At 35.4% G+C, this 280,270-nt stretch overlaps 8 protein-coding genes across 42 annotated transcripts; 4 read left to right on the top strand and 4 right to left on the bottom strand.

Moving 5' to 3' along the window:
- Positions 1-51,337: 51,337 nt before the first annotated feature.
- Positions 51,338-64,687, bottom strand: sel (canopy family protein seele). Its single transcript, XM_089647892.1, has 6 exons — positions 64,480-64,687; positions 62,355-62,422; positions 60,067-60,166; positions 58,303-58,454; positions 55,549-55,638; positions 51,338-54,714 (listed from the first exon to the last, which is right to left on the bottom strand). The coding sequence occupies exons 1-6, from the start codon at positions 64,568-64,570 to the stop codon at positions 54,496-54,498; spliced, it is 720 nt and encodes a 239-aa protein (XP_089504018.1). The 5' UTR covers positions 64,571-64,687; the 3' UTR covers positions 51,338-54,495.
- A 1,396-nt stretch (positions 64,688-66,083) lies between these two features.
- Positions 66,084-147,766, top strand: Sin3A (SIN3 transcription regulator family member A). 16 transcript variants are annotated; one of them, XM_089647916.1, is made up of 31 exons: positions 75,042-75,361; positions 83,548-83,679; positions 86,616-86,767; positions 100,919-101,015; positions 107,911-108,062; positions 113,594-113,787; positions 115,292-115,415; positions 116,054-116,156; positions 117,294-117,417; positions 123,938-124,241; positions 124,576-124,704; positions 125,080-125,265; positions 126,034-126,186; positions 126,772-126,886; positions 126,987-127,146; positions 127,464-127,684; positions 128,442-128,564; positions 129,583-129,806; positions 130,292-130,468; positions 131,548-131,652; positions 131,761-131,904; positions 132,343-132,598; positions 133,169-133,320; positions 133,630-133,765; positions 134,347-134,522; positions 135,069-135,264; positions 135,600-135,769; positions 136,577-136,738; positions 138,540-138,758; positions 140,612-140,941; positions 141,405-147,766. In XM_089647916.1, exons 3-31 carry the CDS (start codon positions 86,690-86,692, stop codon positions 141,699-141,701), a joined length of 5,007 nt encoding a protein of 1,668 aa, XP_089504042.1. In that variant the 5' UTR covers positions 75,042-75,361; positions 83,548-83,679; positions 86,616-86,689; the 3' UTR covers positions 141,702-147,766. The 16 variants fall into 16 exon arrangements, with proteins under 16 accessions (XP_089504044.1, XP_089504042.1, XP_089504041.1 ...); XM_089647915.1 differs by having other exon boundaries at positions 83,387-83,679; XM_089647930.1 differs by having other exon boundaries at positions 75,043-75,361; positions 83,387-83,679; positions 100,919-101,009; positions 130,292-130,465.
- An 11,164-nt stretch (positions 147,767-158,930) lies between these two features.
- On the top strand, positions 158,931-165,128 carry LOC149410827 (uncharacterized). 2 transcript variants are annotated; one of them, XM_089647887.1, is made up of 3 exons: positions 158,931-159,133; positions 160,888-161,200; positions 162,700-165,128. In XM_089647887.1, exons 2-3 carry the CDS (start codon positions 160,907-160,909, stop codon positions 162,904-162,906), a joined length of 501 nt encoding a protein of 166 aa, XP_089504013.1. In that variant the 5' UTR covers positions 158,931-159,133; positions 160,888-160,906; the 3' UTR covers positions 162,907-165,128. The 2 variants fall into 2 exon arrangements, with proteins under 2 accessions (XP_089504013.1, XP_089504012.1); XM_089647886.1 differs by having other exon boundaries at positions 158,931-159,153.
- A 546-nt stretch (positions 165,129-165,674) lies between these two features.
- LOC149410826 (uncharacterized) lies at positions 165,675-191,763 on the bottom strand. 8 transcript variants are annotated; one of them, XM_089648062.1, is made up of 9 exons: positions 191,652-191,698; positions 190,480-190,571; positions 179,001-179,120; positions 178,236-178,357; positions 177,354-177,515; positions 175,970-176,083; positions 174,208-174,234; positions 172,130-172,171; positions 165,675-168,648 (listed from the first exon to the last, which is right to left on the bottom strand). In XM_089648062.1, coding segments are annotated over exons 3-9 (537 nt in total). In that variant the 5' UTR covers positions 179,002-179,120; positions 190,480-190,571; positions 191,652-191,698; the 3' UTR covers positions 165,675-168,579. The 8 variants fall into 8 exon arrangements, 7 of the variants coding, with proteins under 7 accessions (XP_089504188.1, XP_089504182.1, XP_089504184.1 ...); XM_089648056.1 differs by lacking the exon at positions 190,480-190,571 and having other exon boundaries at positions 191,652-191,763; XM_089648058.1 differs by lacking the exon at positions 190,480-190,571 and having other exon boundaries at positions 172,130-172,153; positions 191,652-191,763.
- A 637-nt stretch (positions 191,764-192,400) lies between these two features.
- On the bottom strand, positions 192,401-221,570 carry LOC149410825 (ras-related protein Rab-31-like). Its single transcript, XM_089648221.1, has 6 exons — positions 221,341-221,570; positions 216,213-216,340; positions 212,509-212,651; positions 206,573-206,717; positions 202,282-202,402; positions 192,401-200,534 (listed from the first exon to the last, which is right to left on the bottom strand). Exons 1-6 carry the CDS (start codon positions 221,381-221,383, stop codon positions 200,425-200,427), a joined length of 690 nt encoding a protein of 229 aa, XP_089504347.1. The 5' UTR covers positions 221,384-221,570; the 3' UTR covers positions 192,401-200,424.
- A 644-nt stretch (positions 221,571-222,214) lies between these two features.
- On the top strand, positions 222,215-243,543 carry LOC149410824 (uncharacterized). Of its 11 annotated transcripts, none has more exons than XM_089648219.1 (4): positions 222,215-222,346; positions 229,840-231,053; positions 234,862-234,954; positions 243,409-243,543. In XM_089648219.1, the coding sequence occupies exons 1-3, from the start codon at positions 222,342-222,344 to the stop codon at positions 234,951-234,953; spliced, it is 1,311 nt and encodes a 436-aa protein (XP_089504345.1). In that variant the 5' UTR covers positions 222,215-222,341; the 3' UTR covers position 234,954; positions 243,409-243,543. The 11 variants fall into 11 exon arrangements, with proteins under 11 accessions (XP_089504345.1, XP_089504340.1, XP_089504343.1 ...); XM_089648214.1 differs by having other exon boundaries at positions 229,840-231,121; XM_089648217.1 differs by having other exon boundaries at positions 243,405-243,541.
- On the bottom strand, positions 237,446-249,588 carry LOC149410823 (ras-related protein Rab-5A-like). 2 transcript variants are annotated; one of them, XM_089648222.1, is made up of 4 exons: positions 249,347-249,588; positions 243,962-244,089; positions 242,328-242,470; positions 237,446-237,776 (listed from the first exon to the last, which is right to left on the bottom strand). In XM_089648222.1, the coding sequence occupies exons 1-4, from the start codon at positions 249,387-249,389 to the stop codon at positions 237,524-237,526; spliced, it is 567 nt and encodes a 188-aa protein (XP_089504348.1). In that variant the 5' UTR covers positions 249,390-249,588; the 3' UTR covers positions 237,446-237,523. The 2 variants fall into 2 exon arrangements, with proteins under 2 accessions (XP_089504348.1, XP_089504350.1); XM_089648224.1 differs by lacking the exon at positions 237,446-237,776 and adding an exon at positions 240,825-241,533.
- Positions 249,589-250,239: 651 nt separating this feature from the next.
- On the top strand, positions 250,240-279,558 carry LOC149410822 (uncharacterized). The gene is made up of 10 exons (XM_089647850.1): positions 250,240-250,352; positions 257,715-258,996; positions 261,042-261,134; positions 268,771-268,923; positions 269,188-269,381; positions 270,124-270,265; positions 270,791-270,933; positions 273,027-273,158; positions 275,616-275,702; positions 276,734-279,558. Exons 1-10 carry the CDS (start codon positions 250,348-250,350, stop codon positions 276,858-276,860), a joined length of 2,358 nt encoding a protein of 785 aa, XP_089503976.1. The 5' UTR covers positions 250,240-250,347; the 3' UTR covers positions 276,861-279,558.
- The last annotated feature ends 712 nt before the right edge of the window (positions 279,559-280,270 follow it).

Raw genomic sequence — 280,270 nt, 5'->3', positions numbered from 1 at the left:
ATTCACTAAAAGGTCTAGAAAACTATCACAAAGCATCTTATATTTGTTTTTCTTCAATGTGAATTATTATTAACATTTTACCACTGCTGTAGAAACATCTTAAATGTGCACACATCTCCTGAAACAGTCTTTCGAGATGTTAACAGATTGGTGAGCGGCAAATTCAGAGATAGCGAGAAGATTATTTACTGTACTTCTCCCAACAAGAACAAAACTTTTTTCACCATATGATAAATTTTGTTTGTATAAATACTGTATCCTTGAAAAAATAATAATTCGTGGATGAATTCAGTAAATAATTGCATGCCACTACCAACCACCTTTATTTTACTAATATTTTGAATTGAATTGTAAATATTTGAAATAATATATTAAGGAAAACAGATTAATAGCTGTAATGCTAATAAGTTGAACATTAATAATGGTGTTCGTAATAATTAAAAGGCACTTTTTTTTGTACAGAGAAAACGCCAAAATGTATAATATTCTTGTGAACGGAGAAAACTTACTTGTTAATTTGTTTTGTTAAATTAATCGTTTTCCTGTTAAAAAAGGGACTGCGGGCCTATAACGAATGAATTTAAAGAGTTCTTAACAAAGTATCAGTCAAAAGACAATGTTTTATGAGAACGGCGGAACACGTGTTCATACAAATACCGATATTGATATTGATATTGGCGTACTAATACTGTCGCATTCTGTCAGGATATTTTTATTTAATTTTTTCATATATATATATATATAAATTACAAACAATACTAAACAAAATTAACCTTTTCTGTCCAACTGAGAAGGATTCCTGTTTCAGGACAGCCAAATTGTGTATTTAGTACATAATATTCTTACAATGGACTGGCGATGCTGTCAAAACAAATTTTGAGAACATTTTTGATTGCATTTGAAGTGACGGGATGGTTTCTTTATCCTTGAAAGAATCGCAAGGATGTAATTTATTACCAGGGTCAATTTGGATAACATTAGTAATTGCATTCAGAACAGATGAATGGTTTCTTTCGGGACATCAGAAGTCTGAGATTCTTTCCAGGACATTTTGGAGAACATTTACAATTGTATAGTTAGAATTTCCACATTTATAAATCAGTATAAGACATATGAATCCTATAGTACTATAGTACTATAGATATGTATTAGGAGAAGAACACGTGTTCTCGATATATTCAGAATGACTAATATTTTATCAGGAAGTTGGCATGCTGTCACTTTTTTAACAAGATAATTTTTCTCTGTGTGTGAAAAGAAATCTTTTAAATTTCGTATAGTAATTTTCAATTTGAATGTAAAATAGCTTTATAAAATTGCAAGTATTTACGTAACGCATCGTTTGAGGTCAGTACTCGCCGTGAGATGTGAATCCGACTGCAGATGACCTGCCCACCTTCTGCACTGTGCATAACTGTAGATATTAATATTAACTTGTATAAAATAGGTTGGTAACAATAATATTTATAGTTAATGTGATGTTGTCTAGTCATTTTAAAAATGTAATATTTTATAAAGTTAAGATACTTATTCCTGGTTATAAATATTTGATGTATGCTATTGTAGAAATGTGAAATTATGTAAACCTATGTAGATCTCTGAAAGTACTTACAAAATAATAAAATTATTAAATCAAAATTTAAGAAAATGATTGTTTTAATTTCAACGCTTTTAGTGACAGACCTATATTTTAGTTTGGTAATCACCTCTGCTCTAAAATCCTAGGACATCCTAGAACAAGACATCCCCCGGTCCTGTGTCATCTTTGGGGATGCTTTGTGGGGGTCTTTTTAAAGATAGGGAGGAGAGAAAAAACGTAGAAAGAGCACGGAGAAAAACTAGTAATGCTGGTTTATTAAAAATCTCTTCAAATAACCGGTCGGTGGTTGAGTTGACATCGCGTTTGAGTCCCACCCAGGCGTAGTGTGTTCAATTCCTCGGCTGGCTAAGTCCTCCATCACAACACAAGCAACATTTTCAGCTTACTGTAGTGGTAGTAGGAGATTTTCAAATATTGTCAGGTTATTTGTTATAAAATAAATTGGTAATAAAGTAAGTTTTTAATAATATGGGAACACGTGTTCATCCACCTGCATTTGTCTTAATAATATATCATGAAGAAATACAAAAAAAAATTATGAACACGTGTTCGGACATCGTGACAAAACATTGGTATTTTACTTAAAATTTATCAGGATACTTACCAATTTATTTGTTAATGGTCTACAATCCCATTTTTAACAGGAATACGAATAATTTGTAGAGATTCTTAATATATTAGCAATATTTTTTATCAGGAAGTTTTCTCCGTGGTGTGGTTAAGAATCTGAGGGTCAGTGTGTCCTGCTGTGACGGACATATGAATCCATCCCTCTAACTGCATTGCAAGGCTTTGGGTCGAGAGAATCCGAGAGAAGTGAAAGGGTCTCACTCAACGGGTTTCTCCCAAACCGGCCTGGTTAAGACATACACAAACCTCACCGCTTGAACCCTGGCACCCCTGCTAAGTCATCAAACATAGCGAACCACTTGAGATATCCTATGTCAGGTTTTGAATATCTAATTAATAATTCTCGGAACGGCGGTAGCCGTACCGAATCCATAAATGATGTTTTTTATTGTCATACATGCATAGTTGGCGCTAACAAAAAGTGTCCAAAGAAGAGAGGCTAGCAGCCACAATGGAGTGCTTGTACCTCCCTGAATGCTGTAGAAATGAGATCCCTGAGGCGTATGTGTGGTAAAACCATGTATGATCGTGTGAGAAATGTGGAGATCCGCAAAGAATGCAAGGCTGATCCCTTTCTTGAGTAAAATCAAGAAAGGGACGCTTAGATGGCTTGGGCATGTACAGCGAATAAGCGAAGAAAGAAGTGTAACGAGAATATACAATGCAAATGTGAATGGTAGCAGAAGTGGGGGGTGCCCGAGGAAGACATGGCACGACCAAGTGAATCATATACCTACTTGAGTCGGAAGAGTCAGAATAATTAAAGAGTATGTATTAGATGATGTATGAACGTGAACGAGGCAAGGAGTGTGTGCCAAGACCGAGTTGTTTAGCGGTCCGTCCTCTCTGCCTACCCCTGCGGGGAAACAGCGTGATGGCTACATGCATACATTGCAAATACACTGCACTTCCTGAAATCTTATTTCATAAAACTGTAATAATTATTTCTATGTAATAACTATAGATTATACTGTTGAGACGTATGTAAATAATACAAACATTTATTAAACTTGTGAAGACAGCATAATTACAAAACCAACACAACAACCTACGGCCTGCCTCGGAACTGGTTTTCCTAGTGATGTAGGAATGGATTTATACATTCTTAGGACTAGGAATATATGAATCTTCAATTATACTTACTACCTACACTTTCTCCAATTGTTTCTGGCTTTCACCCTTCAAGGGTGTTCTAGGCCATCATTTCAAGTTATGGAGAGAGTGAAGGTGAATTTTTAAATTAATTTCATTTAAATTGGCAAATTTCAAAATTATTTGAAAGTTGTAGTCGAATTCAGACATATAACAGATGAGATGTTTAATGAGGGGAGGCAATTTTTGAATTTTAGAACAGTGAATAGTAAAGTTCCCACTTCTAGACCACTGAATGTACAATCTCAGAGTCAGTCCTACTATACTAACACTTTATAATGTAACACTACCGTTAAACCAGCCATGGTGTAAGGGTGACCGGATAAATCATCAAAATTATAATTCATCACATCTTTAAAAAGTTATATAAAGTCATGAGAAGTGGTGAAACAAAAACTTTATTTATTTTTCGGAATAACTTTATTGAGTAAAACCTCAAATTGTAATATTTAAATATTGAAGACAATATTAGTGATTTCTAAACGAAAATTTTCGTTTAGAAAATGGATTTCGCTGTCTGGATTGTATTTAGTTCGGGTTGAATCTTGCGATCATACATAAAGATAGTTGCCAATAAAAATGTGCGGTGAAAAAATGAAGACAATGTTAGTAGTTCTTATTCGAAGTATGATACAGTTAAAAGTGACCGAGGGGAATAGGGTCCCATTAGCTCAGTTGGTAGAGCACTGTCCCGGAAAGACAAGGGTCCTGGGTTCGTGTCCCAGATGTGACGATTTCCTTTTCTGATTTTTCTGTTTCAAATTTTCGTTTAGTAATCACTAATATTGTCTTCAATATTTAAAAACTTTATTAACTGTGTTAAGTAGGAGGTTTAAATTTTATTTTTTTCATAGTTTATAATGACTTTATATCACTTTTTAAAGGTGTGTTGAATTGTCACTGTGTTGATTTATCATTGAACCACTTTTAAAACTTACTTACAAAAATGAACACACCTACTTACAAAAGAAAATTTATATTTCTTACACAAAACAATGAACAATGTGACGGGATACTCCAGTAAAGTTTATTTATTTTATTTCTTTTTAAATTAAAATAAAGATTGAAATATCTTCCGATATAGGTACATATACATACATATATTGCATCCGCGACGAGAGATTAAAAAGAGAAATCCTACTGATTCTTGAACTAATCTCTCCTCATCGACGCAATCTTCATCGCTGTATAATTTTTTTTGTTTTGCACACATAATATGTTAAATATTTTTTAATTTATTTTTTTGCAAACATATGTAAAATGTATTCATTTTTTATTAGTTTGTTATGTACAAGAATTTTACAAAAAAAATGTTAACTAATAAATAAATAATTAATTAAAGATTCTGATTTTTTTATAGAGCTGTGAACTACAATAAAATTGGATGGCAGGTGAAATGAAAGTCTTCCTTCAAATGATGTTTAGTTATTTTTTTAGGAAAAAGTTTCTAAATGTGTTCAAGGGCACTTGGTATGTTTGTAATAGTGCTAACTGTATCAAATTCATCGCGGTTATAATGCCGTGGAAAACGGTATCCGATAGTACGTTATTCTTGCAAATAAGGTGGAACGATGTATAAGAAACACAAACAGAACACCTACCTACTTACATTATTTATACAGGTTTTTCCAATAAGAGGTGTTATTTTGAATAGCCCGCTATTTCGGTACATGTTACTTTTGAAACTGTTATTTTTTTACATTTGACAAGTAGAAACTACGCCATTAATAAAAATGGAACAATACACGCTTCAACAACGCATTGAAATTATTAAAATTCACTTGAGCGAATCAAATGCAAATCATCTTGAGTGATGAGGCCCATTTCCACCTCGGTGGCTTCGTCAACAAGCAAAATTGTCGCATCTGGGGCTCGGAAAACCCAAGAGTTGTTTGTTGTTGAAAAGCCTTTCTATCCTCAACGTGTGACTGTTTGGTGCGGTTTATGGTCCGGCGGAGTCATTGGACCTTACTTTTTCGAAAATGAGGCTGGAGCAATAGTTACGGTGAATGGATTGCGCTATCGAGAGATGATTAGTGATTTTTTATGGCCGGAATTGGATGGTATTGATCTGGACAACGTTTACTTAAAAAAAAACGGCGCTACGTGCCACACAAGCAACGAAACCATTGATCTTTTACGATTGAATATCAAAATAACAACTCTTATTGAAAAACCCTGTATTATTTTATCATACAAATTTAACCCTCATAGATATCGTTGTATCTCCCTTACTGTCATGGAGAAAACTATGATATAAACAGTGTTAGAAAGAGAAAACCTCACGCTTTATATTCAAATATGGAAGTTATCCCAGAAGAATAAAAATGTACACCTCTATGAAACCAAAGGTTCGAACCGCAATTTGAACAAAATTATGGAATTTAACATAAGGTGAGCCATTTTTATTTTTTTTGTTTGCATTCATAAGTTAAATATTTCAAAAATTTTTAATCAAATAAATAATAAATTTGAACGCGTATTTTATCACCTTTCACGGACAGTTTTTAATTTTCGGATGCGTTCAGAAATATTCAATTTAATTAGATTTTATTGTAGAGCGGTCAGAATAAGTTTAAGGCCGATGCCCTACGTCGTGTAATATTTTAAATTGAGCCGCTATCAATAACAACCCTTACGTAGATGGCGATAAGGTTTGAATTCCCGCTTAACACCATCCGCCTGTTTTGATTTATGCAAGAAAAAAACATGGCCAAAAAGTTCCTTTTATTTTATTTTCTGGATGTTCAGGCATAAATATTTAATTTTTTTTCGATCATTTTATAAATAACTTAATTTTCCACATTGTACAATAAAATCATAACCGAAAATGGGTTTGTAAGTAGGAGATTTTGAACTTTAAAGCAGTTTTCAAAGGCCTATACATTTTTTTTTCTGGGCTTCTAAAAAGACTTACCTATATAAAAATACTCGATTATTTCAAAGGCCAAGATGTATTCTACTCGCAGTATTTAATTAAAGCATCTGAAACATTTCTAGGCTACCAAATTTTCAAACCAAAACACATGATTTTGCATTACTACGTATGGCATCGCCTTAAGACTTTTTAACATTTTAAATACTGTATATCACTACTCCACCGTCCCCTCCCCGTCCCACGTACCGCCCCCTTCGTCACGTCGTTCATGAAAGTTTCCGCAGCGAGTGTTACTGGGCTGGAGGGGCCATGGCCAGGGGGCGGTGTGTGGGGGGGCGCTAGATAGCATCATTGTAAGCCCAATTAGCAATCAGAAAGCGCCCGGAGACGACCGGGCGCTTCCACCCTAAAACAGGGTGGATTTGGATTTTTTTTTAAATATGTTACCAACGTGTTATCCTAACTTATTTTACACACGTTACAAATATGTTTTTTAATTGCGTATGGTGTAATTTAATGGTAAAGAAGAAAAAACGTGTTGACTTGATTTGATTTTGAACTTTTGGTCAATACGGAATGAATACAAAATACCAGGGGTAATAAAAATAATGTTTGTTAATTCAAGTAATAGAGCGGAGAGCGCAATATTCTGTCTGTCATATGAGAGCATACATAATGTAAACGAATTACAAGACATAACATTGAATATAGGATATAAATGCATATAAATTATAACATATTTAACACTTGCATTACAGGAAATTCTCCATCTATGGCGTAGTAGCGCGCCCTGCCACAATGAGACGGCCTGGACGAGAGTTATTTTTCGATTTCCGGTAGGCTCGTCCCGGCTACTCTGTAAAGTATCAAAGCAGCGAACCCTGCATCCTCACCTCTGAGAACATCTGCGATGCGCTGCATCGCAAGAGTAATCCATGCATAAGAAATAAGAACCTTGCTAAATGTTGTTAATTTATAATTAGGTAAATAATTTATAAGTTCTTCGAATTAAACGCAATATTAATTAGGTAAACATACTAATTTCGGTAGTTGGTGCATGTGTAAGTAATGTGAAATATTCATGTGAAATGCTTAACAGATGCTTGATGAATTAATTAATTACAGAGGGTAAGACTCTCGACTAGAAATTCGTAGGTCACGTGTTAAAATTCCGGCGTGCGCAAGTAAATTTCATTTGATCAATTTGTGATAATATATAGTATACTTGCGCCACGTTACAGAGTGGAAGATACTCTCAGTATCGCCTTTGTGTAAGACCGCCATTCAGAAATAAAACGTTGCATGAATGGCTTTAGCTGTGTTTGGTTACCAGATCTGAATAGCCAGGTACTTCCCCACCTTCCTCTTCCCCATCTCCTTCCCCTCCCCACTATCTTCACCCTCAAAACACACCCCAATAGACACACTTGCTCTTAGAGACTGGCACTTTTAAATATCCAAAAAACTTTAATGAAGATCCTTGAAATAATAATTTAAACCCGATTCGGCTCTGAAATTCTATAAGAAGAACAAAGACGCCCCATAAACTGTTTGCACTACCAATCGCGTGTGCAAACGAGACGCGGCTATACGGTGCGGGACTGATTGTATGGCTGTGTCTCGCTCTGGCGGAAATCGTTGTGAAACTTGATACCATCAGACACCGATATATGGAAATTTGAAACGCACGGAGTAAAAAGGATCAACCTCCCTTTTATTTTTTTTATAATTCTTTGATGCTGTTGTTATGTTATAAACAACAATAAATAACTCCAATATCAACAACCAGTATCGCTCTGGTTAATGACTAACATTCAGAATTACATTTCGCCATCTTTGGTGACAATATCTGAATAGCCAGGTAGGTACTTCCTCACCTGCGTTTTCCTATCTCCATTCCATATTGGGACGCGGGTATGGGTACCACCGCCCTGGGAACCATCAATTGGATAACCAACACGTCTGCCTTACGTCACCCCGAGTGGTTCGCTACGTATGGTTACTTAGCAGGGGTGCCCGGGTTCTTGTAGGTCTTTGACCTCTCCAGCCGGACTCTCTCGAACCAACGCATTGCACCACAGTTGGAGGGATCACTCCTAGACACACTGACCCCCAGATTCCTACACACCCCTCAATACCTTCTTCATTCCCAGAACCTCCTATCCTTCCTTTCATTGAAAGACCAGTACACACAGTATCCTAACTTACTAGTCTCATACATACTCTGCTATTATTCTGATTCTTGACATGACCCGACCAAAGACTCTGGTTTACTTTACATGTCTTCCTCGGGTATTCCCGACTTCTTATACCATTCACATTTGCGTAATATTATTACTCCTTTTCTCGTTCATTACATACATTACATCAGCCTAGCATTCTTTGCGAATCTCCACATTTCTCCCGCGATCATACGTGGTTTTACACATATATGCCTCGAGGATCTCATTCCTACAGCATTCTGTCTCTTCCCAAGATATATACCCTAATTGACTCCAGATCAGAAGGTTGCGTGTTCATATCACGTCGGGGTCACCAATATGGGGGCTATAACTTACCTTTACAGCGCCGACCATTTAATGTGTGTTGTGATAGTGAAAAGATGCAGTTTGATATTTAACGTTTATTGAAAATACGTTACACTGTAACACGAAATTTTATCAGAAGGATTTTTTAGGAGCCAAGAACTGTCAACTGCCAAGTCGGACGTGAGACACAGGAATGGCCGCCGTTGACTGAAACTGGCGAGAGCTCTGTTTTCGGGTGGCGATCCCTAAAAATATGTTTCCATATAAACAAAATATTATTCGAAGTTATTTGCCAGTTCTTGACTCCACAATGCCATAGTCTTTTTGTCTCCAGACGGTTGAGAGAATAAGTTGTCTCGCCATCAGAAAGAAGTAAAAAGGTATGTTAATCTAAAACCAGCTATATATACGAAATTAGATTCGTGGGTACAGCATGTATCTCGTGTATCTGTTGTATCTCGTAGGAGGGTCACGTATCTCTCCCTGTTAGCAAAAAGGAGTCGACAATCATCGGAAAATCAACGCCGCCATCTTGGGTACCGTTCCAAATTCAATTTGTTACAAAATGGCGCCGCTCCAGCGAACAGCTGATTTCGCCCGCTCTTCTTTTGCACAACCTTACAGTAAAATAAAACAGATTGGTTTCTGCGGTAGATAAAATGACCCCACATGGATCGTTCTGAGGGTTACCATCCATCCTGATATATAAGGACTATCACCATTATGGAGATATCTATCGCACTAAAATAAGCATTGCTAATTTATTAAGAATCTCATCAAATTATTGGTAATCCAGTTAAAAACCAGATTGTAGGCCGTTTCTTGATAAACTTTAAATAAATTCCTAACATATCGAAACACGTGCTCATGCACCTGCATTTGCTTTGATGATATATACTGACGAAACGCGTCAATATTAGGATTTTTATGAACATGTGTTCCGACATCGTGACAATATATTCGTATTTTATTAAAAGTTTATCAGGAAACCTATATAGAGGGTTTTCCAATAAGATGTGTTATTTTGATATTCAATCGTAAAATATCAATGGTTTCGTTGCTTGTGTGACACGTAGCGCCGTCTTGTTGAAAGTAAATGTTGTCCAGATCAATACCATCCAATTCCGGCCATAAAAAATCATTGATTCTCTCTCGATAGCGATCCATTCACCGTAACTCATTTTCGAAAAAGTAAGGTCCAATGACTCCGCCGGACTATAAACCGCACCAAACAGTCACACGTTGAAGATAGAGAGGCTTTTCAACAATAACTCTTGGGTTTTCCGAGCCCTAGATGCGACAACCTGTATAAGTCATTCATTAACGGCCTACAATCGTGTTTTTAACCGTGTTGCCAATAATTTGAAGAGATTCATAATAAATTGGCAATTCTCATTTTTCTCAACGCAGAAACGCTGTTTTACTTTCATGACATTTTCTGTGGCCGGGGCGACGGCGCAGAGCAACTAAGTTGTGTGGCACGTTTTTGTTTTATGATTTAGGAGTACGACCTCTGACTAAGTGGAACAACCTTTTTTCGTTTAGTTTCTCATCTAATTATACAGGGTGTATCGGCACGTACCCGACAAACTTTAACCAGCTATTCCTTAGCACATTTGGAGTAAAAAATGTTATGGGCACTTTGCTGTCCGGTAACATTTTTTTTAATAAAAAATTTACTATTCATATTTTCACCACATGTCACCAATGTTTTATCCTTTGTCAAAGTTTGAAAACCCATCTGGCAATATTTGGTTCGAGTTTCGTTGAATAATGTACCTACGTTGGCGCGCTTTTACAATCACAACGAAATGGCACGGCACCATTCGTCTCATTTTTAACTATTATTATTTAGTGTGTACGAAAGAGCGAGGACACTTTTTGACACACTTGCTAATAACAGCTGTTGACCACGAGAAACAATTCCAATGACAGTGACGGGGTGTGGATTTTTTATTTTTTTTTTGTTTTTAATTGAAAAAAAATGTTACCGGACAGCAAAGTGCCCATAACATTTTTTACTCCAAATGTGCTAAGGAATAGCTGGTTAAAGTTTGTCGGGTACGTGCCGATACACCCTGTATACACCTAACATATCATAAAATTCTAGTGGTTATGTAAACAGTGGACCTAGCGTTCAAAAAAATATGTTTATGATAATTTCCTAATTATTAATTAAAATATTAATCATTCAGAATATATCTGAATACCTGTTCAACGCAGGTGGCTTTGGCAAGTGACGAGATGCGAAATTACGAAAGAACACGTGTTCCGACTTCCTCATGAAATATTCGTTCTGTACTGTTATTTTGTTATGACTTTTGTCTATTCATTCGTGTCCGTTTTTAACGGAAAAACGAATAATTTGACCAGATTTTTAATTAACAACATTTTATGTCAGTTAGTTTTAACAAACCATATTCACATCAGTTAGTTTAAATTAACAATATTTCATATCAGTAAGTTTTAATTAACAATATCTCATACCAGTAAATTTGAATCTACAATATTTCACATCAGTAACTTTTAGGATGGGTTGTTTCAAATAATTTGAACAATTCATCAAATTTCGATGTTGATTTTCAAGTTCTATGAAGGTTCTATTAATTTTCTGTTATTATAATATCTTAATTGGTCAGTCGTTTAACAAAACTGAAATAATAATAGAACTTGAATAGAACCCTTAGAGAACTTGAAAATTAACTTTGAAATTTGATGAATTGTTCAAAAAACAAAACAACCCGTCGTTAATTGACAATATTTCATAACAGTAAGTTTTAACTAACAATATTTCATATCAGTATGTTTAAACTAACAATATTTCATAAAAGTAGGTTTTAATTAACAATATTTTATATCAGTACGTTTAAATTAACAATATTTCGTAGCAGTAAGTTTTAATTAACAATATTTCATATCAGTACTTTTAAATTAACAATATTTCATAACAGTAAGTTTAAATTAACAATATATCATATCATTGAATTTTAATTAACAATATTTCAAATTAGTAAGTTTTATTTAAAAATATCTCATATTAGTAAGTTTTAATTAAAAATATCTCAAATCAGTAAGTTTTAATTAACAATATCTCATATCAGTAAGTTTTAATTTAAGGCGATGCCATACGTAGTAATGCAAAATCATGTGTTTTTGGTTTGAAAATTTGGTCGCCTAGAAATATTTCAGATGCTTTAATTAAATACTGCGAGTAGAATACATTTTGGCCTTTGAAATAATCGAGTATTTTTTAGATAAGTCTTTTTATAAGCCCAGAAAAAAATAATGTATAGGCCTTTGAAAACTGCTTTAATGTTCAAAATCTCCTACTTACGAACCCATTTTCGCTTATGGTTTTACTGTATAATGTGTCAAATTAAGTTATTTATAAAATGATCGGAAAAAAATTAAATATTTATGCCTGAACATCCACAAAATAAAATAAAAGGCACTATTTGGCCATGTTTTTTTCTGGCATAAATCAAAACAGGCGGATGGTGTAAAGCAGGAATTTAAACCTTATCGCCATCTACGTAAGGGTTGTTATTGATAGCGGCTCAATTTAAAATATTACACGACGTAGTGCATCGCCTTAAACATTTCATATCAGTAGGTAAGTTTTCTCCGTGTATTTACCATATATTTTTCGGTTATAAAAGAAATGCATAAGGTAAGAACTGAAAAGTATTGAGACCCATCTAATATGTTCTATGCCAATGTGATCCTTTATATTCTATTATGATACCACGTTATTCCACCTCTTGTTCAATGTTCCTCCTTGCGGCGGCATTGGGAATGTTTGCCTCTCGCGCAATTAGACTCTCCGCGAAAATATGAATCCGCAGAGAGACGAGGGATTAGGGGGGGGGGGTGAGGTGGAAACCTGGCGACATTTTATTATTAGTATTATTCCTTCTTTCTTTTCGCTGGCGGCAATGACGCAATTTGGGAGAGTTCGGATATCCGCGTAATCTGCTAAGAAGAATAATAATACTGAAGCGGTGAGTGTGTGTATTACCGCGCGCTCTGTAATGGTGTTGGTTTCATACAGGGTGGCTTCATTTTGTTGTTTTTGTTGCTGTACACGGAAGAAAATACATTTTACTTTATTGATAAAATATTAGTCATTCAGAATATATCGAGAACACGTGTTCTTTTCCTAATAAATATCATAACGGAATGCTACAATATCAGTATGTCAATATTTTTAATATCACGTGTTTCGCCGTCCTCATAAAACATTCGCTTTTGGCTGGTACTTTATTACTCGTTTTTAACAGGAAAACGAATAAATTAACCAGATATTTAATAAATTTAAAGTATGTTTTCTCCGTGTAGTCGCAATTTTGTAAACGAATCAGTTTGTGGTTTTATGGTGGATTGTAATCAATATTTGAAACAACTTTTGAGGTAGCTGTGGTTATCGGTTGGAATGAGAAAGGATTCTGACTTACCCTTGGTCTTTTAGATCGATATTATGGATTTGAGGGAGATTGCTTTGTTATTTATGCATAAGCGTCCGTAACACACTCGAATTAATCGCACTGGGGAGACAATTTACCAGTTTTCTTAACAGACTGGTTGTACAGGACATCTACGCCAGTGACATTGACTGTAAAATGCCGGTTTCCTCTCGGGGGTACCTTGGGTAAGGATTTGTAATGAAACACAACTTCACGAAAGACGTTGGACGACTGACTGGTTGGGCCAGTTGTTTGCATATTTATTGGTCTAAAATTAAACAGTTTGCACACATTATTCTTATCTTTATACAAGCCGCATGAGAGCATTAAGGAACCAAGAAAAATAACCGAATTTTCTATTACTACGGTTAAATTCCATTTGACACATGATTATGTCCGGTCAAAGGCCTCAAAGGATTCGGCATCGTAAAATGTGTGATAGCAGATTTATATTAACTTCCTTAATTATATCAATAATTATTTAGGTACATCCATCGGCTGTCCGATACATTGGTGATGTATAAATAGATGTCGGTACTCCATACTGTCAGACAGGGACATGTAATTGGGTACAATGGGTAATTGGTTGGGTGGAGAAATGCAGGAATATAATATGCACTTCCATTTAACATATAGTTGCGTCAACAGTTGCTTTTTAATGTCAACCCCTCGGAACTTGACAATATAATATCATGTTATCAGAAATTCTCACTTGACATTCAATTTCAAACAGATACGCTGTTTGCGAACGCATTTCAAAATAAAAAAAACTGTTTTGAAAGTGGACGAAAGACTCATTCTGTTGTTAGTATTACAAATGAACATACGTGATTAAATTTTTTAAGAGTTTGCCAAGACAAATCAGGCAATTCATGGCATCTCACCATTGATCGGAATTCGATTACGCGGCGCTCTCCCGCTCTTTTAAAATATAAAATGTTGGTTATCATGTAAATGTAATTACTGATTAAAGGATTATTAAATTATACACACCTATTTTATCGGCAATACGTTTAATGTAAATATAACCTACATATCTCCATTAAATTGATACGAGTCTCACATTAAAACACCACGCGTTCCAGCACTCCAATCCCATACAAGACACGACCAATGAGAGAATAGATACGCCATCCCGAGGGAACAACTCATTAGCCGTGGCCACCTTCCTCTCCCCATCTCCCCCGCCCCCTCCTGGCGTCTCCCTCCAGAAGATCATCCCCTGGCGGGGGAATTAAATTAGGAAGACGAGGGGAGGAAATGAACTGTAATTTTATAAGATGGTGAAAAAATTATATAATACTTGTATTTAAAGAATCGTTGATACTCTCAGCTTCATTGATTGCTGAACTAAAGAAATATAATACAAAAATCATAAAAAATTATGAAGTAACACCAACACAACCTATTGTAAACAAATATGAAGATGTGGAAATCAATAAACATGAAAATGAGGAATCAACCAACAAGGTCAATACATAAAGATGATGAAATCAACAAACATAAAGATGATGAAATCATCAAAAATGAATGGAATGGGACAACACAACCTACAGTCAATAAACAAGATATAGAAATCAACCAACATAGTCAGCAACATGAAGATGTCCCTCATGTATCAGTCCTGATGTATCACCCATACAGCAACCTACAGTACGCCTCGGGATAGAAATCCCTAGAGAGGACTACTGTGAATAAACTACTGCAATTTCTATTTAAAGAGTCATTAATAAAAAATCTATTCATTTTCGAAATTATTAACTTTCTAGCTGACTTGTACCCGGCGTTGTTCTTTAGAAAATAAACACATTCCATCGCAGATTTATTTGTAGGAATTTTTAAGATATACAATTCCGTTGCACATTATTTTGATGTATCTCATAAAGTTTAGACAGTGTTAGCAATATAAGCACCCGAAAATATTTTTTTACGACTTTATTATAAAATATCGACTTTTCTCTACTTTCTAAATATATAATATGCACGTATTATATATTTAAACCTTCCGGAAGAAAATCTCTAAATTATAATGAAAATTCGGGGCATTTCAATTAAAAGAGGGATTTTTCAAGGAGACTCATTGAGTCCTCTTTGGTTTTGCTTAGCATTGAATCCTCTATCTAAAATGTTAATTAAAAGCAAGTTTGGAATAAAAGTTAAGGGTAATACAAGGGAGAGTAGTACAATTTCGCATTTATTATTTATGGATGATATAAAATTATTTTCGAATTCTGAACAAAATTTAGAGAAAATGATCGAGGTAGTTAAAAACTTTTCAGATGATATCAAAATGACATTTGGTTTAGATAAATGTAGAACGATCCATATAGAGAAAGGCAAAATTGTAGATGGGGACGAGAGTATATTTAGAAATTTCCAAATTACTAGTATGAAAAGGGATGAGGTTTATAAGTATTTAGGATACCCACAATCAAATAGATTAGACCATAGTAGTATTAAAAATGATATTAGGATTAAATTTCAAACTAGGATAAGGAAAATTTTAAAATGCAATCTATCTGCTAAAAATTTAGTAAAAGCAATAAATACTTGGGCAATACCTCTATTAACGTACTCATTTGGCATAATTAAATGGTCTAATACAGATTTAGATAACTTAGAAAGATTAATTAGAACTACGCTAACAAAGTTTAATTGCCATCATCCAAATTCAGCTATAGAACGAGTTAATTTACCTAGAAATTTAGGAGGTAGAGGTATAGTCAAAATAACTTCTTTGAAACATAATCAGGTAGAAATGCTAAGAACTTTTTTCCATAGGAAAGCTCATAGCTCAGAAATGCACAAAATAATTTGCAAGGCAGATAGAAATATTACACCTTTAAATTTATACGATGAGAATGCCAACATTTTTATAAATCCCAACCAGGAATTATTAGATTCCTGGTCAAATAAAATTTTACACGCAAAACACTTCAATTATCTCAACCAAACGTATGTTGACAAAATTAAGTCAAACAAATGGTTGAGTATTGGAGAGTTGAGCGCAGAAATAGAAGGATTTATGCTTGCAATTCAGGATAGAGTCATTAATACTAAAAATTATAGAAAGCATATAATCAAAGATACAAATCAAATTGATGATTTGTGTAGAAAATGTTTGGCTTTTCCGGAAACTATAGAACATATTATATCGGGATGTTCTATATTAGCACCGTCTGAGTATACATTTAGGCACAATCAAGTTTTAAAAATAATTCACCAAAATTTGGTAATTAAACATAACTTGATTGACTGCCGTAATGTAGTACCATATTATGAATACGAACCAAATTCATTTTTAGAAAACGAATTTTATAAAATATATTATGATAAAACTATACTAACAGACCGAGCGATTAGTCATAATAGACCCGATATAGTTTTACATGACAAAATTAAAAAAATAACTTATATTATTGATGTTGCTATTCCAAATTCCTGTAATATTCAAAAATCTGTTAGTGAAAAAATAAGAAAATACACAGATTTAGGAAATGAAATAAAAAGAATTTGGCATTCTCAGACTATAAAAATATTACCATTCGTTATTTCGGCTACTGGCATTATACCTAGCTCTCTAATTAAAAATTTAGGCGTATTAGATCTATCAAAAAATTTATATATAAAGATGCAAAAGTCGGTCATTTTGAATACATGTAGGATAACAAAAGATTTTTTAAATATTTATGTTGAGGGATCAGTAGGATTTATAGGCCCTGTTAGAAGTTCTACCGAGCCGAACCCTCTGATATGAAAATATCTGGAGACGGTGAATTTTTTTTCCCATTTGATATCTGGTGATTTGACGTGTTGTTGTTCTTGTATTGTTTTGTATTTATTTTACTTATATAATGCACTTACATAGTGTTGATTGACTAGCTGATCATTTGTGGAAAAGTGAGTGGAAGGGTTAAGTTTTTCCTTTGGGGAAGACTTAACCCGGACAACTAAATCGGAAGTTTAAAATCAAAATCCGGTGCGTAGTTTAGAAGAACTAAGCGCACAAACAGACAGACGCGGATAGTGACCTTATTTTATAATATTTAGAGAAGTAACACAAAATTTACCTGCGAGGAAAGTGTGAAATGGGATAAGTTACTTATTAAAAATATTTTTTTAAATTCTGTTGTGATTCTGTCACTGGATCTTTGGATCAATAAACTGAATCTGACAAACAATAAAGTAGGGAGCAAATTTGTTTTACCTGAATTAATTAATTAATAATTTTATAATAAGAACACATAAATTTGTTTTTGACCACGATAGTTTTATTTTCACTCTACCGGTTTCGGAAGATCCCTTCCTTCGTCAGGAGAATATTTAAAACTGATCTACTACACAAAATATTGACACATAAATACAAAAATGTTAAGTGTTTGAGAGAGATGTGGACAAAGTGGAAGGGGTAATTACGGGAATTCCAGGATAATTTTATATTTGAAATGTGTATTTCTTTTGATAATTTTTTTTAAAGCTTTCTAACTGTTTTCAATCTAAAGGTTAACTTCTGATCGTCCTTAAAGTTGAAAACTTTTATTTTTGTAAGGCATTGAGGAAATCTTGAGGAAAATATATTTTTTTTCAAATACTTTCAGCTTCACAAATGCTGGACTAATTCCATACTAATATTGACAATTTCTTACAGCTTTCTTTTGCGGTGCAAGAGTCTTAACTCGATGACCTTACTGATGGCTTTCGTGGTCGACAGGTAAAACTCTTGTCTATGAATTCAAAGATCAAGGGTTTAAATCCTGATATGCAAAAGTAAATTTTATTCAATTTTTTGTGTTGTTTTATTATTCATTCGTCTAAAGTAATAGTTCAGAATCAAAACATTACTTGAAAAACGTTTACCGGTGTATGATACCAGATCTAAATATCCAGGTACTTCTCCACTTTCCTCTTTTTCATCCCCATCCTTTTTCCCTTTTTATTATTTAATATTTGTATTTTTTACAATAAATATACAATGTTTACTTGTCATACAATATTACAATGTAAAAAAAGTCTTTCCTCTCCATAACAAGACAAGGCTCTTGTGTTTGTTGAGGAAATTCTAGTTCAGTTATAAAAAATCATATAAGCAATTAATAAAATATTCTAAATAATAAAAAAATATTTAAGATTTAAAGATTTTTTTAAATAATAACTGATATGTGGACTCTTATAGTAGTAGTCTAAGCATGAATTGTTTTATAGAATTTGAACAATGTCAACGTTCATTTTTAATTTCTGTAAATGTCTTATTCAAGTTCTATTATTATATAATTATAGGTAAGTTACTTTACAGAACTGAAATAATAACAGAACTTTCACAGAACTTGAAAATTTACTTTGATAATTGAAAAATTGTTCAAATTCTTTGAAACAACCCGTCTTAAGATAATTTTTCGATTTTCGCTGAAATTCGTGAATGTTTTCGATAATTTGTAGATTTAAAGGAAGGTTGTTAAAATATATTATACCTAGATAGAGATTGCTATTTTGAATGTGTTTAATATTAAATTTTGGGATTTGAATATTATTCTGACATCTTGCTTATATATTGACTTGTAAGTTATTTAATTGCTTTTCCTTAAAAATTGTTGTACTGAATATTTTTATACATTTTGTCTATTGTGGGTAAATTGAATATTGAAAAGAGAATTTGGCTAGAAAACGTATATAGATTTTTCAAGATTGCCTTAAGGCGATGCCATACGTAGTAATGCAAAATCATGTGTTTTTAGTTTGAAAATTTGGTCGCCCAGAAATGTTTCAGATGCTTTAATTAAATACTGGGAGTAAAATACATCTTGGCCTTTGAAATAATCGAGTATTTATTATTATTTTTTATCGAGTATTATGTATAAGGGCTGTGTAAATTGCTTTAAAGTTCTAAATCTCCTACTTACGAACCCATTTTCGGTTATAATTTTATTGTATAATGTGGCAAATTAAGTTATTTATAAAATTATCGAAAAAAAATTAAATTTTTATGCCTGAACATCCACAAAATAAAATAAAAGGCACTTTTTGGCAATGGTTTTTTCTTGCATAAATCAAAACAAGCTGATGGTGTTAATCGGGAATTCAAACCTTATCGCCATATACGTAATAGCGGTACATAGCGGCTCAATTTAAAATATTACACGACGTAGTGCATCGCCTCAAATAGGTTACATAGGTAACTATATACTAGCAATAAATTAAATGATTTATTGTTATTAATGGTTTCCAATAGACACAGATATAAAAAGAATTAGGTTAATTCCTTAAGTCGCAGTAATGACAGGTTAAATAAATTAAAAGGCACTTTTTGGCCATGTTTTTTTCTTGCATAAATCAAAACAGACAGACTACATAAGGGTTGTTATTGATAGCAGCTCAATTTAAAATATTTCACGACGTAGTGCATCGCCTTAATTATCAATTTTTGAACAATTTTAATTGGACATAAAATATTTTCATATGTTCCTCCACAGCCAATAATATCATTGAACAATAGATTTAACAATTCCCACTCTTTTTAAATTATATTCCTTTCCCACTACCTTCATCCCCACAACATATCCTTTTGGGGATTTCATAGTGTCACCGCCCCCTGTCGGTTGGGAGTAGTTTGGACTCTTATACTTTCGTCACATTAAGCTCAATTTCTACCGATTTACAACAAGTTTCTCGTTAACTCTTTAAGTTTTTATGTTTCAAAAAAAAAAGTTTTTTTGGAAACTCGGAAAATTATTAAAAACACGTTTTGTTCTGTTATTTAATATGTCATAAGCATAAAAACATTCACAGTCTATCTTTAAATGCAACTAAAGCATTCCTCGAGGAATTTTTGCTCTGTTTCAAACGAGTTGTGTTTTATGAAATATTTTCACCGTTTTCGCTTCGTTATGATCGTTTTTTTAAATATTAGCGCGCTAACTCTAAGATTCGAATTTACATATCTTCCTTTCAAACCATAATATTCACCACCGTGTAAATGCTTACTATGGGGCCTTAAAAGATATATCTGAAAGCTTATTGGGGAGAATAAGTCAGTGAACGTAAAATTCTGCAATACATCTCCATACATTACTGGCTCCTGTATATAGGCAAACCACACTACACTCTAATGAAAGCTTAAATACTGGGTTTTCCAACAAGAGGTGTTATTTTGAATAGCCCGCTATTTCGGTAGATGTTACTTTTGAAGCTGTCATTTTTTGACATTTGACAAGTAGAAACTACGTTATTAATAAAAATGGAACGATACACGCTTCAACAACGCATTGAAATTATTAAAATTCACTTAAGTGAATCAAATGCAAATCATCTTGAGTGATGAGGCCCATTTCCACCTCGGTGGCTTCGTCAACAAGCAAAATTGTCGCATCTGGGGCTCGGAAATCCCAAGATTTATTGTTGAAAAGCCTCTTTATCTTCAACGTGTGACTGTTTGGTGTGGTTTATGGTCCAGCGGAGTCATTGGACCTTACTTTTTCTAAAATAAGGCTGGACCAACAGTTACGGTAAATGAATTGCGCTATCAAGAGACGTTTAATAATTTTTTATAGCCGAAATTGGATGTTATTGATCTGGACAACGGTTACTTTCGACAAAACGGCGTTATGTGCCACACAAGTAACAAAACCATTGATCTTTTACGATTTAATATCAAAATAACACCTCTTATTGGAAAACCCTGTTTAATAGTGCTATTTATGTATTGAAATAATGAAAGTTATTATTTATATTCCCATCTACTAGCCTCTTACGCATTATATTTTTGCGATTTTTTTTATTTACAATATAAAATTATAATTCTGCTAATTGATAGTGTCTTAGATTAATATATCCATTTCATTTATGCGCGGAATCTGGACTGAGATAAGTTTGCGCAAACAATTTTTAACTATCCCGCAGCCAAGTGGGGGAGTAGGTAGTATCCAAAATTACTTACCTCCTTATATTAACTTAAATACATTGACATCATTTTAGTAATACACAAGTTACCATTAATAATTGACTGAATAATTGGAATTTCTATAGTTTAAAAGCCCATAGGACAGAAAAATGCATGGGGTCGTCGGTAGACCCACTTGGTTACAGATGTTTTGTTTGGCATCTTGGCCTGTCCAGAGTTAAATAAGGTGGGTGTCCAAATTAGTATTATTTAAAAAAAAATACATTATCATCAGTTTGAAGCTGCATAGCATTTTTAAATAGTGGGAATTTGTGCCTTCTTGTTTTTCTATGGGGTGGGAGGTAAGTGTAGATTGAATTAAAATTTTAAATGCTCCACTAACTCATTATGTACATCACCATGTTTGTAAAAGCTCATATAATAAATAAATAAATATTTTCCCCTCATTCTTTACCTACGTTTTTCTTCTACGTCGGGTTTTGAAACACAGACCTTTAGGTTCATTGCTTTTTAAAATTATTTTATTTACTTTAACCCTACACAAGAGGCCTCCGTAGTCGAGGGGTTAGGTTCTCTATTAGCAAGCTGAAGGTCACGGGTTCAAATAGGTAAATTTTATTTGATTAATTTATGTCATTTCACAATTGGTTCATTTAAAATAGTATATAGTATATTTTTGAGCAGGATTAAGAGGAAGGATTCAATAATTAAATAATATCGTTTTTTTAATTAAAAGTGTTACTTTATGTAGTGTTTTTACATGAGCTTCATTTTAATGCTGTTTGCGAGCGCGCGATTCGATATAGAATGACTCACATCGATGCACAAGCATTGCCGAGAATTACCGAATCGCGCTCGACTAAAAGTTTCCTACCTAACCGTTCATCCACACATTCGCCTACAGAAACACGCAGAACTCAGTTTGCATTAATAGTATACTTGCTGCACGCTCCAGAGTAGAAGATACTCTCATTATCGCCCTGGTGTGAGACCACCATTCAGAATTAAAACGTTGCTTGAAAAGGCTTTTGCCGTATTTGGTGACCATATCTGAATAGCCAGATACTTCCCCATCTTCCTCTTTCCCATCGCATTCTCCTCCCCACTACCTCCAACCTCGCAACATACCCCAATTGGGGATGCCATAGTCTCAAAGGCTCCAGACGGTTGGGAAAATTTGGGACTCTTTCGCGGTGTTCCTGAAAAAAAGGAGGCTCGGAGAAAAATAATTTCTCTCGGGGCTTATGTCATCTTTGGGGATGCGTGCGGAGGTATTTTTAATGAAATAGAGAAGAGGAAGTTCTAAGAAGGAAAAATGTATGAGGGGTGGGTAGGAATCTAGGGATCGGTGTATCCAGGAGTGACGGTTGAATGATCTATCCCTCCGACGCAAAGCGATGGGTCGAGAAACCAGATGGAGAGGTCAAAGGATCTCCCCAAACCAGCCTCTACCGATCTGGCACGCTAAACAGCTGTTGGGCAGGCGCATCCTGAATATACCTCACCCTATCAACCCTGACACCCCTGCTAAATCTCCAAACGTAGTGAACCACTCGGGGTGATCCTTAGAGACACAATTAAATCCATTTAATCAACAAGCACCACATAAATTTTAGTTACATTCAATGAGAACCGATTTATGGTTCTGAATAACACTGTAGAGTCACGTGGGGTAACCGTACGCGGAGTGTAAGTGTTCGCAGTGATGTTTCCGACAAGATTGTGCCTGTTAAGCGCCCGCGCGTTCCTTAATTCATTAGCGTTCTGGATCGCGCCGAAGCAGGACATGTATACAGTGGATGCTGATTTGTCAATAAAAAATGGTACGTAAATTACTTTTTTTCGTGCTTTTCTTAAAATTTTCATCTCCGTTACCGATGTGTGCTATTATGTAACCAGCTGTGTCAGAGCAACGTGGTCTACGATAATTTTTAGTGAAATATTGTTAGTTAGACGGGTGCAAAGTGATAATTCTAATAAAGATAACCACTAATCTGATTTTTAAAATTTATTGAATTTTGGTGTGATGGGGTAAGTGTGCTGGGGTAAGCGTTCGCAGTTGGACGAGTGCGAACACTTACCCCGATTGGTGAAATTGATTTTATAGCATAATATTTCAACTCTCGTTATTTTTTTACAGTGAAATATGCATTTTAAAGACAATGTAGGGGCAAGTCCCAACAACCCTGACCTTTTGATTATTGATAACCATTTATCTCATATCAGTTTTGAAGCAATCACATTTTGTAGGGACCACGGAATAGTAGTCCTGACATTACCGCCTCATAGTAGCCATAAAATGCAGCTACTAGACAGGGCATTTTTAAGTCCTTTTAAAGGTCAATATGCAGTGGAATGCAAAAGATGGATGGGTCAGCATCCTGGGAGAGCAATCAACCAATACCAAGTTATCTCGATTTTCGATAAAGCCTTCAAGAAAGTTGCAATTCTGGGGAATGCGGTATCAGGTTTTAAAGTAAGCGGAATACATCCTTTAGACAATGAATTCTTCACCGAAACTGATTTTGCAGCTGCTTCTGTTACTGATATGTTCGAGCCCCAACCTGACATATCCATTATCTCTTCATTAGCTAATCAAAATCAAAGTGACATAGGATCAATAATTAGCACAGATATTCTGAACACTCAGATCTCTTGCTATGCCGAAATACATGCGGCACCGAGCAACCCACAAACGTCTGTCAGACCTGATAAAAATATTATTCGTCAGCTTCTTACTACTCCGATTGAAGATGTAATTGAAGTTCAGGCCAGCTCCCCACCACAAGATGCAACATCAGTCCTTCACGTCCCAATATTTGTTATAAGTCCTCTGTCAAAAGCAACACATACACAAAAACGACGAAAAAATGCTTGCAAGTCTGAAATAATTACCTCAAGTCCCCATAAAAAGAAACTTCAACAGAAACAGAGAGATGCAGATGCAAAAATGGTCCGAAAAGCAATAATTAAAACCATGGAAATCGGACGACCACCTCTTTTCAAGAAAGTCGCACCACAAAGAATCACCACAAAGCGTAAGGCGGGAGATTCCAGCGTGCATAACTGTTTAGAGAGAACACAAAAACAGGCTTCTATGGACTATTTTTGCCTACAATGCAAGGAGAAATATCGAGATCCACCAAAAGAAGATTGGATAGAATGTATTGTGTGTAAAGCATGGTGGCATGAGAACTGCACAGACTACGATAAGGGGAAATTTAAGTGTGATAATTGCAATGGGGGGTAACTCTTCGCGGTGCGAACACTTACCCTACGGTATGCGTATACTTACCCCGCATACGGGGTAAGTGTACGCAATCGACATGCATGTAAACTTTTTTATATAACTGTTTGATTTATGAACCATATGAGGTTTTTATGGTTGTTTGAGATGCCCTAATAATCGATCATATTAATAAACAAAAAAATTGAGTAAAATACATAAAGCTTTTTAATACAAAAATCCCAATGTAAAAATTGCGCACGGTTACCCCACGTGACTCTACAAGAATCGAGATCACACTGGAAAAGTATAATAAAAACATAAATTCAATGATTTGTTTAAGAGACTGAGCCCGAATGAATGTGAGCTCATTACAATAGATTATGCAGATTTGTTTCCTCAACCTCCGTACGTTTATCTGAGCGGGCCGCGGGCCGGGGATAAGTGATCGCTTATACGGGGAACAAATGGAATTACATACATAGCATTAGAGCAGGGATGCCAAAATAACGAAAATCACTCTTAAGGTCATAATTTTATTGCAAAAAAGAAAACAAAAAATTATAGAATCGGTTAAAAAAATGCTAAGGCTTGTCTTTCAAATTTGGACTACATGTCCATCTTAGATCATACGACGCACGTCGTGAACACTTAAAGTTAGAAGGCAATTGACTGACCTAATATGTTTGCATAAAATATCCACGGCCATCTTGATACCTCATTATTTATTAGCAATATTGAAATAAATATCCCAAATTCCCATTGTTTAAAACACCATAGATATACTCACCTGAATACATCCAAAAATAATATCTCCTGTTTTAGCCCTCTGACTCTATAGTAAGATTGAGTGTGCTGAAGTAGATATTTTTGTCGATAATCTATACAGATTAAAAAAATGCTCTGCTGCTGCTAAATAATATGTTTAGATAATTATATTATGTATCACTGTAACTCTCGACTCTTTTGTGTATTATTTTTGGATCAATTAGATACCATTAGTGCCACCTGTGAAGGTTAGGTTATGGTATTTATGAAAGGTTCTCGCCTCTGCTATTTGTTTGTATTTAAATCACGTCGGCAAGGACAATTCCTGTTTCGCGGCCTTTTGAATTTGAAGTTTGTCAACTGTCTTTGTCATATAAAAGGTTAGGTTTCATTAACAACGCTCTCTTGCTCGCTCAAAAACAACCAAATGTTTCACCTTTCCTAAAGAACCACAGGAACTAGCCGGTATCTAGAGTATTTACCGTAAAAAGTGCCTAGCCATATCATGTGTATGTATATTCAGTTTGCTCTCAAAAATAACGGAGTATAATTTAAATCTTTTTATCTCTCCTAGTATTATTTGTCATTTTACTGAGTTTATATATATATATTTTTTTAAATTATTTTATATTATTATTTGTTTGGTTTTTTAATTGTACGTAACCTGTACTTAATTGCATTTTAACTGTGTGTATGTAATTTGTAGTTTTTTTTTCTGTAAATTAAATGAGTTTTTGTAACTGGATAGTTCTCACGTAAGTGAGAACATCTGTAAAAACCCGGTATAATTAAATAAATTTTGAAAAGTGAGAATGAACTGTAACCAAGTACTGTAGAATAGTTATGAATGCTTGACATTTGCCATACATTATTACCGTTTCAGTTTTAGTGATTATCATAAACGAACGCAGAGCGATAAGTTGTCAGTGCGTCATTCCTCACAGATTTCAGCACTCATCCTTTAGAGATTTCTCGTGATTTTTTCAGCACTTCTATCCAAGATATATCTGAGCAGTCCACAGCCAACCTCCCTTAATGTGTTGCATAATTCCACCATTTGGGTAGGGCGGGGGAAGCCGCCCGCATTACCGAACTAGAGAACATTTCGTTATGGCCGATTACAAAGTGGATGGCGGAAAAATCGCTCGCATCGAGAACGTACATAATGTATAAGGTTTATGGGAGATTTCCAGAGATTTCCCCATTCCCCCATTGCGCCGGATATTCTCTCGGAGCCTGCGGATTTACATAATGGAAATCGGTGGCTGTTTTATGGGGAAAATTAGACAATTCAAAGAGCTTTCATATATTTCAACATTTAGATAATTTGGAAAGAGTTCGAGTCATATTATAACTGTATGGAAAGGAGTGAAATCACTGTTTTCGATTAATATTTACTACGAATCGGTTTACAATATGAATACCAAAAAGTATGCTTCAAATAAATTGAAGCCTTTTCTATCGTTTCATTTCAAGTACAATTCAAAAAATATTGTTTATTATGTTATGAAAACTACATTAGCGTAAACCACTAAATAATGTATTTTTAATAAGAAACGCATGTAAGTAAAGACAAAGGCTTAGGTTATATGAGATAGTTTCCCTTGATTAACTTTTGGGCTTAAATCGACCATTTCTAGACTGCGTTTGCCATGCTATTTTTATGCCTATTTGTTGTTATATAAGACGCATTAAGAATAGACATATCTTTGGTCTATGTAATTGTGTATTCCTCTCAGGATTTAATGAATCCAACTCGTGTTAGTCAAAGGCTTTTGGCTAAGTGGACCAAAGTAAATGGGTTAGCACCACATTCAAAGACATTGAAGGTTCAATTTTCTGTAAACCAAGTCATCTACTACAGGTAGCGATTACAGTTTTAAATGTTGGATATAGAAATGTTATTCATAAACCTTGAACGTATTTTTAATATTTAATATTGTGACAAAGCATAACAAAGCTTTAAAGGTAAAAGATATTAAAGGGTAAGGGCAAACTATGCTATTACAGCATTACGCTCCAAAGTGATTTTATTTAACATTATTAATGCCATTTAAACAAAATCACTGATAAAATAGATTTTTTCGCAACCGAGACTCGACTTCATAAAATCATTTCTTAAAATATAACAGCATAGCATTACAAGGGAAACGGTAATGCTGAATGAACTTTCTAAAACAATAGATATCTTTCTTATTATGAAAAAATTAAGCCTACGTATGTCTGCTCTCGCAAAACTCGAAAAGCAGTCCATCGATATCGCTGAAATTTTAAGTTTGTTCTTATTAGTGCCGGGAGTGTTTAAAGAGTGGTTTGAATGGTAGAAAGAGTCGAGGACGCACGAAAAATACTTAAGGCGATGCACTACGTCGTGTAATATTTTAAATTGAGCCGCTATCAATAACAACCCTTACGTAAATTTTGGTTTGAAAATTTGGTCGCCTAGAAATGTTTCAGATGCTTTAATTAAATACTGCGAGTAGAATAGATCTTGGCCTTTGATATAATCAAGTCTTTTTTAGATAAGTCTTTTTATAAGCCCAGAAAAAATAATGTAAAGGCCTATGAAAACTGCTTTAAAGTTCAAAATCTCCTACTTACGAACCCATTTTCGGTTATGGTTTAATTGTATAATGTGGTAAATTAAGTTATTTATAAAATGATCGAAAAAAATTTAAATATTTATGCCTGAACATCCACAAAATAAAATAAAAGGCACTTTTTGGGCATGTTTTTTTCTTGCATAAATCAAAACAGGCGGATGGTGTTAAGCGGGAATTTAAACCTTATCGCCATCTACATAAGGGTTGTTATTGATAGCGGCTCAATTTAAAATATTACACGACGTAGTGCACGCCTTAAAAAATAAGAGTGTCAATTGCTCCCAACCGTCTGTAGGCAGTAAAACTATGGTATCCCCAATTGGGGTAAGACTGAACGTAGCGGGGTGCGAAGGGAGGTGGGGAAGGGAAGGTAGAGAACCACCTGGCTATTCAGATGTGGTCACCAAGTACGGCCAAACCCATATTAAGCAACGTTTCAATTCTGAATGATGGACTTCCATCAGGGTGTCACTGAAAGTATCTTCCACTCTGTAAAGTGCCGCGCAAATTCACATTACATTATTTTAAATGATTAAATAGTGAAACAATACAAATTTATCAAATAAAATTTATTTGCTCGCGCCGGGATTTGAAACCGCGGCCTCAGGATTGCTAGTCGAGAGCCTTACCCCTCGACCACGGAAGCCGTCAATTACCTTCAACATAACAACAATAAATAGGTTCAATAAAATTAATGTAAATGTAGGTATGTATGAAAAGAAATCAAAAAACCTAACGAATAAATTTATGTACCTATTACAAAAGTACAAACATATTTATCGGTTGTTTCGTTATTTATTGTAGATAGTATGATACTTTCTTTCGTTGATTTCTATTTTGGCCGTGTTCATAAATGATTGTGTAACTTGAACACACTCTTGATTAATAACAAAAATGTAGACTACGAAATAACGTATTTGAGATAATAACCACTAATGGATAAACGCAGAAAACATTTATCTGGATAAAAAAACATGATTACTATTGTCTTAATATAATGGCGGACAGTAAATGTAATATATTATCCTTAAATCCTTGGACGGGAAATTGCGGACTCAAATTTTGGGAGCAAATCGGCCGGAAAAAACAAAACTGGCTGGACGCCATTTGCTGATGGGCCTGGGGGCGATTTGGGTAAAATCAACTGGAAAACTGTGCCAGGGGCGACTCGTGGGGTGTTAATTTCTTAAGCCTTCGCATTCCCAATTTCTATAAATTTATAACAAGTTTCCCTTTAACTCTTAAAGTCTTCAAGATAATTATATGAAATTCTCTGGATAGAAAAAAAACGCAAAGTAAACTTAAAATGCGTTTTGTTCTGTTATTTAATATGTTATAGGGATGAAAAAATGCACAGTGTATCTTTAAATACAACTAAAGCATTTGTCAAGAGATTTTTTCTCTATTTCAAACGAGTCATGTTTTATTTAATATTTTCATCATTTTCGCTTAATTGTTATTGTTGACGCAACTATTAATCTTCCATTAACATTGTCTTTCCAATTTTTCCTATCCTATTCTACCTACAAGTACCTGTCATTACGTTTTTGTGTGACATTTTACAACAATAAAAGTAAATGTCCAATCAGTTTATTGATGAAGCCTGTTTGATGAACATCTCTTTGTTATCAGTGCTGTTATTGATATCAACTCAGGGTAGAAGCCTGTGCAGTGAATATATTCGGTTCCCTCAGTGTCTTTCGTATCCAACCTGGATGTTATGGAAGCTTGTGCATAAAATAAATCATATCTCCTGTGAGTGAAACCAACCATCAACATCAAAGTGGTAAGTCGGATTCCTTCCTTACTCCATGTTACCATCTCCAACCATAGTTGTGTCAACTTCAAAGTTCACAATAAATTTTTACAGTTCACTCTGGATTCGCCTATTGCGATTACAGTTATCGTTTTTTTGTATTAGTGCGCTGCCTCTAACATTCGTTTAAAATATATCTCCCTTTTTTTATTAACAAAATTTTTGATACATATACAATTCAGGTACATACATAGTAATATAGAATGAAAGAGTAACAAAAAAATCCCACAAAGGCGAAGCCTGAGCGTGGGTATTATAGTGTAAGGATAAAACAGTGGTGTTTAAAATATATTTTTTTAAACTTGTAAAAAGTATCTATAGAGAACAATGTGATTGTTTTTTTTTACAGAAACACACACACACATACACACACACCCACACACACACACACATAAAACATAGATACATATAGGTATATTTCTTTGATTTACAGACATTAATCTTTAGTTTACAGAAAGACGTGTGGTATTTTAGTTATTTAGAAACAGATAGCTTAAATTATAGAAAAAAGTTACTCGCTTCGAAATAATTTCTTATCCAACTTTTAACATTTTTCTTATATAAGTTAAGGTTTTGACACATGTTGATGGAATTGGGTAAAGAATTGAACAATTTCGGGGCAATAGTTGATGTGCCTTTGGCCCAGCCTAGTTTTGCAGTGAGGGACTGTGAACACGCATGTGGTATGTCTCTGGCTCGAGCGCTTTGTGTTTTTGGTGAAATTGATAGGATGTGTAAATATAAATTTGAGACATTGAATACAATAGATCCGTCTTAGTTCCATAATTTCAGTTTCTAGAAATAACTGGTTGGTGGGATGTGTCTTGGTCCTTTGGTACATTATTTGATGGACTTCTGAGCGATTTCTAAGGGTTTTACGTGATTATTGTAAGTTCCTCCCCAGGCAATTATTCCATAGGAAATAGATGAAAGCACTAACGCGTCATAAACAAGTTTCATGGTTCTTATATTGACAATGTTGCTCATTCGTTTGAATATGTAACTTAGGTAACTCAGTTTATTGACCGTCTTTTCTATATGGTAAGTCCATTTCAAACTATCTTTGAACGCTTACTACGGGGCCTTAAATAATTCAGCTTTAAATGATTAAATATATTCTTTAATGGTCGCAAATTCTTTTTGCAGCATCATTTCAATTTAGAGAAAATAAATCAGTTTGCATACACCAGTAACTAATTTAAACCAATTTAAAATAGTAAATATAAGAATAGACAAACAAGCATAGAAAATATATTTATTTAATTGACGGAGCAATTCGAGAATAATTTTAAGTCAAGGGGTAAGCGGGAAGGGTTCCATGATAACTCAACACAGTGACTATTCAACACACCTTTAAAAAGTGATATAAAGTCATTAAAAACAATGAAAAAAAAATTAAACCTAACCTTACCTCGCCTACTTAATCCAGTTAATAAAGTTTTTGTTTCATCACTTTCCATGACTTTATATAACTTTTTAAAGATGTGATGAATTATCATTTTGATGATTTATCCAGTCACCAGCGGGAAGATGCATGAAAAATGCCAAAAACTACATTATTTTTTCAATGACATATCCCATTTCTGGTCTTATCAAATACCCCAATAATCATAAGCCATTATAACTGCGCTAACAATACAAAATTAAAATTATAATAGGCCATCACGCACCGCTTTGCAAACAAATCAAAATTGGTCGTACAAGATGGCTTCCAGGAAATTTCCCCTCACCATAAATTTGGCTTCAATGCTATTTATACAAAATCGAGTTAAGGCGATGCACTACGTCGTGTAATATTTTAAATTCATCAATTATTTTAAATCAATAACAACCCTTACGTAGATGGCGATAAGGTTTAAATTCCCGCTTAACACCATCCGCCTGTTTTGATTTATGCAAGAAAAAAACATGGCCGAAAAGTGCCTTTTATTTTATTTTGTGAATGTTCAGGCATAAATATTTAATTTTTTTCGATCATTTTATAAATAACTTAATTTGCCACATTATACAATAAAATTATAACCGAAAATGGGTTCGTAAGAAGGAGATTTTGAACTTTAAAGCAGTTTTTTAGGCCTTTACATTATTTTTTTCTGGGCTTATAAAAAGACTTATCTAAAAAATACTCGATTATTTTAAAGGCCAAGATGTATTCTACTCGCAGTATTTAACTAAAGCATCTGAAACATTTATAGGCGACCAAATTTTCAAACCAAAAACACGTGATTTTGCATTACTACGTATGGCATCGCCTTAATGCTATGTCCAAGGTTCACGTTTTTAAATGTACCAATAGACAAAAATATTACAGTGACATCAATACCTACCTATATTCATAATTATTTTTTGTTTTGTTATTTAAACATCTTAGTTTTTGATATATGCATACATTCAATAATTACCTATTTTATAATAATGTTATTTATTTTATATAATTGTTTTTTTTTCATAATAATAAGCAATTAATCACCAAAATATTTTTCACTTGTGTTCTCTATTGTTGGTCAATGGCCGCCCCTGACTTGGCGAGTTAGGAACTCGTACGGAATATTTCATATTCCGCGCCACTTGGCAACACTGAGTGGTCGAAATTTGAAAAGGGAATAATGGAAACGAACGTGGAATTAACGCTAAGATGAACGAATGTCTGAACTTGACTCTTTCATGTCAGGATTCCATTTTTATTTTAAGTATTTAACTCTATAAGTTCAGGTAAATCATTGAGAGACCCTTGCTTATGTAGTGGTGTACTGTATAGCTAAAAAACAAATAATTTTAATACTTTAGCCAAATAGATTTTCAAAAGTAGTTAAAAATAAAATGAACTAAATTTTCTTGGACGTGATGATATTTGTGCATAAAATAATGAACAGCCTATTAACAAAATACCTTTCAAACCAAATTATATACAGGGTTTTCCAATAAGAGATGTTATTTTGATATTCAATCGTAAAAGATCAATGGTTTCGTTGATTGTGTGGCATGTAGCGCCGTATTTTTGAAATTAAACGTTGTCCAGATCAACATCATCCAATCCCGGCCATAAAAAACATTAATCATCTCTCGATAGCGATCCCTTCACCGTAACTGTTGCTCCAGACTCATTTTCGAAAAAGTAAGGTCCAATGACTCCGCCGGACCATAAACCGCACCAAACAGTCACATGTTGAGGATAAAGAGGATTTTTAACAATAACTCTTGGGTTTTCCGATCCCCAAATGCGACAATTTTGCTTGTTGACGAAGCCGCCGAGGTGGAAATGGGCCTCATCACTCAAGATGATTTGCATTTGATTCACTCAAGTGAATTTTAATAATTTCAATTTGTTGTTGAAGCGTGTATCGTTCAATTTTTATTAATGGCGTAGTTTCTACTTGTCAAATGTCAAAAAATGACAGCTTTAAAAGTAACATCTACCGAAATAGCGGGCTATTCAAAATAACACCTCTTATTGGAAAACCTGTACAACGACGACATTCACAGACATAACATGAGAACGTGCAGTAAAATTAGGCTTCCAAATAAAACAAAGCCAATACATAAAATACATATATAGTTTATTACGCTAAGGAATCAATATTATAATACGCTTCAGGAACATTTAAATTCTGCACCTCTGTCTGTCTGTCTGATTGTTGTTCATATTAATCAAAATAATTACTGTGTAATAATGTACGCACGTGAATAATAACAAATTAGACATTTGTAAAGTTGGATGTGCAAATGGCTAAATTAATACAAATTTTGTTTTTGTAAGGAAGCTGGTGTCGCGAAGCTGCGACTCCACTATATATTTTTAGAGGTGGTTCAGAGCAAAGCCCTATGCCACACGCCCAAAGGACCAGTCCCAAACTACACCGAATGCTAGGTTATGGGACGATTCTATGCATCCGAGAAACCCGATGGACAATTCAATAATCAAAGGTATAAATCTGGGCTTCTGGAGCACAAGATAAGCCCAGATTGGAATGCAGGAAAGATGGACTCACCCGTTGATGATTATCACACGTCTCCAGGAGTTTTGGTTGATTTCACTTCGCAAAATATATGTATAATCGCCCTGTCTGATATTAGTTATCACTACGAATTCTGATGAGTAACTGACACCACTTGTCCGATTTTACATGTGTCGCAACAATCATTTTATTATGGTGACATTTTGGGATGGGTAAAAGGGTAGGTAGGACATTTGCAGGATTTTGTATTGACTTACACTTGTCCATTAAGCCTGTGGATGCATACCTAACAATCCCCTATATATTGCGCGAACAGAAGCTGAAGAATGAAATAAATAAAAATAACATTGTCTAATTGAATAAATGTATCTACGCATCCAGTATCCTTGGGCATTTTCGGAAAAGAGGGGATTGTGGAAGGGTATTACAAACTATTCACCCACTTCCCAAATCAAACATGAGAGTTAATTTATCTATTAAAATGAGCAGTTTGTTAAAAATTGTATACTTTTTTTATAATAGTCTGCATATTTTTAAAATCAGACTATTTGTCGTGTAAATAATAGTATTGTGTGGCTTTGATTTTTATACAAACCTACTTTTTTAATGTGAATACGGCACAAGTGTCCAACTGTTACCAACCATCTGGAGCCAGTGAGACTATGGCATTTCTAAACGAGGTATGTTATGAGGCTGAAAGTATTGGGGAGGGTAAGGAAATGGGGAAAACCTATTCAGATCTGGTCATCAAACACAGCTAAAGCAATTTCAAGCAATGTTTCAATTCTGAATGGTGGTCTTACACCAGAGCTATACTGAGAGTATTTTCCACTCCGGAACGTACAGCGAATTCTATTTTTTTATGTATTAGTACTGTTTAATTCGACCGTTTTGCATTTCGCCTGTCTTTAAATTTGTTGTGCGTTCTGTTAATGTTTCAAAATGGTGGTCATTTAAACTGTCCAGAAAAGATTCTTTTTTTCAAATATGAAATCGTTGTGTGTATTTCTATTTTCCTATTCAAATGTTTTCGATATTGTGGTACCTACCTGCCACCCTGCTTGAAAAAAGTTTGAAAAAAGAAGACATTGAAATTCTTTGGACAAATTGTTTGAATTGACAAATAATTCCTTTTTTGAAATTTCATAAAAAAATGTTACATAAAATATACGGTTTATAATTAATTAGGTAGGTATTTAAGTACTTACTTATGAATCTTATGATTTCGGAGGAAAATTTGGTTTTGATTTATTAAATAAGAGAAAATTAGAAAATACTTGTTTGCAATGTTCACATAATATTACTGGTAGTGTAATGATTACACTGTAATTTATTGAAATGGAGCCGGTCATTGAAGTGTTGATAGTCTCAAACTCTCTAAACACAAGTAGTTAGTAGTTGGGTAGTTAGTACACAGGGCGGTGGGGGTTCTAGATGTGTACGGTGGCTGGTGGTGAGGAAACAAATGGGAGATCTCATCAGCTAAAAGGATCCTCCCAGAAGTGACGGCGCGGCCATCTAGGCACCGCTCATGAACTATGGATGAGGAACCTACGTCAAGTGGAAGCGACGGGAAGTCGAATATTTTTCAAAAATAAAATTTTCTATGAAATAATAAAACTTGTATGTAAGTACATAAAATAATAAAACTTGTATGTAAGTACATACCTACTTAATAAAATAACAGGACGAATTCGCATTTAAAAAAATATTTTTTACTGAACCATCAACATTTTTGCGCTGACTGATTTTATATTTTTAAAATAACTGTCTTGCAAAATTGTATCTTTGTATTTGACAGTTTTTTTTAATATATATTATAGAATTAATTATTAAAAGTAGCCTTACTTGGTCTAAACTAAAAACTTACATTTTTAAGCTGTTATAACCTTAAATAAAATATTCAATTCATGAGAGAAAGTCCAATTATATTCAATTTTCCAATTATGTCCTAAATCATGTATCTAAGTTTCGCTAATAAACAATTAGTTAATGTTAATTAAGTATTAATCTTAAGTGACCTGCCAGGTGAGTACGGTAGGTACTGTATATTTATTTATTTATTTTTTTTTGTTTTTTTTTTAAAGAAAGACAAACATTCCCGGGTTACGAATAACCTGACAATATTTGAAAATCTCCTACTACCACCACAGAAAACGGAAAATTTTGCTTGTGTTATGATGGAGGACTTAGCCAGCCGAGGAATTGAACACACTACGCCTGAGTGGGACCCAAGTGCGATGTCAACTCGGCCACCGACCGGTCGTTATATTATCTCCATAAATAGTTAGTAATGACATAGATCATTGTAGAAATATATTGTATGTATGTAGGTGATTTTGCACAAAAACGGCTTATTATGATTATTATTGCTTACCCGTGCATGGCCCCCATTTTACAATTTTATGTGAGAAATTATGTATTCAAAGAAAATGGACTGTATTGAAATTACGTTAAATGAAACGAATTTAATTGAAAAATTAGGAAATAAAATAATTAAGGCAGTTAACTAACGAGATTAAAGCGGCCACCAGCTTCAACCGGAACCGGAACGAAAGCAAATTTACAGACAGAAGAAATACAAAATGGTTGAATTAAAAAAGGACTTCGCTTCGCTCGGTCAAACGGTAATGGTAACAGGTGAGTCCTACAGAGCTATTTTTTCTAGAATTCAACGATAACTATTTATTTATTAATTGAAACGCCATGATGGGCTTTTACATGATTCATATTTTACATAATTTACTGCATAATACAGTGGCAACAGAAAGTTTTATTTTTAAAACATCAACAAAAAATAACAATTTTTTTAGGTTTCCAATCGCTCTTTAAAGCGATGCACCACGTCGTGTAATATTTTTAATCGAGCCGCCATCAATAACACTTCTTACGTAGACGGCGATAAGGCTTAAATTACCGCTTAACACCATCCAGCTGTTTTGATTTATGCAAGAAAAAAACATGGCCGAAAAGTGCCTTTTATTTTATTTTGTGGATGTTCAGGCATAAATATTTAAATGTTTTCCGATCATTTTATAAATACCTTAATTTTCCATATTATACAATAAAACCATAACCGAAAATGGGTTCGTAAGTAGGAAACATTGAACTTTAAAGCAGTTTTTATAGGCATTATAATTTTTTTTCTGGGCTTATAAAAAGACTTATGTAAAAAATACTCGATTATTTCAAAGGCCAAGATGTATTTTACTCGCGGTATTTATTTAAAGCATCTGAAACATTTTTAGGCGACCAAATTTTCAAACCAAAAACACATGATTTTGCATTAGTAGTGCATCGCCTTAAATTTATGCTACATAAAAATGTCATTCAGGTATCTGTAGAACACAGGCAAACTTATATTAAATATGTCGATATTTGAGGTGAATTTTTTTCCAAGTGTATGAAAACGAGAAATAGGAGCATGTACGTGGTAGTTGGTACTGAAGTTGCAGAATAATATATTTTGCATAGTTGCTCGAGTAGGCACTCTGAAATCTATTAGTTATGTTATGTTTATGTTATATTATTATATATATTATGCAATATCAATGGACTGACAATTTGTTAATGCCATATTTTCAAGTGTTATCTGTGAAAAGATAGTTTGTACATTTAAATGGTGATAATTGTCAATTCAACACTCTTTTAAAAAGTGATGAAACAAAGAGTTAATTAAATACGTAAGTTAGGTTTATATGTTAGTTATGTTTCATCGTTTTTAATGACTTTAAGTCACTTTTTAAAGGTGTGTGGTGAATTGTCATTGTGTTGAGTTCCAGCAGAAATCTGTACACAATTATCAATCTGATCTAGGGGAAGATTAAAGGAAAACGTGGCATTCATGACTTCGAAACTTACGTGACTGGTACAAATGTAGTTCCAATGACTTGTTTCAAGCTGCACACTGCAGGGTTAAGATTTCACTGATGGCTAACCTCTAATGGGAAGGAATTGTCAGAAAAATAAGAAAGCTAATAATTTTTTTATTATTTTTATTATACAAGTACATTTTTTTTATTTGTTACAAATATATGATCAAATATTTCAAGACCCCTCTTCCATAGTTGTGGCTGGAAGAGGAGTGTACATTGTTTTATTACAGTAAGTAAGTAGTTAAAAATAAAATGATTTTAAACTTATTCGAAGAATGAAATGTTACTTATGGAAACTAATTGAGATGAGTTATTCTTAAGATTAATTCAATTGGAAACATTTTTATTTTTTGTAAGTTTGTCTTTAAAATATTTTTTCACAGTGTTTATTATTTGGATGTTATCATTAATGTTTCTAATTTCTTCAGGTAGTCGATTGAAAAAAATTCTTGCCCGGTAAGTGTAATAATTTTGTGCAAAGGAAGTGTTTAATTTTGGGCATTGAAAAATATATTTAAGTCGAGTACGGTTTTCAGTTAGAAATTGATACTTGTCTTTTTCTTTTATGATTTGAATGAATGCATTTTTAGTATAAATATCTTTAATCATTTAAAGATCTTTAAATGATTAAAGATCCTTTTTGCCTTCATAGGCACTTGAAATTCTTCGAGTAATCGATCCGTTGGGTAATCGGAAGGTTTTCTTAATATTATTTTAATTATTAACCCTTGTACCACTTCTATTGGAGTAAGGTTAGTTTTGTATGTGGTTTTGTAATTGTTATTGTTAATTAAATTGATTTTACAATGTTTGAGAGGTTAGCCTCTCAATTTCAGGCACCGTACATACAGAAATAGCAATTTTCCCAAATGAGTTTGAGGGGGGTTGGTAAGTGCGCACTTATGGTTGTTGTCTTCGCTAAGTCGCCGTGGCGCTAGCAGTATCTAACGGCGCGGCGGGGAAGCAAACTTAACTAGTCAACATACATCCAACTTACAGCGTTGCCAAAGCGGGTAAAGCCGCCATTATCAGATCGTAACTAACTTACTTATGAAATTGTATTATTCAACACTTTATTCAATTAATTATTTAGTTTCAATACTTTTATTAGAAGCCCAAATTGTATATCTTCTCTTACGAATTTTTATTTAGTTTCAGTAAAATCATAGTTTTCGTTGGCGTTTTAAAATAATCGACCGTATTTTTTCGCAACATTACAATTTTGAGCTTTCGGCACCTTGGACAACTACAATAATAATAATAATGTTTGTTAATTTCAGCTGAACAGAGCGGTGAGTGCAATACCCTGTCTGCCATATAAAAGCATTTGTGTAGGGGCACGCCCTGCCACTGGGCGACGGCCTGGATAAGAGTATTTTATTTGTGGTTAGAATCTGATAAACAATTATTTTAACCATGACATTTTTGGTAATAAGCATCTGCTCTCCGATACAAATTGGTTATTAGGTTATATTAAGATAAGGATAAATTCGTACTGTTTTTACCAATTCAGTACCTACTGGTTTTTAGTCGTGTGTCCCGGTCAGACGTTATCTCAAACCAGTAGGTACAAATACCATAAATCGAATAATTGTCAATCACCACCAAAAATTCTACCATGCTTTTCGAGAAACCGGGCCACTCGTTACATCAAATCAGTTATAATGGAGGCAGAATCGGATACTCCAACCGCCAAATAAAATCAAAATTGAGGGGTACACGGCTAAATCATGCTCATCGACAACACGATAATTTTTCAGGAGGGCAAAAAAGAAGGATGAAATCGTTATTGATTGGAAAATGGGTTTAATATTAAGTAAAAGAATTTATACATTGATTTCTCGTTTATGTTTGTAATAATGAAACAAAAATAACAAAAACATATCCTACTATTTAAAAAAGATAAAAATCGAACCTAATTCTTTTCAAAAACAAGCTCATTGCGGTACTCGTACAGTTGTAGATATTTTTTTGCATGGTGATTGGTATTTTCTAGAGATTTGGAATGCTTCTCAAATAGTGTAAGGGATGTACAATTTAGCTAGTGCTTTAATATAATAATAATATTTGGATGATTTGTATAGCGCCGTCTTTGTGGAAAATCCCCTACAGGGCACTGTACAAATATATAATACATTTCAACAATGATCGATGTTATTACTAACTATACAGTACCATATTTACCTGGTAGGTCACTTAAGATTAACACTTAATTAACATTAACTAATCGTTTATTAGCGAAATTTGGAGACAGGATTTAGGACATAATTAGAAAATTGGACATAATTAGACTTTCCGGTATTTATTTTAATAATATACATAATTATATTTATTTTAATAATATCTTTATACGTTTCTTTAGATACGGAAAATAACTATTCATCTGACATCTCAGGAAACATAAATTCTTCAGGAAAAAAGAAGAAAAAAAATGGTTACATTTAGTACTTTTAAGGGTCTTGATGGAAAGCTTAAATTAACAGAATAAAGTGTGTCAAGATTTTTTGTCCAAAACGAATAAATACGAAACTGCTGTACCCCAATATTGAGAACCGTTGGGATTCTGAGCAAGCAAAACACACGACATAAAAGCACAAAGGAAATGTGTAACTTACAGACATGGAAAATATATGAATAAAGTAGCGATGAATTTGTAATCAGTTAGTTTTTGTTTAGTTTATGACGGAATGGTACCGTTTTTTGATCAATTTTACGCTGATTTTCGCTAATGAGCTGATTTTTGCCTTGACAACACTTTCTTCTCCATCGATTTATGAAGCAATTAAATCAATTTTGCTAGTTTTAATGATAAGATTCTTCGCCACTTTTTCTGTAGAACAAGTTGACATTAAAATCACAAAAATGCAATTAGGCTGTTGTTGCCGAGAACCCTTCAATTATTATGCATTACTAATGTCTTTCTCGGGCGTCTCTTACTTCTTCCACCATTCACCACTGTACCTGTGCCACTATGTTAGGTACTGTTAAAAAACAGTAACATTAAACAGTTACATCGACTTTAATTGGACTGATGTTATTCGGTGCACAGATATTGCGTTAAGTATTCATCGGGCGTCCCCGACTTCTCCTACTATTCAAACCCCTCTTTAAACACTCTTGACTAGAGCATACTTTAAAATTTTCAGCGATATCGGCTGACTACTTTTCGATTTTGCGAGCACAAATATGCGCAGGTTGAATTTTTATATTTTAAGATTAACACTAGCTGACGTGTAACCGGTGTTGCTCGACTTTTATATAAATATAATGTTATATATATATATATATATATATATATATATATACATATAAATATATATATATATATATATATTTTATTTTTAAAGAAAGACAAACATTCCCGGGTTACGAATAACCCAACAATTTTTGAAAATCTCCTACTACCACCACAGAAAGCCGAAAATGTTGCTTGTGTTGTGATGGAGGACTTAGCCAGCCGAGGAATCGAACACGCGACGCTCGGGTGAGACCCAAGCGCTATGCCCACTCAACCACTGACCGGTCTTTCCAATAATGTTATATATACCGGGTTTTCCAATAAGAGGTGTTATTTTGAATAGCCCACTATTTCGGTAGATGTTACTTTTGAAGCTGTCATTTTTTATATAAATATAATGTTATATATACCGGGTTTTCCAATAAGAGGTGTTATTTTGAATAGCCCACTATTTCGGTAGATGTTACTTTTGAAGCTGTCATTTTTTATATAAATATAATGTTATATATACCGGGTTTTCCAATAAGAGGTGTTATTTTGAATAGCCCACTATTTCGGTAGATGTTACTTTTGAAGCTGTCATTTTTTATATAAATATAATGTTATATATACCGGGTTTTCCAATAAGAGGTGTTATTTTGAATAGCCCACTATTTCGGTAGATGTTACTTTTGAAGCTGTCATTTTTTATATAAATATAATGTTATATATACCGGGTTTTCCAATAAGAGGTGTTATTTTGAATAGCCCACTATTTCGGTAGATGTTACTTTTGAAGCTGTCATTTTTTATATAAATATAATCTTATATATACCGGGTTTTCCAATAAGAGGTGTTATTTTGAATAGCCCACTATTTCGGTAGATGTTACTTTTAAAGCTGTCATTTTTTATATATATATATAATGTTATATATACCGGGTTTTCCAATAAGAGGTGTTATTTTGAATAGCCCACTATTTCGGTAGATGTCACTTTTGAAGCTGTCATTTTTTATATAAATATAATGTTATATATACCGGGTTTTCCAATAAGAGGTGTTATTTTGAATAGCCCACTATTTCGGTAGATGTTACTTTTGAAGCTGTCATTTTTTATATAAATATAATGTTATATATACCGGGTTTTCCAATAAGAGGTGTTATTTTGAATAGCCCACTATTTCGGTAGATGTTACTTTTGAAGCTGTCATTTTTTATATAAATATAATGTTATATATACCGGGTTTTCCAATAAGAGGTGTTATTTTGAATAGCCCACTATTTCGGTAGATGTTACTTTTGAAGCTGTCATTTTTTATATAAATATAATGTTATATATACCGGGTTTTCCAATAAGAGGTGTTATTTTGAATAGCCCACTATTTCGGTAGATGTTACTTTTGAAGCTGTCATTTTTTATATAAATATAATGTTATATATACCGGGTTTTCCAATAAGAGGTGTTATTTTGAATAGCCCACTATTTCGGTAGATGTTACTTTTGAAGCTGTCATTTTTTATATAAATATAATGTTATATATACCGGGTTTTCCAATAAGAGGTGTTATTTTGAATAGCCCACTATTTCGGTAGATGTTACTTTTGAAGCTGTCATTTTTTATATAAATATAATGTTATATATACCGGGTTTTCCAATAAGAGGTGTTATTTTGAATAGCCCACTATTTCGGTAGATTTTACTTTTGAAGCTGTCATTTTTTATATAAATATAATGTTATATATACCGGGTTTTCCAATAAGAGGTGTTATTTTGAATAGCCCACTATTTCGGTAGATGTTACTTTTGAAGCTGTCATTTTTTATATAAATATAATGTTATATATACCGGGTTTTCCAATAAGAGGTGTTATTTTGAATAGCCCGCTATTTCGGTAGATGTTACATTTGAAGCTGTCATTTTTTATATAAATATAATCTTATATATACCGGGTTTTCCAATAAGAGGTGTTATTTTGAATAGCCCGCTATTTCGGTAGATGTTACATTTGAAGCTGTCATTTTTTATATAAATATAATGTTATATATACCGGGTTTTCCAATAAGAGGTGTAATTTTGAATAGTCCGCTATTTCGGTAGATGTTACATTTGAAGCTGTCATTTTTTATATAAATATAATGTTATATATACCGGGTTTTCCAATAAGAGGTGTTATTTTGAATAGCCCGCTATTTCGGTAGATGTTACATTTGAAGCTGTCATTTTTTATGTAAATATAATGTTTTATATACCGGGTTTTCCAATAAGAGATGTTATTTTGAATAGCCCGCTATTTCGGTAGATGTTACATTTGAAGCTGTCATTTTTTATATAAATATAATGTTATATATACCGGGTTTTCCAATAAGAGGTGTAATTTTGAATAGCCCGCTATTTCGGTAGATGTTACATTTGAAGCTGTCATTTTTTATATAAATATAATGTTATATATACCGGGTTTTCCAATAAGAGGTGTTATTTTGAATAGCCCGCTATTTCGGAAGATGTTACATTTGAAGCTGTAATTTTTTATATAAATATAATGTTATATATACCGGGTTTTCCAATAAGAGGTGTTATTTTGAATAGCCCGCTATTTCGGTAGATGTTACTTTCGAAGCTGTCATTTTTATACATTTGACAAGAAGAAACTACGCTATTAATAAAAATGGAGTGATACATGCTTCAACATCGCATTGAAATTATTAAAATTCACTTGAGTGAATCAAATGCAAATCATCTTGAGTGATGAGGCCCATTTCCACCTCGGTGGCTTCGTCAACAAGCAAAATTGTCGCATCTGGGGCTCGGAAAACCCAAGAGTTATTGTTGAAAAGCCTCTCTATCCTCAACGTGTGACTGTTCGGTGTGGTTTATGGTCCGGCGGAGTCATTGGACCTTACTTTTTCGAAAATGAGGCTGGAGCAACAGTTACGGTGAATGGATTGCGCTATCGAGAGATGATTAATGATTTTTTTATGGTCGGAATTGGATGGTATTGATCTGGACAACGTTTACTTTCAACAAGACGGCGCTACGTGACACACAAGCAACGAAACCATTGATCTTTAACGATTGAATATCAAAATAACACCTCTTATTGGAAAACCCTGTATAAACCTTCCGGAAGAAAATCTCTAAATTATAGTGAAAACCCTATCCTTTAGTTATTTTAGTATAATAGAGATAGAGAAGAAGATGTGTATTGAATTAATAAATTACGCCTTGTGGTAGCTTTGCATGACTATTCTTTTAATTTTGTTAAAATTCTTGTTATATCAAGGTTTTATGATAAAATAAATATAATAAAGACTCTACTCTGTATATTAAAACGTACATGCGTGCGTAATGCGCTTCTCAGACCGCTTCGTTTGTGTTTGTGTTTTTCGGCAATGCCAGAAAATGTTGCAATCAAGTACCTACATCTGTTGTTACATCTATTAATTAGAGCAACTCGTAAATAAACCACCAGCAACTTTACTTTTCGGCAATGCTAGAAAATGTGGCAATCAAGTACATCTATTAATTAGAGCAACCCATAAATAAACCACCAGAAACTTTACTTTTCGGCAATGCCAGAAAATGTGGTAATCAAGTACATCTGTTGTTACATATATAAATTAGAGCAACTTTACTAACGACATCATGACAATAATATCATGTTTACTTTCTTTCATAATACTCAAGTATAATAATAATACATTTAATGCTACACATAAACAGGACAAAATTGGAACAAAGCAACCGCAAACATGCATTTCCAAGATAGTTCGTGCCTCGGCTCGCGGAAATTTACCCTACTATGGCTTGCAATTCTCAAAAATAAAGCGGTTCTTTGTATATTTGATGTGGATTAAATCCCACCCAACATCAGCTGCAGCTAGTTTCTCAGCCATCCTTTGCACAAAGAGTGTTGTCTGAGGTACTTTTTTCCATTATTTTTAAAGCAGTGGTTCCCAAAGTTGTCTATATGGAGCGCCAGGTGTCGATTTCGGCTTGGACCATGTCAGAAGAAAAAAATGTGGGGGTCTACAAGATTTCAATGAGGGTACGCCGACCCCCGTTTACACCAACATTCAAGCGTTATGTAAATAGCATAACACACCTAACACAGCATAGTTCACATAATACTAATAATAGAGATAGAAATTACTCATTTAATCTTTTCTAAAATTGTTTATTGAAGTATAAAAATAGAGTCTACGTTGCTTTTCTCATCAGAATTAACATATTAAATATAAGCAAAACATTGCAAATTGGAAGGTGCCAATTTTCCTAGTTCCCCAACTTGTCTTAACAAACGTCCAGGGTTTTTTGGCGTTTTGGTTCAAAATTTGAATGTACTTCAAAACCAGGATTGTGGAAGTTCAGACTATGGAAATGGAACATTGAAGAATCGAATATCATGATGAGAAGAATTGATCGGAATAAGCACTAACGAAGAACTTAGGGCAGTTCTAGCTTCAGAAAGAAATTCCCGTTGCTTATCCTGCTTTATGGACTTCATTTTTACAGTACGTATATACAGTTTAAAGAGAGGGGAATTATATCGCCACCCGGTTGTTGGGCAGGCAAGGCAAGGGAATATTCTTACGAAAAAAAGAAATGATAATCACATTTGACATTAATAGCTTTACAAAACTTCAGTATTCGACAGGCAAAAAAATTCTACGAAAAAAAGACAGCAAGTGGTCTTCAAGGCAAAAAAGTTTGGGAACTCCTGATCTAAAGGAACTTCATCACATCACTGCCACAGAAATTAGCGACCTAGCAACATAGGTTACAAAAAATAGTTTTAAATATGAATATCACAATTTCCCAAAAAAATTGTTAGTTATCAAAATTATAAAGTTACATGTCCAGTGTACAATTAACTCATTTAAAATAACAAACATAAAATACAAGAAAAAAACTGCTGATTCTCGCAAAATACTATTCTGCAAAGCCGGGAATACACATGCCTGTAGCTGGCACACTTGCATGCAAGCTCCTTGCACATGCCAGCTACTATCATGTGTATACGCTAACTTGCATGCCTGTACCTGCCTTGCAAGTAGATTGCACAACATTTGATTTACTGGCATGCAAGTTGAGGGAGGGGACGAGGGGGGCTATGAAACCGGCATGTGTGAACGTCGCGACAGGTACGGGCATGCCAGTAGCTCAGTCTCTCATTAAATTAGCCACACATTGTACTGCCAATTGCAATACGATGATATTTAATTCACTTCGAATGTTTTCCATTGCCAAAAAGCTTGAGACTACTCAGTCTCAGAGTGATTTGAGACACGTACTGTCTAGTGACTGGCATGTGTATACTAGGGTGTCCCAGGACATAAGGAAGAATTTTTTTTCATGAATTTAAATATGCATACCCTCTTATTTTATTCCATTTGATCCCAATAACTCATATAATAAATATTATTTTGATTAAACACCGGCAACCCGTGCCGACTTGATGCCAAATATATGGTACAGAGTTAATATGGAAGGATTTTCATTTTTGTCGGATAAATAAAATTTAAAAATGCACAAATGTTCAATTATGTAGTATTTTATATTTAAAAAATGGTTTATTGATTAAATTTTGTCTTCATAGTTTGTTTTTTACAGTCAGGATAAATCTTCCGGTGTTCCTGAACGCATCATAACAAAAATTATTTTGGTTCCTCTTCGACCGTGAGATTAAGCCATGAAAATCTTGCATTAACTTAACAGTTCTTTCAGCTGTATTATTCACTACCCTCAGCGGCGACACCTTCTTTCTGACTTCTTGATACGAAGCATTATTTGACCACATCGTAGGGAATTCGTTAAGAAAACTGGCATCTGTTTTCAGACGATCAAACAAATACTTGCTCTTGACATATATATATTGGCATATATGAATTAAAATGTGACCACGCCGATTGTAACGCCACTTAAATCGGACAAACGGGGAGGGCATTCTCAACTAGATTCCAAGAACATATACGATGTTATAATAATAAAAACACATCCTCAAAATTCGCAGAACATCTCTTGGTGAATAATCATACCCCACTTAACAACAAGGGTCCTAAACCATTGCATATAGAAAAAAAGGGCATTAGATTAAATTTACTTGAACAATTAGAAATCAATAAACGAACGAATGACCCAAATTTAACACTAATTAATAAAGTACGGAAAATAATTTACTCACCACTTCTTAGTATTTTCACAAAACCCAAGCAGTATAATGCACCCAAATAATTCATAGCAATAAAGTCATTAGTAAATAATTAAGAACCCATTACCATTTACTGAGGGGAAAACATAGATTGGTTTAACCAACAATAGATCATGTCATCGGTGTAACCAGTAATAAATCAATGTATGCACCTTCAAAATTTACATTTGAAATAGTATAAAAACGTCGTCTCAATGTGGACTAACCACAGTTTGAAAATGGCCTTGTAAGCCGAAACAGCTGTCACAATAATAAAAAACTAAAACACTTGCAGAACTTAATAATAATATTATCAAATTTAATCTAAATTAAATTTTAAAAAAATAAAATAAAATAAATAAAAATAAATAAAAAAAAAAATAAAAAAAAAAAATTAAAAAAAAATCTCGTAGGTGCTGAAGCAGCTAGTACATTCCCAGGGTCTACAGGTACAAACCTAAGAAATATGACGGAAGGTTCCAGATGTGCTGATATTCATAATGCACCTATTTTTATTTATTAATTATATTTTAGTAATTTGTACATTTAAGTTTACAAATGACTAATTAATTTTCACATATAATATTCTATGTTTTTTCTTGCTTGATGTGGCTCCTACACAACATCTTGAACTTTTCAATTGGGGCAGACTTTAGGTTTTCCGGCAGCGCGTTATAGTATTTCATCCCTTTATAGAATATTCTGTTCTGAGTATTCGCCTTGTCCTTTTTTGGTAGCCTGATTTCATTGCACGTCCTAGTTTTATGTTTGTGTATGTCCTTGTTGTATATAATTTTATTTGAAAAATATTTGGGTAGCAGGTTGTTTACTATTTTGTGTACAAATATCATCGTGCTCAAGGTCAACATCTGTTTCACCGTTAGCCAATTTAGTTCGTTTAACATTTTATTTACTTTTGAATATCTATTTCGTCTGAGTATTGTTCTCATTGCCCTATTTTGGAGAATTTGAAATTTATTTTATTCTCGTACGTTACACAGAAAAAGGATAGTTGAGCAGTAATTAAAATGTGGAGCAATAATGGAGTTATAAATGGTGATTGCAGTTTTTTCGGATAGTTTTTGGCGAATTCTACCTATGGGATTTGGGATTCATTTCAGACTCTAAAAAATTAAATTTAAATGGCGCGCTGTTTAAAATTTGATAAAATTACAACACAAGTTTGTCATATTTCCTTACATTTTTTTAATTAGTGACATCTGATTTGCACAATGGCACTTAGGGAAAATCGCCACTGGCCCTTAGGCACAGGGAACTGGAGAGAGATAGCAGGACCGAGGAGTGTGGGTGTTTCCTAGAGTCGTACAGGGGGTTATCGATATCAATATCGGATTGATAGGCGTAACTACCGTTGGTTTTATAAAGATTTGCCGAGAATGGTCGATGATGCCCTGTTGATAACGCAATAAATCAGAATTCGATAAACGCTGGTAACACTGGCGCATCACTCTATAAACTGATATTCCTAAATTTCAGACGGCTACGTAAAAGTTAAAAATACCAAGAAATTGACAATTTCAAATTGAAATAACAACGTCTTTAGTTATAACTGAAAACTTTTGTGTCTCGATGTTGGAACGGAATCAGTTCATCGCGTTTTACATGAATTAATCAAGCCTATACATTGTGTATACGATTTCTTTCAGCTCTAAGAGTTTGTTTAGTTCACCCGCCATTCATTAATAAGCCAGTTATTTTGCATAACGAACATTATCAAAAAATTTGTGCATATTGAAAGCTTATTCTACAACATTATCTACCGACTGTAGGAATCATATTCTGACAGTGCTCGCAAATATCGCTATCTAAAAAGGCGGATTTCGTCAATATCGTATTGACGTAGAGCTTTTTCGATCTTCTGCGCTAGACCACCAGAGGAATCTCCAAGGATAGTATTTTCGATTATGACGAAAATAATCTGGTTCTGTGTCCATTCTCTTATACACCCATCTTTTAGCGATTGGATTTCTGCAAAAGATTTTACAAATTGAAACACAATTATTTTATTATTATTTTATTGTTTGACATTTAAAATAACAACAGAAGTTACACAAGAAGTACATCAATATAATGTTATAATATTTATTGTCAGTTAGGAATCAGTTCATTTGCAGGAATGTTAAAGTTCTAGGTAATAGTAGTAATAATGGTATATTGAAACTAAAGAAAATACATTGTTAATATGTATTTGATTATGAAAATCATTTGATCTTTTTAATTTTTATCAAATACGAAAATAAAATATTCATAGTGAGGGTTTTCTTAAAGATTTTTTAAAATTATTTTAATGTTTTATTGAAAAGGAAAACATCAACAGAAAAAGAATGTCATCAATTGGTCAAAACTGCAAAAGAAATATTATTATTATTTTTTTAATATTTCATGAAAAAATCGGTTTTAAAGTTTATACTATATCGTCTTCATTTATAGCACCGTTTTGCAGTTATGTTTTTGGTTGTACATATGTACTTCAGCTTGTGTCGAAAGTGGGTAAGTCAATACCCGCTGTAGGATTTGAACTCTGTCCTCCATTTGCAATTGTCGAGTGCACTATTCACCACCCTTTCGATTACCTCTAAATTAATACAGTAGAACCCCGTTAATTCGAACCCCGATAATTCGAAAAAACGCGTAATTCGAAATTTTCGCAAAAAAAATTTCCGCTGAAAAATTTTTTCATACAAAATTTTTTTTAATTCGAAATTCGTTAATTCGTAATTCGAAATTTATTTTTGTCCGCGCACGAAAATTTGTTCCTGTAATTCGAAAAAAATTGATTTTTGCGAAAATAAATCATAATATTTCGTAAATCTGAATCTAAAAGTCAGCCGTGGCGGTAAAACGCCGAAAAATGTATTTTTACGTGGTTATACATCGTCCTAATTAGTATTATTATTTTGTAAATCTGAATCGATTTACACTGCAATGTCGTATTTTTTTCAAATTTATTTCGAATATCCGAGTTTAGGGCCGAGAAAATACATTTTACGCGGATATATGTCGTAGTTTTACGAGTTTACGCCAAATATCTGAATTTAAAGGGTCGGCCGCGACGAAACTCGGCCGCGTAATTTCGATTTACGCGTAAATATATCGTATTTCATCACCGCGACGGAAATCGGACGCGAAATTTCAATTAACGCGGAAATATATCGTATTTTTACTAACTTTACTTCGAATATCCGAGTTGTAAAAATACGGCGCGACGGAAATCGGCCGAAAAATTTCGATCCATGCCGAAATATGACATATTTTTACGAATTTACTTCAAATATCTAAACTTAAAAGGCCGGCCGCGACGAAAAACTGCTGACAAAATTCGATTTACGCGGAAATATATCATATTTTTACGAATTTATTTCGAATATCTGAATTTGAAGAGCCGGCCGCGACGGAATACGGCCGCGAATTCTCGTTTTACGCGGAAATATATCGTATTTTTACAAATTCAAATTTAGATATTTGAAATAAAGGGCCGGCCGCGACAGAAAATTACCGCGAAATCTCGATTTACGCGGAAATATTCGTATTTTTATTAACTTTACTTCGAATATCCGAGTTGAAAAAATACGGCGCGATGGAAATCGGCCGAAAATTTTTCGATTCACGCCGAAATATGACATATTTTTTACGAATTTACTTCAAATATCTGAACTTAAAAGGCCGGCCGCGCCGAAAAACTGCCGACAAAATTCGATTTACGCGGAAATATGTCATATTTTTACGAATTTATTTCGAATATCTGAATTTGAAGAGCCGGCCGCGACGGAATACGGCCGCGAATTCTCGTTTTACGCGGAAATATATCGTATTTTTACGAATTCAAATTCAGATATTTGAAATAAAGGGCCGGCCGCGACGGAAAATTACCGCCAAATCTCGATTTACGCGGAAATATATCGTATTTTTACGAATATCTCAATTTAAAGGGTAGGCCGCGACCGAAATCGGCAGCGAAATCTCGATTTACGCGTAAAAATATAGCATTTTTATGAATTTATTTCGAATATCTGAATTTGAAGAGCCGGCCGCGACGAAATACGGCCGCGAATCCTCGTTTTACGCGGAAATATATCGTATTTTTACGAATTCAAATTCAGATATTTGAAATAAAGGGCCGGCCGCGACGGAAAATTACCGCGAAATCTCGATTTACGCCGAAATATATCGTATTTTTACGAATATCTCAATTTAAAGGGTAGGCCGCGTCCGAAATCGGCAGCGAAATCTCGATTTACGCGTAAATATATAGCATTTTTACGAATTTATTGCGAATATCTGAATTTAAAGGGCCGGCTGCTACGGTAATCGACCGCGAAAATAAAGAAATAATTGGTATTAATACGAATTTACAACTAAAATACCACCCGGATTTGAAGAGGCGGCCGAGAAAATCGATTTTCGGTGTATTTTTTTTTTTTTTTTTCATAAAATTTCGAATTACGTGGGAATTCGTTAATTCGAAATTTGATTTTTGATGTCCGCTGGATTTCGAATTAACGAGGTTCTACTGTATATATACTATGTATATATCATAATAAAAAATGTATATTTTGTGACACAGATACTTAAATTCAGGAATGTTTTAAGTTTTCAACTCTCTTATTTCAACAACTCAATAAAGAGAAAATTCTTTTTTCGAACGATTCAATAGAGAGAACATATCTTTTCAAATTATATAGCCAATAAAGAGAAAATTCTTTTTTTAAACGACTCAATAAAGAGAATACATCATTTTTTCAACAAGTTAATAAAGAGAACATTAAATTAAATGTTATAGCTCTGCAAACATCGTGCTTCCGTAAAAAATATTGTAGAGAGTTACATAGATAATATCATAGAATAAATAAGAACACAAAAAATGGAATGTGGAAGTGTTTCATGATACAAAAGTCTGGCCATTCTTTGCTTAAATTTCAAATACCAAACTGTGTTTGGTCATTAAGAAATTTTCGTTTCGATCAAATGGAATTGCGATATAAAATGTCAGGCGAGTATAAGATATAGACAGAGAGCGTGCTAAATGGGCCTGAACCAAAAGGTAGCAAGTCAGTGGCGACTTTGGTTTTCATTCAAATCTTCTTGGAAGGCATTTGTAGCGTGTATCATCTACATTAAGAGGATAAAACGCAAATAAAATTACATAAGGAGAATTTAACAGGCCAAGTGTTTAGGTTTAAGTGGAAATAATTCAAAATAAATATATAAGTAGAATTTGTAAATATGTAAAACCATAATATGATAATATCCAAATAAATTGCCTTGTTTAAATTTTCTCCGTCACCATTAAATGTTTTCTTTTATAAAACCATTTATTTATAATATCACAACATTTTAATTTTTTTTTTTGTAAATCGTCTAACTTTAAATTACTTAAATATATAAATGCACAGTATTTGGAATAATATTAATATAAAATAATATTAACCGGTACCAAGATTTATACGTCCCTAACGACAGCTGTAAAGCTATTTCATAGTTTGTAGTGCGTTTGATTATTGAAAAATTTTACTATTCAAATAATTTGACTATCCAAACAACTCGATTATCCGAACAATTTGATTATCCGAATATGAAATTTGATTATATAAACAATTTGTTTGTTTGAACAATTTGATTATCCAAACAAATTGCTTGTTCGAAGTACGAACAATTTGATTATCCGAACAACTTCTTTACATGAACAATTTGATTATATGAACTAATTGTTTATCCAAACAACTATTTGTCTAGCCGAAAAAATTGATTAGCCTTAACACTTTGATTATCCAAACAATTACATTATTCAAACAATTTGATTATCTGAACAATTTGATAATTCAAACAATTATTTGACTATTTGAAAAAATTGATTATCCAAACAAATTGATTATAGAAACAATTATATTATTCAGACAATTTGATTATCCGAACAATTTTATTATCCAAACAAATAAACTACTCTATTTCAATTAGTACAGATAATCGAAGCTCTATTGCATTCTACATATTTAGATTTTTCAAACCAATTTTATGTATGTATGTATTGTTAAATTAGTATATTGTGTAAGTATTGTGACCTACATTATTTAACATTAGATATGAAATATATATTATCGATGGCCTAGCGCACACATGTGTTAAGTACAGTTTTGAGTAAAAACAATTACATGTTTTGTAAAGCATTTTTCAAGATAGATATTTACTTTGCTTATTTCATCTAGAACGGATAAATATTCTCATTAATTTTGTTGTTTTACATCTTATAAGTAACCTGGAGTATTCATATAAATTGAATTTTCAAATTGCACTTAACACATGTGTGCCTAGGCCATCGTTATGTTTCAACTAACATTACATAGTAATAATTAATATCTATATGTATTATTGTCCGATATAAACAACCTTTGTAAACGGAAAACCGAAAAAATTTGATAGCAAGAAGGCATAGTACGATTTAAAATCTTACAAAGTTCATTTAGTAAAATCTAACATTTTATAGTATATATACACAAAAGCAATCAGTTTGTTGAGATATTTCAGTCGCTGGGGTTATGTTGGTATGTAGTCCTTAACTTGTGTATTTTCTAAAAATGGTAAACATAGAATTTACAGCTTTGCGTTAGGATATTAAGCTTTTGTTATGATTGTGGTAAGATTGATCTAAATGCGAATATAATTCATGATTGAAGACTTTCCCTGATAAACATTGAATGTACGGTAAAACCCGCTTTATTCGTCACATTTTGATGAAAAAATAACGTTTCCTTAGCCCTTTCGTCCACTGATATGCGCAAATATCTGATACTCAAAGATTCAAGTATCTTGGGGACTACCGCCATAAAAAGGCAAACCGCCGACAAACTTTAACCAGCTATTCCTTAGCACATTTGGAGTAAAAAATGTTATGGGCACTTTGCTGTCCGGTAACATTTTTTTTCAATTAAAAACAAAAAATTACAAAAAAATCCACACTCACTGTCATTGGCATTGTTTCTCGTGTTCAACAGCTGTTGTTAGCAAATGTGTCAAAAAGCGTCTTCGCTCTTTCATACACACTAAATAATAATAGTTAAAAATGAGACGAATGGTGCCATGCCATTTCGTTGTGATTGTAAAAGCGCGCCAATGTAGGTACGTACGTATATTATTCAACGAAACTCGAATAAAATATTGCCAGATGGGTTTTCAAACTGTGACAAAGGATAAAACAGTGGTGACATGTGGTGAAAATATGAATGATAATTTTTTTATTAAAAAAAATGTTACCGGACAGCAAAGTGCCCATAACATTTTTTACTCCAAATGTGCTAAGGAATAGCTGGTTAAAGTTTGTCGGGTACGTGCCGATACACCCTGTATAGTAAAAATTCAGTAGCGACGTGTACGGACTGTATGCGACAAGTTACTTCGGATTATGCGTTTTCCTGCGGACGAAGGACATTATTCATCACTTTCTTAATAGATTGTACTGTGTACTTGTTTTACACTCAATGTGCCGCATTGATCAAAAGAAAACATCAAATAATAACTGAAAATTATTGTGACGGGTAAAACAAAACATCTTCTTTGTTGTGGAACCGAAAACTTTGTAGATAATACGTGGAATCTCATAAGGGAGATTTACCATATTATGTTTTGTCTAATAATAACGTTATCCAGGGTGAAATCTTCAATCATTTAATCAGTTCAAAAGACAGTTACAACTCTTCTTTCAGCTCCAGGGTGCCGGCGTCGATGATGTCGTCATCATCCCCCGCCTCGTAGGGGTTACCGCCGGCCGGGGGCACACCGCCCCAGCCGAAGGGGTCAGCACCGTGCTGCGCGGCATGCTCGCGCTGCTTTTCGTGCGACCAGTCGCGGTCTGCGTCGTTGGGCAGCATCCACTCCTCGCAGAGATTGAGTTGGTCGTGGCACAGCTGTGGATTAATAACTATTAATGAATAATATATTATTTTTTTTAAAAAGAAAGACAAACATTGCCGGGTTACGAATAACCCGACAATATTTGAAAATCTCCAACTACCACCACAGAAAGCGGAAAATATTGCTTGTGTTGTGATGGAGGACAAAGCCAGCCAAGGAATTGAGCACACTACACCTGGGTGGGACCAAAACGCAATGTCAACTCAGCCAACGACCGGTTAGATGAGGAAATTTATAAACATATTTAATTTATTGATATTATTAACTCTACCCAGAACATCTACGTCATCTTTAATATGATGCTTGGTGGGAATTTTCAATCAGAGGAGTGAAACATGGTCTTGAAGAAACCCATATTGTAGGAGGGAGTAAACACAGAGGCCGGCAAATCATTCCAAAGCCGACAAATGTCAACCATGTACAAATGTTGGACGCGCATTTGGCGTGTTTCTCGACTGTGCACCGGTGTCGAATGTGTCAATGGCCCTAGTGCGTCGGAGCATCTTCCATCGAAATACCGGTAGCACAAGGACAGCATTCCCAACTGATGTCTTTGCTCCAAAGATTGCAATCCGTTTGATAAGATAGGGAAATGTATCAAACAGACCGCCAGAAAGGAGTTTTTTCAGATGATTTGGGGCTTCAGACCAAAGGTGGCTGCACAAATTCAACAGTGGGACGCACTTGCGATTTTTACAGCTGCTGTTTACTACGTGCAGTAAGGCGATAGAGTCCTGAGATGGTTACTTAAAGTTACACTGTAGGCTTGTTAGGAAGATTGCTTCCGTTGAAGATGACTAAATGAAAGTAACAAATTACAAATTTACCTTTGTTTTACCATCAGGCAAGCCTGCTCCCTTAAATTTGCTGTAAAGATCCACAATGAAGTCCTCGTTCTCTCCCATGAGACCATCGCACTGGAAATAGATAATACATAAAAATTTATTATATTTGTCTAATTTTTTCCTCCTTTATTAGTTTAACTTATACGTGGCCAACAAGTATAGGGAGATCCCATGCAACTTTTTCATGCAAAGCGAGAATTTCTGCCTATCAGAATACGTCAATCAACAGAGCGACTCAACTGCTTAACGATGCTGCATTGACCATTGACATTTTCAACGTCACTTACAGTCAGTTTAGAAACTATCTTTTGACGCACGTCACAACATATTAAAACTGTCCCCATGCCCTTTTTATACTTCTACTTAGCTCTATTTCCTATCAACCTTTTCTAGTTGTACCAACTTTAACCAACATTCTGGCTGAAAGAGATTAATGAAAAAACTCTGAACAAAACATTAAAAATGACGTAGAAAACTAATAAAACAGAAATGAATAACTTTAGTCCGCCTCAGCACAGGACACCCTAGTGAGGAGGACTAAGAAATACTACTTACTATACATATATTTAACACCATATTTTGTATGTACAATGTTTAACCCTAGATAACTAATCGCTCGTCGAGGCGACGACGCGCTACTCGGCGAAATTCGAAATCACCTACTTCCCCCCGCTCCCCGACCTTGACTCTTTCATTACCTTCCTAATTTGAGTAAGCAGTGCAGCACGTGACGCGATTGCGGCCACACGCATACTAGGGCGTGCCCTATGACCATCTCGTCGTTCGCTGGACGAAAGTTTAGTTATAACAACAATTTTTATTTTTAAGGTACGTACATTCATATATTCTTATATTTATTGTTAATGTTGGTGAATCTTCTACAATAGAAGCTCCTGTTCCATCTACGTCAAACGTGCGGAAAATTTACTACCTGTGTCCATCCAAGGCCTGGAGGATGACCAAACACCGTTGCACCAGATGTAGAGGGGCTATTTGTGGTCCACATAATGTTGACATGTGTGGTCACTGTGTAGACTGATATTTTTTATATTCATTTGTTCATTATAAACCTTACTTTTGTGCCATGTAACAAGTTCCTATCTTAATTAAATATTTTTGATTTATTTCTAGTGTTTTATGGCATAGTCCACGTCCACTAGTAGACGAAAGTGTAGTTACAATGAAACAATGAAAACAGTTTAGTTATCTAGGGTTAAAAAGTCGCTATAATAAAAAAAAAATAAAAAACATGACATTACACAATTATGTTACCTCTTTATTTTATATTGTTATAAAACTTTGTTCTTTTATTTGTTATTGCTACTACTTGTTTATATAAATTTTTTTTCCATTTCACATTTATTGTACCTTTATGTGTTAAATTTGTAACCATCTCTGCAATATTTTGGCGTATAACTGTTTTACGAAGACCTTATAAAATTATAGCTAAACCGCAATTAAAAGTAGGTGCGCAGATGCATGTCTCTTGCTATGCGCAGATAGGGCATGATTTATAAGTAATTTGCTAATTGGCTGTAAATTAAAAGTATATCGATAGATATACACGGTGTCCGGAAACTCGTAGTACAAGCGGGAAACTGGTGAATCTACATCACATTTGGAGTCGATTTTGTAGTATATTTTTTTTTGATTTGAGCTTTCGTTTTCGAGTAAATCGAGTCAGAAGTTGATTTTTTTTTTATCAAATTCTTATAAATTATTACTGAAGATCAAAGTACCCAACTAATTAAAACTATTTAAAAGTAAAACAAATAAAGAAACCCGGATTTAAATCATTATTTTGAAATCTCCCCCTCCATTTAATCCGGTGTAATCATAAAATATTTCTGCTCTGCAGGGTTAAAACATCTATTGTTCTAATATTCATACCTATCTCTGACATATTGGCAAAATATAGCTTTCTCTAGTATGCTGGGTTCAACTAACATATGAAGGAAAGAGATGCACGATAAGCAGATGTCCCATTTCTGTTAAATCGTAAGTAGGTCAGTTTTGGTTTATGGGTCACCGCAGGTGGCCGTATTTATGTGATTGTTTATACATTGTTTACATTGCATTTTGCTTTAAGAAGTTTTCTCATTAATTTTAACATAAAAGCTAATTGTGGTCGAAATTTGGGTGTTTTAATACGGGTTATTATTGTTTTGATAGTGATACTTTAAGATTTATCATAGATGCGTTCGACGTGTTTGCAAACAGTTGTACGTTTTTAATGTTTTGATTTTGAGACTTATCATCGATGCCTTCGACGAGGTAAAAATGAACTCTGACATGATTCAAATAGTGCAATAATCAATCATCAGACGGACCCAACTGTGCTTGGAGGTTAACGGTGAACATTTAAAATAATTTGACGTGTTTGTGTTTTGAATTGGAGATCGGAACATTGCTACAAATTGTGAATACCTACCTATGCTAATAATAATTCCTATCCGTTGCGTCGGCGTCTCAGATCGAATGACGAAAAAATTTTAACCCTGAAATAGCCGAAAAATATTTTTTTTTAGTTTTTTTTTTTTTTTTGGTGAAAATGCTCAAATCAAAAAACTTTATGTTTATTTGGGTTCCCCATATGGTGTAGATTCTCCAGTTTCCCTCTTGTACTACGAGTTTCCGGACACCGTGTATAGGTGACAGCCTTCAATGAAATAAATCAGATCAAAAAAGGTAAACACAGCTTAATTAAAAAGTTATTTATGAAAAAAATATACTCACATAAAACTCCAGACTTTTGTTCAAGTCGTCGTCGGTGACGAAGTCGGTCAAAGAGAATTCGCTGTTCATCTTTCCGTCCACCATCATCTGCATGACGGCCAGCTTCTGGGTGGCCTTATAGCGCACACGCACATAGTCTGCCATGGCTTTACCTACACAACAACACACATACATTCCTTATTAGTTTCAATAAATATACTTTTTTTTTAACCCCTATTGCGCGGCTGGCTACATTTGCAGTCCAGTAAAATAATGACTACTGTTTACGCCAAATAATGGCTAATTGTCGTTTCATAGAGAATTGTTTATGGCAATGAATTTTGTTCCTGAATCATGTTTTCCTCTCCTTCATACCTCTCCTCTTTGTCCGGGAGTCAGTCAAAAACTAACAGCCGTGACGCGAGGTGAACATTATTACCCATAACGCATCGCATAGCAATAAAAATCATCTTAACGCATCGCAATAAATAAAGTTTAGTTAATACCAAAACTACAGTGGAATCCAAGTGCATCCCAAAAAGTAAATGTTCCTACACCTCTGTGAGTACCCTTATACCCTCATAAAACTCATTGCTAAAGAATAATTGATTATGTTATAAAAGGTCCACAGCTTAAACAACTACCTTAAGGTGCACTGCAGTGTACAGTCTGTAGAGCTAGGTTTTAAAAGTTTTTAACCTCTATTGTGCGGCTGGCTACATTTGCAGTCCAGTGAACTAATGACTACCTTGATGTGCACTGCAGTGTGCAGTTTAGTATCTATATAAATAAAAATGTATATGTTGGTTCATTCAAAATCGTAAATCTCCAAAAGTTCTTCACCGATTGCTTTGAAATTTTGACACAACGTTGCATTTGAAACGCATGCGTTTTTAAATACCTATATTAGATAGATCTCACCTGTGAAAAACAGCGCCATCTGTTTGACATAAAAGCAACACGATAAATTGTTTCTCTATCTGCACAGACCGACTGAGCCAAAGCAACGCGTGGCGGGATACAATAGTTTCAAATATAATTTTCAATATTAAATTTTTAATAAATTTTATTCTTTCTATAGGGATTAGAGTCCTAAAGGGTTAATTAGACTACAGTGGAACTTCTATCTATAATTTCTGAAGGTTACATATATTTCACTTATAAAATGAAAGTGTTTAAATAAAGATGCCGCGATTCCCAAACACTTGGCTACATTAACACGTTTTTCAGAGGAATTTTATTCCATTTCCTCGACAATTTTTAATCTTTCTCGAAGAGTATGTACGTTTTATCACCAGACAGTTCATTTTTAATAATGAAGCTCTCAAAAACTAGCATATTTAAATATTGCCGCTCATACGTTTGGTTCGTTCATCCGTCGCCAGAGCTTAATTCAACAGCTCGGCTGTGGAACGATTTGCTGGCCACTGTGTTTCCTCCCTCCTACAACATTGGTCTCTTCAAGACCTATGTTCACTCCTTTCTCTCTTCAAAAAGACCTCCACAAAGCATATCCAAAGATAATATAGACCCTGAGGAAAATTATTTTCCTAGTTCGCTCGATAATGCATTAAGAATGCCAAAATATTGAATTCCAGTGAAAATACCGAGTGCAATTTCAGAGGAAGCAACTTTAGAGGCTGTGCCTGCTATGGACGAAGGCCACTAAGGTAACGCAGGACAGCGACGCCTGGAAGCGCCTCGCCGAGGCGATGACTCCCCGACCTGAATAGCACAAGGGGAAGAAGTTGAGATGAAATGATGTAAAAACATTATATAACTCACAGACGGTGTCCAGCAGCTCTGAGAGATGCACCTGGGACTTGGCCAGGGGAATTTTGTTTTGATGTATGTTCCCAGTCTCATCTAGCCTATAGTTTCCAACCTGTAAAATTTATTAATTAATTTGAATAATGAAGACAAACGTCAATCTTTTTCCTATTGAAAAATATTTATTCATATTATATTATGCGCCCATATGGGCTTTAGTAGGTAAGCGAGATCGCAATTAAAGCGGAGACACTCGCTCAGTCTGGGTCCTACTGGAACTTTCGTTGGCGCTGCTATTATTCCTAGGCAACAGGCTAGAACCTTCTAGTGAGTTGGCGTAATGTGCCAGACCAACTCGCAACATATTGTCGTAGGTAGTTCTAGACGTCGCGAGTAGGTAGTTCACTAGCAAGTAGATAGGTAGGTCGTGTTGTTTACAATTAGCGAGACAATCTGGATTATTCTCTCGCTACAGTATTATGCTAACCTTAATTATTATTATAATTGAGGTATGGTATTATAGCCTTCTTGTAACTATATTCCGTGCGGATAAACACATCCATAATTTCTGCGAAAATATTGCCAACTGCATGCAATCTAGGTACAAGCGAGTATCTAAATGACTCTGTCCTAATATTTTTTTTGAAATTAAAAATAATTTTCAATCGAGTAGTTCTAGTTGATATGTTGAAGGTGATTAGGCCCAATAAATCAGGGCTGTCTATAATTCCATTAATAATTTTAAAAATAAGGGTTAAGTCAGAAACAAGTCTTCTATCTGAGAGTTTTAATAATTTTAATTCTTTCATCAAGTGGTTGTAATTTATAGTTTCTATTGGTAGGCCGAGTTTATAGTTAATATATCTTAGAAATTTATGCTGAATTTAATCAGAGTGGATTTCAAAGTGAGAGGACCAGACAGAAGAATTATATTCCACTTGACTTCGAACTTCGAAAGAAGGATATAAGATTTTTAATGCTGATATCCTCTGCCATTACGGAGAATGAATCCAAGCATTTTTAATCCTTTATTAGTTACAACATTGATGTGAGAAAGAAACACGTAACAAACAAAATTATAGATTATTAAACTTAACCAAACATATATTTATCAGTAAACTTATCACAATAAAGTAACTTGTCTGCTGATAAGTGATCTTTAAAATGTAACAAGCTTTTGTATTTGCCTCGCACTCCTGTTTGATAGATAAAATAGGCGTCGGTGATCTATCATTTTTAATCTACAACATTTTTTTCAAAGTTCAATGTATTATTTTACCTCAAACACTTGAAACTATACTGTAGTGATTATCAAAAAGGCATCTGGGAATTTGCAGTGGCCACATTCTGATGTACTTTTTATTATAGTAGGTTGATAAACATGTAAGGTCTCGTATATCAGAATGTGACCATTGAAAATTTCCAGCTGCCTTTTTGCTTATGACAAGAATTTGAAACCAGAGAATTAAAAACCCGGTCCACACGCTTTACCATATTCACATGAGAGGGTTTAACCTTTTCAGCGCCCTTGAGGTAATTGAGGTAATTTTGCACAAAAACGGCACTATACAAATCATCCAAATATTATTATGATCCAACGGCGACTATACAGGGTGTAACAGCACGTACCTGAAGAATTTTAAACAGCAATTGCTGAGCATATTTGGAATAAAAAGTAGATGTCATTTTGCTGTCCGCTGATGTATTTTTTAATTTAAATAGTAAATTTCTATCACACGTCGCCACTAATCACACTGCTACAAGTTGCGACGGATCACACGATCCGCTCTCTCTGTCATCTGTTACCGTGCTGATGGAACGAGACAGAGTGCGTATCACATGACCCGTATAATTGTCCTGACGAAGTTCGGTCCAAGCGAAACTGGTTGACGTTAAATATAATAAATCTCGTGGTTTAATACAAAGTGTTTGTTTGATTTAACAATGTTATGTATTTGAGTTACGCTCGATTTTGTACCATCTCTTTTACCGTTTTGCATTACTTAATGATTGACTGCTGGGCGGTGATGTTTTGGTATTGATGTGCGGTTAATACTTTATGTAGTAACTAATACCTAAGTGTTATTCAAAAGATCAAAGGGAATATTAAGAGACACAATTGCTCCGCAATATATGGGGGACCCTAGTGACCCCCCTGACACATGATTTTTACCTTCAGGTACGCAAAGGTTAAATGTCATTGAAGATGTGCAAGATTTACTTTGTAAATAGCCGCACTAAAAATGTTGAGTTACTTTAACAAATGGATTGATTGCAAAGGGGCATTAAAAATTATTACTTACATCAACCATTCTATTGGGGTTAATCTGGGAAATGGAGTTCTCAAGTTCCCCAAGGGAAGCCCGACATACTGAAATAAAAAAACTATGTATTAGACATGTGAAATAATGTTACAAATATTGACTTGTGCGGAGTGCAATAATTAAAAAAACATGGAACCAAGAGTTTGGTATGTTGCCTTATTGTTCTGGAAATTACAAACAGAAAAGCAGTGGAAATAATAATTAAAACACCGCTAGAGAATCATTTATATGCTCAGCTGAAGTAAAATTGTTAAAAATGTATTATTTTATGATGTTTTTATCAATTTACTTAAGGTGTTAGCTGGTCTTAAGTGTAGCGAGTGCATTGCAACAGTGTCATCACTATCATTAAAAACATCAAATACACCAACCAAAGTGAATAAATATAAAAAATAATAACATGTTAACTTCTTTGACTAGACTGAAAATACCACAATGAATCAAAAATAACCGCATGTTAACTTATTTGACTGGTCTGAAAATGCCAAAATAAATAAAAAAATAATAACATGTTAACTTATTTGACTTGTCTGAAAATGCCAAAGTAAATAAAAAAATAATAACATGTTAACATATTTGACTGGACTGAAAATGCCACAATGAATAAAAAATAACCACATGTTAACTTATTTGACTGGACTGAAAATGCCACAATGAATCAAAAATAACCACATGTTAACTTATTTGACTGGACTGAAAATGCCACAATGAATCAAAAATAACCACATGTTAACTTATTTGACTGGACTGAAAATGCCACAATGAATCAAAAATAACCACATGTTAACTTATTTGACTGGACTGAAAATGCCACAATGAATCAAAAATAACCACATGTTAACTTATTTGACTAGTCTGAAAATGCTAAAGTAAATAAAAAATAATCACATTTTAACTTATTTGACTAGACTGAAAATGCCACAATGAATCAAAAATAACCACATGTTAACGTCTTTGACTAGACTTAAAATTCCCATAGCAGGGTAAAAGTGGTCCAATAATTATTCAAAATCTAAGGGAGAGTGATTTAATCCTATGAGTTCCATTTTATACATATACTAATAAGAGGTACAAGGTTTTCATCTCTTTTACAGAATCTTCAACATGTTTTCATTGTTAACAGACCGATTATCATCTCTAATGCACAGACGCAATGGGGGCATATTGAGTCTGTTCTACATGTGTTTTAATGAAGCCTGCTCTAAGGAACTAGTAGCATTGATCTCCGGCGCACATGGGTGAAACGACAGACACAAGCGGAACACCCATTCACGGTTGATGTTGGCTTAATGAGAATGGGCCGTTTCTTCAACTCGTTTTTGTGTAAGACAGCTTGTATGTGGAACTAGCTACCGGCATCTGTTTTCTTCCTTCATATAATCCGGGTCTCTTCAAGACATAGCTTATAGTGTCATGCCTTTACACTGGGCAGAAAGGGGCGCTCTTGTGAGGTGTCACATAATATATTTTTAAATAAATATAAAAATATCTCTTTTCTTGTTACAAATCTTAGAAATGCGCTCTTTTGTCATAGAAATATTGTTAAAGCATCAAATTTATTCCCGCACAATGTTGATATTTTTTAAATGATCAATTCAATGTCATAACGAGAACAATTGTGGGTCTGACAAAGATATTGAGTAAAATATTTTCTGATCTACACTTCTTTCCCATATATAGCATGGGCGTCAATAGGAGATTATAAGCAATTAGTAAATTACCGAAAAATAAATACACTAGAAAGAGAACAGACCGGCTAACTATGCGTCTGAAAGCTAAAGCTGTTGAATGAGGCAAAGCACCTTTATAAGGATAGTTATGAGCGTTGATATACCCGCTCCGTCTAACTTTGAAGCCTTGGAATTACATTACTTTGCGTATTACGACGAAAAATCTAAATGATGTGGCAAAAAATAACAAAACACGATAGTCGAAATTCTGACAGGTCCTACATTAAAAGTTGATAAACGGGTTATAATTGTAGCAATTCCTTTGAATAATTAATTAGAGTTGTTAAAAGTACCTTATACGCATGCTTTTAGGAGAAATTTATCTACCAATATTGCCTAAATGCATCGAAATATGATGATAAAAACAATCTTACCTAAGCACATCAGATTCTTCGAATCAATCTTCGCATAACTAACAACAGAAAAAAGCACCACCGCTAGTATACACGGCACTAGGGTCTTCATTTTTACTTTAACTAATAATACCACGAACAGTCTCAAAAACTTAGGGAAAACAACTAAAATAATAATTTAAAGTTCCAGTACTTATTTCAAAACCAAAGACGTGTAATGTCTCTGATAACAGACTTGTCAAAAACACGAACGCGTTTCTAATTGGCTGCTACCCAACCAATGGAAATCAAGATGGTAATAACAAGGTAAAAGTCAAAATTTTTACAAACGATACTAGCGATTATAGCGGCAAGAAGTAGCGCTTCAACAATACCAAACACTAACAATTGTCGATGTGGAACTGTGAGTCGTGTTGTAGAACTAATTATATTTTATGTCACTAGGTGGCCCTATTTTTTTTGTATAAACATAATATACTTTCCAATGTTGTCAGTGTTGCATTTTTGGCGAAAGTTCATGAACATGTACGAATTAAAGAGAAAAAAATGACAGTGGCAACAATGACTGATTTTATAAATCCTATTTCTTTTTTGAAAGCCGATATTTGTGATTTATCAGGTACCAGTAATTTGTTTATGACCCGATGGAAATAAATTAATGAAAATGTGTAATCAATTTTGTAAAATAACGATGAAACCATTACAGGTAAAGAAATACCAAATGCCAGGCCGGCCGCCAAAGACCATCACCAAGCGGGACTCCTAAGGAAACTTCCAAAGGGGAAACCGGGGTACTGGTGAGTTGTCGGGTAGGCCTTGAAATTGGAGTAGAATACCTAGGAACGCTAACCGGTGGAAAACACTAAAATAAACCAAACCCCAGCCAGCAGGTAGCACCACTTGAAGAATATAATGAAAAATAAATACACAGTGGTATTATTATTATGCAAAAAGAATTCGATCTTCACGACTGGAGCTAATGAGCATGAAATGAGCGATAAAAATAATATTCAGATGCCTTGTTTGTATTGTTTTTTTTTATTCAAAACTTAATTCAGCTTGAAAATTATTATTAAAAGGGATTTTTTGTAAAAGAAAAATATTTTATTTCACTTGTCGGTGGCATAATTAGAAATATTAATGGAAGATGATTTGTGAAAAACGAATGAAAATATTTAGTTTACTGACATGACAAATGATAATATCGCTTCTCACATCACACAGGTTTGTTTACAGATTTCATGACTTATTTCATGATTTATTTTACCTCAATATCCTCAATTAGTACATTAACGAACACCCAATAACGTTAGTGCGGATTTGACGTTACGTTACGTTCCTTTTGTGAACAAATACTGTTTCCGTTCACTACAAGCGGAACAATGGACGATTCCATTATTTGAATGAGTTTAACTTTAAATTGTAAAATACGACAAATATTTTCATTAAAGTAATATGCCAAAATTTCAAAATATCAGCTAATTTTATAAGTAATTCCTCTACTTTTATTAAAACATTAATTTTCGAAGTTTTGAAAAAAGGAATGGATGCTGCCAAATGTTATTAAAAATAGACTCGTCCGGTATATCTTCGGCCGCGCTCTTCAGTTCTTGTTCGGTGAGCTACCGAGTGGGACGTGTTGTTTGTAAAATGTGTTTTCTCTTCATACAACATTTTAGAATTTCAAACAACCTATTTAATTCAATATTCGTTGCTGATTTTGCGGAAACTGTGTTTTTTTAGTGTTTCGCGAGCTCAGCAGGATCTTCTCCCGACATTTGAAGGTAAGAATCGCCTTATTGACAGATTGCATTTTTTGCAGTCTGTTTGCTAAGTCATATTTTACTATATTTTTTCACAAAGAATCTTCCATTTCTCAGTTTAATTGTATGTTAAAAGTGTCTGAAACCAAAAATTGTATTGAAATAACTTAATTTTCCTTTGTCGCGTATGTACGATACGTAATCTCCACGAAGTATTATTTGAATTTCGTTCAATCTATTTCGCGATATTACTTTAGTAGTTGATAACATTGGTGATTCAATAAAACGAATTGAAAATGAGTGTTAAAATAATAATAGTATTTTTTGTGAAAAAGTAGCTTTCGACGCGACGTTGCTCGACGTCGTGTGGTCGTTGCCGAGATCGACTTGGCAACGCGTGTCATATATTTTATATTATTCGTTCTTCTGCTTGTCAATATTTTCACCAGGATAGTCCGCTATAAAAGTGTTTTCAATGTGGCGAAAAAAATAAATTTATACGTCTCGAGTTCATGAAGCTTTGTTCGTCAGTTCGAGACGTCTATTATCCAATATGTTTGATTTATTTCATTCCATTTGATTATAGTTAGTTTTCTTCTTTTATAAAAGTGATTGTGTGACATTTTGATGGTGCACCTGACTTGTAGAATGATTACATTTATTACATTAACAGAGGTGGAAGCGTTTGTTTATCCGCTTTCTGCGTACAATAATAGCTTGTACAGCTCGCCTACGTTAGGGCCGTGTTTCTTTTCTGGTTCCTTCTCCCGCTAGCCCCTATTCCGTCGTGTTCGTAAGGTCGACTATCGTCTGTCAAGCGCGACGTTGCCCCTTGTTTGCATATCGATTTAACTGCGCGGCCAATGGGAGACGAGCTCCGGATTTTGCGCTGTTGCCGCGGGGTATACTATGGATGACGTACGGCGAGTTAATGTACATCTGAAACCGTAGCGACGCGCGCGTCCCGGTTTATAACTACACCTGCAAATCTATAGCGAAATTTGATTCCTTCAACAATTTTTTTTCTTACTCACCCTAATTTAATATTTTTATTCTTAATACTAGGTCAATTTATTTCATAATATGATGCTTCAAAATGTGTATGTTTTTCCTCGAAAATAAGAAATTTAATTTTAATCACAGTATTAATTTCTTTATCGGTTGTGCTTCTAAGCCGCTCCGCTAGATGGCACCGCTGCTCAAACTTGCGGGGTTCTGAGAAAGCGAACTTGCCGCATTATCGTCAGTAGTATTTGCCGGCAGGTACCTATCTCCGGGCGGGCACCCAATAAAAATGTGTGACTTGCCACACTAATGACAATATATTCAGGTGTTGCCGTAGACCGCCCTTTTGACAGGTTTACCGCCATTTGCAGGTAAAGTTTGACAGCCAGCTCGCACCTCGTTCGCGATATCTCGTGGTTATATAGATAGTATTATTTTATCAGGGTTTCGTAAACTTTTCACAAAAATGATGGTGTCATAATGGAATATAGGTCTTTTGACATTTTTCTAAAGTTACTAGCGCTTTATTTTAGTTATCATTTGGAAGTGACTTCTTGTCTTCAGATTTTACTTTTAACGTGAATGTGTTTTTCGTCTAGTGTTGCATCTATTCACTTCTTTCACAACTAAGATCACGTGTTATAGTTTAAAATAGGTTTAAGAACCTATTTTAAGATCTTAGTAATGGGTTAAATAAGAGAAGAAATGAAGTAACCTTAAAACTTTTACATCAATATGAAAATAACTACATATCAAAATTTCCTGTGACTGAAATAGTTGTTTCTCATTGTCATATTAACCATGACCCATTTTTTATGTGTAATTTACTAAAATTTCATCATCGTACAGAAAAGACGACTTACTATCCCGCAGCCAAGTGGGGGAGTAGGTAGTACCCAAAATTACTATCCTCCTTGTATTAGCCCAAGTACTTGACATATCATTTAAGTATTTTACCCATTTTTGCGCAAATGCATAAGTTACCATTAATAATTGACTGAATTATTGGGATTTCTATATTTTAAAAGCCCATAAGACAGAAAATGCACGGGGTCGTCGAGACCCACTTTTTAAGTCGATGCACTACGTCGTGTAATATTTTAAATCGAGCCGCTATCAATAATAACCCTTACGTAGATGGCGATAAGGTTTAAATTCCCGCTTAACACCATCCGCCTGTTTTGATTTATGCAAGTCGTGTAATATTTTAAATCGAGCCGCTATCAATAATAACCCTTACGTAGATGGCGATAAGGTTTAAATTCCCGCTTAACACCATCCGCCTGTTTTGATTTATGCAAGAAAAAAACATGGCCAAAAAGTTCCTTTTATTTTATTTTGTGTATGTTCAAGCATAAATATTTAATTTTTTTCGATCATTTTATAAATAACTTAATTTGCCACATTATACGATAAAATCATAACCGAAAAAAGGCCAAGATGTATTCAACTCGCAGTATTTAATTAAAGCATCTGAAACATTTCTAGGCGACCAAATTTTCAAACCAAAAACACATGATTTTGCATTACTACGTATGGAAAGACGTTTTGTTTGGCATCTTGGTCTGTCAAGAGTTAAAATTTGCTCAGGAACGCTGGTTGAAAAACTCTTCGGGTATGCCGTTTTTTGTGGAAAATCACCTCAAGTATGTATATAAGATACGCGTGTAAGTAGGTAGTAAGTACATGGTCGTTTTTCATATTATATTTCTATGCCAAAGTTTCACCATCCCTGTCAAGAGAGAATGTATATAAATATCAAACGCTATTATATTTTATTATACGTTGAACTCTTGGAGAAAGCCCTCCCGCTGCGGTGGCCGTGCTAACCGTTCACATCTTACAACAATATTGATTGTAGAAACAGCTAGTAGCTAGTAGCCTCAATCTCCAGAAAAAAGGATCATACGACCACTATCTCTTCACCTTTACCTTTTCCCCATTACCATCATCATCATTATTATTACTGTGATCGTTTGCCGCCTTATAATAATGAAATAGTGAAACTGTTTGTCATAACGTCTTTGCGTGACCTATTTCTGTATCGGTGGTCTGTCCTCCCACGAATCTGAATAATTTTTTTTTACATACATACGTTTAAAAAAAACATACGTGTAAATACAATTTTATGCCCAGTGCCCAGTTTATGTGTACACTCGTTGTGAGATGATGATCTAATCAGAAAACTGTTTATATGGGGAGAGATGTAACACTTAGAATCTTGTCGGAACTTGATAAAGTCTGACCTTGAAGTGAAATAAATAACAGTGCGAAAATAATGTGTTTGAAACGAAAAAAACCTCTTGAGCGGTTAGCTCTGGCGTTTTGAAAATTGCACAATGTCCAAGCTTTTCGTATGGTCTACGAATTCAATTTGCTGGTTCGATTCCCGCGCAGCTCAAAAATATTATTACGTTTATCTTATGAATCCAGTAAATTAATTTTAAACATATTGGGCCATACAATAGATAAAATATAATAAAATGGTGATAAAGGGAAAGGGCAAAAAGAACGAAAGTGTTAATGAGTTTCCTGAGGCGTATGTGTATAAAATTATGCGCAAAATATGAGATACGAAAACAGTAAGTCGGGGACGCCACAGAAAGGCGTCACGGTGAAGTTAATCAAATATCTACTTTTTACATTAACTCCACACAGGAGGCCCTGCGGAAAATAATTTCTCTTAGAGTCTATATCATTTTTGGGGATGCTGTGTGGAGGGTCTTTGTGAGGAAAGGAAGGAGTGGCGAAGAGACCCGCGTTGAAGGAGGGAGGAAACACAAAAGTAGGCCCGCAAATCGTTCCACAGCCGAATTGTTGAACTCAAGAACGAGTCGTGGAAACGACCCGATGTGGTGTCATGTGAAGAGATTGAATAACAGAAGAGGTTCGATGTGTGGATGAGTTGTGTCGCGGTATATCCTCTCTGCATATCCCTGCTGGGAAATAGCGTCATTTTTTGTAGGATGATTTGAACATGGCCCTGTGACGAAGTGCTGTGTTCACTATTCACTTGTAAAGAGATTGGCATACATAATTCTGCAGGCGGTCAAAAGACTAACTATCGATCGAAAGATGTATTAATGTTCAATTTTTTATTGAAACAACTTTTATTTAATAACTTTTGAAGGTTATACCATCAATGTAATATATCATTGGAGACGAACATAATAGTAATAAATCCAGATTCATAAAAATAACTTGTCTCAACTGTCTTACCGGAATAACGTCTGTAACCTTTCGACCATTGGGACCTAATACGTAATTTTTGTCAATCTCATATTTCAAATTCAAAATTAACAATATCGCCTTGCGGCTAATTTATCTTATTGAATGATGATTTAAAGTTCTAAAGAATTGGCTTGTAACCTAGATAGTGTCTCAGATCCAATTTTTATTTATATGGGATACCTATTTTTATTTGTCTTATTATGTTTCATGTTTCGTTGAGATCTGTTAGTATTTTTTTCTCCTCCAATGATGTATTTATTGATCAATAGGCCGACGACTGCACAGAAAACATTGTATACTTGTATGGGAACGAAATGGATTTTTTTTAAACTTGGCTATTATGATAGGGGGGTGTAACCATCGCCACGTCAATACAGTATGCAAGTAGCTACCTGTCTGGTGCCTGCCCACCGGCATTATGGGGTATTTGCGGACACGCCTCTAGATATATTTTGACAGCAGCCGACCCGTTTATCTCCCGCGCGAGAATATACCTACAACTTGTACGCATATTTGCGGATAATCTATTTTTGCACACTCAAAATGTTGTATACTGTTCCATGATAACTCAACACAGTGACAATTCAACACACCTTTTAAAAGTGATAGGTATAAAGTCATTAGAAACTATGAAAAAAATAATAATTTAAACCTATACTAACCTAACCTACTTAACCCAGTTAATAAAGTTTTTGTTTCATCACTTTCCATGACTTTATATAACTTTTTAAAGATGTTATGAATTATCACTTTGATTATTTATCCGGTCACCGTTGTATACAGGGTGTCCGGGGGTAAAGTGCGCTTACTTCGGAGGGTGATTCGATTTTACGTGATTTTAGAAGTAAAAAAATAAAATTGTTTTAAGATAGTTTTTAGGTTAAAATGTAGAATTGTTTATATTGTAAAATAAACATCGGAATTTCGAAAAAAGTTTCACCGTGTAGAATCATCTCCCGAAGTTAGCTCACTTTACCCCCGGACACCTGTATATAATCCACAATATTGGTTATATTTAAAGCACTTATTAAAACAATACCCGCGGTTTAATAATGATAATGATTGGATAATTTGTATAGCGCCGTTTTGTGAAAAATCGCTGTAAAATTTATTAAGAGTTCCTAGGCTCTATCTAATTTTACTATTTACAAACGTGTTCAAAAAACATACTCACTGGGCGGGTCATTTCGGACAAACACACTTTACGACTTTGCTCGCAGAGGCACTATAGTAAAAACACTGGCAACAAAAAACATTGATTTTACTTGTCAATTTTTTTGTCTTTTCTGGGAAAACGGGTTATTTTGGGAACCGGTTCCCTTTGAGAATTTTGAAAAAATAAGATTTGTAAGAGATGGCTGTGTTTAAATTTCGCTTGTACATATTTCCTAATTTTTATAGCGCATATAATCCAATGTCTTGTTATCACATAACTAATAAAGATAAGACATGATAATTACATGTTATTGTTTACAAAAGCGTCAGATAAATTTTGCCATTTTGGCTTTTTGTCAACAGGGGATATCTATTCTTGGCGCACAGGTGATTATTATTCATTCGTTATTGGTATTTTTGTTGTTTGATTACTCTGGCCTCTGCCTGCGATGTAATGCTTGCGTTTACCAACTTAGAACTGGCGGTAGTGCAAAATGTACAAAGGCATAGGGCCGGTATTTCAGTATACGCATGAATTTTGTCATCCTGCTTATCTTGTCCCGGTCCCTACCATATAAAAACTTGACGAAAATCTCTCTCGTAGCGAACTTGTTCAACTATTCTGACAATCAGTTTATGGTGTTTGGGAATTATATATGTCTGTATTGGATGGTAAATTTCGCCTGAGTGTGCCCTCGCTCACGGGTCGGTAAGATCAAAATATATACCGGGTGCGGTAAGAAAGCGAGAGCGCTCCGTTCCATATCGACGCCGGAAAGGCAAACGGACGTATGCGACAATTTAGTCAAAAATTAGTTAATCATACTGTTTTGTTTAGAATTTTAAACTGAATTTTCAACTTGTTTTTTTTTACTACGTTGTCGCTCACGCCCCTTTTACCTTTTCGGCGTCGATATATTTTTTCTATTAGCGCCCGACCGTACACTGATCGTCATACATGTTGCGTACTTCCATTTATTGCATTCTTACTGCAACCGGTTTATGTCGATTCCTTACCGACCTGTGAGGGAGCGGGATGAAATTCAACACTCATTTCTCATTGATCAAATTTAAAATGTTTTTTCAAATTCCGTGTAAGAGCAAAACCACCTCAACCCAGGCTAAGACACCGAATCAATCCGGCCTCTTATAGAAATAAGAGTCTGACTTGATTCAGTTTTTTGGCCTGGATTGAGGTGGTTTTGATGAACTTCCCGACTGCTCAGAGCCAGTGGGACCATGGCACCCCCATGAACTGGGTTATGGAGGGAGTGGGGAGGAGAAGGCATCTGTTTTTCGGTTCTGCACACTAAACACGGCTAAAGTCACTTCAATAATCTTTTTATATTTTATGATGACCTTTCACCAGGGTGATACTGAGAGTATCAATCGCTGCTTTTTGTCGTTTGACTAGTATTATTAGATGTTGCCAATTGGTATTGACAACGTTTTAGGACGGGACCCATGATTGATAATAAATATGTTTTTATTTACAATATCTTACTCCCAGGTGCTATTTACAAATCGCGTGTTCTGACCTCTTTATTTGCAAACTGTCCACATGCAGCTATAAGCACAAATATAATTTAACGTTATTTCCGTGACATAAACAACATGTCTGCCGGCTTCGTTATTTTGTAGCGATAAGTCAAAAGTACAATAACAACTTGGCCATTTAAAATTATCTAAAAGAACATGGCCGATGCATTACTTCTATTAAACTCTTCTTTTGCCACTAATCTAAAAATAAATGTGATAACAATAGTAAAAAATGATAAAATAGCAATTTTAAAATCGTGTTTTCGTGCAGTTTCCTTTGTGGGCAAAATCGCATATTTTCCAAGCTTAAACATTCGAATAAAACTGTGTTTGACATAAATACAAAGAAGCGTTATGTTCATACTAGTTCATCCTGTTTCTAGATTGAAATCTAAAGACAAAACGCACGAGAAAAGAAAAGTCACAGCGTTTTTGTGTAATCTTGTGTCGATGAAATGGTTACAAATAACATCATACACAGCCTAATGAACGAAACGCATTAGAAAGAGATATCCCATTCAAATAGTATGTGTACTGGTGAAACGGCTATATTATGAACACCCCACTGACGGGCGAGCGTGTCACATGACGAGCAAGCCGAGCGACGAGCATTTTTGTATCTACGCTCAGACTGCTCGCCGCGCACATGCTCACCCGTCAGTGGGCCGATTTTTTACGCTCATTATTGGCGAACAAACGAGCGAGTAGAGTAGTATAACTGTCACTAGGTTATCCTACAAATTCTTATATGTTTCTGAGTTCGCTGTCTGACTCTATTTTGTTCGAAAAGCATTGTGAATAATTGTATTTATTGAAACAATGAGTGATTTGGCGCACATGCGAACGGAAAGCAACTCCATCAGACTCGGTTTTGGTTCGATAATGATTTGGGCACATTTCATAGAGAACCTACAGCGACGTGCTTGTTGTGGCAGCCGATGACAGCTTGTCTTGTGTGCGATACTAAATGCAGTAAATCACCAGTTTGTCCACTGGACCATTTCAGTGCAACAACGCGCGTTGTCAGTAACCTATCTTTATCTAAGGGTACGTAAACGTTTGCGAACCGTACCACGAATTACGGAAAAGTAACGAATCAACTGCAAGTTGAGTTTCAGTTCGGCAGTTCGGCTCGCGTATCTATACGTAGCATAAGGTTTAGCTAAAATAACCTGCCATCTAAGTAATTATGTATATGATAAATTCTGTATCTGTTTGTGCAGAATTAGATATTGCCCTTGAGGTGATTTTTCACAAAACCGTCGCTATATAAATTATCCTATTATTATATATAGCTTGACATGATGAACTTTGCAGTTTGTGGCGTTGCCACTTGTCACTATAGATATTGGGGATACCAGCAAAACCACCTCAACCCAGGCCAGGACACATAATCGCGACCATGCGTCAAACCGGTTCGAACTTGTTTGGAACACTCGCCCGCAGTCCTCTCTTACCCCGCAGTGGCCCCGCGATACAGTCACCATTACACAAGCAAGAATATATTTATTCCGATTATATTTATCTACCTGAGAAAGAATAGTGATAATGTGGGGTGCTCGCTGACTGCCGCGCGGCGGGCCCCTTGTTATTCCCGCGCGGCTGCCAGTAGTTTCAGTTACGAGCTATTGCGTTGTTTACCTCGCGCTGTAAACATTTGATAAGTCGTTTGGTTTGAATCCTTATCACTTTCCCGCTCTGTGTAGGTACCGGAGCTTGGTACCGTGGAAGCGCCTCGACCAAAACAGCTCTGTTACTCTGTATAGATGTAGTACAGTACCTACCCGCAACGTCGCATTTCGAACGCGGCCGACCAAAAATTTGAAACGAGTCGTACGCACTGTTGTGTGTCGGCGGCGTTGCCATGTCGCCTGAGCCCGTCCACCGCTTTAGTTCTTCAGTGGCCCGCCGCTTGCCGTGGTGGTTCTGCGTCGAACTGTTGCGCTGCGCTGGTGTAAAAGATAAAAAGATGGCGGCCGCCGCGTTCGAGTTGTCCGACCGTACGTGTACGTCCGCACCTTGCTCGCGTGGCCATCCGCAGCGCACAGCCGCAGTGTCGCGAATGTCAGATGTAATAATGCCTCATCCTTCGGGAATCTGCTGCAGTCCTCGTCGTTGTGGTGATTCTGTTACGTAACCAGGGACAGACTCCAAAATGGGAGCCATTGGGCTGTCGCGGTGGTATTTTTGGAAAGCCACGCTCGGCCGAAGTAAGCATGATTCTTTACACTCTGGGCGGAGGGGCGGGTGAAGGCGGGGTGCGGGCAGATCGCACCACTACGTTATTACCATGTTATCGCACTTGCATCGCCCAATCAATGTCATCATTGTCGTTATTATTTGCTCTCGCCAAATCGAAGCAATTACATAATTAATAATTGATCAACCTCCGGATCGACGCCCTCGCCCCGACCGACGCCATGTTTGAAAAATGTAGAACACTAGATGACTAACTAGATCACCGCTTCTCGGAATCAGATGAAAATGACGTTTACTTTTTGGAATTTATCAAAAAATTAACACTGCGATAGTTTTTTTTTACAATTATTGTCAGAAAAATATATATATACTAACTAAATAAATAATTCCCTGAACAAAAGATTTTCCCAACACCGAGTTTATTGATCCAGTCTGTTTGCGTTTTCCTTTATGTGTACATTTACAACGTGACGACGCATTGAGTTAAATAATGCATCAACATATTATGATATTTTAATTTGTGATAGAATAACAATTTATTTCTACCATTATTGTTGCATATTACAGATGATTATTTATTTTTATACATTGACGAAATCGCCTTTTCATTTCCCGCGCAATAGACGAGATTGTCCCTTTGTCCGGGAAAGCGCGCTCGCCATTGGCCAGCGGATCACGTGACCCGGCCGGGCGGACCAATCGCGAGGCGGGATTCGGAGCCATTAATTATTATTGGTCCGTCCGCCGGTGCATAAGAATCGGTACCTAGGTAAGCTTTTTCTTTATCGCTTTTGTACCATTGTTTGTCGCGTCTATTACAATGAATTAATCGATCTAAATTTGCGCTCTATTGGACAGTTATTTAATTACAGCAATTTTGTTTGTCTGCTGCGTGGACGATTTCGTCTGTCCATTTTGCAGAAAACAAACACCGCAAAAAACGATTCTCCACATAGGTACAATATCCGGTTAATGTTCAAGGCCGGAAGATTTTTTTATTATTATTTATTTACAAGCGAGACGCCTAACACAACATAACAACTATGGTTAGGCACATACCTACTGATAAAAAATTACAACAACGCATATTATAAAAATACCAAGCGTAATATTATCATTATGGATATTTGGAGTTAATTTTGTCGTTTTCCTCTTAGTTCCTCATTTGATATACAACACATAAATTGCTCAAATCTTGTTTGGAAAAATAAATTTGTTCCAAGCGTTATCAGTTCTTTCGGTGTATTTTCGTTTATATTTTATTGTGTTCATTAATTACTCTATTACCCCTTTGTAATAGTATGAACTTAAACGAGGTTTCACATTTAGTTTTTGTTATGTTTATCATAAGTTTCTTGAATTTCCCCCCAAACAATTTGGTTTGCTTTATATTTATTTTGCTATAAATACAACTTATTCCTGACCTGACTTAAACGTAGTTATTTTTCTATGGATATAATATAACGTAGGCATGTTTTTTTAAATCCATAGATTTTTTACGTTCACAAAAGCTACACAAGCGATATACCGACTGCATAGATAAGTTTAATAATTTTTTACACACTTCTTCGAAATAGAATATTCACGTACCTAATATTTGATGATTAATTTCTTTGCCATTCAAATTTGAAAAAATTCGAACGTTTTTTTTTCAAATAAAAGCCAACGGATGCTTAGGTATCTCTACCAGCTGTAAGATAAAATTATCACACAATTTGAGTAGGTACTTACTGTTATGTTATAATAGGTAAGTACCTTACCAATGAAAAATCGTGGAATGCAATCTGACTTTCCAAGATTAAAACTGATAAACAAAGAATAAAAGGAAGGTAGGTACCTTTTCGCTTGTATGGATTTGAAAAGATTCTTTGAATAAATTGTAAATTTTCCTAACACCAGTTCTAATTTAGGCACACTTTGTATTCATAAGGAAATTACATTGTTGAATAAATATGTACATTCGTAATTATGCACTTTCGGTGAATAATTTTTTTTATTTTCTACTTGCACAATCCGATCGTAAAAAATAAATTATGTATCGTGGGTACCTTCATGGTTACTTGAAGAGCATGCATTATTTCCACAAGGTGGGTTAGGTAACAATATATCGGTATTATGTCATAGGTATCTGATAAAATTTATTTTGCCGAGACGTAAACAAACATGGCCGACGGTTTATCAATAATAATAATATAAATAGCAGCGATAAATTATTATTTTTGGTATCAAAGAGTTGACCTATCACAGCACAGGAACCGTTCCTTTCCCATAATTCGTGGCTCGCGGTAAATTTGTCCTGTTTATACCCAGCATTACATTATGATGGTTATTTATTATAATGTTTTATGGAAGGGTCATTCGTTAGCGTAGTATTAACTACTTGTGGGTGTATTTTAATATACAATTTATATTATGGTACAGCGTTCTTGATAACTGTTTATATTATTATTATTATTGATAATTGCAAAGCCCCGTCTGTGGTGACGGGTGGAAATATTTCTTATCATCTAAGGCCCAGTTATTTAGAAGAAATTCACGCGAGACAAAGTCATCAGCGAAGCAAGTGGATCTTAAAAAATGTTAGGTAACCTATAATTAAATTAAGGTCAGTTGAGGTAAATGCTTCTTATGTGGCAATTCTGTCATCAATCATGAAAAAATCTAAAATCAGGGGTCTGGAACTTGTTTAACTCCAAAATATATTCTTGTATAACGAAATTTAACCCTCTGGTCTCTTGTTGAAAGTGAAAGTACTGACATGCAAACAAAAAAAATATATTAAAATAGGTATTGGATGGAAAATACAACCATATCTAAAAAATAAAAATGTAAATGTTCGTTTGTACAAAATCTCCGAAAGTTGTTCACCAATTGCCTTGAAATGTTGACAAAACGTTGCATTCGAATACGCATGTGTTTTTATGTGACCCTTAAAAACATGCTTATTTATACATACATTATAAATAGCGTAAAATATCTGTTGAACGTAAAAGTAACACGCGCTGTTGTTTCTATATCTGCACAGAGAAACCCAGCCACTCGCGGCGTGATACAGCTAGTCAGATTATAAAAACATTGTTGCATTATAATACATCAGTATATTTTTGTGATTTTTTTTTTACCCCTACATATTTAAGCCAAGGAGTCCGGAGATTGTAATTTTTACCCCATTTCGGGTAATTTTCCTCGGTTCGCCGACCCCCCCCCCCCCCCAGCCCCAGCAACTGGGGCTGGGGGGGGGAATTGAAAAGTTGCTTGAAATGGCTTTAACCGTGTTTGGTGACCAGATCTGAATAGCCAGGTACTTCCTCTCCCCCATCCCATTATCATACCCTGATTGGAGATGACATAGTTTCACATTGGCTCCAGACGGTTGGGAGCAGTTAGGACTCTTGTGCAGTATCGACTTAACGTTTTGATCCTGGGTGTTTTTTCTCCAGGGCGATCGATACTGATTGTATAGGGTTTTACAATAAGAGGTGTTATTTTGAATAGCCCGCTATTTCGGTAGATGTTACATTTGAAGCTGTCATTTTTTATCATTTGACAAGTAGAAACTACGCCATTAACAAAAATGGAACGATACACTCTTCAACAACGCATTGAAATTATTACAATTCACTTGAGTGAATCAAATGGAAATCATCTTGAGTGATGAGGCCCATTTCCACCTCGGTGGCTTCGTCAACAAGCAAAATTGTCGCATCTGGGGCTCGGAAAACCCAAGAGTTATTGTTGAAAAGCCTCTCTATCCTCAACGTGTGACTGTTTGGTGCGGTTTATGGTCCGGCGGAGTCATTGGACATTACTTTTTTGAAAATGAGGCTGGAGCAACAGTTACAGTGAATGGATTGCGCTATCGAGAGATAATTCATGGTTTTTTATGGCCGGAATTTGGTGGTATTGATCTGGACAACGTTTACTTTCAACAAGACGGCGCTACGTGCCACACAAGCAAAGAAACCATTGATCTTTTACGGGAAAAGTTTCTTTGCATATCAAAATAACACCTCTTATTGGAAAACCTTGTAGTATCACTGACCACCAACTGACCTTAGTCAATAATAACAATTGCATTCGTGCCCTATTCAATGTTTGACAGCAACCATAAAATTTAATTTGCAGCGTTATCTAATATTATTTGCATAAAATTATGTAGGTGTATTTTATTACTAAAACAATTCACAACACAAGAATAAAATAAACGAGAAGCACAATATCATTAAAAGCATTACATATTCAAATTAATTGTACCTTTAATCTTTTAATTATAGAGGAAAAAGCTTGAATGTACGTTCTATGTATTACGTCTGTTTCTATAATAATAATAATAATTGGAGGACTTGTACAGCGCCGTTTTTGTGCAAAATCACCTTAAGTGCACTGTACAAATTTATAATACATTTCTACAGTGATCTATGTTATTACAAACTATTTATGGAGATAATATACAGTACAATACATACCTGGTAGGTCACTTGAGATTAACATTATCTAATTGTTTATTGGCGAAATTTAGATACAGGATTTAGGACATAATTAGATAATTGAATATAACTGGACTTTCTCTCAGGAATGGTATATTTAATTTAAGGGTACGACAGCTTAAAAAGGTAAGCTTTTAGTTTAGACCTGAATTCTGTTGGACTTGTTATGGATCTTAGTTCCGGAGGGAGTTTATTCCAAGACTTCGGCCCAGATACTCCGAAAGCGCGATCACCAAACATAGTATTTGGCTTGCGCTTAGGTTCTATCAGTCTGCCTACATCTGATGATGTTGCATTAAGTACTCTCAAACGGACAGCCCTGGTGTTATAAAATTTGCAAGGCTATTTCTGTCTGGATTTTCCTAGAGATTGGAGATCCTAAGAGGAATTTTAGTTTAATGCAACTTCTTTCAGCGCGCTATGTAATTTCCATCATGAGCAGTGGAGCTTTTAGATATACATTAAACTCATATTCAATATCTGGAAACTAGGACGAAGTAAAATTGCTTTTCCTTTCCTAAACATGCTTATCAAATAACATTAATATATATTTAAATCGAGGAAGACATGTCACGATCAAGTGAATCAGATAATCGAGTCGGGCCATGTCAAGAGTCAGAATAATAGAAGAGTATGTATGAATGTGAATGAGGGAAGAAGTGTGTGCAAAGACCGAGTTGTTTTGCGGTCTGTCCTCTCTGCCTACCCCTGCGAGGAAACGGCGCGATGGTTAGTTAGTTATATTTAAATTTAAATAAATACTGGAAAGTACAATTACGTCATGTGCGTGCGAACCGTATCTAAATTTCTCTAATAAACAATAAACAGTGTTAATCTCAAGTGACCTACCAGGTAAATATGGTACTGTAATCTGCCTGTACAAACTATAAATAAGAATAATGACATATTATGTACATTCTAGCATTACGTTCATCAATCAAATCATTGTACATATAGATTTGTATTAGTGATCGACGAACCGGTGGATGCAATCTGTTAGACATAAATTGATAATTGTTTGACTAGTCTATAGTTAGTAATAACATTGATCATTGTATAAATGTATAATATATTTTTACAGATCCCTTGAGGTGATTTTGCACAAAAACTGCGCGATACAAATCACCCAAATATTATTTATTATTAAGACTGATATACCTATATGTATTTAATTTGTTAAATATGTACATACGTTTTTATGGCATTTGAAAATATGTCATCCTCGTGGTTTAGAGTTTGGATTCAAGTATTTTATTTTAATCTTTCAACATCAATAAAAATGCACATATAATTTAATATTTTTAGCGTCTATACCTTAAATTCCTACCACACTTCACAAACTCTAATATGTACTACAAACACGTCTTAAATAAGTTCAAATATTATTTTTTACACATATACTCGTAGTATTATTACACATCATAGAAACAATGAAAAGAATTGAGATGCTTCCTAACTTATCTCTTAAGTGTCAGCTACACTACTCGCTTCGACGCTTCGACGAAGTCCTCGACGAAGTTAGCCGAAGTTCGAAGTGCGTGCCGACACACTCGTGCAACTTCGCGGTAACTCAGTCCAACTCAGTCTCTCAACTTCGAGTCCTTTGACTCGGGCGCATTTACCGACAACAATCGGAGGTCGGGCGAAGCGAAGCGAAGTTGCCCGAAGCGAAGTGAAGTTCGTGCCCACACTATCGTATTCGGTCAACTTCGATCAACTTCGCGAGTAGTGTAGCTGGGCTTTTAAGTGTCAGCTACACTACTCGCTTCGACGCTTCGACGAAATCCTCGACGAAGTTAGCCGAAGTTCGAAGTGCGTGCCCACACACTCGTGCAACTTCGCGAGTAACTCAGTCCAGTCCTTTGACTCGGGCGCATTTACCGACAACAATCTGAAGTCGGGCGAAGCGAAGTTGCCCGAAGCGAAGTGAAGTTCGTGCCCCCACTATCGTATTCGGTCAACTTCGATCAACTTCGCGAGTAGTGTAGCTGGGCTTTTATATTGTAAACATTAAAGTAATTTCCTCAATGTTATGTATTTGTGTTACATTATCTACTTGCACTAAACCTATCAATTTGATTGTCCTGAAACGGGAAACCTTCCCTTTTACAGTTGAACATTCATTATTCTGTAATTGTATTTTTTTAATATCTAGTAAATAAATAAATACGCGAATAAAAGTAAATATTTGTAATATTTTTTGCTATCTGTACCCCGCCACGGAGTTGCTGGGGCTCAGTCCGTGCAGATAGAAAAACAATAGCGTGTGTTCCTTTTACGTCCAACAGTTTGCGCTGTTTTTTAAAGCATGGTTTTACCTGTCATATAATATAGGTCCATAAAAACACACGCGTATTCGAATGCAACGTTTTGTCAAATTTTCAAAGCAATGGGTGAAGAACTTTCGGAGATTAAAGATTTTGAACAAACGAACATTTTTATTTACATAGTTATAAGATAGATATAAAGATAGATATAAAGATAGATAAATATAAAGATAGATATAAAGATAGATATAAAGATAGATAAATAGAAGATGCCTATAAAAGGAAATCGATAAATTCGTTTCATTTTGAATATCTGATTTGATCATGCCATCCCCTTCTGAACGCCCTAAGCTTGTTCCATTCATTTTTTTATAATGTAGGTATATTTTCTACTGACACCCTTTACACTCTATCTAAGCGTCTCTTTCTTTATCTTGTTCATTACACTACTCTTACATCTTGACCTTGCAACGGTTTTGAATCTCATCCGAACTCGCTCAGGTTGAATTTATTTATAGGATTGATAATATTATTCTAAGCAGATTCATATTGGATCATAGCTAGACTAAACTATTGATATTAGTTAAATGGAGTTCAGAGTTAGTTGCTCATAATAATAACAAGGATAAGATGTCAACAAGCACCTTCCTGGCTTCTTAGGTCAGTTATCTAAAACTCGGGGATAGTATTATGCCATTTTATATTATCACACCAAAACAAACTCCGTCAACTCTGCCGGAAAACCGATAAGGGTTTGCCGGCAGATTTTCTCACCCCTAAAAACCCAACCCACCTGATAAAATATAAAATTTGCTCTACGTTCTCTAGCCATGTCTCCCTCTAACACCAGCGAATTGGTTACCAACGCCAATGCCCGTATTTCGCACACGTATTCAGAATCGCGGCATGATCTGATTCACGAGCTACGCCCCACTTTCTTTCTCCCTCGCACCCGCCGTATTGAACTATCTCTGCTGTGGCCGTACGTGTCTGCCGCCGGAATAGATTTTCATTCTACACAGTCCAAGACATACTTTCCAGTCTTCCATCTCTCTCTGTTGCGCTGGCGTGTATGCGCCGTCGCTATGCGACGTACGTGCCTTTTAGCCCATTGGTTTATTACTGCGTTGGCCTTTCTTCAAAAAAGTGTTGCGTTGTTGCCCACCGCTTGTTTGCGGCGAAACTCGCCCCGCGGTGGTCGTCTCGTGTGTGTTTGTGAATGTGTTTCAATAAGAAATTTTAATTACTTTCTCAGTTATTTTCCATGTAAATCGCACGATAGCCACCGCCAGTTCTCCATGTTCACGGTAAACTTGTGACGTTTAACATTTGCTTGAGCAGAGTTCTTGTGTCCGACGACATTACGCTCGTCTCGAAAATCTAACCTACCGTGACAGTTTTCTCATTCAATAAACAGTAAACTTTCATTAACTGCCGAAATAGATAGGAGATTGTGACAGTTTGATCTGAAATCGGTTGATTTCGTTTGTGATTCGTTGTAGAAATATTTGATTGTGTTGTGAGTGCGCCGAATTTTAAGCGGGAGACCAAAATGGTGGACGCCGCTCTTTCAAGGTAAAGCATCTATCTATGATAATGGCGTGTATTGCGCCGCGGATGGAAGCGTTTTACATCTCGATTTTGTAGTTATTTCGTAATACACGAAATCCATCGCCGTCATACATATATTCCGTCCTGACCATAATTTGGGCGGGAGGCGATTATTTCAAAGATGGCGTAGCGAAATTTTCTGTTTGTATAATATCTAGTGATGTGAACAATCTAATGAAATATATAAATCCTCCGATAAAATCACCAAGTCGTGTTTAAAAAGTAGGAGAAACCCGTAATGATTCATAATTTGTATAAAATTTGCCATTTCCGATCATTCTATTGAAATCATTAGATTATTCTCATAGCTATAGTATGATATTGTTATGAAGCCGGAGGTGGGGACTCCGGCCAACGTTTTGAAGGTTATTTATTGTACGGCACTCTATCTGCGTACGTATTGCGTCGCCTTTTCAGCTCGAGGCTTGTTTTCACCGTTGTATTGCAAAATTAAGGTCACAAGTAACAATTAAATCATGTCTTCTTTAACATTTTTGATCGGAACCGTTTTCCAAACTTCAAAAATTTTGACTTTGCGAACACTTGTCAAATCTGACAAAATCGATCGAAGTGCATTTATAGGTACAAAAAGTACATTTTTCTGTCAGTGAGTCTAAGTTAAATTGTTTTAGTTTGGAATTAATCATAGTTTTTTTGTGGAATGACTCATGTAAGTACGAAAATTCAATCTAGTTCCGTAGACCAGTCCACGCGGTAAGAACACGTCGAATGGTGTCTTCGTTTCTATTCGTAGCTTTTCACTAGAACTAAATAAATTCTCAAAATAATCTACGTTACCTTGTCTTTTTAAGATATGAGTAACTTCTAAACGATTTAATTTAAATTTTCACTTAACATTAATGTTCGTTGGAATTCAGCCTTGAAGTAATTATGTCACATGTTTAACCCCAAAAATCGTAGAAAACATCGAGTTACAAGAGTGATAAATAAATGAGAACTGATTATAAACGTCACGCTGATTTTTCTGGCGCGGTTATCGCGAATTTACGGAAAAAATTGAATTTGTAATGCATGCAATATGGATTATTGTATTTCATTATTTCGTAGAGCGAATTGATTGTTCTGCGTACTTTCATTAATTTATGACGTTTTTCACAACACTCAACTAAATCTATAAATATATTCCCCAAATGAAATTCTCAACATTGACATATAATTAAAAATAATGCTTTGGAAGTAAAAATAAATAAAAATATATTCTGAAATCGTGCCGATCGTGAAAATGAGAGCAGCACATTTCTAACCTAAATTTTTAACTGGCTGAAACTCATTTCAGGGTGAAACGCCATAAAAAGTAGGAGAAATCATGTCTTATGCTGATTGATAGGTTATGTTCAAATTCAATATGATGTTTAAACACAACTTTACCTAACCTTATTAAAAACACTTTTCTTATTAGTAGAAAGATATTTAAATAATATGTAATATGTGTTCGAATAGAAGAATTCAATGAAAATGAATTTATTAAAATGTTGACTTATCTGTCAAATATTACATCCCTGATATTTGTGTATTGAGCCAAAATAAAGATTAAATTCCTTATGAATCTATAATTTGGTCTCGTGATGATATCTCCAGAGGTGTTATTCAAATAGTCTGCATGTGTTAGTTGTTCTTGTGGAATATTGGCAGATGGCCAGGGAAGATTTCTCCCGCCGTTTGTTATGAATCTATTTTGTGTGAGATATACAACAGGACCCACACCAAACATAGATTTTCAAATGATTCATACAACACTTTTATTATTTTCGTATTGGAGATGCATTCTTCTATTGCGCCGGTAATTCCAGTTGGTGACCCAGTTTAGGGAATCCAACATATTTCGGTAAATACAATCTAATGAAAGGGAACTCAAAACTCTATGAATATTTAAGGGCAAACATAAGGTCTAAGCGTTCACAGTTAATTTAATTATTTTATGAAAATAAGCTTTCCCTCCGAACACTGTTGTATTGGGTCGCCGTAGCTCGGCATTTCAAGGTGTTTCAATTTCAAGATACCTAACATGGCTCCATGTGTGCCACTGTTCTTACCTATAATCAACTCATTATCGCAAGGGATACTTAGCGCGAATCTTTGTGATGTACACTTTCGTTCTTTGTAAAGGTGGCGGTTCGCGCCGCGTCCGGAGACCAAGACGGAAACAGGAGACTGCGACCGGTACATATCATTTCGCTTTGTATGGGGACCAGTTCGCGCATGCGACCGAGACTGGAGACAACAAGACAGTCTCCGTCGCACACCAGTAGTGTAAAAAATGACTGCTTTTTCTGACGGAAGACTGAGAAGCTGATTTAACTGATCAGACAGCACCCTCCGATATACAATGCACCTGTCAAGATAAACAACAAAAATTAAAAATATGTTTATCGCTTATTCTTGACACATTAATTCCAATTTTGAAAATGATACTTAAATTCAAAACAAATCCGAGTTTCCGAACTGTCTTGGTCTCCACCCCCAGTGCATGCAGAAAGATCGAGACACTTGTCACGGTCTCCCGTCTCTGGTCTCTATCTCCGGTCGCGGCGCGAACCGACTCCTTAAAAGTTCTATGTCCTAAATCTGTGGAAATTTAATTAAACTCTTCCAACATATTGGAATGGTCCCACATCCTACAACAAAATTTCCTATTGTCACATTCAACAATCATAGAGTGCCCTCTAGGTAAAATTTCACAAACTATATATGAAATTGCTGCCAGTATTTTATTTCCCTATAGAAAGTTACCTAATAATGTGGAAATGAATTTGCAGACTTGTTAATATTTTATTTGCGTACTTTTAAAATTCCCTGTACCATTTTTTTTACCTTGCTAAGGATGTGTTAGTATTTGTAAGTCAAGCTGTAAACTAATAAGATGTATCTGTTGTTTCCAGGGTTGGCTGTAGTTAGATGGTGATGTAATTGGATTGAGTGAGGCTCCTGGCCCCCTCGTACTGTCCCCCGGGACATGAATAAGAGAGTGGGGGCGCCGCGCAACGCGGGCCCCGACGAACAGCCGCCCCTCATCATTGCCACGGGGCCGCAGGTAAACATCCCACCTGTTAGACAAGACAGTGGTTACTTGAGAGTAAAACTGATGTAGCCGTTATCACTCATCAAATTGAATGACTGCTTCTGGCATTGGACGAACTTTCCATACAAACATGTTTGTGGCTTGAAATAGTAATCTTTAGGAGATGTTGTTTGACAGAATTTGAACAATTCATCAATTTTCAAGTTTTGTAAAGGTTCTTTTCAAGTTCTGGTATTATTTCAGTTTTGTGAAACAACTGGCCAATGGTGATATATTAACAGAACTTAAACTATGAAATTTGATGAATTGTTCAAATTCTGCGAAACAACCCGTCCTTAGTCTTCTTTGAAGGGAAGACTTTTACTAATCCAGGCATTTGTTTGACATTGACCATTTTTCCATGCGATAAAAAGTAATGAGATTTTTAGAATAGCTTAACTTACCCATCTAGTCTTCGCGTGTCAGTCGCAATCGTGTTACAAAAATTAGAGGTTGTGAATTGCCGAATTGAATGAGGCGTGTGTCCGGTCTCGTTACTCTCTGTATCTTCAGTTATTGCACAAAGTGAGGCACGCTCCCAAATGAGAAGTCGTGGATTACCGCATTGAATGAGATGACATCCTACACTTCTTTCATGAGATGTCTGAAAAATCACTCTATTCGGGAAATAGTTTGCCAAACCTGCATTGCGACAGGGAATTCTGTTGAAGATCGGGACGAAGAATGAACGGAGAAAAACTGAATATTATATTTTTTCATTTTTACTCAATTTCAATTTTGTTTTAATAATGCTGTTAGAGAATTCAGTGTATTTCTATTCCTGGTTGTTTTTTTTCATGAGAAGTGTTTGTATTATGTATTTCATGGTTTTATACATAACAACTTTTTCCCTCTCAAACTATAATTTTATCACATATATATATATATGGCAACATTTTGATGAAAATATAGGATTTTTAGATATATCGCCCGGTCGTGAAATTCAAAAAGGTGCGTCTGCCGGTATGTTAATAAAATATTACAGGAACAAAAAACGAATATATAACAGAATATGAAATCTGATTTTGGGATAGCAAATAGTATTGTTTCACAAAACCGTAAACTGTAATTTGAGCAAGTAATCTAAAAATGAGTTGGGAATCAGAACAGGCGAGCTATTTGGGCTATGAGCACAAAATTTCTTTGGATAATTTATTTATTTTAGATGGACGATAATTTTGCACTCTGTATTCAGTTTCATATATTCAGAGGCAATAGGTATTTTTGTTCAGAATTAGCTTTAAAATTAAATTTATTAATAAATTTTTTAGTTTATCTTTCGTTACTCGAATTTCCACACCTTTTTAAATACGTCTATTTGAATGACACTTGTTTTTGGTTAATGAATGAATGCAAATCTTGGAACCGGAAATTAACTCACATCCCGAAATCTGATTGGGCTGAAACTCGACAGATGTACTCGTCGATTATAATGCATTCTATTAACTTTTGGTGGCAATCACATACACGCAGCGGACATACACCCATTTCTCTGGAATTGGATGACATTACAGCAATTTTTTTTTTTACATGTCACAATTTATTTGCATTCTCTATACCCACCTTACTAGGCTAAAGTAAGCCTAATATCAATGGAAGAGGATCGGCCAAAGTTCCTAAGAGTAGTTGTGTTGTATCACAGTATTCAATACTTGACGTAAATAAACACATCTCAGAGGGGGTATTTACCTCCAGAGAAGAAAAACAAACAAATAAATGTGAACATGTGGATTGTGGTCTCTTTGTTTTTATTCCCTTTGTTTCGTAATGTGTCACACATGCTTATGATGGGTGCATCACTTATACTACTGGGGCTAAGCATTAAATGTAATATAATAGCTGGCTGCATTTGAACCTCTCGTAAAGGAATTTTATCGATTTCATTCTTTTTAATGCTCATATCTATCTAGAAGTCATTTTGATTCCATTTTCTGCAGTTTTTTCTTTCAGATTACCCTTCAATCAAAGTCTTATTTTAAAAATTATAAATAAACAGTTAGAATCGTCCCTATTGGCCACAATTGATATCAAGTATTGTCTATTAAGGCGATGCACTACGTAGTAATGCAAAATCATGTGTTTTTGGTTTGAAAATTTGGTCACCTAGAAATGTTTCAGATGCTCTAAATAAATACAGCGAGTATAATACATCTTGACCTTTGAAATAATAGGGTATTTTTTACATAAGTCTTTTTATAAGCCCTGAAAAAAATAATTTATAAGGCCTATGAAAACTGCTTTAAAGTTCAAAATCTCCAACCTACGAACCCATTTTCGGTTATTGTTTTATTGTATAATGTGGCAAATTAAGTTATTTATAAAATGATCAGAAAACATTTAAATATTTATGCCTGAACATCCACAAAATAAAGTTTTTTTCTTGCCCAAATCAAAACAGCTCGATGGTGTTAAGGGCCTTCCTTACTAGCGATCTCAATCGTTGTATGAAGAATCATGAATTGTCAGATTCAAATGACAATCTAATAATAATAATAATAATAATTGGATAATTTGCAGAGCGCCGTTTTTGTGAAAAATCACCTCAAGGGCGCTGTACAATTTATTTCCTAGGATCTACATTTGTTATTTAGAAATGATACCAAAACATACTTACCTGGCAAGTCACTTCCAACAAACACACTTATATTAAAAAGTTTATGCTTATAAAAGATAGAACTGCACGCAGAGGACACTACATCAAAAAACACTGGTAGTCGCATGATCTTAAGTCTGCTATAGTTTTTTATTTTAATTTAAATGTATTTTAACTGTCTTAAAAGCCTACAAATTGTTAGTTGTTATCATTTTTATTTATTTATTTTTAATTATTATTTTTATTTATTTTATTTTATTTTTAGTATTTTTTACATTTTGTTAATTTAAATTTAAATTGCCGTCAACTGTGAAAGTGAAGGTTTCTGAAATTATGGATACGACTGTCTGAAAAGGTGCGTTTTAAGTTTAGACCTAAATTCTGTCGAGTCTGCGATCATTCTCAAATCATGTGGCAGTCCATTCCAGGCTTTAGGTCCTGACACGGCAAAAGCACGCTCACCGAACTTAGTATCTGGTGTGCGCTTTGGTTCCTTCAACCTTCCGATAGCTGATGACGTTGCTGACCTAAGGGTTGACTGTCGGGAGTTGGAATCTTCTGGAATACACAATTCTGATAAATAAGCCGGAGCCATTCCGTTAAGTGACTTAAATACCATCCAGCATACCTTGAACTGGATTCTTTCAGGACATTTGAGCCAGTGCAGATTTTTGAGATGCTCTGAAATGTGGGAGTATTTAGATACTCCGGTGATGAGCCTTGCCGCGGCGTTGAAAACGGATTGTAATTTGTTGATTTGACATTTAGGGAGACTTGCATATATTCCGTTGCAATAATCTAGACGTGAAACAACATAGGAATTGACTAGCAATTTAGTCGCCTCTGTTGGCAGGTTTCTCCGCACTGCTTTAATTTGCCTTAATTGAAAGAACCCCGTGCTTACAGTTCTGTTCACCTGAGTTTTAAGGGAAAAATTAGCATCCAGATCGACACCCAGTAATTTGATGCACGTTTTTGGAGTGATGTCACTTCCGGAAATGGTTATTGGGGAGTTTTCAATGTTATGCTGACGTCTGCTTGTAGCAGTCCACAGAAACTCAGTCTTTGTGGGATTCAGTTTCAATCTATTTGAGGTCATCCAGCGAGTAATTGCTTCTATACACTCAGTTATACGAATTTTTAGACTGTTTATTTCTTCTGGTAAGCAGTAAAAATAAACTTGCTGGTCATCAGCGTAGCAGTGAGATAGAAGGCCGAATGATTCTATTATTTTAGCGACATCATTTGTGAAGAGGATGAAGAGTAGTGGGCCCAGAACGGACCCTTGGGGTACTCCAGATGAAAGGGTTGCATAATTTGATTGGTTTTTTCCTACTTTTACGGCTTGTAAACGGTTGGCCAGGTACGATGTCAGCCAGGTCTTAACATCACAGTTTAAACCAAATGATTCATCTAATCGTTTAATAAGAAAGTCATGGTCAATCGTGTCAAATGCAGCACTCATGTCCAAGACTGAAAGAAGTGCCAGTTTACCCGACTCAATGGCAGTAGTTATGTCCGACAAAACACGTAGTAACCCGGTTTCTGTGGAGTGGAACCGTCTGTATGCAGATTGGTATTTAGTTAATAATTCATTTGAATTTAAGTGACATATGACCTGTGAGGCAGCGATTTTTTCTAATATTTTTGATATAAAAGGCAGATTTGAAACGGGTCGGTAATTTGAAAGATCTTCAGCGTCCAGTTGTGGTTTTTTTAATAATGGAGTTACGATAGCTGATTTAAGGGATTTTGGAAAGTCACCCGTGCTAAGTGACTTATTGAAAAGATGAACTAAAAAGGGAGCAATTTCATTGCAACACTTTTTCAGTAGCCACGTTGGAATAGGGTCGAGCGAACACTGCTTGTTCGGTGAAGTAAGAATTAATTTCCTTACTTCTTCTAGGGATGTAGGTTTGAAGGCAGAAAGGTTTTCTCTATTGCATTTAGTAAAATACGGTGGTGGAGCGTAGGTTGTTAGGGCTCGTATTGACTCAATTTTGTCAAGGAAAAACTTGGAGAAGATTTCCGGAGCTATGTCGATTGTATTTGGTGCATGGACATCAGCAATGACTGTCTTAACCGAGTTCCAAAGACTACGTGGATTTTGACGCTCTGAAGTGATCCTATTTGTCCAATATTCAGACCTTTTTGAACGGATTAAGATCGTGTACTCTTTTTGAGCCTGTATCCAATCGTTCCGTGATGTAACCCCCGAGTGTCTGTAGGACCTCTCCAATTTACGCATCAATCTCTTCTGGCTCCGACATTCTTCGTCAAACCAGGCATCAGATTTTCGTAGACGCCGAGTTTTTGTAGAAATTGGGGCATATGTATTTAAAAGGGTTGAAAGGATGGTGTTATAATCTGCTGCTAGTTTGGTTGGCGACTCTGTTTCCCATGCTCTATGTGTACAGAGCGGAGAAGCTTTTAGTTCTGACAGGAAGTCGTCAAAGTTAAAACCGCGCCATGCTCTTGATGTGATAGTAACGTAAGGAATTTTCGGTGGGTTAAAATCGATTTCTGCGCGAATAAGTCGATGGTCTGATAGTCCTACATCCACACTATCCGCTACCAGAAACGGACCGCTTGACTTTGAGATAAAAATGTCCAAAGTTCCGCCAGCATCGTGAGTTGGGGAATTAACCCATTGACGGCATCCGAAGCAGTCTAATAAATCAGTGAATTTAAGAGTATTTGGTGATTCTAGACGCTCTAAGTGAATGTTAATGTCACCTGTTATGAAAATATTATCGGAAAGTCCCACAACCCGCTCGAGAAAACACGAAAATTCATTAAAAAAGTCCAAAGTGATTTGTTTTGAACCAGGCCGGTATAGGGTAAATAAAATGAATGATGCTCCTGCAGACGAAACTCGGCATCCCAAGTGCTCAAAGGTTCGGTATGCACCAATTGACACCCTTGTTAAACGCAAGCCCTGGCGACCTAAAATCACGATACCCCCGTGATTTACGCTAGCGATGTTGTCATCCCGAGAAATTGTTGCTTTAGGTCGGGCTTCTTCTAGCACGACATAACCTAAAGCTCGGAGTCTCTTTATTGAAAAAGAGTCACTATTTTCGTGCCAAGTCTCAGTTATGGCCAGGACATGAAGATTCTGTTCGTTGAAAACCTCCCCTACCTCCTCTATCTTGTTATTGAGAGATCTAACATTCCAGGATCCTATACCTAGTTGACGGCTCTTAAAGTTTGCATGCCGTTGTATACAAGCATTAACTGTGTTATATTCTCTCTCCGGAATCGGGAGAATTTGAGTTGCTACTTTTCCCTGTTCTTTTGTTAGCGGTGACGTAACTATTTCGATGCTGTGTTCCAGATGTTTTTTCCTACTGCGTCCAGCTCTGCAACCACGAAACCTAATTTTACGGGTAGTTGTTTTAGTAATAACGCGTCCAAGGTTATACAGCGATATCTTTGCAGCTATTGCAGGGTCCAAATAGACACTTTCACTATTAAGTCTGAGTAGTGTGGCCCGGTCATATACGACATTGTTTACAACCATCATAGCCCAAAGGATACCCTCATAAATCACTTACACGCACTTGAAACTGTTCACTAGTCTATCACCGTGCACATGTGGTAAGCATTTAAAACCGACGACCGATGTTTTGCCTTTCACTGTGCACTTTTTGGATAACGTGGCAGATTTGAACTAAAAATATGTAAAACTTTATATTAAAACTTGAATTAAGCCCGAAGGGGCTACAGAAAAATTATTTTACTTTTATACACGTAAACTAAAACTTAATGCGGTTATTTTATGCTAAATTTACACCTGGAAAATTGAGGACTTCCCAGGATTTCAAAAATAAACTCGGAGCGCTTCCAAAAAGCAGCCGGCAGCCCCGAAGAGCGCCCGAATATTATTAATTATCTAAGTTATTAATCGTCAAAATATCGATAATGTAGCCACGCTAGGCTATCATAAATACATTTTTCTGTCGAGATATATGTTTTTACTAACAATTTATTTTCGTTAAATACTATAATATAATGAACATCTAAAAATTCTCCTACTCATTCGGCTCTATGAGGTGGCCGTGAATGCACGCTTTCTACGGTCCGTCGTGTCAATATTTTTTCAAAGTTCGAAATTCCGCGTAATTATTACACTTCCATGAGACGTTTCAACAATATTCCACTCTATGCGTTGCGCGTAGGGACTATAATAGTGTGTCGCCTTTTTTTATGTTTCATCTGTGCGTTTCCGTCGAAGCTGTGTAGTGTCAAATAGTATTATTAAGAATCAATTTATTGTTAACATTTTTTTGGGTTTCTAGGTAATAAACAATTTAATATTATTAAGAATTAATATATTGTTAACATTTTTTCGGGTTTCTAGGTAATAAACAATTTTATATTATTAAGAATTAATTTACTGTTAACTTTTTTTCGGGTTTCTAATAAATATAGTAATAAACAATTTGATGTTTTTAAAATATAAAAGTATATGTATAAAATATTCCAGCACTTACAATAAAATAAAAGAAGCACATCGTATAAAAATGTTTCAGCCGAAAAGATCGAATGCCGAAATCACTTACTTCGAAATTATTGCAAAAAACTTAAATCACTGTTAGAAGTATCCCTTAGCATTGAGGAAGATTGTGTCAAACCGTATTTTACGCCTGAGAACGTCTGTACGTTGTGCAATAACGTACCGGAAGACTATGAATTAGGAAAAATAAAACAGTTTTATTTGGATATATTGAATGGTCCAAAACATGTATTTGGAGACCACTCACTATGCAAGGAACGGGCATACTTTTGCAAACGGGATACTGGCGACACTAATTACGTACCCAATATGACTTCGAGCTTGATAAAGTCAAGAAACGCTTTTACAATTTTTGCATGCTACCCGAATTAATTGATCCTCGACATAATCGCTGCATGCCTATTAGAAATCCTGAGTATTTAGAAAAGTGCATAATAGCGAAAAGAAACAAAGTAAAATTGGTTTCAGCTAAAACCAAAACATGTAAAAATGAATTGTTTCGAAGAAATCAATAACATTTTATTTCATTGAAGTGTCTTCAGAAGAAATTTCATTAATATTCCTAATGTATGTAGTCCACATTTTTAGAAATAGGGAAAAGGAGGGTCAGAAAGTTCCTGGCTATTCAGATCTAGTCACTAAACAACTAAAGAAACAAACTACCTTAAAAAATTGAAAATTAATAGTATTATTACTTCAATAGAAGAGAGTCCAAATATAATTACTAATCATATAAATTACTTCTTCAGTGACATTGGTCCAAGCTTCGCTAGTAATTTGTGCAGTGCTAATAAAACTATTGAGATGTGTCTGGTGAATGATTTTAAATCTGAACTTCACGTTACAGGGGACAATTTTTATTTTAAACCAACTAGCATTTCTGAAGTCACAAATGTGATAAATGATTTAAAAATGTCTTTCTCGTGCGGTATTGATTCTTTAAGTGTTATGGTGTATAAAATGCATGTATCCGAATTAGCTTGTCTCATATCTCACCTTGTAAATACAGGAGTTTTCCAATAAGAGGTGTAATTTTGATATTTAATCGTAAAATATCAATGGTTTCGTTGCTTGTGTGGCACGTAGCGCCGTCTTGTTGAAAGTAAACGTTGTCCAGATTAATACCATCCGATTCCGGCCATAAAACATCATTCATTTTTTTTCGGTAGCGCAGTCCATTCACTGTTGTCCATTCTGTTTCTCCAGCCTCATTTTCAAAAAAGTTAGGTCCAATGACTCCGCCGGACCATAAACCGCACCAAACTGTCACACGTTGAGTGTAAAGAGGCTTTTTAACAATAACTCTTGGGTTTTTCGAGCCTCAGATGCGACGATTTTGCTTGTTGACGAAGCCACCGAGGTGGAAATGGGCCTCATCACTCAAAATGATTTGCATTTGATTCACTCAAGTGAATTTTCATAAGTTCAATGCGTTGTTGAAGCGTGTATCGTTCCATTTTATTAATGGCGTTGTTTCTACTTGTCAAATGTCAAAAAATGACAGCTTCAAAAGTAACATCTACAGAAATAGCGGGCTATTCAAAATAACACCTCTTATTGGAAAACACTGTATTAGCTTCGAGAGTGGGATGTTCCCTTCTCATTGTAAGAAAGCTAAAGTAATTCCCCTTTTTAAATATGGAGATCGTCTAGATGTTAATAATTACAGACCTATATTCTTACTCAATACTCTTTCAAAAGTGATAGAGAGATTAGCTATGTCGAGATTGGTATCATTCTTAGAAACATATAATATACTCTCTAGCAATCAGTTTGGTTTCAGAGAGAATAAAGGAACAAGTGATGTAGTGTTGAGGGTATTGTCCAAAGTCAAAGTCAAACATGAATACAATGTCCTGAAGGAGCTTGCAGAACTAGAAAGCATTACCATAGAAAAGTGTGGTCTTTTCATACATGAAGAGTATCCGTATATGGGTGCGACACCAGATGGAATTTCTTCTGAATACACCGTGATTGAAATTAAATGTCCTTTCGCAGCACGCAGCATGCTCATATAAGAAGCAGTAAAATCCAAAAAAATTATGTTAGCAAAAATGGAGAAATTCTGGTAAATACATCTCACGATTGGTTTTACCAGGTTCAGGGCCAATTACATGTAACAAAAAAAGCTATTTGTATGTTTGTTGTATGGACTGAACTCGGATAAAAATCGAAAAATTTTTACGGGATGACGAATTTCGGCAGACTAATATGGTTGAACAGCTGAATCGCTTTTACAATTTTTGCATGCTACCCGAATTAATTGATCCTGGACATAATCGCTGCATGCCTATTATAAATCCTGAGTAATTCAAAGTGCATAATACCGAAAAGAAGTAAAGTAAAATTGGTTTCAGCTAAAACCAAAACATGTAAGAATTTTTAAGAAGATCAATAACATTTTCATTGAAGTGTCCTCAAAAGAAATTTCATTTATATTCCTTATGTATGTGGTCTACATTTTTAGAGATAGGGAAGATGGGGGGTTGGAAAGTTCCAGGCTATTCAGATCTAGTCACTAAACATATCTACGCCGTTCTCAAGCAACTTTCAATCCTGAATTATGGTCTCTCACCAGGGTGATACTGAACGTATCTTCCACTTTTGAACGAGGTACAGATTCATTATATGTAACTATATAAAATTTATTTTAATTCTATAATATGACATACTTATATAAATTAAATTTGTTTTGTCCTCGCCGGCTTTTGAACCCGTGACCTCAAATTAAACTATACAATTTAGTATTAACAGTGCCCCGCCGCACTGCGAAACCAGGCTGGAACAAAGGGAAGCCTTTTGTAACTCTTTATAATTGTATTTATCAAAAAAAAAATCCAAATAAAAAGTTATATTAAATGTTGTTACTGAGAACCTCCTCCATGAATCAAGCTATTGCATTACATTCTAAAATATATTTTAACATAATTTTCATAATCACAATATCTTTAATTAATAATAATTTGTTTTGCTCTGTGCGTGTCTTGTATTGAATGGAACGCACCGGCCAGCTGCCAGGTGCAGCGAGTTAGATATTCGAATTCGCGCTAGAAACATTTAGTAGCGAGGGCCGTTAAGCGGGAATTTAAGCCTTATCTCCATCTACGTAAGGAGTGTTATTGATGCATCGCCTTAAGGAATCCTGAAATTTTTCCATATTCCTTTCCAAACGACATTCCTCTTGTTTTCACTTGACCCAAATTATTATCTCTTGTTTGTTTTTTTTTTTGCTGTTTTACTTTTACTTAAACTTATTGTTTTATTTTTACATATTGTTGTGCACTCTTATTGGACAGTTGATAATTTTATTTATCATATTTTTTTTAATGTTTAACCCTTATGTCTGTTTGCGAACATAATAAAATAATACAACACTCACAATAGCTGTAAGCTATTAAACAATGATATCAAAATATTTTTGCATGAGTGTTCCTCATCCAATCCAAAACCCTCCAATAAAATTGAAATTGGCAAACCGTGTGCTATTGGCTTTTCACCGGGTCTTCTACGCGCATAGCTTCCTCTATTCTCTGTATTTTACAGCGTTATTAAATTCCCAGCATACCTCTTATCTATTCAGCTTTCATGTAAATTCTTTATAGGGTACAGAGGGTGGTTCAGATGCTAACCTGACTCAATTGATATTTAAATTTATTTTTCATTTTTTTTAAATTTTAAAATGATGTACATCGACGGCTCCGCAGTTGGTTACCTTGGCTATGATTGAAGAGGGTGCGGGTTCAAGTCCAGTATGCCCAAGTATATTTTATTTTATTAATTTGTGGAACTTCACAGTGCACAAAAAGTTTTTGCAGTGCACAAAAACTGCAAAAGAATGTTTTTATAGAAATGTAAATGATGTTGACTAGTTTTGCAGTTTTAAATACATCTTTTTGAATTTGACTTCTGTTTTTGTAAATGAATGCAAATGTTGGAAGTGAATAACTCATTTCCTGACATCTGATCGAGCTGAAACTCAGCAGATAGACTCGTTGTCGATGGCAATGCATTCTTTTGTTGGCAATCACGCAATACAATATTAATAAAAATAGATGTATTATAATTAAAAGTATTTTTGTCCTACCGGTTGACTTTTTATAAAGTGAAATGCTTATCTATCATTTTGGAGGGTCTTATCTATGAATATGGGAAAACAATGGATGCGAGAATATAGAAAAAAAGCTATATTTGTACTTAAATGTTTAAATAAAATACATATAAATGAATGTTTAAATAAAAATGCTGTGATTCCTAAGTGTGTGCTTAGCTACGTCAATGCGTTTTTTAGCATCATTTTATTTTCCATTTTGGAAATCTATCTCCGAAGAGTATTATGCACTTTTTTTTTTACCAGACAGTAAAAAAACAGTATTCCAATTGAAGATTTGATAATTTGTAAAGAACGTCATGTTTTATTGGTTCCATGATAACTCCTCAAAATGACAATTCCATCACACCCATAAAAAGTCATTAAAAGTGATGAAACAAAATCTAGGTTAAATATGTAACCTATTTAACATAGTTTTTTTCCATCACTTTTCATAATTTTATAACACTTTTTATAGGTGTGTTCATTTTGACGAGTTATCCGGTCACCGTTTTTATTGTGGTGTTTTATAGTAAGACTAACGCTGGTGAAATAATTTGTACGAATAACATTTACAATCTCGCAGGCTAGCTTCATCAATAGCTGGAGTTTTTGAGGTTTACTGGAAAATAAATGACATAATGATAAAATTGGGACGTGGGCTGCACTTGTTTCGTAATTAAGGTTGAATATCTGGGTAAACTCTTTGACTAATGAGCTCTGGCATTATGAATTTTGCACAGATTGTCTGAATTTTGTAGGTTTAATATAATAATTTTTAGGTCAATTCCATCATGAGCTTAACATAGCCATAACATAACTGTGAAAAGATTTAACTCTTTCATATTTCATAAGTTTCATATTTTTGAATTTGAAATTTTTTTATGTGAATACTGCCCAACAGTCTACTGCTAACAGCCAGTGGGACTATGGTACCCTCAATTTGGGATATGTTGTGATGCCTATAACTGGATCTACACACTCCACTGACATCTTTTGGGCAATGTTGAAACTACAACTAATTATCAACACTACATTTATTAATATTCTTTAACCATTTCACTTTCAAAGTTGTATGTAGTAATAATAATATGGGAAAGAGAAAGAGATGAGACTTTGCCAAATACGGTTAAAGGCATTCAAGTAATGGTGGTTTGTCAATGAGTATCGAGCACAATAATTTCCATCATGAGTTATGGAGTGTTATTGTACTTAGACATGAGGTCATATTGTTAGTGTCATGCTTTTCAACACTATACGCTATTGTGAAATTGCATAATATTGTGTTGCTAACTGGATAGCATTTTATTCATGTCATTAATTCACTTAGTCCTCTCTATTTCCTTGAATGGTATATTGTAATAATCATTTGTGTTGATGCAAAATGCATACACAAGCTATAATCAGTAAAGTAATGATTTTTATACCAGATATTGAATGTGGATAATTAACAATAATTATTGAACTGGTCTTAAATAGGGCGCAGTCTGATAAAACAAATAAATAACGGAAAGTGAAGGAAAACAAATTGTTACTTCAGTAAGAAAGTTTTATTATCTTGTTGCAGATTGGGTCATTGACCCCTCTCCATTGGTTTATTGTTCATTGTCTACTTAAATAGGAATACACTTGTTAATCGGGAATTTATAATAAATACTTCAGTCCATCTAAGATGATGAGTTTCTTTATTATTGTAAGATAATTACAATGAATATCTAGCAAGGACATACGTCCATTCTGATTAAAGATAATTCTGGCAAGGGAAGGAGCTTGTCCTGAGCTACCGGCCCAGAGATTGGCTGTATTGTAACCGTTCAGGTACAGCCGGCATGTTGTCTCTGTCGTGTGGTTTTACTACTGCACCTATGGAAATATATTAAAACTAAATAACAATAACTAGATCTACACATTCTATCGACATATTTTGGGTGATATTGAAACTACATCTAATAATTAACACTACATTTATAAATATATTTTTTAACACTTTTACTGCTTTTCAAATGTGTATATAGTAATAATAATAATAGTATGTGTAGTACTGCACCCTTTTCATGTAATTTCTTTTTACTTTAAATTATCCCATACTAAATTTAAAGTACTGATTTTTGTTTCTCGGAAAATTGATTATCTGAATATAAAAGGAATTACAGAAATAATTTAATTTTGTATTTTTTGTCACGAAAATTATTGAAATAAATAATTGTTCTTGATTTATAGCAGTCATTATGAATTATTTACTGATTCTGCCTTAGGCTGTATTGTAACCGTTTGGGTACAGCCGACATGTTGCCTCTGTCATGTGGTTTTACTACTGCACCTATGGAAATATCTTAAAACTAACAATAACTTAAATTTTCTTGTAATTTCCCAGTCTTCTGAATGATTTTATATTGTTATGTTTTATAGAATATTAATAATTATAAGAGTGGAAGATAATCTTGAGTATCGCCCTGGTCCAATACCACCATTTAGAATCGAAACGTTGCTTGAAATTTCTTTGACCATGTTTGATGACCAAATCTGAATAGCCAGCTTCTTGTCAATCTTCATCTCCCCATATACTTCACCCCCCCCCCCCCCCATCACCTTCAACTCACAACATACCCCAATTAGGGATGCCGTAGTCTCACTGGCTTCAAAAGGTTGGGAGCAGTTGAGACTTATGCGGTTTCACATTTAAAAAAATATGCTATGCCATTAGAAGTATATTTTTAATTTTATTTTTTTTAAGTAATCTTGATGTGAGAACTGATTCCGTTCACTTCTATCGGTTTATTCCTTCGGTGGTTCACAGCTGCTGAAGAGTTCCAACTGCACAAAGACATGGCCCCAATTGGGATCGTATGTCCCACGCTTGTGATACCGGGAGTATCTATCGAACACTCTGTATAGCATTACTAACGATATATTAATCTTTTTCAGATCCAGCAGCAACAGTCCTCAGTGGCCAGCGTCCACACGCAACAATCCTCGGTGGGACTACTAGACAACTCCCACCAGACCACTATAATTGGTGAGAGTATGTTCCTTTTTGCTGTATTTCCAATACCATCTAAGTTACCACTCAAACTATCAATGCTATCGGCTTTTTTTTACAGTTCAATTGATATTTCAAAGCTGTCGTAAGCTCACGATGGATTTGACGTTGTGAGCCTAAAAAAATTGCTTTGACCAGGAATGAATGACTAAAATTGTGCCCCGCTGTCTAGGTTTTTCTGCTCCAAATGTTTGGTTTTACGCAGAGATGTGCAAAATGGGTACCCAAAACCATTTGAAATGCAAAATGGAAATGGGTCAAAACTTTTCCATTTAAAAATGCAAAATGGTTTTTAGAAAAGCATTTCAAATGCAAAATGCAAAATACCTATTTTCAAAATGCATTGAAAATGCAAAATGGTTTCTCAGGTCAAACAATCAAAATAATTATAGAATTTTGAAACAATTTTGTCATTTAATAATGGACATCAATGTAGAACAAACATATTACATGATGGTAAATCCAAAAACACCACGACTACGGATTATGAAACCACAAAAAATTTGCGCGGGACTAATGTTGCCAACGTAAAAACATAGAAACTGCTATCTAACATTTAATATTACAGCGTCATGGCCCCATGTTCAGTATTTTTTGTAATGGTATCACTCAATTGCCAGGGCTCCTACCAGGGAGCAACTTGACAAACGTAAATTATCTCTCATAGCGAGGTTGAGGACCGACTGATATTTGGGGCTTATGAAAAAAAGATGAGTGGAGATAGTAGGATATATGTTGTATGTTGCAAAAAAGCATTTAAAATGGAAAATGCATTGAGAAAAGCATTTAAAATGCAAAATGGAAAATACCCATTTTGCATTTCCATTTGAAATGGATTTATTTGAAATAAAGCACATCTCTGGTTTTACGGTCAATTTTAATCGTTTAATAAAACACTTAGGTCGAGTTGTTTATTTATAACTATTTGTCAAATTTCATTGTCAACTAGTGGACCCCACAATGCTTCGCTATTGCTAATGTCTTTCTCGGGCGTCTCTGACTTCTTCCACCATTCACTAATGTATACCACAATTTAACTGTTAAAAAAACTACATTACATTGACTTTAATTCAACTCCGTATCTCATTTCGGTGCAGAGATATTGCGTTAAGTATTCACCGGGCGTCCCCGACTTTTTCTACCATTCATACCACTCTCTCTGAACACTCCTGGCACTCTGGTCAACAACCTCAAGTTCTGTTATTGTCAAAGTACTGTGAAATGATAAATGAACTTTAATTTTATCTGAAATTTGATGAATTGTTCAAATTCTGTGGACAACCCGTCTTTAGGGTCAGTTTTTTTTTTTCACCGAAAAAGTTAATAATATTCAAGTTCTGTTTTAATTTTAGTTCTTTGAAACAGCCGGCCCATGATGAAATTATAACAGAACCTTTCATTTTAATTTTAATCTTAATCCAAAATTGGTTTTATTTTGGCTATATAATAATTTCCAGAAAATTAATAAATAATAAAATTTAATAAATCATTCAAGTTCTGTTATTATTCCAGTTCAGGAGTTCCGTGAAACAATTTAATGGAATTTTATCAGAACTTGAATAGAACCTTCTTCTTCTTTATGTGCCGTATCAGGTCCCCCCGATGTTGGCGATCACTCTAGAAAATTGTCTCTTTGTCTTGCGCTGCCCGGAATAGCTCCTCCACACTTCTAATGCCAGTCCACTCTCGTATATTTCGCAGCCAAGACATTTGTCTCCTACCAGGCCCTCTGCGACCCTCTATCTTGCCTTTCAATATTAACTGGAGCAAGTGATACTTCTCCCCTCGAAGTACATGACACAAATATGAAATTTTCCTGATTTTTATTAATCTAAGCAGTTCTCTCTCTGCTCTAGCCCGCCTGAGAATTTGTGTGTTGGTGATCATGTCGGTCCATGGGACTTAAGAGTATTCTCCGGTGAAGCCACATTTCAAAAGCCTCTATATATTATATACTATTTTAACAATTAATTTACTGTCTAATAAAGCAATAAAACTACGATTACCGTTGCTTTTACGAAAGGTTATTCTCGTTGCTACCCAAAATTTATTAGTTACTTAGGTTAACGCCTTTACATACATACAACCCGAAGGAGGGGGTCACTAGGTTCCCCCCGTGTATTGTGTCTCTTAATATTCCTTTTGCCCTTTGAAGGATTTTATTGCCCAGATTGAATAACAAATAGTTTTTTCTAGGATTACCCAAATTATAGAGTATGTGATAAGGTGATCAAAACTCTCGTTTGGGGAAAGTGTTCCCCTTCGTTAAATTAATTCTTCTTGAGCCACTCGCCTTCCATCATCACGGTTGGCGTCTTATTTAATAATTTACTCCCCGGCAGTAGCTCCAGGGCTCCCCTGGGTGCCCTAGTTTAAGAAGCGCTGTATTACTTGGACTACTGACATTATTCACAATTAATACGGAGAAACTTCGACGTTCACATTGTACGTAACAAGATTCTCAGTAAACAACAGCATTAGGCTATTATTAAAATTTCAAATAAAATCCCGGTATCTCCCACTCAATTGGGTTTCTCAGTATATCTGTCGCACTGCAAAATTTGGCAAATTAATCCCAATTATTTGTCAATTAGTCGATGAAATACAATTTGTTCGCTATTAAATCCACTACATACGTGAGCTAAATTGTAAGATAGAATCCAGTTTATTTCTACAGTGGTAATTATGTATTCTTACTATGGCCCCAAGGAAAAGGCCATCATTCAGAATCAAAATGTTGCTTCAAATGGCTTTAGCTGTGTTTAGTGCCTAGATCTAAATAGCCGGGTACATCCCAACCTTCCTCTCTTCCACCACCATTCTTCCATTCCATTGGCTCCTGACGGTTGGGACTCTGAAGTGGTAATCAAGTGAAGTATATATGTGTATACACAGTGTCCGGAAAGTCATAGTACAAACTGGTGAATCTACATCACATGGAGAACCCAAACTTTTTACTTTTCCATTTTTCTCAATACTCGAGGGTTAAAAAACTTTTTTTTATCCTCATTTTCTCTTCAACGCAAGAAAATTCATGAAGCAGATTATAATAAATAACCCTCTAGCAACCATTTTTTTTTTCAAATTTTATCTAAAAATTCCAACTTCAGACTCGATTTACTTGAAAACGAAAGCACAAATCACAAAAAGTCATATCCCAAAATTAACTGTTATACATTCACCAATTTTCCCACTTATACTACGAGTTTCCGGGCGCTGGGCATATTTTGATAAAATTTGCTAAATCTTTGATAAATATATGTAGAAAAGCACGAAAGACTGGTCACATATGTCCATTATTCTAAGTACATCAGACATACGGTAGAAAGGTTAAGTTAATGTTAAGCTTTAAAGCCAAGACCAAAAATAGTATCTGAAATTGGAATAATGTCTGGGGTTTTCGTGTAAGCAATATGTCATTGCATTTTTGTGGGATTTCCTTAAAGCAGACACGAATTATAATGCTCAGACAATACTCGGAAACATTGACATTCAATGTCTGCTATAAACCACAAGAAATGGGTCATTTTCCACATACGTTTCCCTCTTTGGTGTGAACCTGAAACACACAGCTTAGCATTCTAACGCAACACCGAGGCTGGTTCATAAATAAGTAATTATCATTTATTGGTGGTAAACTTCCTACTAACGGCTTGTGGTGAAGCAATCCATCAGGTCAATCACAATGTTGTGACAGTTTCAAGTTGACTAAAGACGTACACCCACCCCACCAGCTATTAGATTGGGTGATGATACATCATTTTTCGCCCACCCACTGTTTTTTCATTAGTAGGAAGTATTCTCTTACTGTAATATAAACAGTTCCTACAGCCTTACTGTAATATAAACAGTACCTATGGCCTTGCTGTCTCAAAAGCCATCAAATTATACAAAGTTAATTATGTGCTCCCCCTGCTGTTTGTTATTGAACCTGTTTCACTTTCTTTATTTTTATTTTCGTCTTTATGTGAATAATTAATTAATAATTGGATGATGTTATTGTTTTTTTATTTTTAAATTTTTACTAGGTGATGTGTATCCGGCATTGCTGAGGGTTATCCTTAGGAGATAGACATAAGCCATTGCAGACTTTTCTGTAGCCCTTTTTAAGATCTTTAATTTCGTATTACATTACTTGATTACAAAACATTGCATTATTCTACTTTTTATAAGTATAATAGGCATGTATTATATATATAAACCTTCTGGAAGAAATTCTCTAAAATGATAGTTAAAACCCTATAAAACTCAGTTACATAGTTGAGAAGAACTAAGCGCACAAACAGACAGACGCGGATAGTGACTTTATTTTATACTATTCATAGATTTGGTCATTAAACATGGTTTAAGTCATTTCAAGCTATATTTAGATTCTGAACAATGGTCTTTTACCACCTGGGACACCTTTTATAAAGTGAAAATAACCCGAATGTTTCATTCATTTGTTAAGAATGCATTATTAGTTCTTCTGATATATCAATATTGATAATATGACGTACAATTTTTTAACCTGTGAAAAATATTTGTTAAGTCTATACAGCTGTTGGTTGTGTGAACTCCCCTGTCTTTGCATTGGAAAATTGTGCCGGACAAATATTATCAAGGCAAGCGCAAATGTAAATTCTTTATTTGCTCCCACAAACACCCACTCATAGCAGAGAGAAATTTGTGATTTTTTTAAATGTGTAAACTTCAATAACATTTTAACTACCCAATCTATGGCACCCCCACCTGAAATAATGGAAGGAGAAAGGTTAGGTTACTGAACATATTTAAAACCTTATGAAGCAATATTTCAATCCTACCCAATTTTGATGCTGAGAGTACCATTCTGGACCGACTGAATCCTATTTGTGCTGAATGTACCTTTCATTCTAGTATGTGTTACATTTGGACAAAATTACAATAGTTTGAGCTGGGATACATAGATAGATGGCTCTAGTTTAGGTATTTCATTATTAATAATTAATGAGCAGGCAGCATTCTGCTGATGCTCTCATATCTACAGTACTTCAATAAGTTTAATAGTAATCCAATTGTTTTAAATTTTAAATAAGTTAATCCTTTTTCTCTCCAAATAAGAATTCAATCGAGCTTTAAGGATAAGCTTAATGCTAAATCACTATTTTGATTAATCTTTATAACGAAATTGGTGTACATAATGAATATTAAAAAAAAAATGCTTTAGATAATTTGAAGGTTTTCCTATCGTCTCGCTTGAGTAGAATACAAATAAAAAAATAAATTACTCAATAAAAAAATATAAATGTAAACTACAAAAAAAAAACATTTTTTTCAATAGTAATGTATGAAGGCGTAAAGGAAACAACTTTTAAAAAATTCAGTTTTATAGCTAAGATTATCTGTGACAGTTTCACTTGATTAACTTTTTTGCTTTCTTATAAAATTATTTACAAAATATATAAAAACCAGTTTTGTGCTTGAAATCGAATGTTTCTAGACTCCGTTTGTCAAGCGATTTTAATGCCTGTTGGCACATTTTTGGCTTGTAGCTTCCTCTTAAATCGGCTTATATTAGTAGAATCGATGTCATGTTGTGGAGGTTAGTTCTATGCAATTACAAATTTTAGAGATTATCTAATGATGTTTATTTTCACTGGCCAGAAATACTTAAGTTGTCTGTAGGTTTGAACTGTGTATTGTCATGCTTTTCTCATTCTGACAACACCATTCGATAATGAGGCCTTTGTCACTGTCAAAGTTAATCACGGGAATTGGTTCAGTGTCCTATTGATTGTTCGTTCATTAGTTTCTAGGAAGTGCATTTGAATATTTTTCAAGATCATGCCTTTTATTTATTATTTGTTATTGTCATTAGTTCATTACCTGCTGGAAATTTTAGGAAGTAAATTAATGGTACTCGTAATATAACAACCTAATGGCGTGAATACGTATTTGCAAGTAGAGCCTCAAATTATGGAAAAGGAACGTAGCAACCGCAAGTGACGTTTCGTGCCATTGCTGTTGCTTTGTTCCTTTCCCATAATTCGAGGCTCAGCTCGCAAATGTATACACAGCAGAAGAAAAGATATAGTGAACAAGGTTTGTGTAATTTTCGTTTTATGGATAAAATGGTTTTAAACATCACTTGGCGGCCTACTTTTCAAAGTCATTATTGATTAACTACAAATGGCAACAAGAATCAGTGAATCATCGTTAAACTGCACATCTACAGGTGTACTCATAGAAAAGAAAAAGCTAGCAATTTCTGTAGAAATATTCAGTAAGGTTTCCATGTTCTGTGGGTAAAATAAAAACCTTTTAATTTATTTTTTTACTATGATACATTTATTTTTAATTTTCAACCCCTTTTGGGCCGGCTAGTGGCCAATTTCAAAGATTTTTTTATTGTTTGACTAAGGATCGAACTTCCCTCACCAGGGACCAGAGACAACTGCGCTAACAACTGTGCCAAATCTTGATTGCGAAGGACCAACGTTTATTTTGTATATTAACTGCTGTAATGTCATTCAATTTCAGAGAAATGCATATATGTTTGCGTGTGTTCACGTAAAAAAAGTACAAAGCTCTTTGTCGATGACAATGCATTCTATCTGCAGAGTTTCAGCTCGATAGGATGTCAGGAAGTGAAAATAAAATCGAAATTCAAATAGATGTATTTAAAAAGAAACTTTTTGAATTAGCCCAAAATATGCGTTACATTATTTTGCTTTTTTTTCTTAACAATGACATCCGCAATCAGTACAGATCTAATTCTTTTTAGTGGGTGGATCTTTATATTCATAGCCAGTTCAATTTGTGCATTTAGTTGAAGATTCTGATGTTTCCAGTCTCGTCCTTATGATTATTTGTTGTAGTTTACATAAATACTAATAGTTGTTTCCTTTGTCCGTAGTGAGCACCCAGCAGGTGATAAACTACTCCAAGGGGGCCCTGCAGTACGCGGGTCCCGGGCCGCAGTATCCCGCGGGTGGTGGAGCCCCCAAGCCCCCGGCGGTGCTCTCCCAGCAGCCGCACATGGCGCCGCCAATTCAGCCCCGACACAAGGTAAACATTATCAAATGATGAGCCTTATTCACCCGCAATATCACACAGTTTGTCAGTCTGTTCTGCCGTTCCTTTCAATCTATTGCCTTGACCAGAATACTTAATTTTAATCTGGCATTACAGTATATTTCGTATCATTTCCAAAGGCTGATGTTTTTTTAGATTATTTTTTAAATTTTCATTATTATTTTAGTTTACTGGGTAAACAAACAGTTGGTTATACATATTTTATTTAAAAAAAATTAAATGTTATCTGGTTGTATGAACCAGAGAAATTTCTGCATATGTTTAATATTGTATCCAATAAATGATTAACGAAAAATATAAAGAGGAACAAAACGCGACTTAACCTTTCCGGGAGTAAGTTACGTAATGCTGACCGTGCTCTGGGGAGTGAGTTTTTTTTTACATAAATAAAAAATATATTTTTTGATAAAATTTTATGATAGTATGCTAAATAAATAACAGCCGATATCTCTGTCGATAATGATGTAAAATGTTTAAAATTGGCGTTAAGTTACAGGAATATGCTCATAGATGGCAATACGATGCATATTTACAAAGTATGCATCGAATATGAATATGCGACTCCTGTCGTCCATAGCCGTCCATACTCCTTTGGTGAAAGTGTGTACCGTCGTTCATTAGCGTCCATACTCCCGGAAAGACTAAAAAGTATGTAGATTGAAACAAAATGATCAAAGATAATAATTACAAAATAAAGAAAGAAATTCAATTATACTGATTTATTTTTGGGGTATTATGCCGTGTTGTCTACCTCCATCTTTAGCCAATGTTTTGGACAGCATTACAGCGTCCATCATCAGGGCAGATAGTGGTGAAGTGTGTGCTTATGTATGTAGATATGATACCGTGTTGCCAACTCCAATCCTCCAAGAGCTGGGGGCCTATTCTGTATCTTTCGAAACTTCCCTCCCACCGGTTTAACCGCTTCACAAACCCGTATTAACCCTTCCCTTACGGTATTCAAAAATTCCTCATCTGTGCTATACACTCAGTAAATATTTATATATTTTAATTACTTAATGCAATACATAAATGTATTGCGGAGAAATACCTAAAATTTAAACTCAGTATATTTAGAGAGATATTTTATTAATAAGAGACGATGTTCACTCAGTTGACAGCACCGGCAAGGAAAGGTTAAACTGCAAACTTATTGGTTTGTTAACCCGAAAGATACCGAGTAGGCATTACATTACATTGTAATTTAGTTTTGGGTGTTCTCGGTATCTGATAATTGACAGCTGTATTACCAGCTCTAGAGGATTGGAGTTGGCTAAAGTAGGAGGTAGTGCAACACGGCATAATACCCCAAAAATAAATCACCACAATTATTTTGGCCGCGAAAATCTCAAAATGAAAACGAGAAAAATAACTGAAAGTAGTCAAAATATTTATTACTTACCTTTTTTTCCAAAGGCGACTGAACCAGAGGATAGGAAAAAAACTAGTGTAATAATAATAATATAATCTTATCTTAATCTTCAATTATCAGGCAATTTTTAAGTCTCATTGCTTTTTGATGCATTTGTGCATCATTATATCAACAAGTCACAGTTATAGTATCTTCAGGTGGAATTCAAACTAACATGCCAGCAGTGCATTGTTCCTTCTGGTCTTTAAATCGTGTATTATTCCAATCTAATTTGCATATTATTTTAGCAACAGGGGCGTTGCTCATATCTGGGTGCAATTGCAGTTAAGCGTCTCTTTCTAAGCCACCTTAAAAGGTTACTTATGACCAAGTCACCAACAAATTAAACTCGTGACAAAATTTGAATGAGATATAATTACTAACTAACCATCACGCTGCTTCTTTGGAGGGGTAGGTAGACAGGATAGACGGCCACACAACTCTGTCTTGTAACACCTTGTTTCTTCATATGCTTGCATCGTCTCATATATATTCTTCTGTTCATACATATTCAGACTCTAGGCATGACCTGATCCAAGTAATGATTCACTTGGTCGTTCCATGTCTTGTATTATTATTATCTGTTTTTAGGTACAAATCTATATAAGTAGGGTTTACAATCTATATAAGTAGGGTTTACAATCTATATAAGTAGGGTTTACAATCTATATAAGTAGGGTTTACAATCTATGTAAGTAGGGTTTACAATCTATATAAGTAGGGTTTACAATCTATATAAGTAGGGTTTACAATCTATATAAGTAGGGTTTACAATCTATATAAGTAGGGTTTACAATCTATATAAGTAGGGTTTACAATCTATATAAGTAGGTGTACCGGACGTACCTCCACCGACTTAAATTAATTTTAATAAATCTGAATTTACGCAGAGGCAGTTCCTTTACAAACTCACCTCTGCGCATATTCGAATTTAGGCAACAAAATTCTCTCTATAAAAATCTGTAATCTTATCTGCACTTGTGTAAAACTGTAAATCTTATATGAAAAACTGATCAATAAATAAAACCACGGGGTCAAGCAGTCATCATTATAGACAAAAAACAAAGGCTTGACCCCCCAAATACCTTCTTATATTAAATCTGTACAAAACATGGAAGATTTGCATGAAATTTGAAATTGTGCAGACGCGGTTTCCTTTACAAAACTTGCCGTTTGCACAAAATTGAATATTGTGCAAATCTTCCCCTTTTAAATACCAACTCCCTTTAATTTTGCATGAAAGTTTGAAATTGTGCAAACGCAGTTTCCTTTACAAAACTTGCCGTTTGCACAAAATTAAATATTGTGCAAAGCTGCCTTGTAAAATATATTTTCTCTCTGTAATATGTGCAAACTCACAAAATGTAATTGAATAAAAATGATCCGGGCAAAGTGGTTTGAAGAACAGTCAGGACCTAGTCAAAATCGTCCCCTTCCAAGTTACGCAACAGCGGCGCTCTCTCCTGTGACAAATTCCGGGAACCCAAAAATAATTCTCGGAATTTGTCGCTAACAAAGGGAGAGCTAGGCCCGTTGGTCCTTTAAAAGGCGGAAAACTTGTGCAATTCGGCAGAGAGCCAGCAACGATCGGATCATCAACATCTCTCCTGGACTGCCCTGACTGCCTTCTTCAAGCCTCTCCTGCCCTGGACCTTCACTGCAACCTGGCCTTCTTCTTTCACCCGGCTCCCTGGTGCTCATCAAGAAGAAAACATTTTCACAATAGTCGAAGCGTCCCTAGTCAGGGCGCAGGTTCCCCCCTACCTTCCTTCCCCCTGCCTTATACCTTTCTCCCACATTTTCCCCATTTCTCCCTTTTCCCTATATTTTTCCCCACTTTTCCCACATTTTTCCCCAATTTTCCCTATCCTGATTTTTCCCCATTTTTAACCACACTTTTCCCCATTTTTCCTTTTCCCCATATTTTTCCCCATTTTTTCCATTTTTTTTCAACATTCTCCCTACTTTTTCCCGACCTTCCCTTCCAAGGCGTCGAAGCGGCCAGCCGGCCACTCCCACTATATCGTCTGTGCGGCCGGCGACTACAGTGCCGTCCCGTACATGGTCCTTCGAGCCGGATCGCCTCTTCACGCCTTCACTCCTTCACGCCTTCCAGTGACGTCCCAAGATGCCGTCCCTGCGGAGTGGCCGCGAGGCTTCAGCCTCCACCCCAGATTCACAACCCGACGTGGAGCTGGTGACAGGCCCTCACCCCGCCGGCCCTGCCGGCCCTCACCCTGCCGGCCCTGCCGGCCCTGACCCTGCCGGACCTGCCGCCCCACGCGCTGCCAGCCCTGCTGACACTCACTTTGCCGGCCCTGACAGCGCACCGTCCTCCGATGCAGAGGAGGATTCAATCACAACAGAGGACACGGTCAGGCAGCTCCGGAAGGCGAACCGGACAATGAGCAGGCAGCTCGCTGTGCTGCTCGCAGCCCTCCCCACCGCGACGCAGTACCTGCCAGGGGCGGACCCCCCTGGCACCCACCTGGGCGCCTACCCTGGTGCGGCCCCTGGTGCGCATCCTGCCGCCTACCCTGGTGCGGCCCCTGGTGCGCACCCTGCCGCCTACCCTGGTGCGGCCCCTGGTGCGCATCCTGCCGCCTACCCTGGTGCGCACCCTGTCGCCTACCCTGGTGCGGCCCCTGGTGCGCACCCTGCCGCCTACCCTAGTGCGGCCCCTGGTGCGCATCCTGCCGCCTACCCTGGTGCGGCCCCTGGTGCGCACCCTGCCGCCTACCCTGGTGCGGCCCCTAGTGCGCACCCTGCCGCCTACCCTGGTGCGCCCCCTGGTGCGCACCCTGCCGCCTACCCTGGCGGGCCCCCTGCTGCGCCCGCTGCTGCGCATCCTGGCGAGCACCCTGGCGCAGCCCCTGGTGCGCACCCTGCCGCCTACCCTGGTGCGGCCCCTGGTGCGCACCCTGCCGCCTACCCTGGTGCGGCCCCTGGTGTTCATCAAGAAGAAACTGTCACAATAGTCGAAGCGTCCCTAGTCAGGGCGCAGGTTCCCCCCTACCTTCCTCCCCCCTGCCTTATACCTTTCTCCCACATTTTCCCCATTTCTCCCTTCCCTATATTTTTTCCCATTTTTCCCCATTTTTCCCCAACATTTTCCCCATTTTTCCCTTTCATAATTTTTCCCCATTTTTTCCATTTTTTCAACATTCTCCCTACTTTTTCCCGACCTTCCCTTCCAAGGCGTCGAAGCGGCCAGCCGGCCACTCCCACTATATCGTCTGTGCGGCCGGCGACTACAGTGCCGTCCCGTACAGTAGGGTTTACAATCTATATAAGTAGGGTTTACAATCTATATAAGTAGGGTTTACAATCTATATAAGTAGGGTTTACAATCTATATAAGTAGGGTTTACAATCTATATAAGTAGGGTTTACAATCTATATAAGTAGGGTTTACAATCTATATAAGTAGGGTTTACAATCTATATAAGTAGGGTTTACAATCTATATAAGTAGGGTTTACAATCTATATAAGTAGGGTTTACAATCTATATAAGTAGGGTTTACAATCTATATAAGTAGGGTTTACAATCTATATAAGTAGGGTTTACAATCTATATAAGTAGGGTTTTCAATCTATATAAGTAGGGTTTACAATCTATATAAGTAGGGTTTTCAATCTATATAAGTACGGTTTTTTTTACTGTGGCTGTCTCACTAAGGTATATGGGTTGAGATAGGCTAGTTTACAAGCGATTTATTTTTGGGGTATCATGCCATGTTTCACTACCTTTAGCCAACATTTCGGACAGCCTTACAATGTCCATTGTCAGGGCAGATGTATCTGCCATATGACACATCTGCCCTGATGATGGACACTGTAATGCTGTCCGCATTACAGTTATTCTTGACTGAAGAAGGAGGTAGCGCAAGTCAACATAATACCCTAAAAATAAATCACTATAATCCTTTTGGCCGTGAAAATCTCAAATAGTATATAGTTTACAATATTTTATTTTAACAATTTTTCTATCAACTCAATTTTGACTGGAACATATTTTTGATCAGTTTGGAGCAATAATATTAGAGAAGTGTTAATTTATTACTGTAGTTCTAATATTATGTTTTTTTATCAGGGTGTGTTGGGCAGCCAGTCCCCGGGAGTGCAAGTGGCCGTGGGCCCCCTGGGTGCCGGGGGCGGGGCACAGTTCCAGCGCCTGAAGGTGGAGGATGCCCTGTCCTACCTGGACCAGGTCAAATACAAGTTCAACAACCAGCCGCAAGTCTACAATGACTTCCTTGACATCATGAAGGAGTTCAAAAGCCAGAGGTGAGTCATATTCCACATTCACTACTTATTAGATCATTTTAAAATCATTGCAAACTACAATTTCAGATCATTTTCAAAGATACAGAACTTGAACAAACAAATATGTAAAAGCATCAGCAGCAACAAAGTTTGTTGTTGAAATTCTACTTCATTGATGTTAAATATATCAATATCCAAAGTGATTCTATTTGACAACAAGATAGCTTTCCCCACTGGTATTACCATTTGCAAGTTAGTTCTGCAGGCCGCGAGATAAAGCAATCTATGCTGTTAGTTGCTGAGGTAACCATCGGTAACATAGAAATGATAGTTTTTGAACCATCCACGATTCAGTCTGAAGATGTGTGAAGCAATGTGCTCATTCCGAGCATACCCAAGAGAAAGTCAGTAGGATAGACCACGGGTAGTAGCCATACTCCCTCAAGAAGAGAAATCTTTCTCCAACATGAGGGAATACTTCACCTGGTGCGGGCTCCAAACCACCGACATTCATCACACATTCATTAGAATCCAGAACTGTGGGTGAATGGAAATGTGGAACAGAACATTAGAAGTCACAACCGTCTGGTTCCATTCCACTGCGAAATCAGAGCCGCCTGGTTCACACTATGTTTATTATATTCTAAAGTTCCCCCATACATTATATTTATCAAAATATTTTCCTGTGTGGTCCATCCCACATCCACTGGGATCCAGAGCAGTGTGGCTCTCACCAGTACATTCCAGAGCTGTGTGGTACACACCCCTATATTTCAGAGCCTGGTTCACACTATGTTCCCAAATTGGTTCCTCCCATATATTAAATTATCAAAATATTTTCCTGTGGGTGACCGGGTATCTCATCAAAATGACAGTTCAACACACCTACAGTCATGAAAAGTGATGCAACAAAAACTAGGTTACATAAGTAACTATTTAACCTAGTTTTTGTTTCATCACTTTTAATGACTATATCACTTTTTAAAGGTTCGTTTAATTGTCATTTTGATGAAATAACATGGAAACATTCCTGTGTGGTTCATCCAACATCCACTGGGATCCAGAGTTGTGTGGCTCTCCCAGAATATTCTAGAGCTTGTGGTTCACACTACTATATTTTAGAGCTTTGTAGTTCATCTTATGTTCATTAGAATCTAAAGCTGGAATGTTGTGGTTCTTCCCACATTCAATAAACTCCAATCGTGTGGTTTATTCAATACCCATTATTTTTGCCAGCATTATTGCGTAGAAAATTCCATGATGAGTCACAATCTGCATTCAGTAATAAATGGCATTCCAGAGTTTTTGAAGCTGTTCCAATTTTAATTTATTGACAGTTTCTGGGAATATTCCCCGCTTATGGCTGATGCATTCCAGTAAAGTTGGCCGCAAATCAAAATTTTGAATAAATTCTTGATGGTTTTGGGCTCCATATCTCCCACTCTCCAATTCTGTATATTTGAACACTTCCAAAGTTGGTGCTGTGACGGATTCAACAAATACTAATTTCTCCTTATTGTTGCAGCATCGACACTCCGGGGGTCATTGCCCGAGTGTCCAACCTCTTCAAGGGCCACCCCGAGCTCATTGTGGGATTCAACACCTTCCTGCCGCCCGGCTACAAAATAGAAGTTCAAGCAAATGATCAGGTAAGAATCAAATGTATCATATTTTACTACTGATGTGATAATAGATTATTTTCTTCCATCCCCTGTGAAATTTGAGAGACTAGTAAACCAAATGGTTAGGATTCTTGATGCACACAGGGAAATTAATAAAGGGAAGCGCTCCGTATTGGCAATGGCTAAACATTGATAGCATTAACGTCAACCCCGTACGTTTCCCACAGTTTTACAACTCTTTAAAAAATGATTCAAGAATGAGACCCTATTATAAGGATCACACATAATAAGTTTTCATGTTTAAAAAGTTGTCTTTTCGCTTAACTGAAATTAAAAAAAATGTGCAATTTATCCCACAGTTATGTTTTCCACATAATTCATTTGGGCGGCGGGTATGGGTACCGCGGCCCCGGGAAACATTCACTGGATAATCAACTCCTCTGCCATAGGTCACCCCGAGTGGTTCGCTGCGTTTACTGGCTTAGCAGAGGTGACCGGGTTCGAAGGGTGAGGTTTGTCCTTGTCCAGGTCCTGCGTGGCGAGCTGGATTGGAAAGAACGGTCGAGGGAGAGACCCTTTCTCCTCTTCAGTCGGATATGCAAAAGTCAGTTGCCACCTTTATGGTCTGTAATCACATTGCTAACCTTAAGTTATTTTGTCAACAGGGTTATGCATACCAAGTATCGGTGTCAATGCCGTCCCCCAACTCTGCGCTCCAGCACCAGGGGGGCCACAATAATGTCTCCCACGCTGGTTTGTATCATAAATGTACACATACCTTTCTATACTTATTAGGATTAATTACCACATAGTCTAGTTGTAGTTTATAAAGTGGCGTGAAAACGTGCAAGGGTGAAGGATGTCTCATACAAATGGAAAGAATGTTGAGATTGTATCTATATGTAATATCTCTAAAGAGAGATCTTTGTTTGATAAAAGTGGAAAATGTCTCTTGTAAGTTATAAGAAAGTGTTTAACAGGAGGGGCAGCACGGCAAGGGATTAATTGTCTCTGTGCAACTGAATACTGAATCTGACAACTGAGAAGAGAGATTATTTATTTGACTAGTTGGGAGAATTGTCGCTGACAAGTTTGTACCTATTTATGACAAGGCGTAAGGGGAATGTGTGTGAATCTTGGAAGAAATATTATAAGATGTAAGTATGATAAAGTGAAGATATTTGGAGAGAGAGAGAAGATAATAAATATTTTGTAGTATTAATAAAATTACCTTGTAACAATTTTTATTTGAACTTCCTGTTTTTTTGATGTCTTGTGAATGCTATAAATATTTCAAATCTCTCAAAAATTACTAAGGCCGTGTTGTTTCAGAGAATTTGAACAATTCTTCGAATTTTTAATTTCTGTGAAAGATTTTTTCAAGTTTTGTTATTATTTCAGTTCTGTCAAGCAAGTAGCCCATAATGATATAATAACAGAAATTGAATAAGACTTTCACAGAACCCGAAAATGAACGTTGATTTTTGATGAATTGTTTAAATCCTTAGGTTTCTACAAAAAAATTGCATGAAATTATTTGTTTTATTTTTTATCTTTCCACATATTTACTGTTGTTTTTCGTGATTCCACGACAATTCAACACACATTTAAATAGTGATATAAAGTCATTAAAAGTGATTAAAAAAATTAACATCTAAACTTAACCTACTTAATGTAGTTCATCACTTTTTAAAGGTGTGCTGATTTGCCATTTTGATGAGTTATTTGGTCATGGTTTTTCTTTTAGACTCTTTTAGACACAAAAGCAACTGCATTGAAACTCTTATAAGGTGTCTTTGGCTGTTAGCTTTACCAATCGTCTGCCCTTCTTTCTACCTGTACGCAATATTATGATAAAATTTTAAACACTGTTATAATCCATTTCTTCCCCCTGACTAACTCTAGATTTTTTCACACCAGGGAGTCAGGCCGTGTTGGGCTCGGGGGCCACAGGCCTGCTCGTGGGGCCCCCCACCGTGCCCTCACAGCAACCCCATTCTCAACACCATCTGGTGCAGATCCTACCAGGGTGAGTGAAAATCAACATAAATAGTGACCAGAGCTCACTGGTGAATTTTTTTTCTATTTTCAGTGTGCTATTTCTGTCGATGAGTGATGGAGCTTCTAAATATTCATTTAAGTTTAAAAAAAAAAATTACCCTTTATTTTTAGTAGCATTCATTTGTTGAGTTTTATTAAAAAATATTTATATTTACGAATCGACTCTCCCCTGTGAAATTTGAGTGACTAATAAACCTTAATGGTTAGGATTCTTGATGCACACAGGGAAATAAACAAGGGAAGCGCTCCGTATTGGCAATAGCTAAACATTGATAGCATTAACGTCAACCCCGTACGTTTCCCACAATACATATTTTATATTAAAATCGTCATGATTCAATAATCACTTCACACCTTTCCTAGTACTAGGTATATTCAAAATCTTTTCTGATATAAACACTTCAACTAATGCGGGGAAAGCGTCCAATATGGTCGCTCCGCTCCATAGATAATGAAAACAAAGGAGTGAGTGAGGATAAAGTGTTGCCTGTGCGCACAATACATGTCGCCAATTTCATTCCTCCGTGCAAATCGCATGCACAGCAGTTCCCTGCCTATATTTCTACCTACATAACTTTCATTGCATAGCCGCTTTGATTGTCCATATAGTGTGGCAGTAGCTCAGTCGTCTGTCTCCCTCTGTTTCTATTATTTATGCTCCACTCACTTTTACATTAACTTTACCATCATAAGTATGTGTACAATGCGGCCAAATATTCTAGATATTTAATCAAATGGAACTAAAACAAAATTATTACTATGGCAACACCAAGCAAGTTTTTCCGATGAATGAATTAACTAATACGTAGTGGAATGTGGTAAGTGATTTACTGCAACAAACAACATTGATGTTGTTAAGAAGAATTTCGAGTAAGGAAGCTCTTTTCCAACTTGAAAGATGTTTATAAATGAACTGTTGAAAACACTGGTACCACTGCTTTTTGTATATTTATGCCAAATTTTAAACGATTATAACTTCATGCACATTGGTCATGAAATTCAACGCCTTTCAAAAAGTACCACCAATTTCTGAACTCTGGTTAAAGGGTCAATCCGCACCAAATCATCCAGAAAATTTTGGATTTGTCACCCACCATCTCAGATTTTGATGAAACTTTAAATTTTTAATCCTTCCATATAGATAAGAAAATATACCAAATTTTACCTTCCTACCTCAACTCGTTTTTTTTTATGGGCAGTTGAAGTTTGGGCAAAATAAGCGTTTTTACATATTCCGAGCACTCCGGAAGAGCTTGTACCTTCAATGAAAAAAAATTGTATCTTTGTCATTTATAGTGCAAATGCAATGAAAATTTTCAATATTATCAAGAAAACTATGCTGATTGCAGAAAAAAATAAATAAACCCTTTACATTTGAAGACCCCAAGGCAAGAAGTTGTTAACTTACATTGAAGGCATTCTGAGATATTTAGACTTTTGCGTTTTGCCTTATAATTTTTTATTTGAATGTCATATACAATGTACTAATCCTTCATGGTGTAGTAAACAAACCAAATTTACATTACATCTAGTAATATTAAGTAGTTTTGCAGTCTAAAAGTTAAAATAAACATGTTTTCTACAAAAAAATGTAGTTAACATGTTCATGCCATCTTCAGGGATAGGTGAGGAAGATACAGAATTGAAAGGCAAGAACATGTTAAATTCTTGTTGTTTTATTTAATCAAACAAATTAAACATTTTTTTTATATAAAGTAACTAAATAATAATTATTATTGAAAAGAAAAGGTAGCAGAGCATGTGTCAATTTTTTTTTGAGACTTAAGTCTATCAATCCACGAAAAACCTCATCCAGGTATGGTAACAATTTTTGGATATCATTCCATTTGGCCGCATCGATTTCTTTGTTATCTCTCACTTTTGATGACAGCATTGGCGGGGAAGATAATGTTTCACACCTTTTTTTAAGATCCACTTCTTTCCAAGGCTCTTCTTCGGAGAGTGATTCGCGATATTTATAAATCCCGAATTCCTCCACTCTTATCCAGCGAATTCCTTTTTGAAAGTTAACCTTTTTTCCGATAGTGTTTTTTGTATTGTGTATAAAGTTCAATTGCTGCCCTAATTCTTTAATATTAACAAACTTATCAGCCATCATTGTCACGATGGGTATATTTTTTGTGTTAGCCGACATCATTAAATTTACATATTGGTCCACTGATTGAATGGACTGGCATCTATTAATTTTTTTTCTACCAATGCAAAATCTCTATCAGAGTCCATATATGAGTGACCAACCTCAGGAAATTTATGGTCAATTATTTTGAATTTTTTTGCTAGAATTAAATATTTCCAAAACATAATAAATTATATTTTGACCGGCACAAGAGTCACTCCTCGCAATAAGGTGAGACTTGTTGCTCTGAAGTTGCATGGTGTTGACAAAGGCCATTAAACAACTGGCAATTTCCTCGCTCCCTCTGCCCCCTTCGTTTTCACTCCAAACATGGAAATATGACCTATTTAACTCCTTTGTCACACAATGTAATCCCAAATTATAGAGCCACAGTTTTCTTAAATAGAAAGCCACTTTGTGGATATCTTTGGGAGAGGTAGCGTCTTTTCCAAATCAAATGTGATGAAACAAGTTTCATCACATTCAGATGCCTTTTTCTTATCATGTTTTTGCATTTCAAATGCAGCTTTGTACATATTTACATGAATTTGGTCAGATTTTTTGCTAACGCAAGTCCCACAAGTGTCTGTCTTAGGCACACCAAACGACAAGTTGAAATCCTCTGTAAAGATTCTAGTGTAACGATTCAACGAAAGAGGGGCATACTCTTTTTCTCCACAAAACATATTATAGAGCTCATACAGTTTTGGGATTGACAAATCGGATGCGAGGTACAATTTACTCAATACTTTAAATCAAACTCACCAGTTTGATTTAAAGTATTGAGTATCTCATCTTGTTGTACGTATTCCAAAATTATATCTCCTGTACCAGTGGTAGTAGCGATATACTCTAGACTACTCTGATTATCTTCTGAAAATACAAAGTACAATAAAATAATCATTTTTAGTTCAATGTTCAAAAGAATTAAGTGTCACAATAAAGTATGTTTAAGTTTACCTACCATTAACATGACATCATATTGAGATATTCCTAATAATATCCCAAACTCAACACCAGTCAAAGAGTCTTGAACACTTTCTGAAACGAAATATTGTAAAGCATTAATGAAGGAATTTAAAACATAAGAAAACATAAAAGAATATTCAGAGTCACAGAGTAAAACATTTTTTTTGCATTTACCATCCATTAAAATTACATTATTTTGGGGTATTTCTAAATGCTTCTCAGGTTGTACTAAATTAGTGGACTCTTGAACACTTCCTGAAACAAATTAATAAGCATTACAATAAAAAAATTGTTGACTTTTAGACAGAAAAACACCAAAACAAAAATGATTCACCCATTTTAAAACTACTTTAAGGATAAATTAAGATGAACAATAATGTTTTATACAGCTTACCTGATTCCCTGATCATCTTTTGACACATCTTCACCATTTTTTCACCTCTGGAACTCATTTTCGATGATTTTTAAATAAAAAAACACCCACTGCAAAACTTTTTAAAACCACCAAAGTAAACGTTAAAGTGAGTGAATAACATGTTAACCATAGAAATCTAAACCAATGTAGATGGGAAGAAGTTGTTAATTACAGAATTACGGCAAGAACTTGCTAACTTAGTAGTTAACAAGTTCTTGCCCTGATTTTATCAACTTAATGTCACAGAAACACGTAGTTAACATGTTCATCACATTGATTTAAGCATGTTCTTGACGTTTTTAAGCTCTGGCATGGTGTTCATTGGAAAGAGCGTATGCGAATTAGTTTAGAGAGCATTCTAACTCATTTTTTACGAAAATGTAAGTTAACAACTTCTTGCCTTGGGGTCTTCATTTATCTACTTGACTTTAAAAAATTACCAAAAGTAATTTTTTAAGTAATTTTTGGGACGGAAAAGGTACTTTACAAAAAAGCAATATCTCGGGAAGGTACAGTGTTAATGAAGTAATTTTTTTTTTATTCATATCTACAAATAGCATAGAATCACATACAAAAATAAAATTCATGGCATTTTACTTGCTTCAATAAATAAAATCCATTTTAAACTTTTTTCAAACTTTTTGTAATTTTTTTTTTATTCTTATCTACAATAAACATAGTACAACCTAAAAAAATAAAACTCCTGGTATTTTGTGTGCTTCACAGTGTAGAAACGTTTTTAAAATGAGAAATCTTAATCATACAGAATTGTTCCAAGTTTTTTAAAATCTAGATACTGTATTTGCAAATAAAAAAAGTCAAACTTATTCGGTCCTTTACAACATGCTGGTAAGCTTGCAATGTAAGCTTAAGGCACCAACAAAATAATGTACCTTGTTCCTTACCCTGAATGCATACACCATAGCAATATTTTATAACAAGATCAACTTTTTAACTCTTTTCAATACAAAGTTAACTCTTTAAAAAACAAATACAATAAAAATAAAACGGGCAATGTAGGATTAGGTTAAATGAAAGTACATTACAATAATATTGTTTACAAATAAATGTTCAAGTTCATTTTTTACTTTTATTCTTGATCTGACCCATAAGATGGTTGAACTTTTGATCAGCATGATGAACGTCTTTTTCAAGAAAGTAGTAAGCTCTTCCTGAACCTTTTGTTGTGGGAGGGTCAACGATATTAAAAATATTTTGTAGTGGAACAAAACAAATATCTTCTTTTTGATGTGGCCAGTAAAAGGATGGAGCTGGGCCAAAAGGATGCATAAACTTGATTGATACTGTTCTTAAAGTTTTTGTAATTTTCCTTTTGTGGCTTTGGAACGGGTCAAAACAAGCTTTTTGAAATGTTTCATATTTATTTAAGTTAAATATTCTGTGGTGCTCACAAATGTTGAAAACCAAGTCTGTAGATACAAAACTTCTTTGTTGAATAAGCTTTTTTTCAAATTCACTTAACAAATCCACACTCGTTAATTTCTCTGACGTATAACTTTTTTTGTGACATTCAGTACCATTATGTTGTCCCACACTACATTTAACTAAACTTGTTTCGATTAGAGACATTTTAACAACGTACACCATAACATGAAACAACTACTGTATTTATATAGATGATCACTGCTTTGAAGCTGACTCAGAACTAAGCATGTCAGAGGAAACAAAGCATGTAGTATCCTGCAAACTTAGTGATGAGGCAGATAGTAATTTTCATGTTCTGTCTTGTTCTTGTTGCAGATACATCATTTCCATGTAGTGACTTGTCTCTAGGACTGTTTCTTTGATATTAGTCCATTCATTCAACCTATATTACTAGCTATATACCTAAACTATAACTTGCCCAATTACAAACTAAAAATAGATATAAAAAAAATCACAAAAAGTTTGAAAAAAGTTTAAAATGGATTTTATTTATTTTTGTATCTAGATTTAAAAAAACCTAGAACAATTCTGTATGATAAAGATTTCTTATTTTAAAAACGTTTCTACACTGTGAAGCACACAAAATACCAGGAGTTTTATTTTTTTAGGTTGTACTATGTTTATTGTAGATAAGAATAAAAAAAAAATTACAAAAAGTTTGAAAAAAGTTTAAAATGGATTTTATTTATTGAAGCAAGTAAAATGCCATGAATTTTATTTTTGTATGTGATTCTATGCTATTTGTAGATATGAATAAAAAAAAAAATTACTTCATTAACACTGTACCTTCCCGAGATATTGCTTTTTTGTAAAGTACCTTTTCCGTCCCAAAAATTACTTAAAAAATTACTTTTGGTAATTTTTTAAAGTCAAGTAGATAAATGTAAAGGGTTTATTTATTTTTTTCTGCAATCAGCATAGTTTTCTTGATAATATTGAAAATTTTCATTGCATTTGCACTATAAATGACAAAGATACAATTTTTTTTCATTGAAGGTACAAGCTCTTCCGGAGTGCTCGGAATATGTAAAAACGCTTATTTTGCCCAAACTTCAACTGCCCATAAAAAAAAACGAGTTGAGGTAGGAAGGTAAAATTTGGTATATTTTCTTATCTATATGGAAGGATTAAAAATTTAAAGTTTCATCAAAATCTGAGATGGTGGGTGACATGGCCTGGATGATTTGGTGCGGATTGACCCTAAAGTTAAAATATACAATTAGATTATTGTGACAGACCAAGGCCATAAGGGCACTATATTCTCGTAGCTTGACCTATTTTAGCATATCGCTTGCCATACATTCCCATTAGGATTGTATTGTGAGTGATATGCTGAAATAGGCCAAGCCATGATGCGTATAGTGTATCTGTCATCCCCATTACGCTATTTTAAAAATTACATTCATTTTCCTATGAGCTATCTTGGTGTTGCCATTTAAAAACTTGTAAAAGATCTCAGCGCCATTAATTTTTTAAATTTAATCAAAAAAATGATTTAAAATTTGTCATCTTTGTTCTCAGATCAACCGGAGGTTCCATCGTCCACACCATCCCTCAGTCACTCCCATCCCCCTCTCCCTCCCCCACCATCCCTGCGCCCTCCCCCGCGGCCCCCTTTGCCTCCCTGGCCCCCGTTCCGTCCCAGGCGACTGCCCCGCCTGCTGCACCAGCCCCCCTGCCACCCCAGCAGCCCGCCCAGCAACCCACCAATACGCTGCACCACATCTCGCAGGCGCACCAGCAGCTGGAAGCGCCACCCACTCACAGCGCGCAGCAGCAACCTGTCGAGTTCAATCACGCCATCGAGTACGTCAACAAGATCAAGGTGAGAACGTCCTTCCTTCCTTGATATTATACACTTCGGCTGTCACATATGTGATTCCTTGGCGGCTATATCCGTATGCGGATATTACATATGTGATCCATGAAGTTTCACTAAAGCACATCCTCCACGTCAAAACATGATGGGTTAGGGTTGTGTTAAAGTTTTTATGGTTAACACAAGCGTATGATATAAATAAATGAACAAGCGTTTTCTTGGAAAATGAGCCATGTTGAAATATAGCTTGGGTTTATAGGTGTGAGTCTTCTTACTGCTGCACTTAAATAAACATATGCCGAAGAGTGGTTTCTAATTTTATAGTGTTTTTCTCCTATAGAATCGCTTCAACAGGCAGCCAGAGAAGTACAAGAGATTTCTGGAGATTCTGCACGCCTATCAGCGCGGACAGAAGGAGCTCAAAGAGCCGCAAGTCAAACAGCAGACAGAACAAGAAGTCTACGCTCAGGTAAACCTAAATCCTTACATAATGATTGATGAACAAGGGAAGCGCTCCGTATTGACAATGGCTAAATATTGTTTAGCAGTACATTTCAATTTCGCAATAAAAATCATTTTTAAGATAATCAGAATGACTATATATATAAGATGTGGTCAATAAGGTGTTAGCTTTCACCACTGACTAGATAACACACACTAGAAATGACTTCCATGTAGATTTGAATGGAAACCGATGTCGCCATTGACTTAGTACCTTTTGGCTCTAGTCCATTTAGCATGGACTCTGTCTCTTACACTACAAACTTTATTTGAAATTTAAGCAAAGAAGGATCAAGAAACATGTTCTTCCTTTCCATTTTTATAAAATCATCCATTCTTCCAGGTGGCTAAGCTGTTTGAGAACCAGGACGACCTTCTGGCAGAGTTTGGTCAGTTCCTGCCGGATGCCACGGGCGGCAGTGGCGGAGGGATGGGCGGCGCGGCCATCAAGTCGGCCACCGCGGCGCTGGATGCCGTGCGGCCCTCGCAGGAACCCATCCGGCCGAGGGCGGCGTCACAGGCTATGCAGGTAACTTAACTTAACAAACCACCTCACAATGACCCTATTTTGCCCCCTACCCCAAATTTACACATATCCTAACTTTAAGCATTCCCTAACGTTAAACATACCCTAACTTTACAAATACCCTAACTTTACAAATACCCTAACTTTCCACATACAGTAACTTTACAAATACCCTCACTTTTCACATACCCTAACTTTACAATTACCCTCACTTTAACATACCCTAACTTTACAATTACCCTCACTTTCCACATACCCTAACTTTACAAATACCCTAACTTTACACATACCCTAACCTTGCACATACCCTATCCTTAAGAATACACTCACTCACCTTTACACATACCCTGACCTATTTACCTACAGATATTCTATCGCTTCAAAACCCTAAAGTTACCAATACTCACTATAAATAAATCTTACCTACACTATTGAGTTAATTATCAAGATTTAAAAAGTTTAATTTATTCAATTAAATTCTCCCCTGTGAAATTTGAGAGACTAGTAAACCTTAATGGTTAGGATTCTTGATGCACACAGGGAAATAGATAAGGGAAGCGCTCCGTATTGGCAATGGCTAAACATTGATAGCATTAACGTCAACCCCGTACGTTTCCCACAGTTTAATTTCACAACTAACACAATTCATGTTTGTCATATCACTTTGCTTGTCACACAAACTAATTATAATTAATTCAAAATCATCCCAATAATATATTTAAATGAATTTCTTCAAATCTCACTCTATAACACCCTTTTGTGTCTCTTTAGCAGCGTTCCAGTGGCATAGAATCCATGATGATGGAGACGGAGTCCTACCACACTGTATCGGCGCGCCCCACCTCCCCAGTGGGGTATCAGAGCTCCGCCCCACCGGTACTGGCTGTACCCCCGAGGCAGTTGGATCAGCCACCTGCGAGCCAGGTAACAACAAACTGTCATTCGCTGAATATCTAATAATATAATGAAACTTTTAACCTGATAAGCGCCGCTGTCGCACACATTGTGTCATCCAGTGACTGCTATCCCCGTACATAGCATATTATCTGATTCATGAAGTATCACTAAAACACATTGGGGGATAGATTGCCCCGAAAAAGCATCTTTCCATATCTTTAGTATAAAAAATCTGACGACTTTTCTTCTTTTTTTTTTTCTTTGTTTTTAAATTTCATTTATTTTTTCCTTAAAATTATTGTGTTTTGTCACGCAAAACTTTGTGTATGAATGGAGTATATTTTTGGGATATCCTGTGAAATTTGAGAGACTAATAAACCTCAATGGTTGGGATTCTTGATGCACACAGGGAAATTAATAAGGGAAGCGCTCCGTATTGGCAATGGCTAAACATTGATAGCATTAACGTCAACCCCGTACGTTTCCCACATTCATAATATTGTTAAAAAAATAAATTGTTTGCAGTACCGAAGATATAAAAAACTAAAATGAATTTGCTAAGGTATTGTGTAGCAGCAATTAGTGCTAATTTGTAATTATTTCTTCCATCAGATATCGACCAACCATCATCCAAAGCATTCCACTTCTTCTCACCATCCCTCTTCGGGACTCAGTTCCTCCACGCACCATCTCAAGAGGTCACCGAGTTTTTCCAACAATCAGCTAGGTAAGATACATATGATTAAATATTACCTGGTGGCTCGTCGTTTGAAATACGCCACATATTAAATTATTTTCATGTGAATAAAATTGATGTTATTTCCTAGGTTCAGTGGGTCCTCCACCAACCAAGAAGCACAAACTGTATGCTCCCCGTGATGTGAGTCACGCTGAAGCCGCGCGCTACGGAACGCTGGCGGAATTTGGCTTTTTCGACCGCGTCCACAAGGCTGTGCGGAGCCAAGAAGTCTATGACAACTTCCTAAGGTTAGTTCATTTTGTAATAGCTGCTTGTTTATAATATTTTTCTTCCATCCCCTGTGAAATTTGAGAGACTAGTAAACCAAATGGTTAGGATTCTTGATGCACACAGGAAAATTAATAAAGGGAAGCGCTCCGTATTGGCAATGGCTAAATATTGATAGCATTAACGTCAACCCCGTACGTTTCCCACAGTTTTATTAAAATAATGATTCTTTTTTATGTATATCATGATGGTGCTTGATTATGTGGATTATATCTATATAACACATCTTGCATCTAAATGTCGCATGTTTAAATAAATAAAAATTTCCTTTCCCCAGGTGCCTCATGCTCTTCAACAACGAAGTAATCTCTAAGAGCGAGCTGCTGTCTGTGTCGGCCCCCTTCTTCAGCCGCCACCCGGAGCTCCAGCGATGGCTGCAGGAGTTTCTGGGGCCCCCGTGCGGGGCTCCCGCCTCGCCCCCTGCTGCCTCCCCGCCCGGCCAGGGCGCACTCTCCAATGGACCACAGCACTACACTAATGCTCCTCTACTAACGCAAGGTAAAACATTCAAAACATATTATTTTAAAACATAACAAAAATTTACCTTTTTGTAGTGATTTTAAAGAAGTAAGAAAGAGTGCATAACAATGTAGGGTATAACAAAACAATCGTAAATAATAAAAAAATTTAAAAGAACAGATATGTTTTTGAATGAAAGTAAATTAAAAATCTATAATGTGTCATCATCACTATGTATGTGTGATTTGGCCTCAACAATTCTTTTGAAATATTGTTATTATGTGTACCGCATAAAGGTAGTGGGGTGGGGATGGGGAAGATGAAGGTGGGAAGTACCTGGCCCTGAGGTGCAGTCCCACAAAAGCTGCGCTATACAAATTATCCAAGAAATAAATAAATATTCAGATATTGTCATCAAACACCGCTAAAACCTCTTGGAACACCAAGGTTGTTCCATCTGACACAGCAATGTCACACTATAAGGGCCTCTGAAGAGACCTACTTTTGAGTTCATTGTTGCATCACATTGTCAGTCGGATAGATCCTTGTTCCAAGAGGTTGTTTTATTTATACCCTGTGAAATTTGAGAGACTAATAAACCAAATGGTTAGGATTCTTGATGCACACAGGGAAATTAACAAGGGAAGCGCTCCGTATTGGCAATGGCTAAACATTGATAGCATTAACGTCAACCCCGTACGTTTCCCACATTTATTATATCAAATTTATAATAAAATTTAGTTTTGGAAGATTATTAATTGAATAGTATTGAACAAATGTGTTGTTTTGTCTGCAGGTTACAACTCTGGCTTGTACCAAGCTGGTGTGGAGCGCTACACGGGGGACATGGACACCCTGGGGGGGCTCGGGGCCCAGCTGAGGCAGGACAGACCTCAGGGAGACGCCGCTATGGAAGTTGGTAAGTCACCCTACTAAATAATAAAACAACATTTGTTTTGTGTTTCACTTCAAGTGTACTTGCTTGTTCTCAAGGTTTTGAAAAGCATCATCAACTGTTTATTTAATATTTTACATTGAAGAAGATGATAATACTAATAAATCTAAACGAAACAGAACAAGACACAGAAAAATAAAAAAGATAACTTTGTAAACTGGGAATCGAACCCAGGATCCCTTTCTCACCGGACAACGTCTTTAACCTCTCTATTATTGGGACCTAATTATTATACATAATCAAATCAATCTCGTATTTCAAATACAGAATTAACATCTTTTAACTAACTGATTATTCCCCTATTTTTTTTGAATGGTTCAAAGTTCTAAAGAATATGTTTGAAACCTATATAGTGTCTTGGATAAACAGTTATCTGATTTTTATTTTTACGGAATACCTATTGACTCTTCAATGTCTAAATGAATATTTAATTTGGGTTCGATTCCCAGTTAAGACCGTTATCTTTTTATTTTTCTGTCTTGTTCTATTTCATGTTTTGTTGAGATTTATTAGTATTATCTTCTTCAATGATATATTACATTGATGGGTTTAACCTTGAAAAGTAATTTAAAAAAGGCGTTCCAATAAAAAAATTATATCTTCTATTTAAATTGAACTCTGCATTGTCAATTTCAAACGCATTACTAACTTGAAATGCAATTATCAAACTCTTGCATTATCTATATCGGTAAATAAATACTTCAAAGACATTATTAACTGCTTTCCGGGTAAATTATTTTGCAATAATCTTTGTCATTAATTTAAAGTATTTGATTCAAAACAAATTAAAATATTTGTCTTTGTGTCACGCGTATTTGCTTGATCGACTGAGCTGAGGTTAACTTCAAAGGTATCTTAAAATTCTTGTATTATATGTAATTCTTATATTCTTATTATAAACAACTTTCGGGCTTCACAAATTTTCAAACTCCTGATCAGTATCTTTGTGAATTTCAAAATATTGATTGGTGTTTTTCTGTAGATCTGACCACCTGCAAACGCCTGGGCACCTCGTACTGTGCCCTGCCACGCGGTTCGGCTGAATCGGCGGCTCGCCGCTGTTCAGGCCGCACCGCCCTCTGCCGTGAGGTGCTCAATGACTCGTGGGTCAGCTTCCCCACCTGGGCTGAGGACTCCACCTTCGTCACCAGCCGTAAGACGCAGTATGAAGAGTACATTTACCGCTGCGAGGATGAACGCTTCGAGGTATGCACAAGTCATAATCCCACCTTTTGAAATGGAATTTCCAACTCTTATCTTCCAGACTGCTAGCCGAGCGTCCTACCACTGGACTAAATAATGTCCCCTGTGATATTTAGTAGTTAACAATCACTTGATTTCTGATACCCCCATTGAAATGAACAAAAGAAGCGCTCCGTATTGGCAATAGCTAAATATTGATAGCATTCACGTCGACCCCGTACGTTTCCCACAGTTTTACAAAACTTTTTATATGTAGATTAAAGAAAATTAATTACCAATATTCCCGAATAACAAACAACCAATCAATATGTTCTTGAATTCTACCACAATTTCGAGTTGAAAATGTTGCATTATTTATTCAGCAAAGGATTGAATCGCGACGCCCAAGTGACGCGACAATCTAACCTAATCGGCCAAAGTTATTTCACTATTCAAATGCTGTGACAATTTAGTAATTGTGACTAAATTTATGATTTGTTTGTTACTAGTTGGATGTGGTGATTGAGACCAACGGCTCCACCATCCTGGCGCTGGAGGCTGTACAGAAGAAGCTGCTGCGCATGAGCTCCGAGGAGGCGGCCAAGTTCCACATGGACGACCAGCTCGGAGGCACCAGCCCAACCATCCACCAGCGTGCGCTCAAGCGGATATACGGCGAGAAGGTTGTATGTAGATGATGCTCACAAACATATTTCACCATCCCAACCCAACTTTATTTCTACATTTCCTTCCATTCCTCATTACATGGCATCCCATCTTCATTTCCAAATATGCCCTTCATCTCTGCACTATCTCTCAACCAGTAGTATAAAAGCACCATGTGTAAAGTGCTCTCTACCTGCAAATAAATTGATGGTCCATGATGTACTTGACTTTATGCCAGGAGGTTATGGGTTCGATCCCCGCACAACCAGCTATGTATGTATTAACATGAATAAAGTCTTCGTTCAGGCAAAAGTCACTAACACACATGCGCAAGTTTTGAGGTTTCTAAATTTGAATGTTGGAGAAATAAATTTATTTTATTTTTTTTAATATTAATCCGTGGATAGATAAGTTTAGAAATTTACATTAAATAAACATTAAAATTGTATTTCAATGTTTATAAAACATGTTTTAATGTTTATATAACATATTTTAATGTTTATTTAACATCTTTTAATATTTATATAACACACTAGCTGACTTATACCTGGCGTTGCTGGGGGTTTTTCCTTAGGAGATAGACATATAAATTTCCACAGTAAATCATTTTGATGTATCTCATAAGGTTTAGCCAGTGTTAGCAATGTAAGCACCTGAAAATATTTTTTTACGACTTGATTACAAAATATCGACTCTTCTCACTTTCTATAAATATAATATGCATGTATTATTTATATAAACCTTTGGGAAGAAATTCTCTAAATGATAGTGAAAACCCTACCAAAATCCGTTGCGTAGTTTAAAAGAACTAAGCACACAAACAGACAGACGCGGAAAGCGACTTTGTTTTATACTATGTAGAGATTTTATTGTTTATATAACATATTTTAGCTTTCAAATTTGCCAAATATATGTTGCAGTCATAACGTATCTTCTCTAGTTCAAACTAGTCCATAATCTAGTCAAAAGCCACCAAACTTTGGTTTGGTCAATTATATTAATTTTACGTGGTATTAAAAAAAAAAAATTCTAGAATGTTATTATTGAACGCTATTTAGTTAGACCATTTTTAACAATTTTCCTTTTGTGTTTACTACAGGCACCTGACATAATTGCCGGGTTGAAAAAGAACCCCTGCATTGCTGTGCCCGTTGTCCTAAGGAGGCTTAAAGCCAAGGAAGAGGAATGGCGGGAAGCACAAAAGGTAACAACAATACCATCTAAAACTAAATGAATCCTTATGGTTTTTTCCTTTTTTGTTGAAGATATGCTGGTATTTTATGTTGAATATGTGTGTTTGGTTTGTTTGCAGGGCTTCAACAAGCAATGGAGAGAACAAAATGAAAAGTATTACCTCAAATCCCTCGACCACCAGGGAATTAACTTCAAACAGAACGATCTCAAGTCTTTGCGCTCCAAGAGCCTCATCAACGAAATCGAGACACTATTCGAAGAGGTAATTATAACCACCAAACTTAATGTTAGGCTAGCTTTAGACTTGTAAGTTTTTTCGTAAATTTACGAAAAAACTTACAAGTGTAAAGCTAGCCGTACATGAAGCAATTTAATTTTTAAAGACTCCCCTGTGAAATTTGAGAGACTAGTAAACCTTAATGGTTAGGATTCTTGATGCACACAGGGAAATAAATAAGGGAAGCGCTCCGTATTGGCAATGGCTAAACATTGATAGCATTAACGTCAACCCCGTACGTTTCCCACATTTTTCCCATGACTAATGTCGATATCATCGGCCAAATCTCACCAAAAAGCCTTATCCTTGGAGCTGTTCGCTACATCATATGATTCTCCACCCCCAAGAGAGCATCAAGCCTAACCTATAAATACAGATAATGTGGACAATCTAACTTATATTTTATGATTGTAATTGTTGCAGAGACGCGACCAGCAAGCGTCCAACGTGTCTGCCCCCGTATCAGCCTCGGGTGCCCAGCTGTGCGCCCGTCTCGGCAGGGGGGCCGACGGCAGCTCCATCCTGGCCGACGCCACAGAATTGTTGATCCACCACGTGCGACGCCAGACAGCCGTGCAGAAGCAGGAGAAGCAGCGCATCAAGCAGCTGCTCAAGCACTTCCTGCCTGACCTGTTCTCGCGCCCCCGTGTGCCGCTCAGCGACGACGAGAGAGATGATGGTAAGCAATAACATTCCTAAAGTCTGGGCACGAACGCTGATAGTAGCAAAAATTTATTCAAAGGTTCTTTCACATGGAGGATGAATAATCATCTACCTGGATATGATTTGAGATTTTCACGGCCAATCGTGATTCATTTTTGGGGTGTTACGCAGTATCTATCATTAGGGCAGTTGAGATCTGTAATTGAACCCTAAGGGCCTTACCAATAAACGTGTTTTAAATTTTACACAATTGAAAAACAACCATACCAACCAAAAAAATTTATGTACAGTAAACTACTTTTCATGAGCTGCTTCAAATTTAAAACACATTTATTAGTAAGGCTTTAAAAGGGTACTATATTGTCAATTTTGAGATTCCCTGTGATTTTGAAGAGCTTGGTCTAACTTAGTGGCCAGTCCTCTTGATGCCCACAGGGAAATGAATAAGGGAAGCGCTCCGTATTGGCAATGGCTAAACATTGATAGCATTAACGTCAACCCCGTACGTTTCCCACATTTATTATTCTTCTGCGTTGAATTGTTGATTGTTATTCCTTAATGATAATTCCTTTACTATTTATAACAGATGACAAGGAGCTGGACGTGGCCCTGGACAGTCCCCTGTCGGGCGGGGAGGACGGAAAGCCTATGCGTGGCTCAGAGGAGCGTGACGAGTCTGGTGCTCCTGACGTCAAGCCCATCAATGACAGCAAAATCAACGTCAAGCAGGAAAGAGAGGTAACCCCAATTTTCATTCACACATAATTACCATAGTTCGACTAATAACTTGTAACCGAGTCGTTTGGAATTAAACGCATTTGAGAGGTGAGTGCAATGTGGCAAGCCACCAATGTACGCCAGTCTCCGTGGTCAAGGGTTGAGGCTCTTCACTACGAATCCGGAGGTTGCGGGTTCAAATTCCGGCATGCACAGCAAGAGATCTGCTTCTAAGCACCTTTTGCTTCAAAGGTCGAGAACGGCGTGATTGAAAAATGTGTGAGGCAAAGTGATGACGGATTCTTATGCGTTATGTTGTTTTGTCCGCAGGTATCCTCGGAGTCCGATAGCAATACCGGTCCGGCGGAGAAGGCCACAAGGAGATCAGAGAAGCTTTCTAACCGGGAGAACAAGGAAAACCTCAAAACCACCAGGAACAACAGTGCCGAAGATCTTGACAATAAAGGTAAGCCAAATCTTCAATCAACAATTTCCTCAATCCAACATACTGATTGTAATCCTTAAAGTAAGCACTTTTCATGTGAGAATTCTGCAGTTGTTTTATGTTATTTTCATTATTTCAACGGAAGATGCTCCCAGAAAATAGCGTCATTGAGCCCTTTTACACCAGTTCACATTTAGTAGCACATTTTTATGTCATAATTTCCAAGAATGCTGGGTCTAGTTCATTTTGTCATTCGTGTCAAATCTGGTTAATTTTTTTTTTATTCTTACCAAATCTGGTCTGTTTGTCATTCTTGTCAAATCTGGTTCATTTTGTCATTCTCTTGACAAATCTGGTCTATTTTGTCATTCTTGCCCAATCTAGTCTATTTTGTCATTCTCTTGCCATATCTGGTCTATTTTGTCATTCTTGTACACGACCAAGGTTCGCTCCTTCCTATTCTCAAAAAGACATTCCATGAAGATTGCAGGTGTGGAATTAATTAAAACAATTATGTTAAAAAAAAAACGTACACACCCATTGCTAAATGAATGCTAAAAATTGAATATGTTTTATTAATTGACCAATGTCCTTTTCTGTAGATGCTGTCCCCTGGTCAAAGTCATCAGAGAGCAGCGCCACCAGTGTGAAGGCGGGCCGGCGGAGAGAAGGCTCCTCGGACAGCTGCTCTGGGAGGGTCAAGGTGGAGCCCATGGACACCACTCCTGCCACCGACATCACCATCGCCGCCCTCCCCTCCTTACTGCCCAGGGATAAGGTGCCAATCTACAAACATATTACTTATTTAAAAACTGTACAGTTCAGCTAAAATATGTCTCCATTTGCATCATTCTATCATTGTAGTTATGCATAGTAAGAGAGGGGAAGGGAGTAAAATGATCATTCTTGGATTCCCTGTGATTTTGAAGATCCTGGTCTGAATCAGTGACCAGTACTCTTGATGCCCACAGGGAAATTAACAAGGGAAGCGCTCCGTATTGGCAATGGCTAAACATTGATAGCATTAACGTCAACCCCGTACGTTTCCCACACTTATTACAGTTTAATTAGTTTAAAATACAGAGACTTCAATATTCATAATAAGATAGACACTGCTCTGTCCAAATGGTGGGAATATTGTATGGCTTAATTTTTGAAAAGAGAATGTTGTCGTTGCCGTTGTAAGTCCTGCTTTTTTCAACTTGGGAATTTTAAATGTACTGTCGAGACAATTTTTTATAAAAAGATCTTACGTTAAGTCTGTTGTAACATAAATAGGTTTGTTGTGGTGGATGTTTAACATTGTGTTTTATTTATTGTACAGTGGGCCATGTCCTCGATGCAACCGGTGGTGTTCATGGGCAGCAGCCACTGGTACGTGTTCCTTCGCCTGCACTCGGTGCTGTGCCAGCGCCTGTCGCAGATGAAGGCGCTGGCGGAGCGGCTGGCGCGCGAGGAGGCTGGTGACGCAAAGCTGCGCAAGCCCGCCACTGCCACGGCGCTGCGTCTCAAACCAGACAGTGAGTTGTATTACATTCATTCATATCCAATTTTTCTTGCCAAATGTGGTTAATTTTGTTATTAAGTTTCTCTTTTTTTGACAAATCTAAGTGCATTTTGTCATTCTTGCCAAATCTGGTTCATTTTGTCCCTTCTGGCCAAATCTGATTTATTTTGTCATTCTTGCCAAATCTGGTTCATATTGTAATTTTTTTTTTATTTGATTTAATCATTCTTTTCAAATTAGTCCAATTGGCATTATTGTCGAGTGTATTTTGATATGCCGTTTTATCCACATTAAAAAGGATTTTAGTGTTCTAAATTCTCATTGTAACGTTTTCTACCTTCCCTGCAGACTCGCTGGCTGTGTCACAGTACTACTCGGCACTGTTAGAGATGGTGCGCTCGGTGCTGGACGGCAATATGGAAGCTTCAGCCTACGAGGACGGCCTCCGGGAGATGTTTGGTATACATGCCTTTGTGGCCTTCACTCTCGACAAGATCGTCTCCTACGCCGTCCGACAGGTGAGTTACAGCCATCCGACTCTGGACAGTTTGAATTTATATGTGCTGCTGTTCTATTCTATCTTATGGGTAGAAAATATAAGGTGTCTTGTTGCCATGAACAATTTGAGATATTACTAAATGATGATAGATAGGATTCCTGTTGCACACAGGAAAATTATAAAAAATCCTTTCATACCTAATTAATTACTGTTCATAATTTTAACCTCCTGTGATATTTGAGAGTGTAGTGTAAACAGTCACTAGATTTCTGATGCCCACAGGGAAATGAACAAGGGAAGCGCTCCATATTGGCATTAGCTAAATATTGATAGCATTAAAGTCAACCCCGTACCTTTCGAAAAAGATTCAAGGACTATGATTCTTGCTTAATGTTCAACAGAAATTAAAGATTTGACATCATTTTGAAAAAAATGAGCATTTTGGTGGTGTTTTGTGTCGTGCTGCTCAAGCGTCTGAAAACTTAAAACCATTCTATTGGAGTGAATTATAGTTAATTTGCATTGTTTTGGTTGTGAATGTAACCTCGAGTTGAAATAGATTCGTCTTTGAAGAGATAAACAGAGGCTCGAAGAATTCTCTTCTGTACCGATGACCCTTTAGATGACCTGACTCAGTTCTCGATGATCCACTTCACTTGATCTCATGTCTTCCAAGGATATCATCAATTACCTCCGCCATCCACTCGTCTATCCATTCGCTCTGCTAAAACTATATTGTGTCAACGGTTGTAGGTAGTAGAGTTCTCAAATTGCTGTGTCAAACATTTGATCCTGACTAATATATGTGTTTTGTATTTGCTCGCAGCTCCAGCAGTGCGTACAGGAACGCGTGGCGACCCGTTGCGTAGAATTGCACGTGCAGGAGCGCCACCGCTCGGGCCCCAACCCCTCTGCTGCCGCTATGGCCGCGCACCAACGCCGCGCAGAGCGTCTGTTGCGCGAGGAGCATGCCTTCAAGATGTGCATCGTGAGTACACACATAACCTACCAATCCATTTAACCCTTCAGACATATTTTGTCAGAATTTGAATATATTTTCGCTTTGTAATAAAATCCAAATAAAAGGAATATTTCTGAACATATACCAAAAATGAAAAAAAACTTGAAAGGTTATGAATAACTCGTTACATACAGTAAAACCCCGTTAATTCGAACCCCGATAATTCGAAAAACCAAGTAATTCGAAATTTTCGCCAAAAAAATTTCCGCAAAAAATTTTTTTCATACAAAATGGTTTTTTAATTCGAAATTCGTTAATTCGTAATTCGAAATTTATTTTTGTCCGCGCACGAAAATTTGTTCATGTAATTCGAAAAAATTTGATTTTTGCGAAAAAAAATCACAATATTTCGTAAATCTGCATCTAAAAGTCAGCCGTGGCGGTAAAACGCCGAAAAATGTATTTTTACGGGGTTATACATCGTCCTAATTAGTATTATTATTTTGTAAATCTGAATCGATTTTCACTGGAATGTCGTATTTTTTCAAATTTATTTCGAATATCCGAGTTTGAAGTGCCGAGAAAATACTTTTTACGCAGATATATGTCGTAATTTTACGAGTTTACACCATATATCTGAATTTAAAGGGTCGGCCGCGAAATTTCGATTTACGCGTAAATGTATCGTATATTCACGAATTTATTTCGAATATTTGGATTTCAAATGGCCCGCCGCGACGGAAATCAGACGCGGAAATATATCGTATTTTTACTAACTTTACTTCGAAACTTACTAACTTTACCGCGCATTCTCGATTTACACGGAAATACATCGTATTTTTATTAACTTTACTTCGAATATCCGAGTGTGCGGTAAAATACGGCGCGACGGAAATCGGCCGAAAAATTTCGATTCACGCCGAAATATGACATATTATTACGAATTTGCTTCAAATATCTGAACTTAAAAGGCCGGCCGCGACGAAAAATTGCCGATAAAATTCGATTTACGCGGAATATATCATATTTTTACGAATTTACATCAAATATCTGAATTTAAAGGGTCGGCTGCGACGGAAATCGACCGCGTATTCTCGATTTACACGGAAATATATCGTATTTTTACGAGTTTAAATTCAGATATTCGAAATAATGGGCCAGCCGCGACGGAAATCTACCGTGAAATCTCGATTTACGCGGAAATATATCTTATTTTTACGATCATCTCAATTCAAAGGGTAGGCCGCGACCGAAATCGGCCGCGAAATCTCGATTTACGCGTAAGTATATAGCATTTTTACGAATATCTGAATTTAAAGGGCCGGCCGCTAAAGTAATCGGCCGCGAAAATAAAGAAATAATTGGTATCAATACGAATTTACTCCTAAAATACCACCCGGATTTGAAGAGGCGGCCGAGAAAATCGATTTTCGGCGTTTTTTTTTTTTTTTTTTTCATAAAATTTCGAATTACGTGGGAATTCGTTAATTCGAAATTTGATTTTTGATGTCCCGTGGATTTTGAATTAACGAGGTTCTACTGTATAAAAAAATTCGGAAAGTTTAACCATTTTTTCTCACATTGCGATCTGAGAAAAAATAGTTAAACTTGCGAATGTATATTTTAATTCTTCTGTGGTTAACTTATAGATTTGAGTATAAAGCGTGGTATTTTCTCTTTCTAACACCTTTTAGATCATATTTCTCACCATTCTCTCACCACGCAACGATTTTTATGAGACCACGCAAGCTAACAAATTAGCCTGAACGGTTAACATACTAGGCTATCTGCAACAAAGTTTAACATCCACTTTTCTTCCCCCTCACAGTACGGTGGTGAAGACTCCCGCGTCACCTTTGAGCTTCTAGAATCCGGTGGCGCGCCCCCTGCGTGCTCGGGCTCCGGGGGCTGCTCTCCCCCCTCCACCGCACCCCCCTCTGCGACCCCCTCCATGCAGCATCCCCCCTCAGCCCCGGCGCGCCTCGCTGACTGGGCAAGATACCGAGAGCGATACGCTAATCCCGTGGACACCATGGATCTCTTTAAGGTAGGACTTACTTTCAATTGAAGCTGTTCAATATTTTATTATTGATAACGTATTGACACAGGAAAGCAATACTGCTATAAGAGCCCATACACCAATTGCATGTAGGAGTTTTAAAACTGTCCAAATATTGAAAATTTATTGATTTTACAGAACTTTTACAGTTTTAAATTTTTATTGATTATCCCTTAAAATTTATTAAATAATGTTCATTTTTAGTATAAAAACACAAACTGTAAATAGTTTTACAGTTTGCGGTTGTTGTCCTTTTTTATCACTAAAAAACAATTAATAAATGTACGCAAGGTTAAAGACTGGTTCTCAGTGACGTTTTGCGAGGACCCACACCAATACACACAAGTATGCTGGTAGCTAGTGATGATTACAACATTATTGCATTCCTGTGTCATCAAAAGAATCATTTTTCCAAGGAACGGGATCCCAACCCGTTGGTCATAAGGTGACCAACTGCTAAATATCTAGAATAATATTATTGACTTCATCATACAACAATTTGCCAAAATTATCAAATTGATAAAATAACCTTTTCAAATCCGAAGAAGTGGATAGTACCTACCTATTATATATTATTATTTTGCAAGGAAATTATTTTATTCTATATTTGAAATCTGTAATTTTTTTTGTCTCTGTAGAATCAAAATTTGTCAGTTTTCATCTTGGCAAGTCGAGTTCTGTTATTATTTCCGCTCTGTAAAGCCACTGGCCCATGTTGATACAATAACATAATTTGAAAAGAACTTTCACAGAACTTGAAAATTAGCTTTGAAATTTGATGAAATTGTTCAAATTCTGTGAAATAAGCCATTCCTAGTATAATGAGTATTTTAAAACTAGCACTAGTTTTGTTGTTCATTTAATATATTGATGGGCTGTGGAAAGCCAGAGGGCATTTACCCACATTTACAAAACTTTGAGTTGAGTATTCACATCCATTGTTACCTTCTAGTGAATCATTTTTTATCTCCGGACATGCTCGCTTGGAACACCGCCGACATTATATCCAGACAGCGGTACGTTTGCTTTACCCAGGACATTTTTAACAAACATTACACTTCAAACAAAGTGTATGTTTAAAATATGTCATTCTTACATTTATTTTAGAGTAATTTATCTATTCTGCTAAATAATATGTAATTTTTGTGTTCTCTACTTGGTTCATTCATTCGAAAATACAACAACATTTTGTAAATGTGGGTTATGGGCGCTGAACGGAAACTCCCTAGATGTTTGTGATCTGTTTTACATTTAAGACCTTTCCACGCCTAGGCCCCACACTTAGCCTATCAAGTTGATTTTCATCCGAAGTAAGGTAAAATTGAGCTTAAAATAGGCACAACAGACTCGCTCGCAACCATATACTTCTAGCGGTTCATTTCTTCAGTGGTTACGGGCCTTCTGCCCTTTCACAGATATCAATCACTTAATAATCTGGAGTATTATTCTCAACGAGACCTGTATTGGCAATGGCCAAATGTGAACTAAATATGAATTGATAATAATGTACAAAATGATTTAGATTAAATGCAAAACGTTGATTTAACACATTCATGGACACAATGTCTCTTGACCTCTTTATAGAGTAGATGGGATTTGACACAATGTACATAATATGTCTTGATTATTGGGGACGCAATACGACACTGGGAAGTCAAGTTTAGTATTACAGTAGCATGTCATTTTCATTGACTTCACAAAACACGTGTCCAGTGACAAAAAATAATAACATAACATTTCCATAGTGCTGTTTTGTGTTATTTCACTTCAAGTGCGCTTGAATCAGAACCTCTGTTTTCCGCCAAGTGTCTGTCAATGTGTTAATAAGTTATTGTGTTCAGGACGCCAACTGGATAGGTCGCAAGGCCATGTTCCTCCAGCGTAACATACGCCGCTCGAAGCGCCACCAGAGCTCTCATGCCGCCCGCCTGGCCGCAGCCAACGGCTGCGTGCCGCCCACCCCTCCGCAGCCCAACGGCTCGGGGGGCAGCCCGCCCGCCAACCCCTCCCCTCCGCAGCTGCTGGACGCTGCCGCCCGCCCCGCCACGGAGCACTACGTCAACGAGGACCGCACCGAGTGCAAGTTCGATGCCAACTCCTACCAGATGGTGTTTGTGGTCAACAAGGAGCAGTATCTGTACGTGCGGGACTCGTTAGAAAAGGCCCGAAAGGTGAGTTCGTTATTGCCTTTTGTAATCTCTCGTTTATGGGTGAAACGGTTTGTCCGAATTAATAAAATTCCCAAAGGAGTATGAACGCATCGGGGCTCCATAAACATTTATCAGAGGTCTGTTTTCCTCAAAGATAATATAAACAAAGAAAGACATAGCGTTTCTGTATTCCGGTATCTAGTCATGTGAATCCAGATTTTGTTTTTAAAAATTAGAGAAATTATTATCACAAATCCAGTAACCGCTGCTTCTAGCATCCAAATATAGTTATTGGCCTCCTTTATTCTTGGTGGCCAGCACTTTCGTTTAGGTTGTTATCTGTTAGGGACCTATGTTTTTCTTTTCCAATCAAGAACACCATATCAGGCTTCGCATATTCATTCCAATCTAATCTTTATTATATTACATTTGAAAACATTATTCTTTTGAAGAGTCCAATGTTAATTTGTTATTGTTATTCCAGACACACCCCTCCGTCACGCTCCGGCTAGACGCGCGCTGGCACAGCTGGCTGCGCGCGTGGTGCACGCACAATGTATCCACTGCCGCAGCGCGATCAACTCACGAGTGGCTGCGGCGCGGCAGTCGGACAATCGTGCGAGGAGCAGTAGGCGGCCACCGCACCCCTTACCGGCACTACAACACCTTCACAACGCTAACCGCCAACACAAACAACACGGGCGGGGGCACCGTCAGCATCAACAGTGTCAGTAGTAGTATAAACACTCTGCCTGCCATGGCGCTCGGCCTGCCGCTCTAGAGGAAACCCACACCAGTGCGGATTTATTTACCTTCGCCAGTGGCAACACCGTGAGAGGCAACTGCATCAGTGGCAAAAGCTTGTGCCTCGTCGGCCAAGTCGGCGCAGCAACAAGACGAGTGGCGACAGGATCGCCATCAGCGACGCGGCGGGTGGCACTAACCAGGCCACTGTAGGAAGACTGATTTAGTGCAGGATATGATGTTAGTGGAGGCAGACTGTTGTAGAGATTTGTGGGTTACCTTACCTGAGAGTCCTATAGTTGATATTGATGACTGAACTTAGGCTAATGCAAGTTCCACCGTGATGTATATCCCCCAGTCATACAGGCTAGTTTATGTTTCCCACAGTGCCCCATCTCATCTCCCTGTGGGGGAAAGACAGGATTACTACTCCTATACCGGGATAGATTAACTCATTGCGCTCTGTGCTGGACTCGAGCCATGATCTTCAAATTAGCAGATATATTAAACCCAGTTTCTCATGTTCCCTCGGTAGTTATTGTCCCATATCCTCTTCAAGATTAACCGCTAACGTACTTGAACCCAAACCTTAACTAATTTACACCGATTTCTTTCTGCAAACCTTTAATTGGTAACTTTGGAATTGTCTAAAAGTTTTGGTGATTCTATTCGCTGGGAACTATAACTGATGTTGTTTCTATTGGCTTAACGGGAATTTCTGAATCCTCCCAAAAATAGCCAAATAACATTACTTCAGAGACATTGTTTAATGCTCGGGAATTAAATTTTAAATGCTGCTCATCAAAACAAAAATATTCATCTTAATTACAGCAACCAATTTAGAATGCGCATTTTCATTTTGCAGATCTTTACAGAAGCCAAAGTGACTTTCGTAATATTGCAATAATTTTTTGTAGTGCTTTATTCCCGAAAAAACGGCAACTGAATTTGCGCTCATATCCTAATTATTATTGGAAGACGTCGACCGTGCGCAAAATAAGATTTTATTTTTCATCATTAAAAATGTATAAAAAAATAAATGTCAAAATAAAATATTTAAATAATGATAATAAGTAATTAAAAAAAGATACCACTCCGAACTGAGTTTCTTTAATGTGATAATACTCTGACCAACGTTTGTATATGGGATTTACGAAATGCCATATATGAATTTAGCTTATTCTATTGGATTATAATGACTGAATGTCGTAAATTTTTAAATTGTCGGACGAAAGAATTTCGGAATGGTATTTAATAAAAACAAACAAGTCGAGAACCAAGCAATCATTATTGAATGGGGTACGAAAAAAAAACTGAAAAAACAAATAAACTCAAATGAATAATTTAATGTATATATTGTACAGTTAGTAAAGTATGTCAAATTGTACATAATGTAAATAATATTATTAATTATTTAAAAATTGAATAATACAATGTGTAAAGGCGGCTATGCAATACGGCGTCAACTGTTAGCAAAACTATCTACGCATCTTGCTAACGTTTAAATTTACGTCGCAATCATCTCAAATCGCAATTATTCAACCCGACCTTAATGTCTACATGGTATTCGGAAAATCACGGTATAAGAAACTGGAAATTTTAAATCAAAGCAATAAGGTTCATAAATCAATCTAGGAAGATCAGTAAATAATTAATAATAATAATTACTTTAATTTAAGTAGATTTTTTATTTTCTTTTTATGGGATGCAATAAAATTGCAATTTATACTATAAAAAAAATTCATTAATACTATACAGGGTGTCCGGAAACTCGTAGTACAAGCGGGAAACTGGTGAATCTACATCACATATGGAGTCGATTTTGTAGTATGAAGAAACTCGGATTTGAAGCATTATTTTGAAATCACCCTTCATTTAATCCGGTGTAATCTTAAAATATTTCTGCTCTGCAGGGTTAAAACATCTGTTGTTCAACCCTAAATACCAGAAAAAACTTTAACCCTAAAATAGCCGAAAAATTTTTTTTTTTTGTTTTTGTGAAAATGCTCAAATCAAAAAACTTTATGTTTATTTGGGTTCCCCATGTGGTGTAGATTCTCCAGTTTCCCGCTTGTACTACGAGTTTCCGGACACCGTGTATAAGTTGCAGAAAAACAATGAAATAAAAATTTTGTGTTGAATAAATTTTTTTAAATCGTTAACCTTATCTATGCGACTGTCGCTTATGTAAACCAACGGCGGCTATCGCTGTAAGCTGATGTCATATATGTCATACAAGAACAGCTACAAAAAATGTTGCATGATTGAATAGAAAGCGTTGAAAAGGCTAGCATTGTAAAGGTTAAAAATCAAAAATATTATTGAATCATTAAAATGAATATATATTTATCTGCTAGATTTTTGCGTAACAGTTGTGGCGTTATTGTACTGCTATATGTGAATGTTGGGACGTGTTCCCGCAGTGATATGGACGCGCGTGCGACGTTGACACGCGCGTCGCCATTCAATATTTATAAATAGCATATGAATATTATATATTTTTATTAAGAAATCGTGGAAAATTAAAAAATAAAATAAAAAAAATGAAAAATTTATATGTACCCCAATCGTCAATGGCTGCTCAGCTCTTGCACCAAATACTTGTGAATAATTTACAATTATTCATTTTATATTAATGCTTCACATTATAATTATTGTTTTTATTCATTTCATTTCAACCAATTAACTGTTTCTCTTGTAGAAATTTTGGTGCCACATTTTTATTAATTGATCTTTTTTTTAACCTCCCAAAAAAAAAATTTTTTAGTCTAGGGCCAATTATTCAATAGCTTTATTATTTTTACTTAACAATTTGCAACCAAATTTTATAAGTTTTGTTTAGTTTCATGAAATATTGAGACAATTAAATTTTAAATACTAAAATCGTTGAAAATTAGTCTATTTTGTCTCCTTCAGAATTAAAAAAAAAATAATGTAGACCGTGTGGTAGTGATGAGTGTTCAAGTGCAACCACTAAACATTCAACCTGTCTTCAAAGCCTAGCTGCTACTCATCATCAATACCTTTGGAGACAAAACTACTTATTCCCAATGATTTTTGTAATATAAATATGGAATTTTACCACATATATCGACACAGAAAAGGACAGAAGGAAAAAATATTATGATTGTAAAATCTTTATTTTCCTTATACGCTTTCGGAAGTGAGTCTTGTGTACACAATTGTTTTATATTTAACTATCCGTAACCCATCACATGTTGTTGTGGCTCAGTCTATCTGTGCAGATAGAGAAACAATAGTGCGTGTTGCGTCTACGTCAACAGATGGCGCTGTTTTTCAAAAAGTATTATTTTTTTTTTTTTTACCCGTCACAGGTGACATCTATATGATATTGGTATATAAAAACATACGCGTATTAGAATGCAACGTTTTGTCAAAATTTCAAATCAATCAGTGAAGAACTTTCCGAGATTTAAGTTTTTTAGCAAACAAAACATTTTTATTTATATATATTTAACAGGATTTTTCTTTTTTTTGCGCCTTTTGCAATTTATTATCTTATTTTTATATAATTATATGAAATATATCCTGATGAAAAATGATAAAAGTTAATAATTTATTATTGAATAAATGTTGTTTCATGGTAAAGAAATTTAGACTTAAACGCTTTTGATTGTCATAAATCGTACCATCTGACTTGGCTTCTTTTGCCCAGAAAGCGTCTTCTAGTAGTAAGAATTGCTGTGATTTTCAAATGGAATACTTAATTAACTTTATCTCCTTTTGTTGGGATGTACGTTTTGTGAAGTAATAAGCAAAAATAGGGAATTTTCCCTTCTGTCCTTTCACAGTCGATGTATTTAACTTCTCTTAATAGATTGCACAGACTAAAATTGTTTAAACGTCGACCACTCAATGTAGGACATTCTAATGCTGTTTTCGTGGATTGTTTAGCATATGAGATTGGCCCTAGAAGAAGCAGAAAGAAAATAATAATAATTATAATGAATTTTATGTTCTTATTTTATAACACAATGAAGTTTCAAGAATAATTCACTTGCCGCAGCGGGGAATGACCGCAAATCTGTGACCCGCATTGGAGTATGTGAGAAAATGCATTTTTATTTTTAAAACTGTTGAGAGTAACATTTACCAGTGGACGTTTGCTTGTGTTGAAAGTTTTTTTAATTTTAAATGATACATTTAAATCAATCTCGATCGAATTGTGATATATTGACATATTTTTCTGTTGTAATTTTGCGACTGTACATAACTAAGTGTATAAATAATGTAGGTAATATTATTATTATTTTCTTGAAACAAGTTATATATTATTAAGTTTTTTTTTTTGTTTAATGTGTTTTTTTTTTTAAATATTTAATAAGTGAGATTGAATCATACGCGTAAACGTAGCCTTCTTGTAAATATGTCATTTTTGTACGAAGTATTTCCAATGTAGAGTTATCTGGCACAGGCTGTGTTCAAATTCCTCAGACGTTCCCCTCGAAGAACCAAAAAGTAATGTCGGATGGCGCGCTGCAATTTATTCCTTTCGACATTCCATCCGTTATTTTATTTCTTAATAAACGTCATAATGATCGCTTGAAGAATTAATTTTATCATTATTGATACGGATAGCTAGCTCCTGCAAGGACTATGCTATGGTCCATTGTGCTATCCCACCACGTTTCACTTTAGAAGTCCAATCCCTTTAATAAAGTTCACCTACTACCCAGTCATTGCGTTTTAGGCCATTTCTGATGGATCCTTAATCAGCGGAGGAACGCCTCCAATCTCTCGTAGAACTCCGTTTAATCAACCTGGAATCAATGGTTTATGCAATGTTCAATCACATTATTTTCTGAATGTACATTCTCAAGTTGACATGATTTTGGTTTTGTGTGGCCTCTGGCATTCAACTCGACTTTAAGAGAGAACCTAAACGCACTAAAACGGTTAAACAATTGGATCACAACCTGGACTGTCCCCGGAACTTTTCCTTCTCTTATGTGAAGAATCGTGCTCTATTTCCCTCCCACTAGCTCTTCGAGACTTCACAATATAGTATCATGTTATGGGTTTCATATTTCATCAAATTGACAATTAAACACACCTTCAAAAAGTGATACATATAGAGTCATTAAAAGTGATGAAACAAAAACTACAACTACTCTTAGGTAACTATTTAACCTAGTTTTTGTTGCATTACTTTTTATGACTTTTTGTTGGTGTGTTGAACTGCCATTTTGATGAGATACCCGGTCACCCATGTAATGTAGTTATAAAATCTGTCACATCAGAGATTTATTTAGAAATATTTCCGCTTGACATTCAATTTCAAATAGATTTGCTGTTTTTGAGGTATGCTTTTAAATTCAAAGATTATATTTGGTGTTCTCTTTCTAAAACTTTTTAATATCATTATGTCTGACCATAATACAAAAGAAGATAGAAGGATTTTTTGTCATTTGGTGGCACATATAACGCGGCGTTTTGTGTTTGTTGGTAAAAATGCCATTACCTGACCCAAAGTATTTTTTGCATCTTCACATTTCTTACAGTTGTATCCATATTGAGTAGTTTCCTGACCCCATTTGGTCGTTTGTACTTCACTTCTAATTAATTTCATTTCTTTCTCTTCAAATTTTCTTTAAATCGGCATCGATTATGACATAATCTCCTTTCCCTCTAATATTCATTCCGCTTGAGAAGTTGTGCAGGCGATTGTAGTTTGTTTTAAATATGCAGTTGCACCGTTCGGAGGGGTGCCCGCCGCGAATTTGAACCCGCCCGGCGCCTTTGTATATTTTATCAAATATATTGTTGTAAAAGTTGCCATGAACATAGAAAAATGCGTGTTTACATCACGGCTCCAGGATAATTCGCTGTAATTCCATCTCGACTGATAGATTTATGTAAGCCTAGGTTGGTTATGTAAACAGTAATATTTGGTAGGGACAAATACGTGTTAAATTATTTGAAGTGGAGATGGGTGTATTTTGTGCATAATAATCTAAATGTTAGTGATAGGTTGTATTTAACGTTAGCCATCGGAAGTGCTAGGAGATGTGTGACCATATTTTAGCTATAAACTGTGTACAGATTTATACAAAGTCTTCAATTAAAAAACAAATACAAATATACCATGTCTTTTATTCCTTTCTCTCATCATTACCTTCTTCAATGAAAAGTGAAAAATTAATTGCTCAAGTTACTGGCGTTGCCTGGGATTACAATAAAGATCACATGAAGACTGTGAACTTCCTCTTGTTTTGAAGGTCAAGTGAAAATTCTTATTTCTCTGATTAAAACTAGATCTGTATAAAAATTAAACCCACTCCGCCCATCCGGTGCGTGCCGCTGACTAAGATGTAGCAGAGGAATTGCTGCACATCATGGCTCTGTAATCACGTGACATTTGGAGTTCTCGAGATGATGATGGCCAACCTCCAATAGGATAGGGCACCAGAAGAGAAAATCAAAGTAATGAACCTCTTCATCATAATTTTTTTCCTATTTGTATATGTAGATGAATTTATATTCCGTAAAAAAAAATATATATATATCCTTACAAAACACAAACTCGAGCTGGGAGCGGGATAGGACATTCCGTAGATGTTGAATTCAAACGGCACGCTGGACTACACACAACTCATAAACAAACCTCTCACCAGCCAGCCAGATGAAAACTGATTGCCTGATGTGCTACAATGATGTCAAATTCTTTTAATCTCATTTCCCAAATCTGTGTATTTTATTATTTTTGAATATTACAGGAATTTAGAATCAAAGATATAAGTTATTTTTTTTAATTTTGTCATGTAAAACTATATCGGGTCTATTATGACTAATCGTTCGGTCTGTTAGTATAGTTTTATCATAATATATTTTATAAAATTCATTTTCTAAAAATGAATTTGGTTCGTATTCATAATATGGTACTATATTACGGCAGTCAATACGTTATGTAATATAATGTGTATTTGTTGGGTTAGCTGGAAGAAATAGGATGTAACCTATAAGCTATACCCTTTGTACTCTGTATTTTTGTGCAATAAATATTTTTTTGAATTTTATGTTTACTTACCAAACTTTGGTGAATTATTTTTAAAACTTGATTGTGCCTAAATGTATACTCGGACGGTGCTAATATAGAACATCCCGATATAATATGTTCTATAGTTTCCAGAGAAGCCAAACATTTTCTACATTAATCATCAATTTGATTCGTATCTTTGATTATAAATGCGTCCTATAATTTTTAGTATTAATGACTATTCTGAATGGCAAGCATAAATCCTTCTATTTCTGCGCTCAGCTCTCCAATACTCAACCATTTGTTTGACGAAAATTTGTTAACATATGTTTGGTTGAGATAATTAAAGTGTTTTGCGAGTACAATTTTATTTGACCAGGAATCTAATAATTCCTGGTTGGGATTTATAAAAATGTTGGCATTCTCGTCGCATAAATTTAAAGGTGGAATGTTTCTATCTGCCTTGCAAATTATTTTGTGCATTTCTGAGCTATTAGTTTTCCTGTGGAAAAAAGTTCTTAGCATTTCATAGTTATTTTGACTATACCTCTACCTCCTAAATTTCTAGGTAAATTAATTCGTTCTATAGCTGAATTTGGATGATGGCAATTAAACTTTGTTAGCGTAGTTCTAATTAATCGTTCTATGTTATTTAAATTTTTATTAGACCATTTAATTATGCCAAATGAGTACGTTAATAGAGGTATTGCCCAAGTATTTATTGCTTTTACAAAATTTTTAGCAGATAGATTGCATTTAAAAAAATTTCTTTTCCTAGTTTGAAATTTAATCCTAATATTATTTTTAATACTGGTATGGTCTACTCTATTTGATTGTGGGTATCCTAAATATTTATAAACCTCATCCCTTTTCATACTAGTAATTTGGAAATTTCTAAATATACTCTTGTCCTTTTTTTTCGTTAAGCATTACTATTTTTGATTTAGAAATGGAATGTTCATCAATTTGTTAAGGTTAAACGCAACGCTCGTTGTATTCTACGTGTTCACAGATGGCGTTAATTAATTAATTTTGTTTAAATACGCTTTTGCAAGGTATTGCTTTACAATATTAAGACAAATCATTTGTTTGCGCCCGTATATACGCAATATGAATATGAATCAATAGTTTTGTTCGTTTAAAGACTTAATTCTTTCGAGAAAGGCACACAAATACAATATTTTACCGATGATTCAATCCAATATTGTATTTGTATGCCTTTCTCGATAGAATTGAGTTTTTATATGGACAAAACTATGTAATTATGTTCTTACGAAAAAAAATCGCTTGTACCCTTTTTCACTTTATAATTTTTTATCATACCCAAGAATAATAAAAAAAGTATGTATTTCTTTGTTATGATCACTCTATTGAATTCAAAATCACACAAGTTTCTATATCACACATTTTATTTAAAGATTGTTTAGGTACCGCGCCAAAAAAACAATTTTACAGGTGCAATAAATAATCTACACTCTTACGTCATTTTTTTTTAAATTTTAGGTCTTTGAAATAACATTAAATAAGCAGAGAATTCAATAACGAATACTTTGATGTACAATACATAACAGAATTTGTTTAAAATAAACATTCACGGGAAATTTTAATGCAACGGCAATCGCTACTGATTTTTTAAAAATATTAATGCACTGTATAGAGATTTTTATTTATTTTTATTTATTTATTTATTTAACGCCCAGAGGGCTTTTACATGTGGGTGGTACAAATTTAATGACAGTATTGAAACATAAGAAAGAAAAGAAAGAAATAATAAAAATAAAATTACATAAGTATATGCGAGAAACAAAATTAAAAATATCAAGAACATAAATTAAAAAATACAGCGATTTGACTGGTTTACAAAAATATAACTTCCATTTAGGAATAGTATTGAAATAGGTCTTTTACATAATCCACAAAATTCGCAAAGTTAATGTTAAATATATCGACATCACCTAAGTATTGGTTTCCCATAGTGTGAAACCGTTGTATTGGGGAGTTCGCAATGTAATTTCGCTTATGTGTGTTGCAGTAGAATAGTGTATTTTGTCGTGTTGTTATTGTAGGTATTCGTAAGTTTATGAGTTGCAGAAGTTCGCAACAGTCGAATTTAGAGTTTAGAATCTTGAATAAAAAAGTTAAATCGTTTATTTTACGCCTGTCTTCCAGTGTGTGTATTTTTAGAGTGTTTAATAAGAAATGATATTGTAAGTCTTCTAGTGGGATATTTAATTTAAAATTTATAAAACGCAGAAATTTTTTTTGTATTCGCTCAATGTTATTAATGTGAATTTTGTAAGAGGGAGACCAAACTACTGAGTTGTATTCAATTATGCTTCTAACTAGAGATATGTATAACAGTTTAATGGCTTGTATGGAGTTAAAGTTTTTAGTTGTTCTTAATACGAAGCCTAGTGTTTTCATGCCTTTGTTTACAATTTGGTGGATATGATTGGCGAAACTTAGTTTTTCATCCAAAATAATTCCGAGATCTCTCATTTCCGTGACTCTTTCTAAAGCTGTATTGTTAATGGAATATTCAAATAAAACAGGATTTTTATTTCTGCAGAAAGTCAGGGTTTTGCATTTGTCTACATTTAAAAACAGATTATTTTGTACGCACCAATCTTTAAACTTATCAATATTTGATTGTAGTATTAGGCAATGATTTACATCAGTTATTTTTTTGTATAGCTTGATGTCATCAGCAAAGAGCAATACCTCGACATCGTCGAAGCAATTTGTTATATCATATGTTATTATGAGATGAGAGACATCAGATGAAAAACGCGGAAATCATGTGCTTTGTAAAACTGTTAGCTCGCTGAATAACGCTGTTACGAGGACGCCCGACTTTTGAAATAATCCCTAAACAAAATATTTAAATGTCCCTTTAATTAGGCTACATTTTGGTCAGCGTAAGCTCGTGGGTTTTGCAAATGGCCAAATAAGCTCCAGTGTAGTGGTAAAACCAAGGAGGAACAATATCTATGTTTCCTCCAACAGTTCATATTTTGTTCTTAGTTACAATTTTTTTTATTTTAAACAGTTAAGTTACATTAATTAATACTATCTAACGATTGTTTTTTTCTCATCTATAGAAGCGACCGCTGGTATAAATGCTGGAGAAAAAGCTAAATCAATGATTATTTAACATTTCTCTAGACTAGAGTTTATTAACCACCTAACAAATGAAAATTTATGCGCAATCTACCAAGAGGTTTACTGGCGTTTCTCGCTTATGCAAATCTCGCAACTCCGAAGTTGTACATTGGGCAGTCATAGTATTGTAAATTGACAGGCGTCCAGTATGCGCTGTGCCAATGAAATGTATGCAATCTACACAGCTTTGAAGTTGTGTAGATTGCGGAATCTCTCATTCGTAGGCGCAAATTAGAACTTTAAACTTTCAGATACGAGTTATAGCGATTTGTTTTTGGGGTATTACGCTGTGTTGGTATTAGCGGTAAGCATTAGATTTATTTTTTTAGACGATGAATTATTAACTTCCTGAGGGATCATTCGAGAAACATTTGAGATTTTAGTAATACGTTCATCAAAAATAATTAAAATAATCCCCACAGAAAGATCAATTTTCTAGGCCTGCTAGGGCAAAGTCGATTGCAGGTCCGTTCATTACGCCGGGCCGCCCGCCGAATATTGTTTTTGCACGACTTCATCCCTTATGTCGTTAAGATTGCCACTTTATTTTAGAGATTTGATAGGGCAAATTCAACCGTAGGTCTGTCCAATACACCCGGAACGCGCGTCGCATATTTTTGTGCACGGCTGCTTCACTTACGTCGTTTTGGCTTTATTTTGTGGTATGTTTAGTAGAGCAAAAATCTCACGACAAATGCCGTTGCATTTAAAAATACAATGAGTTTTTTCATATGCATGAAATGTTAAATAACAGAACAAAATGTGTTTTTAATAATTTGACGAGCATATCGTCACCTTAAAGCAATAGTGGGATATCTTCGAAAAATACACTTTTGAGATAAGTATGCAGTTCGATGTAAAATTGTGAGCTCTACATGATGCATTACTGGGATATTTTGTAAAAAAAAAATGCTAGTGTTACAAGTAAAATCTCAGTATTGAAATGTTCGGTCACTCAGAGCAACACTGAGATATTGATGTTGTCCCACTGTTGCTTTCAAACGGTCGTTTAAAATACTGAAATAAATTCATTGTCTCACTGTACCTCTATAGTTTTCAACAAGTTGGGTGATCTTGGAAGAGAAACATAAAGAAACTGAAGGTGAATACTGGTCAGGAGTATGTAGCAAAGTCAGGAAAGGTATGCAGAGCAAATCAAATTATACCTGTACTGTGTACTAATTGTAAATACAAATGTTCTGAATCTGTTTTGGAAGTTGGTTATGATTCCATGAATCCTAGCTATTAGTGGTTATTATTTTGAGAGAGATGGACATAACTTACGTGTATGTAAGATTTTTTTATGGCAACCTTAGATATAAGTAATAATACCATAAGCACTGCATTAAAAAGGAAAACGGATGTTATGAATCACATCAACAGCTTTTATAGAGTGGAATCGCACTATTGTCGTGCAGAATCAGCTCGGATCTCCAAATATCCAAAAGATGTACAATTTGTACAAATAGAAGTGTGTCTCGGTAGGTAATCTCTATGTTACACACTCTACATACAGGAAAATATTCAATATTTATGTTTTTAAACCAAAAAAGAACCTTTGCGCATTTTGTGTACATTACAACTATAGTACTGCAAATGAGAAATTAGAAAAAACAATAATATTCTGAACACATTCAGAATGTAAAGCTATCTCGACAAGAAAAGGATAAAAACATTCCAAGACCACTGATGATACTGTTGTTGCCATTTATGACTTGCAAGCTGTTGTGCCGTTGCCGAATGGCAATATATCTATTTTTTTTATAAGAGCAAGTTAAACGTTTTAACTTCTGTATTTACAATACCAAAACACGACAGGGCCATTATTACATGCGGCATGAGAGTGTAGCTAAAAGAGGCGCAATTGAAATGTCTACCTGCGTGTACACATTTTTAAAAGACCTATGCCGAGGGAAATGGGAAGTGATCTTTTATTCTGATAACTGTGTGGCACATAATAAAAACAATTTTTTATTTTTCATGTACATGCATGCACTATGAACACTTGATATTCAAATCATTACCCATAAATATCTAATTGTTGGGCACTCAGACTACATTTATTATTGCATCGACAGAGAAAAGGTCAGGGTTTTAAAACAAGGCCTAATATTTATTCCAACGTAGTTAGCGATGATCATAAAGTGTTTCAAGAAGAATGAACCTCGTTTAAGTTAACAGGAATGAAAACAACGGACTTCATTGACTGGAAGAAGGTATGTGAGAAGTGGTGAGAAGACTGGAAAAAATTTCTCAATAATCATGGACAAAAATAAATGTATTTGGAATAAAGTTAAGATTTTACAGATCACTAAAGATGGACCGTCAGTTATCAAATACAAAAGCACCTACACCGAGGATCCATTCAATCAGAGTATTAATGTGAGAGAGCGACTAAAGAATGTTCGGAATGAGAATAGTAGGTATAATTTATTGTAGGACGAGCTTATACAGTTCCACCTACAATTCCACCGAATAAAAAAAGTGATTTCTTATTTCTTTGCCAAAGTGTGTTATACCAAAAAAACCTCATAATTTTTTTGAATTAATTCAACTGCCAATACAGACTGCGATGTACAAGAAGAAAATAACGATGATGGTTCATTGTAGGTTTACAGGGAATCAACACATATTTGTTTTATTTTTTTGTTATTAAAGTTTTCTGTAAAAAAAATTAAATACTTTTTATTCTAAAGGTTTTCTGTTATTTTTGATACTTACCTACTTTTTATTCTTGGTTTTCTGTTAATTTTGTTACATACTTTTATTCTTAAGGTTTTCTGTAATTTTTGTTACATGCATTATATCACGCTTCTCATAAATAAATTTATAAGCACAAATATATATTTTTTTATATTTTTATATTTTTTTCATTTTTATTCCACCTTACTCCCATACAATTGTCGTATTGACAAACTATAGGAGTGAGTGGGTGTGTACTGTTGAAAATGTATTTATGATTATAAACAGCATGGAAAAACATGCAGAAATAACAATTATTAATTATTTTAAGCAATAATTATTAGCCTGAAACAGTCGTCCCCATTGAAAAAATCTCCCGAGAAACAATTATTAATTCATTTATCCATCTAAACTCGTAATATTATTACTATGCTACACTGAGATAATTTGAGATGATTACCAAACACTCCACGCAACAGTGAGATATTTCCAGATTTACGTATACTTTGTCAAAATTAGTATGAAAAAATTAATTATTTTTCTATTATTACAATTTTGTGTTCAAGTTAAATAATTTACCTCTCTTATACCATATCATAAATCTGCAAGATTAGTTAATTTGATGCTGCTAGAGCTCACGCAAACCTAAAAGTCCTATTATCTCAGAACAGCATTTTTTAAGATATCCCACTATTGCTTTAAGGTGACGATATTTTTTTGTTAAATAATAGTTTAATGATTTGTATAGCGCCGTTTTTGTGAAAAATCACCTTAAGGGTGCTGTACAAATATATAATATATTTCTACAATGATCTATCCTATTACTAACCATAGATTAAATCATAAACTTATGGCTAATTATATCAGATTGCATCCACCGGTTGGTTGATCACGAATACAAAACTATATGTACGAGTACAATGTATTTGATCAATGCATGTGATGCTGCTACTGGATATGAGTGATTTATTTATGGGACATATATTACAATTTCGAGTTTAAATGTTCAACTTAAAAACTTTAAATGTTATAAATCGGTAGAAATTTGGACTTAAGTTGGAGCTTTAAGTTTGAAGATTTCAATGTTTTCAAAATTTCACGACGTTCACACAATAAATATACCTATGTTATTTTTTTATTTCAATGACAAAACTAGAATAAAATAAAAGGGCGATTTTGTGCTGAAGAGGTTAATCGATAAAAGTGTTTAGCGCGTCTGTATGCCTTTACTCAAGTTTTTCCTACTTCTAATGAAATAGGTCACACATTTTCAAAAAATATATTCTTTAGCATATAATCTTTTCAATTGACCTATATGGGGCCTCCACGAGTAGAAATTGACATCAGTTTTCTTTACTAATCTCTATAATAGTAAAATAAAGTTACTGTCCGCGTATTTCTGCGTGTGCCCTTAGTTATTTTAAACGACGCAACGGATTGTAGCAGGGTTTTCATTATTATTTAGATAATTTCTTGCGAAAGGTTTATATAAATAACTTGCTGACGAGTAACCGGCGTTGCACGGCTTTTCTCCACTTTTTATTAATACAATATGTATGTAGGTATTATATATATAAACATACCTGAATAAATTCTCTAAATTAAAGTGAAACCATATCAAAATCCGTTGCGTAGTTTAGAAGAACTAAGAGCACAAACAGACAGACTGACGCGGATAGCGACTTTATTTTATATTATCTAGAGATACATGCATATTATATTTATAGAAAGTAAATAAAAGACAAGCAACGCCGGGTAACGACAGCTAATTATATACTAATCACGAAATTAGTAAGTAACTCATATTATACAATAATATATCCAGAGATGTGCTTTATTTCAAATAAATCCATTTCAAATGGAAATGCAAAATGCAAAATGGGTATTTCCCATTTTGCATTTTAAATGCTTTTCTAAAAACCATTTTGCATTTTGCATTTTAAATGCTTTTCTCAGTGCATTTTCCATTTTAAATGCTTTTTTGCAACATTCTTCCTATTATCTCCACTCATCTTTTTTTCATAAGCCCCAAATATCAGTTGGTCCTCAACCTCGCTATGAGAGATAATTTACATTTGTCAAGTTGCTCCCTGGTAGGAGCCCTGGCAATTGAGTGATACCATTACAAAAAATACTGATTTAAATACTGAACATGGGGCCATGACGCTGTAATATTAAATGTTAGATAGCAGTTTCTATGTTTTTACGTTGGCAACATTAGTCCCGCGCAAATTTTTTGTGGTTTCATAATCCGTAGTCGTGGTGTTTTTGGATTTACCATCATGTAATATGTTTGTTCTACATTGATGTCCATTATTAAATGACAAAATTGTTTAAAAATTCTATAATTATTTTAATTGTTTGACCTGAGAAACCATTTTGCATTTTCAATGCATTTTGAAAATAGGTATTTTGCATTTTGCATTTGAAATGCTTTTCTAAAAACCATTTTGCATTTTGCATTTTCAAATGGAAAAGTTTTGACCCATTTCCATTTTGCATTTCAAATGGTTTTGGGTACCCATTTTGCACATCTCTGAATATATCATATTTTCAGTTACCTACATAGATATTTTGAAGCCGATTTCATGACATGAATGTGTCTCCGCTAAGAACAATAAACACTCATCATCATTGAATAATATAAATTGTTACATAACATTTAAACCTTCCACTTACCACCGGACTCAAATAAATCAATAATCAAAACAATGGCATTGATAATATTATATACTCGTACTATTGGGTTGATAAACAAAAAGAAACAACAAACATGAAAAGGGATGCCATGTCGAAAATATTTTTCCCCATAAATTCCCCTATTTCGAGTTTCATATTATAAAAAAATAACCTGACACAAAATTGGCAGTCTTTGAACGCAAAATACTTTAGACATAAACTAGAAAATGGATCATGCATAGTTTAAATAAACATTTAATCGTTCCAGAATAATAGAAGAGTATGAATGAGGCAAGGAGTGTGTGCCAAGACCGAGTTGTTTGGCGGTCCGTCCTCTCTGCCTACCCCTGCGGGAAAACGGCGTGATGGTTAGTTAGTTAGTTCAATCGTTCCAAAATCTAATTGAACATGAGAATTTGGGAGGTGGGTATGTTTATTGGATAACCAACACCCGTGCCGTAAGTACTCCAAGTGGATCGCTTTGACTTATACCGGGGTGACCGGGTTCGTGTGATGAGGATTGTCCGGATTGTATCTTTGCACTTTAGTGAAATTGGTCAAATATTGAAATTCTAGCCTATCCGAGACCAAAGAGTTGAAAGATCTTATGTAAATGAGCGACATCAGTTTTCTTTAAAATAGGTATAGATCACATTTTTAGGGATTTTCTCTATTCAGTGCCTCCATCATAGGAAGAAGAGGACCGATTCGTATAAAAATTCCCAATCATAGGGACATTTTCCTAGCCACACGTTTCTAGAGCCAAGGAGCATGCGCTCCGTGGTCCTAGCACCGCGGACATCGACCGTCCGCCGCGCATGCGCACCAAGCACTGGAAACTGGATCAACAGAATAGTACTAACCGTTAAAATAACCAACCGTTGAAAATAAATGCTATATACTGTCAACTATTAACGCCGTTGATGAGTTTTATCAGTTGACTTGAATAATTTAAAAATAATCGTTTAACGGTGATTGAGTTTTTGGGTAATGCCGTGATGCGTTTCCTCCTTTAGTCAACGTTTCAGAGAGCTATACATAAATATATACCGATGGCTTAACACCTTTACAGTGTTCATCACATCTGCCATTCATCATAAGTTTTATAAACCCTTTTATTTATGTTTAAAAAAAACAAATATATCGGGCAGTCAATAGGTCGGGTAAATTTTTCGCACTTCGCTTACGCCCAAATTATTTAATTATCACTTCGTTAATTTGTAAAGCGCCCTAGAGGCCATTTTCTGACGAAAAAGGCGCTATAAAAACGATCCAAAAATTATTATTATTACTACAGAAAACAATTATATACGTAGCGGGAGTTGGTAAAAGATTAAAAATCTAATTTTCTTCAAAGTTGAAAATTTCTTTGTTTTCGCACCATGTTTGATCTTGTCAGTGTGATGTGACGTTTGCCGCAAGGTTTCGCTTCGGCACATGTTATTTAAATAACCCAAATTAAGGACCCAATAACCTATTTTATGCATATATTTTGCCTTCTCCGTCGGTGTAAATAATTGCTTACTGTAAGTACCAACCTACGAAGTTTAGTATAACTTGGGAGTACCTATTTTTAAAATAATGTAAGCGGAATGCGGACATTTTACCATATCGGTCGAAATAAAGCAGTTGACAAATTCTCAACAGCGTTATATTAACGTTATCGTCAGCGTTAACGGCGTTGACGTTTTGTCGAATCATTATCAATGCCCAGTGATCGGTAGCAGAACTAGTCGGAAGGTTGAATAAAATAAACACGGTCAGTTCTGTTGTGTTTCGGCTTATAACTTCCAAACAAACTCCAACTGCATTCTCATTCGGTGCTCTAACCAAATTCTATTTAAATATGCTTTTTAATTATTCTATTACTAGCAATGGAATAAAGTTGTACTTCGTGTAGAATATAAATCAGTGTGTATTGTGTCGTGATAATTGTGTTGGGAATTAAGGTACCTAACACTTTCAATAGGTATTATATAGATTATATTAATTTAATTACCCATATATTTGCAATTTGTAATATGTATTATTGTAAATATTGGATATTAGCAATGGATAATATACAAGGAACTGCTAGATTATAGTTATCCATTTCTTCGCGTTATTATATGAAAATAATGACATCTGGAAATTCCAGAAAACTGATTTTGTCAACCAAGTTGGAAAATGGGGGGAAATAATTAAAACTTACCTACTTGTCGCAAATCTATCGCGATCTCGAAGAATAACCGAGGTACATCCTCATCCACCTCTTCTACTAGTAATACCTTCCTAGATTTAACATTATTTCACGTTATAATTACTATAAACTAAAAATATATGTGGAAAATGTGCGAATTTCTGTTCCGCCATTTTAGTACACAATTCCCATTTCCCGCTCTTATTTATTTATCAAATAAACCTAACCTAAACAATTAAAAATCCATGTTATTATATTTCAAACATTGTTATGATCGAACAAGTTTCCGGAAAACGTCTCTTCCAATATTAAAAATGTCCGGAAACCTGTTGCTTTTCTTTATTTTTTTATTGAAAGCATTTATGTTTTTTGTACAATATGACTAGTGTTTCAATCGAGATCTGGAAAGAAAGAATGAACTGTTTTTTTTTTGTTTTTACTAACCCAAAACAACTAACCATATTTTTTTTCTAAAATTGAGGTAATTATTTCCCCGATTTCACCTTACCGCACGCGCTTTTAGGCACAAATCATGGAAGCTACACTTTCAACAAGTAATACAAGAAACAACTATCTACGTGCATTAAATGGGTTATCGGGTTCTTAGTTTAGGTTAATAAGTCATTTAAGCGTACTTAGATCGAAATTAGTTTGTTTCAAAAACGTATATTAATACTAAAAAATCCAAAATGGCGGCAGAGTCATCGTTTTATGGAAATTTTTGAACTTTGAGGAAAATGGAATTTTAATGCATCTTTTACGATCTCTCCCGATGTAAATAGTTGTTTCTTATAGTAATTAAGTTGAAACGAAATGATGAATTTTGAAAAAATCTGCGCCTGTCAACAGTTTGACAATTAGGTAAATATTTAATGAATTGACAAGTTGTGATAAAATTATAAATATATTAATTTATTGCATATTACCTATAATGTAGAGGTGCATACTGCACATAATCCTAGGGTAGTCTTAATTCTTGTCAAATTAGTTTCAATTTTGAAAATGACAAAAATAATTTATACAAATGTAAGTATTTTATCGCTTGTCTGAATTGTTAAACATGATCAGTTGCAAATTTGATTTCATTGAACCAGAGTTATGCAGGACGCACAGCCAACCGAAAAGAGTATTTTTCATGATAATAAAATGCACTTACATATAACGCATTAGCTGGAAGGATGATGAAAAGGTTTTTGTAATATCACTATGAATTTTAGAAATTTTTTTCTATTTGGAAACTCGTTTTAAGAAAATTAAATGACATCACTCAATCACTGCTATATGTAACGAGTGATTCTTCTCTAATGACACTCTCGTGATTACATTCATATTATCATATTTTTTTAAAGAAAGACTCTTTTCTGTTTATGAATAACCTGCCAATAGTTTAATTCCTCTTACTTCCATCATAATAATCAAAAAATGTTGCTTGCGCGATGATTTGATGCGCGATGACTTTGGTAGAAGTGGAATTGAACCCATGCATCTACTAAACAGTGACTCACTTTTTATCTCTTTTAACAGGAAGCCAGCTGGATAGGCCATGTTCCTTCAGCGAAACATCCGTCGATCTCAACGTCGTCAGCACGTCCACTCTCATCGCCTTTCCGCTAACTCCAATGGCTTCGGCCCCCACATCGACCCGCCCCAGAGCGAGGGCAGCCAGCCCGGACCCTCCACCTCCTCGCTGCTGATGGACGGAGCGCCACGGCCTGCCTCGGAGCACCACGTCAATGGAAACGGGACGGAGTGCCTCATCAACTCGTGTCAGGTCATGTTTGTGGCCAACAATGAGCAGTACTTGTACGTGCAGGACTCTTTGGGACAGGCTAGGAAGGTGAGTGCTTCATTTATTATAATCAGTATATTAAATATTTTTTAGTGGAATAACTTATTGAGTTAAACCTATAATTTTAATATTTTAATCATTGAAGATAGTATTAACAACTCTCCAACGAAAAATGTGAAACAGGATAATCAGAAAAAGATTAGAATCATCTAGGAAATGAACCCGGGTCCTCAGCCTTGCCGGAGCTTTGTTCTGACCAATGAGCTAATCTGACCCCACTCCCTTAGGTCATATTTAAATGTGTCATACTTCGACTAAGAACTACCAACATTATCTTAACGCATTCTTTTTGGCTGCTATCTTTATATGTGATTGCTAGATTCTACCCAAATTGATTTGCAATCTAGACAGAATTCAGACATATTTAAACTGTGTGATACAGTTCTCCCTTTCTCTTATTTCTTTTGATGTTGGTAATTTTAGATCCTCGCTCTATCTTCATATTGCTGGTCTTTCAAAGCTCTTTGTCTTATTTCATTTTATACACAGATTTAATTTAAGTGATAGACTTTAGGTGTGTATATTTTTCTTCTTGACCAGATAGTAGAAGAGTTGACAAAAGCGTGTGGCTTCAGGCGTTGTGTGTTCAACCCTCTGCTAACCAAGTCCTCTGTCATTTTACCACTATAATGATGGTAGTAGGAGAAATTCAAATATTGTCAGGTTATTCGTAACCTGGAAATGTTTTCCTTTCTTTAAAAAATAAAGAAAATAGTCGTCCAATGGTTTCATGTTAAATTAGTTTCTCGGGTTCATGTTTCCATTTAATTTTAATTGAAATTGATGCACTGAAGATTCATACGACAATAACGAATTTGGAAATCTATTTCAGCACATGTTGACTGGGCCCCTTCCTCCTTGGCCCATTCTGCATCGCGCACGCACAGCCAATGAAATGTGTTCTAAAATATCCAACATCGATGCATTACATAATATACAATGCATGTAATAAAATGTGTGACGATGACATGGTTAACGTCCACTAAGCACCAGATAATTGCTACACCTTTCGATTTTTTAAAATTAAGTTTTGAATGAAAAAAGCAGCTGTTCTTCTTGAATTAAATTTTTTGCCTAAAAATCACATTCAAAACAGATTTTTTGCTTCACACCCACCCCCAAGACTGCAAGTTTGCGGACTGCCTTTGGAGTCCTACATCTGCCCCTGGTCAATGCTTGAGAAAGACTCACAAAATCGAAAAGTAGTCAACCAATTTCACTGAAAATTTCTAAGTTTGTTCTTAAGCTTCTTGACGCCCGAGGAATACTTGAAGAAATATGTCTGCACCAGAATGAGATACGGAGTCGACATAATGTAGTATTTTAACAGTAACATTGTTGTATACATTAGTGAATGGTGGAAGAAGTCAGAGACGCCCGAGAACGACATTAGCAATAGCGAAGCATTGAGGGGTCCACTAGATATAATATATATATAAACCTACTGTTAAAGACATTACAAAATTAAATTGTTATTTTTGTTCTAGATGCACCATTCGGTCACGCTCCGCCTTGATGCGCGCTGGCACAAATGGCTGCGCGCCTGGTGCACGCACCACGTGTCCCCGGCCGCGGCGCAGGCCACCAACGAATGGTTGCGGTGTGGCAGCGACGTGGTGGTGCAGGGATCGGTGGGTGGACACCGCACCCCGTACCGTCGCTACAATTCCTACAGAACACAAATTGACCAATAGTATCCATAAATAATAGTGCGAGTCGCTGTGTTCCACCTGCTGTAACGTGCCACTGGAAACAAAATCACTACAACTGTGATCTATAACATTTTGAAAGAAAAATAATTTCTAATTTCTAGTACAAATTTACACAAAAACCTTTCGATTTTTCAGACAAATGAAATTATTGATCATCTTTTCAAGAAAGAATTTCAATATTTGATCTATTTTACAAGCATATGGAAAAATTGAACTTATTTCAGGCACACGGACATGCCCATAACATATATATGTATATACAGATATATACACAGTTCTGCATATATATACAGGGTGGGGCAAAATTAATCGACCGATGTTCTTTTGCTGTAATTTTTTTTTTTATGATATACTTTGGTACTGCTTGTGAAATTTGCTTATTTAATCCATATGTTATGGTTAAGGTTTTCACTGGTGTAAGATGTAGAATAATTTCTCGGTTTACCCGCGTAACCTAGTCTTTAAAAAGACTTTTTAACTACTGACGTTTCGAACAGATCTCACTGTCCATCTTCAGAGGCCTTATGTCTTGAGTTTTGTCTCAAACCAAATCTTGTCTCGATTCAAAAATCAAAACCTAAGATGGACTGTGAGATCTGTCCGAAACGTCAAGAGTTAAAAAGTCCTCTTAAGGACTACATTACGCGGGTAAACCGAGAAAATTATTTTACATATATAATACCTTCGCCAGCAACAATTGTATCAGTGGCACCATTATTCGGCCAAGAAATTTGTCAGTGGAAATAAGATTAGTGGAAAAAGAATTGTCGCCGGCAACAAGACGAGTGGCGACAGTATCGCCATGGGCAACGAGGCAGGTGGCTCTAACGCGGATCCTGTCGGAAGTGTTAGTGGAGGCAGTCTGTCCTAGAGATTTGTGGGTTACCTCCCCGAGAGCTGATATCAATGAATGAACTTACGCTAATGTTCCGTGGACGCCTCCTGAAGTGGGTATTAAAAATATTATAGAATTATAAATACATATATTGTAATGTTATTTAATAAGGTAGGTACTTGAGAACCCAAAAATAAATTTTAATTTTGATGTTGACAAGAAAAGATAGAATGAAATATGTAAAGGAAAAACGAAACAATATTTAGATATCTCTGGACATAGACATATGAATATTAGTAGACCTGCCCTAAGTGATTAAAAGCGTATTATCCCCACTCCCCATACCGGTTCCATTGGAGCCGGCTGGGCTCGCGTATGGCCTCAAGTGAAATTTGAAAACGTGACGTCATCATTCTTGTGCGAACTATGGTCGAGGCATCATCGGTTCATTTTACGAAATAACACGGCAAAATGTTGACTTGTGATATGAAAACTTGTAAAAATAGATGTGAAAAAGAGAATAAACCCAATTGTCGTATTACATTCCATAAGTAAGCATTATTTTACTTTATTTTAAGCTTATTCACACCGTATTATATGGATCAGTTTTAGAAACATATACTATCACATCACAATGTAGCGATTCTCAAGTGTACTCATCGTTGTTTACTGGGGTAAGTAAATTATGAAACATTTGTAAAAGTGTCTTAACTAAATACTCTGAAACTAACTACGACTCTGCAAACAGAAGAAATTTACTTTGCCGAATTTGGACTTCGCAAATTAGTTCATAACGTGGCGAGTAATTTGCGCTCCCATGTAAAAATGTCTATTCATTCAAAAGCAGATTTTACTTTTAAGAACTAAATGGTGATATTATAATGCGAGATGCCTATTTACTGTCAGATTGATTTATTGACGAATCACAGTCAGCTTTACCCCCTTCGTTCTTCAACAGTTGATTTTACCCCTCGCCATTATCTTCTCGTCTATTAATTCCTATGTCTGTGTCTCTGGATGATAATTTTTCAGTGAAATCTTGGTTTTTTCATAAAGAAGCCTTTATTTAGAGATAATTAATCTGTTACGTATCAATTGCCAAAAGTGCAATTGATAAGTGCTGACAAACAACTTATACTAGTTTTATGTTAACAGTGTGTTGTAACAGCACACACAGTTTAATATTGCATTTATTAAATGTTATGTAACATTTAATTCATCCTTTCTAAAATTCGTTGCATAAAATTTTTCCTATGCTGAAATGACTGATTTGAAAACATAATTGTGTTGATCTGTTGGCATAATTTCTGTATAAATCAACTGTCTTTGAATAGGGACCATTCTTTGTGCAGAAATTTGGCATTCCTGTCCTCTGTCTTTTTCATCTGTTATGTATTTAATTTCAAATGTATTTACTGTCGTTATAAAAATGTGAAACAGGAACAATCTTTTATTTCATTCCACTCAATTCCCCTGTAAGATCCTGAGTTATCGCCACTTTAATGTAACATTATGAACACATCCTTTCGCATAACATCAACCTGAGAAATTCCCCTGGATCACGTTAGATATTGTCAGTCGTCCAGAAACCAGTGCGATGTTCATAAAATAAATTAAAAAAATGCATTTAGATAACCAAATTTGTCTTGTATGTTGAAGTGATCATTCAATAATGTGCAGCTTTTCATCAGCTAAGCACAAGATTTGTCAAGAGGCCGCTACAGACGGTGAATGGTTTTTTTTACCCAGTAGTTTATCTATGGTTTTTAAGAAAATATGTGGAAAGGGATCAAACAGGCTTGACTAGGTGTTGGCCGAGCCTATACGGCTTAGTTTTTCTTTGTGTCTAAAATGGGGTTGCTGTGGATGTTGTGAAATAGGATAAGAGGTTTTGGGAAATAAACTGAGTCCAGATTTAATAAAAAAAAACATATATTTGTCATAAAATTCTGCCATTTCAGTGATAAGTGTCGCCATCGGCGTAACAACAATTTTAATATAATCAATAAAAAATAAAACACAATATTCTTTTGTTTTGATAATAAATGACAACACTATCAATACAGACAGTTCTTATTTGAGAACAACATAAAATATCAACAGTTTATTATTTTGTACATGTATAAATTTGTCAAAATTGAATCTTGAGTTTACAAAATGAAATTTAACAATAGTAATTTTGCCCTGCAAATAATAACAATTAAATATGAAATATCCCCCAACTCTGCAATTCCTTTCCAAGTGATTTGATCACAAACAGGATATCTGTTAAGTTTTAATACTGTCTAGTTTTACTGTACCATAATTAAGAGTTGTCTCCATTATAAAATTGAACCTTAGCGTAAACTTACATCTAAAACTTGGGTATTTTGAGAAACTAATTTTTGAGTATTTAGTCAAAACTACAGAGGGATGGTTGGATTACATAAGATCTAATTCCTTTTGTTATTTGTACATTTTTTTTACTTACAGTAAATACAATGTCTTGTATTTCCATTCAAGCAATGATAATTAAAACAAATATGTTTCACTTGAGATGCTAAGTTTTATCGAGTGACATCAATTTGTGAGAAAATTTAATTTCGGAAAAAAAATTTTGGGCAAGTAATTAATTATACGTAATTTATTTAGACATTAATATGGAGTATTCCTTACAATGAAAGGCAATTTCTCACTAACTTATTATAAAGAGCGTCATTGTTTGGGCTCTTTGTTTTAACATGATTTCCATAACCACTTTTAAAGATGAAAATAATACTTATTTGGAATTTAATCAGAGTTTTAATGATTATAAATGCTGATCGGTAAAAATATAGGTTTAGCTTTTATGATGAATTTAGCAACGCAATTATGTACCCATATTGTTATTGTACGTTTATCCCATCACAGTACTACTCCGTTAGGGAGAGGGGAGAGCTCAGAGCTCCGAGGGTTTTAAATATAATACATAATATATTATTGAGAATACAAAAGTTTTGATGGTTTTTCATGCAAAGTAATAACTTACTTGGGACTAAGAACTGTCAGATTGAAGACTTTATTTTTAATTTTCCTATGAATAAATGAGTTTTTTTTTTAAACTTTAATTGCTTTTCAGTATTTTATTCATTCTTTTTTTTTATCTGCAATACTTTATCATATACATATAATATATATAACATTACTTACAACTAATTGTATTAAATTAAATACATGTGTCTGCTTCGTCGTCACTCGTGTTTTTTAGTTGTTAACCGGGAAGGCGCATCATAAATGACTAAAGGGATGACGTGAGTGGAATAACATCTCCCGCTTGTAGTTCGTGATACGCACGCGTGAATGTTAAACTATTAAAAATAAATGGAATGATTCTTTTTTTATGAAATATTATTGCATTTTTTCCAGTATTAAATTTTGAATACCAAAGTCGATTGTCCGATAATCTTACTTAACCAATTTATGACTTGAGGATTTGTCCTTCCACCCAGGGCATCGCTAAATAAAAAAACATTCGAAAATCTCGGTGAAAGAACGCTAAGGGTACAACTAAATGAGAAAAAACAAATAAAATCAAGTGTCAAATTTTGTTGTTAAAGTTCACCTTAATCGTTCTTCCCTACAAGTTTCCACCGGGATGTACACAATAAAAATTGTATAAAATTAGCATCTTTTAATATTCGAGTAGGAAAAATATTCATCACATGACTGCAAAATCATTCTAATAATTGCATAGAAGAGATTAAATTTTTTCTATGCATATTCACTGTCTTATTTATTCATGTTTTATTATCCCTAAAACGCTTATGCACCAATGTATTACGGATAAGATGACAAATTTGAGATACATGTAAAGTATAAAAGGTCATGGGGGCAGTTTTACTGTTTTGTGGCATATGACGTTGAAAAAGTGGATGGTAAATGCAGAATCGTTAAGCGGTCGAGTGACTGTTGATTGGCGAGTTCTAATAGGCAGAAGATTATGATTTCATTTGGCATATTTCCATTGATCAATGTAAATTTGTAAACACTTCTATTAGAATAATTCTGCAGTCAGGTGATAAATTCACTATACATAATTTAATAATTTGTTTTCATTACCACAGCGGGATGCATTGTATGATATCAAATAATACTAGTAGAAATTTGGCAAAGCGCCATGTACGAAATGGCAGATTAATAAAAGTTTATGACCAACTCGTAAAAATGAATTTACATTAATATTATCGTCCTCGTAATAGAAAACAATTGCCACTGGGAATTCGTTCCATCACAGATATTTCTTTTATACATTGAATATACAAAAGCCAGCGGCTAAAGTCACTAACCATTATATGTACATACACATTTGACTGGGTCCATAGCAGTAAGGTTGTTATCACGCTGCTTTACGGAAAATACAAACAAATCTAATTTAACGCTTTACAACTCTGACCTAAGCATTTCAATTGATTGAAAATAAAGAGACTCTGACTCACACTTCTAGCAATTTAGTAAACTTAGATTTAATTTGTTAACATCATACTTATTGATGAAACACAACAATGCCAGAATAGATTAACCTGTTAACAGTGCGACCCACGATTAGTTAAAAACATTAATATGGTTTCAATATTTAATATTTGAATGTAATTTTATTATTATTCTAACGCATAATCTTCTATTGTTGAGAACGATAATATTGATTTGGTTGGGCCTTCCCGGCGGTTTGATGATTTAGATTACAATTACCGGCTAAGAGAGTAGGATAAATCGATCACACATGCGGCTTTCAGTCCTCGACCAGTCACGCATCACGCATGCACGCTGGGGGCGGGCGCCCGCAGATGAGATGGGCCGACCGACTACCAGAAGGTGTAGCCCCCGTCAGCGCTGCCGGCCAGGAAGGAGCCCTTCTTCTGTGACAATGCGACCTGGCAACATTCAACACACTACATTAACATAGAAACTACAAACTTTTTCACATAATCATCTTTTTACTAATTAACTAAGGACACAACACCACGGATAGTAAAAACAAAGGAAACGTGCTGACTGTCATCAAGTTAGACCAAACTGCACAGATTACCAACGTGGCTATGCAATCAAAAGCAGATTCGATTTAAATGATAATGATGTTGGCGACACTAATAACGATTTCGTTCAAATAATGATCCACGGGCCAATCTCCCTTGTTTTTATTATCTATGCATACCAAAGATAGCTCTAGCCCTCTACCTCTTTGATAAAGGGTGTACAAAACAGAAAGAGAGGTTATAACAGCTCTCAGAGGCAGAGAGCTTTTAATTATTATCTTATAGAATCAAACTGATCTAAGGGGGCATATTTCACCTGTAAACTTCAAGTAAACTGTAGATATTCTTTTTTTTTAAAGAAAGACAAATAACCTGACAATATTTAAAAATCCCCATCACTACAGTAAGCGGAAAATGTTGCTTGCGTCATGATGCCTGGGTTGGACCCAGACGCAATACCAACTCAGTCACTGACCACTCTACAATGTACTACATGTTTCACCATCGCTAAGTAACGCTACCCGTCAAGTAAATGTCTGTTTTTACAGCCATGTTGATCGTATCGGTTAAAGTTAATGGACGAGTTGTTATTTAACAGTCCACTAAGAGGTGGTGAAATATCCCTTAAAGATGTTACTAGAAAATGGAATACTTTCCGTGTACTAAATATACATAAATAGGTTTGACTGTAGTTGACAATAATTAAGCAAATGTAAGTTTAAATACTTTTTAAATTCAATATTGAAAGTGTAGGGAACAAAGATAAATTAAAACAAAGTCTTATTTGAGTGATTTTAATGTGTTTTCCATTGCATTCTAACTAATAAATATTTCAGTAAATGATTAAACTCAAATATGTATATATTTTTACCAAATAGAGTGATTGATACAAAACTACATCCAAATGAGTATAATCAGATGTGGTTTCACATCTGTGGCAGATTAATATGTATTAATTTTATATCGAGTATCAGTCACTCTGCACAAATATACATTTTAAATCTATTTTTAAATTATCAAAAAATATAAAAATCACAGATCCAAGACAAGAATCAGGCAACGAAGAAAATGTTCTCAATTTGGCAAAACAAGAAATAGAAAACTATTTCAAATAATTATTGTAATTGATCAAAGAAAATTTACGGCACAAAATATTTGTTGCCATAAGTCTAATTTTTAAAATACCCTTTAACCACTCTTATTAGAATAATTTATGGCCTGTTTACAAGAGACCAGTGTAAAAAATGTGCGGATTATGCCTTCAAATTATCTAAATGGTTCAGTTTCCACTAAACCACTATACCAAACACCGGCCTTGTATAAACGGGCTATTATAATAATTAAGAAGGTGAGAAAGCCACCAAATTTATTAAATAAACTTAAGATATGTATTTGATTAATAAATTATTTAATTTCTACAATAACTAACAAACTTGTCTGTATTTAAAATTTATTTTTATCTGATAGATAAATAAAACAAACAGAGGTTTGCATGAATTCAAAATAATTAATGATTTTGTGACTTTTGCCAGGTTTTAATCAATACAATTTATTTTTATAGCAATCAATCAAAGCTTTCATTTGGATATGAAGTTATAAAAAGGCTTGGTTGAATTTAAATTTTATTTACAAACTTTACACTAAAGAATTGGGAAACAGTGGTTTGATATTAAGTTAGCAAGTGGACTGACGTTGGGTCTCTTGAGCATTCTAGTTTTATCCTTATTAAAATAATTTGCGATGAGATTTTGACCTCAATGTTTTGAAAAATGTGTGAAAAACAAAATCAACATCGCTCGGGCTAATAAAACTTTAAATTCCACTATTGATTAAAATATACCCAAGAAACGAGGCCACTAAACAAGAGTATGCCCTAATCTGGCTTAGTCTCGTGGGAAGTTGTATAATCAACTGGAGGGAAGTTTAAAAATTTAATTTCAGAAAGCCGTGAAAATCTCAATAATGTTTTTTTTAATTAATTTTTAGATTAAAAATTTCAAATGACTTAATACAATTCATAGCAATCTTAACACATGGTTTGTGGGAGATAAGTGAACATGTTTTTCGCTATTATTTTCCGATTCAAAATAAGGTAAAAATTTGAAGTTTTATTTGAAAATATGCAATAGTTTGCAAGTTATTTCTATTTTACTTCACAAAATCTAATTTCGTGTAGAATTTTTTTGAGTGGAATGGTTCAAAAACGCCCGCAAACATTGTGTTAATAAAGAAATTAACTTTCACCTAAAACCAATTTGTATAAATAACAGATAAAACCATTTCTAAATGCGTGGGCTCCATCGTAAAACTTATCGAGTTAATCACATAGTTATATTTGAATCAGATTTTGGCAAACGTGGAAGACAAACGCTTTTAGACAAAATTCCATCAGAGTTTAGGCAGCAACGCATCGTCAACTGACCTATAGTACTATATAAAACAAATATGATTTAAGATTTTTCACAACCAAAAGTAACATTATGATTAATTTTTGTGTTATTATGCCTTGTTACGCTTCCTCCTTCCTTAGCCAACACTTTGAACAGCGTTAGTGTTCATCATCAGGGCAGATGTGTAGATTATGGTATGTAAAGTGTTGTGCGCGTCAATACTATCATTTGTTTAGGACCGGTATTTCAGTTTAATGAATGTGGTTTTCGGCGTTTAGTTTTGCATAACCACATTTATTTAACTACTTATTATACTGAAATACCGGCTCCAAATAAATAAGAGGATTGACGCGTGCTTATTGGTATCACTTCTATATACACAAACTTGGCTACAATCTGCCCTGATGATGGACACTGCAACGCAATCTGAAACGCTGGCCAAAGAAGAAGTATGCGCAACATGGTGTATTAACCCAAAAATTAATCACAATAAGGATAGAATTTGAACAATTCATCAAATTTCAAAGCTAATTTTAAAATTCTGGGAAAGTTATATTCAAATTCTGTTAATATTTCAATTCTGTGAAGCAACTGACCCGTAATTATATAATGACAGAACTTGAATAGGTCTTTTACGGAACTTGAAATGAACATCGAAATTTGATGAATTGTACAAATTCTGTGAAACAACCCATCCTAATATTCAAGTTCTGCAAAAGTCCCATTCAAGTTCTGTAACTATTCAAGTACTATGAAACAATCGGCCAGTGGTCAAATAATAACAGAATTTGAAATTTTAATGAATTGTTTAAATTCTGTGAAATAACGCATTGATTATGAAGACTATAAGATCAGTTGAAGGTTTGCGCTGTTGGCAGTTAGTATGTGAAATCAAGCGGTTACGATGTGATGCATGAAGATGTGTTTGATGGTGGAGGAGAAGTGGAAGGTGATAACAGTTAGTGGCGATGCACCCGGTGAAGACTGACCTGGTGGTTGGCCATGGCGGACAACTGGGGAAAATATTCAAGCTTTGGTCAACAGTAACATATGAAAAACAAAAACACAGTTCACGGAGCCATTAGCAATGCACAACAGACAGAAAAACAAACATACGTACATACATAGGCCTCTGACACCAGATTAGAGAATCAATTTACACAGCACACTATCAACGGAAGAAACAAAGCTAGAATGATACTAAATACGTACAACATTAACCCTACGGCAGTTAACAAACCACCCAGTTACATGTGATTCTACATCCCCAGTACATAAGTAAGCAAGAACGCATTTATCCCTAGATAGTTTTAGTCCCTCCTGAACATTTTTACAAATGGTTCTTCGGCGGTATTATAACTTGTGGTCATTTTTTTGCAGTGCGAATACCTCAGAAGAGTTCCAACTGTTCCCAACAGTCCAGAGCCAATAGGACTATGGCATCCCCAATTAATGTTTGTTGCGAGGCTGAAGGTGGTGGAGGGTAAGGATAGGGGAGAGGAAGGTTGGGAAAGCACCTGGCTATTCAGATCTGGGTATCAAAAATGGCTAAAGACATTCAAGCAACGTTTGGATTCAGAATAGTGATCTTTCACCAGGGCAATACTGAGAATATATTATTAAAATCTGGACTAAAATAGAAAGTAAAAGGCTTGCTGCAGTCTACTGTAGACGGCAAATTGATAAGTTGAATCTCTACAATATCTTTTTAAAATTTTATTGTTATAAAATAACCCTAAAAAGCATGTTTCCTCACATTGATATTATGCTGGCATTATTTGAACAAAAACCAGAGAAGGAAGAAAGAACATAATTGACATCTCACGTTTGTGTCCATTTTATAAATAACAATTAGGAATCGAACCAATGTTTTCTAAATTAGTAGATTGATGCATTCACTAAACCGTGTTATGGCCAGTTACTTTCGCCTATAATATTTTATATTTATAAAGCTTCTCTGATGTTGTCCAAATAATTGAAATAATTATTGCATTACAGAATGAGTCGTCTAAAACAAAACTCGGGTTAAAATAGGGAACCTCACAATAATACTGGTTTATAATACAGAATCAATTCATTTGTTGAGATGTAGTTTGGGACAGCTCTACTAGAGCGCTATCTACAAGAAGATGGTTTCAAGCAAACAGAACAAACCTCAAAAAACACCTAAATTTAAATATGTTCAAACATACGGGTTGTTTCAAACATCGTCACATTTGATTGGCAATCAGCTGCATTTGAATATATTAATGGTTTCCATTGAATGCCTGCTTCAGCTTTAGATCTGCGATCAGCCGTCAAACATAATAATCATGTATCATGTTGTTATGCTTGTCAGCTGATTACAATTTGATCAAAAAAGGTAAGATCAGGGAGAAACGGGGAAAAAGATCAAAGGTTAAAAATAGCGATGATCGTTGAATTAAATGTGACAAAGTTTTAAACAACCTAACCTAAGATTGATAATATTTACAAAGATGCGCAGTACATTAGGGTTTGTTTTATTTGCAGTGAATTGATTTCTACTCGTAGATAGCGTTTTGGCAGAATGAATAAATATTAAGGACGGGTTGTTTCGGAGAATTTGAACAATTCTTCAAATATCAAAGTTAATTTTCAAGTTCTGTGAAAGATTTTTTCAAGTTCTGTTATTATGGCAGTTCTGTCTACTAGCCTATAATGATATGATAACAGAACTTGAATAGGACTTTCACAGAACCCGAAAAGGAAAGTTGATAAATTGTTCAAATTCTCCAAAACAACCCGTCCTTAAGATGAGTTGTTTCAAAGAATTTGAACGATTCATAAAATTTCATTGTTGATTTTCAAGTTCTGTGAAGGTTCTACTCAAGTTTTGTTATTATATAATTATTGGCGATTTCTTTCACAAACCTGAAATAATAACAGAACTTAAAAAGCAACTTTGAAATTTGATGAATTGTTCAAATTCTGCGAATTCGTCGTAAGAATTTTATCAAAATGAATATTGATTTTACAGTGAGGGATAATATTATAAATTAAGTATTGAAATATTTCAAAGCTTATTAATGGAGTAAGTTGTAAGTACCTGTGACGCATAGAGGTGGTTCGGGACCTAAGAAAATAATTGACAACATGAGTTTTGAGCACAGAAAGCCACCACAAACATCTTAAGCGCCATTGAGGACATTCATGAGACAACGCAGTAGTCCAAGAGAGGGGTCACATGTCACATCATCGTTCTAGTATCTTCTGACTTTTATGTTTACATACAATCAATTCTCACGCATCTTGATGCATGCGAAGGAAGATTTTTCAACGATGACGATATGTACGTCCTCTCTCTTGGACTACCATAATATTTACAATTATTCCATAGGATAAAAGCCACAAATCGTTATCCTCACCAACAATCAGATATTTTCAAGACCTCCCCCATGTTGATGATGAAAATGTTCTGAAACGTTGGCAAGGAACCAAAAATAAATCGACAAGCCCAACTGTGAGTATTTCATCTGCAAATCTGTCACTTTTTCACAAAAGCAAATGTTTTTTCGTACACCATCTTGTTTACCTGAAGCAGCAAAAACTCACGAATGGTGAGCTCTGGCTTCATGAAATTTGCACATTTGTAATTTACAGGTTAACATGACTATTTCCATTATGAACGGTATAAAGTTTTTAGTGGAAAGCAACAAGTTCACAGATAAACACCTTTCGGCAAGTCCATATTAATACAAACTTATATTTGAATGGCGCTTAAGATTACTTTGGTATTAAAAACAATTTTTAAAATAAAGCTAAAACTCTAAACAATTTTTTTTAAAAATTATTATTATACTATACAGGAATTTGAATCAAATAATGGTGTTTTATTTTAGACAACCCATTTATGTTGTTTCAAAATCATGCAGTGCAGAATAAAATGTGAGTGAGGTTTTATAAAAATGAAGTGAGGTTTTATTATAACAATGAAGTGAGGTTTTGTAACAATGAAGTGAGGTTTTATAACAATGAAGTGAGGTTTTGTAACAATGAAGCGAGGTTTTGTAACAATGAATTTAGGTTTTGTAAAATTATGTGAGAGTAGTATTCTATTAAAAAAGGTTATTGGAAATAAATCCAGAATTCTACACAAGAGGAAGAATTGTTAATAGAAAATCTAACAATAATTCAAAATGGTTAATTTAATAAAGCATCTCAAACAATAAACCGCTGTAATCAACACGCTAACAAATACATCAGAACATACAGGTCAACTTTTCAGTAATTGCAAACTGACACACATTCTCTTGAGTTCCTTTTCTGTTCAGGAGAGAAAGAGAAAAGTTATGACTGTTTTGCGCTCGAAAGTAAACTATACAACAGTAACGCTTGGATAGTAAACCAAGGACAGCAGTTGTTTTCTGTCATGCATTAAAATATGTATTTTTAAAATTGTTATCCGGTAAAAGTATCGCCTGCTACTAAAATTAACCTGTAGTTCAGATTACCAAAGTTGTACTGTAATAAAAAAATGATAAAGCAACAGAAAAGACAGAAGCCATGTACAATTCCCAAACAATAACAGATAAAGATTATAAACTTTCATTGGAAATATATATTTTTTTTAATTTCCAGACAGAGGAATTTAAAAGGTGATTTTGAAATAGGACTTAAAATGCATTTCCAATGTAAGTCTCAACTCCCCACCAGAGAGTGCAAATGTGCAAATGAAGAGTCAAGTGAAGGGGTAACCAGATAAAACAGAACACAATAAAGGTTAATTTAATTTTTTTCCTTCACTTTTCTTCTTCTGTTCTGTTTTGTCATGTAACCAAGTGTAGTATAATATGGGTAATGGTATTGACCTGGTGTCCAGCCATGGCGGCGAGCTGTGCCGGGGATGGGGGCACGCCGGGGGGCGCGGGGGGCAGGAGGGGCTGTCCCACTCCGTCAAACCTGGCTCCGGCTTCAAAGCCATTCTGCAAACACAATAGTTCCGCGTTAGACTAGCAAAATATGTACATGTTTCCAAGACCTGCAATATTAGCTTCAACTCCAGAGCTCCATAAACTTACAGACTAGTTGGCCAGTCATACAACTTAAAATGCTATTAACGGCTGTTGTTCCCAATCCTACTGATTAACAGTTGCTGAAAATTTGGCTCAACACTGCTCAAATGCACAACAACGCTCTTTCCAACGGAAAGGTGACGACTGAGCGATCAACCAATTTAAGGAAGATAAACTACTGGGTTAAGCTTACCTCAGTAAATGAATAGTTATAAAAAGTGTCGAAAGAGTGAAAAATATTCGATGCCAAGACACGGTGGCGTTAGATATGTTTGTTTAAAAAAATATAAAATATCGGTTAATGTATTAAAGTACTTAAAAAAAATTATATGCATTAATAATAAATACAATAATTAATTTTTCAATATTAATTTAGCACGAAAAGTGAAAGTTTTTACATTGATATCATTTTATTGTCTATGAAAGTGGGCAGGGCCACTAAGATAATCAACAGTAAAGATATTTGGAAACAGGCGAATTGAACGTTACTGAACAAATCACTTGGCTGATCGGAGCCTGAGATTGATCGTTCGAAAAGTTGGGAACAACGGCCGTAAGTTCTTTAAATGAGCCTAATTGAGCTTTAAATTTTGAGTGTGAATACAATGCTAATGTTTTCACTAAGGATTATCAAGCAGACAAATACTAAAGCCAATGCAAGAAGTCCGAAAACAGGTCTCTTTAACCAGTGGAATGATGATGGATCTTTGAAGAACATGCGAGCATTCTAATATTTTCCTTTTTAGAATAATTTGCGATGCTATTTTCACCTTAATTCTTCGAAAAATGTATGAAAACCAAAATCGACATCGCTTGGGCTAATAAAACTTTAGATTCCACTTTTGATTTTAATGAATATTTTATACTGCGGCCATCAACAGGTTGAGTAAAATTTCGGAATCAGGCCGCTAACAATAACACTCCTTATGTAGATGGCGATAAGGTTTGAATTCCCGCTAAACACCAGCCGCTTGTCTAGATTTATGCAAGAAAAAATGTCGCCAAAAAGTGGATTTTATTTTATTTTGTGAAGTTCAGGCACAAGTATTAAAATTTTCTAAATAAGTTAAATTGTCACATTATATAAAAAAACCATAACCGAAAAGGGGTTAGTAAGTAGGAGATATTTAAAATTTGAAAGCAGTATTTAATGAAAAGATGTAGTGATGGTGTGACTTACGGGGATCATGATGGTGGGCCTCAGGGGCTGTATGGAGGGCTGCATGGCGGCGGCAGCGGAGGCGGGGTAGTACGGGTAGTACTGCACGGGGTATCCGATGTAGCCGGGGTAGCCGGCCGCTGCGTACATGGCCGCTGCCGGGCTGTACATCTGCATACCGTACTTTACCATTAATCAACATATAGACTGCTCCTTAAGGCAAAACTATTTAAAAATCCTATCTTGGGAGCCTCTAGCAACGGGGCAAAAACTATAACTTGCACAAGATGTTATTCCAAAAGATGGCAATAATACTATTAGAGTTGTAATCGTCACACATCTACACAGTACAGCAGGTGAGAATCAGCGGCACGCAGTCCAAAGAGGCTCTGTAAAGCTATGCATGCTCCGAGAAAAGAAGGAACTTAACACTTTTCCGTTAGAAATGATTTGAGATTTTCACGGCAAAAAGTATTATGGTGGTGCGCTACCTAATTTAGTCAACGTTTCAGACAACATTGTGTCCATCATCATCGCAGATGTATGTATATGGTTACACATCTACCCTGATCATGGATACTGGAATGCTGAAACTTGAATGCATCTTTTCTCTCCCCCGAGGTAGATAGTTGTTTCTTGTAGTAATTAAGATGAAACCAAGTGTTATTTTATTAAAGCCGAATACAAAAATTCTGCTGTTTATCCTTCTTATTGCATATTTTTATGGAGCTTGCAGATCTTTACAGCATCTATGGAATACATGCCCCTGATAACAAATCTGTAATGTGAAAAGTGACAAAGAATAGATTAAATTATTGGTATCAGCGAAAGGTTCTTGGTTGAAGTTTTAAGTTTGTCCAAAATGTAACGATGTTGTGATGATGAAGGGGTACAGATCCTCACCTGCTGGCCGATGTTTAGGGGGGGATGGTGGGCGGCGAGCGCCTGGTCGTAGGAGGGCGGGGGCGCGTACAGCTGCCCGGCCGCAGAGGCGGGGAATACTCCGTACGGGGCTCCACCCGGCACTGGACATAGAAAGATCATACGAGACCTACTTGCATTATCTGTACATGTTTATCGGGGACACTATTACAGGCGTACATATTAATGATGATCATTATTATATTGGTACTAACTTCATTATGTGATGTGGTGACCCACTGGCCAATAACTGTTCAGTAAGTTCCGTCTAGCAGAGTTAATGTTTTTCAATCAATGATTGTATTCATTTTAAAAACATTACAAAATACAATTTTATTTGCGTTTTTAAAGATATTTGAGGAAAATAAATATATAACAGCAGATTTTATATGAGCAGCAACAATACTTGCCGTTTAAACACTGCTTTATTGATCTTAAATACAAACATCAATATCCAAGTGATTATATTTAACAACGATATAGCTCTCTCTACCAGCACGACCATTGGCAACTTAGTCCTGCAGGCTGGGAGATAATAGCAGTCTATGCTGTCGGTGACGAAGATAATCATTGTGATTTACAGTTTTGTTAAATTACTTTCATATTACTTCTTCTCTAGTGGCAACTATTTGTTCGAAACCGTAAGTATGAAAATATTGAATGAGGAAAACAAAGATTTTCCACATTGGTCCCGATATGAATGAAAAAAAAAGCATAGTGTAAAATGCCGATAAGTGTGGTACTCACTGTAGGTGTGGTGAGCTCCTCCATACTGAGGGGCGGCGGCCGCGTGCTGCGGGGGCGCGGGCAGGAAGGGGCCCTGCGCCTGCGGGGGCGCTCCGGGGAAGGCTCCCAGCGGGGGGGTCACTGCAACCAACACACCTACACTGAGCATCCGGCAACTGTTCACCCACACACACCAATAGTAGGGACTATCTGGCTCGTTTGTTACACTGGTTGAGGCCAAGTTACGAATGACGCCTAATTATGCTGTGCCACCATTTCTAATTACGTTTAACTTTTCGGTTTCCTTACTGATGAAATAATAGCTTGTTCAATGGTGGTGGATTGAACCAGCGAAGCCTAAATGCAACATGATGCTTTGGACCACTGGGCAATAGGCTGATCCTTGAGGAATTCTACATACTTATAGATCATTGAATAATATGTATTGGAAAACTAGGAGTATAACCAATATATAAATACATGATAAGTATTCATCTTTTGGCCATGTTTTCAATGCTGGAATAGCAGAAATACCGTTGTACTTTATCATAGCCAAGAATGAACCAATTATTGTTAGTTGAAATAGATAAGGTTTACCCTGCAGACTGCTCTGGGCGCTGGCTTGCTAAGGCACTGATAATAACTAACACCTAAAACAACACCATTGAGGTTTTTACTAGCACCAGGAGCCGTTTAGCTCGTAGTATTAAAAATCTGCTCGTGTCCCACAAAAACGGCGTGTTCTTGTGTCATGAAATTAGCTGCTTAAATATTTTTATTTAGAATTTCTAGGTCAATCCAACTAATTTCAGTTCGCAATGTCATTTCCAATGCCGGATTTTCTCAATTGTTGAAAGGAATGTTCAAATTCGGGCAAGGCCGTGCATAAACTTCTCAATAACAAATGGCTGAATTTGAGGAAGTGAGAAATTAAATTCTATTGCCGAAACGACTATTGCAGTTTTTGTTCCTTTATTTAATTAGGATATGAAAAATAAAGGCCCCATGACTCATTAGTGACGTCATTTTGTAAAACATCTTTATTGGCCGTGGGAACAAAGTGTCTATTAAAATGGTGGAAAATGCTAATATTTTCGTTCAAAGTACAAAAATATACTTTTAACTATCAACTATTGCGCAGCAATTTGCTGACGAAGATGAAAATAACTTTTATAAATAGTATAAAATGAAGTTGCCATCCGCACCTGTCTGCTTGTGCGCTTAGTTCTTCTAAACTACCCAACGGATTTTGATAGGGTTTTCACTATCATTTAGAGAATGTTTTCCGGAAGGTTTACATATATAATACATGCATATTATATTTATAGAAAGTAGAGAAAAGTCAATGTTTTATAATAAAGTTGTAAAAATATATTTTTCGGCACTACATTGCTAAAGCTGCCTAAACATTATGAGATACATCAAAATGATGTACTAAGGAATTGTATATTTTGAAAAGGCCTAGAGAAAAGTCCATCATGGTACATGTGTATCTCTTAAGAATAACTCCCAGCAACGTCGGAGCTAGTTAAAAATAATTTGATCCCAATACTGAAATATAATATATCAGACAAATACATTATTCTAAGATGGGTGGTAGGTGTGTATTAAGTATTTCATTAACTTAAAAACCTGCAACCAGTGTGACATATAATGATGAAATTTTTAAATATTTAAATTCAATTCAACCAACTCACGTCGCTTTTATATTACAATAAAGCCATTTATTTTTATTGAGAGTTGTAAATCTAAATATGTCGAAATCACACCAAGAACTATAGCTATGTGAATCTACACTTGAAAATCAGAAGGGGAAATTCTTTTAAGAGGGATTATAAATGAAAAATAAAAATATACAAAGCAAACTTTCTCGGCAAACGGGTTAAAAATTATTATTCAAAAACTGCAAATTTACTTGGGGAAGATTCAAAACTAAAATTATTTGTAACAAAATATAAAAAAAAACATCCTACTTCAAAAATTATAATTTTTTTTTTAATGTGAAATTAATTATTATTTTAAATGGCACCGTTAGAAAAATAGACGCTGACGTTTTCCTTTTTTAAAATTAAAGCGAAGATCACAATTAAAGTATATTTTTATAAGATAAAAAATAATGGGCAACTTTTAAAGAATTTCAGTATTTTCGCTTTGATTTTAAAGTTCATATAATACAGGCTCAATGTGTTGAAAGAAAACGTAAGAGAATCCAGATCAGAGCGGCCGGCAAGTTTCAAGACTATGGGAGAATTGTACACACATTTATTTCATAGTTGAAATACAGTAATTAATTTGTAAAAACAAGTGTCATGTCAGGTCAAAGTACAGTGAAAAATACAGCAAAGCTATTTTGGTTAATTTTCAATAGAGGGCACTCGATACTCCAATCCGACGCGCGATAAATTTCCGTAAATTCAATTTCATGCACTTAACACAACACATCGGAAGGAAATATCAAGTGCCTCCACGGTTTATACAATAACTGCGCAGTTCTGCATCAAACCACAAAAACACTATTTACTTTAATAAAACTTTAACATAAATCTTTCAATATTACAATAATAATTAATGTTTAAGTAAAAAGAAGATTCAAAATAATAGAAATGGAACTGCTTCTGATTATCATCAGTAAATGGCAGCGAATGTTTCATTTTTATTTATATGAATATCATCATGTTGGCACATATCATCATGTTGGCACACATAAATATGAATATCATCATGTTGGTAGATATAAATATGAATATCATCATGTTGGCATTTGTAAATATGAATATCATCATGTTGGTAGATATAAATATGAATATCATCATGTTGGCACATATAAATGTGAATATCACTGTGTTGATAGATATAAATGTTTGTAGGCAAATTTGGTTTGGTTGGACAGGGAAGTGCGCAAGTTATTTGGGTTGTATTTATAATAATACCAAAGAAAACAGTCCTTCAAGTATATTAAACACAGGAAAACACCTAGTAATAATTATTATTGTACTGAAGTACTAGGGTTCAGTTCCAAGGTGTCACGATGATCTTTGCCATCAATTAAAGTTGGTAATATGTTGCAAATGACGCTACAATACTATGTATTTAGATATTATTATGTTAAAATAATCGCATTTGATATTACCATTCATTCATACAAACTGGCACCAACAATCTTTATATCGAAATATGTACACAGCACATTTTCCATACTTCAAGATGTTTAAAGAAAAGTAAGAAATGCAATCTAAAGTTTGAGTGCAGTCTCTCGCAGCACTTTGCCACCACACAGGAAGCTTATGGCGCAGCTACGCCAATCCACCAATACTATAATTACTGCCTGGATGGAGTCCCCCTGATGGCTCGACGAGAAACAGTCAAATATCCTCCATAAATGATTAACTAACTAACAATCTCGCCGTTTCCCCGCAGGGGTGGGACGGTAGAGGACGGACCACCAAACAACTCGGTCTTGGGATACACTCCTTAGCTCATTCACATTCATACATCGTCTCACACATACTCTTAATAATAACCGGGTGGCGGTATAGTTCTTTTGTCATTACATTGTGCAGACAGAGGCACCCTTGTGAGGTATTACACCAAATGAAAATGATAAAATTCACGTCGTTGACTCCCCAGATTGTACATTCTGTGGTCTAGAAGTGGGAACTTTAGATCACATATTTTTTGGTTGTCCCTCTCTAAACAAATATCCTCTCTTCTATCAAGCCTTATCTAAAATTGCCTCCCCTCCATTCAACATCTCATCTCTTCTAAGTCTGAACTCGACTCCAATTTTCATTATAATTTTGAAATTTGCCTATTTAAAGAAAATTAATATTTAAATTCACCATTCATTTCTCAATAATTTTAAATGATGGCCAAGAACACCCTTGAAGGGTGAAAGCCAGAAATAATGGAAAGAAAAAAAAGCAACGGGAATTTCTTTCTGTAGCTGGCCCTACAGGAACTGCCCCAAGTCCTTTGTCAGTGCTTATTCCGGTCATTTCTACTTGTCACATGTTTTCCGTTTCTTCAATGTTCCATTTCGATAGTCAAAATGTCCTTAAACTTAGTTTTGAAGTCTGTGTAAAGTACATTTAAATGTTGAACGTCATTATCCTGGACGTTTTTCAAAAACAAATTGGGGAACTAGGAAAATTCGCGGCTTCCAATGTGCAATGTTTTGCTTGAATGTATTAATTAATTCTGACTAGAAAACGAACGTAGACTCTATTTATATACCTCAATTAACAACTTTACGAAATATAAAAATGCAAATAAGTAATTTCTCAGTCTATTATATGTGTGTTAGGTCCATTGTGTCATTTACGGAACTCCTAAATGTTGAGTTGAGGTAAATGGGGGTCCGCTCGTTTGTACCCCCATTTGAATCTCGTGGACCCCCAAATTTTTTTCACGCTGACATAGACCCCCAGCAAGCCGATATCGACCCCTGGGGGTCCATATAGACCACTTTGGGAACCTCTGCTCTAAATCATGTATCAATAAAATAAATAAATAAAATTAAAGCCTGGCCACTAAATCATTCACAAAGAAGTATTCTTAAATCTCAAACTGAACCATTTTAACATTCATACACTTTCAATACATAACAAAAATAAAAGTACAAAGACAAATTAATATGAAAAGCTAAACTTCATTGAGAGCAAAGATCAATTAATATTCTGAGAAAATGAAAATTTAATACAATGGCATTTTTTCTTCTTATACTAATTTTACAAAATTTACCATTACCAGTTGTTGTTTGTTCACAATTTTTCAGAATATAGGGCATATTGACGGGATGCACAACCAACAGAAGGTTCCACCGGGGTGGGGAAGAAGGCATGCCATCTGTTGGTTGAGCATCCCTGTTTCATGGCTTTTTAAAACTAAAATTACAAACAATTTCAAGCAAAGAGGACCCGCCATTTTAATAAAAAACCGACAACCTGAAAAAAAAAGAGTTACAAAATGGCGGGTCATGTTTGCAAGATACGTCAAAGCAAAAACAAGAAATAAAACAAAGAATTAAATGGACCATAGAGGCGCAAGCCTTCATGTTGGTTCAGTCCAAATGTCACTTCGATATGCTCTTTGACATAATTGAGTTCTTTAATATACGTCAAAGCATACAACACATTTGACATTCAAATTAATGATCATTTTACTTGCTAAATTCGAAGATGACTTTTTATTAACTTTTTTTGCATTGACGTTTTTCATAATAGGACAGTTCAGAGTGCAAAGAAGGCAAGTCTAAATAAGAGTAAAAAAATAAATAAAAAAGAGAGAGAGAGATAGAGTGTATAATAATAATAATAAATATAAAATTCTAATACTTTCTAGTTGCTAGAGTGAGATGTGAATATAAAAAATCTGCTTTCATCATTAATTATTATTATTATTGGATATCTTTACGGCCGTCAATTTATGTTTACGATGGAATACATAATATTGCCGGCGTAAAAAAAGTATGAAAGCGACGAAAGAAAAAAAAAATGAGTGCTATCGGCAAAAAGAGACTAAATTAATAATTATTGCATGAATAAAAAAAATAATTGTAAAATAATGTTGAATGCCGCTCTCTTTGGGAAAACGTTTCTTGCCACATTTTTTGATCCGGTTCAAACTTAACCACCATTAGCACATACAGTAGACAAAATACCCATAATATAATGTGCTCCGAGAACATAATCCATGAATGTATAATGTATTTATTTATTTTTTCCCTTTCACTAACAAGCTTTTTATTTCCAGAAAAAAAAATTAAAATAACAATTTTCACTTAGTTAACTAGAATTTTAATTCTATTGCATTGTGCTACAGTACGATGTTAATCACTTTCAATGTGTGTTATCGTATATGTATTACTTTTGAATGTGTGTTGTTATCTGTGTGCTATAATTGTCTTGTACTTTTGAATGTACGTTATCGTATTGTTATGTGTTTGTGTACTTGGGACGCTTTAGTAAGTTCTATGATTGTATGTAAGAGTCTGTTATTTATTTTATATAACGGGAGATATTGAATTTAAGATATAAATATATTCTATTATAATTGTATATAGAGATAGAACCTGCAGACAAGCAGCCATGTGGCAGCTTCGTGGGACTATCTACACATTGTCTAAAAAAAAAAAAAAATTTAATAATTTTCAGTCAATAGTCTTTAAAAATTTAAAAAAAAAAAAAAAAATGGTAACAAATTTCTTCATTTTTACAAGAATCGGTCTTTTATCAGATTTTTCTTAAAAAGAAAGAAACATTACCAGATTACAAATAGCCTGACAATATTTAAATTGGAGGATGGAGGATTTAGCTAGCGGGTGAATTGAACCCACAATACCTGGGTGGGAACCCGACGCATTTGTCTACTCTGCTACTAACCGATCTAATTAAACCTGGTGGCAGCACTCTTACTCTCTTGTGTGTAGAGCACAAGACAACTTTATGGAACTGAATAAATAGGAATGATTTTCCCTGTATCTGTCTGTGTCCAAAGAATGTGACATTCAACCTAAATATTAAAACTTTACTACAAATGAAAAAATATTTTAATCAAAATAAACAAACTTATGCAGATAACTTTAAAAAACCTTTAAAACCCATGGATTTCAAAATTGTGCCTTTTTCCAGTCGGTTATCAAGATAATAAATTGGCTGGAAATTCGACAAAACAAATTTTTTAAAAAGAATAAGAGAAATACAGAAAAAAAGGAAGGATATGAAATAAAACAATAAAATATAAGGAGGATAGGTTCAGTGGGTCTTTTTAAAAACAAAAAATAAAATTATCATGCTCGAATCATTATTTGGAACGTTGCATAATTATTCTCATACATTTTAATATTTTCTTTGCAAATTTTAGAAAAGAAAAATAATTATGCAATGTTGTAGTGCAAAAAATGTAGGCCTAAAACAAATATAAAAGCTCATGCACATAAAAATTAAAGGATTAAAAATAATCAGCATACACTCCAAAATCTATCTAAGTATTTGTAGCATGTTGTGCATCGTTCATGCATGCCTTGGGAAATTCAAAAGGTCAATTTTATCTCAATGTAATAGTGAAAACACCTTCCCAACAACCTAACACCTTTATACACGGTGCCAGAAGTCCACAGGGATAATACACCAGACTTGTATCTGTCAATTTTGAAGTATTGTCACAATTTCTTTCTTGCCCCGTTAAAATTAAGAATAACAAGTAAATTCCATAGACTCGGCTAGCTTTCCATCTATTTTCAAATTGATCTTATATTATCTTAAATAGAACTTATGGTTTGAATTGAAAAACAAATGGAGAATTCGCAGACGTCTATGGAAACAGTATTTGAAAAAAGAATCAACAGGAAACCATTTGAAGATTGGAGCAATAGTTAAGTGTGAATTTATAGTTTTTAAAAAATACTTCTGAAATGCTCCGAATTCGAAAATAATTTCCTGATAACCTATACTTAGCCTAAAATCAAAGTAACGACAATCCTTAAATATTATTTAAAAAGGTGTGCCACGCTCAAGGCGCAAGACTGCAGACTAATGTTGCCATGGACATAATTACTATTATCAAACCATTACCGAATAACCAGTATATTATTGACAAAAAAGAATGTTACAATTTTTAAACGGAAATATTCTTTTCTGCGAATAAGTTATCAAAAATACAATTTTTCTTATTAAATTCACGGTATTAAATTAGTTTTCGGTAATGGCGAGTATAATGAGCGCCGAATGCGAGAGACACCTTTTTGCCACCAAGTTGGAATGCAGCAGTTGTGAAATGTGAAATAGTTATACACACAAATATTTATATATATTTATAATATATAGACTTTTCAATTTTCTGTATAATTCGGAAACATATCTTTCGCAAAATATTTTACGGTTCAGGATTTTTTCGGTAATTAAATATTCATTATTTAAGTTTTGCAAGAAATACATTTACCAGGACATTTTTGCAGTCGCATTTTCGTTAATAACAATAATTATATCCAAAGGAAAGGGATAAAAATAGGCATAAAAAAAACAACTTAAATATAAAATGACGACGAAAATTTCTAAAGAAATATCAACGAAAATGTAAATTGCAACAAAGTCCTTTAAAGTACGGTATAAAAAATATTTGTTTTAATTAATTCAAAAGACAGCGAGTCCCAGCAACCATCGCATACTGTAAACCAATTTAATAATTTTCAAAAGTAAATTAAAAAACAGTCAATTCATCTATGGAGCAAAAACACTGTTAAAAGTAATGTCTTATTTTATATTGTTCGAAGTCTGAGGATGGTTCAACCATACAACTAATTACTAATAAATCACTCCCTTTCCGCGCATACCAAAAGACATGTATCTTCACACCTTTTGCTTGCGGGCTAGCTATAAAACGAATTTCTTCTACGTAGAGCGATTTTCTGATTGTTATTGCAGTATGGTAAATATTGAACCTTACCGAGACAGTTTCACAGCTGTTATATAGGAAAAAAATTGTTATATGAATTGAAACATCCTTTAACTTTAATGTGAAGTGTTTTAAAAACATTCATATACTTTATTGTGAGGCAGGTGATCTCAGTTTATGTTGATTTTAGTATATTCATATTTTTTGAACAGGCAATACTGATACCACAGATTTACAGTGAAAAATCTTCAATTTTTATACAATAAATTAAATTACTTTGTGAATATAATATAACTTTGAATCAATTGTAGCAATATTACCTGTAGAATTGTACAAATTAAAGCATGCATAGTCAATTATTTGAGTTAACCATTCTGAATTTTCATAGATATAAAACCAACAACTTAAAAATCAAATTTTATCGAGTTCATTTAAATATATAATTAAAAGTAATTCATGATGGCCGCCCAAATAATGTAGTTATATTAACTCAGTAACATGTTAGTACGCAGTCACCATTCAAACATAAAAAGAAAAGGCATTTGAAATCTGCCAAGTCCTTCTGCATACATATTTATCACATTTCAGATCGCAATGGATGACAAACTATTATTATTCACAGAAATATGAATTTCCATAGATTTATTGTGCAGTGTAAAGTTAACAAACTATTATAATTCACAGAAATATGAATTTCCAAAGAAGAACAATTTATTGTAAAACTTAAAAAATTTATCAACTCTTTTTCCGGAGAAGGTAATAATGATATAATGAAAAATCTATTTATAATAAAAGTATTTAAAATTAATTAGTGAGAATCATTATCCATTGCAATCTGAAAAACATTTTTTAATTATTTCTATTAATAACGGGTTAATTTCCTTGCCATAATACGTGTAAAATAAAAGATAACACAACATTTTTGAAAACAAGAAAAAAGTTATTTTTTTAAGGGTTTATTTCAGAAATCAATAAGATTTGGAGGTTAGATCTTGGGTCTGTACCATTCCCTACGATACAACAAAGACCACCAACTTTTCTAAGCATCTGTTGTTTACAAAATAGGTAGCTCTAAACGCGTGTGGGACGAGAAAATGATAATTTACGATATTGGAACATCTGTGAAAGATGTGGCAATGCAAATGGGTCGATCCAAACCTTGACACCCCCGCAAAAGTGAATCAATTACAATAATAATAATATAAAAATGACATAATATAGTTACAGCGGACAGGCGATCTGATCCGTGTTGTATTGTGTAGGCAAACCAACTAGCTAACGTTTTTAATAGAACAGAGTTGTAAATTAATCAACAGCAAGAGTTATTTGCATGATGCTATGAATGGGGGACAATCTGTCAAGTAACATTAAAATTAATTTAGTGCTTTCAATGCGTAATAAATACAGGGAAGGGGAGATTGATTAATCAAATATGCATATTGAAGTTTATAAAACAATTTTAAGAGCATAATAAGTTAATAATCTGTTATAATCTCCGTATGCCCAAATCTCTGTATGGAAAATACTTAAAGACCACCATTCAGAATCCCAACGTTGCTTGAAATGGCTTTAGCCGTGTTTGGTGACCAGATCTTAATAGCCGGGTATTTTCCCACTACCTTCAACCTAACATACCCCAAATGAGTTGGTCTGGACGGTTGAGGGCAGTTGGAATTTTTGTGCGGTATTCACACAATATCACGAAATTTGCAGTTCTTTTTTTTAGTAAACTGTAAACCCTACGATTTATAGTACAGACCCTAAACATAACTCGAGTTGAAAGTTGGTAAATGAGAATCGAACTTGATTCGACTGACCGCTAGTCGAGCATTACAACTAGCAGTCTATTTACTATATTCAGCTGGCATTATAATTTCTATCATTGGCTATGGTTTTTAAATAATCAATACATTTTCTAAAAGTGAGACGGATACCACATTGTTTGCTCCATTTTTATTTAATTGTTGAAAATGTAGTGTGGAAACTCATGTGAAGCCGGGAAGTAACTAGTAGTATTCCCAACAGAATCTAATTAGCGAGATTAAAAATTGTTTCAAAAATGTTATGCATCAAAATTAGCAGTGAAATAAAATAAATAACGAAAATAAAAAAAAGGTTCACTTGCCCAATAATCTTTCGTACCGGAATGAAGATCGACAAAGATCAACAAAACACTAAAAATAAACAAATTGTTAAGTTCTAATCACGTCTAGAGGTTTATCATTGCCGATCTTCTCTATTATACGAGGCAGGCGGGTAGGCACCTTTGGTCAGGAATTTTTATGTTATTTTTTTTATTAATGGCAACACTGACCGTAGATGATAATATTAAATCTTAGTTTTAAAAACGAAATAAAAAGGGGGGAAATGTGAGAAAAATGCAGTAATTATTAAAATTATTTTAAATTATTGGATTGATAATAGTAAAAAGAGATAATAAATTAAATTTTCTCATATTTGTTATATCAAAAAGACGAAAAATATTTATGAATATCGTATTCAATAATTCGTAAATATTGCGTGACTGTTTGATAAATCCCCCTCAACACAAAAACTAAAAAAAATAACAAGCAGTTAGCCATACCCCAAAAAGAAAAACAAAATTAACACACCAAGACATTTAGATTTGTATTTAAAACATGTTATTTGCTTCAAACAATCATTCCCCAAAACTGTTGCAGGCCATTTATTTAAAAAAAATCAATTGCTAGGTGATTAAGCACCTTAAATATATTTTCTTCTTTGTTACGAATTATTATATCCTATGTTATCTATGGAACTAATTCACAGATAGTGTGAAAAAGCGATCAAAGCTTAAGTGCCGAGCGACAAAAATGTGTTTAATTACAAAATAAGCTAGTGGAAATAGCACAACTAGTCTTATTTCACACTATTCATAGAATATTCCCCTTATTTAACCAATTTTACAACACTATAACGCCGTATATAAGTTTGAAAATGGCAGACTTCAACTTTTTTTTTGAGGAATGACTGATTGTCAGATGTGTCATCCAAATACATGAATACTTAACACATTAATATGTATAAATATATATAGGTATTAATGTAATGATTATAATGTATCAGATATGTATATATAGCATCTCACACTCATGTTTTTATTGAGACAAATTACGTTGGAACGTTATCCCGGCGACTTCGACGGCTGCTCTGCGTAACCATTCACCGACTTTACACCCGCTGTAAGGAACATAACACACAGCGTACAAATGGTTAAAATTATACATAACTCGAACCAACAATAATTATCAATGTGGCTCCAGGTTGATAATCAATAAATTACCACCTGAAGAAACAAATCACTCCGGAGAGAAAACAACTGAACCTCAACCATTTACCAACAAGATGGTTGCTCGAGATTCCAAATTTGATTTTTTTTATTTAGTATTACCAGAACAAATGGCAGTCGGGTACTTCTTGAGCACTGGCTGGAATTGTAACAATCATTAGATTATTGGTTCGCAAACCCCTCCTGCAAATGCTCAAAAAGATCCCTTTTTGTTTTATTTTTAACCAAAATCGATGCCATTTTAGAAATTAAAACCCCGATAAAATGACGGTAAGGATTGTACCCAAAAAAAATTAAGACAATCGGGATAACAATAAAAAAATACATAGTAGGGCTATACATCGATGTTCTGAATTGAGTTAATAAATATAGAAAAGGGTTGATATTTTATGTAATAAACTGTTTAAATACTATAAGACGGATAATATAATATGACTTGACAAAATATTAATGTACGCAGTCGACAAAGAAAATTTTACGATACGAAAGTATTGATTTTCAAGCGAGTGGACCATTGTAGGCGTCGGGTGTAAATTTGCGCATTTCTCTACGGAAATAAATTAAAAGATTTATGATCAAGCGAATGAGCATCTGCAAAGAAATGATTATGATTCAGCAATAAATATTCAAGTAAAAGTGTATTGTGAAATTCTCTACCAAAAATGGCATCCATTTTGATTGTGTGGGAACAGTTTTATTGATTTTACGCGGTAACAATATTAATCTGGCGAAAAACCCTACTTCCGCTCACAAATCAACTCAAAAAACATCAACAAATGATATTGCAATATCCGAGCTCACCCTGATTGTGAAATATCATTGTTTTCAACGTGAATAGAATGACATTTGTCAAAATGTCAAAAAAATTTGGGCGTTATCTGAGGATTCGGATATAAAAACGTTTCAAATGAAAAATAGTTGTAATAAATAACTAAAATTTAGATATAACGTTTAATTTGTACACTCTATACCTTTCTTGTCAGCCATTTCACTAAATTTGTTTTAATGTAAAAAGTACGACTTCACAGTAACTGCAGAAACTCGCGTTTGTCAAAAGATGGATGCAAAATCCCCGATATTGCGGTCAAATATGCGATGACAATATGGGAAGCTCTCTTCGATACTCAAAAGATGCAGTGTTAACATTTTGGTTTCACGACATCTATGCGCATGAACTCTCACTAACAATTGTTCTACTGCGTATAAATTATTATGAAATTCTGCCTTCGGTAATTTTCATAGTTCTAGTTTCTTCTGCTAAAATCGCTGCGTTCTAAAAGAATAAACTAAAATACGAGTTTCACGTATTTAGAGTCGACGTAGGTATGTTCGTTTATGTTTTTGAGATGTTATTGGCCGAATGCAAAATACTGCTCTCTCATTGGTCAGAAATGTTTTAACATTTTATCAAAGGAGAACTCGGCTACTAGAATATTATTGTATGTAGCCAGTAGCATATTCTCGGAGAGGTACCTGTTTAGGGGATAATGAGGTATCACGATCACCAATAATATCCTAATGCTTTCTTTACAAGAAATTATTCTAATAACTGAAATATGTGTGAATTTGGCGTGATGGAGTATTTTACTTTTTAATTAAATATCTCAACGGGTGTTACCTAAATTTCTATCTTATAAAAAGGATAAGGTAAAAAAAATAAAAGAAAAAACAATCTATAAAATATATATTTTTTAATTCGTATAATAAATATTTACACAGTTTTAGTTAAGTATACCAACATAATAATTGGGGCCATTAATATGGAATATGTAGGATACGCCTAAATTGTTTTTCAAATATTGATTCACAAGTATATTTCAATCTGCTGAAAATTGATACCTATGTATTGAAATGAATATGTTTTACCTAATGTCACCTCTATAGTATAATCTACCTTTTCAATATTCTTGGCACCAAGATAAAGTCTGCATTTCCACAGCACCTCTGCTATTGAATGCTTGCTTACCACTAAAGGGCTAACTTTGGAACTGCATTCAGAAGCTAACATATCATATATTATTATGTAAACATAGAAATAATGAACACAGCAAAATCAATTATAATATATTTTAACAAAAGTGTCTTTTTACAAAATCTTTAAACATTATTAAATTAATAATTATCATAGGATAAATCTTATTTATTCTATGTTAATTATCATAAAATTTCTAAAACAAAAATTATTTATAGACATAGTGTAGTCCTTTGATAACTACGGAAACAGTTAATTCTTTAAAACAGTTTTATAAGTATTATACAAATAATATAAAACAAATGGCACATTTTTAATATCGTTATAAGTAAATGAATAATATTGAATATTTAAGAATTTATTGACATGGCAAAAGATATGTCAAAACTCTCAATTATATGCATTAGTTTTTTTTTTCATGAACAAAGTTTTACACATTGAAAATTGTGTCTGAAAATTAAATAAAATTTTGCATGGGAAAAAAACACATATTTTATTTAATTTTAATAAAACATATATTTTTGTGCAAATATGTATGTAGTAGATCAGTGGTTTCAAATTAGTGGTACGCCACTAGGGGTATGTGGCGTTGCTTGAGGGGGTTTGCACATGCACTGTACAAAACTCAAAACTAATTGAGAACCTCTGTAGTAGGTTATGGAATGCAAATTTGCTTTTAGCCAATCTTGCCACTTTTGCAGTATGCATAGATAAAATAATGTAATGGAATGTCATGAAAGTTTGCTAAATACCATCATACTTATAATAACTGATTAAAAATATATTTTGTACCTTTATATTTAGTACCTGTCTAGTATCTTGAAAAATCGAACCTTATTTTAAAACTGACATGTTTAATTTTTATAGAGTACCTCCTTCTAAACAAAAGCAAAGCAATTGTTTTGACTGATGAATAATTGAAGGGAAAATGTGATTTATGTAGTTAAAAATATGGAAACCAAATGTGTTATGCGTTCATCAACAAAATTTTATCTTTTATTAATATTAATACTACCGAAAACAATATAAAGAAAAGAGAGACGAGTCGGCATGCATTAGAAAATGATGTATATATGTACATAGTAATTTTACGAGGATATTGCAATTGATTCAAGAAATAATGTGATGTGAAGAAATTTGTAGCAATACGCTACTGACCATAGGAATGCATGCAACAAGTCCAACCTGAACCGGATCCTGCCGCCGCCACTGGTCGGCACAGACTGTGCGAGAAGGTACCATGCAGCGTCACTCGGCCGGCTGGGACGGTGCTAGAATTTTCGATAAATGAAGCGCTCCTTTATAAAAGTTGGACGAGTGCGACACAAAATCAATGTAGAAATATATTATATATTTCTACAGCGCCTTTGAGGTGATTTTTTACAAAAACGGCGCTATACAAATCATCCAAATATTATTATTAAAAGCAGTTCTAAATATGGAGTTCAACGTGCAGATCCATACAGCTTTATCAGCGTTTCGTTTGACCGCGACAATTTAATTATCGGCTGGCTTCTCTCCGTCGACAAAATAAACCTCTCTACAAAGTTACATCTTTTATTTTTAACCCTAGATTCATAACCATTCGTCCCACAGACCGCGCAAAACGTAAATTTGTTTCTAGTGTCTCGAGTGAAAGAGATAGAATGATGACCTCTCAAGTACCTTCCTAGATCGCTTGTTCATTAGTAACGCGGGTGTGCTTGCCTCGCAGTGAAGTCTTGTAGACAAGTTATAGACCTTTGAACGTCTGAGAGACGAATGTTTATGAATAGTGTAACTTTTGAAGAGACTGCAAGTTATTTTGAAAACTTTGTTTTTGATGAGTTCTGGTTATACAGAGTAAAAGTAAGTATATGATATTATTCTATATGAGTCATCATTTATAGTTACATCTTATTTTATCGTTCAAATCTTTTTATTTTATTTTAGAATGGGTGATCGGCAAATTGATGACTATTTGAATCGTTTATCTGATTCTGATGATGATGATTTTACCATTCAGCAAAAGGATGTAGAAATCAGTGATGTCGAAGATTATGTGGAATTAGATGAAATGGTCCTGACAGATTCCGACAGTGATAACAACATGGTTACGTAAAAGACACGAAATGCCAACTTTGAAGAGATGCCTAAAAAGGAAAATTGCCGAAGTTTTAGATGAAATGCCTACCATTGCCACACCTGGTCCAAGTGGTACTAAAAAAAGGTCTGTGGTTATTGTGATTATAAAAAACGGCATATGACAAGGTTCCAATGCAAGCAATGCAAAATGTATATGTACATGGACCATCGCGGCCTCATGTGTGTGGAATGTAGCGATAAAATTTAATTTTAACTCGTTTATTATTTTTTTTGTTACCTAATTAAACATATTAAAGAGTGCCATACTTAATTTATTTATTTTATTTACAAGTACCCCAAAACTCGTCACTTAAATTTAGTCGTCTGTGAGACAAATGTTTATGAATAATGTTCCTCTTAGATAAGGTTATGAATCTAGGGTTAAACAACACCTGACCTTCATAACATGTTTAACAAATTTCACCTGAAGCAAGGTAAAATAGACCCCTTCGAGCAGACAGATGCATCCACAACAAACTTCTATTAGTTAACCTCTTCAGTACCATTATATATCACACAAATTCAGTGGTCACATTATTGCAGCATTTTAGATACTTCAGTAATGTGAAGGTTTATGAACCATATTCGATGTTAAAAGTATTAAAAAAAGGATAAAAATGGAAATCACACACTTAAAACGCTGATAAATTTATTTTTTATCACTAAGCAAAGATGAAATAAGTAATTTTAATATTACAATATAAAAATAAAAAGTAATCCTGCAACAAGATTTCTTACTTGATAAAATTAAATATACATAAAAGACATAAAATAATGTTTTTAAATAAGGCCATTTATTATATCATAATACTAAGTACTATATTTGAATCATAATTTATAGTAGAGTGATACCAGTTACTAACTTGGTTTAGCAGATAATTGCTCTTTATTTCTCTAAGAAATGGACAAAAGTAGATTTATTTCAACTGTTATATTTATTTGAATTTCAGTAATGAATGATTGCAAATCTTTGAAGCGGAAATCAACCCACTTCCCGACATCTGATTGAGCTGAAACTCGGTAGATATACTCTTTGTCAATGACAGTGTATTCTATCCTGAAATCTGATGATATTACAGCAGTTAATATACTAAATAAATGTCGGTTCTACCCAATCGGCATTTGGCGAGGTTGGCAGAGTTGTTGACTCCAATTCCTGGGAAAGAAGGTGTAAAAAAGCCTTTGTTTTTTATGGGTTGATTTTTTAAATCTTGCGTTAGATCACATTGTTGTCATGTTTGGTGTTTTGTTCTTAAATAGTACAATAAAATATAAACCCCGATAGTTAGTATAATATATTAAAGTACAGCAAGTATGGCAGTTAGAAATGGAAGACTCTCTTAAAACATGCACATTCGCTTTTTATAGCCTTCTTTCGTATCGAACATTCGTCAGAGACATACGTCCACGATTATTCTTAGTCTCCAACCTACGTTCATTACATTAGTTGTGTGCTCTAATACAATACAGATGCCAGTGACGCCATGCCACGAAAATGAAAAACAATAGATGTGATTTGAAAAATTCTGTAGATTGGTGACAAAAATATGTAAATATGTCCATTTATGTCCAATTACATATATCCAATTTTGTCCTAAATCTTTTATCTAAATTTTGTTAATAAACAATTAGGTAATGTTAATTAAGTGTTAATCTTAAGTGACCTACCAGGTAAGTATGCTACTGTATATTATCTCCATATATAGATAGTAAACACAGATCACTGTAAAAATGTATTATATATTTATACAGTGACCTTGAGGTGATTTGCACAAAAACGTCGCTATACAAATCATCCAAATAATATTATTATTATAGGTGGTAAACTGTGTTTTTCTTCATCCTAATCCTAGAGAAATTCCAAAGATAACGAATTCCCTGCAATATTTCGCATTCTGGCAGGGTAGAGAATTTCCGAGGAAATATATAGAGTTTCAAAAATTTCGTCAGTACATTTTACGTGGTTTTTAAGTGAAATCGATAGGTTTTTAAAAATTTCGGTTGATTTTCACAAATTCACAAACTTCGGTAGTTTTTCTATAAATATCAGTAGATGTTTGGTGAAATTGGTAGATCTACCGAAATTTCTGTAGGAATGGCGTCACTGGCGCATACATACACATTACCTCATAGAAAGCAATCAAACCGTTATGTTCATAGATAATAGAAACAAAGAAATATATAAATAAGAGTTCCGACCGTGCGCCGAGCTACAACCAAAGTGCAAGGACTATTAAAGCGGACACATTTGGAGTGTAGGTAGAAACAAAGGCGGGGTGCCACTGTGTTTAGATTTGCAGTAGTATGAGTGGTTTCACACTAATGATGGTTCATGGTCCATCTCCCTTGTTTCTATTATCTAAGATTATATATTGGTCCAGTGGTTTAAATTGTATACATGTTTTTATTCTACATATGCCTAAATTACTTTGAACACAAATTTATAATATCAAATAACATAATATTACATAATGTTATCATTAAGTTTGCAGTGATAATAATTGTTTCAAGACAACTTCAACATATCATCCTTAGTCAAACTGAGTAAACAACAGACGAGTGACAACTTCAATATCAATGGTCTAGTGCAGTGGTCGGCAAAGTGCGGCTCCGGAGCCGCATGCGGCTCTTTGGCTCCTTAGGTGCGGCTCTGGCACAAATGCTAAGGTCGCTCTGCTGTTTTTAAACTCCTGAAATATTTCGTCTATTTACAAACACCATTTCAAAACAACAATTTTAAATATGAGGGAAGCATTTCTCAGCAGGTTTTAGGAGTTTAAAAACAGCAGAGCGACCTTAGCATTCGTCAAATATCCTCTTATTGACATTGGTAACTTTGAAATACAATTGCAGGATTTAAAAAACAAGGAAATATGGAGCTCTAAATTTCAACGTTTTTGTATTGATTTGTAAATATTGGAGAAGAACAAATGTGATCTTAGTTCACAACACAAGTGGTCTGTTTTGAAAGACCTGGAGAAGAAGACAGAGATTTCAAGATTTAAAAAATCAAGATTTCAACGTCTGGAATGGTATTCCTGACTTTTACGATCAGCTGAAAAAACTCGCGTTTGCTGTTCGTTCCCTTTTTGATTCTACATATTCATGCGAACAATCTTTTTCAAGCATGAACTTTATCAAGAGTAAACTGAAAGTCGTTTTATTAATGAGAACCTAGAATCATGCTTAAAATTAAAAACAACAAGATACAAACCTGACTTACTGAAACTTTCCAAGAAGGTGTAAGGACATTGTTCGCATTAAGTGTTTGTCAGTCATTGTCATGATTTAAATTTATGGATACCTTACTTTCATATTATTGTCTATCAACGAATAAATCTTTATTAAGTATGAAATCAAGTTTTATTCAGTTTATCCGTTATTTAATGAAGGTCTTAAATTATAATAAAGGTTAACAAAATTAAAAAAAAAAAAAACAGATATGGCTCTCCGAATTATTTGGAATCATATAATGTACATATTTGGCTCTTTGGCCAATAAGTTTGCCGACCACTGGTCTAGTGGAAAGACGATGGCTCTCTGGAGGACAAGCAATCATTCTAATATGACCCTTATTAGAATAATTTGCGATGGAATTTTGACATTAATGCTTCGAAAAATATATGAAAAACAAAACCAGAATCGTTTGGACTAATAAAAAGTTAGGTACCACTAATATTTTTCTGTTTTATGTTCCGGCCTTCAACAGGTTAAAGAACACTTTTTGTGTGTAAACTTTTAGGCAAATTTGAGTTATATAGTTTATAACACTCATCTTTGTATGTACTTTGTATTGTACAGACACTGAAAATCCTAACCCACATCACTACATTTATTATATCAATTTTTTTTTCTTCAATTAAATTTTGAAACCTTTTTAATTCATGGTGAAATTCCAATAAAAACCAAAATAACTCAAGACGAAAAACTGCGCAATATTTTTCATACAAAACTTAAATTTGGATTTGAAGTCAAAATACTTAAATCAAACTGAAAAGTTTATATTTTTTTAATCAAAAGGAAAAGCAGATATCTACATAGTAAAGATATGTGTTTTATTTATTAGTGTTTAAAATTATAAAGTCAATTTTTCTTGATTTTAGAGGTAACTTTGGCAAATTATTGTGAGTTAATGCCCTACCTTCTTTGTAAATGCAATGAAATGTAAAATAATAAATAAAAAAATCAATAAAAAAGAATTTTGATGGGCTTAAATAACTTACAAATTGTTGAACAAAAATTTAATTTTTTTACTTAAAAAAAGCTTTTCAACAATGTTTCAATTAAATATGATTTAAGAGTTTCACGGCCAAAAGTATTTTTGTGATTTGTTTTTGGGGTGTTATGCCGTGTTGCGCTAACTCCTTCTTTATGCAGATTTGTTATGAGTTATTAAGACATCTGCCCTGATAATGGACACTGCAATGCTGTCCGAAATGTTGGCTAAAGAAGGAGTTAGCGCAACACGGCATAACACCCCAAAAACAAATAACAAAAATGTTTTAATGTTTAATTTTATATTTGCGTAGCAGATTGGGTATTACATATTATTAATTATTTCTTAATACCATCTCTATGTTGTATAAAATAAAGTCGCTGTTCGTGTCTGTATGTTTGTGCCCTTAATTCTTCTAAACTACGCAACGGATTTTGATAGGGTTTTCACTATTAGTTAGAGAATTTCTTCCGGAAGGTTTGTATATATAATACATGCATATTATATTTATAGAAAGTAGAGAAAAATCGATGTTTTATAATCAAGTCGTAAAAAAAATATTGTCGGAAGCTTACATTGCTAACGCTGGCTAAACCTTATGAGATACATCAAAATAATGTACTACGGAATTGTATACCTTAAAAAGGCCTAAAGAAAAGTTTGCAATAGTACATGTCTATCTCCTAAGGATAACCCCCAGCAACGTCAGGTACACGTGAGCTGGTATTTTATAATTTAAAACACAAATAAATACAGTAGTACATATCCATACTAGATATTTGCTATACCATTTGATTAAAAAAATTATAATTCAGTTCTTAAATCCAAATTTAAGAATTGTATGAAAAGGCTGCACAGTCGTTCCTCTTAAGACACGATAAAATGACTCAAAAATTCAAATGTATTTTTCTCAAAACTAACTATGTATGTACACAAATATCTATTTTGGACATACAAGTAGTAGTGTGCTTTAGATATACCATCGATATATAATTACTGGTCACACTAAGCAGATTGCGACATGTTCAATATATCGCCACTGGTCACACTGACGTACTGTGACAACTTCAATTTACATATCAACACTGGTCACACTGAGTAGATCGACAACTTCTGTATGTCGTTACTAGTTACACTGAGATACTATAACCATTTCAATATAAGATCACTAAGGACAATGGCAACTTCAATATAATATCATTACTGGTCATATTGATTGACTGTGAAAACCTCCAAAAACCTTTTTCAATATATTGTTACAACAGTGTGACAACTTCAATATACCATCACTGGTCACAAAAATATATATTTTTACATGCTCCACACAGGCCTATGTCATCATGGGGAATGCTGTGTGGAGAGAAACCCTGTGACAACTTAAACATATTCACTAGTTAAATAGAGTAAGAGTTATTGTTATTAATTTTGAATACTAGCAACACATGTATCCTCTGGCACTGTCGCCGTGCGCAATACTCTCAATGCTCCACGGCGCCGTCTCAGTTCTGCCGATGTCGGTTGCATGAAGGGTAGTGCAATCGGCTGCAATCGTAAAGTTTTATCACAATAAGTCAATTCTGTTTTTATGTGGTCATTTTTTGCATAATGGTAATATCGGTTCTCATCAAATACCAAAATTTTTCACTCTCGACCCCCGTGCAAGCACCACCCAATAAAATTAACCTAAATTTACTCCACGATTATTCACTTAAAGGGCTTTTTTTTAAATGTGAATACCGCACAAGAGTCTCAACTGCTCCTAACTGTTTGGAGCCGGTGAGACTTTGGCATCCCCAATTGGGGTATGTTTTGAGGCTGAAGGTAGTGGGGAGGGGAAGGAGATGGAAAGAGGAAGGTGGGGGAGTACTAAGTATGTAGCTATTCAGATCTGGTCACCAAACATGGCTAAAGCCATTTCAAGCAACGTTTCAATTCTGAATGGTGGTCTTACACCAGGACGATACTGAGAATAACTTCCACTCTGGAACGTGCACTATTTATTATATTAAATGAATAAATTGTGAAATAACACAAATCAATCAAATAAAATTTACGCACGCTGGGATTTGAACCCGCAACCTTTGGCTTGCTAGCTGACCACGGAGTCTGTTCTAATAATCATTTTTTTCTGATTTAAATTTCTACAGTACGATTGTGTTGATATTAGCTTCTCTCCAAAATTTATAAATGTGGAAAAAGTGTATGTTTTTTTCAATTTTTTTGTGAAAACACGTATAGTGTTTTTATGGACCAACGCACAACAGTTTTTTTTCTAGGAATCTTACCGGGAAGTGCTTTAAAAGTATAAAAAAAAAATTGCACTATGGATGCCATTGTAATTTACTCGGGCAATTTAAAAATGGACTCAATTGTTTTATTTGAATTCGGGATGCAAAATTTACCAAACTGACTCGAAGTAATTAAAAAATAATTTATTAAAATAGCCTCGCCCAAGTGTGCTTGAATTTAATAACCCAAAATGATAATCCAGGGGAGGAACATTGGAAACGTGATAAAAGATGCATGTACAATCAGAAAAATAGACAAGTGCATTGTGGATAGATATTGTTGTGAAAATTTAACTAAATTTACCAACCTAATGATTAAATTCTGTTATATTTATTAAATTAAATAACAATGGTAGAACCTGCAGACAGCCCGCCATGTGGCAGCACAGTGTGACTACTTTTTAAATTCTAGTAATGTCAATATTTAAAAATAAAAATAATAAATAAACACACTAATTTCGGTTGCTTGTGCGTGGTTGTTTGCCCCCGTGAAGTCTGCTTTTCAAAATTGGAATCAGTTGTGTGAAGAATTCATAAAGCGATAAAGTACTAAAATACCTATAATATTATAACTGATTTCTCAAAAATTAAGAATTCAGACAAGCGATAAAGTACTATAATACCTATTATATTATAAATGATTTCTCAAAAATTAAGAATTCAGACAAGCGATAAAGTACTATAATACCTATTATATTATAAATGATTTCTCAAAAATCAAGAATTCAGACAAGCGATAAAGTAATATAATATTATAACTGATTTCTCTGAAATCAAGAATTTAGACAAGAGATAAAGTACTACACTAAATAATATGTATTATGACAGACTTCTCAAAAATCAAGAATTCAGACAAGCGATGAAGTACTATAATACCTATAATATTATAACTGATTTCTCAAAACTCAAGTTTTCAGACTATTGAACTAAGCATTTCCAAAAGAATAAATAATTAACAGAAAAATTAAATTCATAACTCAAAAAAAATATAACAATGTTACCTGCGGGTGTGAGGTTGTCATCTATTTCATTGATGTCGTAGGACCTCAGCGAGGAGTCCAGAGACTCTCCGGCTATCCTCATCAGTCCTGTGGCTGTGTTGAGGAACACCTGTTCAATACCCTGGAATAAGATACCAATATATAACTGACTGACAACAGGCAGGCGAGAGTTTTGTCACCATCCTGGGACCGTGCGAGGGCTAAATTGGTCAACTGCCATCCCACCTGAATTACTGCACAATTTATTGCATAATTTTTAATATTTTAATTTATTGCATAATTTTGCACTTAAAAGAATGGAAATAATTTCTGTAGCAGATACACTAGGATAAAAACAATTCCAACTCAATCTTCTAAGTGTGTGGCAAGGTTTAGTTTATAACACCCTAGTATTTAGATGTATATATAAAGCCGCATCTCCAGCGACCGTTTCCACAACATGAAACATTACAACAAACATTGCCTCAAACATTCGAAAAGGGGGTGATCCCATCCACATTTTTGTTCGAAAACAAAATGTAAGTGTTTTGATGGAAAATATTCAACACGCATTTGAAACGGGGAAGTCAGGGGAGGGGATCATTACATTTTTGACAACCACCGCGTGGTGCGGTGAAAAATATCCATGGCCACGCCCACCGTGCCCCAATGTTTCAACAAAGGGAGGAGACGGAATGAGGACGAAAACAAAAATGTTTGAGGTATTGTTTGTAGAAACAGTCGCAAGAGATCCCGCTTAAAAAATAAAATGTAACCGGATTATATGTTAAAAATTGTTAGTATTATGTAATAAAGGGTCTGCCATCTAACGTTTTTTTTTTTCAACTAGTGCTTATTTTGTGAATGGTAACACTTAGCTCATGTCTGATTTGACAGATAATTAGTGTTATCCTTCCGCTGAACGAATATGGTTGTGTATACGCTTGAACAACGCTGCGAAATATTGCGACATTACTTTGAAAATCATGGTAATGTTCATAGACATATGAATATTAGTAGACCTGCCCTAAGTGATTAAAAGCGTATTATTCCCCACTCCCCATACCGGTTCCATTGGAGCCGGCTGGGCTCGCGTGTGGCTTCCCGTGAATCTTGAGAATGTGACGTCATCATTCTTGTTCGAACTAGCGTCGAGCTATGGTCACGAAATAACACGGCAAAATAGTGGCTTGTGATATGAAAACTTGTAAAAATAGATGTGAAAAAGAGAATAAACCCAATTGTCGTATTACATTCCATATGTAAGCATCATTTTAAGCTTATTCACATCGTATAATATGAATCAGTAGTAGAAACATATACTATTACATCGAGATACATCAGCGGATGTAGCGGTCGAATGTAGCGATTCTCAAGTGTGCGCATCGTTGTTACTGGGAAGTAAATTATGAACACTTATAAAAGTGTCTTAACTAAATACGTAAACAAAATATTCGACTCTGAAAATAGAAGAAATTTTTTTTGCCAAATTTGAACTTCGCAAATTTGTTCATAACGTGGCGAGTAATTTGCGCTCCCATGTAAAAATGTCTATTCATTCAAAAGCAGATTTTACTTTTAAGAACTAAATGGTGATATTAAAATGCGAGATGCCTATATACTGTCAGATTGATTTATTGACGAATCACAGTCAGCTTTACCCCCTTCGTTCTTCAACAGTTGATTTTACCCCTCACCTTTAATTTCTAGTCTATATATTCTTATGTCTGTGGTAATGTTGCAGAATGTGTGCGAAAATTGCGTACGGATTTTGGAAGAAGAGAAGCACCGTCAGCTCCGTATGTTCGTTATCTTGTGAAAAAAGTGAAAGAAACTGGCATCCTCATTGATAAACCAAAGCGTGAAAAGCCAAAAACAGTGCGTACACCCGAGAATATTGCTGGTGTGGCAGAAAGTGTGCGTGAAGCGCCATCAACATCAATTCACCATCGTTCTCAACAATTGAACAAATTTTTGTTCACAAAAATTGAAGAGGAGGATATTGGCAACATTTGGTTTCAACAGGACGGCGCTACGTGCCACACAGCCGAAGCTACACTAGATGTTTTTATAGCATTTTCAAAAAAAAAACGTTATTTTGCGGACCCTTTAGTACAGTTCATGGCTATCCTAGGAGAAGTCGCAACAATTTTAGGCTTCCTAAGACAAATTTATCGGCAACACAATACAATATTTACTATAAAGGTTTCAATATATGCAATGAACTCTCTGTAAATGTTTGTCAGTCTTGCAGCTTTTCGTGTGAAGCTAAAATATTAGTACGTAGGTAATAGAATACTATTATAATAGTTTTAGAATAGGTTTATACTAGATATAAAATGTTAAAATTTATAGAAAAATAAAATATACAAAAAAAATTGCGGTTATTTAAACCTGCGACACTGTAATGACGACATAGTGTACTGAGTTAGATCAGTGATTTCCAAACTTGGCGATATCCAATTTAAGCCGCTTTTAAAACACTTTAGGGGTGATTTTAATACATATATGACTTTGGGTGACGGGCATACTTTTTGCACTTACTTTTTATAAATACTGTAGATAATATACGTTTGATGCAATTTATTTCTTTGGAATGTGACATTCCTAATGATAATAATTAATAGCATTTGTTGGTTTAGCCTTGGGCTAAACCAACAAATAAAATGAATATGTATATTTTTTCAAACAAATAAATGTTACAATAGCGACAAGGCAATTTAAGGCTCATATTTTCAAACATTAAATATTTTTTAATAAAAACCAAAAATCGAAACATTTCATGCATTTATTAGGTACGTTCCTACTATAAAAAATAGATACATATATAATTGGCAGTTGTCAAGATGATGAAAAGGATTTATTTGGTTATGTTAGTGATAGCTCTCAGATTCTATTAATTTTAAATAATTTAAAGGTGACTACAAATCAATATGAGGTTTTATTAATCGTAAAACAATATTTACGGCAAAGGAAAATTCCAAAATACAATCATTTGTGGGCTTACGGGAAAATTAGAGACGAGTTGTCGTTAGTTGATGAGTGTATTTTTTGAGGTCATAAATCAACTATTCCAAAAAGTACGAGAGTAGAATTATTAAATCTGTTACCGTACACCTCTTGGGATATAGCATAAATAAATCCTGGTCTAACATAACTTAAGCTTGGTCTAAAATAGCTTAAGCCTGGTCTAACGTAAGTTAATCCTGGTCTAACGTAAGTTAATCCTGGTCTAACATAACTTAAGTCTGGTCTAACATAACTTAAGTCTGGTTTAACATAAGTTAATCCTGGTCTAATATAATTTAAGTCTGGTCTAACATAACTTAAGTCTGGTTTAACATAAGTTAATCCTGGTCTGATATAACATAAGTCTTGTCTAATTTAAGTTAAACCAGATCTAATGTATCTGGTCTAACGTAACTTAACCTATCTCTATTATGTAAAAGCCCAATAGGCGTATAAATAAATAAATAATTACGAAGTGAAAAAAAAAAAATATAAAATAAAATCGCTATTCGCGTCTGTTTGTTTGTGAGCTTAGTTCTTCTAAACTACGCAACGGAGTTTGATAGAGTTTTTACTAGTTTATATGTACATATAATACATGCGAATTAACTAACTAACTAACTAACCATCACGCCGTTTCCCCGCAGGGGTAGGCAGAGAGGACGGACCGCCAAACAACTCGGTCTTGGCACACACTCCTTGCCTCATTCACATTCATACATCGTCTCATACATACTCTTCTATTATTCTGACTCTTGACATGGCCCGACTCGAGTATCTGATTCACTTGATCGTGCCATGTCTTCCTCGGGCGTCCCCGACTTCTGCTACCATTCACATTTGCATCATATATCCTCCTTACACTCCTATCTTCGCTCATTCGCTCTACATGCCCAAACCATCTAAGCGTCCCTTTCTTAATCTTACTCATTACGCTTACATCAGCCTTGCACTCTTTGCGGATCTCCACATTCCTCACACGATCAAACATGGTTTTACCACACATACGCCTCAGGGATCTCATTTCAACAGCATTTAATCTACTTTCATCCTTTCTTTGCCAGTTCCATGCCTCACTTCCATACATCAAGGTAGGTACCAGCACTCCGTTGTGGACTGCTAACTTCGCTTCTTTGGACAATTTTTTGTTAGCGCCTACGGCGTTTAGTCCTCCATTAACGGAATTACCTGCATTTACCCATGCGAATTATATTTATAGAAAGTAGAGAAAATTCGAGCAATACAGGGTACACGTCAGCTAGTTTAAAATAAATTTAAAATATGAAATAAGAAATAACAATACTTGATCTTGTAATGCTGAGGCCTCGTAATACTGCGCCCCGATGGAGTGTGCATACTGCTGGCCCTCGATGGCCGACACCTGCCGATCATCTTCCAAGTCCACTTTGTTACCCACCACCGAGAGCACCAGGGGGTCTCGCACGTTACTGCAAATAACAAATAATGGTTAATGAAGTAAATTTATGCTAACATACAAACATTTGCGACATTGCGGTAACACCTACAGACTATGTATTCCTTGAATGTAATGTCTCTGAAACAATTATATTCAAAAGATATTTTAATTTATGCTATTAAAAACCAGGATAAATTTGCACAGACAAACTCTAGTAGATTCATAAGCTCCTCATTACAACATACATTTCACCAACCTACAACTAAAATTACTTTTGGGCAAAGAAATTTGGAATATTTCTCTATAAAACTATCTAATATCCTCCCTCTTGCAATAAAAACCATTAAAGAAATAACCAACTCCAAAAGAAGTATTAAGATATGGATTATGAACACGGGAAGGAAGAATATAGTTAAAATGTTGTAACCTAACAAAGATTAACGTTGTGTTATGTTTTTCTTCTGTATGTTTTTCCACTATACATTTTTCTTGTTTAATGTTATATTTTTATTTTATTACTTCGCTTTATAATTTACCTCTTATATATTTTGAACTTTACAAAAATTACTTTATTTATTTATTTACGGACAAATAGTCCATTAACAATACAATATTTTTTACACAAATAAGAAACAGAAATGGCAGTGAAAGGAGAGCATATAGAAATGATGAGCAATGACAATATACATATAATATAAAAAGTACAGATGGAAGACAATTACAATGCATGAAGAAGGTTTATAACGCTTTAAAAATTACACATTACGTATCGACTGTCGAAATTCATTTAGGCTTACACCAAAAAATTCAATGCTTTGACTTGACGGTGAGTTGACAAGTCTCGACATTCTGGACAAAGGAGAACGGTAACAATAATTAGTGGAATGCTGATTGAGGAACAGCAATTCATTATTTCGGAGTCTACGGAAAGGGATGCTAAACTGGATGAGTTGCAACAAAGCAGGTGTGTCAGTAATACTGTTGATAATTTTGAATATGCAAATCAGATCAGAGTCTTTTCTACATTTTTCTAAAGAAGAAATGTTTAAAATTTGTTCAATTTCATCATATGAGTACTCGCCTCTTTCAAGTCTCATCCTCCAAGCAATTCCTCGTAGGAAGCGATGTTGTACGGATTCGATGTGACAAATGTGGACAGCATAGAAAGGAGACCAAAAGACACTAGCATATTCAAGGTGAGGGCGAACCGATGAGCAATAAAGAGTTTTAAGTGTACTTATATGATGAAAGTCAGAGGTTATTCTATGAATGAAGCCGAGGAGTTAGCCGAAGTGATTTGTTTACGATGTTATTAATGTGATCACGGAAAGAAAGTTTGCAGTCTAGAGTGACCCCAAGGTCCTTGATAGATGTGACAGTAGATAGATAAACACTATTTAGTTTATAATCAAATTGGACAGGATTTATGATTCTATAAAATGACAAAATTTTACATTTATCAACATTAAGTTCCATTCAGTTTATTTTGCACCAATCATTATAATAATAATACAAAATAAAACTTACCAAATTTTCAATTTATAATTCACACAAATGACCATGTACAATGTGACCTTAGAACGGGATACCCCAGTAAGGTAACATTCTTTTCAACAAGCGTAAAAATTTATTAAAATAAAAAAAATTTCAAAATAAAAAACTGTTGCGTGCGGCAGTTGGCGCATTACACATCTATCCCACGGCCGTAGTGCCCACAGGTGGGGCTTAAAGAGTCGGCTCGGTGTGGATGCAATGCGGTACTGACCACCGAACATGTCATCAATGAACGTGTGCACCAACCATTCCCTGCAGGCATTGATGAGGTCCACAGGACGATACCTTAGACCGTAGACTGGCTTGCAGACCTAGAAGTCCCACCCTGACCCATCACAATACACAAGAAGTAAATAGTAATTAAATTTTAATAACAGTTTTAACACCCCGAAATTTCGTGGTACGAGAATAAAACACAGTTTAACTTTTACGAGAATACGAGGTTTTGACGGCCTTCATGGTGGAGGGGTAAGGTTCTTGACTAGCAAGCCGGAGATCGCGGTTTCAAATCACGGCATGCGCAAGTAAGTTTTATTTGATTAATATATGTTATTTCACAATTTACTCATATAAATAATGTATAGTATATTTGCAGCACGCTCCAGAGTGGTAGATACTCTCAGTATCGCCCTGGTGAAAGACCACTATTTAGAATCGAAACATTGCTTGAAATGACTTTGGCTGTGTTTGGTGACAAGATCTGAATAACCGGGTACTTCCCCACCATCCTCTTTCCCTCCCCACTATCTTCAGCCTCACAACATACCCCAATGGAGGTGCCATAGTCTCACTGGCTCCATACGGTTGGGAGCAGTTTTTTTTTTCTTTCAATTTGTAAAATATTGATCTACGCTTCTTTATAAAAATGATGTTTCTGGTTAACTCGGCGGATTGTAAATTATTATAAAGCTATGTATAAATTTGATAAGAAGAAGGCACAGTTGTGTCCATAAATGTGGGGACTGACATGTAACATTTGGTTGTAATGTAACGCATTACAACTCGAACATTACAAGAGTTAGCACAGTGAACCGAATGCTCGCCACAGGCGCCGCTTGCTCCACTAAGTTGTCAGTTTTTCACAAAACCCTTTGATTATTACAATACAAGTCACTGCCGGTAATAAAAGCAACGACACTACGAAAATAAAAATCAGATAAACTTTTGAAATAACACTCAAATGAGTTTTCGGCTGTGGCAATAAACTGCTTAAATATAACTCAAGCTCATCTCAATTGTTACATTACAAGTACGTCACCACTTTTACATGTCAAATACTTGAGTAGGGTCATGCCAAGAGTTGGAAGAGCCAGAGATTTTTTTTTTTTTTTTTTTTTTTTATTTATCTATATAAAGTTTTTTATAAGTGGTTTTTCGATGCCTGTCTCACTAGGGTAAACCTGTGTCGAGACAGACATAGAGTACATCGATATATATACATATAGTTAAGTGAATATCAATAAGGGTAAATACAAAATATAAAAATAATACAAAATAATTTCAATACAATCAAAAGAACGATTGGGTTAATCCTGTTAAGATTGTGTTCATTATTAGTATGTGGGAAAATATAAATAGATCATTTTAATTAAGTTTGAATTTGGTCGTGTGTAAATAGTACTTGTTGTCTATGTGCAATTTGGTTTACATATGCTTGCAATAGTGGGACGCCCTGTGATTGCAATCCATTTCTTTATTTCGTGTTTAAATTTTGTCATTGTTTCTAATTGTCTGATCGTAGTTGGTAGTGTATTGTATAGTTTGCAAGCTATGTTTTTAAAATGTCTTTGTCCGAATGAGGTTTTAGCAAAAGGAGTTTGAAGAAGTTCTTTGTTTTTGGCTCGGGTATTGTGAGTAGTTTGTGTTGGTTTGTATAGTGATTTATTGTTCTGGTGTAAGTTGACCAAGATGGATCTTGCATACAGCTGTTTTATGTCCATAACATTGATAGTATTGAAGATCGTATCAGTGCTGGTAGAAAGAGGAACCTTAAGGATGATTTTAATGATTAATTTTTGTGCTTTTATAATGGGGTCAAGGGCACTAGAAGAAGCATTACCCCAAGCTAGAATTCCGTATTCTATGTGTGATTGGCATAGTGAGTAATAGACTGATTTTAAAAGTTTAAGGTCAATAAAATTGCGTGTTTGTTTGAAAAAGTATATAGATTTGCGGATTTTATTCGTGGTGTTATGAATATGTTGTTTCCAATTAAGATTTGTGTCAAAAGTTATACCTAAATATTTAATATTGTTTACTTGTTCTAAGCATGGGCAGTCACAATTCCGGTTAAGAGATGAATTTTTGCATCTGTGTATTTTCAAAGTTAGACTTAGGTTTGACTTTGGGATATTTATGAGACTGAATAGTGTGTATTTTGTTTTAGGTATATTAAGAGTTAGTGAATTAGAGTCGAGCCAATGTTTTACCTTTTGAATTCCTTCTTCCGCTTTGGCGTATACGGTAGGCCAGTCTTTTGATTGAAATAGAAGGACTGTGTCATCGGCGAAACTGACAATAGTGGCATCGATATCTAGGTTACACAACTCATTTATATATATTAGGAAGAGCGTTGGACCTATAACACTGCCTTGTGGGACACCATAACTAATTGGCAAAAATTGACTTTTTGTTGTTCCGAGTTTAACGCATTGGGATCTGCCAGATAAGAAGCTGGAGAGAAGGTCTAGTTCTTTATTTCTAATACCCACATTGAACATTTTGCGTTCCAATTTGATATGTGAGATTGTATCAAACGCTTTACAGAGGTCGAGAAATACCGATAGACATTTCGAGCCCTTATCTAGTTGGCCAGAAATATGGTCAGTTACTGTGGCTATGGCATCGTTAGTGCTTTTATGTCTTCTGAAGCCAAATTGGCGAGGCGATAGAAGGTTGTTGGCTTCTAGGTATTCCATCAGACTATTATTCACGATCTTTTCAAATACTTTTGAAATGGAATTGAGTAACGTAATTGGACGGTAATTGCTGATGTCAAGTTTAGAACCTGTTTTAAAAATTGGGATAATAAGACCTTGTTTTAGAATAGTGGGAAAAAGGCCTTGGCGGAAACTAATATTAAGAAGATGAGTTATTGGTTGAATTATACCAGGGGCAATTTTTTTAAGTACAGTGTTTGGTATTTCATCTATGCCGGCAGATGAAGTGTTTTTGAGAGAGTTTATTGCTACAGAAACATCTTTCTTTGTAACCGTTTTAAGAACAAAACGTGTTGGGACTTCATCATTGGTAGAGGGGTCTCTAGTGTTAGGTGTATTGTTAATTGTTGTGATTTTTTTTGCTAATTCTGACCCTATATTTGCAAAATAATGGTTTACATGATTGACAATTGTGTTAGGGTTCGATGTAACGTGTACAGTGTTATCATTGATGTTGAGAGAGTTTAAGACGTCGGTAGCTTTGTGTGAATTGGTTGCTTCCTTGAGGATTCTCCATATTTTTTTAGGGTCATTGTTGCATTCGGAAATTTTCTTACTATAATATAAATTTTTGGCTTTCCTTATTACTTGTGTGCAAATATTTCTGTATCTTTTGTAGAAATTATGGAGTGTGATATCGTAAGGATTCGTGGCACAATTTTTATGTAACGAGTTGCGTTTCCTAATGCAGTTAATGATTGTATGGTTTATCCATGGTTTAAGGGGTTTGATAGTTTTAGGAATGTTTTTGGTGGTGATTTTGGTGTTTTGGTTAAGGGTGTCTTGTAGGTAGTTAGAGAAATAATTCCAGGCATCCTCTGTGTTTGTTATATTATGTAGTATGTCCCAGGATTTGGATTTAATCATTTTGTTGAGATTGTCATAGTCAATTGTTTTCTTAGTTGTTGTAGTTGAAGCTTTATTGTGTACATTGTGTTTGGAACCCATTGTGAAGGAGGTGGCATAGTGATCTGTAATTGATGACGTATGAATTTCAGAGGTGTATAGATTGGATGATTTTACCATAATATGGTCGATGCAGGAAGAGGAGTATTGCGTACATCGAGTTGGTGAATTTATAGTGCTTACCATTCCATGAAACATTACTGTATTTAAATAGTCTTGACACTGAGGATGTTCGTTGTTTGTTAGAATGTTGATGTTTAGGTCTCCAATTAAAACTAAGTTCTTTATTTTGTTTAGCTCAGTAAGACAGTTAGATTATGTATGATGTAATGAATGAAAGTGGATGAAGCAAGAATTTTGTGCTAGGACAGAGGTTGTTGACGTTCCGTCCTAGAATAATAGTGAGTTTGCAGGTTAGTTTACCTTTGTAATTCTTTGACCCAGTTTTTAATGGACTGGAAGCTCTGCAAATTGGTAATGTCGAATACGAGCAGAGCGGCGTTAGCGTTCCTGTAGTACATGGGAGCCATGGAGCGGAACCTCTCCTGGCCGGCCGTGTCCCAAACCTGGAAACAAAAATAGCTACGCATTACAAACCTGGAAGCAGAAAAACTTGGTATTGTTACCTGGTAGCATAAATAGCAAGGTATTGCAAACCTGGGAGCAGAAATATCAAAGTATTTCAACGGAGCCTGTATTAGCAGTATGGTAACCAAGCATTGAATAAAGAAGTACATCAATGTAACAAAGGCAAGAAACTTGGCGAACAAGACCAAACTGTTCCACCAAGTATTAACAGTTGAAAAAAAGGTCCAAAAAAGTATATTTCTAATTTTCGATTATTTAATAAATCAAAAACAAAATTTCATTTGAAATCGTTAAATTTGTAAGTAGGTACAAATACCTCCCCATATATTTTAATTATATACCATAGTATTGTCACGAAGTAGATCTCTCAAACGCATTTTTAAAACCCCGCAAAACTAAAATTAAATGTAGATTATTAGCAACGCAAGCGGCATGCGCACATCTGACTGCGCAAGCAACGCCAAACACCAACGGCTTTCTCGGACCGCCGGCAGCCATCACTCGGAATCTAGCTATGTTCTTAACAACATGTGTGTGCGGTTTGCTACAAAACCGGACTCGGATGCAGTTACAATATTGAGGCCTGGCACATTCAATGTCGTTTTGTATACTTAGTTGTGTTCTTAAATGTAATACTAATATTCGCCTATGTACCACTGTGTACTTATAATCTCATGTATCACATTATTGTAAAAGCCTTTATGGCGTTTAATAAATAAATAAAAAAAATAAATAAACATTAAAAAATTAAATAAGTCACTGTCTCAATACAATTAGTAATGTTCAGGCTGGTAGGTAGGTAGGTACCATACGGGACAGTTTCATATTTGAAAAAAGAATCTTTACTGAACCATAGTCAAAGTTAGCCATCTTGTCAAAGTAAGGCGAATCGATCGAAAATTGGACCCATAGAAAAGACACGGTAATCTTCATGGCTTGTGACGTCATATTGTTGCCTAATTATGTCCACCAATGAAAAATCTGAATATCTTTGGAAAAAACTCTTGACAACTGAGTACTGGCTATGGCTGTTTGATATTTTGATCTCGAACTACGCCGTTGTCATGTTTTGGCAGATTTTAATACATTGTTTATCCAATATTAGCGAGATGTCTGTCAGTTTGTGGCTCTCATTTCTCAATCGAAAGCAAAAGACCGAGTGGTTAGTTATGAAATTACACGCTGCCAATGCTTAATTTCGTAACCAAAAAACAGATGAGAATCTCTCTTTGTTTTGTTCCTAATTTTCTAATTTGTAATAGCCTTAGTTTAACTTAACCACAGAAATGAATCTATTTTCTTTTTCAGCTTCATTTCAGGAATGAGTGTATTGTGAGGCCGTACTGGATTTTGTGATTATATCATGATAGTTAGAATTCCATCATTCTACCTTATTCATTAACCTGTTAACCGGGCGGGACGTATAAATACGTCAAACGTAAACAGTATCTGGTACGGGTAGGACGTATAAATACGTCCTTGAAATATATGTTGCGCCCTGGAACGAGCGGGACATATATTTCCGAACATATCACACGGAAATTGAGTTTTTAATTTTTACGTATTTTAATTTTTTAAACTCAATGTTTCTCTTTTATCTGTGTGCTTTTATTTATTGTTCTGTAATTATAACCTTTTTTATATTTTTTTGTAATCTTTATAATTGTTTGTAAATATTCTATTTTTTTAATTCGATGTTTTCACTTTTTTTGACGCATAAATAAAAAAAAATAAAATTAACGTCCACCGGGCGTGACGTATTGATACATCCTCGTGAAGGAGTTCGCGCCCGTTATATGCTGCGTAATTCAAAACTGAACTCCCCGGTTAACAGGTTAATGATTTTACCTGTATCTATTATTTATTGTCTTGCTGAAATAAAAATGCTTAACATGTAACTGAGTTTTTCATTTTCCTGTCATGAGGTAATTTTTTTTTATTTAAAAATATATTTCTTTTATATAAAAACATAAATATGTTAAACTAAAAAAAAAAAACTAATTACAATAAAAATGTTTTCTTTTTAACGTAACTACCCAATTCAATAGAGAAAAACGTTTCTCGTGTTTGATTTGGGGAGTAGTGCCATTACAATTATATTGGGTAAAGAAAAGAAAGAAAGTTTTTATTTAGAAAGTAAGAAATAAACAAAACAGTAATATTTCGACAGTTTTATTTTGAAAATATTTTAGGCTAATAAGTAGGCTCTGAATGAGAATTATATTATCTATGGTCATGCTTTTTTGAGTTTCCTCTATCCTTGGCGATGGTGTTTACCGTAGTACATATTGTCTCACACATAAAATTTGTCTAAATATTAGCATATCTATGGTTAAATAGAGGACCAGTTTGTTTTATACAAAAAGCCCGAAGATAGCGATTTAGTGAGTGGTTTATTTATGGACTCGCTTGAATATTTATTTATTTATTTATTGGATGATTTTTATAGCGCCGCTTTTGGGAGATATCACCTCAGGGGCGCTTTACAGTTAATGAAGATATTACAAAAAATATATTAATATTACAAATTGAAATCGAAATTAAGTTAAATAAAATGAAGTACAGAAACAGGTGACACGGAGATGGAGAATCTGCTGCAAGAATCCTAGGTGGTGAGGAAACTGGACCAGCTGCTGCAGCGAGAGAGTCCACCGCGTCCACCAACAGTGCCAGCACGAGGTTCGTCATCCGTCCAGGTATGTGTCTGCTGCTAATGGAGCGCTGACACAATGTCCTCTCATGGATACCAGACCTTGGCAGCACCGCTGTGACATTCGACGAAGGTAGAAGATGGAGACTCTGCAGCAAGAATCCCAGGTGGTGAGGAAACTGGACCAGCTGCTGCAGCGAAAGAGTGCACCGCGCTCACCAACAGTGCCAGCACGAGTTTCGTCATCCGTCCAGATATGTGTCTGCTGCTAATTAAGCGCTGTCACAGTATCCTCACATAGATAACAAACCTTGGCAGCATCGCTGTGACGTTCGGCAAGTCCATCTCCTTGTACACTTGTTCCTGGTGATTATGTTAGTGGTGCATTTTCCCACAATAAAAGGCGACAGACGGGATAATAAATTACCCTGGGCACTTGTTAGGGCTTTCAGAGTTTCCAAGAATTACATTGAAAACATCTGGCGTACCTACAGTTACCGATTCTCGTCCCAAGTTCAACTTCAGCAAATTTAGAATATTTTAGCACAATTTTCGATTATTCATTTTTAAAACACTGCACTCTAATCACATTACTATTTAGTTCTAATAACTAATTGGTAAGTTTATTTAAAACTTTGATTCACTGATTTTTAAAATAATTTCAAAGGGATGTTGCCTCGTTTCCCTTGAAAATACTAAAAAAACACAAAGCGGTTGGAGACGGCATGACGCGTCCAGCTGCCACAAAGGGCGCTAACTAATTAATTAATTAATTAATAATAAAGTGGATGCAGCAGATCTTCGCAAACGGAAACGGAACTTAAAACAAATTTACAGACAGATGAAATGCCAAAACGGTTGAGTTAAAACAGGAAACGAAAATATATACCTGTAATTTAACTCTTGTATCTCCCACGTTGACTTTGCAGGTGAAGAAGGAAGCTCCTATTGTGGGAGATATGTGAGTTGAGAACATCCTACCCACGTAACGAACTACCATGCTGGTTTTTCCAACTCCTGAAATTTAAACAATTCATTATTATTAGCAGTTGTGTGCAATGCTCGTTGGCCAAGGGTGGACCGTAGCATAGCTCTTTAAGTATTGATTTTCATTATTCATAATACCATAATGTATGAAGGATAGGGCCCTAAAGGCAGATTTTTTTCGAAAAAGGATAAAGTTACCAAATTCCGTCACACGCCTAACAGACTTCGGCCGGGAAAGGTAGTTCTACCTGTTCGGTCGATTGATGCTTAATGGTGGAAATGGTAGTTCTACCTTTTGACCCGGCCTTATTTCAATGGCAGAAAAGACGGAATTATTCAATGTTTTAATATGTATATCATATACCAATCTCTTTATAAAGGTCCCAACTATATGTACATAATTATCGAATCGTAATGCAAGTCTGTTTTTTATATTTATTTTCGTGCCTTTTGTTTACATCGGTATTTCAACAAAAGGATAGTACATTATTTGTTATCAAAATAATTCAATTCCTGGAATGAGGGTTTTTAAGACCGTGAAACCCGATTCGAATCACTTTCTCTGTTCCGCACCCACTCAACTCCTATGCGCAAGTGAGCGAGAGATGTCGGGCGTATTTAAAGAAAGCAAGTATGAGCAAATACCGATAGGCAGACCGTAATAAACATATTACAAGGTTAATTGAGTTGCATTTCAAATAATATTCTATTTTCGTTTTGTACTTTTATAGCTTGTGTATGCTACGTAGTTACTACGTAGAAATTTTTATTAAAATATTTGAATTATTTTCGAAGATATAGCGATTTAAAACAAATTAAAGAAATTTGCGCAGCACCTTTATTTTCTCCTGGAGTCAGGGTGGAAAAAAGCCAGTGCAAAAAATACCCGGCCGAAATGTGTTAATACGCAAATTAAAAAAAAAAAAAAAACTTCAAAACAAATTAATTGCTAGAAGAAACAAATATTTATGTCGGAGGAGATGACAAAAGATCCATTAAAGTTCCATTTTTTTCTAATTCAAAATTTGACTTGTTTTGACAGATCGACGGCCAAGTTTTATCTTGTTTGTAAAATCTGAGTTTATTTAAATCTAGTTTAAAAAGTAAGGAAATGCGCATAAATTATTTAAATAACCCAAACTAAGAACCTAATAACCTATTTTGTGCATATTTAAACATCTCCCCCAACTTAAATAATTGTTCCAAGTAGTAATTAAGTTGAAATCAAGTATTCTTTTATAAATTTTGCATATTAAGCGTGAGGCGGAATTCAACAACATTATGAATAAAACAATTGCCGACTAGGAACAAAAGACAAAATGTAACTTTCTTCTGCAATACATACACAACCAACTATCAGACACACTCACTAACCAATAGGATGCATAATCTGGGCAACAAGTTTGGGGGTACTATTGATATATTTACTGACTCCATTTATAGAATTAAGTGTGACCTTTTCACATTGTTGAATCCTACAAATTATAGTAGCGTTGGAAATGTAGTTTTAGCGATTTGTCTTGTATGTAGTATTGTTATAGTTTCTATATTATTTGATGTTACTGTTACATGTTTTACTATTATTGTTTCATATTTAGTTAATCAGTTTACGTAATATGCTTTAAAATTTTTTTTGTATTATTTTCGATAGCTCACTAGGTATATTGTGTTCTAAAAATCCATGTAAAAGCCCGGCTGGGCGTAAAACCAAATAAAATTAAAAAAATTATATCCCAAGCAAAAACAATTTCTTATAGTAGAACGATCATGATATTTTTTACTCTGGAGGCCGATAATAATAAATAATTTCCCTCAGGGCCTATGTCAACTTTGAGGAAGCTGTGTGCAGGGTCTTTTTTAGGAGAGGAAGGGGTGAAGATGGGTCTTGAAGAGATCCATGTTGTAAGAGGGAGGAAACACAGAGGCTGGCAAATCGTTCCACAGCCGAGCTGTTAAACTCAAGAATGAGTTGTATAAATGACCCATTCTCATGAGACCAATGTCAATTGTGTTTCCCGACTAGTCTCTCGGAGCACCTTTCATTGAAATACCGGTAGAACAGGGACAGCATTCCCACCTGACGCCAGTGCTCTAAAAATAGCATTCCATTTGTTAAAATGGGGGAATCTATCAAGAGGAAAGCCCATTTATGCTCAGAATCAAGAGATTTTCAATTATTATAGTATTTTGGGGCTTCAAACCAGAGGTGGCTGCCAAATTCAACAGTGGGGCACATTTTGTACAGGGTTAGCAGTTGTGTACTATTAATACAAGAATTATTTAAAAAAAAAAAACAGAATTTTCAGGAATAAATAAAATAAAGTTCCTTCAGAAATCTGATCACAAAGAAAAGCACAGCTTTTATGGGCTGCATGCCAATCCTTATTAGATTAGTAGGTATTATACAACATTATATGTATAGATAATAATTAATAATTAAAAATAATTTAGTAACTCCAAAAGTTCTTCTGGGAAATCAATGGTGCATGACGCAAATCAACTCTAACCTTACTTCCAACCTTCCTCTTCTCATCTCTTTATCCCCCTCCCATCCCCCACTCCATTCAGCCACACAACATACCGCCATAGGAAATAGTCTCACTGCCTCCAAAGGGTTGGGGCTCTTGTGCGGTGTTCTCATTAAAAAAAATTAATTATAATAACCTTATGAAGAAAATGTTTACATAGTTTTAAATGCACACATAGTGTCTTATCATTTTACTCATAAAGTTAATTACAAATAAGATTAATCATATAGTTACAAATAAACAACATAATTTTCTAACTAGCAAAAAGATAATGGTCACATGACTACCATTTACTATTGTAGTTATTATTTATGCTCCATTTACAAGCGCATTGTATTGTTTATTTTGTTTCATCAATAGTTAGTGGTGGCTAAAATATGTACATTTAATAATTTATTATATTATTAACTAGCTGACGTGTACCCGACGTGTATGATAGTGAAAACCCTATCAAAATCCGTTGCGTAATTTAGAAGAACTAAGCGCGTAGACAGACGCGGATAGCTACGCGCTTTTCTATACTTTCTATAAATATAATATGCATGTTTTATATATATAAACCTTCCGGAAGAAATTCTCTTAATGATAGTGAAAACCCTATCAAAATCTGTTGCGTGTTTTAGAAGAACTAAGCACACAAACACACAGACGCGGATAGTGACTTTGTTTTATAGTATTTAGAGATAATTACTAAAAAATATAATCTTGTAAATATAATCTGTTTTATCTGGATAAAAAATTAACACGATTTACTACTCATTCATAATTATAAATTTTTTAAGTGTTTTATTGATAGTAAAACAATTGACAGATAAATAATTATGTACGCAAGTACATTCTTGATTTGAGATCATTAGAAATTACACTTTATCAACACCCTTTGCACCAAGTGTAAAGCACAAATTTATCAATGCATAAACTTAAATATTGAATTACATTCTAATTAGGAAGGCGGGTTTGGGTACCACCGCCCTGGGAACCATTTATTGGCTAACCAACACCTCTGCCATAGGTCCCCCTAAGTGGTTCGCTACATTTGGTGACTAAGCAGGGATGCCCGGGTTCATCGGGTGAGGTGTGTTCAGGATGCGCCTGCCCACCAGCTGTGTAGCGTGCCAGATCGGGAGAGGCTGGTTGGGGGAGACCCTTTTACCTGTCCAGCTGGTCTCTCACCCCGTCACTCATGGAGTACACTGATTCCTAGATTCCTACCCACATACCTTTTTCCTTTGTCAATGTCCATTTTCCCCACAAGGGGGTGGATAAACCTCGTCCCCTCATACGGCCAACAGACAGACCCCGGAAACAGGATATCCACAAACCTACCGCGCCTCCCCCAAGGACAGTAGCAGGTTTGAGGGATGGTCAGTCGACCTTAGGGGATCTTCCTCCCCGCCTCCGACGACTTGACGCATCTCTCCCTAGGGTCTTCGGGTATCCACTCCCCCTGCTCCCAGTTACACTTTCTTCAGGGCACCACCGAGAAATCGGCTAAGGGGAGCGGTCCCCTGACTTCGTAACCGATCAACTCAATCACCAACTGACTCGCCTCGGGACCGCCGAGAAGAATGTGGATTATTCCTCTCCGGACCAGCACCAGATGTCTTTTGTTTATACTTTTATTTTTTCTAAATTACTATGCACATACTATGTAGACAAACAGTCTACACCAGTGTTTTTATTTTTTTTTCTCCCCTTCTACACATAGAAACAGAGGTAAGTACTTTACTAACAAACTAACATTGTACACAGTAAGCACTCGCAGACTGCTTCCCTAACAACGTATGCGGGGACATTCGAGGTTTAGCTTCGTTCTTATTAAATGTAGAGTCGTTATTAACAAAAAATTAGCGTCCTTGCAAGAGCCCTGAAGGGGTAACCATAAGTTACCTATACCGGGGCGGGTAAGTGGTGGGATCCTCGAATACCTTTTTCCTTCCCAGAACTTCATCTGCTTTCCTTAAAAAGAACCTCCACACAGCATCCCCAAAGATGATATGGGCCCTGAGGGAAATTATACTTCTAAGTATTCACATGCAGATATTCCCGAAACAGATCACAACATTCCTAAATTGTGGTATTTACATTAAATTAAGAGTAAATAAAACTAGGTAAACAAAGTCCATAAAGGCCTTGTTCTTTTTGTCCTCTGGCAAAAGTAAATGATGTGTGTTCTAATATTAATTGAATCATTTGACTAATCACTTGAAAAGAAAATATTTCTGCATTTATTTTACAAAAATGTTAGCATTTGATGAATACACGGGAAAACGATTAGCGCAAAAATGCATTCTAATTAAACTGCTAGATCATTGAGGCGTCTATTCAAAAGATATTAAAACGATATAGAATCTATTTTAGTTTACTGACACCAATATTACGAAAACGTCGAAACAAATCGACTAATCAAATTAAGTACTCGAAACTAAATAGTCATTATAATCGTAGTATTAGAAGTGTCATATTACTTTTGATTTGGTGCAACTGAAAACGAAAACTAACCTTGCGACCCAAGAACGACAATTTTTCCTTCCAAAATCTTCATTGCCGCTTTTTGTAAACATAAATTGATTCAGTAGCAATGTGCTGAATTAATTTATTCCAGAAATGGGGACGTCGTAACGATGATACTAAACACTCAGACGGATCGCGAGATAAATCCCACAACGACGTAATGTCAAATGTCAAAATACTTGTTTACGTTTTTATCAAAATACGAAAAATACTAACTACGAACTGAATATATCGGGGAAAGAGGAAAGTGCGCATGTCTACTACTATAACAATATAACATACCAATAGTAGCATAATATTTTTAATAAGCGCATGATTGTAGCTTCGACTCTTTGATTAGGTCTGTTTTTGTGATTAGTTCGTTAAACTTAAATTTTGCATGAGTTAATTATTAACTTTTATAATTAATTTCATTTCATTTCCATAGCCAACCCAAACCAATTATAATCGGCTGGCAAGCAAAATAACACGATCATTATACTTGACAGCTGATCAAAATTTGTTCAAAGGGTGAAACGGGCCAATAATCTGTGCTTAATGGGAATCGTTCAAATGTCAAAATGGCGCTGATAGTCAGTTTGATGGTCATCAAATGCGACAAACTTTAGAAATGAACCAACCTAAGTTCTGCTAGTTTTCTTACACCATAGCTTGTTGCATGATAGCTATTTCTGCCTTCAAACCCATTGTCAAACCGTATCCATTTGACTTTCATTCTTTCTTTTGTTTTTATTATTTATTCCAAGCAGTACATCACACTACTGCAGTATTGTTGCATAATAATTATAGTACCTACGTTAAAATAAATCAATACTTGCAACATTCGTTTTGTCAAAATGACAAGAGCCTTAAATTTTAAATTCTGGCAATAACCAATTTCATGTTGTTTAAAGATGGAGTCTTACTTGTCTCTCCAGTGTTTTTATTAAAAATAATCAATTGTTCTTCTCTAACTTAATTATTTCACGGCAGAAGTGCTTCGGTTACAGATGAGGTATTTTTTTTATATTAATCGATACCACCTCTGGATATTGAATTAAATATTCTAATTTTCATTCGTAATTTTACTGACTTTTCCGTGTTTGGTTCGAGCCAATAAAAAAATATCAATAATATTGTTATGAATCATTGTTGTTTATCTGTATTTCGTAGCGCATTGTATTGTTTAGTTTTAATTTACCAGATTAAATGAGTTTTCAATGAAACTGCGTATCTGCTTGACAGTTGTGCAATGTCACATTGCACTGGCGTAGGTAATTTGCGAAACGTCGAATATAAATCAATTTTCGCAGTGACTAACCAACTTGCCTCACTTCTTCTTTCCGTATGGGTAGGCAGAGCAGACGCCGCAAATTTCCAACTATGTCCTGTCATAAATACCTTCCATCAATCACATTCAAATAACATCTATTTTCACTACTATTATTGTATACTACCACGACAAAGTGTTGATTTCGTGGGGGAGGGGAGATTACCGCAAAATTATTATTTATTTATTAATGCATTATAAAGTATTTATTATACATAATATTAACTGCCTTAGTAACAATCCTGGTAATCTTGTCGAATTCGGCTGGATGCAAAGGCTCTTTAAAAAAACAACACTTGATTTCAACTTAAATATCTAATGCAGACAACTATTTAAGTCGGGGGTTTAAGTAAACACGCACAAAATAGGTTTTTATGGTTTAGTTTGGGTTATTTTAATAATTGTTGCGTATTTCCTAACCTTCAAACCTTTGATTGAGAAAAAAATGGAACTTGAATGCATCTTTTATCATCTCCCACCACATAAATAGTTATTTCTTATAGTAATTAAGTTTTTATTTTATTTTTTTTTATAGTGAATACCTCACAAGAGTCCCAACTGCTCCCGTCTGGAGCCAGTGAGACTATGGCATCCCCAATTGGGGGATGTTGTGAGGCTGAAGGTAAGTGGGGAAGGGAAAGAGGAAGGTGGGGAAGTACCTGGCTATTCAGATCTAGTCACTAAACACGGCTAAAGCCATTTGGAGCAACGTTTCAATTCTGAATGGTGGTCTTACACCAGGGCGATACTGGTAGTATCTTCCACTCTGGAACGTGCCGCAAATATACTATATATTATTTTAATTAATTAATTGTGAAATAACACAAATTAATCAAATAAAATTTATTTGCGCACTCCGGGTTCGAACCCGCGACCTTCGGAATGGCAGTCCAATGCGTTACCACTGGACTATGCCGGCCGTCAAGTTGAAACTAAGTGCTGTTTATAATTTTTTTTGCGTATTAAGAGTGCAGAGGAATTCAACAATATTAATACAAGGGTTCCCTAAATATAATATAACTAACCATCACGCCGTTTCTCCGCAGAGATAGGCAGAGAGGACGGACCGCCAAACAACTCGGTCTTGGCACACACTCCTTGCCTCATTCACATTCATACATTGTCTCATATATACTCTTCTATTATTCTGACTCTTGACATAACCCGACTCAAGTATCTGATTCACTTGGTCGTGCCATGTTTTCCTCGGGCGTCCGCGGCGACCTCTGCTACCATTCACATTTTCATAATATATTCTCCTTACACTCCTTTCTTTGCTCATTCGCTCTACATGCCCAAACCATCTAAGCGTCTCTCTCTTGATCTTACTCATTACGCTTACATCAGCCTTGCACTCTTTGCGGATCTCCACATTTCTCACACGATCATACGTGGTTTTACCACACATACGCTTAAGGTATCTCATTTCTGCAGCATTCAGTCTACTTTCATATTTTTATCTCATCCATGCTGATTTCGGTAACATTCACTCCATCATCATTCATTTCTGATTCGCTGCTGGAATCACTGTCACTCAGGTCGCTTTCGAAGACTTCATCCATCTCTCTTTTATTTCTTCCTCACTCGTCAACATTTTTCCATCTTTATAATATTACGTGAGATATTAGGTGACACGTTGACGCACGGTATTGATTTTTTTTGTGGTCAAGGGGCAAGATTCTACATGGTTATTTATAATTTCGAAAATAAATTTGATGTCATTATTGTCACAACGTTCATTTAGAGTCTCTAATTTGAAATATTACGAGATGTGGAGAGATGGGAAGGCTGATAGAGAAATTGAAAGAAGGGTAAATGCAGGTAACTCCATTAATGGAGGACTGAACGTGGTTGGCGCTAACAAAGAACTGTCAAAAGAAGCAAAGCTAGCTGTCCACAATGGAGTGATGGTACCTACCCTGCTCGGCAGTGAGGCATGGAACTGGCAGAGGAAGGACGAAAGTAGACTGAATGCCGTAGAAGTGAGATCCCTCAGGCTTATGTGTGGTAAAACCATGTACGATCATGTGAGGGATGTGGAGATCCGAAAAAAATGCAAGACTGATGTAAGGGTAATGAGTAAGATTAAGAAAGGAACGCTCAGATGGTTTGGGCATGTAGAGCGAATGAACGTAGAAAGGAGTGTAAGGAGAATACGAGTATATGATGCAAATATGAATGATACAAGAAGGCGGGGACACCTGAGGAAGACATGGCACGATCAAGTGAATCAAATAAAATAAATATTTTTCTCGTTGAATAATTCAGAGAAGCAAATTAACTCTTTGCACGCGGCCGTATCAACTGTTGTTACGGCAAAAAGTCTATACTCACGCGGCTGTATCAACAGTTGATACGGAAACTTTGACGGCCGATATTCCAGCGCTCTTTTGTCATAAATGAATTTCTTGCTCACTTGGACATTCGTAGAACTATCACGATGCTGACATCTACAAGAATTTCTCAAAAATAAAATTGTATTTCATAAAAAAAGATCGATAATCAAGTGCGCCTCTTCGCGCCTTTTAGTCCTTTAGTTTACATTTTTGTCAACGGATGGCGTTAGTACTAGTATGTCATTCACAACTATTCATAACTAAAAATGATAAGTGATCATGGTGTCCCACTTGTGTATATCAACGCAGTGGCCTAAGTACACACACGCCGAGTGAATGGCGGGACCACATTCAAAAGATACGGTACGTCTTTGTATGAAATTTTATGTTTTTGTTTTTATTAACATCTAAGGGTGTTGACACACGAGGATTTGTTTTCATATTGTGGAGAATAATCTGTTCTGTCTATATAGTCCAATAAATCATGCCAGAATGCTATAATTTGACATTTAATTGTGTGCATAGGTATTTGAAAATATGTACCGCGTACGGGTTTAGATAAAACGGAGCAAATTAACGCGTTCAAAAGGTTAAATAATCTTACTACAACAATGATTCAGGATTCGATAGATGGGTTCTCGTCTATCTTCTTCTTATTTCTTATTCTTCTATATAAATAAAAATGTTCGTTTGTTAAAAATCTTAAATGTCCGAAAGTTCTTCACCTATTGTTTTGAAATTTTGACAAAACTTTGCATTAGAATACGCGTGTGTTTTTATATATCTGTATTATATAGATGCTACCTGTGACAGGTAAAAACATGCTTTTTTTAATAAACAGTTCCATCTGTTGGACGTAAAAGCAATACGCGCTATTGTTCTGAGCAACAGCAATGCGTGGTGGGGTACAGCTAGTTATGAAAGAAAACTATTTGAATTGTGCCCATTGACTCCGCCTTTGAAGTCATTAAATGTGATGATTGTAACGACCGTGCGATTGACCGTGGTATGAAAGAGACTGGATGAAAGAGCGAGATAGAAAGGAAAGTAAAAGAGTATACCGATTGTATACTCTTTTACTATGCGGGAACATGAGACATCCACACTTCTGCAGTTGTAGTTTTGATTTAGACTATCGATACCTACGACCGCACAGCTGTGTCTGTGCCAGCCGCGCCGCTAGGCAGTTGGCTGCGAACCGTCGTTAGATGTGGACCTTTCGCACGTTTCTTTAGCATCTGCTGATGGTTTTTTCATGTTTTCAGCAATTAAATGACAATTATTATCACTTTTGATATAAAATATAATAAACATAATCGATTAGCTATGAATATTCATATTTTTCCGATATTAAATCGCTTATTTTGAGATGTGTATTGACTACACAGCACCGTAACGCGTGTATTTTTTTAGCACAGTAAGGGAAAGGTTAAACACATATGTTATGATCTCTTGTAGATTTGATGTAAAATCATTACACTGTGATTTTAACACAATTCAATTTATAATTGTTTTATGAACATGATTTTAAAAACACTAAAAAAATTGTTCATTTGAATGCATTTGTTAAGAAAAGTTCTTACATAAATATAGACAGTGAGTTTATCAACTAAAGGTAGCTTCATTGATGCTTAAAATGTCTATATCCTAATTGATTCTGTTCAACAGCAAGATTGCTCTCCCCACCGGCATGACCTGCAGGCAAGTTAGTCCTGAAGGCCGGGAGAACAGTCCATACTGTCGGTGACGGAGATAACCATCGAGAACATAGAAATGAATACTCTCCATAATCACCGAGTTTTTAAACCATCCACGAATCATTCTGAAGAAATGTTTGGCAAAGTGTTCATTTCTTCTATCCTGTAGATGGTTCGTTCCGAGCATTCCCAAAAAAAAGTCAGTAGGATAGAGCCAAGGGTAGTCATACTTCCTCATGTAGAGAAATCTCAGAAATTAATGAATTAATTGTAGTGTTGTGCTGATGGGTGTGTCTGTAATAAGTTAGTTGCGAGACTTCGGAATCGCCTTCAAGGTAAAAGGCGAACCGAAAGGTGCCTTCAGTACGGAGCTCTGCCAGGGCGTCGCGCTGGGCAGACCTAAACTACCCGCTCCTCGAGCTAGACGTAGCTTCTCTGTGATTGTATCTACAGTCGTAATAAAGTTCCACTGTTCTGTAAGAACCAACGTGTTTAATGGGAGAATTCCCATCTTCCAAGAGCATCTTAGACTGGAGAGAAGGGCCCAGTATAAGTGATAAATATTACGGTATCTTTGGACTATATTACATTAATCAATAATAGCAATTCATAGTGAAGCAAAATGAAGGAGGAACTGAGAAATGGCATTGTAATATCTGACGATCTCTGTGGTCGAGGGATACTTGCGGCACGTTCCAGAGTGGAACATTTTCTACTCTCATTATCGCCCTGGTGTAAGACAACCGTTAAGAATTGAAACATTACTTAAAATGACTTTTGGTTTGGTGACCAGATTTGAATAGCCAGGTACTCCCCACCATCCTCTTCCTCATCTCCTTCCCCTCCACACTTACTTCTAGCATACCCCAATTGCCAGAGTTTCATTGGCTCCAGATGGTTGGGAGCAGTTGAGACACTTAAAACTATGAACAATATGTTGTCACAAGAGATAATAGTGATATCTACCTATATGTATTATTATTCTGAACCAGTGTTTTGAATTAATCCTAATTGAGGTCATTTTCAGTAATAAAGGCATAATTTTGTATTGCCTATCAGTGCACAAGCTACTTGCGCCACATATGCACAAATGTAATTATGAATTATGATTGTGCAATTAGTGAAATATAACAATGAAATGAGGTCATTGAAATGTAATGTTTCAGCCATATTTGATTTATTTTTTGTGAATGTTTGATTGCATTTTATTATACTGGTTTTCGGAATGTAATAATCCATGTTTGGGTATTTTTATGATAGGTGAAATTAAGTTTAAAATTGGTTTCGTTATAGTTATTGCAATAAAATAACTGTTTGGTTGATTTGTTTATATGCAGTTTAATCTCAATCGATTCTGCGAATAATCGTTTTCTCGCATTTATCGTTTATTTCTTCCAGTCCTGAATTAATTTAATACAAAACTCGCAAAAATAGATTGCATCGTTCGTTCCTTTATGTATCGTTTTACCGCGTTGGTCATTTAAATCATGCAGTTTTTGTACTAAATATTTGCTCGACCGATCGTTTATCAAAATGTGAACATACAAAACCACATTTCGTAGCTAGGTACTTGGTTTCAATTAACGGTACTCGTGAACAACAAGCGGAACATTAGAAATATTTGACATTAGTCATTATGCTTTTGTCATCATGTCTTTGAGGCGTTAGACACGGCGGTGCGCACGTGCAATCTTTTTACTGTGCGGAAAACTACGACAAAAAAACATTGAAAGACACGTTGATAAAGACGAGTCCTGCCATGGTGGTAGAGGGTCGCAAGAAAGGATCTCTCTTGTTTTGCAACAACAGTGATGGAACTACACGAGTCCCTGTGTTCAATGTGTTTTAAGAATATGTGAAAACTTTACCCTTAAAATATTACGCTAACAAACAGGCATGGACGACTAAGAACATTTTATTATTGTTTTCAAGGGACCTTGTCGCAGCAGTGAGCATAAAACAATGAAATATTTTATTTATCGTTGAAGCAGAAGATAATAAAAAGATAACGGTCACAACTAGGAATCGAACCCAGGATTTATTGTCTTACCGGAACAGGCGTCTTAAACCACTCGACAATTGGGACCTATTATTAAGCGTCATGCTTTTTGATTTCATATTTCAAATTCAGAATTAACAATATCATCTTGCAACAAATTTTTCCAATATCTGCCTTTTTAAATGGAAACAAAGTTTCTAATGAAATTGGTTTGTTATCTAGATAGTGTCTCAGATAAACATCCGATTTTTATTTAAATGGAAATAAATATTAAAATATTTTACTATCTATAGATAAATGTGTGATTTTCTATATTACCGCATCCATTGTTTTCCCTTGAAAAACGACAGATAGCGGTTTCACTGTAATCATAAATAAGTGAATGATGCAGGTTGTAGGTAAATTTAGTTTATAAATATCTCTGCTATTTTTGTTCAATTAATTTTGTGCTCACATATATACATATATAAATATATGAATAATAGAATAAAATATGAACAAAATATTATAAATAAATATATAGAATATTTTGTGTATTGCACCAGGCTGTACCAACATAATTTAAAACATTGAAACAAAATACCACCGTCTTGTAACTTTATATTATAAATCAAAACCGATATAAAATTTTCTTATTCTCAGCACAGGAAATCCCAGTAAGGAAGATAAAACAATTAAAAATTCTATTAACTTCAAAGCATGAGGACTGTTGAGACCTTTGACCTCCCCACTCATCGCCTTGCACCGCAGTGGGAAAGACGGTTTCATTGGTCTGTCACTCCTGGACACACTGATCCACAGATTCTTACCCACCCATCACACATTTTTCCTTCCCAGACTTCAGCATCCCCAAAGATGATATAGACCCCGAGGGAAATTATTTTACCGAGGGCCTCTGTTAAGCTAAGGAAAAAATAATAAATATGTAATTAGTTTTAAGTAAAAATTATCGGGCAAATGTCGCAATCGCATTTAAAAATATATCGATAACTCGATGACAATATGACCAGATACCGGAAAATACTGAGCGTTTTATTTCGGTCATAACCCATTTTCTTGTGTGTAGCCAGTACTATACAAACTGCTAAATATTCGTAAATAATAATAGATAAAATTATTTATTTTAACCTTCTTTTATTGTTCCAGTGATAATCCACAAGCCGAGGACGAACAAATCAGTCCTTCTGTATCTGATGAGAAGATGGATACGGCGTCCGAATCCTTCCCCTCGAGCCAAAACACCCCTTCAGACCTGGAGGACAAGGCACTCAGTCCCCCGTACCCTGCGCCCGCTGACATCGATCCCCTCGCCAGCCGGTACAATGAGTTGGATAGCTACGCGGGATCCGATAACGCGTTTGTCGTCAATCCTGGAGTTTTGAGATTGGCTCATCCACCAGAATACTTGAACGATAATGATTCCTACAGAAACTCTGATATTTACGATGTAGATAACGTCACAAACGATACCGTCAGCCCTTACGAAGATTCGTCTAGCATTCCTTCCTTGAAAGGCAGCGTAGACTTAGACCCCAAAGACAATGCTAATAACGTGAAATGCGAAGTAACCAACGATTTGACCGCCCTCAAAAGTGATAATGTTCCTTTGCGTTTAGGTAATCCTAGACTAGCGAGCACGTTAACATTGACGGATGATCATCCGTTAATGGGTTTGTCTAGTCCTGAAAGCCCTCCGTCCGCAGGAAATTATCCTGATTTGATTTTACCGTCTCGGCGACAAAACAACAAGGACGAATCGTTAAGAAACAACGGCTCGACACAAACAAACGAACAGGGAAATTTAAATTTGAATTCAGATTATTCTGGAATGTTGAGCCTGTCCAGCACAGAAGACGAGAGTTTCAACAAGAGTTTGATGAACGGAGATTTATATTCGGACGGTTTTTCACTCCAGGACGGGCCTCAACGAAACACGTCTAAAAACAACTTATATTTTTCTGAAAATTTCAATAATTCCGATGGTCATAAAAGTGTGGAGGGTAGCGTCAGCTCTGACGATCCAAGAACCAACAATTACACAACGTGCGATGGTAAATTGTCCGTCGGTAAAAGCGCAAACAAAATGTCTGTACAGCCTGACATATTAGATTCTAGGAAGAGAAATACAAACGTCTCGGCGAATTCTGAAATCAAATACCACGTTCCGATTGACAGCTCAATGCCCGATATTGCCGGGAGAAAAAAAGTGAAGCCGGATATAAAGGTACCGAAGCTTAAAAGTAACAATTTGGCCAAGATGAATTCGGAGTACTTGCCACACCAGGTCCTGGGTAGGATCATAATTCCGGACAGATCGGCAGCCAGCAGACTGGGAGGTGGAGTGGATGCTAAGGTTGCTGGTTTGGACTATGCTCCGTGTGTTGGTGTTGTTGGTGGCCATCTTTCAGTGCATGATTATGTCAGCCAGGTGATGGTCTTTTTGCATTTTATTTTTTATTTATTTCTAATAACCTTCATGGCAGAGCAGCAGGCACGTTTCTTACATCTTTTCTTGGGGCAAAAACAGTTATGCAGTCTCTTTGAACTGCACTCTCCTGTAGACCAGTAACATTCACCGCCAGTTATGGATTTTTTTACATACAGTCAATCCCACATATAAGGTGGTAAAGTGCATAAGAAATTTTGTTTTTTCTGTCTTAAAGACCAAATAGTAAAAAATCCCACAGAAGTTTCCTTGGAGAAATCTCAGTTTCACTGTATGTATTTCAGAGATGTGCTTTATTTCAAATAAATCCATTTCAAATGGAAATGCAAAATGCAAAATGGGTATTTTCCATTTTGCATTTTAACCTTTTGAACGCGTTAATTTTCTCCGTTTTATCTATACCCGTATGCGGTACATATTTTCAAATACCTATGCACGCAATTAAATGTCAAATTATAGCATTCTGGCATTATTTATTGGACTATATAGACAGAACAGATTATTCTCCACAATATGAAAACAAATCCTCGTGTGTCAACACTCTTAGATGTTTATAAAAACAAAAACATAAAATTTCATACAAAGACGTACCGTATCTTTTGAATGTGGTCCCGCCATTCACTCGCCGTGTGTGTAATTAGGCCACTGCGTTGATAGACATAAGTGGGACACCATGATCACTTATCATTTTTAGTTCTGAAAACTTTTTCTCAAACTCTTTTCTAAACTCAACACTTAAAAATAACACATAAATTTTATATCACTTAATAAATATTGTTTTTTAAGCACTTTAGAGGAATCTCTGTCTGTCACATTTTTTTGGAACTATGGTAAACTTTAAAACAGGGTTCGATACATAAAGACACACCACATTCTTTACATACGTATCTCGTTAACTGCATTTTTTTATTTTTCAATCGGCATACACGACATCGTCTACGCGGTTTTTTTATTTTGCCAGTTGATGGAATCAATTCGGCCATATGCTTAGCGGCATATTTAGGCAAAACCCGAAACGGGTTGAGGTGGGCTGATGTATTAGGCTCTGGTATTTGAGAAATCTCTTGTTTATATTTCTCAACTAGTTGCATAATAACCGCCATTGTTGAATTTTCTTTAAGTTGTACAGAAACGCCGGATTGAAAATCATCAAATTCGTGTACTATTGGAATATGAGGTCCAGACACCCAGGAGTGTAGCACTTCTTCACTTACAGACTCATTCGCTTGAGTTTCTGTATCTGAAAGTTCCGAAGGTTCAAATTCATCTTCGGACATTTCATAATCAGAATCCAAAACGTTCAATATATTTTCAATTTCATCATCTTCCAAACTATGGGCCATTTTTTATCCGAAAAATCAAATGAATTAAAAAAACTAAAAACTTGTGAACGTTTCCTAATAAATTTTGAAATAGTATATAAAACACAAAAATAACACGCACTTTAGTAATATATAACTAATATATATATATAACAAAATATATTTAAATTAATAAAGTATATAGTAAAGTCAATAACTCAGTTTTGTAACACAGTAAAATGTTAAAAAATACGCGCAATCGGCACAATATGGTCACTCGTGGATACAGTAAAATTGAATTTGCTAGACGAAACACAAGAAATCAAAAAAAAAATTGATTTCTGAAGTGAACAAATTAATTTGAATTTTTCGTAATAATTCAATATTACAGCAGAACACAGAATGTTATCGGCGCAGATTCCACAAATCAACTCGGCGCGCGCAAGCGCAGATAACATACTAGTACTAACGCCATCCGGTGACAAAATTGTGAACTAAAGCACTCAAAGGCGCGAAGAGGCGCACTTGATTATGGATCTTTTTTTATGAAATACAATTTTATTTTTGAGAAATACTTGTAGATGTCAGCATCGTGATAGTTCTACGAATGTCCAAGCGAGCAAGAAATACATTTATGACGAAAGAGCGCTGGAATATCGGCCGTCAAAGTTTCCGTATCAACTGTTGATACGGCCGCGTGTGAGTATAGACTTTTTGCCGTAACAACAGTTGATACGGCCGCGTGCAAAAGATTAAAGGCTTTTCTAAAAACCATTTCGCATTTTAAATGCTTTTTGCAACATTCTTCCTACTATCTCCACTCATCTTTTTTTCATAAACCCCAAATATCAGTCGGTCCTCAACCTCGCTATGAGAGATAATTTCCATTTGTCAAGTTGCTCCCTGGTAGGAGCCCTGGCAATGAGTGAAACCATTACAAAAAATACTGATTCAAATACTGAACATGGGGCCATGACGCTGTAATATTAAATGTTAGATATAGTTTCTATGTTTTTACGTTGGCAACATTAGTCCCGCGCAATTTTTTTGTGGTTTCATAATCTGTAGTCGTGGTGTTTTTGGATTTACCATCATGTATAATGTTTGTTCTACATTGATGTCCATTATTAAATGACAAAATTGTTTAAAAATTCTATAATTATTTTAATGGTTTGACCTGAGAAACCATTTTGCATTTTCAATGCATTTTGAAAATAGGTATTTTGCATTTTGCATTTGAAATGCTTTTCTAAAAACCATTTTGCATTTTGCATTTTCAAATGGAAAAGTTTTGATCCATTTCCATTTTGCATTTCAAATGGTTTTGTGTACCCATTTTGCACATCTCTGATGTATTTAGTATACATAGCAAATTGGTTATTATTTGTTTCTGTGCTCCATTTCAGAATGGCAGATATTTTAATGTTGCCCTGTTGAGGGAACAAGAAATCAGGATTCAATCGCTTGCTTGAAACGGTTTTTTCTGTGTTTAGTGTATTGACACATCTTAATGCTTAAGGTTAAACGTGATGCTCGTTATAAGCCCGTACAAATTATTTGTTTGCGCCCTTGCATATGTGTTGCGAAGGTTGAAGATGTGTTCGGTGTTGAAAGTAAACCATGTAACATTTTATAACAGATTTATTCCAGCAAGGATTACTTAAGTAATCGCGGCGTGAAAAGAGTAAGTTATTTTGATTAGCGCGTTAAAACGTAGCGCGTAGTATACTGACAAAGTACCTTCCCGTTACCGCTTATGTAAGGTGCCAATACGATTCAAGTTGCACCTAAGAACGTTCCCGAACTTTCTAGTTGCTATGACTACAAACATTGCCACCCGTAACGCTGAGCAACGGCCGAAATTTTCAGTATGTTCTATGACAGCCTAGGTACCATAACGCTTGGCAGTGTGTACTAAGTAGTTCTTGACACCGTCCGACTCAGGTAGTGGCGTACCACTACATATGCAATATGAATAAAGAGTTTTGTCCGTAAAAAAACTCAATTTCTTCAAGAAAGGCATACAAATACAATATTGTATCGGTGATTCAATCCAATATTGTATTTGTATGCCTCTCTTGAAAGAATTGAGTTTTCATACGGACAAAACTGTTAATTCATATTGCGTATGCAGCACGCAAACAAAAAAATTGTCTTAATATTGCAAAGCATAACTTGCGAAAAGCGTAATTTAATGAAATAATTAAATAAACGCCATATGTGAACATGCAGATTATAATGAACGTCGCGTTTAACCTTAAGCTAAATCTTCCTTTCAGCTTTAAGAATGCTTGTAGCCAGTATTATAAAATCATCACCATTTTTACCAGAATTTTTTAACAAAATCATTTTCAAATAATAATGTTAATGCACGCTAACATTTTAACATGTTAGTTTATTAAAGTAAATATGTTTTATCAGGTTTCCGACGTCCCCAGTTCCCCTTCGGAACTCCGAACTTCCCTCAACTACGACCTGCCAGTAGAGAGTCCCTCGCATTTCTCCGCCTCTGACGTAAGTTAATTATAATTCAATGACTTATGTTATTATTATTATTATTATTATTATGTAATGAGCAGGCAGCATTCTGCTGATGCGCTCATATCTGATTTCACAACAAGTTTGACAGTAATTGAGATGTTTTAATTTTGAATTAAGTCCTTTCTTCTCTCCAAATGTGAATCCAATAGAGCTTTGAATTGATTTATATTTGTTGCATCGATGACATGTTGTGGGAGTTTGTTCCAAGCATCCACTACTCTATTTGCAAGGAAGTGTTTTCTAGGATTAGATGCAAAAGGCGTTTTGGTAATTTTTTTTGAGTGTCCACAGAGATTTATATTTTTATTAGTAGTGAAGATTTCTTGGATGCTAGGGCAACTGTAATGTCCAGATAAAATTTTGAAAGTCTCTATCAAGTCACCCCTTTCTCTTCTTTCTTGTAAGGTTGGTAATCTTAGTTCCTCGAGTCTATCTTCGTATCGTAGATCTTTCAGAGCTCTTGGTATTTTAGTGAAACGTCTCTGTACTCTCTCTAACAGATTTATATCCTTTGCGAAGTAAGGACTCCATATTTGGAAAGCATATTCCAGGAGAGGTCGCACATATGTTTTATATATTTTTAACATCATGTCCGGGGTTAGGTCAAGGAAGGTTTTCCTGATTAGATATGTTAGTGAATTTGCTCTTTTCACAATTCCAGCGATGTATGGTTCCCATTTCAAGTCCTGTGATATGGTAACTCCTAAGTCTTGTTGTAATGTCACTGCTTTTAGAGGTGTTCCATTAAGTTTGTAGGCAAGTGTAGGGTTAGTTTTTCCAACATGTAGGACAGTGCATTTTTCGACATTGAGTTTTAGAAGCCAATCATTTGTCCATTGATATATTTCGTTCAAATCCTTTTGCAGTTGGTTGTGATGTGTGTGTGTGGGTTGGCAAAGAATTTGGTATCATCTGCAAAGCAGCTGGAGTCTGATTTTATTATAGTATGCAGGTCCGTGATGTACAAAATAAACAGAACTGGACCGAGAACTGATCCTTGAGGGACACCACTGGTCACATTTCGCTCAGATGACAGTTGGTTGCCAATTCGAACTTGTAATTTTCTCTCAGTGAGGAAGGATTTGATCCATTCGAGAAGTCGTCCTCTTATGCCTAGGAATTTAAGTTTGGCCAACAGTCTATTGGTTGGAACAGTATCGAAGGCTTTCTCTAAGTTGAGATAAATTACGTCAGTGGGAATCCGTTTGTCCCACTCGTTTGTCCAGTAATCTATGTTAAGAATGAGATTGGTAATCGTGGATCTTTTTGGCACAAATCCATGTTGTTTGTTTGAGATTATGTCAAGTTTGATCAGGAATGAGCGTATCTCGTCCACTATTATTCTTTCCATGGTTTTGCAGATAATACTAGTCAAGCTTATAGGTCTGTAATTTGCTGGTTTGAGTTTATCACCTTTTTTGTAGATGGGTGTAATTATTGCTCTCTTCCAATCTTTTCCCATCTTCCCATCTAAAAAGGATTGTTGCATAACCAGAGCTATGGGATGACTGAGAGTTGCTGCACACTTTTTGAGAACAATAGCAGGAATATTATCAGGGCCAGTAGCGCTATCTTCTCGCAACCCCTTCAAAATATTCTCAACTGCTGATGGAGTGAATTCTATTTCGCATAGTGAACTATCTACATACACATCTTGACTAATAGTTGGTATACTGGTGTCTGGTTCATTGACATAGGTTTTTTCAAATTGTGTTGCAAGGATGTTCGCTATGTCTATCTCGCTGTTAACTGTTTCGTTAGATAAGTTATATAGTATGGTTGGAGTAGACACTTTCGAGGCAATCTGTTTCCTTATATAACTGTAAAATGGTTTCTGTCCGCTGTCAATCAATTTTTGCTCAAAGTTTTTTCTGGTATTTCTTAGTTGCGACAAAATAAATCCTGGTCTAACATAGCTTAAGCCTGGTTTAACCTATGTTAATTCTGGTCTAACATTACTTAAGCCTGGTCTAACATAAGTTAATTCTGGTCTAACATAGCTTAAGCTTGGTTTAACCTAAGTTAAGACGAACTAAGTCGAGACCAGTCGGTAGCTGAGTTGACATCGTGTTTGGATCCCACCCAGGCGTAGTGTGTTCAATTCCTCGGCTGGCTAAGTCCTTCATCACAACACAAGCAACATTTTCCGCTTACTGTGGTGGTAGTAGGAGATTTTCAGATATTGTCAGGTTATTCGTACCCTGGGAATGTTTGTCTTTCTTTAAAAAAATTATTCCTGGTCTAACAATACTTAGGCCTGGTCTAACATAAGATAATTCTGGTCTAACATAGCTTATGCCTGGTTTAATGTATGTAAACCTGGTCTAACATAACTTAAGTCTGGTGTAACATAAGTTAATCCTGGTCTAATATAACTTAAGTCTGGTCTAATTTAAGTTAAGCCAGATCTATTATATAAACCTGGTCTAACATAATTTAACATACTCTATTATGCTAAAATAAAATCGCTATCCGCGTCTGTATGTTTGTGAGCTTAGTTCTTCCAAACTACGCAATGGATTTTGATAGAGTTTTTCCTAGTTTATATGTACATATAATACATGCGAATTATATTTATAGAAAGTAGAGAAAAGTCGAGCAACACCGGATCCATGTCAGCTAGTTTAAAATAAATTAAAAATAACAATACTTGATCTTGTAATGCTGAGGCCTCGTAATACTGCGCCCCGATGGAGTGTGCATACTGCTGGCCCTCGATGGCTGACACCTGCCGATCATCTTCCAAGTCCACTTTGTTACCCACCACCGAGAGCACCAGGGGGTCTCGCACATTACTGCAAATAATAAATAATTGTTAATGAAGTATATTTATGCTAAAATACAAACGTTTGCGACATCGCGATGGAGACATTTTGAAAATTATACTTAGAGTCCCCATCAGAACACCTACATATTATGTTTCTAATTCTCTGAATGTAATGTCTCTGAAACAATTATATTCAAAAGATATTTTAATTTATGCAATTAAAACCAGGATAACTTTGCACCGACAAACTCTAGTAGATTTGATCTAGTTGATATGTTGTTGAGAGAACAATCCAGAATTGTCTCATTAATAATAAACAGGTTGACCTACTTAGGTACTTGCAGAACGAATCGTAAACAACGCGACCTACCTACGACAATACGTCGCAAATCGATCTGGCACATCACGCCAAATCGCTAGAAGGTTCTAGCCTATCGCCTATGCGTAATTGCAGCGCCACCGAAAGTTCCCGAAAGGCCCAGACTGAGCGAGTGGCTCCGATTTATTTGCGAATTCACCTACCTACTGTTGCCGTCGGCTGTACAGTATAAATAAGCCCGACGCAGCGAGCAGTCAGTCAGTCATCAATCTGCCGTCAACAATTTACAAGTCTTGCGAGTGATAACCCGCGCACCTTATTTGCGCGAAGGACAATATTCCCGGCTCCGCCCGGTTTCAACTATGGACTCCATTGGGACATCATCCTAGCGCCTTGGCCACCGTCCCTGGCCAGCGCTACAACGGATAACAACGCCCTCGTTCCAGCGCATCTGACCAGCGCTTTATCCACGCACCATGACCACCACGAGGACACGCAGCATCCTCACTGGTCTACGCAGCTCCCGCTCAACTGCCTACAAGGTCCACCGCTCCTTCGGCCTTTCCGTCAGCACTGGAGTACCTGATCCCCAAGATCGCCAGTGCCTGACCGTCAACGAGTCCGGTCACCAGCGCCCGGCGTCGACTCACTGACCCGCGCTTGACCAGCCATCACAGCCTGCATCCGGAGGATACAACATCAGTCCTACGTCAACTCTCATCACGGCTACCTGACTCATAAATAAACACTGTGATCTTCACGACACGTCTTTCATTTCGTGCCTCTCACCAGATCCCCAAAGATTCATAAGCTCCTCATTACAACATACATTTCACCAACCTACAACTAAAATGACTTTTGGGCACAGACATAGGAATTAATAGACGAGAAGATAATGGCGAGGGGTAAAATGAACTGTTGAAGAACGAAGGGAGTAAGGCTGACTGTGATTCGTCAATAAATCAATCTGACAGTAAATAGGCATCTCGCATTATAATATCACCATTTACTTCTTAAAAGTAAATTCTGCTTTTGAATGAATAGACATTTTTACATGGGAGCGCAAATTACTCGCCACGTTATGAACAAATTTGCGAAGTCCAAATTCGGCAAAAAAATTCGGTTCTATTTTCAGAGTCGAATATTTCGTTTAAGTATTTAGTTAAGACACTTTTATAAATGTTCATAATTTACTTCCCAGCAACCAACCAGCTTTGTGTTTCGCGTCCAGACGTTTCTCGATGTGATAGTATATGTTTCTAAAACTGATCTATATTATACGATGTGAATATGCTTAAAATAAAGTAAAATAATGCTTATATATGGAATGTAATACGACAATTGGGTTTATTCTCTTTTTCAAATCTATTTTTATAAGTTTTCATAGTACAAGTCAACATTTTGCCGTGTTATTTCGTAAAATGAACCGATGATGCCTCGACCATAGTTCGCACAAGAATGATGACGTCACGTTTTCAAATTTCACTTGAGGCCATACGCGAGCACAGCCGGCTCCAATGGAACCGGTATGGGGAGTGGGGATAATACGCTTTTAATCACTTAGGGCAGGTCTACTAATATTCATATGTCTATGCTTTTGGGCAAAGAAATTTGCAATATTCCCTATAAAACTATTTAATATCCTCCCCCATGCAATAAAAACTATTAAATAAATAACCGACTTCAAAAGAAGTATTAAGATATGGATTATGAAGATAAGATTAAGGAGAAGTATTAAGGAAGAATATAGATACAATGTTGCAACCTAACAAAGATTAACGTTATGTTATGTTTTTCTTCTGTATGTTTTTCCACTATATATTTTTCTTGTATAATGTTATGTTTTTATTCTATTATTTCGCTTTATAATTAACCTCTTGTATGTTTTGAACTTTACAAAAATTATTTTTTAAACCTGACCAAATTTACAATTTATAATTTACACAAATTACCATGTACAATGTGACCTTAGAAAGGGGTACCCCAGTAAGGTCAATTTTTTTTTAACAAATGTAAAAACGTATTAAAATAAATTTAAAAAAAAAACTGTTGCGTGCGGCAGTTGGCGCATTACACATCTATCCCACAGCCGTTGTGCCCTCAGGTGGGGCCTTAAAGAGTCGGCTCGGTGTGGATGCAATGCGGTACTGACCACCGAACATGTCGTCAATGAATGTCCGCACCAACCATTCCCTACAGGCATTGAGGAGGTCCACAGGACGACGCCTTAGGCCCTAGACTGGCTGCAGACCTAGAAGCCCCCTCTGACTCATCACCATACATAAGAAGAAGAAGTAGATAATAATTAAATTTTAATAACAGTTTTAACACTTTTTTTGTGGTACGAGAATAAAACACGGTGTAACGTTTTACGAGAATACAATGTTTGACGGCCTTCATGGTGGAGGGGCAAGGTTTTCGATTAACAAGCCAGAGATCGCGGTTTCAAATCACGGCATGCGCAAGTAAATTTTATTTGATTAATATATGTTTTTCACAATTTACTCATATAAATAATGTATAGTATATTTGCGGCACGCTCCAGGGTGGTAGATACTCTCAGTATCGCCCTGGTGAAAGACCACTATTTAGAATCGAAACGTTGCTTGAAATGGCTTTGGCTGTGTTTGGTGACAAGATCTGAATAATCGGATACTTCCCCACCATCCTCTTTCCCTCCTCACTATCTTCAGCCTCAGGGATGCCACAGTCTCACTGGCTCCATACGGTTGCGAGCAGTTGGGACTCTTTGGCGGTTTCACATAATATATGTGTACCTATATATATTTATTTTTTCTAAATAATAACAAAACCAAACGACCTATGGCAGCTGTGTTTCTAGGAAAAGTGATAAGCAAAAATAATAATCTGTAAATCAAGGTGAAAGTCTGTTGTTCAAGAAATGTGTTGTTGTGTATTACTGTAATTGCTTTCGTAATTGTAAAACAAGCCATAAATATGATTGAAACATGTTTCCTTTGCTGCAGCCATTACGTTGTTAAATCATCAACAGCATTGAAGATATAAAAAAAATGAAGTCATCAACATATTTTTTTATTTATTTTTCATCGACTCCACACAGGAGAACCTGAGGAAAATAATTTACTTTGGGACCTATGCCATCGTTGAGGACGCTTTTTAAAAAACAAAACAATTTTTTTTATATGAATACCGCACATGAGTTCCAACTGCTCCCAACCGTCTGGAGCCAGTGAGACTATGGCATCCCAATTGGGATATGTTGTGAGGCTGAAGGTTGTGGGGAGTACCTGGCTATTCAGATCTGATTACCAAACACGGCTATGTGAAGGGACTTTTAAGTAAAGGAAGGAGTAGTGAGTATGGGGAGGATGGGTGAGTATCCAGGAGTGACGTATGAATCCAACTACTGCGGTGCAAGGAGTCTGGCTGGAGAGGTCAAAGCGTCTCCCTCAACCATTCTCTCCCGATCCGGCATGCCATGCATCTGCAACCAACATTAGAACAAACCTCATCGCATGAACTCGGGCACCCCTGCTAAGTCACCAAACGTAGCGAACCTGGGTGACCTACAGCAGAGGTGTTGATTATCCAATTAATGGTTCCCGGGGCGGCGGTACCAATACCCGCCTCCCAAATTGAAAATTGTTTTCTTAATAATTTATTTAAATAATCAAATATCTTTCAATTTGTAAAATATTGATCTAAGCTTCTTTATAAAAATTATGTTTCTGGTTAACTAGGCGGATTGTAATTTATAATAAAGCTATGTATAAATTTGATAAGAAATAGGCACAGCTGTGTCCATAAATGTGGGGTCTGACATGTAACATTTGGTTGTAATGTAACGCATTACAACTCGAACATTACAAGAGTTAGCACAGTGAACCGAATGCTCGCCACAGGCGCCACTTGCTCCACTATGTTGTCAGTTTTTCACAAAACCCTTTGATTATTACAAAACAAGTCACTAACGGTAATAAGAGCAACGGCACGGCGAAAACAAAAATCATAGAAACATTTGAAATAACACTCAAATGAGTTTTCGGCTGTGGCAATAAACTGCTCAAATATAACTCAAGCTCACCTCAATTGTTACATTACGAGTAAGTCACCGCTTTTACATGCCAAATACTTGAGTAGGGTCATGCCAAGAGTTGGAAGAGCCAGAGATTATGTATGATGTAATGAATGAAAGTGGATGAAGCAAGAATTTTGTGCTAGGACAGAGGTTGTTGACGTTCCGTCCTAGAATAATAGTGAGTTTGCAGGTTAGTTTACCTTTGTAATTCTTTGACCCAGTTTTTAATGGACTGGAAGCTCTGCAAATTGGTAATGTCGAATACGAGCAGAGCGGCATTAGCGTTCCTGTAGTACATGGGAGCCATGGAGCGGAACCTCTCCTGGCCGGCCGTGTCCCAAACCTGGAAGAAAAAATAGCTACGCATTACAAACCTGGAAGCAGAAAAAGCTTGGTATTGCAAAACAAGCCTGGAGTTAAAAATAGCAAGGTATTGCAAATCTGGAAACAGAAATAGCAAAGTATTTCAACGGAGCCTGTATTAGCAGTATGGTAACCAAGCATTGAATAAAGAATTACATCAATGTAACAAAGGCAAGAAACTTGGCGAACAAGACCAAACTGTTCCACCAAGTATTAACAGTTGAAAAAATAAAATTAGTTCTGGTCGAATTAGTTAACCTTTCCTCATCTGTGGTGTGTATTTACTACATATTGCTTCTAATAACTTTAATAACTCTATAAATATAATAAATTCTGGGTTCAGATTTAAGGTATTCCTCCGTTATACATTTATGCACTGAATTAAAAAATAATATATTAAATAGTTTTCAAATTCAGAGTTTTTTAACTATACCATAATGAACTATATAATAATATAATAATAACTGAACCATAGTCGAAGTTAGCCATCTTGTCAAAGTAAGGCTTGCTCAGGGGCTTATAACTCCGATCAAAAATTGGACCCGTAGAAAAGACACGGTAATCTCCATGGCTTGTGACGTCATATTGTTGCCTAACTATATCCACCAATGAAAAAAAACCCTTGACAGCTGAGTACTGGCTATGGCTGTTTGATATTTTGATCTCGAACTACGCCGTTGTCATGTTTTGGCAGATTTTAATACATTGTTTATCCAATATTAGCGAGGCTCTCATTTCTCAATCGGAAACAAAAGGCCGAGTGGTTAGTTTTGAAATTACGCGTTGCCAACGCTTAATTTTGTAACCAAAAAACAGATGAGAATCTCTCTTTGTTTTGTTTTGTTCCTAATTTTCTAATTTGTAATAGCCTTAATTTAACTTCACCACAGAAATGAATCAATTTTCTTTTTCAGACAGTATCCGTGTTCCTGCCAGGAGTGAGTGTATAGTGAGGCCGTACTGGATCGTGATTATATCATGCTAGGTGGAATTCCATCGTTCTACCTTATTCATTAATGATTTTACCCGTATCTATAACTTATTGACTTGCTGAAATAAAAATGCTTAACATGTAACTGAGTTTATCATTTTCCTGTCATGAGGTAATATTTCGACAGTTTTATTTTGAAAATATTTTAGGCTAATAAGTAGGATCCGAATGAGAATTGTACTATCTATGGTCATGCCTTTTTTGAGTTTCCTCTTTCCTCGTCGATAGTGTGTGACGTAGTATTGTCGCACACATAAAATTTGTCTAAATATTAGCATATCTATGGTTAAATAGAGGAACAGTTTGTTTCATACAAAAAGCCCGAAGATGATGATCTAGTGAGTGGTTTATTTATGGACTTGCTTGAATAATAAAGTGGATGCAGCAGATCTTCGCAAACGGAAACGGAACTTAAAACAAATTTACAGACAGATTAAATGCCAAAACGGTTGAGTTAAAACAGGAAACAAAAACATATACCTGTAATTTAACTCTTGTATCTCCCACGTTGACTTTGCAGGTGAAGAAGGAAGCTCCTATTGTGGGAGATATGTGAGTTGAGAACATCCTACCCACATAACGAACTACCATGCTGGTTTTTCCAACTCCTGAAATTTAAACAATTCATTATTATTAGCAGTTGTGTGCAATGCTCGTTGGCCAAGGGTGGACCGTAGCATAGCTCTTTAAGTATTGATTTTCATTATTCATAATGCCATAATGTATGAAGGATAGGGCCCTAAAGGCAGATTTTTTTCGAAAAAGGATAAAGTTACCAAATTCCGTCACACGCCTAACAGACTTCGGCCGGGAAAGGTAGTTCTACCTGTTCGGTCGATTGATGCTTAATGGTGGAAATGGTAGTTCTACCTTTTGACCCGGCCTTATTTCAATGGCAGAAAAGACGGAATTATTCAATGTTTTAATATGTATATCATATACCAATCTCTTTATAAAGGTCCCAACTATATGTACATAATTATCGAATCGTAATGCAAGTCTGTTTTTTATATTTATTTTCGTGCCATTGTTTACATCGGTATTTCAACAAAAGGATAGTACATTATTTGTTATCGAAATAATTCAATTCCTGGAATGAGGGTTTTTATGACCATGAAACCCGATTCGAATCTCTTTCTTTGTTCCGCACCCACTCAACTCCTATGTGCAAGTGAGCGAGAGATGTCGGGCGTATTTAAAGAAAGCAAGTATGAGCAAATACCGATAGGCAGACTGTAATAAACAGATTACAAGGTTAATTGAAATGCATTTCAAATAATATTCGATTTTCGTTTTGTACTTTTCTAGCTTGGGTATGCTACGTAGTTACAACGTAGAAATTTTTATTAAAATATTTGAATTATTTTCGAAGATATAGCGATTTAAAACAAATTAAAGAAATTTGCGCAGCACCTTTATTTTCGCCTGGAGGAGTCAGGGTGGCGCCAGTGCAAAAAATACCCGTCCGAAATGTGTTAATACGCAATTTAAAAAACAAAAAAAACTTCGATACAAATTAATTACTACAAGAAACAAATATTTATGTCGGAGGAGATGGCAAAAGATGCATTAGAGTTCCATTTTTTCTAATTCAAAATTTACAGATCGACGGCCAAGTTTTATCTTGTTTGTAAAACCTGAGTTAAGTTTGAAAAGTAAGAAAATACGCATAAATTATTTAAATAACCCAAACTAAGAACCTAATAACCTATTTTGTGCATGTTTAAACATCTCCCACGACTTAAATAGTTGTTCTAAGTAGTAATTAAGTTGAAATCAAGTATTATTTTATAAATTTTGCATATTAAGCGTGAGGCGGAATTCAACAACATTATGAATAAAACAATTGCCGACTAGGAACAAAAGACAAAATGTAACTTTCTTCTGCAATACATACACAACCAACTATCAGACACACTCACTAACCAATAGGATGCATAATCTGGGCAACAAGTTTGGGGGTACTATTGATATATTTACTGACTCCATTTATAGAATTAAGTGTGACCTTTTCACATTGTTGAATCCTACAAATTATAGTAGCGTTGGAAATGTAGTTTTAGCGATTTGTCTTGTATGTAGTATTGTTATAGTTTCTATATTATTTGATGTTACTGTTACATGTTTTACTATTATTGTTTCATATTTAGTTAATCAGTTTACGTAATATGCTTTAAAAAATTTTTTGTATTATTTTCGATAGCTCATTAGGTATATTGTGTTCTAAAAATCCATGTAAAAGCCCGGCTGGGCGTAAAACCAAATAAAATTAAAAAAATTATATCCCAAGCAAAAACAATTTCTTATAGTAGAACGATCATGATATTTTTTACTCTGGAGGCCGATAATAATAAATAATTTCCCTCAGGGCCTATGTCAACTTTGAGGATGCTGTGTGCAGGGTCTTTTTTAGGAGAGGAAGGGGTGAAGATGGGTCTTGAAGAGATCCATGTTGTAAGAGGGAGGAAACACAGAGGCTGGCAAATCGTTCCACAGCCGAGCTGTTAAACTCAAGAATGAGTTGTATAAATGACCCATTCTCATGAGACCAATGTCAATCGTGTTTCCCGACTAGTCTCTCGGAGCACCTTTCATTGAAATACCGGTAGAACAGGGACAGCATTCCCACCTGACGCCAGTGCTCTAAAAATAGCATTCCATTTGTTAAAATGGGGGAATCTATCAAGAGGAAAGCCCATTTATGCTCAGAATCAAGAGATTTTCAATTATTATAGTATTTTGGGGCTTCAAACCAGAGGTGGCTGCCAAATTCAACAGTGGGGCACATTTTGTACAGGGTTAGCAGTTGTGTACTATTAATACAAGAATTATTTAAAAAAAAAAACAGAATTTTCAGGAATAAATAAAATAAAGTTCCTTCAGAAATCTGGTCACAAAGAAAAGCACAGCTTTTATGGGCTGCATGCCATTCCTTATTAGATTAGTAGGTATTATACAACATTATATGTATAGATAATAATTAACAATTAAAAATTGACCGGTCAGTGGTTGAGTGGGCATAGCGCTTGGGTCTCACCCGAGCGTCGCGTGTTCGATTCCTCGGCTGGCTAAGTCCTCCATCACAACACAAGCAACATTTTCGGCTTTCTGTGGTGGTAGTAGGAGATTTTCAAACATTGTTGGGTTATTCGTAACCCGGGAATGTTTGTATTTCTTTTAAAAAAAAAAAAAAAAAAATTTAGTAACTCCAAAAGTTCTTCTGGGAAATCAATGGTGCATGACGCAAATCAACTCTAACCTTACTTCCAACCTTCCTCTACTCATCTCTTTATCCCCCTCCCATCCCCCACTCCATTCAGCCACACAACATACCGCCATAGGAAATAGTCTCACTGCCTCCAAAGGGTTGGGGCTCTTGTGCGGTGTTCTCATTAAAAAAATTAATTATAATAACCGTATGAAGAAAATGTTTACATAGTTTTAAATGCACATATAGTGTCTTATCATTTTACTCATAAAGTTAATTATAAATAAGATTAATCATATAGTTACAAATAAACAACATAATTTTCTAACTAGCAAAAAGATAATGGTCACATGACCATTTACTATTGTAGTTATTATTTATGCTCCATTTACAAGCGCATTGTATTGTTTATTTTGTTTCATCAATAGTTATTGATGGCTAAAATATGTACATTTAATAATTTATTATATTATTAACTAGCTGACGTGTACCCGGCGTTGGTCGGCTTTTCTATACTTTCTATAAACATAAAATTCATGTATTGTATATAAAAACCTTCCGGAAGAAGTTCTCTAGATGATAGTGAATACCCTATCAAAATCCGTTGCGTAATTTAGAAGAAATAAGCGCTCAGACAGATGCGGATAGCTACGTGCTTTTCTCTACTTTCTATAAATATAATATGCATGTTTTTTATATATAAACCTTCCGGAAGAAATTCTCTTAATGATAGTGAAAAGCTTATCAAAATCTGTTGCGTGGTTTAGAAGAACTAAGCACACAAACACACAGACACAGATAGTGACATTGTTTTATAGTATTTAGAGATAATTACTAAAAAATATAATCTTGTAAATATTATCTGTTTTATCTGGATAAAAAATTAACACGATTTACTACTCATTCATAATTATAAATTTTTTAAAGTGTTTTATTGATAGTAAAACAATTGACAGATAAATAATTATGTACGCAAGTACATTCTTGATTTGAGATCATTAGAAATTATACTTTATCAACACCCTTTGCACCAAGTGTAAAGCACAAATTTATCAATGCATAAACTTAAATATTGAATTACATTCTAATTAGGAAGGCAGGTTTGGGTACCACCGCCCTGGGAACCATTTATTGGCTAACCAACACCTCTGCCATAGGTCCCCCCAAGTGGTTCGCTATATTTGGTGATTTAGCAGGGATGCCCGGGTTCATCGGGTGAGGTGCTTTCAGGATGTGCCTGCCCACCACCTGCGTAGCGTGCCAGATCGGGAGAGGCTGGTTGGGGGAGACCCTTTTACCTGTCCAGCTGGTCTCTCACCCCGTCACTCATGGAGTACACTGATTCCTACCCACATAACTTTTTCCTTTGTCAATGTCCATTTCCCCCACAAGGGGGTGGATAAACCTCGTCCCCTCATACGGCCAACAGACAGACCCCGGAAACAGGATATCCACAAACCTACCGCGCCTCCCCCAAGGACAGTAGCAGGTTTGAGGGATGGTCAGTCGACCTTAGGGGATCTTCCTCCCCGCCTCCGACGACTCGACGCATCTCTCCCTAGGGTCTTCGGGTATCCACTCCCCCTGCTCCCAGTTACACTTTCTTCAGGGCACCACCGAGAAATCGGCTAAGGGGAGCGGTCCCCTGACTTCGTAACCGATCAACCCAATCACCAACTGACTCGCCTCGGGACCGCCGAGAAGAATGTGGATTATTCCTCTCCGGACCAGCACCAGATGTCTTTTGTTTATACTTTTATTTTTTCTAAATTACTATGCACATACTATGTAGACAAACAGTCTACACCAGTGTTTTTATTTTTATTTATTTTTTTCTCCCCTTCTACACATAGAAACAGAGGTAAGTACTTTACTAACAAACTAACATTGTACACAGTAAGCACTCGCAGACTGCTTCCCTAACAACGTATGCGGGGACATTCGAGGTTTAGCTTCGTTCTTATTAAATGTAGAGTCGTTATTAACAAAAAATTAGCGTCCTTGCAAGAGCCCTGAAGGGGTAACCATAAGTTACCTATACCGGGGCGGGTAAGTGGTGGGATCCTCGAATACCTTTTTCCTTCCCAGAACTTCATCTGCTTTCCTTAAAAAGAACCTCCACACAGCATCCCCAAAGATGATATGGGCCCTTAGGGAAATTATACTTCTAAGTATTCACATGCAGATATTCCCGAAACAGATCACAACATTCCTAAATTGTGGTATTTACATTAAATTAAGAGTAAATAAAACTAGGTAAACAAAGTCCATAAAGGCCTTGTTCTTTTTGTCCTCTGGCAAAAGTAAATGATGTGTGTTCTAATATTAATTGAATCATTTGACTAATCACTTGAAAAGAAAATATTTCTGCATTTATTTTACAAAAATGTTAGCATTTGATGAATGCACGGGAAAACGATTAGCGCAAAAATGCATTCTAATTAAACTGCTAGATCATTGAGGCGTCTATTCAAAAGATATTAAAACGATATAGGTAGAATCTATTTTAGTTTACTGACACCAATATTACGAAAACGTCGAAACAAATCGACTAATCAAATTAAGTACTCGAAACTAATGTTAAATAGTCATTATAATCGTAGTATTAGAAGTGTCATATTACTTTTGATTTGGTGCAACTGAAAACGAAAACTAACCTTGCGACCCAAGAACGACAATTTTTCCTTCCAAAATCTTCATTGCCGCTTTTTGTAAACATAAATTGATTCAGTAGCAATGTGCTGAATTAATTTATTCCAGAAATGGGGACGTCGTAACGATGATACTAAACACTCAGACGGATCGCGAGATAAATCACACAACGACGTAATGTCAAATGTCAAAATACTTGTTTACGTTTTTATCAAAATACGAAAAATACTAACTACGAACTGAATATATCGGGGAAAGAGGAAAGTGCGCATGTCTACTACTATAACAATATAACATACCAATAGTAGCATAATATTTTTAATAAGCGCATGATTGTAGCTTTGACTCTTTGATTAGGTCTGTTTTTGTGATTAGTTCGTTAAACTTAAATTTTGCATGAGTTAATTATTAACTTTTATAATTAATTTCATTTCATTTCCAAAGCCAACCCAAACCAATTATAATCGGCTGGCAAGCAAAATAACACGATCATTATACTTGACAGCTGATCAAAATTTGTTCAAAGGGTGAAACGGGCCAATAATCTGTGCTTAATGGGAATCGTTCAAATGTCAAAATGGCGCTGATAGTCAGTTTGATGGTCATCAAATGCGACAAACTTTAGAAATGAACCAACCTAAGTTCTGCTACTTTTCTTACACCATAGCTTGTTGCATGATAGCTATTTCTGCCTTCAAACCCATTGACAAACCGTATCCATTTGACTTTCATTCTTTCTTTTGTTTTTATTATTTATTCCAAGCAGTACATAACACTACTGCAGTATTGTTGCATAATAATTAAAGTACCTACGTTAAAATAAATCAATACTTGCAACATTCGTTTTGTCAAAATGACAAGAGCCTTAAATTTTAAATTCTGGCAATAACCAATTTCATGTTGTTTAAAGATGGAGTCTTACTTGTCTCTCCAGTGTTTTTATTAAAAATAATCAATTGTTCTTCTCTAACTTAATTATTTCACGGCAGAAGTGCTTCGGTTACAGATGAGGTATTTTTTTTATATTAATCGATACCACCTCTGGATATTGAATTAAATATTCTAATTTTCATTCGTAATTTTACTGACTTTTCCGTGTTTGGTTCGAGCCAATAAAAAAATATCAATAATATTGTTATGAATCATTGTTGTTTATCTGTATTTCGTAGCGCATTGTATTGTTTAGTTTTAATTTACCAGATTAAATGAGTTTTCAATGAAACTGCGTATCTGCTTGACAGTTGTGCAATGTCACATTGCACTGGCGTAGGTAATTTGCGAAACGTCGAATATAAATCAATTTTCGCAGTGACTAACCAACTTGCCTCACTTCTTCTTTCCGTATGGGTAGGCAGAGCAGACGCCGCAAATTTCCAACTCTGTCCTGTCATAAATACCTTCCATCAATCACAATCAAATAACATCTATTTTCACTACTATTATTGTATACTACCACGACAAAGTGTTGATTTCGTGGGGGAGGGGAGATTACCGCAAAATTATTATTTATTTATTAATGCATTATAAAGTATTTATTATACATAATATTAACTGCCTTAGTAACAATCCTGGTAAACTTGTCGAATTCGGCTACATGAAAAGGCTCTTTGAAAAAACAACACTTGATTTCAACTTAAATATCTAATGCAGACAACTATTTAAGTCGGGGGTTTAAGTAGACATGCACAAAATAGGTTTTGTTTGGGTTATTTTAATAATTGGTGCGTATTTTCTAACCTTCAAACCTAACTAAAATGCAACTTGAATGTATCTTTTATCATCTCCCACCACATAAATAGTTATTTCTTATACTATTTCTAATTAAGTTGAAACCAAGTGCTGTTTATTTTTTTTTTGCGTATTAAGAGTGCAACGGAATTCAACAATATTAATACAAGGGTTCCCTAAATATAATATAAATAACTAACCATCACGCCGTTTCTCCGCAGGGGTAGGCAGAGAGGACGGACCGCCAAACAACTCGGTCTTGGCACACACTTGCCTCATTTACATTCATACATCGTCTCATATATACTCTTCTATTATTCTGACTCTTGACATGGCCCGACTCTAGTATCTGATCCACTTGGTCGTACCATGTCTTCCTCGGGCGTCCGCAACTTCTGCTACCATTCACATTTTCATCCTATATTCTCCTTACACTCCTTTCTTTGCTCATTCGCTCTACATGCCCAAACCATCTAAGCGTCTCTTTCTTGATCTTACTCAACATGCTTACATCAGCCTTGCACTCTTTGCGGATCTTCACATTTCTCACACAATCATACGTGGTTTTACCATTCATACGCCTAAGGTATCTCATTTCTGCAGCATCCAGTCTACTTTCATATTTTTATCTCATCCATTCTGATTTCGGTAACATTCACTCCATCATCATTCATTTCTGATTCGCTGCTGGAATCACTGTCACTCAGGTCGCTTTCGAAGACTTCATCCATCTCTCTTTTATTTCTTCCTCACTCGTCAACATTTTTCCATCTTTATAATATTACGTGAGATATTAGGTGACACGTTGACGCACGGTATTGATTTTTTTTGTGGTCAAGGGGCAAGATTCTACATGGTTATTTATAATTTCGAAAATAAATTTGATGTCATTATTGTCACAACGTTCATTTAGAGTCTCTAATTTGAAATATTACGAGATGTGGAGAGATGGGAAGGCTGATAGAGAAATTGAAAGAAGGGTAAATGCAGGTAACTCCATTAATGGAGGACTGAACGTGGTTGGCGCTAACAAAGAACTGTCAAAAGAAGCAAAGCTAGCTGTCCACAATGGAGTGATGGTACCTACCCTGCTCGGCAGTGAGGCATGGAACTGGCAGAGGAAGGACGAAAGTAGACTGAATGCCGTAGAAGTGAGATCCCTCAGGCTTATGTGTGGTAAAACCATGTACGATCATGTGAGGGATGTGGAGATCCGAAAAAAATGCAAGGCTGATGTAAGGGTAATGAGTAAGATTAAGAAAGGAACGCTCAGATGGTTTGGGCATGTAGAGCGAATGAACGTAGAAAGGAGTGTAAGGAGAATACGAGTATATGATGCAAATATGAATGATACAAGAAGGCGGGGACACCTGAGGAAGACATGGCACGATCAAGTGAATCAAAAAATAAATATTAAAGTAAAATAAATATTTTTCTCGTTGAATAATTCAGAGAAGCAAATTAACTCTTTGCACGCGGCCGTATCAACCGTTGTTACGGCAAAAAGTCTATACTCACGCGGCTGTATCAACAGTTGATACGGAAACTTTGACGGCCGATATTCCAGCGCTCTTTTGTCATAAATGAATTTCTTGCTCACTTGGACATTCGTAGAACTATCACGATGCTGATAATCTATATCTACAAGAATTTCTCAAAAATAAAATTGTATTTCATAAAAAAAGATCGATAATCAAGTGCGCCTCTTCGCGCCTTTTAGTCCTTTAGTTTACATTTTTGTCAACGGATGGCGTTAGTACTAGTATGTCATTCACAACTATTCATAACTAAAAATGATAAGTGATCATGGTTTCCCACTTGTGTATATCAACGCAGTGGCCTAAGTACACACACGCCGAGTGAATGGCGGGACCACATTCAAAAGATACGGTACGTCTTTGTATGAAATTTTATGTTTTTGTTTTTATTAACATCTAAGAGTGTTGACACACGAGGATTTGTTTTCATATTGTGGAGAATAATCTGTTCTGTCTATATAGTCCAATAAATCATGCCAGAATGCTATAATTTGACATTTAATTGTGTGCATAGGTATTTGAAAATATGTACCGCGTACGGGTTTAGATAAAACGGAGCAAATTAACGCGTTCAAAAGGTTAAATAATCTTACTACAACAATGATTCAGGATTCGATAGATGGGTTCTCGTCTATCTTCTTCTATATAAATAAAAATGTTCGTTTGTTAAAAATCTTAAATGTCCGAAAGTTCTTCACCTATTGTTTTGAAATTTTGACAAAACTTTGCATTAGAATACGCGTGTGTTTTTATGTACCCGTATTATATAGATGCTACCTGTGACAGGTAAAAACATGCTTTTTTTAATAAACAGTTCCATCTGTTGGACGTAAAAGCAATACGCGCTATTGTTCTGAGCAACAGCAATGCGTGGTGGGGTACAGCTAGTTATGAAAGAAAACTATTTGAATTGGGCCCATTGACTCCGCCTTTGAAGTCATTAAATGTGATGATTGTAACGACCGTGCGATTGACCGTGGTATGAAAGAGACTGGATGAAAGAGCGAGATAGAAAGGAAAGTAAAAGAGTATACCGATTGTCCAATGTCTCTCTTTCATCACCGGTTACTCGAGATGTTACATTGTGTTAATTACAGTCTGCCGTTCTAATCCTCAAATTAATATTAATCTGGTAACCGCGTTAACTAGTTCAAATTTTTTTAGCATCTGCATGCATATATAGCGACGCGGACTTTTTTGTAGGTCTTCTTAAAATATAATATTCTGTAGTACATAATTTTTATGTATCTTACAAGGTTCTTTATCCAGCGTTAGCAATGTAAGCAGACAAAAATATTTTTTTTACGACTTGATTACAAAACATCGACTTTTTCCTACTTTCTATAAATAAAATATGTTTGTATTATGTATACAAACCTTCCGGAAGAAATTCTCTAAATGATAGTAAAAACCCTACCAAAATCCGTTGCGCAGTTTAGAAGAACTAAGCGCACAAACAGACAGACGCGGATAGCGACTTTATTTTATACTATTTAGAGATGAAGTATAAATTATCATTTCAGTTCGAAATAATAAGTAGGTTAAACTTTACTATTTCGCCTCATTAGTAAGCATAAATTATTCAAATAACACTTCTTCGTTTCAACTTAATTACTACTAGAACCAACTGTTTACAACGGGGAAAAACAAACATTTAAATTCATACAAATTTGGTAATTACTTGGTGTTAAACACATATGTTATGATCTCTTGTAGATTTGATGTAAAATACATTGCCATTTTAACTCAATTCAATTTATTTATTTTTAAAAATACTACAAAATTCGTTCATTTGAATGCGTTTTAAAATGCATTTGTCAAGAAAAGTTCTTACATAAATATAGACAGTGAGTTTATCAACTAAAGGCAGCTTCATTGATACTTAAAATAATGTCGATATCCGAATTGATTCTGTTCAACAGCAAGATTGCTCTCCCCACAGGCATTACCTGCAGGCAAGTTAGTCCTGCAGGCTGGGAGAACAGTCTATACTGTCGGTGACGGAGATAACCATCGAGAACATAGAAATGAATACTCTCCATAATCACTGAGTTTTTAAACCATCCACGAATCAGTCTGAAGAAATGTGCAGCAATTTGTGTATTTCTTCTATCCTGTAGATGGTTCGTTCCGAGCATTCCCAAAAAAAAGTCAGTAGGATAGAGCCATGGGTAGTAGTCATACTTCCTCATGTAGAGAAATCTCAGAAATTAATGAATTAATTGTAGTGTTGTGCTGATGGGTGTGTCTGTAATAAGTAAGTTGCGAGACTTCGGAATCGCCTTCAAGGTAAAAGGCGAACCGAAAGGTGCCTTCAGTACGGAGCTCTGCCAGGGCGTCGCGCTGGGCAGACCTAAACTACCCGCTCCTCGAGCTAGACGTAGTTTCTCTGTGATTGTATCTACAGTCGTAATAAAGTTCCACTGTTCTGAAAGAACCAACGTGTTTAATGGGAGAATTCCCATCTTCCAAGAGCATCTTAGACTGGAGAGAAGGGCCCAGTATAAGTGATAAATATTAACGGTATCTTTGGACTATATTACATTAATCAATAATAGCAATTCATAGTGAAGCAAAATGAAGGAGGAACTGAGAAATGGCATTGTAATATCTGACGATCTCTGTGGTCGAGGGATACTTGCGGCACGTTCCAGAGTGGAACATTTTCTACTCTCATTATCGCCCTGGTGTAAGACAACCGTTAAGAATTGAAACATTACTTAAAATGACTTTTGGTTTGGTGACCAGATTTGAATAGCCAGGTACTCCCCACCATCCTCTTCCTCATCTCCTTCCCCTCCACACTTACTTCTAGCATACCCCAATTGCCAGAGTTTCATTGGCTCCAGATGGTTGGGAGCAGTTGAGACACTTAAAACTATGAACAATATGTTGTCACAAGAGATAATAGTGATATCTACCTATATGTATTATTATTCTGAACCAGTGTTTTGAATTAATCCTAATTGAGGTCATTTTCAGTAATAAAGGCATAATTTTGTATTGCCTATCAGTGCACAAGCTACTTGCGCCACATATGCACAAATGTAATTATGAATTATGATTGTGCAATTAGTGAAATATAACAATGAAATGAGGTCATTGAAATGTAATGTTTCAGCCATATTTGATTTATTTTTTGTGAATGTTTGATTGCATTTTATTATACTGGTTTTCGGAATGTAATAATCCATGTTTGGGTATTTTTATGATAGGTGAAATTAAGTTTAAAATTGGTTTCGTTATAGTTATTGCAATAAAATAACTGTTTGGTTGATTTGTTTATATGCAGTTTAATCTCAATCGATTCTGCGAATAATCGTTTTCTCGCATTTATCGTTTATTTCTTCCAGTCCTGAATTAATTTAATACAAAACTCGCAAAAATAGATTGCATCGTTCGTTCCTTTATGTATCGTTTTACCGCGTTGGTCATTTAAATCATGCAGTTTTTGTACTAAATATTTGCTCGACCGATCGTTTATCAAAATGTGAACATACAAAACCACATTTCGTAGCTAGGTACTTGGTTTCAATTAACGGTACTCGTGAACAACAAGCGGAACATTAGAAATATTTGACATTAGTCATTATGCTTTTGTCATCATGTCTTTGAGGCGTTAGACACGGCGGTGCGCACGTGCAATCTTTTTACTGTGCGGAAAACTACGACAAAAAAACATTGAAAGACACGTTGATAAAGACGAGTCCTGCCATGGTGGTAGAGGGTCGCAAGAAAGGATCTCTCTTGTTTTGCAACAACAGTGATGGAACTACACGAGTCCCTGTGTTCAATGTGTTTTAAGAATATGTGAAAACTTTACCCTTAAAATATTACGCTAACAAACAGGCATGGACGACTAAGAACATTTTATTATTGTTTTCAAGGGACCTTGTCGCAGCAGTGAGCATAAAACAATGAAATATTTTATTTATCGTTGAAGCAGAAGATAATAAAAAGATAACGGTCACAACTAGGAATCGAACCCAGGATTTATTGTCTTACCGGAACAGGCGTCTTAAACCACTCGACAATTGGGACCTATTATTAAGCGTCATGCTTTTTGATTTCATATTTCAAATTCAGAATTAACAATATCATCTTGCAACAAATTTTTCCAATATCTGCCTTTTTAAATGGAAACAAAGTTTCTAATGAAATTGGTTTGTTATCTAGATAGTGTCTCAGATAAACATCCGATTTTTATTTAAATGGAAATAAATATTAAAATATTTTACTATCTATAGATAAATGTGTGATTTTCTATATTACCGCATCCATTGTTTTCCCTTGAAAAACGACAGATAGCGGTTTCACTGTAATCATAAATAAGTGAATGATGCAGGTTGTAGGTAAATTTAGTTTATAAATATCTCTGCTATTTTTGTTCAATTAATTTTGTGCTCACATATATACATATATAAATATATGAATAATAGAATAAAATATGAACAAAATATTATAAATAAATTTATAGAATATTTTGTGTATTGCACCAGGCTGTACCAACATAATTTAAAACATTGAAACAAAATACCACCGTCTTGTAACTTTATATTATAAATCAAAACCGATATAAAATTTTCTTATTCTCAGCACAGGAAATCCCAGTAAGGAAGATAAAACAATTAAAAATTCTATTAACTTCAAAGCATGAGGACTGTTGAGACCTTTGACCTCCCCACTCATCGCCTTGCACCGCAGTGGGAAAGACGGTTTCATTGGTCTGTCACTCCTGGACACACTGATCCACAAATTCTTACCCACCCATCACACATTTTTCCTTCCCAGACTTCAGCATCCCCAAAGATGATATAGACCCCGAGGGAAATTATTTTACTGAGGGCCTCTGTTAAGCTAAGGAAAAAATAATAAATATGTAATTAGTTTTAAGTAAAAATTATTGGGCAAATGTCGCAATCGCATTTAAAAATATATCGATAACTCGATGACAATATGACCAGATACCAGATAGCGGAAAATACTGAGCGTTTTATTTCGGTCATAACCCATTTTCTTGTGTGTAGCCAGTACTATACAAACTGCTAAATATTCGTAAATAATAATAGATAAAATTATTTATTTTAACCTTCTTTTATTGTTCCAGTGATAATCCACAAGCCGAGGACGAACAAATCAGTCCTTCTGTATCTGATGAGAAGATGGATACGGCGTCCGAATCCTTCCCCTCGAGCCAAAACACCCCTTCAGACCTGGAGGACAAGGCACTCAGTCCCCCGTACCCTGCGCCCGCTGACATCGATCCCCTCGCCAGCCGGTACAATGAGTTGGATAGCTACGCGGGATCCGATAACGCGTTTGTCGTCAATCCTGGAGTTTTGAGATTGGCTCATCCACCAGAATACTTGAACGATAATGATTCCTACAGAAACTCTGATATTTACGATGTAGATAACGTCACAAACGATACCGTCAGCCCTTACGAAGATTCGTCTAGCATTCCTTCCTTGAAAGGCAGCGTAGACTTAGACCCCAAAGACAATGCTAATAACGTGAAATGCGAAGTAACCAACGATTTGACCGCCCTCAAAAGTGATAATGTTCCTTTGCGTTTAGGTAATCCTAGACTAGCGAGCACGTTAACATTGACGGATGATCATCCGTTAATGGGTTTGTCTAGTCCTGAAAGCCCTCCGTCCGCAGGAAATTATCCTGATTTGATTTTACCGTCTCGGCGACAAAACAACAAGGACGAATCGTTAAGAAACAACGGCTCGACACAAACAAACGAACAGGGAAATTTAAATTTGAATTCAGATTATTCTGGAATGTTGAGCCTGTCCAGCACAGAAGACGAGAGTTTCAACAAGAGTTTGATGAACGGAGATTTATATTCGGACGGTTTTTCACTCCAGGACGGGCCTCAACGAAACACGTCTAAAAACAACTTATATTTTTCTGAAAATTTCAACAATTCCGATGGTCATAAAAGTGTGGAGGGTAGCGTCAGCTCTGACGATCCAAGAACCAACAATTACACAACGTGCGATGGTAAATTGTCCGTCGGAAAAAGCGCAAACAAAATGTCTGTACAGCCTGACATATTAGATTCTAGGAAGAGAAATACAAACGTCTCGGCGAATTCTGAAATCAAATACCACGTTCCGATTGACAGCTCAATGCCCGATATTGCCGGGAGAAAAAAAGTGAAGCCGGATATAAAGGTACCGAAGCTTAAAAGTAACAATTTGGCCAAGATGAATTCGGAGTACTTGCCACACCAGGTCCTGGGTAGGATCATAATTCCGGACAGATCGGCAGCCAGCAGACTGGGAGGTGGAGTGGATGCTAAGGTTGATGGTTTGGACTATGCTCCGTGTGTTGGTGTTGTTGGTGGCCATCTTTCAGTGCATGATTATGTCAGCCAGGTGATGGTCTTTTTGCATTTTATTTTTTATTTATTTCTAATAACCTTCATGGCAGAGCAGCAGGCACGTTTCTTACATCTTTTCTTGGGGCAAAAACAGTTATGCAGTCTCTTTGAACTGCACTCTCCTGTAGACCAGTAACATTCACCGCCAGTTATGGATTTTTTTACATACAGTCAATCCCACATATAAGGTGGTAAAGTGCATAAGAAATTTTGTTTTTTCTGTCTTAAAGACCAAATAGTAAAAAATCCCACAGAAGTTTCCTTGGAGAAATCTCAGTTTCACTGTATGTATTTCAGAGATGTGCTTTATTTCAAATAAATCCATTTCAAATGGAAATGCAAAATGCAAAATGGGTATTTTCCATTTTGCATTTTAAAGGCTTTTCTAAAAACCATTTCGCATTTTAAATGCTTTTTGCAACATTCTTCCTACTATCTCCACTCATCTTTTTTTCATAAACCCCAAATATCAGTCGGTCCTCAACCTCGCTATGAGAGATAATTTCCATTTGTCAAGTTGCTCCCTGGTAGGAGCCCTGGCAATGAGTGAAACCATTACAAAAAATACTGATTCAAATACTGAACATGGGGCCATGACGCTGTAATATTAAATGTTAGATATAGTTTCTATGTTTTTACGTTGGCAACATTAGTCCCGCGCAATTTTTTTGTGGTTTCATAATCTGTAGTCGTGGTGTTTTTGGATTTACCATCATGTATAATGTTTGTTCTACATTGATGTCCATTATTAAATGACAAAATTGTTTAAAAATTCTATAATTATTTTAATGGTTTGACCTGAGAAACCATTTTGCATTTTCAATGCATTTTGAAAATAGGTATTTTGCATTTTGCATTTGAAATGCTTTTCTAAAAACCATTTTGCATTTTGCATTTTCAAATGGAAAAGTTTTGATCCATTTCCATTTTGCATTTCAAATGGTTTTGTGTACCCATTTTGCACATCTCTGATGTATTTAGTATACATAGCAAATTGGTTATTATTTGTTTCTGTGCTCCATTTCAGAATGGCAGATATTTTAATGTTGCCCTGTTGAGGGAACAAGAAATCAGGATTCAATCGCTTGCTTGAAACGGTTTTTTCTGTGTTTAGTGTATTGACACATCTTAATGCTTAAGGTTAAACGTGATGCTCGTTATAAGCCCGTACAAATTATTTGTTTGCGCCCTTGCATATGTGTTGCGAAGGTTGAAGATGTGTTCGGTGTTGAAAGTAAACCATGTAACATTTTATAACAGATTTATTACAGCAAGGATTACTTAAGTAATCGCGGCGTGAAAAGAGTAAGTTATTTTGATTAGCGCGTTAAAACGTAGCGCGTAGTATACTGACAAAGTACCTTCCCGTTACCGCTTATGTAAGGTGCCAATACGATTCAAGTTGCACCTAAGAACGTTCCCGAACTTTCTAGTTGCTATGACTACAAACATTGCCACCCGTAACGCTGAGCAACGGCCGAAATTTTCAGTATGTTCTATGACAGCCTAGGTACCATAACGCTTGGCAGTGTGTACTAAGTAGTTCTTGACACCGTCCGACTCAGGTAGTGGCGTACCACTACATATGCAATATGAATAAAGAGTTTTGTCCGTAAAAAAACTCAATTTCTTCAAGAAAGGCATACAAATACAATATTGTATCGGTGATTCAATCCAATATTGTATTTGTATGCCTCTCTTGAAAGAATTGAGTTTTCATACGGACAAAACTGTTAATTCATATTGCGTATGCAGCACGCAAACAAAAAAATTGTCAATATTGCAAAGCATAACTTGCGAAAAGCGTAATTTAATGAAATAATTAAATAAACGCCATATGTGAACATGCAGATTATAATGAACGTCGCGTTTAACCTTAAGCTAAATCTTCCTTTCAGCTTTAAGAATGCTTGTAGCCAGTATTATAAAATCATCACCATTTTTACCAGAATTTTTTAACAAAATCATTTTCAAATAATAATGTTAATGCACGCTAACATTTTAACATGTTAGTTTATTAAAGTAAATATGTTTTATCAGGTTTCCGACGTCCCCAGTTCCCCTTCGGAACTCCGAACTTCCCTCAACTACGACCTGCCAGTAGAGAGTCCCTCGCATTTCTCCGCCTCTGACGTAAGTTAATTATAATTCAATGACTTATGTTATTATTATTATTATTATTATTATGTAATGAGCAGGCAGCATTCTGCTGATGCGCTCATATCTGATTTCACAACAAGTTTGACAGTAATTGAGATGTTTTAATTTTGAATTAAGTCCTTTCTTCTCTCCAAATGTGAATCCAATAGAGCTTTGAATTGATTTATATTTGTTGCATCGATGACATGTTGTGGGAGTTTGTTCCAAGCATCCACTACTCTATTTGCAAGGAAGTGTTTTCTAGGATTAGATGCAAAAGGCGTTTTGGTAATTTTTTTTGAGTGTCCACAGAGATTTATATTTTTATTAGTAGTGAAGATTTCTTGGATGCTAGGGCAACTGTAATGTCCAGATAAAATTTTGAAAGTCTCGATCAAGTCACCCCTTTCTCTTCTTTCTTGTAAGGTTGGTAATCTTAGTTCCTCGAGTCTATCTTCGTATCGTAGATCTTTCAGAGCTCTTGGTATTTTAGTGAAACGTCTCTGTACTCTCTCTAACAGATTTATATCCTTTGCGAAGTAAGGACTCCATATTTGGAAAGCATATTCCAGGAGAGGTCGCACATATGTTTTATATATTTTTAACATCATGTCCGGGGTTAGGTCAAGGAAGGTTTTCCTGATTAGATATGTTAGTGAATTTGCTCTTTTCACAATTCCAGCGATGTATGGTTCCCATTTCAAGTCCTGTGATATGGTAACTCCTAAGTCTTGTTGTAATGTCACTGCTTTTAGAGGTGTTCCATTAAGTTTGTAGGCAAGTGTAGGGTTAGTTTTTCCAACATGTAGGACAGTGCATTTTTCGACATTGAGTTTTAGAAGCCAATCATTTGTCCATTGATATATTTCGTTCAAATCCTTTTGCAGTTGGTTGTGATGTGTGTGTGTGGGTTGGCAAAGAATTTGGTATCATCTGCAAAGCAGCTGGAGTCTGATTTTATTATAGTATGCAGGTCCGTGATGTACAAAATAAACAGAACTGGACCGAGAACTGATCCTTGAGGGACACCACTGGTCACATTTCGCTCAGATGACAGTTGGTTGCCAATTCGAACTTGTAATTTTCTCTCAGTGAGGAAGGATTTGATCCATTCGAGAAGTCGTCCTCTTATGCCTAGGAATTTAAGTTTGGCCAACAGTCTATTGGTTGGAACAGTATCGAAGGCTTTCTCGAAGTCGAGATAAATTACGTCAGTGGGAATCCGTTTGTCCCACTCGTTTGTCCAGTAATCTATGTTAAGAATGAGATTGGTAATCGTGGATCTTTTTGGCACGAATCCATGTTGTTTGTTTGAGATTATGTCAAGTTTGATCAGGAATGAGCGTATCTCGTCCACTATTATTCTTTCCATGGTTTTGCAGATAATACTAGTCAAGCTTATAGGTCTGTAATTTGCTGGTTTGAGTTTATCACCTTTTTTGTAGATGGGTGTAATTATAGCTCTCTTCCAATCTTTAGGGAGTTTCCCATCTAAGAAGGATTGTTGCATAACCAGAGCTATGGGATGACTGAGAGTTGCTGCACACTTTTTGAGAACAATAGCAGGAATATTATCAGGGCCAGTAGCGCTATCTTCTCGTAACCCCTTCAAAATATTCTCAACTGCTGATGGAGTGAATTCTATTTCGCATAGTGAACTATCTACATACAAATCTTGACTAATAGTTGGTATGCTGGTGTCTGGTTCATTGACATAGGTTTTTTCGAATTGTGTTGCAAGGATGTTCTCTATGTCTATCTCGCTGGTAACTGTTTTGTTAGAGAAGTTATATAGTATGGTTGGAGTAGATACTTTCGAGGCAATCTGTTTCCTTATATAACTGTAAAATGGTTTCTGTCCGCTGTCAATCAATTTTTGCTCAAAGTTTTTTCTGGTATTTCTTAGTTGCGACAAAAGGTAGTTATTTTTCAGTTTATATTCTCTGTAATACTCATTTTCAATCTCATTTACATTCCCCATGTGTTTTCTGGATAATCTATAACCATCCCAGGCTTTCTTTTTCTCTAATCTTAATGCTAGTATGTGTTTGTCGATCCAAGGTTTGTTCTTATTGTGGTTTTTATTGCCTTTGAATAGTGGTATTTTTGACACAATCTTCTCTTCAAACATGTTTGTAAAAAAGTTCCACTTTTCTTCAGTTGTAGTGGTTTCCACGAGAGACCACATTATATCACGAGTGCTTAAGATTTCATTTATTTTATCATAATCTGCTATGTGATAGTTGGGTCTCGGCTTCTTGCCTCTCGGGCCGGAGGATCCGTTGTTATGGCTGGTACTTACTTGTAGAGTTGACAACAAACATATATGGTCACTTTTGCCTATAGGTGCTAGATATTTTATATCAGTAATGAGATGTTCATCATTGCACAGGACTAAGTCCAATAGAGATGGGGTATTGTTGTCCCTGTATCTTGTAGGTTTATCTACCAATTGCCAATAGTTACTGTTCAAGTACATATCCTCAAATAAGGCCTCGGGGCTGTTTGAATTACGCACTTCTGTAATGGGCCATACCAATTTGGAATAATTGAAGTCTCCAGGGATTATTACGTTTGACACGTCAGCTATTCTTTTTAATTGGTGTAATAGTTTTTGGTGGTTTTCGTACGATGCATTTGGTGGGCAGTAGACACCAGCTAGGATAATTTTGAGATGGTCTATTTGCATGCCAATGAATAATGCGTCAATTTGTGGGTAATTACTAGAACTGTTTTCCAGGGCTTTGTTCACCTGGGCTGAGATTGTCAGGCCTATGGTCCTTTTCTTTACATATATTGCTACACCACCTCCTCGTTTTTCAATTCGACGGTCTTTGCGGAAGAGTGTGTAATCCGGAAGATCCACTAACGTATCTGGTATTTCTGCCTTTAGCCACGTTTCTGTCACTATTAGTACTGTTGGTTTTATAAGGTTTATTTGTGCAAGAACAAGATCAAATTTCCGTGTGAGAGAGCATAGGTTCGTATACAGCAGAGGTTCCCAAACTTGTTTGTGTCGTAGACCCCTTGCCATGTTTTTCTGCTTTTGGTAGACCCCCTACTTACCTGATATGTATTGATTTTTTTGTAAATTTCTAATTGTAGTAAAGTTTAGTGTTAAAAACTTAAAGTAAAAACACAAGTTCAGTTTTATACATTTATTAATTGAATTTAAATTAAAACTACTCAAAATAAAATTTTGTATCTGTTAGTTATATAAAATAAACGTAACATAAAATAAACTAAGCAATAATTAAATGTTTTTAGTGGGAAGGATGAACCTGATGCTTTAATAATAAATTATCAACATTTGGCGTCAATTTTGTAAGGTTTAATCTTAAGTCTCCTCGGCTAATGATGTCCAGTCTGTTTTTTTTTTTCGTTAGGAGATTGGTAACAGCGCTGAACCCCCTTTCCACTAGGTATGACGGTGGAAAGGAAATTAAAAATTTCCTCGCTATATTCCATAATACGGGATAAGTAACGGGTATGTTTTTTTGCAGCCAGAAGTGCTGATATCCGTGCTTAAACTGAACCTTAAATTCTTCGTTTGTACTTATTTCAGTCAGTTCCTCTTGTTTTATGACATTCGTTTCTTCTGTCACCATATGGGTTAATTATCCACGGTTGTATTACATAGTCAAAACATCCTCAAACCTAGTTTCAAAATCTGAATAGAGGGCATTTAAATGTTGAACGTAGGTTGAAACGTCGTCTTCCTGGCAGTTTGTCTGTGACAAATTGGGGAACTGGGAAAATTCGCCCTGTCCAATATTTTGCTTCATTAGTTTAACTCTGGCAAGAAACGCTGATAAGATGGACTTTGTTTTAATCAAATTTAGACTGTCGCCTTGTAACTGCAAATTAACCATAATAAATTTTGTAAACAAATCTGTTAAATAGGCGATGTCTGTTTTCCACTTTTTTTTTATTTTTATTTTTTTATGTGACACCTCACAAGAGTGTCCCTGCCTGTGGAGTGCACAGACAGGGGAACTATGACACCACCCGGTTGGGCGGCTTCATTAAATTGTCTTTTAAAATTTTATCTTTAGTATCCAGAAATTCTAAAATAGTCTCAAAAAGTGCAAAAAATCTTGTCAAACATAAGCCTTTCGACAGCCAGCGTACTTCAGTGTGAACGAGTAATTGATGAAAGTGTTCATCATTTTCTTCACACAACTGCGCAAATAACCACATATTCAATGCGTTGCTTCGGATTCGATTTACGGCATCAATGACTAATTGAAGAGATTCATGTAATCTAACACTCAAATTAGAAACTAAATGTTGTCGATGGATGACACAATGTATTGCTAACACCCCTGGCACATTTTGTTTTAAATAGCTTATAAATCCACGATAACGTCCAACCATGGCAGGTGCTTCATCTGTAGCTACTGACATTATATTTGATAAAGGGATTGCTTTTTCAATGAAGTAATCCTTCAAAACATGAAATATTGATTCACCTTTAGTGTCGCTTAAGTGTAAGTAAATAGTTACTATCAGTGTATGTTGAGATCCACTATCGTGGACCCCCATTTTCATTTCATGGACCCCCAATTTTTTTTTTCGCTGACGTAGACCCCTTGCAGGTTGTCATAGACCCCTGGGGGTCGATATAGACAACTTTGGGAATCACTGGTATACAGTATTGAGATATTGACTATGTAATTATTTACATGTTTTTTGGAATTTTTATAATTTTAGGGCATCCTTTGATGTATTTGATTGTCAATTCCTTCTCCCCCTTTTCTGTTCTTTGATGCAGCTCATTCCTTAAATCAATTAAATGCTGCCGTTGCATCGGAGTTTGATCCGATTTGATTGAGTTTAGTTTTTTTAGTTTATTTTTATTTTTGAGAATGGCTAAAGCTTCACCCCGTGTTTGGAAGATTATTTTTATCGGGCGAGGGAATTTTTTTTCTGCTGAAGGTTTTCCAAGCCGGAGCACTTTTATGTTATTTTGACTTGTGCTGGTGATGCTTCCTATAACTTTCCAGCATTCTTCGGTGTCTCGTAATTTGCGTTGTTCGGGATCTGGCAAGTCACACTCAGGGATATCAAACATAATTATGTTTTTTGCTCGGGATTGCCGATCGCTAAGTTCACTAATCATGTCTTCTGTGCATCGCATTTGTTGCTGTTTTTTGCAGGCGTTGACTTCTTCTTGGAGGTCCCGAATTAGTTTGTGTAGTACAGGTATTTGTTGAAGGCCACTCTCACATTCAGGACACAAGAATTTCATTCTGCGGTTTTTGAGCTCTAGGCATCTGCTTTCTGTTGCGGATAAGCCCGAACATTTAATGCAAACATTTCGATTGCATCCATCACACGTGACTCCCACTCCTGGCTTGGCAACATCCCCATTACATTTGAAACAATTCATGTTTTATATGTTGTTTACTGACAGTTTCGAATAGGTAGTTTGTATGGGTGATTTTGCTTTGTTGACACTGGGACACTAAAAACTGAGATATTAACACTTTATTTTACTGAAGTTAGCACTTTTTGTTAATATTATGTGACATTTTAGTGTTCAGATATACTGTAAGATTGTTTATTTTTATTATTTAGACTGGAGAAGAATTGTTGACGTTTGCACTGTCAAAGAGTATTGTTGCATCATGTTACCTACGAAAAATCACAAGATTTAACTTGACTTGAATAATTCAACTTTCAAAAATGGCATTAGAATACTCGTGTGTTTTTATATACCTATATTATACAGGGTGTCCGGGGTGAAAGTGCAGTAACTTCGGGAGGTGATTCTACATGATAGTAGAAGTAAAAAAGAAAAATATATTTTTTTTAAATTTCAACTTTTAGATGTACTTTTCAGGCGTGTGTGTACTGCATTATTATTGCTTTTGGATCATTTGAAATCGACCGGCCGATCCTAGAACTAACACCCGCTACCCCCCCTTCCCGCGCTTTACAGCTGGTAACAGAACAGCTGTGATTTGTTTACTTTAAAGAAATATTATAAACAAATACCTCACATGCACTCACTATACATGTGGGTTACATAACTCGATAATGGGTTAGAGGGCCTGAAGGCCGACCGTTACGTAACAAGAGATTCATTCATTAATTCTTCTGAAAGCTGATTATTTCAATGATCATTTCATGCCTTGAAAAAGATTTTACGACAACATACCTCTCATTGACGGAAACTTCACTAATAAAAAAAAATAATAAACAACGTCACCAGTCTCGCGCTCGACAAGCACAGAGCAAATTTATCAGGTAAGTGTGTACCTCCACTAAGGATTTTTAGTAGGTATGTCTTTTTGTATGAAAAAAAAAAACCACCATTTTGTATAAGAATAGGGCATCAGAAATTTTTCTGCGTTTATATAAAGTGGTAGGGTCAAACTGATGATCACTAAAGCGATACTATAGGTGTTTACTAAATTTATAATTTCCGACTTTATGTCCGTGTTAAATCTTCCCCATAGGAAAAACTAAACCCTTCCACACACTTTTCCACAAATAATCATCTAGTCAAACAACATTATGCAAGTGCATTATATAAGCAAAATAAATACAAAACAATACAAGAACAACACGTCAACTCACCAGAGATCAAATGGTGATATTATTAATATTAGTTACTAAATTTATATTGATATTTTCAATATGATCAATCTATATAATATAGGTATATAAAAACACACGAGAATTCTAATGCCACGTTGTGTCAAAATTTCAAAGCAATCCGTGAAGAACTTACGGAGATTTACGATTTTTAACAAACAAACATTTTTATTTATACAGACTTATTAATATTGATCAAAATAAAAATTTAACCTCTCAGACAAAGACTTTTATTTACTGTGTGTTCCTTTGAGAACTGTCAAAATGTGAAAATTTTTGTGTTATTTACGAGTTTTGCTAAAAGCTTCATAACTCACGTTTTGGGAAACGTAGCCTCATTCTAAAAAATGTTTGGGAAAGATTATGAAATTCACTATCGTATTGTGTTGTTATACGTAAATATTTGCGATTCTAAATATACATTTTATGACAACGTCAAAAATATGTAAAAATCGCTGACCATTATTTCAAAGCCGTGAAAAATGTACTTTTTTCTGAGTATCATAAAGAAATAACACTTTATATATTGAAGAAATATAATTAAAAACTATTATTCACCTCAAAATATTAACCGTCCAAACTAAAATATTTTTAATAAATTATTTAGAAACGCAATAAATTATGAACGAACAAGATGACTGATCCAATCGGCTTAGATAATGCACCTCTACGTTCTATAGATATTCTTGAATACAGACGCGTAGCGTTATTCATTATCGATACTCTGTTTTTTAAATCATGGCAATCCGTATACTAGTGATGGAAATAAATCGATTTTTGTAAAATCTCACGCGTTTACGTGAAAAGACGTTCTAATGTCTTGACCGCTATTATCATATTTAAGTCTTTTGACGTTCTAATGTTCTGAGTGGTTAAAAGCCCAAAACACCGCCACCAAGTATTAGGTAAATTCAATTTGCCGCTATTGAAATGAACGTCAACGTCAATATACTACCGTAGCGCCTCTAGCGGCCAGCATTGTTAATATTTTTTGACATTGTTTGATTTTGAAAGTTTGCCATTCCAGGACTTGTCGTCGGACAGTTCGTCCTCCTCTGTGGATGAGAATGAGCGCTCGCTGTACTGCACCGAGGTGGACCCCTTTGGGGGGCGTGTGTCCCTCCGTCCCCGGGCACCCCCCGTCAGTGCCCCGCTCCGGAGACGGATTAAACCCCTCATCGTAAGTGTTTTTTCATTTAAAAAAACAGTAAAAATGTTGATACGAAACTTTAAACAGCCTGAGTTATTATTTTTATACCTGATTGTTTGTTCGGACGGTCGAGTTGATCTTCAAGACATAATCAATGATAAAAATAAAGCAATTCACACAAAAATATCGATATACAAGTTAACACTTTTATCACGTTTTTAGAGCCTAGCTGACAATACACAGGAAAAGTTCCAAATACAAGTTTTTAAACAAACATTATGATCACTTCTTCAGAGCGAAGCCGACACAGACTCGGTGACGGCTCTGAATTCAGAGTGGCTTGACGGGGAGCCGGGTACCCCCGGGGCCCCGCAGCGCCGCTCCTGGTCAGGCAGTGGCAGCAGCGTGGACAGTCTGGGGCAGTACAGCGTCAGGTCCGACGAGGACGCGGAGCAAGTAGCCGATTGTAATACGGCCAATACCGCATGGTGAGTTCTTATTTAATTGTTTTCCAGATTACTTATCTTTTAATCCAATGAAAAGATCCTCTTTTAATGTACAATTTACTATTTAAATCCGGTGTCCGGAAACTTCTGACCCCAGCTGCATGGCGGGCCGGATCGGGGGAGGGCGGTTAAGGGAGACCCTTTGACCTCTCCAGCTAGACTCTCTCGACCCATCCCTTGCACTGCAGTGGGAGTGATGGATTCAAACATCAGCCACTCCTGGTCAAGCCTACCCCTCATACCTTTTTCCTTCCTATCACTTCTTCCTCTACTTCCTTAAGTTAAATAGACCCTAAAACGATAAATTTAGGAATCCCGTGTGGAGTAAATGTGAAAAAAAGATATTAACCTCCTAGTGACTGATTTTCTTTAAATTTGGCCTAAAAATTCCAAATTCGGGTTTGCTTTACTCAAAAACGAAAGCTCAAATCAAAAAAAGTTATCACAAAATCGATTCCAAATGTGACCTAGATTTACCAGCTTACTATGAGTTTCCGAACACTCGGGGATAAGTTTATGATATTTCATCCTCCCAGCCTAACCCTACAGTCAACTGGCTTGATGGTTAGTAAGTGTGGTAAATTTTGTGAAACAATTAGTCCTTAGTCATCATTGGTTGAAATGTCAGAAAATATTAGTTGTAACTTAGTTAGTAACTTAGCTATTCTCAATAAGAACTGTCAATAAATATGATGAAATTAATTAGATGTAATATTCTCTCCAGGAGTGAAGAGAGATCACAGGAAGAGGAGGAAGGGAGCCCCGAGAAGATCCCGGAATATTCCCTGAACGAGGAGCGCTCGGAGTCCCGGCGCTGGCTGAAGGTGACCCTGCCCGCTGGAGAGAAGAGATCCATCGATATGAAGGTGCGTGCTTATAAATGCTCTTGATTCCTAACCTCAAATGAAGGTTGTACCAATTATCTCTTGGAATGCCGGTGAATCCGTAGCGATTTTTGCTACGAACTCAACGCACTTGCCTCGATTTTATGGTATTTTGAACCTTACAAAATGCTCCTAATACTAAAAAAAAAAATTGACACTTGGCAAGGAAATAATGTATCTTAATATTATTATAGCCTGTCATTTTGTCACTTGCAAACATTGATTTTTTATTTGTGAAAAGGCGATTTGCAAATTCCTTCTCAAATGTCATAATTTTTCATTTTCAAAAGTTATAGGTCTGTATTTATTTACAGAAAATCCTCATATGGGAACATTAGGTACTCTCGGCATTCACTAAAAAAAATAACAAAAAAGCTATCCTTGAAAAACTACATAGGATAGATATATAAGATTTTTATAAATTTATAAAACACATTATCTGGTAAGGCAGTTCAATTTACAAAAACATCACAACTATGTGATTCTACGGCAATAATATACTTTCAGGTGATTGAGCCTTACAAGCGCGTCCTGTCCCACGGCGGGTACGCACTGTCTGGCCGACGTGACGCAATTGTGGTGTTCAGTGCGTGCTTCCTGCCCGATAGCTCCAGGGTGGACTACAACTACGTCATGGACAATCTATTCCTGTAAGTATCTATGCAAACCAATGACCAAATAAAATACGTGTCCAAACAGTAGCACAAAAATGGCTGCCAAGATGGCGGCAATGCCACCCCGTTTCCTTGGTTATTATTCAGTGGCTTGACGTTTGGGGGCAACAACAATTATTTCTTCCTTATCGTAAGCTATTCTATTTAGTAGATTTATTCTATTTATAAAACACATTTTTGTTTGCAGTTAAAACGACGTGGACCTTAATTTATAATGTTATAAGAATTCGTACAAATTGAATAATAAATAAATATGGCAGTGAGGCATGGAACTGGCAGAGGTAGGATGAAAGTAGACTAATTGCTAAATGCCAAACGCGCGCCCAACATTTGTACACGGTTGACATTTGTCACATGAGAACGGGTCGCTTCTACGATTCGTTCTTAAGTTCAACAGCTCGGCTGTGGAACGAACTGCCGGCCTCTGTGTTTCCTCCCTCCTACAACATGGGACTCTTCAAGCCCATGTTCACTCCTTCCTCTCCACAAAAAGACCCTCCACACAACATCCCCAAAGATGACATAGGCCCTGAGGGAAATTATTTTCTTCAGGGCCTCCTGTGTGGAGTTAATATAAAAATAAATAAAAAATAAAATAAAAAAAAATTGCTGTCAAAATCAGATCCTTAAGGCGTACGTTTGATAAAACCATGTATGACCGTGTTAAAAATATTGAGTTGAAATGAATGCAAGGCTGATGTAAGCGTAGTGAATGAGATTAAGAAAGAAATGTTTAGATAGTTTGCACATGAAAATCAGATGAACACAAAGTGAGTAGCCTGGTGTTACTGGTGTTAACAGTAATGAACATTTTTTGGACCAATTGAATACATTTCTACATGCCTAGCTGTTTTACCGCATATGGATCCCCTGGAGGATCCTGTAGTAAGGGTTTTCCCTTTCAAGTTCTTCGTTGTTTGGGTTTCCTGATGGCCCCACGAGGAAAGAGTCCGTAGAGGTGGCCTCAGCTCTCCACCCCCCATAGGTTCCCCAAAGGTCCCTAGTTGTTATTTTATTTGAATGGTCCATTTTTGATCCCACGAGTAACTAGAGAATTAGAAGGTCCGCCCCAACAGAGCCCCGAGTGCTGCGGTAAGGTCTAAATACTCCTAGATGAGACCCTGTATCACCGTTCGTGACACTGTTCCCCAGTGTCATTCAGCCTGAGCTTGGCCACATCTTGGCTTGGGATAGCTATTGCAGGTCATGTTTCCACTCCCTGAGCGATGGGTTCGCCACGCTCCCTACATTAGTGATTGTTTGATAGGGTGACCGGATAAATCATCAATATGATAATTCATTACATCTTTAACCACTCAGAACATTAGATTGCCATGATTTAAAAAACAGAGTATCGATAATGAATAACGCTACGCGTCTGTATTCAGGAATATCTATGGAATGTAGAGGTGCATTATCTAAGTCGATTGGATCTGTCATCTTGTTCGTTCATAATTTATTGCGTTTCTAAATAATTTATTAAAAATATTTTAGTTTGGACGGTTAATATTTTGAGGTGACTAATAGTTTTTAATTATATTTCTTCAATATATAAAGTTTTATTTCTTTATGATACTCAGAAAAAAGTACATTTTTCACAGCTTTGAAATAATGGTCAGCGATTTTTACATATTTTTGACGTTTTCAGAAAATGTATATTTAGAAACGCAAATATTTACGTATAACAATACAATACGATAGTGAATTTCATAATCTTTCCAAAACATCTTTTAGAATGAGACTACGTTTCCCAAAACGTGAGTTATGAAGCTTTTAACAAAACTCGTAAATATCACAAAAATTTTCACGTTTTGACAGATCGCAAAGGAACACAAAGTAAATAATAGTCTTTGTCCGAGAGGTTAAAAAGTTATATAAAGTCATGGAAAGTGATGAAACAAAAACTTTATTAACTGGGTTAAGTAGGTTAGGTTAGGTTTATTATTTATTTTTTTTCATCCTTTTTATTGACTTTATATCACTTTTTAAAAGTGTGTTGAATAGTCACTGTGTTGAGTTATCATGGAACCGTTAGATAGATAGATAATTAGTTTATCATTTGTTTCCAGGTATGTCCTTACCACCATGGAGCAGCTGGTGACTGACGACTACATCCTGATCTACCTTCACGGCAGCGCCTCCAAGCGAAGCATGCCCACTTTCCACTGGCTCAAGAAGTGCTACCAGCTCATAGACAGAAGGTGTGTAACTTTCTTCTTCCTTTGCTTTGAATAAAATTCTCCCTCAAATGTTGCTTTGACAATTCTTGGACTCTATTACCCATCTAAAGCAGTTCTCTAAATCTAATTGGTGACCCAACTAGCTAACAATCACCCGTTTCGCCGCTGGGTAGGCAGAGATGATAGACAGACACACAACTCTGTCTTGGCACACTCTCCTTGTTTATTCCCAATCATACTCTTCTGTTTTCTGACTTTAGACAAAAACCGACTCAAGTATTTATTATAGTGGGTCACCTCCGTTTCTCTTTTCCAACTAAGGCGTTTGTTGTCCTAAAATGTTGTAGTTAAAATAATTGTTTATCTGCTCTCACATATTTGTACAATGACTCATCTTTGATATGGTTCTTATCAACGTGTCTTGTAGCTTTTGCAAGGTTGAATTATTCGGACAACAAAACTGAGATTATTTTTTTAATGATAAACTAATGTTTATAAGACAAGGTTTTTTATGCATACCACAAAGGATAACAAATTATTATAAGCAATAATTAGTCACTTGAAATATCCATACAAATTGAAAATATATGCTGAGTAAAAATGTTCTCCAAGTGAATAAAAAAAATACACTATGGCAAACTGTGTCCCATTTAAACCAACTACCTAAATTTAATCCTTAACTCCTCCAGATAATTTGTTCGGTTTTGGGAATAAACAGCTATCAATAAAGTCATAAGGTTCGCTTTTCGGAACAGCTCATATGGTTTCATAGAAATTGTTGTGTCTCCTTTGCTATTTAAATTTGTTTTGTGTTTAGAAATCTAATGAGGTGGCATGACTTGACCACGAACACTTTTGTGTTTAGATATCTGATGAGGTGGCATGACTTGACCACGAACATTTTTGTGTTTAAATATCTGATGAGGTGACATGACTTGACCACGAACATTTTTGTGTTTAGATATCTGATGAGGTGGCATGACTTGACCATGAACATTTTTGTGTTTAGATATCTAATGAGGTGGCATGACTTGACCACGAACATTTTTGTATTTAGATATCTGATGAGGTGGCATGACTTGACCATGAACATTTTTGTATTTAGATATCTGATGAGGTGGCATGACTTGACCATGAACATTTTTGTGTTTAGATATCTAATGAGGTGGCATGACTTGACCACGAACATTTTTGTGTTTAGAAATCTAATGAGGTGGCATGACTTGACCACGAACATTTTTGTGTTTAGAAATCTAATGAGGTGACATGACTTGACCACGAACATTTTTGTGTTTAGATATCTGATGAGGTGGCATGACTTGACCATGAACATTTTTGTATTTAGATATCTGATGAGGTGGCATGACTTGACCACGACCATTTTTGTGTTTAAATATCTGATGAGGTGACATGACTTGACCACGAACATTTTTGTGTTTAGATATCTGATGAGGTGGCATGACTTGACCATGAACATTTTTGTATTTAGATATCTGATGAGGTGGCATGACTTGACCATGAACATTTTTGTGTTTAGATATCTGATGAGGTGGCATGACTTGACCATGAACATTTTTGTATTTAGATATCTGATGAGGTGGCATGACTTGACCATGAACATTTTTGTGTTTAGATATCTGATGAGGTGGCATGACTTGACCATGAACATTTTTGTATTTAGATATCTGATGAGGTGGCATGACTTGACCATGAACATTTTTGTGTTTAGATATCTAATGAGGTGGCATGACTTGACCACGAACATTTTTGTGTTTAGAAATCTAATGAGGTGGCATGACTTGACCACGAACACTTTTGTGTTTAGATATCTGATGAGGTGGCATGACTTGACCACGAACATTTTTGTGTTTAAATATCTGATGAGGTGACATGACTTGACCACGAACATTTTTGTGTTTAGATATCTGATGAGGTGGCATGACTTGACCATGAACATTTTTGTATTTAGATATCTGATGAGGTGGCATGACTTGACCATGAACATTTTTGTGTTTAGATATCTGATGAGGTGGCATGACTTGACCATGAACATTTTTGTATTTAGATATCTGATGAGGTGGCATGACTTGACCATGAACATTTTTGTGTTTAGATATCTGATGAGGTGGCATGACTTGACCATGAACATTTTTGTTCAAGAGATTTTATAATATATTCTCTGGGTAGTGAGATTACAACTTCCATCCATGACAATTCAGGACAGTGGCAATTTAATACCTTTTGAAAAGCATTCAAGCAGTCATTAATAAAAGTGATGAAAAAAGACAAACCTAATCTAACATAACCTATTTTTTTACCACTTTTCATGGCTTTTAAAAAGTGTGTTGACTTGCCACTGTCCTGAGTTGCTCGGTTACCAAAAAAATCTTGGTCCCCACCATCAAAGAAGTGCTCGAGCCGTCACAGGTATATCGTGTCAATCTATCTCAACTTATTGAATTGTTTATTATTTTGCAGGTTACGAAAGAGTTTGAAACATCTGTACCTCGTTCACCCAACCTTTTGGCTGAAGTCCATCATGTGGATGACTCGGCCTTTTATCAGGTTCGATAATCACTATATTATTATTTCACCAACCAATAAATAATTAAGTTACTCACTACTATATTATGTGGGTTTCACTGTACTATCCAAGTGTACACAAAAAAAAGAGGGTGCTGCGATCGTTGAAATGATTTTAAATGGCAACACCAAGATGTTTCAAGGGTATATAATGCAACTTTCTATAAATACCACGCTCTCTGTCACATCAACATTGTTCAACAAAACGTTCAGAAATGAAAGGTACTTTCAAAAAAAAAAAATACCCATAAAATACTAAGTCTTCTTTTACTAACCATTTTTATTTTTATATATATTTTTAAATACTATTTTTATTAGTATTTAAAAAAAAAAAAAAAATTTGATTTGAGTGAGGATTAAACCTTCCTCCCCAAAGACTGGAGTCAACCGTGCTAACAACTGAAAAAAATCCCAGTCGGGTAGAACTGACATTTATTTTGTATATTAACTGCTGTAATGTCATCCAATTTCGGAGAAATGTGTATATGTCCGCATGTGTATGTGTGATTGCCACCAAAAGCTGAGAGTCATCGACAATGCATTCTATCTGCCGTGTTTCAGCTTGATCAGATGTCGGGAAGTGGACTAATACCCACTTTCCAACATTTGCATTCATTCATTCACGAAAACAAAAGTGATATTTTAAATACTTCAAAAAGTATTTAAATGTATTTAAAAAATAAATAATTACATGGAAATGTTTAAATTATGTATCAAAGAAGCTATTTATTAGATGTTAAATCAAAATGAAGAAAAGAATTGAGCAACATCAAAAAACATTCAGTTATGCCATTTCTCCAGTCTAATATCAAACCGTCAAATTTGGGAGTTAAATATTAACTCACTTTTGAATATACTACAATTTGTTCTAAAATCAGTATTGCCATAGTAATGAAAAATTTGATTAAATTTCTGCACGAACAGCAAATAATAATGTAGTCAGAGTAACTACTTTATACATGCGTTTCGCCGTTTGTTTGCAGCTAATAATGTTAATTTCTTTTCCTCTATAGCTCCAAGTTCTCCCGCAAGCTGACCTACATCCACAGCCTGGAAGAGTTGTCCAACATGGTCCCGGTGGAGCCGGCCTCCATCCCGGAGCGCGTGCGTCAGTTTGAGGCGGGGCGCGCCGCCTCGTGAGGACGCCCCCTGTCCAATCGAAACAGGCCCGGCAAGCCCGCTCCCACGCGCGTCTAATGTTTCGGCCCCTCTGTTTCCGTTTGGATCGACTATGTACGATGTCGACACGACTGCGAATTGTATTACTGCATTCTCATCGTTGGACTTGGAGTGTGTCGATGTAGTATTCGGCTATTTCGCACCCACGTGTGTTGTTTTTGTTATGATTTTCAGTGAAATAATATTCTGGTCAATCAATGCATTGTTATCACGGAGTAATTACTGCAACTAGGTAACTCCGAAATCAAACCATAACTTTATTTCCTTACCCGTGAAAATCTATTTTTTTATGAGAGCCACCATTGTGTTTTTGTTGATTTGTGTGATATATTCACATCTTCCTTTTTTTGACAGGTTCTGGAATGACACTAATGCGCGGCGTTATTTGATAATATCTCTCAAGCTTTTTATTCACTTGCTTCAAGAAGAATCGATAAATATACTGAAAGGATTTGAGAATTTTACGTCCAAAAGTATTATCGTCATTTATCTTTGGGTATTACGCCATTTTTCGCTACCTCCTCAGTCGTTTCGGACTGATGAACACTGTAACGCTGTCCGAAAAGTTGGCTAATGAAGGAAGTAGCGCAAGACTGCGTAATACCTCAAAAATAAATCACAATAATGGTAATTATACTGTTTAACCTGTCAGCAAGTACATAGTCCCGTTTGTTTAAATGTAGGTCTATCAATATCAAATGTGAGTCTAGTCATAAAGATATAAAAGGTAAACAAAAGACGACAACCTGGAGGAAAATAAATCCTTTTCATGTGTTTTTCGTTTCATGTTAAAACCAAACGAATATATGAAATCACATTGCACTGTTGGGACCAGAATATTTTCATATCCGCTATCGTCTAAACATCTGCCAAATGTATCGAGTCTTTTGAATTAATCTCGATACGCAAAACAAATTGGCAGATCGAACTTTGTTATTAATTTCTTATTTTATGTCATTCTATACCTTATTTCCAAGTGAAATAAGTTTTAATTGTGATTGTGTATATATCATTTCTGATTTATTTTATTGTGCTGATAGCTGGTTCTATCGTGCATAAGTTATATTTATAGGGTGCGCTCACGTTGTAGAAGGAATAATAACAAATAATGTATTGATTTTCTCCGAAGTATGCTGGGAGATTGGGCTGCGTAAATTAGGCGTAGACTGCCGATAAAAATCACGTTGGTTCAAAATGTTACTCAGTGCTTTTTGGTGCTTGTCACTAATTTCCCTGATTTTCATTTACGTTTTATTTACAGTGTTTTTAGTATCTTTGCAATAATTTTTTTTTAATCTTCGAAGAGTTCCAATTCGGCCTCGACTAATGAAATAGAACCTAGATTAAAAATACTTTAGTATTGTTTTCAATTAACTGAGCACACACAAGACCTTACTTAGCACTTTTTAAATATAATTAATTTTGTTTGATGCTGTTCAATTTGCTTCATTGGTGGGTGAACACAGTAATTGATTAAACACAGTTAATGATTCATTTCAACAAACATTTTAACATTAACAAGCGCTGATGGGTAGAGAATCGCCGGTTAACGGGGACCATTATTTGAAATTGAAAAGTCGAGAAATTCTAATGTCGCCGATTTGATGACTACATTATTATATCGATTCGGCAGTCAATGCAATTTTCAATTTTGTGACAATTGCTATTTCAGCATGTTCAAAGTGGTTTCCGTTAACCACCGATTCTCGGTCGGTCAGCGTTTAATCTAATTTTGATGTTTGTCCATTAATGAAGCTCATTGCATCTTCCTCAATCGGCCTAATGACGTCTCAATAAATATTTTTAATATGCAATCGTTATGTACAGTAGAACCTCGTTAATTCGAAATCCACGGGACATCAAAAATCAAATTTCGAATTAACGAATTCCCACGTAATTCGAAATTTTATGAAAAAAAAAAAAAAAAAAATACGCCGAAAATCGATTTTCTCGGCCGCCTCTTCAAATCCAGGTGGTATTTCAGTTGTAAATTCGTATTAAAACCAATTATTTCTTTATTTTAGCGGCCGATTACCATAGCGGCGGGCCCTTTAAATTCAGATATTCGCAATAAATTCGTAAAAATGCTATATATTTACGCGTAAATCGAGTATTCGCTGCCGATTTCGGTCGCGGCCCACCCTTTAAATTAAGATATTCGTAAAAGTACGATATATTTCCGCGTAAATTGAGAATTCGCGGTAATTTTTCGTCGCGGCCGGCCCTTTATTTCAAATATCTGAATTTAAATTCGTAAAAATAAGATATATTTCCGCGTAAAACGGGAATTCGCGGCCGTATTCCGTCGCGGCCGGCTCTTTAAATTCAGATATTCGAAATAAATTCGCAAAAATACGATATATTTCCGTGTAAATCGAGAATGCGCGGCCGATTTCTGTCGCGGCCGACCCTTTAAATTCAGATATTTGATGTAAAGTCGTAAAAATATGAAATATTTCCACGTAAATCGAATTTTATCGGCAGTTTTTCGTCGCGGCCGACCTTTTAAGTTCAGATATTTGAAGTAAATTCGTAAAAATATGTCATATTTCGGCGTGAATCGAAATTTTTCGGCCGATTTCCGTCGCGCCGTATTTTTTAACTCGGATATTCGAAGTAAAGTTAGTAAAAATACGATATATTTCCGCGTAAATTGAAATTTCGCGTCCGATTTCCGTCAGGCGGGCCCTTTAAAATTCAGATATTCGAAATAAATTCGTAAAAATACGATACATTTACGACCCTTTAAATTCAGATATTTGGTGTAAACTCGTAAAACTACGACATAATCCGCGTAAAACGTATTTTCTCGGCCCTTCAAACTCGGATATTCTAAATAAATTTGAAAAAATACTACATTCCAGTGTAAATCGATTCAGATTTACAAAATAATAATACTAATTAGGACAATGTATAACCACGTAAAAATACATTTTTCAGCGTTTCACCGCCACGGCTGACTTTTAGATTCAGATTTACGAAATATTATGATTTATTTTCGCAAAAATCAAATTTTTTCGAATTACACGAACAAATTTTCGTGCGCGGACAAAAATAAATTTCGAATTACGAATTAACGAATTTCGAATTAAAAAAAAATTTTGTGAAAAAAATTTTTCAGCGGAAATTTTTTTGGCGAAAATTTCGAATTACGCGTTTTTTCGAATTATCGGGGTTCGAATTAACGGGGTTCTACTGTATTAAAATTCTCAAAATATAGTACTCTATTGTAACTAGTTTTCACTAGGCTCATAGCAAAACACAACATATTTATTTTTGTTATTATGTATTTTTAAAGTATTGAATTTCTCAAAAACTATGCCTAAAATGAATCTCATTTTTGTATTACGTACTAAATAATATTAGAATAA

The sequence above is a fragment of the Hesperophylax consimilis genome, chromosome 27 (assembly GCF_061612785.1).
Source record: "Hesperophylax consimilis isolate HC1 chromosome 27, BYU_Hcon_1.0, whole genome shotgun sequence".
NCBI lineage: Eukaryota > Metazoa > Arthropoda > Insecta > Trichoptera > Limnephilidae > Hesperophylax > Hesperophylax consimilis.
The sequence above is the reverse complement of the archived record's forward strand: the minus strand, read 5'-3'. Positions and strand labels throughout refer to the sequence as shown.

What these genes read in the sequence shown, in the direction of transcription:
- sel (XM_089647892.1), bottom strand. Translation starts at nt 64,570, where the DNA reads ATGAAGACCCTAGTGCCGTGTATACTAGCGGTGGTGCTTTTTTCTGTT. An exon ending in ACCCCAATAGAATGGTTGAT is followed by an intron (nt 60,167 to 62,354) that starts GTAAGTAATAAT and finishes TAAATTTTACAG; the next exon opens with GTTGGAAACTATAGGCTAGA. An exon ending in ACAAAAGTCTGGAGTTTTAT is followed by an intron (nt 55,639 to 58,302) that starts GTGAGTATATTT and finishes ATCTATTTCCAG; the next exon opens with TGCGATGGTCTCATGGGAGA.
- Sin3A (XM_089647918.1), top strand. Translation starts at nt 86,690, where the DNA reads ATGAATAAGAGAGTGGGGGCGCCGCGCAACGCGGGCCCCGACGAACAG. An exon ending in AACAAGAAGTCTACGCTCAG is followed by an intron (nt 124,705 to 125,079) that starts GTAAACCTAAAT and finishes CCATTCTTCCAG; the next exon opens with GTGGCTAAGCTGTTTGAGAA. An exon ending in CCTTACTGCCCAGGGATAAG is followed by an intron (nt 134,523 to 135,068) that starts GTGCCAATCTAC and finishes TTTATTGTACAG; the next exon opens with TGGGCCATGTCCTCGATGCA.
- LOC149410826 (XM_089648056.1), bottom strand. An exon ending in CCCTAAACATCGGCCAGCAG is followed by an intron (nt 177,516 to 178,235) that starts GTGAGGATCTGT and finishes TTAATGGTAAAG; the next exon opens with TACGGTATGCAGATGTACAG. An exon ending in CCGCCATGGCCAACCACCAG is followed by an intron (nt 168,649 to 172,129) that starts GTCAGTCTTCAC and finishes GAATGTTGCCAG; the next exon opens with GTCGCATTGTCACAGAAGAA.
- LOC149410822 (XM_089647850.1), top strand. An exon ending in CGCATTTCTCCGCCTCTGAC is followed by an intron (nt 261,135 to 268,770) that starts GTAAGTTAATTA and finishes TTGCCATTCCAG; the next exon opens with GACTTGTCGTCGGACAGTTC. An exon ending in AATACGGCCAATACCGCATG is followed by an intron (nt 269,382 to 270,123) that starts GTGAGTTCTTAT and finishes TATTCTCTCCAG; the next exon opens with GAGTGAAGAGAGATCACAGG.
- LOC149410827 (XM_089647887.1), top strand. Translation starts at nt 160,907, where the DNA reads ATGTTCCTTCAGCGAAACATCCGTCGATCTCAACGTCGTCAGCACGTC. An exon ending in CTTTGGGACAGGCTAGGAAG is followed by an intron (nt 161,201 to 162,699) that starts GTGAGTGCTTCA and finishes TTTTTGTTCTAG; the next exon opens with ATGCACCATTCGGTCACGCT.
- LOC149410825 (XM_089648221.1), bottom strand. Translation starts at nt 221,383, where the DNA reads ATGAAGATTTTGGAAGGAAAAATTGTCGTTCTTGGGTCGCAAG. An exon ending in TGTCGTTCTTGGGTCGCAAG is followed by an intron (nt 216,341 to 221,340) that starts GTTAGTTTTCGT and finishes TTTAAATTTCAG; the next exon opens with GAGTTGGAAAAACCAGCATG. An exon ending in TGACAACCTCACACCCGCAG is followed by an intron (nt 200,535 to 202,281) that starts GTAACATTGTTA and finishes TTACGATTGCAG; the next exon opens with CCGATTGCACTACCCTTCAT.
- LOC149410823 (XM_089648222.1), bottom strand. Translation starts at nt 249,389, where the DNA reads ATGAAGATTTTGGAAGGAAAAATTGTCGTTCTTGGGTCGCAAG. An exon ending in TGTCGTTCTTGGGTCGCAAG is followed by an intron (nt 244,090 to 249,346) that starts GTTAGTTTTCGT and finishes TTTAAATTTCAG; the next exon opens with GAGTTGGAAAAACCAGCATG. An exon ending in TGGGTCAAAGAATTACAAAG is followed by an intron (nt 237,777 to 242,327) that starts GTAAACTAACCT and finishes TATTATTTGCAG; the next exon opens with TAATGTGCGAGACCCCCTGG.
- LOC149410824 (XM_089648209.1), top strand. An exon ending in TGCATGATTATGTCAGCCAG is followed by an intron (nt 231,122 to 234,861) that starts GTGATGGTCTTT and finishes ATGTTTTATCAG; the next exon opens with GTTTCCGACGTCCCCAGTTC. An exon ending in CGCATTTCTCCGCCTCTGAC is followed by an intron (nt 234,955 to 238,082) that starts GTAAGTTAATTA and finishes TGACCTACTTAG; the next exon opens with GTACTTGCAGAACGAATCGT.